General features: G+C 41.6%; 2 protein-coding genes and 1 long non-coding RNA gene across 3 annotated transcripts; all 3 read left to right on the top strand.

Moving 5' to 3' along the window:
- Positions 1-9,701: 9,701 nt before the first annotated feature.
- On the top strand, positions 9,702-120,445 carry LOC132820699 (uncharacterized). The gene is made up of 12 exons (XM_060832950.1): positions 9,702-9,788; positions 34,642-34,803; positions 43,574-43,824; positions 54,609-54,695; positions 57,252-57,326; positions 68,573-68,674; positions 75,890-76,430; positions 84,084-84,287; positions 90,210-90,319; positions 94,802-94,952; positions 115,396-115,599; positions 120,165-120,445. The coding sequence occupies exons 1-12, from the start codon at positions 9,752-9,754 to the stop codon at positions 120,347-120,349; spliced, it is 2,109 nt and encodes a 702-aa protein (XP_060688933.1). The 5' UTR covers positions 9,702-9,751; the 3' UTR covers positions 120,350-120,445.
- A 31,270-nt stretch (positions 120,446-151,715) lies between these two features.
- LOC132820698 (uncharacterized) lies at positions 151,716-154,257 on the top strand. The gene is made up of 3 exons (XR_009645231.1): positions 151,716-152,095; positions 152,757-152,917; positions 153,621-154,257. It is a non-coding gene; the product is annotated as an uncharacterized LOC132820698 (long non-coding RNA).
- A 75,049-nt stretch (positions 154,258-229,306) lies between these two features.
- si:ch211-161f7.2 (retinoic acid-induced protein 2) lies at positions 229,307-243,487 on the top strand. Its single transcript, XM_060832948.1, has 2 exons — positions 229,307-230,447; positions 243,462-243,487. Exons 1-2 carry the CDS (start codon positions 229,307-229,309, stop codon positions 243,476-243,478), a joined length of 1,158 nt encoding a protein of 385 aa, XP_060688931.1. The 3' UTR covers positions 243,479-243,487.
- The last annotated feature ends 2,701 nt before the right edge of the window (positions 243,488-246,188 follow it).

Genomic DNA, 246,188 nt, shown 5'->3' with positions numbered 1-246,188 from the left:
GTCTATCCAACGACATATACTCCCACTTAATTCTTGACAACAAAGTAATTCGGGCTTCTTACTGGACTGAATTCCGAACAGGTGGAATGACCCTTCCATTCCTCCGTGTTTTTACTCCCAAAGAGTAACAATTTTACAAACCTCAAACTTGTAAGTACTGACAGTGGAATGTTCACTCAGTGTTAGATTATTCACTTGCTGCTGCGAGGTCAAATGTTTATATTGTTTATAAATAAAATATAAAAATCATGCATGTACAATCTCATCATGGGAAGGGATGCATAAATTGATCACATTTTCCTGATTAGTCAGACACGTTCATTAAGCAACGATTTTCAGTTTTGAACTGAGTAAATCATCTAATGAAGGAGTCAGAAATTTTAAATAAGTATTTGCGGAGATCTACTGGACAGGGAATTGTGAGGAACATCCAAACGTTCTGAAACATTTGTGTCAGGCCCCAAGCAACCTTCTTTGAAGTTAGAGGTGGAGTTGAGTTCATTGGTTCTTAACAACAATTCAAATCAACTCCACTTTCTCCCCCAACTAGATTCTGCCTAGCTTTTCACATATTAAACTCTCCAAGGACAGGCTAATCCTCAGACTTATCCTTCCAAACACTCAAACTCAAGACAATTCTAAAACCAACAAACATCACTACATTGGCAAACCTCATTCCATCCTTTGGAAGAATGGGCAATAAAAACATACGAAATAGGAACAGGGGTAAACTATATGTCTGTGTAATTCTGCCCACCCCATTCAGTACATTTACAGCTGATCATCATCCTTCATGCCATCTTCCAACACTCCCCATAAGCATTGACTCCCTGACAAACCAAATATCTATCCCAGGCTTTAATAGATTAAATTATGGAGCATCCACAAACAACTGGGGTAAAAATTCCAAAGATTCATAACCCTCTGAAGAAATGTTCTTTTATCTCAGTCCTAAATGATACACCCTTAAATTAGATTTTCCATACTAGAGAAGCAACTTCTGAAGGCCCATCCTGTCAGATCCTCTGAGGACCTTTGTATTTTGCAGTGAACCTTCACAGTATTGGCTTCAATGCAAATAGATCCTTCCCTAAGCACAGAGGCTAAAACCACACATGATTGTACCGAAGTGGCATCATCAAAACTCTGTTTAATTGTAGCATAGCTTTCTTATTCTTGTACTCCGAGCTCCTTGCAATAAAGATCAACATACCATTTGTTTTCCTAATTGCTTGCCACCCCTGAATGTTGACTTGTAATAATTCATTAAGCACTTTCAAGTCTCTCTGAACATCAATAACATCTATGCTTTTTGAAAAATATTCTGCTTTTCAATTCTTGCCACCAAAGTGAATTAACTCATTTTTCCCTCCATTATACTTCAACTGAAACCTTGTTCCTCAGTCAATCCGTATTTATGTCTTCTGAAACTCTTTGAATGGTCCTCACTTCTTACTTTCTCATGAAGATCTGTATCATCAGCAAGATGTTTTAAAACACAGAGGTGAAGCTGATGTTCTGGAGACATTGGTTTGAATCCCACCACGGCAGATGTTAAAATTTAAATTAAATTAACAAAATCTGGAATTAAAAGCTAATTTAGTGACAGCCATGAAAACTGTTGTCAAGTGTTATCAAATCCCATTTGGTTCATTAATGTCCTATACAGAAGGAAAATCTGTTTTTCTTACCTAGACTGGTTTAGATGTGACTCCAGATCCACAGCAATGTGATTAGCTCGTAACTAGCCTTTGAAATGGCCTAGCAAGTCATTCAGTTCAAGAACAGTTAGGATGGGTAACAAATGTTGGCCATGCCAGTGATATCCACATTCATGAAAGAGTAATTAAAATAAAACTATACTGGTTCCAACACCCCTTACTTTTACTCCAAAAACAAACCAATTTGTCAAACTTCAACTCTGTTTTGCAAACATTTATTGACTCATGTTTTTTGAGGTACATTATTAATAAGAGATTCCAGCATTTTCCAATGACTGATGTCAGATTAACTGCTTCTATTTTCTCTCTTCCTCCTTTCTTGAATAAGTGAAGTTACGTTATCACCCAATCAGCTGAGACCATTCTCAAATCTAGGGTTCTTTTTAACATCGAAACTACTGTACTCACTATCTTGGCAGGTATCTGTTATAATGTAGGTTTTGGAGCCTAAAATTTGCTAAATTTAAGTATTCATATTAGTTTTTCAATACTTTGTCTCTGCCTCTTTGTCACTAATTCTCTTAAGATTAACAGGCAGGTTCATTTGGCACATAGAAAGGCAAATGCAATGTTAGCATTCATTTCAAGATGGCTAGAAATCAAGACCAGAGATGTATTGCTGCAGCTGTTAATTTGATTCAATTTACTATTGTCACATACCTAGGTGCACTGAAAAAATTTGTTTTGCATACAGTGGAGGCAGACCCGACCATACAAAGTGCAAAAGCGTAATAGAACAGAGCAAGGAATACAGGTCGGTCGACTATAACACGTGCTTCGTTAACGCAAACTTTTTATAATATGATTGACGAATCGGGGTTTCCAAAGTGTTAATTTTTCAAGCCTATATTGGTTATAATATGATTCCGGCCGCATTAGTTTAAATGGTGCTGCTATTACATGATTTTCTTATAACACAAGATTGTACAAGAATGTAACTACCACATTACAGCAGAACTGACTGTACAATTAGATTACTTACAGTGTGGAAACAGGCCCTTCGGCCCAACAAGTCCACACCGACCCGCCGAAGCACAACCCACCGATACCCCTACATATACCCCTTACCTAACACTACGGGCAATTTAGCATGGCCAATTCACCTGACCCGCACATCTTTGGACTGTGGGAGGAAACCGGAGCACCCGGAGGAAACCCACGCAGACACGGGGAGAATGTGCAAACTCCACACAGTCAGTCGCCTGAGGCGGGAATTGAACCCAGGTCCCTGGCGCTGTGAGGCAGCAGTGCTAACCACTGTGCCACCGTGCCACCCAATGTTACTAGTCAGACTGCATTTGGAACATTGTGAGCAGTTTGATGCCCCATATCTAAGGAAGGATGTACTGGCATTGGAATGGCCCAGAGGAGGTTTACAAGAAGGTTCCTGGGGATGATGGTCTTGTTACATAAGGTGTGGTTGAGGACTCTAGGTCTGTACTTAATGGAGATTAGAAGGATGAGGGGGATCTGATTGAAACTTACAGAGTACTGAGAGGCCTGGATAAAGTGGGTATGGAAAAGATGTTTTCTCTCATAGGAGAGACAAGGAACCTGAGGGCACAGCCTCAGAGTGAAGTGACCACCCTTTAGAATCCCTGGTGGTCTAGTGGTTAGGATTCGGCGCTTTCACCGCCACGGCCCGGGTTTGATTCCCGGTCAGGGAATGGGTGCTTTGGAGCAGCACAGTGACTCAGTGATTAGCACTGTTGCCTCACAGCACCAGGGTCCAAGGTTCAATTCCAGCCTCGGGTGACTGTCCATGTGGAGTTTGCACATTCTCCCTGTATGGGTTTCCTCCGGGTGCTCTGGTTTCCTCCCACAGTATAAAGTTGTGCAGATCAGGAGAATTGGCCATGCAAAATTGTCCATAGTGTTAGGTGCATTAGTCAGAGGGAAATGGGTCTGGGTGGGTTACTCTTCGAGAGTCGGTGTGGACTGTTTGGGCTGAAGGGCCTGTTTCCACACTGTAGGAAATCTAATCTAACCTAAACTGAGATTAGAAGGAGTTTCTTCACCCAGAGGGTAGGTTGCCTCAGAGGCCAAATCATTGAATGTATTTAAGACAGAGATAGGTTGTTCATTAATAAGGGGATCAAGGGTTATGGGGAAAAGGCTGGAGAATGAGGTGAAGAAACATATCAGCCATGATGAAATGGTGGAGCAAACTAGATTGGCTCCCCTCTCTTCCCAACTTCTATACTCAGTGCCTTGACTGATGAAGACCAGTGTGCCAAACGCCTTCTTCACTGGCCTATCTACCTGTGAGAATCATGAACCTGAACTCCAAGATCCTTCTGTTCCACTATACTCCATATGGCTCTACCTTGATTTGACTTTCCAAACTGCAAGACCTCACACTTATCTATATTAAACTCCATTTGTAAATTTCACAGTCCACTTCCCCAGCTGACCAAGGTTCTGCTGCAATTTCCGATACCCTTCTTCACTGTCCACAATACCACCAATTTTGGTGTCATCAACACACTTGCTAATCATTCTCGTCCAAATCATTGATATAGATAACAAACAGCAATGGGCCCAGCATTGACCCCTGAGGTGCTCCATTAGTCACAAGCCTCCAATATGACAAGCATCCTTCCACTATTACTCTCTACTTCCTACCATCAAGCCAATTGTGTATCCAATTTGCCAGCTCCACCTGGATTCCATGCGATCTAACCTTTCAGAGCAGCCTACAGTGTGGAACCTTATTGAAGGCCTTACTGAAATCCATGTAGACTACATAAACCGTCTTGCCCTCATCAACCTTCCTGGTCACTTCATCAAAGAACTCCAACAAATTTGTGAGGCATGATCTCCCACACACAATGACATGCTGATTACCCCTAAGTAAACCCTGTCTTTCCAAATGCATGCGTATTTTGTTCCTCAAAATCTTCACAAGTAACTCACCTATCACAGATGTTAAGCTTACCGGTCTATAATTCCCAGGCTTTTCTTTGCAGCCCTTCTTTGAATAATGGGACAACATTCACTGTCCTCCAATCTTCCAGAACCTTATCTGTGGCTAATGATGATGCAAGAATATCATCTATGGCCCCTCGCAATTTCTTCTCCAGCCTCTTGCAGTGTTCTTGGATATATCTGATCAGGACCAGGAGATTTATCCACCTTCAGACATTCTAATACATCCAACGCCACCTCTAATATGACATGGACTGTCCCCAAGGTATCACCACTAACTCCCCCTAGTTTCCAAGTCTTCATGTCTTTCTCCATGACAAATACAGAGGCAAAATATTCATTGAGGACCTCACCAATCTCCTGCAGTTCTACGCATACATGTCCACTTTGGTCCTTGAGGAGTTCTATTTTCTCTCTCTCTCTCTCTCTCTCTCTCTGTTCACGTTATATATTAATGATGAAGGGACTGGGGGCATTCTAGCGAAGTTTGCAGATGATACAAAGTTAGGTGGACAGGCAGGTAGTACTGAGGTAAAGGGGAGGCTGCAGAAGGATCTAGACAGTTTGGGAGAGTGGTCCAGGAAATGGCTGATGGAATTCAACGTGAGCAAATGCGAGGTCTTGCACTTTGGAAAAAAGAATACAAGCATAGACTACTTTCTAAATGGTGAGAAAATTCGTAAAGCCAAAGTACAAAGGGATCTGGGAGTGCTAGTCGAGGATTCTCTAAAGGTAAACATGCAGGTTGAATCCGTGATTAAGAAAGCGAATGCGATGTTGTCATTTATCTCAAGAGGATTGGAATATAAAAGCATCGTTGTCCTACTGAGACTTTATAAAGCTCTGGTTAGGCCCCATTTGGAGTACTGTGTCCAGTTTTGGTCCCCACACCTCAGGAAGGACATAATGGCACTGGAGCATGTCCAGCGGAGATTCACGCGGATGATCCCTGGAATGATAGGTCTAACATACGAGGAACGGCTGAGGATCCTGGGATTGTATTCATTGGAGTTTAGAAGATTAAGGGGAGATCTAATAGAAACTTACAAGATATTATATGGCTTGGAAAGGGAGGACGCTAGGAAATTGTTTCCGTTAGGTGAGGAGACTAGGACCCGTGGACACAGTCTTAGAATTAGAGGGGGTAAATTCAGAACAGAATTGCGGAGACATTTCTTCAACCAGAGAGTGGTGGGCCTGTGGACTTCATTGCCACAGAGTGCAGTGGAGGCTGGGACGCTAAATGTCTTCAAGGCAGAGATTGATAGATTCTTGATGTCACAAGGAATTAAGGGCTATGGGGAGAATGCTGGTAAGTGAGTTGAAATGCCTATCAGCCATGATTGAATGGTGGAGTGGACTCGATGGGCCGAATGGCCTTATTTCCACTCCTATGTCTTATGGTCTTATACTTAAGGAACCTCTTTGGATTCACCCTAATCTTCTCAGCCAAAGCTATCTCATGTGCCCTTTTTGCCCTCCTGATTTCCTTCTTCAGTAAACTCCTGTATTCCCTGTATACCTTCAGAGATTCCCTTGATCCCAGCTGCCTGTACCTGAGTCACACCTCCTTTTTTCTGCTCAAAGCCTCAATATCTCTTGACATCCAGGGTTCTTTATTCCTGCCAACCTTGCCTTTCATCCTCATAGGAACATATAGACCTTGAACTCTGGTATCTCACTTTTAAAGGCCTCCTACTTGCCAGCGATCCCTTTGCCTGCAAACAAACCACTCCAATTAGCCCCTGCAAACTCCTGTCTCATTCCTTAAAAATTCACCTTGCCCCAATTTAGAACTTGAATTGTGGACCTGTTTTGTCCCTCTCCATAACTATTTTGAAATTAATAGAACAATGGTCAATAGTCTCAAAGTGCTCCCTCACTGTCACCTCCATCATCTGTCCTGCCCTATTTCTCAAGAGTAGGCTGAGTTTTGCCCCTTCCCATGAGGACCCTCTATATACTGCTTGAGGAAACTTTCCTGAACGCACTTAACAAATTCCACCCCATCTAAGCACTTAACGCTCTGGCAGTCCCAGTCTATGTTAGGAAAATTAAAATCCCCTACTACAACAAACCTATTGCTCCCACAGATCTCCCCAATCTCCCTGCATATTTATTTCTCTAATTCTCATTGACTGTTTGGGGGCCTATAGTACAACCCCAATAACGTCACCATCCCCTTATTTCCTAGCTCTACCCACAAAGCCTCACTGGATGATCCTTCAGTTATTTCATCTCTGATTACTGCTGTGATACTCGTCTTCATCAAAAATACAACTCCCCCTCCCATCCTTCCACCACTACTGTCCTGCCTAGAGCACCTGTACCCTGGCTGTCCCTCCCTTAGCTATGTTTCTGGAATGGCTACAATATCCCAGTCCCATATACCTATCCACCCCCTGAGTTCATCAGCCTTACATGCCAGCCCTCTTGCTTTGAAATAGATGCAATTTAATCCAGCAGGCATTCCTTGCTTCCTGTCGTGTTCCAGCCTGACCTATCTCTTCAACTTATTATTTCCGATTACTGCATCTCCTTCCAGCCTCACCCTTGCCTCCCTGCTGTTGAGGACCTCACCACCCTGCCAATCTAGTTTAAACCCTCCCTTGCAGCACTGTCAAAACCTACGACCACTTCCTTCTAGTGGACAGATGGAAACACCATCATGTGAAAGCTCCTCTCCCAGCCACCCACCATCCTGACTTGGAAAATTGTTGCCGTTCTTTCAGCTTTGTGGGTTCAACATGTTGGAATTCTCTCCCTTTGCATTGTGGGTCTACAACATGAGGACTGCAGCAGTAAAAAAAATGGCAGCTCCCCTCCACCTTCTCGAGGGCAATTAAGGACAGGTAATAAATGTTGGCCCAGCGGGTGACACCCATGTCACACAAGTTAGCTAAAAACAAATTCCCTGACTCTTTGCTTATTTCTAAAATGTTTCAAGCACATTATAGGCCTCTTCTTTTAACTTAGATCTGTCCTTAATTTGCTCAGTGAGGCATTGGTGCCTTTTTCTTGATGACCTCTTACATTTTGTCTTGTGAAAAGAGGTTATGTAAGCTCAGGCTTTTCACACCAGAGAGAAGAAGGAAGAGAGGTAACTTGATCAAGGTGTACAAGGTAATGAGAGGCATAGATAAGAGTAGTTAGCCAGAAACTTTTCCCTAGGGCAGAAATGGTTGTCACAAGGGGTCATAATTTTAAGGTGATTAGAGGAAGGTATAGGGGAGATATCAGAGGTAGGTTCTTTATGTAGAGACTGGTGGGTGCATGGAATGCACTGCCAGCGGTGGATGTAAAGTCAGAGACATTAGGGACAATTAAGCGACTGCTGGACAAGCACATGGATGCCAGTAAATTGAGCGGTGTGTAGGTTAGGTTGATCTTAGATTAACCCTACTGCAAGGATTCTCTTGCAAGGATGCCTGCCTTGAAGAAGTTTTCCTCCTCTCTCGACAAGAATCTCAGAGAGTCCCTCTCCCACTGCAACTTCCAGGTCATTTCCTCTGCCCTGAAGTTCTTCAACTATGTCCTGAACTCTTTGCTACCTTCCCCCACCCTCCTCCCTGACCTATCACCTCCATCCCCACCCCCATTCACCTATTGTACTCTATGCTACTTTCTCCCCCCCCTCCCTCATTTATCTCTCCTCCCTGCAGGCACTTTGCCTCTATTCCTGATGAAGGGCTTTTGCCCGAAACATCGATATTCCTGCTCCTCGGATGCTGCCTGAACTGCTGTGTTTTTCCAGAACCACTCTAATCTAGACCCTGATCTTAGATTAAGATAAATGCTCAGCACTACATTGTTGGCTGAAGGGCCTGTACTGTGCTCTTCTGTTCTATGTTTTAATGGAGTGTATTTTTATTGGGTCCTTGAATAATTAATTTTAAATATTTATACTGTATTTATTGCAGGATAAGTGGTTGTGGGAATATATTGGAGATAATTGTATAGTCGAGAGTGTGATGCTGGAAAAGTGCAGCAGGTCAGGCAGCATCCAGAGAACAGGATTATCCTTTTCAGGCATAAGCCCATGATTCCTGCTCCTCAGACGCTGCCTGCTTTTCCAGCACCACATTCTCCACTCTGATTTCCAGCATCTGCAGTCCTCACTTTTTTCCTATTAGTTGTATAGTGTAATACATGAGCATTTGGGGTGTCACAGAATCATAGAGTCATAGAGGTCTACAGCATGGAAACAGGCCGTTCAGCCCAACTTGCCTATACCACCCACTTTGCACAATTTTGTCCCATTTGCCATTATCCCATATTCCACCATACTTATCCCATCCACGTACCTGTTATTTGCTTCCATCACTATCTCTGGCAGCCCATTCCAGACACTCACCTTGTATCTCTCCCCTCTCACCTTAAACCACGCCCCCTAGCATGGGGAAAAGCTGTTTGCAATCTACCTTATCTATGCCTCTCATGATTTTATAGACCTCTATTAAGTTCACCTCTCAGTCTTCTACGCTGTAGGTTAAAAGGTCCCAGTCTATCCAGCCTGTCATTATGACATTTCCAGGTCACACCGCAATAAATCTGCAGCTGCTGTATATTGAGGTGCTAGTTATGTATTTGACGGTATCTCTATATTTTAGGCTGGATATATGTGGGGCGTAGATGTGTAATGGAGTAAATGAGTATTGGAATGGTAGTTGTACATTGAAGTGGTGGTTGGGTATTTGGAGGTAACTGTGTCTTTGAAAGATATATCTAGGTTTGGGGGGTATATTTGGGGGGTATATTTATGAGTACAGCTGTATTGGAGTAAATAAGTATTGGGGTGGGAGTTGTACACTGAGGTGGTAATTATGTATTTTCAGATAGCGTCTATGGGGTGGAATAAGATGTGCTTTTGGCTCGTAAATTGGCTGCTCTCTTGCGCGTTTCGTTCCGCCTCTGATGATTGCAGACGGCAATGTCTCCTCGCGAGAAAGCTGATGGATCTGCTCATGTTCTTGAAGAGGGATCGAGGGGCTGAGAAAGCCAGCGCCATCAGAAGCACAGAGAGAGAGAGAGGGGGAGAGGGGGAGAGGGGGACGGAGTGTTGTGCCGCTCCTTATTGACTGTGTGTCCTGAGCTGCCGAGCGATGGAGGAGGAGCGAGTGAGTTTACCACGGGTTGCGGGTGAGTGTTTCTCAGCGGCATTTGGACGGCAAATGTGTCTCTCAGGGAGACCAGACCGTCAGGAATGCTGATGGTTTGGGCCATTTGTCGAAAAGCTTACGAACTGGAGCGCCCCAGACCGTCGCCGATGTTTAGAGTCTGCAAAATGAAACATGAAAGTGCGGGGAGCAGGAGTAAAGCAAAAGTGGAAATTTACAAACATACCTTTCCCCTCTTCCTTCCCCTTCTATCTCTCCCACACCACCACCCACCCAACCCTACCGTTGGAGGAGAGCTAGCTGACTTACAAACGAGCAAAAAGGGAACTTCATGTTTATTTATGAATCGTGTGTGGGGTCTTTTTGGGGGGACATTGTTTTGCCTTTTGTTTGTTTGCAAGGTGACCTTCCGGCTACACTCTTTCCCCTCGGCATTTAACGTTTACTCGCAGCAGGACTGTGCACCTCTCTCTCCCGGTACCTACTGCAGTCTCTCTGCTTCCTGCACCCTGAGTATCAGCCAACTGCATTTCCTACTTTGACCGTTCATCAGCCGGCGGGCCATACACTGTCTGTCCCCTTCAGCCAACTCACAAAAGTATACAGTAATCCTCCCTGCCCTCTTCGACACTAAAACTGAGGTTTGTAAGTTGCTGCAGATATTTGGGGACGTTTTGACAGTGAAATTTAGGTTTCTTCCTAATGGGTGTAGGGTCAAACACCTCGAGTACAATTTAAACATGACAATTTAAAAAAAATATTTTGAATAATTGAAGAATGCAGGGATGGAATTTCCTGGAAAAGTAGGAATGGTTGGAAAATAGTAAGCTTTCAGTAGGAAGTTGAAATATTATTTTGTAGCAGTTAACTTAGAATTGCCAAGTACAGCATCCGCAGTTCCCAGAGATTAACCCAGTAAAGACTTGATTTTATATATTGGCAATTTGCATTCGTCCTCAAATATTAAGAAAAAAATACACAATCCCTGTATGGAACGGTCTCCTTTTTTTTTCAGTACAGCCCCAAATGCTTTTATTATGGGAAAACAAACAAAGTAATTCGTTATTCGTATAAGCTTATACAAACAAGGTTTGTTTGGATACGAAGGCAGAAGTGGCAAAGTGTGCTTGAGAGAGAAATATATTTTGAGAGGCATAGATTTGAATATTTATGGCAGACAAATGTTTTAGATCTGCTGAATCAGAGAAAGCACAGTTAGATCCTACTCTGGTCTGTCAGTTACTATATATTCCAAATTTCCAAGGTGGACTTCAGAGCAGGCTGCAAAGTGATCACCAAGTTCAGTACCCATGGGGACAGCCTCAACCGGGACCTTGGCTTCATGTCACACTACAGGTGACCCCACTGCATTGCACACACAAACAAACACATATACACAGACATGCCTACAGACACACACACACACTCCTACAGACCCATACACTCCAGCAGACCCTCTGACATACACAAGCTCTCTCCCATACGTTCACATATACATTCCTACACTCACACACACACACACACACACACACACCCTCTCACAGACTTAAACCCCTTTACACTCACACACATACACATACACTCTCACAGACATTCATACCCCCCTGCACACACACCCACATGCACGCACACACACACACACACACACATAAGTTTGTGGGATGAACTTGTACTTGCAGAAATACATTTTATTTTCCTCAAAAACATGCGTGAATCTATGTAAGATTCTGTAAATCCCTTTTTTAGATTAGAATCAGTCTGAACACTGGGGCACAGACAGCCTCACACAGGGCATCCCACACCTTCAATGTATTATCTGGGCCAACATGGCACCTATTGTTAAAGACCAGTTGAAAATGTAACTTTAAGAAAGTTCTGGAATTTACATATGAAAGAACTGAAACCAACATGCCCGTTCTAAAACATGGGAGACTTAACAAACAATCCAGGTCTTTTTCAATATATAATTTCAGTTACATCACACTGTAACCTTTACTATAAATTCTGTGTCCTATGATCTTATACTCCACAATGAAGGAACAGTGCTCCGAAAGCTAGCGCTTCCAAATAAACCTGTTGGGTTATAACCTGGTGTTGTGTGATTTTTAACTATCTATTCCAAGATCATTGTGGAATGGAAAAGTAACCTGGAGCTTCTCTACACCATGCAAACTATCTTCTAAAGAGTCTTTCAAGACTGCCGAAAGCTCACCTGCAAAATGCACAAAGAGCTCATTGCCCTCCTTGTCACTAAGCTTGCAATCCATCCCTTAGGCTACCTCAATCTCTTCCTCCCGAGCCTACCAAAACAACTTTCCCCGAAGTCCCACCGTTCACTATTTCTCTCCCATTTCCACTCAGTGTCCTTCCTAGTCACCATAGTAGCTGATATTGTTAATAGTCCCCACTCCTCATTGGCCAACTCCCTGTCAAACCTGCTGTCAACATCTTCCTGATTGAAATCACGCATTTAAGCCCCCTGCCCCTGTAAATCGTCACCCAGTTGCCAATTCTACAAAAACATTTGATTGCCTTGTTGCCTGTCAGGCTTATGCCAACCTTTCCACGTTTGAACTCTTTTTAATGAGATTTTCATGTGAACTCTATTCCCTAGCTGCTGTATTATTCTTTTAAACGTGGCATTGCTTTAAGATGCTAATAAACCAAGAATTTGAATGGAAAGCACTTGATTATATGCAGTCCAACAAGACACGTACTGGCAGGAGATTGCTTGTGTAGTATCTGTAGCTCCAAATTGAACATATTTGAACTTTTCTATAAACTGAATCCTGACCACCCAGCTCTGATATTATCAATAATTCACAAAAATACGACATGGGTGCTGCACTGGCTTGTTTAGAAAAATAAGGCAGTAATGCAAGCTTGGTAACTACAGGAGACTGGAACAAACCAGTCAGGAGGTGCAATAGCAAGGGTGAGGGCTCTAATTCTATAAACAGGACTAGCTGGGAGGCTCAAACGTCATCCTGAAAGTTGGGAGGGATGGGTGGTTTGCTGGGTTACCAGGAGTATCTGTGATATCCACACTGTTTTATTGTTGGGTTTATCAGACTGTCTGAACGTGATTGCATTTACTGTTTCCTTTTAGACATAGTAAGGTTAGATTTGAGGTTTGTCCTCTTTTCCCTGTGAACTGGTTGTGTGGTGGGTTTGCCCCTTTCCCATGTAGATTGCTGTTTCTTATAAACTCCCATTCAATGTAAACTGTTTGTCATTTGTACTGGTTAATAAAATTAAAAGCATATATACAAACAGGAGTGCCAGACAACCTATTCATTCTGAGAGCTGGCTCTGAGGGAGCAGGATCAATGTCAAGGACTTTCCATGTCTTCGTAAAGGGTGATTTGGTGACTGGATACCGGCCTCTGAGCAGTTATTTCAGTGGCAACGAGAGAAAAGCACGTTGCTGAAGAAATTTGCACACAACACTTGCTCTGAATTGGGGCAGACATTTCTGGCACTGTGCTGTTTTTTGTGAAGCTTGACTTGTTCTATCCTGCTGTCAAAGACTGGGCCCAGTATGTTGAAAGAATGCGTTCTTTTTTCTGGACATATGACATTGGGGCAGATGAAAAGCAACAAGTAATTCTCCTGACAGCTTGTGGACCTGCAGCTTTTTCAGTTATTGGGAGCCTGACTTTCCCTGAGACAACAGTTGACAGATTAACTTAAAGAATATTATGACCCCAAACCTCCTTTAATTTGGGATGCTTTATTCGGCCTTTCAAGAACCAGGAGCATCTGTATCAGGACATTTGACTCGGTTAAGATGACTGCCAGAGGCATGTGACTTTGGTTTAACCCTTAGTGAGATGCTGTGAGACCATCTGGTACGGGATTAATGACGTAACCATGCAAAAGTTCCTTCTAGCTGAAGGCCAACTGGATGTCAGACAGGTACTACAACTGGCTTTGTCATAGGAGAATGTAGCAAGTGGAGCATATGAATTGCAGGGGATTCCGATGGAAGTGGACACCTTCACCAGTCCATCTGAGGGGGACACTACTTGAGTGAAAGCAATTACATAGCCTCACACAGGACATATCCTGACCAGAGGGACTCTAGGTTAGCCCACAGCAAAACCCCCAAAACAAAACCAAACCTCAAACAAATGGTTAAAAGTTTCTTCAGGATCTGGGCCAGTGCCGGAATGTGGACCCGAGACAGCAAAAGAGTCCCACTACACCTAAACTGAGTAAGAGAACTCATAGGCTGATATCAAGGAGAGTATGGACCTGGAAAGTCCACCTACTTCTGTTTTATAACAGTTAGATTTCTTAGCAAATCCAAATCAGAACCAATCAAAATAAACATCTGGTTAAATGGTCACTCAGTTCTAATGGAGGTTGATAACTGTTCAGCCATTTCAGTGATCACAGAACCAGTTTTTAACAAAATTCACCTTGGACTCCAACACTTAAGTGTGTGAAAGACCTCAGCTAGACTGCGAACATGTACAGGGAACCTTTACAGATGAACGGTGCAACTTCAGTTCCCGTCTCTTATAAGAAGCAGCTGGTTCTGTTCCCACTGATTGGAGTAAAAGGCTCAGCCCCAAGCTTGATGGGGCGAAATTGTTTGAGAAAGATTCACCTAGATTGGCTCAACATCTTTTGATAAGAATATGGCTGCCTGAGTGAAGTCAGAATTAAATACCTGGAAGTTTTTCAGGAAAGTCTGGGGTCTATCCAAGGAGCCAAGGTCACCTTGCGTGTTAATCAGGAAACAATTCCAAGATTCTGCAAAACCTGCCCAGTGCCATTTACCTTCCGGGCAAAAGTTAGAGGCAGAAATCAGAAGGCTGGAAAGTGAAGGTATCATCGAACCAGTCTGGTTTGTGGAATGGGCAGCACCGGTCATACTGATTGTGAAGTCTGAAGGGTCAGTTCACCTTTGTGGGGGTTTTAAACAAATGGTAAACTACTTTTCATGGGTGGATAAATACCAAATCCCTCACAAAGCAGATTTATACACAAAGCAGGCAGGGAGGTTATCCTTCACAAAGCTGGACATAAGCCATGCGTACTTGCAGTTGTGGTTAGATGAGGATTCCCAGAAGTATACTACCTTACTACCCATAAGAGCTTGTACCAATATATGAGACTGGCTTTTGGGGTACCGTCAGCCTGTGCAAATATTCCGCGGAAGATGGAGAACATTTTACAAGGTCTACCTCAGTTCATTATTTATCGAGATGATGTGTTAATAATAAGGATGACCAATAAGGAGCACTTGGAGAACTTGGACATAGTCCATAGATGTCTCTCCTAGGCAGGCATACACCTTAGAAGGGAGAAATGTGTCTTCATGGCACCCCAGGTGATCAAATTGGGCTGCAGAGTCAACAAGACTGGGCTATGCCGATTGGAGGAAAAAGTGAGTGCATTCAAAGGTGCCACGGCTCCACACCCGTACCAGAGCTCAGCTCTTTCCTTGGGCTGGTGAACTATCGTGGAAAGTTCATACATCACCTGGTCTCCATTCTGGCACCTTTGCATCAACCCTGAAAAAAGGATCAGTCTTGGAAATGGCTCCATAGTCAAGCCGTAGCCTTCAGGGAAGTAAAGAAACAGCTATCATTCCATAAAGTGTTGGCGCTATGATCCCAAACAAGATCTGGTATTGACATGCAGTGCCTCCCTGGATGGCATCAGCGTAGTATTGGCTCATAGGTGGCCCAGTGGAGAGGAACACGCAATAGTGTTTGCATCCAAGACTCTGGCTAATGCAGAATGTAAATATGCCCAACTAGAGAAGGAAGGTTTGGTATATTTATTTGGAGTTAGGAAGTTCCGCCAATACCTTTTATAGACAAATTTATAATAATAATAGACCACAAACTCCTGCTAGGTCTACTTAAAGAGAAGAACCAAGATGTGGAGGTGCCAGTGTTGGATGGAGTGGACAAAGTTAAAGATCACACAACGCCAGGTAATAGTTAACAGTCTTATTTGGAAGTACTAGCTTTCAGAGCACTGCTTCTTCATCAGGTAACAGAGCAGCACTCTGAAAGCTAGTGCTTCCAAATAAACCTGTTGGACTATAACCTGATGTTGAGCGATTTTTTAACTATAAAGAGGAGAAGGCAATGTTACCCTTGCTTCAGGCCAAATTTAGTGATGGGCTCTAATAGTAAATGTGTATAATTACAAATTGGAACACCATCCAGGAGGGCATAGCGCATATGGATGCACTGAGCTGCCTCCTACTGGCAAATATACCAACGGTGGTACCGGCACTGAGTCCATAATAGTTTTAAATGTTCTGGACAAACTTTCAGTCAGTCACAGCTGATAATATCTGACTTTGGATGCAGAAAAGTCTCTTAGATGTGATCTAATCCCAAATTCTGCTGCCCATATCCTAACTCACACAAAGTCACTGTCACCTTTGTGCTAATGACCAATGCTTGCTCCTGGTCCAACAATGTCTCCGTTTTAATGCTGTCATTCTTGTTTTCAGATCTCTCCAGGGTCTTGGAGCTGCTGTTTCTGTAATCTTCTTTAGGTCTACAACTCTCTGACATCTCTGTATTCCTCCAGTTCTGGTCAATTGCCATTCTCTTTGGTTACCTTGGCCCAAGACTGTGAAACTCAGCTCCATCACCATACTATCTACCCCCATTCTTCCCAGCACACGATTTCTCTGCTGCTGTGCTGTGCTCCTTGTAAAACATGCCTGTTTGAGCAAGATTTTGGTGACCTGTCCTAATATCGCTTTCTGTGACTGGATGATAAATTTTGTTTGCCAGCACTGTTGTGAAGGACTTTATGAAGGCTATGTTCAAGGTGTAATGTAAAGTCAACTTGTCGTTGAGATGGGTGTGAGAAAAGACTTTAGAATCATGAGAGGTGGAAATATTACATGGATGCTTCCTTAAGAAAGAAATAAATTACAAAGGTATGGAGCAGGATCACACATTCATGGTGTTGGGGCTAATTAACCTCCTAAACTCCATTTTAACTATTGATACTTAGCCAATGATGTCTTGCATTCCAGAGTTGCAAATGAAATCAAAGAATGAATGTTACATTTCTTAGCAAACTTGGAGTTAGTGAATTTATCAAAAGGACGTTATGAACATATTTCTAACTGCAATGAACAGAGAGAATAGTAAATAAGTATTTGGCAATACACAACTAGAGTACAGCACCCGGGTCCCAGGTTCAATTCTAACTTCGGGCTGCTGTCTTTGTGGAGTTTGTACATTCTCCCTGTGTCTGCGTAGGTTTTCTCTGGGTGCCCTGGTTTCCTCCCACAATCCAAAGGTGTGCAGGTCAGGTGAATTGGCCATGCTAAAGTGCCCATAGTGTTAGGTGCATCAGTCAGAGAGAAATGGGTCTGGGTGGGTTACTCTTCGGAGGATCTGTGTGGACTTGTTGGGCCGAAGGGCCTGTTTCCACACTGTAGGGAATCTAATCTAATCTAATCTATTGCTGTTAAAAGTTATGTTTTGTTGAAGCTTTACAACTTTCAGTCATCAGGACCATTTGCAAGAACACCAATGTAAAAGAATAAGGCATTTTTATGCTGCCTGAACAGAGAATGCTGATTAGATGGAAAATGGGCTGTTACTTGGACAGGTATTGCTGTTAAGAATGTTAATTGATGACTGACAGTTAATGGCCAAGATTATTGAAATTTAAGCCAGGCAAGTTGATTTTGATTGGTCAATGCATTGCCATTTGGAATGAACTAGAGCATGTTTGTCATCTATGTCATTGAAACAGGTCCAAAGTGCCCCATACCAAAGGCCTGACTGACAATCTGGTTGTCAGTATAATTCCTAGCCAACTCAGGATTATTTGGCAAATGTTGTCCAAGTACCGAATCATATCTAATGTTTTGTTTACAGTTTTGCAAGCACAAGCTGGTCTGTATTCTGCATGTTGCGACCTGCCGAAGAAGTGCATTGTTTGATACAATCTGCTAGTCTTTGGGAAATACTGCCTGTGTGCTTAGCATAAAGTTGGCATTGAAATGGATGTACATCATTATTCATGTGGAATATCAAGAAATGTTCTGGTTTGTATGAGGCACTATGTTAATGGCAAATACCATCGTGTTGCTACTGTAGTGTAGCGATATCATAGAGTCACAGAGTCATAGATGTACAGCATGGAAACTGACCCGTCGGTCCAACCTGTCCATTGCAGACCAGATATCCCAACCCAATATAGTCCCACCTGCCAGCACCCGGCCCATATCCCTCCAAACACTTCCTATTCATATACCCATCCAAATGCCTCTTAAATGTTGCAATTGTACCAGCCTCCACCACTTCCTCTGGCAGCTCATTCCATACACGTACCACCCTCTGCATGAAAAATTTGCCTGTTAGGTCTCTTTTATATCTTTCCCCTCTCACCCCAAACCTATGCCCTCTAGTTCTGCACTCCCCAACCCTAGGAAAAAGACTTTGCCTATTTTTCCTATCCATGCCCCTCATAATGTTATAAATCTCTATAAGGTCACCCCGCAGCCTCCGACACTCCAGGGAAAACAGCCCCAGTCTGTTCAACCTCTCCCTATAGCTCAAACCCGCCAAACCTGGCAACATCCTTGTAAATCTTTTCTGAACCGTTTCAAGTTTCACAACATCTTTCCGATAGGAAGGAGACCAGAATTGCACGCAATGTTCCAACAGTGGCCTAACCAATGTCCTGTACAGCTGCAACATGACCTCCCAACCCCTGTACTCAATACTCTGACCAATAAAGGAAAGGATACCAAACGTCTTCTTCACTATCCTATCTACCTGCGACTCCTCTTTCAAGGAGCTATGAACCTGAACTCCAAGGTTTCTTTGTTCAGCAACACTCCCTAGGACCTTACCATTAAGTGTATAAGTCCTGCTAAGATTTGCTTTCCCAAAATGCAGCACTTCGCATTTATCTAAATTAAACTCCATCTGCCACTTCTCAGCCCATTGGTCCATCTGGTCCAGATCCTGTTGTAATCTGAAGTAACCCTCTTCGCTGTCCACTACACCTCCAATTTTGGTGTCACCTGCAAACTTACTAACTGTACCTCTTATGCTCACATCCAAATCATTTATGTAAATGACAAAAAGTAGAGGGCCCAGGATCGATCCTTGTGGCACTCCACTGGTCACAGGCCTCCAGTCTGAAAAACAACCTTCCACCCCCAATCTCTCTCTTCTACCTTTGAGCCAGTTCTGTATCCAAATGGCTAGTTCTCCCTGTATTCCCTGAGGTCTAACCTTGCTAATCAGTCTCCCATGGGGAACTTGTCAAACACCTTACTGGAGTCCATATAGATCACATCTACTGCTCTGCCCTCATCAATCTTCTTTGTTACTTCTTCAAAAAAACTCAATCAAGTTTGTGAGACATGATTTCCCACTCACAAAGCCATGGTGACTATCTCTAATCAGTCCTTGCCGTTCCAAATACATGTACATCCTGTCCCTCAGGATTCTCTCCAACAACTTGCCCACCACTGAGGTCTGGCTCAACGGTCTATAGTTCCCTGGCTTGTCTTGACTGCCCTTCTTAAACAGTGGCACCACATTTGCCAACCTCCAGTCTTCCGGCACCTCACCTGTGACTATCGATGATACAACTATCTCAGCAAGAAACCCAGCAATCACTTCTCTAGTTTCCCACACAGTTCTCGGGTACACCTGATCAGGTCCTATGGATTTATCCACCTTTATCCATTTCAAGACATCCAGCACTTCCTCCTCTGTAATCTGGACATTTTGCATGATGTCACCATCTATTTCCCTACATTCTATATCTTCCATATCCTTTTCCACAGCAAATACTGATGCAAAATATTCATTTAGTATCTCCCCCATTTTTTGTGGCTCCACACAAAGGCCACCTTGCTGATCTTTGAGGGATCCTATTCTCTCCCTAGTTACCCTTTTGTCGTTAATATATTTGTAAAAACCCTTTGAATTTTCCTGAATTCTATTTGCCAAAGCTATCTCATGTCCCCTTTTTGCCCTCCTGATTTTCCTCTTAAATATACTCCTACTTCCTTTATACTCTTCGAAGGATTCACTCGATCTATCCTGTTTATACCTAAGACCATAAGACCATAAGACATAGGAGTGGAAGTAAGGCCATTCGGCCCATCGAGTCCACTCCGCCATTCAATCATGGCTGATGGGCATTTCAACTCCACTTACTTGCATTCTCCCCGTAGCCCTTAATTCCTCGAGACATCAAAAATCTATCAATTTCTGCCTTGAAGACATTTGGCGTCCCAGCCTCCACTGCACTCTGCGGCAATGAATTCCACCTGACATATGCTTCCTTCTTTTTCTTAACCAAACCCTCAATTTCTTTAATCATCCAGCATTCCCTATACCTACCAGCCTTCCCTTTCACCCTGACAGGAATAAACTTTCTCTGGATTCTTGTTATCTCATTTCTGAAGGCTTCCCATTTTCCAGCCGTCCCTTTACCTGCGAACATCTGCCTCCAATTAGCTCTTACCTAATACCGTCAAAATTGGCCTTTCCCCAATTTAGAACTTCAACTTCTAAATCTGGTCTATCCTTTTCCATCACTATTTTAAAACGAATAGAATTATGGTCGCTGGCCGCAAAGTGCTCCCCCACTGACACCTCAGTCACCTGCCCTGCTTTATTTCCCAAGAGTAGGTCAAGTTTTGCACCTTCTCTAGTAGGTACATCCACATACTGAATCAGAAAATTGTCTTGTACACACTTAACAAATTCCTCTCCATCTAAACCTTTAACACTATGGCAGTCCCAGTCGATGTTTGGAAAGTTAAAATCCCCTACCATAACTACCCTATTATTCTTACAGATAACTGAGATCTCCTTACAAGTTTGTTTCTCAATTTCCCTCTGACAGCTCACTGCATTGGACTACGTTTACTAACTAATCATGCAATATAGTGGCTACTAGTTTAAAATTTTCAGTGCAGCTCAAGGCGTGGCACACTCCTTTTTTCTTACAGGTAGAGAATTTGCGTGTGAACACTGCGCCTGTTTCAAATGAACAAAATTTGTTCAGCCAGTCTCTGGTTCATTCCTCAGGGCAATGACTTGATTAATTAGAGCTAACCTGTCTGGTTTAAAATTAAACAAACTGTGACAGGTAAGTGTCAATCTTCATCTAAATGAGCAATACCTCTCAAGAGTCCACTTGCCAACTCCATCAGCACACATAGTATAAACATGTTGTCCTGCTTTATTTTGATATTTTTGTGAATTGTCCTTATGAAAGCAAGACTAAAAGCTTCCAACAAATTGTATTTTTAGCAAAGAGAATAGTGCACAGGACTTCCTGTATGAAAGCATGGTTGTGGTGACTAATCAATATGTACCAATGGAACAGACAAAGGAAAAGAAGACAATGTAAGAACAATGATAACATTGGAATTATGTCTTGGTACAACCATTAGCCACCCTGGCAATGGGTGACCAATAGCTGGCTAGAGAGCTAAGGTGGAAGAATAGTTATTGGGAAGGCTTCATTCACCAAGGTACCTTTGAGCCTATGTATTTTGGAGTACAAAGCCAAGTCATACACATGTGGCACCACAACTTCTTTCAATTCTTACCTTACAAGATCTTCGTTACATTCCTTCCATCACAGGATTTGAGGACATTGAGGTGAATTGCCCCACATTCAGTTTCAGTGAAAACGTGGGCACTGAGCACATGGGGGATTGTGAGCAGTTCTGGTCTTCATGCTCTGTAAAAGGGACACAGCAACGGCAAAGGTGGGAAAGAAGACTTTTCAGGGTGATACTGAAACTGAGATTTTAAACCAAATCTTCACCAGATTAACAGAAATCTTAGACATGATTTGATCTAAATCTTTAAGATTACAAAAAGGTATATGTGCAGCAATCCTAATTCCTACTAGCTTGTATTAGGTAGTTTGCTGCTGTCATCTCTTTTGTTGACTCGGTCTGAGGGCCTATTTGGTCAACAGTGGTAGAGGAAAACAACTGGAGTCTTACCAAAAACAGATTCTTAAGCAAAATATAGTTTCATGCATGATAGCAATCAGGTTCAAGTCACCTTAGTAACTGATATTATTACGAAGATTATTGAAAGAAACATAGATGTCTATTCTACAAGATCCTAAGGTGTTCTACCTTTCCCTACTCCAGTCATTAAGACACAATGGATTGGATGGAACTCAATACAGTCTCAAACATTACCCTTTTCAGAACTATTACTTTAAATAATAGGTTTGACAGGGCAAACATAGAGAATGCTTTCATTTGGTGTTGAAACCAGAACTTGGGGTCATAAGTATAGGAAAGTTACAATGGCATCAAATAAGAAATTCAGGAGATTCATCCTTACACGGTGATTAGAATTTATAACGCATTATTGCAGTGTGTAGTTGAGACAAGCAAAAGGTGAAGTTGCCATAAGGCTGCTCTCTCAGAGAGAGATGACGAATCGTGAGCTTAACCTAAAGATCATTGTACCTAAGGTGAGGGGGGAGGTTGAGAAGGCAGGATTTTCATGGCAATCTCAGCTAGTGAAGGAATTAAACCCATGCTGTTGCTGTTATTCTGCATTGCAAACCAGCCATCAGGCAACTGAGCTAACCACTCCCACCCACTCAACATGAAACAAACAACATAGATGTACTGAGGGGGCAACTTAGATAAACACAGACATCACAAACTAAGAGAGGGATATGTTGATGTTTTAGATGATGACAGTCAAGAGAAGGTTTATGTGAAGTATAATCACTGACAAAATAAAATCTGAAAGAACCGTGGATGCTGTAAATTAGAAACAAAAACAGAAAATACTGGAAAAGTTCAGCAGGTCTGGTAGCATCTGTGGAGTGAAATCAGAGCTAACGTTTCAGGTCGAGCAATCAAGGTCACTCGGAGGTAGGGTCACTCGACCCGAAACGTTAAGTCTGACTTCTCTCCACAGATGCTGCCAGATCTGCTGAACTTTTCCAACAATTTCTGTTTTTGTCTATAATCACTGGCGTGTAAAATACCTTTCAACTATGTAAATTGTAGGACTAAAGAAATATTTTAGATTGGAATAAATGAAAATTAAGTTTTTTTGACTGTTGGGCACATGCCACTTTGCTTCCAAAATTATCAGTGAACAAAAATGCGAAATAGATTGATGTTATTTTTATCTTTTTCAGCTGACAGCATACATGTTAATGTTTTTTGCTCATGTCTTGGCTACTGGCATACTGTCAATATCATCTTGGTGGATGAGGTATTCTCCTACACTGTGGTAACTGTATAGGTAATTGATGAACTGAGTACAGTACAACAGATCAATTAACAGTATCTGTGACTGTTCTGGAGGGGTCTGACTCAGTATGAGGAGTCCTCTGGGTTTTCTTGTATGACTGTAGAATAATGCTTCAAAATCCTTCTCTCCTGGTTGCCTGGAACCATTTATGATGTGATTGAAGATGGCCAGGAATGTTCCTTGCAGTTTGAACTCCTGAAGTCTACAAAAGTGTAGCAGTAGCATTCACGGGAGTGACTATTTCCAATGTGAATCAGATATTGTCGTGACTATGTTGCCCTTATGCATGGAAAATTCCTGTAATGCACATAAATCATAAATTGAATGGAAAATTTATTACATTGCAGTTATTTGGCACCCATTCAATTTTTTCAGTTCCCGATTTTTCAAACTCTTCAGTGATTATTGTGTATGGAGTTGCTTCATGTCATAGTTATCAACCATTCGTACAGTCTGTGCCCCCCTGTTGAGAGTGAACCGGACAGCTATGAGAAATGAGGCAGAATGTTTTACTCTGCAGTGCTCTGTAGTAGACTGTTTACTTTTTATTTTATGTAAATAAGGCTTGCATCTCCAATACTCTATAAAATTCTGGATGTAACTCTCGACGTAAAACTAGAAGTTTGTGAAGATTGGTTCCAGTTTTATCACATACCAATTGACTTTCTGGATTTGAGTAGTCTAGGCATAGTACTCTAAAGTGTAGGTCCGCTTTACTTAAAATAACTTTTAAATTAGGAAGTTAAAAAAACTACCAATCTTTTAAGGTACTTAAATTTATAAGGGGTTACAGGTGTCATCTATCTCATCACCCAGGAGAGCTTTGGTATAGGGGGAGGTCTTGTAACTGCCTCTGAATAAGAGGCCCAGGTTCAAACATCACCTGCTCCAAACATGTGCAATACATTCTCTGAAGATGTTGGCTGGAAAATATCATGTTTTGAAATAGCGAGTCCCTGCAATGTGTCATAGAATCACATCGTATAGCACAGAAACAAACCCTTTTGTCCGACTCATCTGCGCTGACATCCAAATCTGATCGAGCCCCATTTGCCAGCATATGGCCCAGTGCCCTCCAAACCCTTCCTATTCATAAACCCATTCAGATGATTTTTAAATGTTGTAATTGTACTGCCTTCACCACTTCCTCTGGCAGCTTGTTCCAAACACGCACTACTCTCTGCATGAAAAAAAAATTACCCCTCAGGTCCTTTTTAAATCATTCCACTCTCATCTTAGACCTATGCCCTCTATGTTTGGATTCCCTCGTGCTCAGAAAAAGACTTTGCCAATTCACCCTATCCATGCCCCTCATGATTTTATAAATCTCCATAAGGTCACCATCAGCCTCCAAAGTTCCAGGGGAAAAAAAGTCCCAGCCTATCCAGTCGTTGTAAATTGTTTCTGCACCCTTGAACATTGCTCATGCAAGATGGACTCCTATATAATTTTTGTAAACGTTTGTGCCAGAAAAGCATTTTAAATATATTTCAGAATATCTACTTTATCTCATGTCCACATAGGACGTGTTCTGTAATTTTATAAAACATAAAGCTGACCTTTTCTGCTCTTCAACATCTACTATTACCTCAGGCTAATATTCAGGAGACATCTGTTCAAATGCCACCAGAGCAATTGGTGGAATTGAAATTTAATCAATTATTGTGGAATATGAAGCTAGTCCTAATAACAGTACCCATGAAGCTATCGTTGGTTGGTGTCGAAGCCCATCTGGGTCATTGCTTCCCTTTTGGAAATGTAATTAGCCATCCTTGTCTGGTGTTGGCTGCATGTATCTCCAAGCCAGCAATTGGCTCTTCACTGTCCTCTGAAGTAACCGAGCGAAGCAAATTACAATTGGAATCCCTACGGTGTGGAAACAGGCCCTTTGGCCCCAACAAGTCCACACCTATCCTCCAAAGAGTAATCACCCAGACCCATTCTCCTATCCTATATCTGCCCCTGACTAATGCACTTAACCTACACATCTCTATGGGCAATTTAGCATGCCCAATTGACCGAACCCAGACATCTTTGGACTGTGGGAGGAAACCGGAGCACCCAGAGGAAACCCACACAGAGAAGGGGAGAACGTGCAAACTCCACACAGACAGTCGTCTGAGGCTAGAATCAGATCCATGTCACTGGCGCTGTGAGGCAGCAGTGCTAACTACTGAGCCATTGTGCCGCCTTACCAGTTTTGCCCATATCCCTTAAAAGAATTTGAAAATAATTATTGGGCTATTATCTATCAACGTATGGCCATCTTATTAAAATAACTTGTAACATGCAAAGTTTAGTTGTCGTGTTGACTTGAAAAGGTAATATACCAGGTGGGCTTTTATTTGCCCACATAGGACAATTGGTTATGTATAGTTTGAGTGGCACCACCCTTTGTGTCTTGCACCATTATTTGGCACAGTTACATCAATATCTGCCTTTCTGGATGAGTATTCTAGTCTGTCTCCAAGGTTTTTATTTGATTCTTCCTGTGGAAAATACTAAACTGCACCAACAACTGCACTGTTGTAACAGTATCAAGTAAATCTGATGAATAATTAGTTACACGATGAGAAACCCACATTCCTGATGTGAAATTTTACCATTGGTCCTTCTGCTCCCTGCTGGAGAGAAATACCCACTAACTCTAAACATGCAATAAATTGTATCAGCACTGGGCCTATATTCTGCTTCACACTCCTCCACTCCCTCTGTTATCACTGTGCAGAGAATCTTCCTTCACAAGGAGTTAACAGTAGCATCTTTGCAGCTGTCCAGAACACTTGGTGGAATGTTGCATCCTCCTTGGAATGGGTTGGTGGAGGCATTTAATCAAGCAGGAGGGTGAATGATGGGAAAACCACCACCTTCCTGCCTCCATTTTGATTCTGTGGTGGAATGGTCCATGAACAGCCTTCTTCCCTGCCACCAATTGAGATGCTTAACAGGGTAATTAATGCCCTTACTTCATGGCTTCATCTGGTATTGATCCGGGAGTGGGGTGGTCTTTCAGGGAACACGACAATCAAACCCATGCAAGCTTGAGTGTGGGCACCCAATGGTGGGGGTGAATCCTTTCTGCAAAGACACTTTCTTGGTTGAGGGTCTAGTTTTGGAATTGACAGGGTTGTACTGTTAACCAACACGCTGTCTCTGCTGCCAATCTTTACTTCTCCAAGATTGCCCCGCCCCCTCCCCACCCCACCATCACTTAGCTCTGGCCTGAGATCCAGTAGTAACTCAGGCCTCCAGGGGATATAGTAGTTGATGAGTGTTGCCATCTTTTGGAGCTGCTGGCCTCTGAATTGCTGTTAACTTGTAGCAGGCAGGAATGGCCCTCCTTGGGTCCTTGTTCCTGAGGAACACATGTTACTGGTCTGTCCAGTGCCTGAATAGAGCAAAACATGATGGGCATTCAGGAAACGAGTCAGCAAGCGGTTCTCACTGGTATTTCAGCTGGTGGTTGAGAGTTGCCTCCACAAGACTTCATCCCATGTCTCTTTGCTTGTTGATTGTTATAAAGAGCGGTGACATTTTTAATGCAAGTGCTCAAGCCAGCGGCGACCCTTCGTGATTGTGTGAACATGTAGGGCTTTTGTGTGGGTAACATGCCTGCTGTTAGTTGTTGAGCTCGGTTAATGGCCTTCAGATAAATATCTTCAAACACAACAGAATGGTTTGAAATGCCTGTATGTTTGGAAGATATGTGAGCAGTTAGCAGAGTGATGTTGATTCCATTCCACTTGTGCTCTGCGTAAAGGCAGGTCTTTGGCTTGTCCTTTGCTGATACAGTCGGTTCTGCTATAGTGCACGTTTCTTCAACACTAATTGGCTTCAATGCAATTAAAGAATTTAGACCATTATTTGTAGAATGTAAACCCTCCTTACCTGCATTGGCTATAACGCTATTCCATATCCATCAGTTTAAATAGCACGGCTATTGTGCGATTTTTTTGATAATGCGAGATTGCATGAGAATGGAACTGTTGGGTTATATCGGAACGTATCTCCTAAGCAGTCAGGTATTTCAAACAACTGTGTTGTGTTTGAAGATATTTATCTGTACGCAATTAACTGAGCTCAACAACAAACAGTGACCATGTTATCCACACAAAACCCCTGTATGTTCACACAATCACGAAGGGTCGCTGCTGGTTTTAGCATTTGCATTAAAAATGCAACCTCTCTTTATAACAATAAACAAGCAAGGAGACATGGGATGTACTCTACCTTGAGTCATTTGTTTGGCAGATTTTCTCTGTGGGGATTTGCCATCACCGTGCCCAGTTGGGAGCGGGGGCAAGGAGACAAGTCCCAAAAGTCTACCTCTGCAGTAAAGCAAACTTACATTGAAGACTCCTTCAGATGTGTTGTAAGGGATGCATTTTCAAAGGAAGCAAGGGGAGAGCAGTCGTTACCATGGCAACCTGCCTGAGATAAGCTCCAGACTTCTTTATTTCTTTAGACTTGCTTCCAGAATGTTGTGGACACTGGCTTCACCCTGTGGAGCAGCAGTGATGGTGGCATTGCAGTGGGCTGTGGAAAAGTGACAATCTGGGCAGCGAAAGGAAGTGTTTCCATCTTAACAAACCAGTCTGTGAGCTGGGTTTCATAGTTGCGACATTACCTCCATTTGAGGCTGTTTACCTTTATTTCTCGCGGGCAAAATTAGCAGATTCTCGCCCAGGAGGGTAAATTAATCACTGTCTACAACCAAAGCATTTCCTTTTGCAGGATGGAATAAATAGGTCATGACCATCTGCCACTTAAATCATTTTCCCTGCTGGGTGACCACAGGCACTGAGTCGAGGAGCATTCTCCCAGCTTTTCTTAGTGAAGACCTAGAGGAAGTACAAAAATGGATGAAAACAGAGAAATAAACTCAGATACTTTTATTTGTGTAATAGTTTCACAAGTCTGTGAATACATTTACATGCAAAACATTTATGATTCATTAAAACTGACACACAAGGAGAAGTATTGATTTTTTTAGGAAGAACACAACCAAAGTGATCAAAATTGTGTTTTGAATGCCTCTATCTTGTTTCAATAGGTTTTATATTGAGATATGATCGTACAATGATTAGTTACTGTTCAGGTGAACATCGAGTCTTGGTCTGTGGCAGGAATCAATGATCAAAGCAGAGATTCTGAATTGTAAAACGGGTTCCAAATATTTTCTTTTGTGAATATTCTGCTTAACTGCAATCATTGTTTAAAGATAGCCAAATTATGCTAGAACTCTGCAGAAGTGGAACATCGCCTTAGACTGACTGATCACAATGGTAGAACAGTTCATTTTCAAATAGCAATAAAGCTGTGGACCTTTATTCTGTATGATAGTAAAATAGTAATAGAAAGCAAAGCTGGGTAAGTTCCCCTCACAGTGAAATTTCCTGCCTGTTTCATAGCCAGAAACAGTTCAACTGTGTTTTAAAGCAAATACCCAATGTCATCAATCTGCAAATTCCTGCAAATGTGCATGTCTCAAAAGATGATTAAACCCAGACTTTTTAAATTTAAATTCTCGATGATACAAACACCAAATCATCAGATTCTTTGAACGTATTTTTATGGCATCAAAATGATTTTCCATTAGGAAAGAAGTTTCCATCCGTAACATGTTCAGGAACTTGCATTGTCTAACCTGCAGTGGTAATGATTATAAATGAGCTTGATATCTTAAGATTCTTGCTGAGAAGAAGAAATTGATTGTGTGAATTTGAAGGTTTCTTTGCCTTTTGACTGTTTCTGCTGAATTCAAGATGTTTATTTTAATATTTTTGTTTCAGCGTATGATAATAAAATCAGTGGGAGTTTTGTCAGTAAATAGGCATCGGTGCAGTGGGAACATGTAAAAGTGGAATTTTGGGCATAACTTTTCAAACACATTTCTAATGGGAAATTCTACCTGATAACGCTTATTCTGTTTAGATAGTGATATTGTTTTGAAAAGGAAACTTCGTTGTGTTTCTGCCATATGTCAGTGGTGTTAGTTTTAACAAAAATGCAACCTGTATCAATATGTGAATACCAAACCGAAAACAAATATTTTTCCCCAAAAAACTATGGTTCTGCATTACTCTGCAATAAACAAAATTAATTAACTACTAAATTAGCTGAATCATTTGCTAATAAATCATTGTAATTTTTTTTATGAGTCATGATTCATTTAGTCCCAAACATGGATAGATTGAATCAGGAGCAATACTATAATTTCAAGCCAAATCATTGTTAACTAGATATTGTGTAATATGCAAAGAAAAAATGAACTTGTATTCTCGTAACTTCTATTTCATGTCCCTCTGATTTCCCAAAATGCTTTAGAGCCAAGGAGTTACCTTTGAAGTCTAGTCATCATTGTTTTGTAGTCAAGCACATCCAGTGAATCAGTCAAACACAGTGGTATGTTGTCACACAGTGAGATCCCAAAACACCATTTCTGAAATAATTTATTGTGAGATAAATATTGGGTGTAAGTTTCTGTCACGTCATCTTCACATGAGACCATGGGGGTTTTGAAGTAACACCATTATTGGTAGCATAGGGATTTAATTCCACATCCCATCTGATCAGTGGCAGTCAGAATGGTGGCAGGAAAGAATGATTTGGGATTAAGATTTTTACAAAAGCTAAAATTTTATTTCTGTTTTGTCACTTTCGCTCTCGATATCATCTTTCTTTTCAACTCGTTATTTCATGTTCTGCGTATGAATTGAAATTGAAATAACTGTTCTGACTTGCGTGTTCCAGCTTCAAGTCTGCTTGAAACAGAACAGGCCTTACACCAATGTTTTGTAGGAGAAAGTGAGCACTGTAGTCAACAAGTGTGGCGCTGGAAAAGCACAACAGGTCGGGCAACATCCGAGGAGCAGGGGAGATGACGTTTGAAACATAAGCTCTTCCTGATGAAGGGCTTATGCTTGAAATGTCAACTCTCCTGCTCCTCGGAGGCTGCCTGACCGGCTGTTTGAGTGATTGGGAGAAGCTGGATATGCTGAGACATTTTTCCCTGGAATGTTGGAGACTGAGGGGTGACCTTATAGAGGTTTATAAAATTATGAGGAGCTTAAATATGGATAACAGTCAAATGTAGGGAGTCCAAAGCTAGAGGGTATAAGGTGTGACAGCCCCTGACTGATTGAGGCTAGTATAGATGAAAATAGTTTCTTATTTTCCATATCATTTTGACTTGAATTAATTAAGTAGGCCAATACATGAGGTTTGCTTTAGAAATTTCATGAGCTACTGCAAGTCTTTTCGAGTGACATTTTATAACATTATACTTTATGCTTACAGTTTCCTTTATTGTAAAACAATTACAATTGTAGTGACAAAAGAGCATAAAGAATGGGAGGCTTACCAGGAGAAATGTTTACATCAAGGTGACAAAATGATTCAGTGCAAAACTTGCCTCATTTGTCTGATAATACACCAAATGTGGGCAGTCTCTGACCAAATTCTAATCAGAGGCAACAATTGTTTTGTGGAGGGGGAAGGTGGCACTTGAACATAATGTTTTGTGCATTCTCTTGCCCTATGTTCAGATTTGATCCAAATCATGAGTGAATAAGTGGGCTTCAGTGAATTGTCAGACTACTAGTTTTATCAGCAGTTTTTCCAAATAAACAACCAATGGAAGCATTCTTTAGTAAACCGGTTATAATTATCAGGGTTTAGTTCTACTGGAGCACTTATAATTCAAGGTAAAAACGCTGCACTTTATCAAACAGATGCTTACAAGGTTCAGTTTAATTTTGGTCATTTGGACTCTGCTACTCAAGAGAGACTCACTGACTCCTTACCCACTGATATCGCTCACGTCGATGTTGGCACTGGTGATTATGTTTTGTGCCTTGACCCTGCCTCTGATTGGTTTGGCCTGTTGTCACCTGCCATCAAAGAGCCTCAACTCAAGAAGTTGTTAGTGTTTCTTTCTCCAAGCAAAGAGTAAAAATACATATGCTGTAGGGTAACTGCAAAACTATTTGCGCACAAGCAAGAGTTGGAAGATTTAAGAGTCTGTATAGCATATAAGTGGTTTGACAATCCTTCTGGATCTTGTAATGATGTAATCTTCCAGAAATTTAGACTCCATACTTGGGTGTTTCTTGATTTCTAGTTGTAGTGGGATCTTGTTGTTAGCATGATGATTGTATCCTACTGGTCTTCCACATCTTCATTATTCAAGCTAATTTTTGTGTGTTTGTGTGCACTTGGAGTTTTGAACAGTTCCCCAAGTTGGTTTCAGTTTCTGTTTCTCCTGAATGTTGTTCCACTCAGCACTGTGTCTTCATAGTCAATTGGTCGTGTATCATCTTCATTCTGCCTTGTTTTTTCAAGATGTTTGTCCTATTTCTTGGAGAACCTGGACTCAAGACAGAGTCACTGACTCCTTACCCACTGCTATAGTTCACATCGACGTTGATATTGGTGATCATATTTGGCTTATTAGGGTTGGCCTAACTTTTCTTTGAAACATAATCTCCGCTGCTGCCAGATTCGCCCATACAGGTACTTTGGTACCAGACTTGTAGCAGACATTGAAGTCCTATCCCTGTAGTTTACCCAAAGGTTATTGTAGTCAAGGTGGTGCACATGTTAGCGGTTTGCATATATTTGAATGTTTTGGGATTGGATGTCATCAGGGAGTGGTGATTCCAGCCACGATCTTAATTGGGTTTACCTATTATCGGTAATACGACACTTCCAGGAATTTATTTTTAATCCTCTGCCCAAGTAGCTCGAACAGATCATTTCTGACATTGACCGAAAGATGGCTGCTGGAAGCAATATATTCCATGATATTATAAATGCAATGATTTCTTGAATTTTCTTTGCCAAGTGAACTTTAACCGGCATCCAGCTTGGAGCAGATTTTAGCTCCTGTAAACTTGGGACTCATTTCGCTACCCTTGGAATTCTGTGTAGGCATCTCTTTTGAGAAATGTTCAAATGTCCTGGATCTAAAGATACCCTGATTTTGTTTGTTCAGCACATGTGAAATGCAGCTACTTCAGCCTGTGTACACCAGATAATACCATCATGTTCCAGATGGTCCAGCACACTTTTAAGCTTCTCTTGTGTGGGCTCTGCATTTTCTGGGAGGAATAACAGGTAGAACTGCATCTTCTCTGAGGTTTAGTATCGTGTCATGCTTCAACTTTCCTATGCCCCGTTGAATATGCCTGAGGACAAATGTTGTAAGCCCACGACTGACTCAATGTGAGTAATTTTGGTTTTTTCTGTTGCAGTTGGTATTTTGGTGATCTTGTGATTGATCACAATATTGAGATATATGCACTGCTGTTGATCCTGCCATTGTTGTACTAGTCAAGTCCAGCAGGTGAAACACTTGTGGTTTCCATGCAGAATTGCCTTAGCTGAAATTTATATCCCAACACAAAGGCTGTCAACTATATACAGTTAATTTTGCTTTTGCATTTTGTTTCATTGACATCCAGTGATCCAAGTTAATATCCTTCAGGATTCCGATTAACAGGATGTTCGCACTTTCTAATCTGTAAACTTTGGTCAAGTATTGTCAAATGTTTCAGGCACCTAATATTCATAGTGGCAACTTTTCTTTGTCCACACAGATATGTCACATTCTGAATTTGAAAAGCCAGCTTACCTTTTGGACGAAGGTTCTCCTATGCTGAATTTTCACCTTGGTCAGTCCGGTTCCTTACCTTATATACCCCAGCATGCATTTCTATAGGTTTTGGGAGAACTGCTTGGTGTTTCTTCTGGCAAGCTGGACATGCTTTTTGTTGTATTGTGTCCTATTACAGTCTCTAAGTACATCTTTGAGATTACATTCCTTGTATAACTGGGCCTACCATCTTTTTGCACTGAATGACTTGGAATGCAGGACAGCTTTGTAGACAGCACAACATTCTGCATACTGGCTATAGCACCACTACCATCAATTGCATCTTAAGCCCGCATGTGGTGTTATAATGGCTTCATTTTTGTGCTATCTTTAAGTAAAGTGTGAAGGTCATGACCTTTCTTTCTCCCGAGGCTTCTTTCGGGACAGGATCACTGGGCACTGAAGTTATAATCAGCTCCATTCTCTACTCAGACAGCACAACCTCTGAAAAGTCACAGACTTGTCACGGGACCTACTGAGAAACAGGCCAACTGATTCTTGAAGGCTATTGTCTGTAAGACTTTAGCTCTCGATTCTGAATTCTAAAGTTTACATTTATCCAAAGCTTCTTCCCCAGCATTTCCCATAGATTAGCAGGATCTCTCTGGTCCTCATGTTGATTCTGAATTATTGACTCTGTGCAATTTTCACTTTCAATGGCGATTTTTATTTTCACTGATGATCTAGTTCTGCCAGAGTTCAATCTGAAATACATAGCTCCATCCTTTGTTTAAAAAGTGTAAATCCAGTTATTTGGCCTTTCAAGTCATCTTTCTGATGCACCTCCATCTAAGGTTTGTTTCTTTTCTCCTCTGCACCATGCTGTTTTTGGTTGCAGTACAGGGTTATTTTCCCCTCATTACAAATCAAGTACTCACTTCCTTTTTGTGGTTTTCTTTTCTTGTGGTCCCAGTGCAGATTTAATTTCAACTGCATTGTTCGGCCTGAGGTCTTTTGTGACATCTTCAAGTTTTTGCCATTGCCTTGTTTCGGGGGAAAAAAAATCACCAGGGCTGCACACCATGTTGTGTTTCTGTGCACTAACACATGTTGAGTAGCATGAATTCAGATTAGTTGTAAAGCTCAGAGAAGTTTATTAATGGCTTAAGCTACAACTTATAGTTATGGATGGTTATTTATGCGATCTCCTACTAGATTGCTTCCTGCTGGACTGCTCATGGCATTTCATCATGCGGTTTACATCCTGGTGCTTGGCTTATTAGCATATCAAGCTCTCGAAGTGACACGGATCTTAAAGCACTAATACAAGAACTCGCACAAAATATATGCAAAAATGGTTGCTGTCAGCTGTGTTAACTTTGAGAAATTCCTGCTGCTCACTGTAGTTCAATCAAATTTACGTGAGAGGTGATTTTTCCAGATTGAGAAATGTGATTCTTTCACAAAATGGCCTCAAGCACTCAAGTGGAAGAAGTCTGTCTCTTCTGTTGGTGAGGCGGGATGGTAGGTGTGCTCTTTTGTTTGGCAACTAAAAGTGAGATACAGCAGGGTCCAACTTGCTTCAACTGTGAAACAGGCAGGTGTGCAGTAAAGATGACTTTATTCTGCCCCATAAATTTTTCTCAGATGAGCCGGGTATGATTTTTTTTTCTATTTTCATGAACACGATTTGTCCAACTTGAGGGTTTTTAACTCCCTTTTTGCCACATTGGTGACAAAAACCTGGTGTAACACCCATCATTTCTTTTGCCTTTATTCGTGGCATATGTTCTTTAAGGGTCAAAACCTAATACTGATTCACAGCATCCAATGGGATAATTATTTTTTAGTTAGGAAAGCCCAGCATTTAGTGCAAGGACACTGTCGTGTTTTATGATAAATGCTGTAATGCTTCATATATTGCGAACCCCGATTGACAGCATTGAATTTGTTCTAGTTTAAAAAATATTTGAAGTGACTGTTTGCAAACCTTTTCCTTCCAGTGAAAACAGAAGAAGAGGTCGAAGCGCTGATTTTTGATGGAGCAGAAGTAGTTGACATTCATAGTGTGGGAATTCCTCAGCAACCACTTTCACTTACTGACGTTCCCTCAACTTCACAAGTACATGATGAACACAGGAGATGCTTGGCAACTCTAGTATACTGTAAGTCACCTCACAAACTCCTTTTCTACTTTGAATCCTGAATCCAAATCACACGTTTCAATGTGCAAGAAATGATACAAATTGCTGGCAGGTATATCATCCAGATGCTTAAAATGGCTCTCTTGTGACTGACTTTAACTCCAAATTAACACTGTCAACAATAATTTCCCTCTTACACTTTCTCACCCAATGTTTTCCCAGACATTTAGCATTTATAAATGTTAATATGTGAGTAATGAAAATAGATAAAGCGTTTTTAACTCCACCAGCTTTAACCCTTTTCTTTCCTCACCATTTAGTGATTTGCCAGACTTTGGGGAGCCTTCTGCAATTTTCATCCTTTATTTCACCCATAGGCAGTATCATGGTGTAATTTGCCCTGTATACCCTGGTTCTCAGTATGTTGGGAACTGGAGTAATTGTAAGATTAACTCCAATTCACAACGTTTGCAGGGAAACCGTGTTACCTGCCAGCTTCATATTTTATTCCAAATTTACTTATTTCTGGTTTAAGAATCCTGCATTTGCATGCCCTCCAACTGGGAGGACGAGATGATGGGTTTGAGTTCTTCCTTTAACAGAACTGTCATTAGCAAGAGATGCACCTACAGTGGGGCACAGCAGGGAGTGTCCATTCTCCATTTTCAACAGCCATACTATAGAACAGTCGAAAACTTTGGAAATGATGACGTGTTTCTGTAATTTGGTCACTCTATTTCTTTTAAAACCAAGGATGTGGGGAATTGTACATCCTATGGATAATTGAAGGAAGCTTCAATCTGCAGAGGAATAATTTTAAGGCTGGAGCTAACTGGGAAGCAATAATAACAACTTGCTCTTTTAATACAGAAAACTATTCTAAGACTCTCCACAGAGATATGTGGATAACTGAGTCAGAGAAGTTATCAGATGGGTGATAAGAGGTTCAGGGCCTTCTTTTAGAGTGGAGTTTGACAGGAAAAGAGGTGAGGTAGAAGCAGAGGAGTTTAGGCAGGGATTGCTGAGCATGGGGCTCTACGTAGCTGAGAGCATAGACAGCAAACAGCACGGCAAAGGGATAGGGAACCACATAAGGGGCTGGGAGAAAAAATAGAACTGAAATTAAACACAGCCAAAACTCATGAATTTGATCCTCACTGAGAGAGGGTGTGGGTAAACAGAGGCATATTATTGAGAAAGCGCGGGTAAATCTGCAACTGTATCTGTTTTCAGGATTTAAAAGAAAAGAGCTAAAATGGTGGTACAATGGAAAAATATTAAGTCAGGGAGAGTGTCCTTTAGTCAATTTAATATGAGTAAATGAGGATAGCACATACAAATCTCCACATCCTTGGTTTTGAAAGAAATAGGGTGACCAAATTTCAGAAATGCATCGTCATTCCCAAAGCTCTTGAGATTGGAAATTGTGACTTTTGGATTGTTAAGTTACAAATGCTATTCCATTTTCTAAGATGAGAAGAAGGGAAAAACAAATAAACTAAGTTTTATTTGGAGGGAAGTTACTGAATTCTATGCTGTGACAAAGCAATGGAACATGTGTCAGTTGATCAAAGAGAGACTTTGTATACTTATAGTGATGGGATGACATCTGAAGAATATATTTGATTATCCTGAGGAGGTCATGGGCACAAGTGTCTACGGATGTTGTCTATATGGTCTTCTGGAAAATATTTAATTAAATCCCACACAAATTATTAGTTATGATTTGGAGATGCTGGTGTTGGACTGGGGTTAACAAAGTTAAAAATCACACAACACCAGGTTATAGTCCAACAGGTTTAATTGGAAGCATTAGCTTTCAGAGCACTGCTCCTTCATCAGGTGGTTGTGGAGGAGACAATTGTAAGGCACAGAATTTATAGCAAAAATTTACCGTGTGAAGTAACTGAAATGATACATTGAAAAACACCTTGATTGTCTGTTGAGTCTTTCATCTGTTCGAATACCATGATAATTTCACTTCTTTCATTTGTAAATCACAAAACCTTTTTTAAAAGTTGCATTCTCAGGTTAACTGTAACAATTGGTGTTAGCGAGACAATTACACGTGAAAGAAGTGAAACTATTATGGTATTCGAACAGATGAAAGACTCAACAGAAAACCAAGGTATTTTTAAATGTATATAATTTCAGTTACATCACACGGTAAATTTTGGCTATAAATTCTGTGCCTTACAATTGTCTCCTCCACAACCACCTGATGAAGGAGCAGCGCTCCGAAAGCTAGTGCTTCCAAATAAACCTGTTGGACTGTAACCTGGTGTTGTGTGATTTTTAACTTTTAAACAAATTATCAGGCAATGTAAAAGTACATGGAATTTATGGTTCACAAGGATTAATAATGTCCTTGGAAGTAAGATTCAGAGATTGGGATAAATGGAACGTTCTCTGAGTGTTGGATGAGAAATGATGTTTTCCAAGGATCAGTATTGGAACGTCAGCTTTTTTCCAAACATACCAATGATTTGAATAAAGAAATAGAGTTGTATGTATGTGCTTGCAGATATATTGAGAGTGTAGATGGAAGCAGGAAGCTGCAAAAAAATGCTGACAGATAAAATGAATTGGTAAACTACAACAGACAGAATTCAATGTGAGGAAGAATAAGATCATTCATCTAATTCCAAGAACAACAGTTTTATTTTTAATTGAGAAAGATTAGGAAATGTGGAAGGATAAAAGGTTTTGAGTGTTATTATACATCAATCACTCTGTTCATCACAAGTACAAATGCTAGCCAAAAAGGCTAATAAAAGGTTGGCTTATATCTTAAATGGATCAGGGATATAAGGAGGAAGAAGTGATACTTTAGTTCCATCATTATCATCTGCATTATTCTGTTTAGTCTTTGGCTTTGTACATCAAGAAGCTTATATTAGCATTGGAAGATGGCATCTCTAAGATTGGTTGCTTTAGCTGTTTTTTATTTATCACATAATAACTTGTGATTAACAGTTTAGTACATTCGGCCTCTTTCAAATCTTAAAGAAGATGTGGAATATATTCTCATGTACTTCCTAGCCACATTAATGGGCCTTGAATACACCCAGACCCTTGAAAAGGTGGTGATTTATTTATATTTCATTCCAAGTTAGATGAACTATTATATTCTCAGCCCGAACAATAGCCTGCATTATGAAGCAATTTTTGGACTTTATCTTGGAGTTTTCTTTGTGGCTTTACTGCTCACTTTACTGCTCAGTACATCAGACTGATGTGCTCACTTTTTCTTCCTGTATATTCCTTGACACAGCTGTAACAACTCATTCACTTCCTTAGCAACGGTGGTCACTATCATTGAGAGAAATTACAGTTGGTCAAAAGCTAGGCCTACCTAGCAGTTCCCTATTAGCTTGCGTCACTTGTATTCCGTTGCATTTTGTTGCAGGCTGATTGTTTGTTGCAGTGAAAGCTGAAGTTACCATAATTCTACTGGACCATAGGGCTGCTCTCTCATTAGAGAGAGGGAGAGAGAGAGAATTGGTTTAACCTGAGGGTCAGCATGCCTCAGGTGAGGGGAGAGAGTGGAAAAGTCATAGATCTCTAGAGGAGATGCACACTTATCAGCTATATATTATACATAGCACCATGGAGTCCAGTTTTGAAAAATGTAGACCATCAGCTCCAGTTCTAGCGTTACTGGAATCCCAGCACACCATTTTACATTCACTGTGAAATGCAGGGCTGCAAATGTTGTGCAGTGCACACTCCTATGTTCAATTAAGTAGGAAAGTACATTTCCTATAAAAAGACCTGTCAAAAATATACAGATCAGTGACAAAAAGCATAGAACGTTTACACCACAGATGGAAGCCATTCAGCTTACTGTGTCTGAGCTGGCTGTCTGGTGCTACTCCCTGAAGTCATGTACATTCTATCTTTTCAGGTAATAATCCAGTCCCCTCTCGAATGTTTCAATTGAACACCACAACACAGTGCATTCCAGTTCCTAATGAGCCGCTGTGTGGAAGGTTCATATCTCATGTCGACATTGCTTCTGTGTCAATCATCTTGTGCCATCTAGATCTTAGGTAAAAACAATGACTGCAGGTGCTGGAAACCAGCTTTTGGATTAGTGTTGCTGGGAGAGCACAGCAGTTCAGGCAGCATCCAAGGAGCAGCGAAATCGACATTTCGGGCAAAAGCCCTTCATCAGGAATAAAGGCAGAGAGCCTGAAGCGTGGAGAGATAAGCTAGAGGAGGGTGGGGGTGGGGAGAGAGTAGCATAGAGTACAATGGGTGAGTGGGGGAGGGGATGAAGGTGATAGGTCAGGGAGGAGAGGGTGGAGTAGATAGGTTGAAAAGGAGATAGGCAGGTAGGACAAGTCTGAACAAGTCATGGGGACAGTGCTGAGCTGGAAGTTTGGAACTAGGGTGAGGTGGGGGAAGGGGAAATGAGGAAACTGTTGAAATCCACATTGATGCCCTGGGGTTGAAGTGTTCCGAGGTGGAAGATGAGACGTTCTTCCTCCAGGCATCTGGTGGTGAGGGAGCGGCGGTGAAGGAGGCCCAGGACCTCCATGTCCTCGGCAGAGTGGGAGGGGGAGTTGAAATGTTGGGCCACAGGGTGGTGTGGTTGATTGGTGCGGGTGTCCCGGAGATGTTCCCTAAAGCGCTCTGCTAGGAGGCGACCAGTCTCCATAATGGGGCGGCACGGTGGCACAGTGGTTAGCACTGCTGCCTCACAGCGCCTGAGACCCGGGTTCAATTCCTGACTCAGGCGACTGACTGTGTGGAGTTTGCACGTTGTCTGCGTGGGTTTCCTCCGGGTGCTCCGGTTTCCTCCCACAGTCCAAAGATGTGCGGGTCAGGTGAATTGGCCATGCTAAATTGCCCGTAGTGTTAGGTAAGGGGTAAATGTAGCGGTATGGGTGGGTTGCACTTCGGTGGGTCGGTGTGGACTTGTTGGGCCGAAGGGCCTGTTTCCATACTGTAAGTAATCTAATCCAATAATGTAGAGGTGACCGCATCGGGAGCAATGGATGCAATAAATGATATTAGTGGATGTGCAGGTAAAATTTTGATGGATATGCAAGGCTCCTTTAGGGCCTTGGATGGAGGTGAGGGAGGAGGTGTGGGCACAGGTTTTGCAGTTCCTGCGGTGGAAGGGGAAAGTGCCAGAATCGGAGGGTGGGTTGTAGGGGGGCGTGGACCTGACCAGGTAGTCACGGAGGGAACGGTCTTTGCGGAAGGCGGAAAGGGGTGGGGAGGGAAATATTTCCCTGGTGGAGGGGTCTTTTTTGCAGTCGCGGAAATGTCAGTGGATGATTTGGTTTATGTGAAGAATGGTAGGGTGGAAGGTGAGCACCAGGGGCGTTCTGTCCTTGTTACGGTTGGAGGGGTGGGGTCTGAGGGCGGAGGTACGGGATATGGACAGGATGCGTTGGGGGGCATCTTTAACAACGTGGGAAGGGAAATTGCAGTCTCTAAAGAAGGAGGCCATCTGGTGTGTTCTGTGGTGGAACTGGTCCTCCTGGGAGCAGATACGGTGGAGGCAGAGGAATTGGGAATACGGGATGCATTTTTGCAAGAGGTAGGGTGGGAAGAGGTGTAATCCAGGTAGCTGTGGGAGTCGGTGGGTTTGTAAAAAATGTCAGTGTCAAGTCGGTCATCATTAATGGAGATGGAGAGCTCCAGGAAGGGGAGGGATGTGTCAGAGATGGTCCAGGTAAATTTAAGGTCAGGGTGGAATGTGTTGGTGAAGTTGATGAATTGCTCAACCTCCTTGCGGGAGCATGAGGTGGCGCCAATGCAGTCATCAATGTAGCGGAGGAAGAGGTGGGGAGTGGTGCCGGTGTAATTTAATTTATCTGTCATTAGGAACATAGTCTCCATGTGTGCTGCATGTTGATCCCTTGTTGATTTTAGAATATGGTGAAACATCTCCTCTCAATGTTGTCTTCAGCAAGAAGAACGTCTGCGTCACTGAAGTTCTTCATCCCTAATGGGTGATTTATAGTGGCTAAATTATAACAATGTCAGAGTCTGTAAAGGTGAATTAACCAGCATCCAGCTGGTGATTTTCCAAAATAACCTCTTTGCTTTCCAGGGTCAGGCCATCGTGAGCAGATTTTCAGTTGAAATGTCAACAGAATTATAGAATTCAGTGTTCAAAACCACCAACAAACATCCTCATTTCACGAAAATAAAACTCTCACTTATTCAGTCACTGTCAACTGGAGGGGGCGGGGAAGGAGCCAAATGTAATACTGGTTTGAGCCTCTAGATGTCAGCAGTTCACCAATTTGCATCTCGAAAGAGACGATTGATTGTCACATGCACCGAAGTACAGTGAAAGGCTCTTGTTTTTGAGCAGCATAGGCAGATCATAGTAAGCAAGCATATACAGACCAGTGGTTGTTAAAAAAAACTTAGACAGAGGCAGAAAGGTTACATTGCACAGGGCATGCACTGGGCAAGATCAACATTAGCAAAATCAGCATTATCTGAGACCAAAGAGTCCATTCATCAGTATAATAACTGCAGGGAAGAAGCTGTTCCTGAACCTGCTGGTGCATGTGTTCAAGCTTCTGTATCTTCTGCCTGACAGAAAAGGTTGTAGGAGTTAGTTACCGGGGTGTGATGGTTCTTTGATGATGTTGGCAGCCTTTCTGTGGCACCAAGCTGTGTAAATGGAGTCCATGCATGGGAGGTTAGCTTCTGCAATGGTCTGGGCTGTGCACATGACCTTCTGTAGTTTCTCGTGGTCCTGGGCAGAGCAGTTATTGCCATACCAGGCTGTTATGTACCCAGACTGTATGCTTTCTATGTTGCATCTGTAGAAGTGGTGAGGGTCCTTCTGGACAGGCCACATTTCCAGAGCTGCCTGAGGAAGAGGCAGTGTGGCAGTGCCTTCTTGACCATCGCACCTACGTGGGAAATCCAGGACAGGTTGCCAATTATCATCACTCAGAGGAAATTGACCCTCTCCACCCTCAAACTCAGTTCTGTTGATGTAGGTAAGGGCGTATTCTCCTTTTTTCTGAAGTCAATGATTAGTTCTTTAGTTTTGCTGACGTTGGGAGAGAAGTTGCTTTCATTGCATGAGTTGGTTTCTGCTAGAAGTGTTCCTGGTAGCATCGTTTTGACACTGGAATTGCTAATCCTAATGTCAGGATCCCAAAAAGGCAAGGAGCTGAACATCATACCCTTTCTGAGGAAGCCAGTTACAAAGCTAGCTCCGAGAGCCCCATCTATTTAGGGACAGTAGGTAGATTCCAACTTTGCAACTCAGCACAGTGTGTGAAAGCATTGCCACTGAAACAAGGGAAGTGGTAGTGAAAACATTGGTCTGCATGAAGTGACCACAAGGGCTCACCTTAAACTTGGGGAGAGATCCCTTTTGTGCTGCTGTCTGGACTCCACCTGACTCCTGACATAGGAAGGAGTCTATGCCTTGCCACGTGGCAAATTGCAGATAAGTTGCTCATATAATATTCTTCATCTGACTGTGCTGCTAAAGAATATTTACCGAATCTGCTGAGGTAAGGAAAACATTAACTTTATTGAGAAGAGGTCTCTTCCTATGACTGGACTCCATCCTGCTTTGATGCTGCAAGAGAGAAAGCATGATCATGTGGCATTACATCACTTACAGTGATGATCTATACTGCCTCCTATTAGCTTACAGTAATATTTAACATTTATACTACAGTCACCAACCTTAATTTGCTCCTGCCCATTTGGCTTGTTGTGATCATCCTCTCCAGGACAAAGGCTAGGAGAAGATTGCGGAGAAACTGTAGAATGGAGAGGACCTGATTTGGAAGAAGGGTTAGAACACAAGAGCAGAGGATCAGAAAGAGGCATTTAGCTGCACAAACCTATTCTGCTATTCAGTGAGACCGTGGCTGATCTCTGGAACAACCCATAGGCCCATGCTTACACCATATCCATTAATGCCATTGGTTAATGAAAATCTATCTATGAAAATCTAGTGTAATCTATTACCTTCATGTAAGCCCAGGCACTTGTGTGCCGATGAACTTAACAATTGTGCATAATAATTGGCAGTAATACGTGTCTGGCACAGTAACTATACCAAATTCTGTGTGCTATGGACGATAACATTAACTTCACTGCATGAGGTAAAATATCCTGTTTGAGGCAAAGGAGCATCACACTGAAGCTGGCATGGGCACTTGGAAATGGAAAGGAAAATGTTCAGGCTTTTGCTGGTACTTTGCTAAGGTAAGGGTCAAATTGCTGGATGTCAAGCCATCTGGTACGGACAGTGAGCAGACTAGCTGAAACTGGACTGTGCAGCACAAAACCAGGCATCTGGACACTCTAGTAACTATATTGACATCAGTGTCAACTAACAAATGTCCAGTCTGCTGAAGATCCAGGGAGCAAATCTTTACATGATAATTTCTCTAAGTAACAGAAAGCATCCAAAACATTGTGCATTCCAAGTATTCATAATGAAATTTCCAAATATATAGAACAGCAACTACCAGAGTTGCCTTCTACACGAAGAGTCTACATGCCACATTAAACATGGTGATTTAAAACTGCAATAATTTTGATGGGAATTTCTACACCTGTCATTTCGTGTGCACAAAAATATTTCTAGTTGCCTCCTGCCATGATTACCTTGATGTAAATCCCGAGCTGTTATGTGCCAGTCTACAAATATGCATCTTAATACTTGCCCAGTTTGGTCCAATGATACTATGCACATCAATGAAAGTGAATGCTGCATTTGTGCAATATAAAGTGTTGAAGATTTTTATAATGAAAACATTAACAAAGGCTGTTGTTATTGCAGTGAAAAGTACCAGAAGCAATAACCCTAGGGAACACGGCACTGGAGAAATCAATCTATCTGATGCGGAACCTGAAAGCACTGGTTACCAAGAGCAACGTCTCACTGACAATAGGCATGCTGGGATCATTACTCATCAGCCTTGTGGGCTCCAATCAGGCAAAAGGAAAACATTTGTTCCATCAAGCAGCCAGATGGACAGACCAGTCAACTACAAGGAAGTGAGATTAAAAAAGAGGAGACTACACACTATGGTAAATCATCATGCAGAATTGTATAAAGCTAAATATGTAAAAGGATGCCCTAGTCTCAGTACATAATTCCAACCTCCTATTTGTCTGGCTTGTTTGAAGGTCACTGTTAATGTCTTTTTAATGTGTTAGACATTGTGGATGCTGATTAACTTACTGAAGTGTGACTGATTTTGGACTGTGAGTGATTTCCTGATAGGTGATGTGCATAGTTTGATCATTCACTCCAACTGATTCCATTAAGAAAATAAGTGAGCAGATTGTGACTTTTGACCATATGCCATGTTTTTGTTTGGGTCTTGCCTGAGACCAATATTCTCAGAGCCAGGTAAATTTGCAACCAGACCTGCCAAATTACATGAACATGAAGCACAGAATACAAATTGGAATAACAATCAGCCAATCAAATATGACCAACATGGTCATCCATTTCTCTTTGACAGGTTGAGCACAGGAAGGGAGGTGTGAACAGGGATGAAGGGTGGCCACATGAACAACAAAGAGGGGTTGAATGGTGCTATCATGAGGAGGGAATGAAGGGTGCAAAGATGAGAACAAAGATGTAGGGAACAAAGAGTGCCAGCGTATGGTAGGGATGAAAGGCAAAAGCACATGGAACGGATGAAAGATGCTTCATGCAGAACATCTGTAGAGTGCCAACGTGCAGAGGGGCTGTGGGGTGCCAACATGCAGAGGGGTTGTGGGGTGCCAACATGCAGAGGGGCTGTGGGGTGCCAACATGCAGAAGGTTGCAGGGTGCCAACGTGCAGAGAGGTTGTATGGTGCCAACATGCTGAGGGGTTGTGGGGTGACAACATGTGGAAGGTTGTAGAGTGCCAACATGCAGAGGGGTTGTACGGTACCATTATGCAGAGGTGTTGTAGGGTGCCAACATGCAGAGGGATTGTAGAGTATCAACATGCACAGGTGTTGTAGGGTACCAACATGCAGAGGGGTTGTAGGGTGTCAGCATGCAGAAGGTTGTAGGGTACCAACATGCAGAGGGGTTTTAGAGTGTCAACATGCAATGGGGTGTAGGGTATCAGCATGTGGAAGGTTGTACGGTGCCAACATGCAGAGGGTTTTAGGGTGTCAGCATGCAGAAGGTGTAGGGTGCCAACATGCAGAAGATTGTACAGTGCCAACATGCAGATGGTGGTAGAGTGCCAACCTGCAGCGGGGTTGTAGGATACCAACATGCAGAAGGTTGAAGGGAGCCAACATGCAGAGGGGTTGCACTATGCCAACATGCAGAGGGGTTGTAAGGTGCCAATGAGGGTTGTAGGGTGTCAACATGCAGAGGGGCTGTAGTGTGCCAACATGCAGAGGGGATGTAGGGTGCCAATATGTAGAGGGGTTGAAGGGTGCCAATGTGCAGAGGATTGTAGGATGTCAACATGCAGAGGGGCTGTCCTGTGCCAACATGCAGAGGGGTTGTAGGGTTCTAATATGAAGAAAAGGTGAAGGACGAGAGCATGAATAGTGAAGAAGGGATGAAGGGCAGCAGTATGCAAATTGAATGATGGTGCCAGTATGAAGAAGAAAGAGAAATCAACTTGGACAGTATAAGAGAGACAATTGAGTGCCAGTGTGAGTTAATTCAGTGATGAAAAATGAAGGGAGTTAAATAATACCAGTCTGAACTGAAGGTGAGGAAAAGTGGCAGCTTGAACTAACAGGACGATGGTAAAGCATGCCAGGCTGAAAGATGCCAGGCTGAAAGTTGTCAGATCAACCAGGAGCAGTTTTGATTTGGTAGGAAGGAATTGAAATTTGTAAAAATGTCAAGGTGGTTCACAAGGGAGAATATGCCTCCATTAAAGCGTGAACATAATGTTCCCCTCATTGTGCAGCCTTCAGGGAAGTGATGATATTTTGAAAATGCTCATGTCACATGTATTCTCTGCAGCTCCCAGCAGGTGTGTGGAGCGGGAGCTGTGGAAGGATTGTGTACGGTTCTAATAGTGCTGCCTTTAGTACTGACACTGCTTTGGTTACTAAGACCAGAGGAACATCCCCCTAATTAAACAATTTGAAAAGCAATTAATTAGAATTTTGTTCTCCCAGTAGTCAATTATCTGTTGCCAGGAAAAGCTTTAACCTGTAATGAAAAGTACATAATTCCCAATCGGCAAATTGAAAATATTATAAATAAAGTGTAGATAAAGAGGAGTCAAAGTCACAGTTTTTGAGGAGGTTGTTTAGAGGCAGTGAGGCAATTGGTGTGGTTTCGGAAATGAATTCCTAATAATATGACTCAGTAAGCTCTAGGATCTGCAAGTCAATGTGAACTAAAGAAGGGATTTGATTAAAGACCAGAGTTTCAGTGTTTGGGGATGGGAGTTTGATAGGATAGGGAGGGATTGTGAGATGGATTAAGGTGAGACCAAGTGTGCAGGGATAGATTAAAGAGGCAGATGTTAAACTGAATGCTTTCAGAGACTCCAAGGTAGGTCGGGAGTGAGAGGTAAGCAGGGCTTAAAGAGGACGGAATATGTGTGGAACTGTTTCAGACAATTTAGAATTAATGGAGAGAGGAGGATGTGAGGCCAACCAGCAGAGTATTGGAGTGGTTGAATCTGGAGCGGTCAAAATATATGGATTTAACAAAAGGGCCATATTAGGCAGTAGAAATATTTGTAAGTACTGGATATTCACTGTATTGGAGCTAACATTGCATTTTGTCATCATACTCTCTACAATTGGGTTATTCTCACCATACACCCTTCACAATCAAATAAGCCTTGTGCTTTCAAACCTTGATGGGGTGGGGGGAGGGGGTGGGGTTGGTGGTTATCAATCTTTTTTATGCCTCTCCATATCTTTTCTCGGTCAGTAGAAGTAACTTTAGTTACAAGCACATGACTCACAACACTTACAGTGCATTAGATCTGTTTTCATATGTCCTACCTTATGTTCAGGTCATTTACCATATTATAAACTTCTTGCTGGCTGTGTTAGCTTTCCTAAATCTTTTGGTTTTCTTTGCTAATTTCAAGGGTTGGCACCAATCAAAAGCAAATATTCTAAACTGCCCAGCCTCAACAGCCCTCTGCAGTGAAGAATTTCACTTACTTGCCACCCACAGAAGAAATGCTTCCTCATCTCAGTCTTAAATGTGCGACCCTTTTGTTCTGAAATTATGCTATCTGGTCCTCGACTCTGCTAAAAGAGGAAACAACCACTCCGCATCAACCTATCCAGCTTCCAAAAAGTCTTATATATTTCAATAAATTTGTCTAAACTCCAATGAGTACAAGCCCAAATAACTCAACCTCTCCTCATAAGAAAATATCTCTATGCCCAGGATCACTGTGGTGAACCTTCTCTGGACTGCCTCCAACATCAATATATCTTTGCTTAGATCAGGGGATCAAAACTGTCAACAGTATTACGCCTGTAGTCTTTATAGTTTCAGTAAGACTTTCCTATTTCTATACTCCATTCCTTTTGCAATTGAGGCCAACCGACTGTTGCCTTCACTATTACCTGCCGGACTTGGATGTTACCTTTTTGTGACTCATGCTTGAAGATTCCTAAATTCTTCTGTACTACAGCTCTCCACACCCTTTCCCTGTTTAAATGATATTCAGCTTTTCTGTTGTTCTGTTCTTCTTGCCAAAGTGCATTACCTCACATATTCCTACAATGTATTCCATCTGCCAAGCATTTGCCCCAATTCTGCATCATCCTCAGCACTTGCCTCCACACTTATTTTGGTGTCATCTGCAAGCTTGGTGATAGTATCTTTACTTCCATTAGCTAAGTAATTGTAAATAATTGTGGCCCCTGTGTTGATTTCAGTAGCACTCCACTAGTTACAGGTTGCCATCCTGAACATGCTCCCTTTATCCCAACTCTCTGTCTTCCATTAGCCAAACCTCTATCTTTACTGATATATTACCTGCAACGCCATGGGCCCATATCTTATTAATTATTATTTTCTGGGCTACCTTATTGAATGCTTTTTTGGAACTCCAAATATATTGTGTCTACGAATTCCCCTTTATCTATCTTGCTTGATACTTTGTCAAACATCTGCAATACATTTGTTGCGCTTGATTTTAGCTGTATCATAGATCATATCACACTTTATTAAATACTCAACTACTACATCTCGTATGATAGACAATGACATTCTCTGGAATGTTTCCAGAATCTAAGGATTCTTGGAAGATTATTACCAGTGCATCCACTATCTCCACAGCTACTTTCATTAATTTCCTAAGATGTAACCCATCAGGTCTGGTGATCATTATTGTGTTTATTTCCTCCCTGCTTCTTTAGACCATTGATTGTTTAGTATTTTTAATCTGCTATTGGGATCCTCTAGAGTGAACACAGATGCAAACAGTGTATTCAACCCTATGGTTCCCTCATTACCCATTATCATTTCCCCACCTCTTTCTGAAAGGGGCCTGAGTTCACTTTGGCTACTCTCTTCCTTTTTATATATTCAAAGCAGCTATTTGTTATCCTATATTACTTGTTAATGTGCCCTCATGTTTATCCTCTTCTATCTTTATTTTTCTTTGGTCATCTTTTAAATTTTCCCAATCCTCTGGTTTAGCACTAATCTTTGCCACATCATTTGTTTTTTTTTTCTTTTAATTTAATACCATCATTAACTTCCTTGGATTCCACGGTGGGTTTATCCATTCCTAGATCCCATTCTTCCTCTCTGTGCTGTGAGTCGTGAACTGTTTTCTTAAACGCCTGTAATTTTTCTTCAGCTGTCTTTTCCACAGACTCCTTTCCCAGTCCACTGCAGCCAATTCAATCCTCATCCCTATGTTTCTTCATGCTCATAATTCACCAAAACTGCCAAGTAATCAGTCATACTTTATTTCGTTTTGGAATCCAGGCTATTGACCCCCTTGGGAAAGGGACCCCAGAAGCTGACTAGATATCTGACCCATCTCACGGAGTTGCACCAATTGCAGATCATGACATTCAGACATTTTGAATGCGGGATGTTGCATGAGACCGTGGCCAGTTTAAAGACCGTGGAAAAGAAATGTTTGTTTTTATTTATTCACGGGACATGGATGACGCTGGCTGGGCCAGCATTTGTTACCCATCCCTGAATGCCCTTTAGAAGGTGGTGTTGAGTTGCCGTCAGATGGTGTAGGTAGACCCATATCACTGTTAGGGAGGGAATTCCAGGATTTTGAACCAGCAACTTTGAAAGATTTATTTTCAAGTCAGAATGGTGAGTGGCTGGGGGAGGAACTTTCAGATGGTAGTGTTACTATGTATTTCCCCTGGGTTTGGACAGTGGAAGGAGCCTTGCTGAGTTGCATCGTGTAGATGGTTCACACAACTGCTACAGTATGTTTGTTGATGGAAGGAATAAATATTGAAGCTGTTAGTTTGGCCACCAATCCAATCTGTTGACTGTTACCCTTGAATGGTGACAATATTCATGAGTGTTACTGGAGCTGAACCTATTGAACCGATTGGGTACATTAGCAAAAGAAATCTATGACCTGCATTGTTTAAATCACATTTTTGGCTGTAGTTTAAAATGTGAATTATGGACATCAGAAATAAAATAAGAATGATTGGTATTTGAAAGAACAAATTAGAAAGAGGGACAAATATTTTAAGGTAGTGCGTTACAAAATGTAAACAAACTTTGACCTTGTTCATGCCGATCAATTTGCTGAACATGCTTAACTTCTTTTGTTTTCAGTCATAAAGATATTATATTTTAAAATTTATCCCCAATTGTAAGACAAACAATATTAATTTAATTGCATACTTAAATAAGAATGAAACTTCGATGCAGTGTATTTTACTCAATTGCATACTCAAAGTAAAAATCTGATTTCAAGAAATGGGTAAATGTAATAAGGTCCAAGCTTAACTTAACTGAAACTGGTCACATGTTTGAGACATTGAGTCCTATTCATGAGGCAAACTTATGTTAATATTTATCGTCTTCTTCATGCAGTATGTTACAGGTTAGATGAATGTCACCAGACCTTTCTTTTGACAGGTTTTATAATACTTTGTTTAGGAGCTATCTCGTTAATGTAAGGTAAGATGGAATAGTGAAAGGAAAATGTGATCTGTTAAGTATTCTGTCCACAACAGCCTGGTTACCATGGGAACAGGGAGCTCACATTGAGACTTAATGAAAGTTAGGTGAAAATGGTCACATATGAGAAGAAAGGCAAGAGCAACTGGGCTAAATGTGGGCAGTCAATATGTCTCAGAGATTTGGAGAGAAAGAGAGATCTTACAGAGACAAAAGGCTACATTAAATATGATCATAGTATGGTCAGCAGAATAGAATGAACTGCCTTTCTGTGAACCAGCAGAAGGTACAAGGGAGGATGGTCTCTAAAGACCTGGATGTTGTCTTCTGGAAAGACTTGGTGGAAAAATTGCTGGACTAGGCCTTACTGCTGCTGGTCGTTTAGGAATTCTCTGACTATAAGGGAAAACATCTTTCTGTAATATTCAGCATTATACCTTGAGGAGATATTAACCCATTGGAAACTGGGAGTGACTGTGGTGGTAATCTTTACATACAGTCACCCTGTGGAGATCATGGGGTTACAGGGAGCCATAAGGAATTAAAATCTGATTGAAGATTTGTAGCTCGGGTATCCGTTGTTGTGGTTCTGCTCGCCGAGCTGGAAGTTTTTGCTGCAAACGTTTCGTTCCCTGGCTAGGGAACATCATCAGTGCTGTTGGAGCCTCGTGTGAAGCGCTGCTTTGATGTTTCTTCTGGTATTTATACCGGAAGAAACATCAAAGCAGCGCTTCACACAAGGCTCCAACAGCACTGATGATGTTCCCTAGCCAGGGAACGAAACGTTTGCAGCAAAAACTTCCAGCTCGGCGGGCAGAACCACAGCCATAAGGAATAGAGTCTCTGTAGTTTGGAATACTTGTTGCTTAGCAAGTAGTGCTTATTTAATGTTGCTTTCAGTATTTTTTTCAAATTAAGGTTTTAAAACACGAAATTTGATTGTAAAATTTCTCCAAGTCAGTCACTGGAAATGCAAGCATTTTTTTTTAAAGGCATCGGTCTCTTTCAACTGTGACTTTTTAAATTCTTGTTAATCTCATCGCCAGGCTGACACAACGGTGCATAGCCCTCAGAGTGCTGCACTGCCTCACCCTTTCTGTGGAGGCATTAAACTTAGATAAGGGTTTTACTCTCTCTGGTACCATGATATTATTGGACAGTAAACAGAGGAGCATACTTGTTTATCTTCCCTCTCAATTACTGTCCTAAAGTTTATGACTCCACGCGATGGATCAGTGTTGGTGGGGAATCAGTGCTCCTATGCCCAGGTTTCACCAGGGCATCAAATGCAGTTAGTACTCCCACACAATGCCCTCACCAGTTAAGCCTGGCTAAACTCCGAGAGCTATTTGATAAGATTAGCTAGTAGAGCAAAGGGGAGAATGTGAAGCAAGGTTAATTCATCTGCTTGTTGTTTATGCATTTGTTGTAAGAATTTCAGAAACAAAATTCTTTGGTCTGGTTTCTCTAAAAACAAGAATGTCCTCTTTTATTGTTGAAAACAAATCGTTAAATATCAACTTATCTTTGCAGACAGAGACCACAGCTTTGAATTCTCAGGTCCCTCATTACAACCTGCGATTCGGACATATTGTCCAAAATTAGTTTAGAGACAGAGCCTGGGGAATGAGTTAAGCAATAAGTATAATTCTAGATCCATCTGTCTAAATAAACCAGCTGAAAGGAGTTATAACCTTCCATACTCCAGATGAAGCTTTACTTGTCTCTCAGGGACGCAGGTTGTGGTTTCGTGGCTTGTACAAGTTACAGCAGTCAACGGCAACTTGTGTTAAAAAAGTAAAAGAAAGCCTTAGGTTTATGTGACTCGCTTAACATAATGAAATGATCCAAGGTGCGTCACAGAAACATTATAAATCAAATGATGACACTCAGCCACATGAGAAGAAATTAGGTCAGGAGACCAAAAGCTTGATCAAAAAGGCAAATTTTAAGCATAGAAGAACATGGGTTTGTCAGACACCGTAGTGTAGAAAGATTATTCCAGATCTTGGGACCTAGGTCTATCCCCATGAATTTTGTGGCTACAAGAGCAGGTCAGAGACTAGGAATCCTGAATCAAGTAACTCACCTCCTGACTCCCCAAAATCTGTTCACCATCCACAAGACAAAAGTCAGTACTTTTAACAACACTCAATAAACTTGACACCATCCAGGACAAAGTAGCCCGCTTGATAAACATCCCAACCACACACGCACACTACCTCTACCACCGGCACTCAGCAGCAGCAGTCAGTGTGTGCCGTCAATAAGATGCATTGCAGACATTAAACAAATATCGTTAGATAGCAAGTTCATGACCGCTACCGTCTAGAAGGATCTATCAGCTGATACATGGAAACACCATCACCTACAAGTTCCCTTCCAAGTCCTCATCACCCTGACTTGGAAATGTATTGCCAGTATTGCAATATTGCAAATATATTCCTTCACTGTCGCTGAGCCAAAATCATGATTCCCTCAGTACTTGCCTCAGAGTCTACTTACAGCACATGGACTGCAACAGTTTAAGAGGGCAGTTCATCATCACCTTGTCAAGGACAAGTAGGGATGGGCAATAAATGCTGGCCCAGCCAGTGACACCCATATCCCATGAATGAACAAGAAAGGGTGACTAAGTTTGAGGTCAGAACATAATTTCCTTATTTCGGGAGTACCCAGATGAAGTTGGATTTTCCCAATCCCAGTTACATCGCAGATGTAGGGAACTGCATTTATGGCAGAAACCAGGCTCTGAAACCCGGACTTGGTCTGTGTACATTCTGCTTCATACTCTTCTCCTGTGTACTCAATGAGCATGTGCTATTTGGCCTTCAGAGTCATTGGGACTTCAATTTTTAATATTTTTTATGCATGCAGTTATTAATAAAGCTATTATATTGCATGTTTGCAGTGTTACCATAACTATGGGTATTGATAATTCTAGTATTACAGTGAAGCAGAAGAGTAACTTTTCAAAAGTCAGCTTCTATAAAGTTGCCAGGAAAACAGTTGTTGTTGGATATAAAACTAAGTTCCCATATATGTATCAAGTTTAATTTATCCTGAATTAGTTTATAAAATCATGAGGCGGATGGATAGGATAAATAGACAAAGTCTCTTCCCTGGGGTTGGGGAGTCCAGAACTAGAGGGCATAGGTTTAGGGTGAGAGGGGAAAGATATAAAAGAGACCTAAGGGGCAACTTTTTCATGCAGAGGGTGGTACGGGTATAGAATGAGCAGCCTGAGGAAGTGGTGGAGGTTGGTACAATTGCGACATTTAAAAGGCATCTGGATGGGTATATGAATCGGAAGGGTTTGGAGGGATATGGGCTGGGTGCTGACAGGTGGAACTAGATTGGGTTGGGATATCTGGTCGGCATGGATGGGTTGAACCGAAGGGTCTGTTTCTGTACTGTACATCTCTATGACTCTAAGTTGCAACCTCTTTATAAAGGGGAAGGCAAATCTCCAGTTTATTACTACACATCTTTACTGTAAGTCTGAAGCATTGTCTAGTTTTGTTAATGGCATTTAAAAAATTGTATTTGCTGTCAATATGAACCCTCCATGTTGCTTTTAATCTGTGGATGTTTCCTTTTGTCTTTAATTTGCTTCAATGATATTTTGTCAAGATACAAGAGCAAAAAAGACTTGCTGAGTTTCTCCAGCAATTTCTTTATTGTTGGTTTACAGAGCAGAGACTGAAAAGAAATTAGTCTTTGATTAGAATTTTGACATAGAAAGACTTTGAATATTTCACTTTGTTGTCAAGACAGAAAAGCAGTTTCTATAAGCAGAGTGATTCCCCAATGATTTGAAGTTTACACCTTTTATATGTGGAATGAGTATGGAACATTAGTAATAATCATCCATTAGCCAAAGAAATTTGCAGCATCAACCTCCTGGGATGTGTATCACATTTTGCTGCCTACTTCAGAAGGCAGTAATTGGCACACTGTCAGATTATGATGTTCAGGTTAGAAGTAATGGATTTATTTATTGAGATAATTACATGGATTAAGAAATGCACATGTTACTAATGTAAAATCACTGAGAAAGCAATAAAGATTGAATCGAACTTAAAAGGCATTAATGCATCTTACTAAGAAAATGTTTCAATCTTGAAATCTCCAGCTTCTTTGTACACTTCTTGTTGTGAAGTAAGAACATGGGCTTTCGAATATCTAAATGATCTACAATCCAAAAGAACAAACTGCTCAATTAGACGGGGAGTTAAAGATGTAGCCCTGCCAACTGACCAGAGTCAACTTCAGGAGGCCTGAAAGTTTTCAGTTTTTTTTGGACCCGATGACTTTCTGAAGGGCATAAAGATAAGCCAAGCCATTCAGCTGGAAGGAAAAAGTACTATTAGGAGGGGAGCTTTCACTGTGTCCTGATTAATGTTTAGCTTTCAACCAACAGACATTTCCTTGTTATTATTACATTGCAGGTTATGCTATGATGTGGAGTTTGCTGCTTTATTTTGGCTTATAACATGAAATTAATTATCTTTTCCATTCACATGCACTATTCTGTGTAAAGCAATACAACACATTTGGAACCTTCTATAAATATTCAGAGAACATCACCAAAGTCACAACCATATAAGGTTTAGGTAATGAATTTAGATTTGTAGCGATGTCATGGTTCAGAGTTCAAAGCTTTTCAATGCAGAATAATGCACGTCCGGTCACCCATTTAAGTGATTTTTCAGTGGACTTCTCTTGTTTCTGTTTCTTTAAGGTGCGACCTGCTCCAGTAAGGAGACTACTGGAGTATGAAGATTATGAAGAATATTATGATGAGGAATCTGATGCAATGCCAGACTATGTAAGTATGTCATCTTGCATGAAACTATGCTATTTTACAGCTATTCTTTCAGTCACTTCTCCTAGCTCTCCTTCCAATGACTTAACACATAGAACATAGAACAGTACAGACCCTTGGCCCTCAAAGTTGTGCTGACCTAAATGATCACTATTTTCTCCCCCCTCTGCAAAAATTATCGACACGTTTTCTAAATTGAAGATGCCATTTTGTATAAATGCAACTTCTTATTGTTTCCACATGGAGCTGGAATGCTCAGATATTTTTTTCAAAGCCAACTAGGGCTGACATGGATAATAAATGGTGTATTACATTGGGGATTTGGATTTTAAACTGGAGGCAGGTGAATGTGAGTCAATTCTGTGCAGGATGTTTGTAAAGTCAGGATGTTAGTTTGTCATAGTGACATAAATACAGCAATTCCAAAAAAGCTAGTGATTGCAATACAATGCCTGGGAGAATCTCTGCGGTGTTAATGGATAACATCTTTATAATGTTCGGTTTATGGCAGGCAGAACAAATATGTTAAGATAATTAGTTTTATTTTGACTTCAGATATACGAAGAATCAGGAGTCAAATTCAGAAGCAAATTTTAGGGTTTTTTTCCCTGCACGAGAACTAGATTCTTCAGTCAGTTTAGGGGAACCAGTCACCTCAGCAGATGTGGTTTCTAGTCTGCGGAACTTCCAAACTAGGAGAGTTTAGGTAAAAGTCTTCAAGCTGTTAGAACTAAGAAAGTAGAGGTATAGAATTCCTACAGTGTGGAAGCAAACAATTCAGCCTATCAAGTCCACACCGATCCTCCAAGGAGCATCCCACTCAGACCCACGCCATCCTTGTAACCCTGCATATCCTATGGCTAATCTACTTAGCCTGCATATCCTTGGAGACTGTGGAGCAATTGAGCCAATCCACCTCACCTGGACATCTTTTAGACTGGGCAAAGGAAACCAGAGCATCCATTTAGATACAGGGAGAATGTGCAGACTCCATACAGACAATCACCCAAGGGTGAAATCAAACCCGGGTCCCTGGTGCTTTGCAGCAGCAGTGCTCACCCCTGAGCCACCCTGCCACCCCACCAATGTTTGAAGCCCAGGCACAAAGGTAGTGGTGATATTTTTCTGGGATTGAGTTTCTGTAATGGATAGTATTGGGAACATGTTGAAACTTTGTTTTGAATTTACATTAGATCGTCCCAGCTGCTTTCATAGCTTTGTTTATTCTATCTTTCGTCAATAAACTTATATTCTGTTGTTAAAGAACACTTTCAACAATGTCTGAATATGGTTCAGTTGATTAAGTCTCACATTAACCAACTGCAAAGATTAGAAATATGAACTATCCAGCCAGGTTTCATTCTGGAATCTGACCTGTCCAGTATTACTGTCAACTGGGATCAAAGCAAATGGAAATGTCAGTGAAACCCCATCTTGTGAACCAACAATAATATACTTCTCTAACTCAATAGAAGGAGAGATGAAAGCTCGATGAGTGTTGGTATAGTTGGCCCTGGATATTTAACATCCCATACATTTTCTGTTGGCCTAATCCTCCAACATGGCAGACAGTAAGCACATTCATTTCGAGCCAAGTAATGTACAGTCTGCCATATTGGTATTGAGAAAACGTTTAGGCATCCAGGGCTACATGTGGAACAGACATTAGACCCTTTCCATGTGAGGATAATGGGTCGTAACCTTGTTTGAGTGCCCTTCTGAAAATTGCTGTGTCCTTTTGAGAGTCTGCACAAGCTGCACTTTGGAAAAACAGCTACACGTGGTTTAATCCTTTAAGTGAAACACGATGCTCTAATCAATCCACTTTTAAACCATGGAACCAGGAGTAGGAATATTCATTCTCACCCTAAATTATCATTACATGTAAATTGCTGTCAGCCACCACTGCAGAACGCGACCCTCTTTTCTGCCACCTTCCTATCTTTTGGCAACATAGCAATCTGACTGATCTTTGAGACCTCCTGTCCAGAGAGCTACCTGGGCCAGTCACGATTACATGTCTGTAGTTGTCTGCTTCAGTGATACTGAGGCCTGAGGCCTAATGTTAGACCTATTCATTCAGGCATGAAGATTGACCCCTGTGCTCTCGGTTTTGCAAACGTGAACAAGCTTTTCCCCTAACAAGGTGACATTGTGTCTATGTGGTATATTTTGGGGCTGTTCACAATCCCACCATCCTGTTGTGTCACATAATAGCAGTGCCAACTATTTAAACTATTTTCCTATTAAAAGCTGCAGTTTTAATCGAGACGCAATGATGATATTTGAATAAATACTACATATTTAATGGGAACCTGCATTCCAGAAGCAAGCCCATGTTCAAGAACAGGCACTAATTATTGTAATCATCTTTTAAACCTGTTCTCTTCATGCTCAGTTCCCCACAATATTGATGTTTACCGTTTAAGTGAAAACAAGCTAAAGGCACCTTCTGTAGAACTTTCTTTTCTTTATAATGTGCAAAGTCTTCAGTCCATATATCTAACACAGCACGTGATGTTCAAAGACAGCTAACATATTTGTTCTTCAATTATTCAGGTTAGTGGCACATCAGACAGCTCTGCAAATGGAGGTCAGCAGTCCTCACTGATTGAAATTCTCAATTACTGTCAGGTAAATCATCTCCTGCCATTGCTGGCTCCCTGTGCGAGATGGAGGCACGTGTCTAATTGCATATCTACAGTAAGGCTTTTGTGGTGACTGCTGTTTACAACCTGGAACCCTTAACACTGTGTAAACTGGACAGTGCGCCAGTGGAAGAACACCGCTATCTGAGATTGATTGCTTGCTTGCCTTCACTACAGCAGCTGACATGCAACAGAAATCTGAGTTTTCAATGCTTTGAGGCATAGGTTTCCTGATAGTCCCTCTCACACCTTCTTCACCAGCATAAACCTTCATGCTGATTCAGTATGTGGATGTACCTACAAGAGAAGGTGCAAAACTTGATCTACTTTTGGGAAATAAGGCAGGGCAGGTGACTGAAGTCTCAGTGGGGGAGCACTTTGGGGCCAACGATCATAATTCTATTAGATTTAAAAAAAAGTGATGGAAAAGGATAGACCAGATCTAAAAGTTGAAGTTTTAAATTGGAGAAAGGCCAATTTTGATGCTATTAGGCAAGAACTTTCAAAAGCTGATTGGAGGCAGATGTTCACAGGTAAAGGGATGGCTGGAAAATAGGAAGCCTTCAGAAATGAGATAACAAGAATCCAGAGAAAGTATATTCCTGTCAGGGTGAAAGGAATGGCTGGTAGGTATAGGGAATGCTGGATGACTAAAGAAATTGAGGGTTTGGTTAAGAAAAAGAAGGAAGCATATGTCAGGTATAGACAGGATAGATCAAGTGAATCCTTAGAAGAATATGAAGGCAGTAGGAGTATACATAAGAGGGAAATCAGGAGGGCAAAAAGGGGACATGAGATAGCTTTAGCCAATAGAATTCAGGAGAATCCAAAGGGTTTTTACAAATATATTAACGACAAAAGGGTAACTAAGGAGAGAATAGGGGCCCTCAAAGATCAGCAAGGCAGCCTTTTTGTGGAGCAGCAGAAAATGGGTGAGATACTAAACAAGCATTTTGCAACAGTATTTACTGTGGAATAGGATATGGAAGATATAGAATGTTGGGAAATACATGGTGACATCTTGAAAAATGTCCATATTATGGAGGAGGAAGTGCTGAATGTCTTGAAATGCATAAAGGTGGATAAATCCCCAGGACCTGATAGGTGTACCCTAGAACTCTGTGGGAAGCTATAGAAGTGATTGCTGGGCCTCTTGCTGAGATATATGTATCATCGATAGTCACAGGTGAGGTGCAGGAAGACTGGAGGTTTGCTAACGTGGTGCCACTGTTTAAGAAGGATGGTAAGGACAAGCTAGGGAACTATCAGACCATTGAGCCTGATATCAGTGGTGGGCAAGTTGTTGGAGGGAATCCTGAGGGACAGGATGTACATGTATTTTCAGCATGTATTTGGAAAGGCAAGGACTGATTAGGGATAGTTCACATAGCTTTGTGCATGGGAAATCGTGTCTCACAAACTTGATTGAGTTTTTTGAAGAAGTAACAAAGAGGATTGATGAGGGCAGAGCGGTAGATATGACCTATATGGACTCCAGTAAGGCATCAACAAGGTTCCCCATGGGAGACTGGTGAGCAAGGTTAGATCTCAGGGAATACAGGGAGAACTAGCCATTTGAATACAGAACTGGCTCAAAGGTAGAAGACAGAGGGTGGTGGTGGAGGGTTGTTTTTCAGAATGGAGGCCTATGACCAGTGGAGTGCCACAAGGATCGGTGCTGGGTCCTCTACTTTTCGTCATTTATATAAATGATTTGGATGTGAGTATAAGAGGTACAGTTAGTAAGTTTGCAGATGACTCCAAAACTGGAGGTGTAGTGGACAGTGAAGAAGGTTACCTCAAATTACAACGGGCTGAAAATGTGGTGCTGGAAAAGTGCAGCAGGTCAGGCAGCATCCAAGGACCAGGAGATTCGATGTTTCGGGCATAAGCCCTTCTTCAGGAATGAGGAAAGTGTGTCCAGCAGGCTAAGATAAAAGGTAGGGAGGAGGGACTTGGGGGAGGGGCGATGGAGATGCGATAGGTGGAAGGAGGTCAAGGTGAGGGTGATAGGCCGGAGTGGGGTGGGGGCGGAGAGGTCAGGAAGAAGATTGCAGGTTAGGAAGGCGGTGCTGAGTTCGAGGGATTTGACTGAGACAAGGTGGGGGGAGGGGAAATGAGGAAGCTGGAGAAATCTGAGTTCATCCCTTGTGTTTGGAGGGTTCCTAGGCGGAAGATGAGGCGCTCTTCCTCCAACCGTCGTGTTGTTATGGTCTGGCGGTGGAGGAGTCCAAGGACCTGCATGTCCTTGGTGGAGTGGGAGGGGGAGTTAAAGTATTGAGCCACGGGATGGTTGGCTTGGTTGGTCCGGGTGTCCCAGAGGTGTTCTCTGAAACGTTCCGCAAGTAGGCGGCCTGTCTCACCAATATAGAGGAGGCCACATTGGGTGCAACGGATCAATAGATGATGTGTGTGGAGGTGCAGGTGGATTTGTGGTGGATATGGAAGGATCCCTTGGGCCTTGGAGAGAGGTAAGGGAGGAGGTGTGGGCGCAAGTTTTGCATTTCTTGCGGTTGCAGGTGAAGGTGCCGGGAGTGGAGGTTGGGTTGGTGGGGTGGTGTGGACCTGACGAAGGAGTCATGGAGGGAGTGGTCTTTTCGGAATGCTGGTAATGGAGGGGAGGGAAATATATTCCTGGTGGTGGGGTCCGTTTGGAGGTGGCAGAAATGACGGCGGATGATACGCTGTATATGAAAGTTGTGGGGTGGTAGGTGAGAACCAGTGGGGTTCTGTCCTGGTGGCAGTTGGAGGGGTGGGGCTCAAGGCCGGAGGAGCGGGAGGTGGAGGAGATGGGTTGGTAGGGTGGTAGGTGATGCTTCCTTGGATACTGCCTAACCTGCTGCGCTTTTCCAGCAACACATTTTCAGCTCTGATCTCCAGCATCTGCAGACCTCACTTTCTCCCCAAATTACAATGGGATCTTGATCAGATGGGCCAATGGGCTGAGAAGTGGCAGGTGGAGTTTAATTCAGATAAATGTGAAGTGCTGCATTTTGGGAAAGCAAATCTTCGCTGAACTTATACACTTAATGGTAAGGTCCTAGGGAGTGTTGCTGAACAAGGAGACCTTGGAGTGCAGATTCATAGCTCCTTGAAAGTGAAGTCGCAGGTAAATAGGATAGTGAAGAAGGCGTATGGTATGCTTTTCTTTATTGGTCAGAGTATTGAGTACAGGAGTTGGGAGGTCATATTGTGGCTGTACAGGACATTGGTTAGGCCACTGCTGGAATATTGCGTGCAATTCTGGTCTCCTTCCTATCAGAAAGATGTTGTGAAACCTGAAAGGGTTCAGAAAAGATTTACAAGGCTGTTTCCTGGGTTGGAGGATTTGGGCTATAGGGAGAGGCTGAACATGCTAGGGCTGGAGTGTCGGAGGCTGAGGGGTGACCTTATAGAGGTTTACAAAATTATGAGGGGCATGGATAGGGTAAATAGGCAAAGTCTCTTCCCTGGGGTCAAAGAGTCCAGAACTAGAAGGCATAAGTTTAGGGTGAGAGGGGTAAGATAAAAAGAGACCTAAGAGGCAACTTTTTCACACAGAGGGTTGTACGTGAATGGAATGAGCTGCCAGAGGAAATGGTGGAGGCTGGTACAATTGCAGCATTTAAAAGGCATTTGGATGGGTATATGAACAGGAAGGGTTTGGAGGGATATGAGGCCGGGTGCTGGCAGGTGGGACTAGATTGGGTTGGGATATCTGGTTGGCGTGGACGGGTTGGACCGAAGGGTTTGTTTCCATGCTGTACATCTCTATGACTCTATGACTGTATGCACTGAAGAAGATTTGATTTTGGTCTTCAATTCAAATGGGTAATCAGTAATCAATAATCCTCTTAACGAGGAAGTTCTCCCTGATGAAAGACTGGACATTTTAGCTTTTTCCGTTTTTTTTGATATTTCAAATAAACAAATGTTGTTGGCTGCTTTGGAGATATTCCCCCTTTTTTAAGCATTGTCTGTCTGTCTGTCTATCTGTCTCTCTCAGTACATATTGGATGGTAATTATTTTGCTATGTTTTTAAGCCAAGTATCAGTTGAGGTAGCTTGAGTGTCTCAGAGGGTGAACATTAAGCTCAACCTGTAACGTTACGCCCCCTTTAAGGGTTCCAGTGAATGAAGGAGAACTGCAGGGATGTTGCATACAGGAAGAAATGAAAAGTAGATTGTTCTGCCTTTCTGAAACTGTGGGTGGGGTCTGGGGACCTCTGCCTGGTGGTTGGAGAAACCTGAGGCAGTTGTGCAGCCACTGGCAGCCCGTCGCCTGGAATCGAGACCTGATGGCGGAATGCTGTCCAGCACCTGGCAGCTTGGGCGTTCTGTGGCACCACAGAGGAGGCCGTGGCTGCTGCTGGAGGGGCACTTCTCTGGAGTCTCAGGATGAACCCAGACCAAACGAGGGAGGTGAGGTGGGGAGGTGCATTTTCACATCCTGGGAGAAGGTTATCGCTTCCCAACAGCTGATCTCTCAATTGGGTACTGAGTGCCAATCCCCAATCTCAATGCCTCCCCTCACCACCCCCACCCGTTAATCTTAGTGGCACGTCCAAATTTGGCCACTTAAGGGTCTCAGTTCGGGGCAGGACTAAAGACGTGGTTCAGCTACTAGAACACACTCAGGTTCTCCTGTTTGAGCCAGCAGAATGAAAAGCAGAGAGGTTTCTGCAATGGGTCAATAACAGTATGGGGGCAGTTTTCTCAATGGATGTGCTCTACACTGGGAGGGCAATCTGCTGACCAAATCACTGTCCATTGGATTCATCTGGAGCTGGTCTGTCCTCACATCTCACCCGCCTGCCTCACTCTTTTGTCCTCTGCATCTGACATGCTTGCTTATTGGTTGCACTCGGTCTCCTCCCTTCTCCAATTCTCTTTGGAGTATTATGTGCAGTTTTGGTCACCACACTACCAGAAGGATGTGGAAGCTTTGCAGAGAGCACAGGGAAGGTTCTCAAGGGCATTGGTTATGAAGAAAGGTTTAAAAAAACTAACATTGCTTTCACTGGAAAGACAGCAGCTGAGAGGAGACCTGATAGAGTTATGAGAATTATGAGAGGCTTATGTAGGGTGGATACTCAGAGGCTTTTTCCCAGGGTTAGAGGTTCACTTACAAGGTGGCACAGGTTCAAAGTCAGAGGGGAAGCGTTTAAGGGAGATGTACGAGGGAAACTTCTCACACGGAGAATGGGAGGAGCCAGGAACGCATTGCCAGATGAGGTGGTGGAAGCAAGAATGTTGGCGACATTTAAGAGGCGCCTGGATATGATTAGGGACGGAATAGAGGGACACAAACCAAATAAGGGCAGATTTGTTTTTCAGTTTAGCTAGGGCATGATAATTGGCACAGGCTTGGCAGGCCGAAGGGCCTGTTCCTGTGCTGTACTTCTCTTTTGTTATGTGTTCTCTTGTCATGGCTCTTGTTATTTTACGCATACCTCACCCTCCTTTTTCTCTCACCTCCCAGAGAGACTCTCTAACAGTTGCAAAGGTCATTGATCTGTAGCTGGGTAAGAAAGAGGGCAGACCAGGACAAACCTGGTACACATTTGGTCAGCGAATTAGTAGAGAATATGGAGCTGGGATGGATTGGTTAATTATGTGAGGTCTAGACAGAGTGGAAAGGAAGGCCCGAAGGAAGCAGTGGGTTGCAAAACCAATATGAGGAGTGGATTGGTCGGGATTCCTGCTAAACTGGGTGCTTTGCTGCATCCACGACCTGCTACGGGAGGGCAGAGTGTAGGAATAGTTCCTCTCCCTTGGGTCTGAGAGTGAGACTTCAAATAAACGTGAAAGCCAAGGATTGCTCTCTGGATCTGTGATAATGTGGAGAGACCAGAGGTCTGTGGGTGCCTGGGTCTTGAAATTTGGACAAATTCAGAATCCAGAAGGTTGGTGTTTGGAGCAGGTCAAAGGCTTTGGCAGGGAAGCAAGGGTTTTGCAATTGGATCTGTGAGGGAGTGTGAAGGTACAGGCCTCAGCAAGCCTGTGAGATTAAAAGAGGTTTGGGAGCCTTGGGATTCAGCCTCAATCTGGAGAGAAGAGACTGGAAAGACAAATACTATGAGGCAAACCAGGGAAGAAGCTGAGAGCCAGAGTCTGAATCTGTCTGAAAATCCATCCTAATTGAGCACTGTTTACATAATATAGACAAGTTCACCTTTTCAACTTGAGTCTCGTTGTTTATGTGAATATTTTGCCATGCGAGCATTTGATCTTGAGAATGCACTGGGTAATAAAGGAATATTTCTGTATTGTGTAAGGGTGAGTTTGAGAGCGTCAAATTTCTATATGAGGTTCTGCGTAAACACTTAATCAAGAATCTGAGCATGTGTTATTCAGATTTTACCAGCCATTAATTTTAATGATCACCATTGTGGATAGAATAAATGCAAACTGTGGAACTACACAGTAAAACTCAAAGGTTTCATGGACAGCCTGAGGCTGGAATGCAATCTGAAGTTGTCTACAACTTACACATTCTCCACTCTTAGAAATTTTAAAGTACAGAAGAGTTTCTTCAGCCCATCCAGTCTATACAAACAAAAACAACTCTACTATACTAGTCCCAATTTCCAGCACTGGGCCCATAACCTTATGACATACCACCCTCTGGGTGAAAAGGTTTTTCCTCAAATTACCTCCAACCTCCTGCATTTTACCTCAAAAATTATGCCCCCTTTGTTATTGACCCTTCAGCTAAGGGGAATAGCCTGCTTCCTACCCACCCTGTCCATGTCCCTCAATCTTATACATTTCAATCAGGTCCACTGTCAGCCTTCCCTGCTCTAAAGTAAATATCTTGAACCTTATCCAGTCTCTCTTGATAGCTAAACTGCTCCAACCCTGAACCTCCTCTGTACCTCCTGAAGTAGAATTGCACTCTTTCTATGGTATGGTGACCAAAACTGCATTCTAGCTGCAGTTTTATATAGAACATTGAACACTACAGTACAATGCAGGCCCTTCAGCCCTCGATGTTGTGTCGGCGCTTGGCCAATGTTTTTGCACAGCTCCAACATAACCTCCCTGCTCTTATAAACTAGGTCGCAATTGATGAAGGCGAGTGTCCCATATGCCTTCTTAACTACCCACTAATCTATTCTGCCACCTTCAGGGATCTGTGGACAAGTAACTGTCCCTCTGAGCTTCCTAGTGGCTTGTTATTCATATTTGAATAATAAACACACCTTTGTTTTGTTACTTATTCCAAAATGGATCACCTCACACCTAATAGGGTTAACTTCCATTTGCCACTGATCTACCCATCTGACCCACCCGTCATTATCATCCTGCAGCTTAAGGCCTCCTTCCTCACTATTAACCTCTCAGCCAATCTTCTTACCACATGAGGCACAGTGACTGTACTATGGAAGGGCCCTAAAGTACTTTTGATCCAATTTGCACAAAATTAATACCATAATCATAGCATGGCACAGCTCAGAAGGAAGCCATTTGAGCCATCATACCTGTGCTGTCTTTTCAGACCATTTGGAAGCTTTCAATTACCTTGCTATAGCTCTGCAAATATTCCCTCTTTTAAGTGCTTATCCATTTCCCCTTTAACAATCAACACCCCCACCCCTCAACTTCCAGGCAATGCTTTCCAGGAATATATTCTCTTTCCTTTGGCAATGTTGATGCAGAAGAGAAGATGTGGGTGGCATGGTGGCACAGTGGTTAGCACTGCTGCCTCACAGCGCCAGAGTCCTGGGTTCAATTCCTGCCTCAGTCGATTCTCTGTGTGGAGTTTGCACATTCTCCCCAAGTCTGTGTGGGGGTGCTCTGGTTTCGTCCCACAAACACAAAAATGTGCAGGTTAAGTGAATTGGCCATGCTAAATTGCCCGTAGTGTTAGGTGAAAGGGTAAATGTAGGAGTATGGGTCTGGGTGGTATGCGGGTCGGTGTGGACTTGTTGGACCGAAGGGCCTGTTTCCACACTGTAAGTAATCTAAAAAAAAGCTGGGTGGCAAAATGTTTAGATTTCATAACAGAGCGATTCTGTTTTCATCTGTAGCCTTATGATTGTTGTGTGGCCTACCCTGTCCAATATTTCCCTATTGCCTGTGCTTAGGTGATCCCCAGTGGGCAGTATCATGGGATTCGGTGGCAAACCTATCAGGGGAATTGTGTTGAAATTATAACCCTAGAGGGATAAAAAGTAATATTTGAAATAAATAAGTCAAAATCTCTGCAGAAATGGCTGAGAGAGGAATGTCAGAGAAGTGTTTGTACTGTTTTTCTGACAGGATATGTCAAGACCAATCACCTAACATCTGTTTTGTGGATGGAACCAGACAGCCTAACAATTGATGCCTGCCAGAAAGTAAATCTGTTAGTTTACTGACTAATTTGTGTCTCTCGGCAGCGCTGTAACTGTCAACATTTTACTTTGGTCACAAGAATTAACAACTTTTCAGTAATACGCACAAGACTTTTCTACAAATGTTGTAATCTGGTTTACCAGATCTCGATAACACACTCTCAGGCCTATACACACATATATATAAATAACAAATAACTGTGGATACTGGAGGTCTGAAACAAAAGGAGAAATCGTTGGAGAAGTTCAGCAGGTCTAGCAGCGTCTGTGGGAAGAAAGTAGAGTTAACAGGTTTAGTGACTCTTCATCAGTTCACAAATGCTACCAGACCTGCTGAGTTTTCCCAACAATTCCTGTTATTTTTTTGTCTCAGGCTTGTACATCCTTCCTGATTCGATGATCAGGCGAGATATGTAATGGGTTAAAATGGTCTTTCCTGTGTCGTGTTGCTGTAATTTGTAGAGTTACGATTGAGCACAGGAAATCTGGTAATAAAACAGCCAGTAATATGTTTATTGCTACATCATATTGTTCAGGGGTAGATTGATAAATTCTTGATAAACACCAGCTGTCATGATATTAATGCCGGGCACCAGTTAGTGAAGCATTTACTAAATCTTTGAACAAACAAAAATAGTAATTTAATAATAATAGGAAAATTAGTTTGGATTGCTTCAGCCCTGTTCCCACTGCTAATCACTAAAAGCTTCAGATTCAGATTGTTAAATTGGTAGCTGCAGTACAGCACATCATCAGCCAGAGTAAAAGAAGATCTATCTTTACCTTGTAAATGATCTCATCAGTGTGTTCTGCAGATATATTTAATTTAAAGCCATTATTTAATGTCCAATATCTTGCCAGTATAGCCACTATTCTTGTGGGGGTTGTGTTGAATATTTATCATATTATTATTTGGGAACTTAGTTCCAAAGCAGAGATAAACGAGGTTTCAGTTTTCATTGCAGTGAAGGTCTGATTCTTATTTCAATGGAAGAGTCAGAAAGTTATTTGGAACAGTGAGCTAAATATAACCTTTCGAAGGATCATGTGACTTTAGTTTATAGATTAGATTCCCTACAGTGTGGAAACAGGACCTTCAGCCCAATAAGTCCACAACGACCCTCTGAAGAATAACCCACCCAGATCCATTTCCCTCTGACTAATGCACCTGACACTATGGGCAATTTAGCATGGCCAATCCACCTGACCTGCACATCTTTGGATTGTGGGAGGAAACCGGAGCACCCGGAGGAAACCCACGCAGACACGGGGAGAATGTGCAAACTCCACACAGACAGTTGCCCGAGGCTGGAATCAAACCTGGGTCCCTGGCGCTGTGAGGCAGCAGTGCTAATCACCGTGCCACCCCAGTTAAACACCTCAGAAAGCTGAGATCATTGCTGCTTATTGCTGACATGATTTTTTACAATGAGAGAAGTGTAAGGCCATTAGCCACAAGTTCAGAGGAAAGGATCCTGAACCATCAGAAAGAAAGTTGAGGTTTGAGGAGCCTCCTGGCTAACAGAGCTGGAAAGAAGCCCTAAGCTGGCTTAGCTGTCTCAAAGAAATGCAAAGGCTGAGAAATTCAGTGAGTTAGCCTGTCTGTGTGTGAAGGGTTTATGCCCAAAACGTTGACTCTCCTGCGCCTCAGATGCTGCCTGGCCTGCTGTGCTTTTCCAGCACCACCTCTTTCAACTCTGATTCTCCAGCATCTCCATTGTGTCTTGGGGAGAGACAATGATGTCTGGTAAATATCCAGAAAGTTGCTGAGGAGAAATGCTTGTAACCTAATCAGTTTGTTAAGAAATTTTAAAGTGAATAAAGGAGTGATACATCACCGGTGTTGAGTGTTTGTAAAGGATATTATTGGACTAAAAGAGTTGACTGTTTCATTTTGACTTCTACCATTAGATGTTTTCAAATTGTTTTATATTGAGTATAGTTTAGTTTGGTTTTATTATTCTATCTAGTTTTCAGCTCCTGTTCATGCCTATTCTCACTCACCCATATTGGTTCTCAGTCCAGCATGTTTTGTGTTACGCCCTTTCATGGTTAATCCCCTTCCTTTCTCTGTAGCATCCTTCCCACCCATAACCCAGAAACTGACCAGTCCTGTGAATGTGGACTCATTCTACAACACTTCTGCCCACATCCTGCCTTTTCTTCCCAAAATTCTAACTCCTTATCCTCTGTTCTGGATTTCATTTTCTCCTGTGCCTTTTTAGAGCAGTTGGCTTAATTTTGCTACGTTAATGTACATTTTAAATGCAGGTTATTGCTACCTAACTAGTTACATTCCCAGGCAAGAGTAACATCCAGTGTGTCAGAGTGAGGGCCAGCCAATGTTGTAGAGCTACTAGAAAGCCGTGATGTTTTTGGGAAGTTAAAGCAAAACTTGCAACTGGATTAACATTTCAGACATGACCTATTATCTGATTTCTAATGCATCTAACTATTAACCTAGTTTCCTATTTCAGGTGAAGATCGAACCATATGTTTCGTTTCTGCTTTCCCTGTATATTTCCAACATTCATAATTCGGCTTTTCACCTTTTCATGTCGCCAGTTCTGTTTTTATTTAACGATTGGGGATCTGACTTTAAATGACAGCTGAGACCAGTAACAATTTGGTCCTGGCTCTATTGTGTCAGCCTTGCGTCGTTTCTCCATGGATTTTATCTGGCAAAAAAAATGCAATCTGTATTTTTTAAAAAATGCTGCATTTGGGAGGGACAGCTCTTGATATACATGCAGCAGCCATTTTATCAACAGCTGAACATGCAGTCAAAACTAAAAGCCAACTTTAACCCAGACTAATAGATTTTTTTTTCCCAAAAAGGCACGTCCTTTACTATAATTTTAGCTATAGCTCTTGTTGTTACAATTACTATTTTTGAACCTTTTTTTATATGTAGATTATTTATTCTTCCATCCGAAGACTGGACAAAAAAGTGGAAGTGATACAGAGACATGTGTCTGACCTACGTCAAGGAAAGACAAAATATTTTGCTAAGCAAGTAAGCATGTCTTGTATTTTTATTGCATGCATGCAGTTTTAAGTGCTGTGCTGTTCTGAAATAGATGCCATTTAGGCTTTCAGGTATATCCAGTTCTCCATGCACTGCCACCACTGCACAGTCAGCCATTAGCAATTGGTCTTCATTGACCATTAACTTAACTGGTTTAGCCAGTGGCATGAAATTTAGATATGTAGCCCCTCTAGAACCTGGAAATTCTGCCGTTGAAATCAATCTAAGTAGCCAGGTTAGACTGTTGTGGAATGCAGAGACCAACAGGAACCCCTGTTGGGTTTACCAATCCTGCTGGATCTTGTCAAATGGAAGTATCGCATACACATTACAGATGTCACTGGTGCTGTTGCTTCTTGGAAATTGTGGAGTATAGATGATGGAAGGAAAGTTGAGGGGTTTTGTTGTTGCTTGCACACCAACAGTTTAAAAGGACCTTAAGCATGTCACCTGAACTTCAGGTTTCGTTAACATGCCAAATGTTTGTGATGCGTGCTTTGCTCGTCATACTGCCTCAGGGTTAATGAAATGGTATATTTGACCCTTAGACCCTGTCATACTGCCTCAGGGTTAATGAAATGGTATATTTGACCCTTGCACCCTGTCATACTGCCTCAGGGTTAATAAAATGGTATATTTGACCCTTGCACCCTGTCATACTGCCTCAGGGTTAGTGAAATGGTATATTTGACCCTCACACCACCAGTGGGTGTGAAGGGGGGAGGAGAACATGGCATTCAGCAGGTGGCGTTTCTGCATACCCTTGACCTATGTGAAATTTTACAGGGGCTGGGACAGCGGGGGGTTGGGAAGGGGGAATGGTATTGGTCAGACCTCCTGCCCGTGGGCCTTTTGAGGCTCTTACCCGATCGATAAGCAGCCCTAAGCAGGCTTTGTTCTGCCCATTGGGATTTCACTGATGGAAGGGAGGGGAGGCCCATCCGTGTGGGAAGCCTGGCAACTACTGCTGCGCAGGCTGGAGCCTGTGAAATGTAGGGAAGGGAATTTCCTTTGCAGGCTCCAGGCCCACCAGAAATCCCTGGGCCCATCCTTTTCCCTCCTGGCCTCTTGAGCCTGGTCTGGCCACCTCCCTCCCCCACCACTCGCTGTGTCTCCTGACTTTGTTGTTGCCTGGGCTCCTCATGTGGCCTCAGCTCGTGGGTGGCATTGCTGGGACTGCAGAGATGCCAGACATGCAATGGACTGGCAATCCTTTATGGTTGGTCTTCCTTTCTAAGAAAGGCACGGTGGACTTGCCTCAAAACACTGCTCCCAGTGCTGTCAGGCTGATGGCAGTTTCTTGTTGTGAGTCAGAGGGGGTATGAAGAGCCTGTGGCAGTGGGAGCGGGACAGGGGCATGTGGGGTATATGGCATGACTGGAGAAACCTGGGAGAGCGGGGGAGGGGTCGGGGGAACTATTTAGCACACAGTATTTTTCTTAAAATACGTTCCTTTAAGGTTTTTTTCAGGTTAGAATAGGGGCCTTAAAAGTTGGCAGATATGCTGTGGCCTCGAAACAGTGTGATGTAAAAGAGCCACATAACTATTCATGCTGGAGCAGAACTCCATGGCAGAAATTATCACCTCAGAACAAAGCTAAAGTTTCAGCCAGGGACCCCACTGTGTGGTTCTGCCGTACAGTTGGGAAGCCCTGTATTAACCCTTGAGCTTGGTACCTGAAGGAACCCTCCAGCTAGTCCACTCTGTTGCAACGTGTGGCTCTTTTAGTTTCATTTGTATTTACTCACCTCACTAATGCTGTGCTTTACGGATGCTGCCTCAGTCAACTGACCAACTAATCCCTTCCCTTCCTTCCCCTCACAACCGGCATCCACCAGACCCCAACGTCAGTCCAAAGTGGATTGCTACATTATTTTGTGTTGGTGCTTGTCAATGTAAGAATGATTATGCAAGGGGCTGAGTAAAAGATTGACATCGAGAAATTCAACCTCCTGTTTGGAACCCACCTGAACTGAAAATATATCAGAATGGACCGAATTGTCAGAAGCTTGTGTTGCAGTAGGATATAGTGCAACAGTGTATGTATGTGGAAAGCATAGATTTCCACCATGTTACTCCTGGAATCCCCTGAAAAACCCACCAAGGCACGGTAGCTCAGTGGTTGGTACTGCTGCCTCACAGTGCCAGGGATCCAAGTTTGATTCCCCTCTCGAGCGCCTGTCTGTATGGAATTTGCACATTCTCCCTCTGTCTGTGTGGGTTTCCTCACACAGTCCAAAGATGTGCAGGCCAGGTGAATTGGCCATGCTAAATTGCCTGTAGTGTTAGGTGCATTAGTCAGGGATAAATATAGAGTAGGTGAATGGGTCAGGGTAGGTTACTCTTCGGAGAGTCGCTCTGGACTTGTTGGGCCAAAGGGCCTGTTTTCCATACTATAGGGAATTTAATCTAATTCATTGCTTCCATGTTAGAAGTAACCCCAGCTGCCCATGCTAGACTCTCCCTGGAGAATTAATCCTCCTGGTGCTAACCCTGTAGACTGTGCAATTACCTCTGTCTGTATCTTCCTCTGGACTGTCCATGGGGACATGGCCCTTGGCTCTGTGTGGATGTTTACATTAGTTTCACGATCTTGACGGAAACTTGGCTGGTAGGTGTGGACATCCTCTCTCTTATTGAAGGCTCCCAGCCTGGCCAATCCACCATAATCCATTCGCCCATTCCTCTGGTACCCTGTTCTGTTGTGAGTATTTCACCATGTTCCAGCACTCTTACCTGTCCATTAAAGTCATCCTCCCGACCAAACCCAACACTGAGAGAGCTCCCCTATTTTCTCCCTAATGCTGTACACCTTCTCCTTTCAATGATTTAAACCTTTGTGTTTACCCTCAGTTTGCCCTCTGTCTTCTAACTTCACTACCCACCGTTGCTCCATTAAACTTTTCTTCCATTTGAATTACCCCTTCCTATTTTCATACTCATCCTCATCATTTGCCACCTTGTCTAGCCTATTTGTTCTCATTGTGTCAACCGTGGGTAAGAGCAGTTTGCCTTTTACCTGTAGAGTGTAAAATTCTTCACTTGAATCTCCCTGGACTCTCTCCCAAACCCTCTTCTTCCATGTGTGGCCTTGGGGAAAGAAAATCATTCCCTTTCAAATTTCCAGCTATTCAGTTTTTGAGTATCTGTTCACCAATGACATTTCTGCGCCTACTGATCAGCTCAATCATTTCCTTTACTCCAACATGTACCCTTTTAAAAATGATGCTTGTGGTCTCGTGGTGGGGTCCTTTCCTTTGTGTTAGATATCCCAGGTTCAAGTCCCACTTCTCATTACAAGTTTGAACAGGTTGATTATAATATCTATCCACCCTGACACCACCTTATTTAAAATCATTGCTTTCTCCTATCCTACTTGCTATGAAGTTCATTGTCTTTCTTCTAAACTAGAGGAGCAGGATTAAGCCATTCAGCCCTTCAAGCCTCCTCCACCATTCGATGTGATCATGGCCGATCCTCAATGCCATGTTCCCACTTTCTCTCCTTAACCCTTGATGCCTTTAATAATATGTCAAACTCTTTTCTTAAATGTCTTCAGTGACCTGGCCCCCGTTGCCCTCAGAGAATTCCATCGTTTGGAGTAAAGGATTGTTTCCTCTCTTCAATCCTAAATGGCCTACCAGTCATCCTGATACTGTGACCCTTAGTTCTAGAGACCAAGGATGCAGGCACGAGAGACAGGATTTCGAGTATTTGCAGTGTTAACAATACAACCATGCTTGTTTTATATCTTTCCATATGCCTGACTGAATAGTTACTACAGCACTCACACTATCCTGCAGAAGAGGGGGGAGAGCTGGGGTTGAGGTGACATGTGTCCCTAAGTATATTAATGGCACTTCCCTCTGGAAATCCTATTTAGCTGCAGATCATCATTGAGCAATATTCCTGATCTGATGTCATATAACCATACAGATTTACAGCAAGAGAAAAGCCCACTGAGTCTGTGCCAGTCAAAAACAATTACTTAATTATTTGAATCCCATTTGACAGCACTTGGCCACAGCCATGATATTGCAAGTGCACATTTAAATATTTCTCAGATATTATGAGGGTTTCAGCCTCTACCATCTTTACAGGCAGTGAGTTCCAGATTCCTAATACCCTCTGGTGTGGAAAATGTTTTTCCTCACATCTCCTCGAAAACGTCTGCTCCTCACCATAAATCCGTGTCTCCTGGTCATTAATCCCTGAATCAAGGGCAAGTGTCTCTTCCTGTCCATCTTATCTATGCCCCTCATCGTTTTATATATGCCCCCTCTCCATCTCCTCTGCTCTAAGGGAAATTCCCACAGCCTAGGTGCATGTTCAAAGGTGCACGCCCACGGAGCTGATTGACTGTTTAAATGGTGGGAGGGTGTTCCCAACCTGTAGCAGGGTTATAGTTTCAGAACCCAGCTTGAGCTTTATCCCAACCCTTCAAGATAAGTGAAAGTGCCAGCTCATGAAAAGGCTCGGTTTGTTTTGAAGTGGGAGATATTCCTATCGTTCTTTGACATGTTTTTACTTGAATTTTTTTTTCACTATCTGAAGAGAAAACTACAAGAGAGACAAAAACCAAGGTCATGCAATTGTTGCACTAGTATGCAGGGTTATGATTTTCCTTTATCAAATCGATCTGCCCGTTCTGAATGGATCTGCATGTTTTATTCATTTTGATGCCAAGGGTCCTTTTTTAAAGTAGCAAATTCAGAAAGTAAATTCAGAATTTACAGCACAGAAACAGGCTCCTCAGTCCCAGCTTGTCTGTGCTGTTTATAATCCACACAGGCAATCTCCCACCTAACTTCATCTCAACTGATCACTGTAACCTTCTCATAGAGTGATAGAGTCATAGAGATGTACAGCATGGAAACAGACCCATCAGTCCAACCCGTCAATGCTGATCAGATATCCCAATCCAATCTTGTCCCACCTGCCAGCACCCGGCCCATATCCCTCCAAACCCTTCCTGTTCATATACCCATCCAAATGCCTCTTAACTGTTGCAATTGTACCAGCCTCCACCACTTCCTCTGGCAGCTCATTCCATATACGTACCATCCTCTGTGTGAAAAAGTCTCCTGGCAGGTCTCTTTTATATCTTTCCCCTCTCACCTTAAACATATGCCCTCTAGTTCTGGACACCCCGACCCCGGGGAAAAGACATTCTCTTTTTATCCTATCCATGTCCCTCATAATTTTGTAAACCTCTATAAGGTCACCCCTCAGCCCCAGCCTGTTCAGCCTCTCCCTATATCTCAAATCCTCCAACCCTGGCAACATCCTTCTAAATCTTTTCTGAATCCTTTCAGGTTTCACAAACTCTTTCTGATAGGGAGGAGACCAGAATTGCACGCAATATTCCAATAGTGGCCTAACCAATGTCCTGTACAGCCACAACATGACCTCGCAACTCTGACCAATAAAGGAAAGCATACCAAATGCCTTCTTCACTATCCTATCTACATGCGACTCCACTTTCAAGGAGCTATGAACCTGCACTCCAAGGTCTCTTTGTTTAGCAACACTCCCTAGGACCTTACCATTAAGTGTATAAGTCCTGCTAAGATTTGCTTTCCGAAAATGCAGCACCTCACATTTATCTAAACTCCATCTGCCACTTCTCAGCCATTGACCCATCCGATCAAGATCCTGTTAGAATCTTGAGGTAACCCTCTTCGCTGTCCACTGCATCTCCAATTTTGGTGTCATCTGCAAACTTACTAACTGTACCTCTTATGCTCACATCAAAATCACTTCTATAAATAATGAAAAGTAGAGGACCCAGCACCGATCCTTGTGGCACTCCATAGGTCACAGGCATCCAGAATGAAAAACAACCCTCCACCACCACCTTCTGTCTTCTACCTTCTATTCCTTTCACCCTCACAAACTGCCTTACATCCCCCTTCAATGTGTCCATGCTATTAAAGTTCCATCTTCTAACCACTCTTGAAGTAAAGATGCTGATCTTGAATTCCTTACTGGACCTATTAGTGACTGTCACATATTTATGTTTAGATTCTCCAAGTGGGGACATCTCCTTTACTCAGAGAGTAGTAGGGTCATGGAACAGCCTGCCTGCAACAATAGTAGATTCACCAACATTCAAGGAATTTACATGGCCATTGGATAGACATACAGATGAAAATGGAATAGTGTAAGTTAGATGGGCTTCAGATTGGTTTCACAGGTCAGCACAACATCAAGGGCCAAAGGGCCTGTACTGCACTGTAATGTTCTGTGCCAAACTCTGGTGTGTTAATGTTCAAAGAGATTTGGGTTTGCTACTTCAGGGAATACAAAAGGTTAACATTTAGTTTTGATGAGACCACACCTGAAATCCTGTGTGCAGTTTGAGCCTCCACGTTTAAGAAGGAATGTACGTTGGAGGAGGTCCAGTGAAGGTTCACAAAATAGGTTCCCAAGATGAGAGGGCTGACCCACAGTGAAGGGGTGGATCATAAATTGGGCTGATATTCTCTGTGGTTTAGGAGAGTAAGAGGTAATTTCGTGACAAGATTCTGAAGGATTTTGACAGGGTAGATGCTGAGTGATTTGCTGTGCTGGTCACGAAATCCAAACGCAGGGACACAATCTCGGGGAATTGGACAGGCCATTTAGTACTGGGATGAGAAACAATTACCTCATTCAAAAGGCTGTGAATCTTCAGAATCCCCTACCCTGGAGCACTTATGATGAATAAATATTTGGCCCCTCAGAGAATGGAGGGATAAAAGGAGCAGACGGGAATGTGGAGTTGAAATCCAGCATCAGGTATGAACAAATTGAGTGTCAGAGACCTGACGATGGGCTATTTGATCTACACCTGTTTTTATTTCTTGGGTATCCTTCATAATTTTAAAGATCTCTATCTCGGCTGTTTCTGGGGAGAGGAACAGAAGTCTGAATTGGAGCAAATTACTGCAGATGGGGAAATCTGTACTGAAGACAGCAAATGCTGGAGATCACAGCGGGTCAGGCAGCATCCATGGGGAGGGAGCAAGCTAATGTTTCAAGCCTAGATGACTCTTCATCAGCCTCTGATGTCGAGCATCTATTTTCGCAACGTTAGTTTGCCTTCTCTCCTTGGAAGCTGCCCTGACCCGCTGTGATCGCCAGCATTTGTTGTTTTCAGAAGTCTTTGATAAGATAACTGTGATTAAAGTGATTTAATCTATTTGCTTTTTTTGCTGCAGAGGCAAGTCTTGGCATCACTTTCCAATGGTTACATCCAGAAACCCAAAAGGAAACCGGGTCTGAAATCCGCCATGAATGAGCAGAGGAAGCGAGTCCGATGTTCCAGACCAGCTGATCAGACTGAGTCCAGTGACTGGAATGAGCCAGTGATAATTCAGGTCGAAGATGATGTTGCAGATGCAGTAATTGATGAGAAACCGAACGTTTCAGCATCCTTCCATTCCGCGGGACACATCCTTGAAACCCTGACACCAGCAATGAACTCCTCTGTGCCCGTTCTGGTGCCATCCTCATCTGCCCTGACCTCTGAGCTTAAGCCTCCTTGCCTGAGGTTGGAGAGCGTGCCAGCTGCTTATAAAATGAGCAAGCCACAAGCCAGCCACAGTCAGAGATCGGTGCTGCAGCAGCTGGAAATAAAAAAAGCCCCTGAAACAGAGGGGAATACCTGCCAGAGCATTGAATTAGTGCCGGACTGTACCACCAGTAAGGAGGATCCAACACCACCGCATTCGTCTTTTGATCTCTCAAAGCATAGTTTTGGTAAGCAGGAACAACCTTTTCTTTTTCTGTGGCAAGTGACTGGATTTCTGTTTTTTTTGGCACTGATTCCTTCCTCGCCAAGAATGAAAAGACTTTTTCGTAGTGAGGTTGTCCAGGGGGACCCATTAAGTTTCTCAGCCTTGGTCAGTGAGGAAATCTATTGCCCTGGTGCACTGTGGCAGTTCGTTGATAAATGGCTTAGTGCTCAGTGCACAATGCAACAGGGAAGAACCGTTTTATTTTGCAAAAATCATGTCAGGCCAGACCAAATTAGTCTTTTCCGCATTCATTCATGGGATGTTAAGGTTGCTGGCTAGTCTAGTCCATTCCTAATTACTGTGGAGAAAGTGGTGGTGAGCTGCCTTCTTGTGCTGCTGTAGTCCATTAGTATAACTGTGGTGCTGATAGCAAAGAAGTTCCAGCATTTTGACCCAGTGATACTGAAGGAATGGCAATCTAGTTCAGCATCTGGATTGTATGTGGCTTCAGGGAAACTTTCACCTGGTGCTGTTCCCACGTATCTCCTACCCTGTCCATCTAGATGGTAGAGGTCATGATTTTGGAAACATAACGTCGTTTTTTTTCTGTTAATCATTCCGGTAATGTGGTCTTTGCTGGCTGGACCATTGCCCGTGCCTAGTTAGATCATAAGACTTTAAGAAAGAGGAGCAAAATTAAGCCATTCAGCCCATCAAGTCTACTCCACCATTTGATCATGGCTGATATGTTTCTCAATCCCTGTCAACCCTCCTGCCTTCTGCCCATAACCCTTGATCCTTTTCCTAATCAAGAACCTATCTATCTCAGACTTAAATAAACTCAATGACTTGGCCTCTACAGCCTTCAGAGTTCCACAGGTTAACTGTCCTTTGGTGCAAGAAATTCTCCCTCATCTCAATTTTAAAGTGTTGTTTCTTCACTCTGAGGCTGTGCCCTTGGCTCCTAGTCTCTCCCGCAAGTGGAAACATCTTCTCCACATCCACTCAAACCAGGTCCATCAGTATTCTGTAAGTTTCAATCAGATCCCCCTCATCCCGCTACTCCTCATTTGACAAGCACTTTATTTCGGGATCGTTCCTGTAAATGTGCCCTGGACTCCCTCCAATGTCATCACAGGGTTCCTTAGATACAGGGCTCAGCACTGCTCACATTAGTCTAAATGCAGTCTGGCCAAAGGCTTATACGGCGTACGCAGTACATCACTGCTCATATATTCTAGTCTTCTCAAAATGAATGCTAATACTGCGTTTGTCTTACTAACTGCCAAATAAACTGCATGTTAACTTTAAGAGACTCCTGAACTAAGACTCTTAATTCCCTTCATGTTTTAGATTTCTGAAGCTTTTTCTTATTTTGAAAATAGTCTACCCCTCTATTCTTCCTCCCACATCATATTCCATTGCCACTTTTTTGCCCACTCTCCTAGCCTCTCCAAATCCTTCTGCAGCCTTCCTGCTTCCTCCACACTAGCTGTCTGTCCACCTCTCTTTGTGTCAATTGCAAAACTTAGCAGCAATGCCCCTTGAGAAGGGGCTGGTGAGTTGTCTCTTAAGCTACTGCAGTCTGTGTGCTGTAGGTAACCCCACAATGCCTTCAGCGAGGGACTGCTGTGATTTTGATCCAGTGACTCAAGAACAACGATATATTTCCATGTCAGGATGTGAGTGGCTTGGAAAGGTGGGTTAGCCGTGGGAAATGCAGGTGATGATGTTCCCATGTATTTGCTGCCCTTGTCCTTCCAAGTGGTAGTGGTCATCGGTTTGGAAAATGCTGTCTGAGGAGCCCTGGTGAATTTCTGCATCTCCTAAATGGTACACATCGCTGCTACTGAGCAGCACTTTGCCCTGGATGGTGTCAAGCTTCTTGAATGTTGCTGGAGTTGCACCCATCCAGACAAGTGGGGAGTATTCCATCACACACCTGACTTGTGCCTTGTTGATGGTGGATAGACTTTGGAGGGTCAGGAGGTGAGTTATTTACTACAGGATTCCTAGCACCTCACCTGCTCTTTTAGTCACTGTGTTTATGAGAGTGTGGGTGTTTGATAAGTCAAGTGTAATGACCCGGAAGCAAAGAATAGCAGTCACAGGAGCAGGCAAATACCAAACAAAACTAGTTAGAGGCCTGACTCAATTCTCTGGAACGTGGTTCCAGAGGTGATTGTAAAAGTTGCTAAGCCTTCTAACCCCAAGGCCTCATAACCCCTCCCTACCATACCCACCTTCCCCCCCTCCACGAACCCACATACTCCATGCCACCACATAGCCACATGCACAGTCCTCAGCAGCTGTATGGTGATGAAATAAGTAAACATTGAATAATACAATATGATAATACAATTATGCATGGTGGCTCAGTGGTTAGCACTGCTCCCTCATAGCATCAGGGACTTGCGTTCGAACCCACCCTCGGGCACCTGCCTGTGAGGAATGTCCTCATCCTCCCCAAATCTGCCAGGTGCTCCAGTTTCCTCCCATTGTCTAAAGATGTGCAGATTAGGTGGACTGGCCATGCTAAATTGCCCATAATGTTCAGGGATGGGCAAGCTAGGTGGGTTAACCATGGGAAATGCAGGATTACAGGGGATAGGGTGGGATGTTGTTTGGAAGGTCGGTACAAACTCGATGAATGGAATGGCCTTTATCTGCACTGTAGGGTTTCAATGATTCAAAACACTTTGGCTGAGATGCAGTCTAGAGTGGGTTCACGTGATTGATCTCGGATGTGGAGGAACTGTCCTAAGAGGAAAGGTTAAGTAGATGAAGCCTGTATTCAATGGAGTTCAGAAGGATAAGAGGTGACATGTGTCATTTCTTAGTAGGTTCGACAGGCTAGAGATCGGAGAGATTGTTTCTGCTTGTGGGTGAAACTAGGAGAGAGGACACAATATCAGAATAAGGTGTCACATATTAAAGGCAGAGATTAGGAGGATTTTCTTCTGTCAGAGGGTAGTCTTTTCTGTGGAATTCCTTACCACAAAGGGCGGTCAAGGCTGAGTCAATAACAATATTGGAGGCTGAGATCAACAGAATTTTAGTCATTGAAGGAATCAAGGGCTTTCAGGAAAAGGCAAGAAAGTGGAGTTAAGGTTTATCAGATTAGCCATCATCTCAATGTACTCAGAGCAGATTTGATGGACTGAATATCCCACTTCAGCTCTGACAGTTTATGATCTTTCACTTGATTCGAAAAAGAACTTCTCTTCATAGAGCTGATTCGAAGCTTTTACATTTTCTCAAGTGGTCATTCTTTTGCATAAACTTCTAATCCCACTCCACATCAAAGACAGGTAATCCTTTAAAATACTCTTTAAACTGTCAACTCAACTGTGACCTCGGAAACCCTGTTGAAATAAAGAGAACGAAGACAGTTTACAGCCCAGGAACAGGCCCTTCGGCCCTCCAAGCCTGAGCCAATCCAAATCCATTGTCTAAACCTGTCACCCAATCCCTAAGCATCTGTATCCCTCTGCTCCCCACCTACTCATGCATCTGTCCAGACGCATCTTAAATTAATCTACTGTGCCTGCCTCTACTAGCTCTGCTGGCAACACGTTCCAGGCACCTACCACCCTCTATTTAAAGTACTGCCGCATGTATCCCCCTTAAACTTTTCACCTCTCACCTTGAAAGTGTGACCTCTTATTATTGAATCCTTCACCCTAGGAAAAAGCATATCTCTATCTATCCTGTCTATATTCTTCATGATTTTGTAGACCTCAATCAGGTCCCCCCTCAATCTACTTTTTTCTAATGAAAACAAACCTAACCTACTCAACCTGTCTTCATAGCTAATACCTTCCATACCAGGCAACATCCTCGTAAACCTTCTCTGCATCCTCTCCAAAGTGTCCACATCCTTTTGGTAATGTGGCAACCAGAACTGTACACAGTTTTTTAATTGCGGCCAAACCAATGTTGTGTACAATTTTAATATGACCTGCCAGTTCTTATACTCAACAACCCGACCAATGAAGACAAGCATATAGTATGCTTCTTGACCACACTATCCACCTGTGCAGCAACCTTCAGGGTACAATGGACCTGAACTCCCAGATCTCTCTGCTCATCAACTTCTCCGAGGCTCTTTCATTTACTGTATACTTCGCTCTAGAAGTAGCTTTCCCAAAATGCATCACCTCACATTTGCCTGGATTGAACTCTATCTGCTCCTTCTCTGCCCAACTCTCCAGTCTATCTATATTGTCCTGTATTCTTTGACAGTCCCTTATGCTTTCTGCTACTCCACCAATCTTCGTATCATCTGCAAACTTGCTGATCATACCAACAGTGCCCTCTTTCAGATCATTTATGTATATCACAAACAACAGTGGCCCCAGCACCGATCCCTGTGGAACACCACTGGTCACCTTTCTCCATTTTGAGAAACTTCCTTCAACTACTACTCTCTGTCTCTTGGTGCTCAACCAGTTCTTTATCCATCTAGCTAGAATACCCTGCACACCATGTGACTTTACTTTCTCTATTAGTTTATCATGGGGAACCTTATCAAATGCCTTACTAAAGTCCATGTATATGACATCTACAGCCCTTACTTCATCTATCAACTTGATCACTTCCTCAAGGAAATAATTCAAGCTTTTGAAAGTTAACAAAGCATCCATAATGACAAAGTAGCCTTTGATGAAATGTAAATAAAAACTCTGTTCAAACTACAGGATCAGATGATTATATTTTTAAACTATACCTGTCAATTTTTTAAAAAATACTCAATTTTCAAGATTTAGAGAGCAGGATATTTAAAAAAAACTTCAGACCAAGACAGTTACACAGACCCTTATCCATCCTACAGGAATGTTTGCTGTTACTATGGCCTAATGATATTATCGCTGGGCTGTTAATCCAGAGACTCAGTTTACGTTCTGCAGATTGGGGTTCTAATCCCAGCACGGCAAATCGTGCAATTTGAATTCAATTGAAATCTGGAATTAAGAGTCTAATGATAACCATGGATCCATTGTCGAAAAATCCCATCTGGTTCACTAATGTCCTTTAGAGAAAGTATCTGCTACCCTTACCTGGTCCAACCTATGTATGACTCCAGACCCACAGCATTGTAGTTGACTCTTAACCTCAATTAGGGATGGGCAAGCAAGAAATGCTGGCCTAGTCAGCAACACTCTCATTCCTGAATGAATATTTTTAAAAAAACTTCATTCATTAGGTTAAGGACTTTGCAGCAGTCATATTGACACTGTATTAGACTCAACACTACTGAGTGTGTGAATCTCACACTGTCTCTTTCACCCACCAATAACATTTGGACCTGTCGAGATGAGGTGAAACTCCTGGCACCTTTAAAGGCCCGCAGCTTCTTTCCAAATCTGCTATTAAGTCTCTCCATGTGCCATCAGGGGCCTTTGTAATATTTTTCATGCCCCAACATTCTGACCCTATAACACCCCAATGCATCATATGCAATGCATCAGAAACACACAGCAGGATGCAACTGATGGTACAAATAAAATTCAAAGGTATAGACAGGGAGTGAAACTCTCAACGTATATGGTCAGTTGGGTAAAATTCAGCTTGGCAGTGAGCTGTGCAAGTGCTAATCCCACCCGATATTTCTCTTCACTGACCTCACTGCAAAGAACGATCAGTTTGCATTTTTAACCAGCAACTAATTTGCTACTGACAGCTAGGTCTCCAGATTAACATTTGATGTGAAGGCTGGGTAATTGTTTACAGTGCAGCACTCTCTGAAGCACTGTATTGGAGTGTTAACCTAGGTTATTGATTCAATGTCTGGAACAAAGTTATATCCCTCAGCCATCTTACTCAGATGTTAAATGCAACTTGGGAAATATTTAACACGCTTTATGGGGAAATGAAGCAAAAACAGAACTTCCAATGTCTGAAGAAAGTAAAATTTAATTGAGCACGCAGATGCAATTTGATTATACAACGGAGTTATCTTTGGCAGCAGAAATATTTAGATAATAGGTGCGGCATATTCCAATTCATTCCTGTGAAGCTAGACCCCGGAGTAAAATATATCTGTAATTCTGATGCAGTATTACTTGAGAGTTCATTTATTTTGATACATTTAGAAGGTTTGTCATGGCAGAGGTAAACAGAACCCAGTGATGAAAGTTGTATACAATTCACCCACAATCACTCGAGGCACAGGATGGAGCTTTGGTACATAGAGTATTTTCAATTCCAAATGACACTCGTGGACAATAAACAGCCTTAACTCAGATTGTATTCTGTGATATCGTCTAAACCATCACTTTTGGATGTGGAATATGCATGCTGAATAAAACTGGGGGATGTCCATTGTTGAGTATTTCACAGCTTCCTGCTGTGGAGGAAGGGGTGGTAACCCAGGATGGCATCTTTTCAGTTTCTTTCCAGATCCATTCAGCACAGACTTTTGATTGTATGTGTGAGCTAGCTGGAAAAGAATAATTACTGACTGGAAAGCTGAATAAACAGCTCAAGAGGTTACTTGTAAAGAGCTTGATGTGGAGTGTTATTTTTGTGTGAATGAGAGCCTAGAACCAAAGTTAAGACGAACTTCTTAAATAGCTTTGAAATGTACGTTTGGAAAGGATTAGCCACACAGAGTATAGGAATTGGGAAGTCATGTTGCAGCTGTACAGGGCATTGGTTGGGCCACTTTTGGAATATTGCGTGCAATTCTGGTCTCCCTGCTATGGAAGGATGTTGTGAAACTTGAAAGGGTTCAGAAAAGATTTACAAGGATCTTGCTGGGGTTAGAGGATTTGAGCTACAGGGTGAGGCTGAATAGGCTGGGTATGTTTTCCATGGAGCATTGGAGGCTGAGGGGTGATCTGATAGAGGTTTACAAAATCATGAGGGGCATTGATCGGGTAAATAGACAGGTCTTTTCCCTGGGGTGGGTGGTCCAAAACTAGAGGGCAGAGATTTAAGGTGAGAGGGGAAAATTTATAAGGAACCTAAAGGGCAACCTTTTCACGCAGAGGGTGATGCGTGTATGGAATGAGCTGCCAGAGGAAGGGGTGGAGGCTGGTACAATTGCAACATTTAAAAGGCATCTGGATAGGTATCTGAATAGGAAGGGTTTAAAGAGAAATGGGTCAAGTGCTGGCAAATGGGACTAGTTTAGTTTGGGATATCTGGTTGGCATGGGATGAATTGGACTAAAGAGTTTGCTTCCAAGTTGCATTTCTCTATGACTCTGTGACTCTAAAAAAGGAATGAATGATAAGATGCTGTGGAGAGTGGACTAACATATTTACTGAATATAATTAGGAACAATCAGACGGAGTGGTCATTTTAAGAGGAAATGGATGAGTAAGATACATAATGGAGGGAAGATTGCTACAAGAAAAGGGAGGAGAGAAGGAAGAGAATATCATTGATGGATGGCTTGAAAATTGAAGGCAATTATTGGCGAATGAGAAGACTCTGTAGGGAGATATGGAGAAGACTGAGAAAAGGATGATGAGGATGAAGTAGGATATAAATTTGTGAGGTTTCCAGGGAACATCCTGAATGAATTAGCTTGTACCATTGGTTTGAATTTAGTTTAATATATAATTAATGTATTATACATGTCAAAGTGACTAGGAGTAATCTTGTTTGTGAAAGAGAGTTGATCCTGCATCCTTTCAGAGGTTTGTTTTCTGTTGCTTTTCTGAAGGGTTTTTGGGGAATCCCGAACGCAATGTTAAAATACCTGGTGCATTCATATTAAAAGCCAGTCAGAAGACCCAGCCAAAGCTGGCAGCACGTTATCTGGCCAGGAATCTGTTCACTGACGAGGTCCTGGTTACAAGCAGCATTGATGGAAGCAAGCAGCACGGGATGAAATTACTGGATCCGAATAAACTGGCAGCTGTGAGAGGTGAGTTTACCGCACGTCAGTGTTGCCACTGGACCAGCCAGATCACATCTCAGATTAGTTCTTTGTTTAAAAGAGAGTATGCTGACTTTAAGCTTTCAATTACAGGTAACCAGTGTCATATTGCAGCTAATTATTCAGCAGTATCATGTCCAGCCTCTAGTAAGGAGAGTTTGGGTGATGCTTCTATTGATGGTCTTTTGTATAAGCGACACTGTTAGTATGAATGAATACCATCATTTAACCTACTGTCTTTGTAACATTAGTGCAGGTCTTCTGGAAGGGAAAGGAAGCTGCTGCTATTGAGTTCCTCTGAGTTGGGTACGCTTATTTACCCAGTGCATTTGTATCGTTTGCCCATGTGTCTTTGGAGGTTTCAGAATCTACTTGCCTTCTTTTCGGTGTCTGTGCATTTTCTTATTCACTCATGTACAAACAGATGTCCCGTAATGTTGCTGACTGATGAATGATGATGTATTATGTATTACCATGCATATGGATGAGTGCAGCTCCAACACCACTTAAGAAAATTAACACCATTCAGAACAAAGTAGCCCACTTAATTGGCGCCACATCCACAAACATCCACTCTCTCCACCACTAACGCTCAGTAGCAGCTGTGTGTACTGTCTACAACATACACTGCAGAAATTCACCAAGGCTCCTAAGACAGCACTTTCAAGACCTATGCCCATGACTATCTCGAAGGACAAGGGCAGCAGATACATGGGAATACCATGACCTGTAAGTTCCTCTCCAAGCCACTCACCATCCTGATTTGGAAATATATCACCATTCGTTCAGTGCCATTCGGTCAAAACCCTGAAACCTTCTTTCTGACAGCAGTGTGTGTGTACGTACACTGCATGTACTGGGGCAGTTCAAGAAAGCACCTTCTCAAGGGCAACTAGAGATAAGCAAGAAAAGCTGACCCAGCTAGTAACACCCAAATCCTGGGAGTGAATTAAAAAAAAACTTTGACTCGGGCATTTTAAGCTCAGGGACATTGCACTATTGCCACATCACTTAGTGACTTCAATATATGCAGTGAGGGTTCCTGGGATCTAGGAGGACTCAGAAATGAGCCAAAATTTAGCATTACAGAACTGGAGTCTCACAGTCCAATAATATTTTGTGGGAGACTTTGGGAATGTTGAAACAGATTTCAGGATTCAGGGCTACCAAAGAGTGAGGTCATAGAAAGAATGGGGTAGGTTCTAGGATCTAGGGAAGGAAATTTTATCTCTGACAGCAGGAGGCAGTAACTGTCACACCACTGCCATGGTTTAAAGTGTGGGATTTGTTCATTGTCCTGAGGAAATGTTAGTGATGTTTGATGAAATCACCACGGTAATGAAAGTATTGTGGTAAAAACAATGACTGCAGATGCTGGAAACCAGATTCTGGATTAGTGGTGCTGGGAGAGCACACCAATTCAGGCAGCATTCAAGGAGCAGCGAAATCGACATTTCGGGCAAAAGCCCTTCATCAGGAATAAAGGCAGAGAGCCTGAAGCGTGGATAGATAAGCTAGAGGAGGGTGTGGGTGGAGAGAAAGTAGCATAGAGTACAATGGGTGAGTCGGGGAGGGGATGAAGGTGATAGGTCAGGGAGGAGATGGTGGAGTAGATAGGTGGAAAAGGAGATAGGCAGGTAGGACAAGTCATGGGGACAGTGCTGAGCTGGAAGTTTGGAAGTAGGGTGAGGTGGGGGAAGGGAAAATGAGGAAACTGTTGAAGTCCACATTGATACCCTGGGGTTGAAGTGTTCCGAGGCGGAAGATGAGGCGTTCTTCCTCCAGGCATCTGGTGGTGCGGGAACGGCGGTGAAGGAGGCCCAGGACTTCCATGTCTTCGGCAGAGTTGGAGGGGGAGTTGAAATGTTGGGCCACGGGGCGGTGTGGTTGATTGGTGCGGCTGTCCCGGAGATGTTCCCTAAAGCGCTCTGCTAGGAGGCGCCCAGTCTCCCCAATGTAGAGGCGACCGCATCGGGAGCAATGGATACAATAAATGATATTAGTGGATGTGCAGGCAAAAACTTTGATGGATGTGGAAGGCTCCTTTAGGGCCTTGGATAGAGGTGAGGGCGCAGGTTTTACAGTTCCTGCGGTGGCAGGGGAAAGTGCCAGGATGGGAGGGTGGGTTGTAGGGGGGCGTGGACCTGACCAGGTAGTCACAGAGGGAATGGTCTTTGTGGAAGGCGGAAAGGGATGGGGAGGGAAATATATCTCTGGTGGTGGGGTCTTTTTAGAGTTGGCGGAAATGTCGGCAGATGATTTGGTTTATGCGAAGGTTGGTAGGGTGGAAAGTGAGCACCAGGGGCGTTCTATCCTTGTTACGGTTGGAGGGGTGGGGTCTGAGGGCGGAGGTGCGGGATGTGGACGAGATGCGTCGGAGGGCATCTTTAACCACGTGGGAAGGGAAATTGCAGTCTCTAAAGAAGGAAGCCATCTGGTATGTTTTGTGGTGGAACTGTTCCTCCTGGGAGCAGATACAGCGGAGGCAGAGGAATTGGGAATACGGGATGGCATTTTTGCAAGAGGTAGGGTGGGAAGAGGTATTGTGACAACCAAGCAGAGAAACCATGACCTGGGGACAGGGGAAAGGGCTGACAATTCTGAAGAGTTGGATCTGAGATGGTTGAGGCTAACAGCTGTGGCAGTTCGGGAGAGGAGGGTGACTAATTGCTTTGTGAGGGGAGTGAAAAGCATGCTGGGACGAACTGCTGGCAGCTCCATTTATGCAATGAGGCCTCAGGCCTTTTCCGTGGTCCTGACAACAGGCTCCTCAGCACATCCAATTGGATCCTCTTTCAGGCACTTTTCAGGACGTCCTTCATGGTCACCTGATTTCATTGCTGTCTTAAAGCTGTTAAATGTGAATTTTCCGCCTCTGAAAATTAATAGAAGAAAAGTCATGAGTTGGTCTGCACACTGCAGTTTCCTACAAGTGAATTTCATGCCAACTTATTGCCTTAAATAGACAGAATTTTCCATAAAGAAAAATGACCCCATAAAATGCTCAGAAGTTCACCATTTGCATAATTTCCAAATGTAGAGGGATACTTGAGGCAGTTAAATGTTTTAGGACAGACCATCCAAATGAATTTTCAGCAAAAATGAGCAGGCAAGTGACTAAAACAAATGCTTCCTCGGTAATTACTCTGATTCTTCACTGCCTGCCAAAAAGGAATGTGTAACCAAGTGCTATGTTTCGAACAGTTCGTAATAGAAAACAGTGTTGACTAATAAATTTAAATAAATGCCAGACCTTCCTGAAGTAAAGATTTGAGAATTCAGTGTTTATTGGGAAGTAAAGCAAAGGAGGCCTCAATTGTCATCAGTTGGGAAGGTTGTACAGATTATTAAAGTCCAGGTAACCCACTGAGAAGGCCAGAAGATCCCAAACTGTTCAGAATGTACAAGTGGCATTGAAATAATCATTCCTGCTGTAATGAGGAAGAAGTGTGCAACTGAAGTGCAGTAATAGAAGAAGGTGGTAGATTTAGACAGGCTGAAGATGTCTGGAGCTGTGGGGAGCGAACAACTGTATAGTGTTGAGGTAGAGAATCAGCCACAATCACCTTAGAATGGCAGAGCAGGCTGAATGGGCCAAATGGCTAACCACTGGTCCTATCTTCAGTGTTTCTTTGAAGCTGAGGCTTTTGTGGTATTAAAAATGAGCAAAACAACATTGTGTTAAGGAAGAGAATCAAACAGAGACTGTTTCTCTTCCTGATGGAAAATCATTGGTGTGAGTGTGAAAAGCTGACTGTGATGTGCCCTGCAGTGTTGCAACCTGTCAAGATTTAGGGCAGTATTCAGTGGAGACAGCAGAGATTTGACTCGCACCTTTTTTTGGGAATGCCTTTCTCACCAAGTGCAAATTAGGCAGTTGCAAGCTATCCCCAGAATCATGGACTCCTGGGGCAAAGGTCCCACGTCAGGAGCTGTCAGCCAATCTGAGGCCAGCAACTCTTCATTGCTCAGTAGTGCCAACAGTAGGGGGCAGTGGCTGTTATCAGTACTGCACCAGCCTTTGGTTCAGGATCACCAGTGGACCATTGGTTTTGAAAGGAGCATTGTGGGCTGGTTTCTTCATGAGGGGAGAGAGGTCATTGCCATGAAGGGCACAAGGTTGGCTCTCAGTAAGTCCCATAATGCAAAGTTCCTCGCTCACTGTCCAAACTCATAAAGGAATGAAGGAAAATCACTAAGGACAGCTGACACCATTGTATTCAGAGAAGCCAGGGAGTCAAAGGACAAAAAGATCCATGCTCCATTAAAGACCAGAATATATTTGATGTGATCATTTATCTAGATTCAGCTAGAAATACTTCAAGCGATCAGTGGTACTCCACAAGCAAGGTACACCCATTCCCTACAATAGAGAATGCATCTCTACTGTGCAATGCCATTTTCGGGAGCCCTGAGATCAAATGATAAAACTTAGCAGTAGTTTTTTGTTCTAAAAAAATTAGCTGGTGGTTAGAAGACATATAGGCAAAAGTGAGGGCTGCAGATGCTGGAAATCAGAGTCTGGATTAGAGTGGTGCTGGAAAAGCACAGCAAGTCAGGCAGCATCCGAGGAGCAAGAAAATCGACATTTCAGGCAAAAGCCCTTCATCAGGAATGAAGGCAGGGAGCCTCCAGGGTGGAGAAATAAATAGGAGGGGGTTGGGGCTGGGGAGAAGGTAGCAAAGAGTATAATAGGTGGATGGGAGTGGGGATGAAGGTGATAGGTCAGAGAGGAGGGTGGAGCAGATAGGTGGGAAGGGAGATTGGCAGCTAGGAGAGGTCATGAGGATGGAAGGTTGGAACTAGGGTAAGGTGGGGAAGTCCACATGTATGCCCTGGGGTTGAAGTATTCCGAGGCAGAAGATGAGGCGTTCTTCCTCCAGGCGTCGGGTGGTGAGGGAGCGGCGGTGGAGGAGGCCCAGGACCTGCATGTCCTTGGCAGAGTGGGAGGGGGAGTTGAAATGTTCGGCTTCGGGGCGGTGGGGTTGATTGGTGCGGGTGTCCCAGAGATATTCCCTAAAGAGCTCTGCGAGAAGGTGTCCAGTCTCCCCAGTGTAGAGGAGACCGCATCGGGAGCAACGGATACAATAAATGACATTGGTGGATGTGCAGGTAAAACTTTGATGAATGTGGAAGGCTCCTTTGGGCCTTGGATGGAGATGAAGAGGGTGGTGTGGGGGCAGGTTTTACAGTTCCTGCGGTGGCAGGGGAGGGTGACAGGAGGGGACATATAGTTAACATATAGTTTCCTGATGAAGGGCTTTTGCCCGAATCGTCGATTTCGCTGTTCGTTGGATGCTGCCTGAACTGCTGTGCTCTTCTAGCACCACTGATCCAGGACATATAGTTAGCCCCTTATTTGGTGAATGGTGTTACTACAAACTCTCAGTACATAAACTAGTGACTGAATAAAGCAAATATTCCAGGATGAACAACAATCTATGAAGTCATCACTAATGATTAAGATAGTTTGTAGAGATGCACTGAATGGAAAGGTGCATATTGTTCATGGAAGATGAAGTAAGGTAGGGGGAATATAGCATAAACATCAGCATAGTTTGGATACATCAATAGTCTGTTTCTACGTCATCCAGTTTTTTATAATTATATGAGAAACACAGATATGTACAGTGCAAATAACTTACAGGACCAAATTCTTGCAATCTTTACTAACATTAATGTAATATTGCTCAACAGTAGGCTGTAACTCTCTGAAGTTTCACGGTAGTTTGTGTGAAGGAATCTGAGCTGACCTAAAACGTGGCTGAAGTGCTGTCTATTTCTGATTTGAATTAGTTCGGCTTAAAAATAATTTTCAAGTCACATCATGATTTTGACCTTACTTTCCATAATCTGATTGTGTGCCTGAACCCAGTATGTACATTTATAATTCACACATTGTTCTTCCAGAGTTCCTAAGCAAACAGTTCCCTCACCATGACCTTACTGAGGTTGGTAAAGATTGGAAGGCCTGCATCTCAGCGATCAACAGCATGATCAGTGTTACAAGGAGAAGAGCTGTAAGTTTTTTTTATTTAACTCGTGCAGTGTCTGCATTCAGTAAGAGAATACAGAATGACTCAAAGCCAAATTGCTCAACTGGCTATTTCCTCTGTTATTCAGCATTCATGGAGACAAAGCAAGCTAACGTGAATGCAGCTCTGATGAAGAGTTATTTAGAATCAAACCATTAGCTTGTGTTCTGACCTGCTGTGATCTCCAGCATATTTTGTTTTTAGTACAGATTCCAGCATCTACGGTAACTTAAGAACCAAGAACAAAGAAAATTTACAGCCCAGCAACAGGCCCTTCAGCTCTCCAAGCCTGAGCCGATCCAAATGTACTATCTAAACCTGTCGGTCAATTCCTAAGCATCTGTATCCCTCTGCTCACCACCTACTCATGCATCTGTCCAGAAGCATCTTAAATGAATCTACTGTGCCTGCCTCTACCATCTCTGCTGGCAACGCGTTCCAAATGCCCACACCCTCTGTGTGAAGTACTTACCACGTGTATCCCCCTTAAACTTTCCACTTGTGACTTTGAAAGCATGATCTCTCGTTATTGATGCTCTATGTCCTATTGTTCAGACTGCTTTATCAAAGTCAACTGTTGCTGCTCTTCATAAATGTAAATAACGTGGTAACATTTCAGACACACAAGAGGAGGGGTTTATTATTGATCTATTGAGATTGATTTGAGGTGGTGCCCACTGCTTACAGGACAGATTCAATCCCAGGCCTCTGTCACTCTGCTGTCTTTATATTTGGTGTCCCACATTAGGTAATATGAAACATGTCATGGTTCCTGATTCTGATCAAGTCTGAACACATCGAAACATAGCATTCTGACAGTGTAGACCCTGCTGTGACCCATTCATGGCCACTCACATTAAAAATGAATTTCAAAGGAACCGATAGAAGAACAAAACTGGAGAATTTTGAGCAAGTATTGGCCATTCAGCTCTTGGATCATGGCTGATCTGGTTGTGATCTCAACCCACTTTCTTGTTGATCCCCAATAAACCTACCTCTCTTGTAAGTCAATCCACAGGGGCTCTTGTGTGGGGGTAGTGTCCTTACCTTTGAGCCAGGAGGCCTGGGTTCAAGTTCTAGCTGCTCCAAAGCTTTGTAAAACCATCTCCGAGCAGGTATTTTTAAAAAAAAAACTATCTAACTCATCCTTGAATAAATTCAGTGAGCCAGCCTGCACTGTTTTCTGGAAAAGGAGAATTGCACAGATTAGAAATCCTGAAAGAAAACATCTCCCCTCATCTAAAGCAAGATATTTTTTTCTTAAACTATGTCCTCTAGTTCTAATTTCTCCCACGAGGAGAAACATCATCTCAGAATCCACCTGTCAAGTCCCCTCAGGATCTCAATTGTTTCAGCAAAATCACCAAAATTGAAGCTTTTCAAATTGGTCTCATTAAGACAATACACAAAATGATCAATTCAAAGGGAAACTAGTATTTCTATGACATGAGGGACGAAGGTGCAATATAAATGTTGGTTTTCCCTTGAACAGGTATCCCCATAAAAAGTCCTGATGTCTGCAAGATGAAAAGCTTCAACAAAAATGTCTTCTTTTTTAGTAATAATTTTATAACTGTTTAAAAAAACTATTTCAACTCCAATAAGCAAAGGTCCAACCTGTTCAACTTTCCTTCATCAAATTAGCATTACATCCTAGCAATGAAGCCTTTCTGAACTGATTCTCATATACAATGTGTCATTTTATTTTCAAATAAAGAGACCAAAGCTTGACACATCTGTCCGGAGCCCTGCACTTCTGCAGTAAAATTTCTTTATTCTTACATTCCATTCCCCACAGAACAAATGACATTTCATTTGCCTTCTTAATAATTTGTCCCTGCAAGCTAACATTTTGTGATTCATCTACCAGGCCATCCCTCTGTACCTCTGAGTTCTGCGATGTTGTTGCAATTAAATGATAAACTGTTTTTCTTCTTGCCAAAGTGGACAAGTTCACATTTTCTCACATTATTTGTCAATTTTTTGCTTACCTACTGAATCCATCTATAGGACTTTCTAACTCCTCCTGGCAACTTCATTTCTTATCTATCTTGGTGTCAATGGCAGATTTAGCGACCATACATTTGGTCCCCACATAGAGTCATAGAGTCATACAGCATAGAAACAGACTCTTTGGTGCAACTTGTCCATGCCAACCTTGTTCCCAAACTAAACCAGTCCCACTTACCTGCATTTGGCCCATATCTCTCTAAATCTTTTCTATCAAGTATTTATCCAAATGTATTTTAAATGTTGTAACTGTACCTGCATCCACCACTTCCTCTGGCAGTTCATTCCACACATAAATCACTCTGTGCAATAACATTGCCCTTCATGTCCTTTTTAAAACTTTCTCCTCTCACCTTAGAAAATACGCCACCTACTTTTGAACTTCCCCACCTTAGGGAAATGACCCTTGCTATTCCCCTTTTCCATACCCCTCATGATTTAAAAACCTCCAACACTCCAGCAAAAGAAGAAATGCCAGCCTATTTTACATGTCAAACCCTCCATTTCTGGCAACATCCTAGTGAATATTTTCTGAACCGTCCAAATCGCTGACAAGCTTAAGGGTGAAAAAATAATGCTTTGATTACTAGCACCAGTGGAATAATGATATAGAATCAGTCACTGCCTCTGGAGAGAATTTTTTAATGCATTCAGGTAAAAGCCTTTAGTTTTGATCTCTTGTCGTCTTTGTACCATTTAGTCTTGATTGTTGGTGAACTCCTAGTTTTTATTCCTCTGTCATGCTTCCTTTTACTTTGTCTCTACTCTTTGTTATACTATACCTTTCCATTTTGGTTCCCTTGCCCCCATTATTTAGTTCAAAACCCTTTCTACCGTCCTAGTTATGTGGTTTATAAGAACCCTGCTCCCAACTCAGTTCAGATGTAGACAATCTCAATGTTTCAGCTCCCACTTACCCCATTACTGGTGCCAGTGGCCCACGAATCAGAACCCAGTTCTTCCGCACCAGTCTTCATCTCTCTAATTGTACGTACCCTATACTAATTTGCTTACGACTTAAGTAGTGATTATAATCTTTGAGGTTCTTCTTGCTAATTTAGTAACTAACTCCTCATACACTCTGTCCAGAACCAGTTTCCTTATCCTACCTTATGTTATTGAATCCTATGTGGACCACGTCCACTGGATCCTCCCCCACGCACTACAGGTTCCTCTCCAACTCTAAGCAGATATTCTGACCCCTAGCTCCAGGTAGGCAACACATCCATTTGGACTCTTGCTCTTTGCTGCAGAGGCTGCTATCAATCCCCTACAATGCCATCTCCTCTTCTCGTATGACATTCCTCCTTGTTAACCCCACCTGAACAGCTTCCTTTAAAATGGTTTCCAATCCTGATCTCTGTTTGTAACCTCAGTTAGAAGGTGAAAATATGTCTTTTCCTGAAGAAGGGCTTATGCCCGAAATGTCGAATTTCCTGTTCCTTGGATGCTGCCTGACCTGCTGCACTTTTCCAGCAACACATTTTCAGCAATAGTATGACCAGACTTGGAAGCTACACCTTCCACAAATATCATCCAGCACTTAGTCTCTAGTCCTAGGTGTGAAGAACTAATGTTTTAGTGAGAAAATTATTGGCAACTGTGGAATTATGTTACAGAATAAGCCACTGACTGGAGATCATTTTAGGAATGGAAATCCTGCCTAGATTCTCAGATATCAATGATGAGGTTCATTGCTCTGATTAAAAAATGCATGGAGAGATTTAATTATTAAGGAATAATCAGGTAGCAATAGTTAAGGAGTCATGGCAGTATTGTCATAAAATCACCAGACTAGTAATCTAGACCCTCAGGCTAATATTCTGGGGACACGAGTTCACAACAGCTGGTGAAATTTAAGTTCAATTAATTAAGTTGAAACTGAAAGTTTGTCTGTGTAACATTGACTGTGAAACTGTTATCAATCATAGTTAAAAACCAATCAGGTTTGCTAATATCCATTCAGAAAGGAAAATCTGCTGTTTTTGCCTGCTCTGGCCTACTTGTGATTCCAAACCACACTAGCAATGTGTTTGAGTCTTAACCATCCTCTGAAATAGCCTTGGCAAGCCACTCACTTTAAGGGCATTTAGGGATTGGAAAGAAATGCTGACCTTGTCAATGAATCAATGGCCCGGGCTTCCCCTGTCAAAGAACAAAAAGAAACATTTTCCAAAACTTTTCAGTTGTGGAGAAGAGTCATATAGGGTTAGAAATGTTTTCTCTGTTTCTCTCTCTGCAGATGCTGCCAAACCCGCTAAGTTTATCCAGCATTCGCTACTTCTTTCAGATTTCCAACATCTGCAGTATTTCATTCTTACTGAGTTAGAGGAATGTTGCCAATAGCTCGTCGGCCATGTCAAAAGCACCTCACACACCCTTTTTGTCATCATTCTGTGGCTTTTAAGCTACATGCTTATCTGAACAATCAGTAATTATGTTGTCTTTTGTTACCAGGGAAGAGAATACTTATCAAGTGAAAAAGCATCAATGGCAACCATCTCTCCGTCCACCTCTGATTCTGCTGTAAATGGTCAGCTCTGGTGGCTTTATCAAAACTCAGCACCGTTACCTTCTACACTGCATCAAAAACCTTATGAGAAATTAGGTAGGAATAACATTCGTGACTTTTGCATTGCAATGGAAGTGGGTGCGTAATTAGCCTCACGAGTAACCGTTGATTCATTCGCAAATTAAATCTTGAGTCATGTTGTCAACCACAATTGCTTGTCTCAATCTGATCATGCTTTGACTATTCTCAATAGTGAAATGAGCATCATGCATCTGAATGTGCTTCATTGCTTGAATTAACTTGCACCTTTCCTTCCCAGTAGCTCTTTAGAAAGTTGCATTCACGTGGTCAGATACATGTTTGAGGTCAAGGCTGACTTCCTAACCAACTGAAAAAGGATGTGTTGTGGTCATCAGTCTCAGCACGAGAGAAAAAGAATCAAAACAATGTGTCATAATTGTAATGATAATCACCGAAGAATTCACAAGTTAGCCTGATTAATACTTGCTTTGTGTATCCAATTCACAATTGAATCTGGTTTGCTTAGTAATGACTGTGGCCAGCTTCAGACTCTTAGTCAGAGTTGTGGTTGTAGCTGCTACAAAGGGAGTATTCAGCCAAACCTTAAAACAGAATGTGAAGACCACGGCCCTGATATTTTGTTCTCAGAACAGCTGCACAGTGGTGGGACAAACCCTGGCTCTCTGGGACACATGCACACAACAATCCCACTGCCTTGTGACCGACCATTTCAGCTTCCCCTCTCTCTCTGCCAAGGACATGCAAGTCCTGGGCCTCCTCCACTGCCAAATCCAACCACCTGACACCTGAAGGAAGAATGCCTCATCTTCTGTCTTGGGACCCTCCAAGCACACAGCATCAACGTTGATTTCACCAGTTTCCTCATCTTCCCTCCCCCACCTCATCCCAGATCCAACTCCCTAACTCGGTACCACCCTCATGACTTGTCCTACCTGTTCGTCTTCCTTCCCACCTATCCGCTCCAACCTCTTCTCCGACCTATCACCATCACCACCTCTCCCACGTTTATCTACCTATCGTATTCCCAGCTATCCACGCGCACCCCCCCCCAGCCCCACCCCCTCCCAATTATATCTCAGCCCCTTTGGGTGCCCCCACATTCCTGATGAAAAGCTTATGCTTGAGACATCGCCTTTCCTCGGATGCTGCATGACTGGATGTGCTTTTCCAACGCCACACTTTTGACTCTGATCTCCCGCATCTGCAGTCCTCACTTTCTCCTTTAAAAGTGACTGTGTGCTGATCTAATTTTCATTATGGTGGGTGGGTAAGTGCAGAGAGGTTGTTGCATTGGACACAACTTACCTAATATCCACCAAGGTTAAACCTCAAAGTGCATGTTAGCAATGTCTATTGAACATGTCATTATTGGAAAAAAAACCTATAGCTGACTAATAAATTGGAATATCTTTAATTAATCCCATATGAAAACAAACATTTCTGTTCAGTTGGAGCATCACAGTGTTCACTTAACAGGCAGTACGTTGTGAAAATGATGATTTTGAAATCACTTGTACAGCACAAATCCTAGAATGGTTTTATGTCAATGGCATGCCCGAATATCCTACCTCCACACACTGCTCAGATACTTCCTTGACATCTTTGACAGTCTCCAAATGTTTGTGCAGCTTTTTCACAATCCGAAAAATTTCCTTACCTCCACCAAAGTTGCCCAGGGGAAAGATTCAAAGCTTATGTCTCCAAAAGGGGAGAAATGTGAAACATTTTCCAGCCCTCTCCTCTCACTCCAACACATTCCCACGCCCTTACATATCATTAACCTATGCAATCTAATACCCTTTGCTCGTACACCTATGCCAGTTTAATGGTTACTTACACCCATCACCCATTTCCATTCACCTTGCCAATCTACCGAGCCTCAGACAGCTCCTTCCAAATCTCTGACCATTACGACCTCGAAGGATGGGAGTAGGAGATAGATGGGAAAACTGTAATCTTCAAATTCCCTTCTAAGCCACTCACCATGATGACTTGAAAATATATCACCATTCTTTCACTGTCACTGGATCAAAATCCTGGAATTCGTTCTCTAAGGACATTGTGGGTCAACTCACAGCAGGTGAACTGCAATGGTTCACGAAGGGAGCTCACCATCACCTTCTCAAGGGCAATTAGGGATGAGAAACAAATGCTAGCTCATTAGTGAAGCCCACATCCTGTGGTGACTTCTAAAAAAAGCCGTGTCATGACAGTTTATTACATATTCACAAGTACTTATGCACGAAGGGGAAAACATTTAGCTGTATATGACACATGACTCTATATTGCAGATTACACTATCAAAAAAGCACTTTTTTTTATCAAAAACATTTCACACTTCTTGACAGATTGACACTCGCTGACACATCTGGGCACTTATTTGAATGGTCTTGACAAGCTGGCAGTTCCAGGGATCAGCACCTTTTATGCTGTATCCACTCCACAGTTAACACTTCCAAATGGCATCTGAGCCTCCCCTACCCACAAGTAAAAAGTGAGGTCTGCAGATGCTGGAGATCAGAGCTGAAAATGTGTTGCTGGTTAAAGCGCAGCAGGTCAGGCAGCATCCAAGGAACAAACATTCGACATTTCGGGCACCAGCCCTTCATCAGGAATCCCCTACCCACAAGATCCATAATTCCCACTAAAGGCTAGCTGACTGCCCCTCCTCATCCCTGACCTCTATCCCGAAGCTGTTCTGCGAAAGGGTACCTCAGCTCTCCAAAGGACCATCCTGCTATTAAAAACAAACCCAGTAAGAAAATACTTGTCGTTCCTTGGTCTTATCTCTGCATTCCTGGTCGGAGCTCCAAATCCCACATTCTGATTTCAGTGGTTATTTAAAAGACCAGCTGCTTCTGGGAACTATAGAGTACATGCTACGGCCCACCTTTGTGTAAATGACAGACACTGGGTTGAGACTTAGGAAGGAGGAGGACATGGGATTCCTGATTCCTTTTGGTATTTTTGCTGCAGCATAGATGCTCTCTATACTAATGAAAATAGAGGTCTTCTGATTGGACTGAGTTCACAGTTGATAATATTGTAGACCAAAATTTGAACTTGCTTTCTCAAAACCTTTTATATTCTTTTCTCCAATATGTTAATACACACACACCCACACACTCACACTCACGCAAACAGACAGGCACCCACAGACACACACACACGGACATGTATACACACACATGCACAAACACAGGGACACAGACACAGACACACACACAAATACACGCACACCCACACACAAACACCCCCACACACACACAGACACACACACATGCAGAGACGCACACACATAGACACACCCACACACACAGACACAGAAACACATACAGACACACACACCCACCCACATACACACATACCCACACAAGCACACACATACATGCACAAAGACAGACACACACACATGCAGAGACACACACACACGCGCACACACAGATACACCCTCAGGCACACACACCCACACATGGATACACACACACACACGTACAGGCACACACACAGACACACACATCCACCCACCCACACAAGCAGACACACACACACACCCACACACACCCACAAAGACAGACACATACACACACATGCAGAGACACAGACAGAGACAAACAGATACACCCACAGACACCCACACACACACACCCACAAATGGATACAAACACAGGCACAGACACACATACAGAGACACACACACACCCACAATCACACCCATATACCGTCACACCCCCCACCCACATACACACACACCTCCCCACAGACACAGACACACATACAGAGACACATACACACACACACACACAATCACACCCATATACCCTCACACCCCCCACCCACATACACACACACCTCCCCACACACACACACACATACACACACCTCCCAACTCGCACAGACACACACACCTCCCAACACACACAGACACACATCAACATCTACATCCACACCACCCATACACAGACACACAGACACACACATACTCACACACATACAGACACACACACACCATTTTTACTATCGTTATTGTAAAGTCTGGCAGATCTCACCAATGAGTTACGATAGCAGGAGTACCAGCGAGTGTGTCGGCTATGCCACTGGGAACTGTGACAAGCTGTATTACTTTACCTGTCATTACAGTAATTGGAGGGGAATTATTGGTTAAGATGAAGAAACAAGGATTGGGTTGGGGGGGAGGGCTGTTGGTTTAATACCCTCTGCTGAGCTCCTGATCTCAGCCCAAGTACTTTCAGGCAGGCACAATTTGAGAAGTAATTTATGAAGGGTTGGGTTGAGGTCAATTTCTATACTGTTCCTCATCGCCATTTGACAGGGAGGTAAGAGCAAGATTTCTTTTAATCTGAGGACAAAGAGCTACATAGACAGAGAAACCAAAAAGAAAGGCAAATCCCTTCCAAAATTACATCTACAGAAATAAGAATACCACAGCACTACATGTCGCAGTGTCTAGTAAGGAATGACTTCAAGGCGGCAATGTCACTGAGCAGTGTCATTAATCACAGGTAAGCAATTATTCACCTGAATTCTGCATTGAAATGTCTGCCTTGTACATGAAATATATAGGGATGCTGGCTTTGTATATTTGCTTTCTTATTGGTAGATTGATCATCAGCATTTTTTGTACAATGAGGCAATTGCATTATTTTCGGAAAGAGCATGCTATTGAATAAAAAGGACACTTTCTTATTACATGTGTCCATAAAATGCAGTGTGGATCTGCCTATTTGTGAGGAGGAATATTTGTGTTCACCCAGCATTGTGCTCTTCAGACAGCAGGAAAAGGCTGATTCATCAGCAAACAGGATTTGATTCTCCAGTGGTTGTGTCAGGTTACTCTCACTCATTTCCCCAAAGCTATCACCTCCTCTTCTGGAGGTCCTCATTCTCAGTCAGACATCACTCCACTGCCTCTATTAGCTCTGCAGTACCTCATCTAAATGGTCATTGTTCAGGTGGCAGTCTGTGCTATTATTCCTCCTCGCTGGCCTTTCCCTCTTTTTATCTGCTGCTGAAACCCTCATCTTTGTCATTGTTGTCTCTATACTTGACCATTCATGGCTGTTCTCCCACATTCTATCCAACATAACCCCAAAGCCACCCAAATCTCTGCTGCTCACATCTTAAATCACAGTACGTCCGATTCCCTAGACACCGCTGAACGACGTTGATGTTTAGAGTCTTTGCAAAGCTCTGTAGCTCGGGTTGTGGATGAGGTTGTAGGTTTGTTCGCCGAGCTGGTGTGGTTTTCTGCATGTTTTGTTGCCTCGATGCCACATAGTAGGGCAATGAAATGCCTGCAGAAAACCACACCAACTCGGCGAACAGATCTATAACCTCAGTGTTGATGTTGTTGGCGCCCAATGGATCAAAGTCTTGATTTTAAAGCACTCATTTTTGTTTCCCAATTTTTCCACGGCCTTGCCTCTCCCTATCTCTAGAATCACCTCCAGCCCCACAACTTTCCAAATATCTGTGTTCATCTAATTCAGGCCTCATGAGCATTCCCAGTCCTAATTCCACCCCCATTGTGGTTATCCCCTCAGTTGCCAAATTTCCAAGCTTAGGATTCCCTCTCTACATCCTTTTGCCTTCGCTTCCTGCTTGAATACTCTTCTCAAAACTACCTTGTTGATAAGCTTTTGGTCATCTGACTTAATATCACCTAGTTTTGAGAAAATTTGTAACTCAGGTTGAGGTTCTGGCTTGGATCCCATTTTCCACTCCCGAGAAAAATAACAGGAAATTACATCACCAGAGGAAAAGACATCACCACAGGAAATGACATCATCAACGCAAGGAAATCCAAACACATAAAGGTTAGCTTCTCTACAGTGTGGAAACAGGCCCTTCAGCCCAACAAGTCCACACCAACCCTCCGAAGAGTAACCCCACCCAGACCCTAGTGCTAACCACTGAGCCACCGTGCCACCCCTAAAAGTGGAAAGCCATAACACCAGTGCTTATCCAGAGGCTGACTGAAGATGTTACCTAGTACTGTGACAAAACATCTGAAAATGAATCTTCCAGTTCAGTGAGCAAACCTACATTCTTAATATCATTATTGTGGTTCACCAACAGACTGTGATTTATAATGATTCTATGAAGCACCTCAGGATGTTACATTATATGGAAGGCACTATATAAATATAAATTGTTGTTGGAACAGTGTTTTTTTTATATACTATGGATGCATCGCAATAGAGTTCATTCATTTTATGGTTACATTTCTCCCAGTGCTGACTAATCCATAAATGTGACATTTTAGCAACCGTTAATCCATCAGCAAATATTAGTGGCTCAGTGGTTAGCACTGCTGCCTCACAGCACCAGAGAACCGGATTCGATTCCACATTTGGAAGACTGTTTATGTGGAGTTTGCACATTCTCCTCGTGATTGTGTGGGTTTCCACTGGGTGCTCCAGTTCCCTCCCACAGTCCAAAGATGTGCAGGTTAGGTGGATGAGCCATGGGAAATGTAGGGTTACAGGGATAGGATTGAGAGGGTGGGGTCTGATTGAGATGCTGTTTGGAGGGTCAGTGTGCTGAATGGTCTGCTTCCATACTGTAGAGATTCTATGATAAATGAGCAACTGTATGAAGATAGTGTCCATGGGAATACACTAAGCACCGCATGTCCAGAGGATGTTAAACTCCAAAGTCATTGACAGCATCCTGATGCAGAAATCCCGATGGATACTTCTGTCTCCCTCTAAACATAAATTGGTCAGCTTCAGCCAAAACCAAGGCTCTGATCGGTGCATAAAGTATTATCCACTAAAGAAAGGCCAGACTCTTCTTTCGCTAAAATTAAACCTCAGCCAGAACAGACAGACAAGGCCATCTGAAGAACACTTCTGTTTGGAACCTTGAAACAAAGCAGTCTCTTGTTGTAGATTTAAAAAAAACAGGTCAGCATAACTCAGAGATAATAACCATCTTTATCTTTATTTACTTTGGTTATGTTTTCTCATTCTAGTTCAACAAGACCTTTCGTCTGTCTGAAGTACTGGTTCCATGTACAGTACTTGCGTAAGCAATGTCACAGACTCAGAGTGCTGTTTACCCTCCCCCTATTTTCCCAGGAGGCATCTCAGAAAAAAAAGAATAACACCCAGCTATTTATCCATTAAATTCCATTAAGTAATATGGCTGTCGAATGTTTAGTATAGTTAAACTCCTGTCAGGAAATCGGTATTGTTATATGTTTTGAAGATTTGATGAGACTGAGGCACTATTCCAAGGATTAACTCACTTAGCAATGAATAAACAACTGTTCAGATTCTTTTTTCCCCCAGTTCTGACCCTCGGCACTGTAGTAAGAATGCCAGTGAAAAATTACATGGTTACCATCAATTGTTACCTCTGTTGCCATGCCATTCTTCACCACTGTCAGCAAAGGCCTTGTGACAGAAGCCAATCAAAGCAATAAAAGAGATAACACATTACACTGGTGGTATGAGCACAGCATTTTAGACTGTTTGAAGCAAAAGCATGCAATGAATTATATTGAACTTGCCAGTCCTTGTTCACTAACCAAATTTTATTCAATCTCACTCCCCTATAACGGACCAATCTCATGAAGCACTCTGCTCAATGTGGGACTGAGCAATCTTGTTGCCAGATCTCTGATCTCCCCCACCAATGAGGCATCAATCCCCTACCTCTCACAGTGTGCAAGGAAACCCCCAACTTCCAGTTGGGGACTGAGCATCCTCCCCTCCAATTCCTCACAGACTCCAGCAATGGGCGGTCAGGTAAATTGAAATGAAGGGCATGGTTAGTTAGTAATCGCGATCCAGTTCCAGCAATGAGGAATTACCTGGATGGTGAAAAGACAGAGGGTAGCTGGCCTGCGTGGAATCCCCAAGAGATTGAGAGAGTTGGAGAACAGGGAAACTAAATGGAAGCAAGCCATTATTTAATCATAGTTCCACTCTTACACAACATGATTGTTATTAAGTAATCCACCAGTATAGATTTAGCCAGCAGCTTAAGGTCCATTGTCCATAATAGCACTTGGCAACACTATGTTGAAAGAGTACCATCACAGCTGAGGAAAGTAAAAAATCAAATCGTCTATTCAACACATAACACAAAGGACAAAAAAATTACAACCGGAGAGCTACAATTAATAAACTGCTAATGGATTGATTTCTTATGGACATTATAATTATTCCCAGCCCTGAGGGTTTTATTACCTTTTCACAGGTCAGTAAGACAGTTCAAAATGGTGAAGCAATACTGTCAGTGGTAAAATCAAGCAATCAGGAGCACAGACTCTTTTTATGCTAATGTATACTTTTATAGTTGGAATGTGAAGTGAATTTGTTATAAATTCTTGCAATTTTTTTTAATTGATAGTGCATTAGCACCCTTTCATCATTTTTTTTCTGCATAAGTAAAGCAGATTCCTGAATGTTAGAATTTAAGGGGATAGGGACAGGGAGACAGTCATTAAACCCTCTTTCACTAATGTGAATGATTACATTTCTGGATTAATGCTGCTCATTTCTCATTTTCATTGGCCACCATTAATGACAGTCACTCTTTGTGACTTCAATTTTATTTTCTCTAGTAAAGTGCATCATATTTATGGATTAAATACAGCGTTTAAAAGCATATGAGTGAGCATATGAATAGGAAAGGTTTAGCGGGATATGCACAAAATGCTGTCAAATGGGACTCGATTCATTTAGGATATAAGACCATAAGACAGAGGAGTGGAAGTAAGGCCATTCAGCCCATCAAGTCCACTTTGCCATTTAATCATGACTGATGGGCATTTCAACTCCACTTACCCACTCGCTCCCCGTAGCTCTTAACTCCTTGTAAGATCGAGAATTTATCAATCTCTGCCTTGAAGATATTTAACGTCCCTGCCTCTACTGCGCTCTGTGGCAATGAATTCCACAGGGCCATCGCTCTCTGGCTGAAGAAATGTCTCCTCATTTCCATTATAAATTAAGTCCCTCTAATTGTAAGGCTGTGCCCATGGGTCCTAGTCTCCCCACCTAATGGAAAAAAATTCCCAGCGTCCACTCTGTTTAAGTCATGCATTATCTTGTAAGTTTCTATTACGTCTCCCCTCAACCTTCTAAATTCTAATGAATACAATCCCATGATCCTCAGCCGTTCATCATGTCTAGTCAGCATGGATGATTTGGACCAAAGGGCCTGTTTCCATGTGGCATAGCTTTATGATTCTATGACACTCTCTCTCTCTCTCTAATTTCTTACGAAAAAGCACTGGAAGCTAATCTTCAGATCAAACTATTGGTTCTATTATGCGAGTATTTGTGTTTGAAGGAGAAATTTTGATTTTGTGGTTTTTGATGTTTAATGTCAATTTTCCAAATGTTTTTGCCCACCAATTGGGCATAGGTTAGTGACAGACATCAATGATAATATGTACATGTGTATGGCATGCCTGGCCAGCAAGAAAATGAACATTGCATTTGAAGCAGCATTGTGACAAAGTTTAATGGACTTCCATAGTACCAAGCTCCTTGAAAGTAGAGTTGTGGGTAGATAGGATAGTGAAGTAGGCGTTTGGTATACATTCCTTTATTGGTCAGAGTACTGAGTACAGGAGTTGGGAGGTCATGTTGCGGCTGTACAGGAAGTTGGTGAGGCCACTGTTGGAATATTGCGTGCAATTCTGGTCTCCTTCCTTTTGGAAGGATGTAGTGAAATTTGAAAAGGTTCAGAAAGGATGTTGCCAGAGTTGGAGGATTTGAGTGAGAGGGAGAGGCTCAATAGGCTGAGGCTGATTTGCATTGGAAGCTGAGAGGTGACCTTATAGAGGTTTATAAAATCATGAGGGGCGTGGATATGGTAAATAGACAAAGTCATTCCCCTGGGGTGGGGAAGTCCAGAATTAGAGGGAATTGGTTTTATGATGAGAGGGGCAAGTTTTAAAAGGGACCTAAGGAGCAACTTTTTCACAGAGAGGGTGTGAATGGAATGAGCTGCCAGAGAAAGTGGTGGAAGCTGGTACAGTTACAGCGTTTAAAAGGCACCTGGATGGTATATGAATAGGAAGAGTTTAGAGGGATATGGGCCAAGTGCTGGCAAATTGGACTAGATTAGATTGGGATATCTGGTCGGCATGGACGAGTCAGATTGAAGAGTCTGTTTCCATGTTGTACATCTCTATGACTCTGTACAAGTGAATTACACCACTGTCTTTGTAGAAGAGACTATATGAAGCAATATTGAAAGAGTAGCGTAAAGTAATGTTTGTGCTCCAGTAACTCAGAGGCCTGATCTAATGATATGCTTACAAATCCTGCAACAATTCATTCAATTTTTTTGGTCCATTAACTGTGACTGATATAATGTGGTATCAGTAACAGTTACATACAGCAATGGTGGCCATGTAACTACTGTATTGTAATAAATCAATTCATTGTTTCACTCATGTCACTTAGGGAAGGCTGTCTGCCATCCTGACTCAATCTGGCCTACATGTGAGTACAGATCCACATCAATGTGGTTGACTCAAAACTTCTTTCTAAAGTGACCTAGCAAACCCATTAACTGCAATTATTGATGGCCAAGAAATGATGCCTGTATCCTTAAATTGAGTCATATCTTTATGGCACAGAAGAAGACCATTCAATATATCAAGTCCATACTGGCTCTCTGTGTTGGACCAATCCAATTAGTCATGGATTATGCTCTATGCCTACTGTATTTCTCTCAAGTGTCCATCCACTTCTGTTTTGGTTGTCTCCAATTCCACCATCTCTGTCCCTGACTAGTTACCTGAAGAAGGAGCAGCGCTCTGAATGCTCGTACTAATAAATAAACTGTTGGACTATAACCTGGTGTTGTGTGATTTTTAACTTCGTACACCCCAGTCTAACATCAGCACTTCCACATCATGGCTACCATGTCTGTAGGCAGTAAGTTCAGGGTCTTTATTACTTGTTGCTTAAAAAATGATTTAAAAAGACTAGAAAAAGATGTGGGCATCACTGGCTAGGCCAGTATTTATTACCATGCCCTAATTGCCAAGAGGCCAGTTAAAAATTAACCACATTGCTAGGGATCTGGAGTCAGACCAGTTAAGGACCAGATGAGTTTTTACGATAATTGACAGCAGTTAGATGGTTGCCATTAGGCTAGCTTTTTATTACACATTTTTATTGAACTCAAACTTCACCTACTGTAGTGGTAGAATTCGACCCAAGGTCCCCAGAACATTAAAAATGTAAAATGAATTACATCAGTAGAGCCTTGATAATGATGTCAGCTATGTTAACAAAATGAATGTACTATACACAATTGTTGCAATATGTTCTTAATCACATACTGCAAAGTAACATTTTGGCATCAACTATTCCATATCTCTACAATAAATGTAGTGAACAATGTCATGGGGAGACAGACTAATGTAAAAATATGCTTTAGAGCACACAGACCATCCACAATGAATATCAAGGTATTTTAACATTGAATGGTGTTGACAGCACTTTGGAAAATTATGTTGGAACATACTCATGTATTTATGTATTATTCGACATCAAAACTTATTTTATTTTCCTCTAAACAAAACTGAAAAAGTATCCCCAACAGCCTAAATTGTCAATCAAGCTGAATTGGACTTACAAATGTCGGATTCCAATGACATCTGATTACATGAGGTAGACTTCTCATATCGGCTATAGCCACAAGAACAACCACAGGTATAGCTGTGTTTCAGAAAGCAGTCAGTTACTGAGCTATGCTGTCTACTGTAAGGAGGCCTGCAGACAACACTGCTAGTAGGAGCCCAAAGTCCATTTCAATCCCTTGCAGGGTACCATAGGGATGACTTGAATGTAAACCAATTTGTAGCAAACAGATGCCTTGAGCAGGTGACTAATGAATTGCTCGGCAGGGCAAACACTTCATCACTTTTTTTCTGCTGGAAAGCAATCACAGCATGGCAGGACATTGCATTTGCAATATATTCCTGAATTCCCAAAGTATAGCAGTTCACTGTTGGCACCAAATAGATACTCAGAACAATGCCGTGGTTATGCCAAGACTTCAGTTCTGCTTCATCAGTGCACAACGGAGCAGTAAACAAGATGACTGGATCATGCATAATAATATCCAAGTTCCAAACAGCAGATAACATAATTTAAGACAATCCTCAATGCCAGTTTGTAAGACAAAGCTAAACTACAAGGATGGCTTTTCAACACCAAGGATATTCTCTAATAATGTGAGCTACAGACAGAAGTAAATTGCAGAAACAAGGAAGCTCGTAACTATGAGCACGATGATAGAATTACTACGCATCACTTTTAAGCAAGGCTTCAGATAACCAAACAATTCAGGGCATCTTACACTATTTTGCCACTGTCTGCCAGGATAATTGCTGACTGAGTTATTCTGCGTATTCTTGCAATAAAAAATATCAGCCTAAGTGTGATAGATGGGAAGGTTCATCTACAGTCAAAACATACAATGATGCATAAAATATCATGTTGAAACAGCGTTGCAGTCTGAAAGATGACTGCAGGATACATTCAACTCGGTTCCTAATTGCCAGATGGTCTAAAGAATTGTCTTCTGCACTACCTCAATGACCTAAAATACTGACCTCTACCAATCAACAACACGTCGTTTTCTATGCTGTCACAGTCACATCGAGATCATATGTCTTCTTCATCAGATTTTTCACTGCCTGCACCACTGCTCCTCTTGCTCAATGGACCTGCATGTGTGCAAGAAGTGTCTCCAGCTGCAGTACCCGGAAGCCCGAGTTTCGGAGTTGGAGCGGCATCTGGAGATACTGTAGATAATTCATGAGGTGGAGAGTATCATGGATAGTATATATAGAGAGGTGGTCACACCATGGGCTCAGACTCCTCCTTACAGGCAGGAAGGGAATGGGTGACCACCAGCCAGAGCAGGAATTTCCTGTGGCTATCCCCCTGGAAAACAAAGATACGGTTTTGGATACTGTTGAAGGGAACGGCCTCTCAGGGGATAACAGCTGCAGCAAAATTCATGGCACCATGGTTGGCTCTGCTGCAGAGGGAGGAAGAGATAGGCTTAGAAATACTATAGTTACAGAGGATTCAATTGTAAAGGGAATAGATAGGTGTTTCTGTGGCCATAAACAAGAGTCCAGGATGGTGTATTGCCTCTCTGGTGCTAGGATCCTGGATGTTTCGGAGCAGTTGCAGGTTATTTGAAGGGGAAGGGTGAACAGTCTGTGGGCATGGTACATGATGGCATGAATGACATAGGAAAGAAAAGGGATGAAATCCTAAAAGTGGAATATAGAGAAATGGGAAGAAAGTTGAAATGTAGCACCTCAAAGGTAGTTATCTCAAGATTACTTGGAATATTATGTACACTTCTGGTCATCCTACTGCCAGAAGGATGGGGAGGTTTTGGAGAGGCTACAGAAAAGGTTTACCAGGATGTTGCCTGGTCTGGGGGAATTTAGCTATGGAGAAAAATTAGATAAACTGGGTTTGTTTTCACTGGAACGCAGGAGGTTGAGGGGCGACCTGATAGAAGTTTATAAGATTGTGAATGGCATTGATAGAGTGGAAAGTGTGAGGCTTTTTTCCCATGGTGGAGAGATCAATTACGAGGGGATAGAGTTCAAGTTACACAGAGTGGGAGTTTAAAAGAGATGTGTGAGGCACGTTTTTTACACAAAGGGTTGTGAGTCCCTGGAACATGCTGCCAAAAAAGGTGGTGGAAGCAGACACAATAGCAGCGTTCAAGATCAATACATGAATAGGAAGGGAATAGAGGGATATGGACCCTTTGAGTGAAGACTGTTTTAGTGTGGAAGGGTCATATGTATTGGCACAGGCTGAATGGCCTGTACCTATGCTTATTGTTCTTTGTTCGTGTTCTTGTATCTCTGTTGCTTTGCAAGTATTACTGCTTGTAATGTAGCTAAATTCATTCCAGCTGTGAATTTAATAAAAATAAACTCTATTTCTTGATGGATTTTGTTCAGGAATTTATGTCAAGCAGTGTTAGATTTTTGATGTTTGGTTCCATTCATGCAGTTGTACGTGACATCGTTTTGCTTGCTACATTTTACAAAGTAAATCTGTTGCTTTTTTCCAGCATTGTTGCTCTGCTTCCACTGAAAAAAATCATTGGTTTTCTTTGGCTTCAGTTCAAAAATTTGCAATAGGAATCAGTGACTGGTGAAGTCAACTTTGGGGGTAAAAACAGAAGTTGCTGGAAAAGCTCAGCAGGTCTGGCAGCATCTGTGAAGAGAAATCAGAGTTAATGTTTCGGACAGTTCTGAGGGTCACCGGACCTGAAATGTTATCTCTGATTTCTCTTCACAGATGCTGCCAGACCTACTGAGCTTTTCCTGCAATTTCTGTATTTGTTTCTGATTTATAACCATCTGCAGTTCTTTTGATTTGTCCTTTGTGACCATCCCAGCCACCAGTTTGTTTGCTTCCCCCTTGACATTTTGAACTATGTTACTAAATGCTGCAGTTTAATACAAGGCCTTGCATCTCAAAGAAAATGGAGCACACATTGTTAATAACACGTCACAATATATTCCCAGCATATTAATTTTCTGACTATCCTTTCATTTACATTGCAATGCCTCCATAGTTTGGTAGGTCAAATTACAGAGCAACATCTTATATTTACAGCTAAGGACTTGCCAATGAAGAGGCCATTAATGGACATACAAAGGTTTCTCCTTTTGTCTCCTATTTTTGTGTCGCTGCTAGCCAGTGATATAGGTTTAAAATGAGAATGAACTAACAAACTCAATTAGAAAGCACACAGACTCACTTCACCCACACACTAGAAGCATCACATTGACTTGTTGGACATACACGCATGCATTCAGCACACAGTAATATTAAACATTGTAGAAGTGCTTTAAAAGTCACTTTATTAAGAAATTGAGAATCTCTGAGTAATGTTCCCGATGCTTACAAATGAAATACTGAATAACATGCTTTCTTATGGAGATCATGCTGCAGCATATGTATTGCAGAGGTACCAAGCAAGTCATCAGGTCCAAGTACTATTCATTGCATGTCATTTGGATGTATGCATGTATGCTTTTTAAAAACATATATTTATTAATTTATAGAATGTGGGTATTGCTAGAAAGTCAAGCATTTAGTGGTGTTTTGAAAATACTGAATTGACCTTCTGAAAGTGCTGCAGTGCACATGGTAGTTAAACTCATTAAGTTATTAGGTACAAAGTTCCAGGATTCTGATCCAGCGACACAGAACAAGCGGCTATATGGTTCCAAGCCAGCTGAGAGGAAAACTTGCAGGTGGTGGTGTTCCCCTGCACCTGCAACCCTTATACCTCGAGTTGGTGGAGGATTGGATTGGAAGGTGCTGTCAAAGGAAGCCATAGTACTTCCTGTGGATGGTGTACTTTGCTGCTGTCAATGGTGGAGGGAGTGATTGTTGAAGGTAGTAGATGGGTGCCAATCACATGGGCTGCTTTGTCCTTGATGGTATTGCAACTTGAGTGTTATTGTAATTTCCCTAATGGAGTACATTGTCTACAACTTTGATTTACAAACATTGTTTTAAACATAGATTAATTTTTGCTGGAGATGGGTCTGTCTAAAATACCAACAAGGTCTTTTTAATATCCTGGAATCTCTACCTGACTTACTGTTTTCTCCTACAAAAGGTGGACACATGATTGATCCAGAAAGCTTCTATTTCTAAAATGTCTGAGTAGCATATAAATGTATTTGCAAAAGAGAGATATTATGGTACTTCTTGGTTAGTTCTTTTGAAGAATTAAATTGACTGGTGTATTGTTGAACAGTTCCATCCTGGTTGATTTTTTTTTCATGTTTTCTGTTCAGTCTGTGCTGATGGGAGCTTTTCAAATTAAGAGACTTCCCTGTTTTTTAAGGTGCAAATTATGATCAGTAATGAACTGCTGTGATTGGGTCAAAGCTAGGTAATGAACATTAATTTGAATAGATGTTCAATAATAAAGAACCTGAGTTTTGCTAAAACAAGACTCATTTGTTTGAATCTTTTTGCCTTGTACTCAATTCACTACAAGAATAATTCAGGGGGTAAACAAATATTTATGTAGCATGACAGAAGAATGATTGATGCCAAGTGGACTCTGGTAGAGGCATTGCCTTGGAAAATGCAACAGTTAGGGATGATTGACAACTTACTGCCAGGTTTTGTTTAAATTTTAAACCAGGCAGTTGAGTCTAAATGATCAAGGCATTGCCCTGAAAGATGAACCAATGAATGGCTGTCACCTATTTTATTGAATTGAAACAGCATTGTATGTACATATTCTTTATGTGTGCAAAGAAAGCTAGGTCTGATGTGATCTATATAGCTGTATTTTGTAGCACACATAAGTGTATCATATCTCACAATCACAAATTGGTTGTTGGCATATCTCTTCACACAATCTGGATTATCAAGCAAATGCTGTCCCACTGTAAAATCACACCTCATGTTGGACTTTAATAAAAGCAAATTTCTGCGGATGCTAGAATCTGAAACCAAAAGAGAAAATACTGGAAAATCTCAGCAGGTCTGGCAGCATCTGTAAGGAAAGAAAAGCGCTGATGTTTTGAGTCTCACTGACCCTTTGTCAAAGCTTTAACAAAGGGTCAGTTAGACTCAAACGTCAGCTCTTTTCTTTCCTTACAGTTACTGCCAGACCTGCTGAGATTTTCCAGCATTTTCTCTTTTGGTTTCATGTTGGACTTTGTTGGGTGTTTTACAAGTGCACCTGGTTGGATACAGTCAATACCTTGCTTGTTGTGACCAGCGAAAGGGATACACTGTTTGACATGATTCATCAGACTTTGGAATGTAAGTTTGACATAACTAGCATCATACTGGCACTGTCAGACAGGCTTGCAGTGCGATGACTTGTGAGTACTGGGAAGTCACATATATTAATGCAAAATGCATTTCTTTGCAGACAGAAAGTGGCTTCCTCCTTGAACTGGTATTCTTGTGAATTGTCCTGATGACAAAACCTTCAGCAAAAGTGTCACTTTTTAGCAAAAATATCAATGTAAGATTTAATGCATCATACATGACAATGAAGATCTAAACTGAGCAAACATGTAATTCCATCTTCAGCATGTCCCAATTGTACATTATTTTACTGAAATACCTGCTCACAATAACATCAGCCAACAGGAGACATCTGACAAAGAGAATCAGCTGTATCCTGGGAAATGGAATATTATAATCCAGACAGTTTAGCAACATGTTTGGGCGATCTCTATACAGTTCATGCCCAAGCCACAACATATGCTTTTCATAGACTATTTCATTCAGCAAGTTTGAAAAATGACTGATGTAGAAAATTTCTCAAATGTTTTACTGATGCAGTAGAAGTCTTTCAGCATTTAAAGCTGATGAGAATCTACCTTTGATTTCATTGTTTTGCAGTTGATCGAAGAGTTCTTGATGTTTGCACTTTACGCCTGTAATATGGTTCTCCAAATCCTTACACTGACAACTCTTACCTGGAGCACATAAATGTGAAAGAAAACTGGGACAACAATTATCAACAGGACGGCTGAGTGGCTAGCACTGCTGCTGCCTCACAGAGCCAGGGACCTGGCTTTAATCCCAGCCTTGGGCAATTGTCTGTGTGGAGTTTGTATGTTCCCTTTGTGTCTGCGTGAATTTCCTCCGGGTGCTCCGGTTTACTCCTGCAGTATGAAGACATGTAGGTTAGGTGGATTGGCCATGCTAAATTGCCTGTAGTATCACAGAGATTTGCAGGCTAAGTGGATTAGCCATATAGGCACAGGGACAAGGTAGGGGGGTAGCTTAGGATGGGATGCCCTTCAAAGGGTCAGTATGCATTCAATGGCCCAAATGGCCTGCGTTCACACTGTCGGGATTCTGTGATGAGTACATTGCTGGAGATATGCTGCAGAATCGGTCAAATTCAGTTCTGAGCAAATTTAGCATTTATAAGAGTGTACAAGAACACTGATCAGAAAATGATGTTAAAGCTGAAAATACTCCTTTAAGTCAAAGCCAAATGCCTTGAAAAGAAATCAGCTAATCAGACGTTAGTGTGTCAAAAAGGCAAACCACATAACAATATTGGGAAACCAGTCTGCTCTGTTATTAGCGATTGATGTGCATGAGGATAATGGGTTTGAGCAGTTCAAGCATCAGTTGCCCTGAATCTTTAGAACTCTCTTCCTCAAAAGACGGCAGAATATTTTAATATTTTTAAGGCAGAGTTATCTAGGTTCTTGATAAGCAAGAGGGTGAAAAGTTATCGGGGGTTAGGCAGGAATGTGGACTAATTAGTTCAGTCACGAACTCACAATCTTATTAAATAGAGAAGCATAGGATCAAGTAGCCTACTTTTGCTCCTCATTAATATGTTCACACGAAATTGGTAGTCATAAAATCTCATCTGGTTCTCTAATTTCCTTGAAAGAGGGAAATACAATATCTCAACCTAATCCACTCCACATATGACTGCAGACCCAAAAGCAATGTGATTGTCTCTTAGTTGTCCTCTGTAATAGCCAAGCTAGCTATACAGCTCAAGCACAATTAGGGATTGGCGCATTTAATGAAAGAATAAAGGAATAAGTTCAGTTTCACCATTGCAATGAGGTTACAGTCTGATTGCACTGGAGATTTATCCAACAGGCTGCTTGCAGACCACAGTCCACCCCCTTCAAGGGGTCCTGTGTGGTAGCCAAGTCATTGTTTAAAATATAGAGTTAAAAATCACACAACACCAGGTTATAGTCCAACAGGTTTAATTGGAAGCACACTAGCTTTCGGAGCGACGCTCCTTCATCAGGTGATCATTATCACCTGATGAAGGAGCAGCGCTCCGAAAGCTAGTGTGCTTCCAATTAAACCTGTCGGACTACAACCTGGTGTTGTGTGATTTTCAACTTTGTACACTCCAGTCCAACACTGGCACCTCCAAATCATGTTTAAAATATGGATAAGTGTGACTGGAAGAGGTTTGGAGGAACTGCTCATCCAATCAGAGGCCTGCTACCTCCACAAACAATCTGTGATTGGAGAAGCAGTGAGATGGGGGGTGGTTTAAATCAGCTCAAGGTCTGGTGTCACAGCGGTGAGTCTGCAGAAACAGAAATAAATGGCTTTCAGGGAGACAGTAGGTTAGGGAAATGACAGTCAGGAAAAGTGAGGATGCCAGTTGCCGGGTGTGGGAGAGCTGGTGAGAGTCAGAGGCCACTGATGCTGCAGTAGGGAAAGGGTCAATAGTGGTGTGGTCCACTGGTGGGAGTGTCCTTGGTGAGTGCAGTTAAGAGTTAGGCATTCCCTGGTTGGTGGGGAGAGGGCTCATGAGAGTCTGGCTTTCAGAGGAAGACTGGGAAGTCTGGAGGAGCGGTGATAGCTGCAACGGCATGAGACTTGGAGAGCTGTAATGTTAAACCAGGTGTGAGGAAGCATGTGTCACTATCTCCAAGGCCGTTCCATACATGTCCTTGATGATGAGGAGATGATGGCCTAGTGGCATTATTGTTAGGCTATTAATCCAGAGACCTATTCTTAGGACCTGAGTTTGATTCCCACCGTGGCAGATGATAGACTTTGAATTCAATAAAAAAGAATCTGGAATTAAGAGCTTCATGATGACCATGAAACCATTGGCAGGAAAAACCCATCTGGTCCAATAATATCCTTTAGGGAAGGGCACTGCCAACCGTACCTGGTCTGGCCTACGTGTGACAATGTGGTTGACTCTTAACTACCCGCGGGGTTATTAGGGATCGGCAATAAATGTTTGCCTAGCCAGTGATACCCACATCCTGTGAAAAATATTAATCAACAAACATCTTCCACCCTGATCTTATTTTGGACAGATCAGTCAGATGCAGTGTCTGTGGACAATCAATATTTTATGAGCCACTGAAAGGGTGCGCCAGAAAAAAATCCAGAGAAATTGATGTTGGACTCATTTGGACTGGCTGTCAAATAATTGTAAAGCCCTCCTCACTATCCCAACAGTTGCCTAGGCAATCACTTCAGTATTTGCATTTTCTATGGTTGCTTTAAAGAAAGACTAGCAACAATGTGAAGTTTAATAAAGACTTGATAATAGATTGCATGATATATTGTGAGATAGTTCCAAACATGTCATAATGTGGCTGCCATTTATGAGCAGGTGTAAAACTAACCTCCCAGTCAATGCTTTTATCATCCATGCTTTTTCATTGAAATGCTTATCAGGAGTAATCTGAGTTGCAACAAACCTATAAGCTTTTATTTGAAACATCTAGTTTAATTGAATGGATTGTAGAGCAATGATTGTCCTTTCCATTTTAATACATCGGCTATGGAAAAGCTTTGAATAGCCTTTGTAAAATGCTGTTGGCTGATTCACATCTTTTCCCATTATGGGTGTGGAGTATTTTACCGAAGTCTCTTTCACAGATTGGAAAGGGGTCCTATGCACTCATATTTTGACTCAATATAACCTATCTTTTTGTTACAAGAGTGTCTCGGTAGAGCTGACCGGAAAGTGGAGTTACCGGCATCTGTGATCCATCTTGCCAAGCAGAGAGCACGGCCTGAATTAGCAGCCCGTTTCCTCATCAGACACCTCTTCCCAGACAGCATTCTTCTCAGGAGTAACGTGTATGGAGCAATTCGGAAAGGAAAAGCTCCTCTTGACTGTAATAAGATAAATGCTATTCGAGGTGAGCTATAATCGATGTACCTTTAGTCCAGTGCTCAATCTAGTTTTCAAGCAGAAGACTTAATTTACATCTTTGTATATGGAATTAACATCTCCCTCTCTATACAAGACAATCTCTACTCCACTTAATTGTAAACTCATGATCTATATTTCTTCATGATTAATGTATTGTTCTAATATTCACTCATTGGATGTGGGCAATGCTTCCTGAGAAGGTGGTAGTGAGGTCCAAAGTGTAGCTTCCTCATTTTGGCATGTACTTTGCCATGAATAGTGAAAAGCTTGCAAGTACTGACAAGTTCCCCACAAGGCCAGTTGGCTAAATGCAAGGCTAATTCTAATGCTTAGGTATGTATTTCCAATGCAGCGGATGTTTCGGATGGCAAAAGGCAAGTTCTGGAGAGTGTGGAGCTTCTTGATGATTGTTGCAACCTCACCCATCCAAGCTAGTGATGAAGGCCTCATCACATTCCTGACTTGTGCTGAGCAGTTATTGAAAGACCACTGGAGAGTCAGAACATGAGACACTCACCAGGGAATGTTGGCACTGTGATGGGGAGTCAAGTGTGGTGCTGGAAAAGCACATCCTTTGAAGGGCTTTTGCCCAAAATGTTGATTTTCCTGCTCCTTGGATGCTGCCTGACTGGCTGTGCTTTTCCAGCAACACACTCTCAACTCCAATCCCCAGCATCTGCAGTCCTCACTTTCGCCACTGTGATAGGGTGATTCACCAATGTTATATTGCCATTGAACATTAAGGAGTTAGAATTTGTTGGGCTCAGTTTTGTTGGAAATTGTCATTGCCTGACAACTTGTATAGTAGGTTACCTGTCACTTATCATTCCAAGCTGAAAATGTGTTGCTGGAAAAGCGCAGCAGGTCAGGCAGCATCCAAGGAGCAGGAGAGTCGACGTTTCAGGCATGAGTCCTTCTTCAGGAAGGGCTCCTCACTTTCTCCTCGAAGACTTATCATTCCAAGCCTATCGTAGAATGGTGTAGAAGAAAGCCATTTAGCTCATCAAGTCAATGTTAGCCCTCTGTAGTAGTCTAGTCAGTCCCATTCACTCACTCTAGCCAAATAGCCCTGTGACTTTACTTTCCTCAAATGCCTTTCCAATTTCCTTTTGAAATCATCGACCACCTCTGCTTCCACCATCTTGTGGGCAATGAATCCCAGATCATAATCACTTGGTGCATAAAATGGGCATCCTCACACACCCTGCTGGTGGCTTGTGCCCCTTTCTACTCTGAAAAGCAAACTACAATGGGTTAGACAGCCTCTGGTGGGGTAATCCTCTTCTTTATGCTGAGTCTAAGGGCCTATCTATTTAGCAGCAGTAGAGTATAAACCATTTTGAGTGTTAATGAGAAGAGGCAGTTGTCTTAACCACAAGACAATTTTATTGCACAACAGTAACAAGTATCATTAACTATTCAGGCATGATTACAAAATCCATGATGGGCCAGAAATGATACGTCTGTCTCCATCAAGACTTTGTGCTAGATTGCTTCATCTCCATCCAAAGACTGGGTGACATCAATTGGATGGAGTTTAATGCAGTTTCGACCATAATCTTTCAGAGCCAAATGATTATGCAGCTTATCTTTATACGAAAATAGTAAAGGGGAACAGCTTTTCTCTTTCTCAACCTTGTCAGTCTTGTGGTCATGGTCTTCAGTGAGCACGAACTGTCTCAGACAGCCCATGTCTCACTGAATGATGATTGGGTCTGGCGAACTTGTGCAGTGACGGTTTGACATTGAGATGATTAGGGTCCAGCAGCCACACCATTATCTTCTATGCAGTGTACATCTTGGTGAGAACAAGATCAAGTGAGTTTTTCTTATGCTGCTTGCAGTAAATCCAATCTAGCTGCTATATCTTTCAGGACTTCGTCCAGGCTCAACAGTGCTAAGGCATTCTTGAATCTGGACATTGAAGCCCCAGAATATATTCCATATCCTTGTTGTCCTCAGTACTTCCTGCAAGAACGGTTTACTGTTTGTTGGAGTCTACAAATGGACCATAGTTCAATACATGGCTTGAGCAACAAAGCTGAAGGAGAAGGATACAGGCAGCTCTTCATGCTCTCTCTCCCTCTTCCTCAATTTCTGACAAGCTCAGAAACTAGCTGAGGAAAAGCGATTTAAAACAACAACGATTCATTGAAAACTCGAGGAGATGTGCAGCTTCATCATTACAGAGGAAACAACATAATAGCTAAACAAGTGGGCCCAGGTCTTTTCATCCTAACAGCCAAAGTGACTCTGAAGGTCCTGAGCCTTTATCTCCCTCTCTGTGTGGACAGTTCCCAATCCCCCTATTTGCAAAATCATAATCTGTATTTCTTCATGATTAATGTTGCATTCATTTCTTTTAGCGGGAGTAGCTAATGATACTGCACTCTATCATCCAAGAAAAGAATGGAATTTGCTTTTTTTAATCTGATGAACTATAAGTTTAATTGGCATGCTAAATAGGAAAAAATAAAACTGTTTTGACTGACGAGAGGAGAGTCTTAAAAAAAAGAGCAGGGTGCTGTGACCTTCCTTGTGTAACAGTACAAGATTGATTAACCTGATTGGCTGGTCATCCAAATTAATGTGGAACTGGAAGCACACATAAGCAAGACCAGGCAAGGATGAGAGGTTTTCTTTTCCAGGGCAAATGACAGCATCATTTGGGTTTGTGTGACAGGCAACTTTGTTGCCCCCATCAATTCTGCACAAAGTGACTTTGAACTCAACTATCCTAGATCTGATGAATATGCAAAGATGAACTATTAACCTATCGTTATCGAGCTGCTATGCATTGACTAGAATTTTTATTTACTTACAGTTTCCTGCATTTGTGCTTTTTCTTCTCTCTCCCCACAACACCTTCACCAGATGATCTTCTGGCAGTTTGCAAGGGTTCACCCACAACCTTCTCCATCAACATGTGACTGACTAACTCTGCAACTGGTTTGGGTCTGTCCTTGCACAGTGGAGAATGGTTGTGGTTGTTGGAGGGCTGGGAAAGGGGCTGCAGGGTTTCCTCAGCATAACACCCTAGACCCAGCTACATTTGGCTGCCTCATCAATGACCTCCCTGCTTCCATTATACGACCAGAAGTCTTATAACTGATAACCGCATGATGTTTAGATAATGAAGCAATCAATGCCAGCATCAGCAAAATGCAGACAATATTCAACTTTGGGTTGACAATTGGCAAATAATATGCCGTACAAATGCCAGGCAATGACCATCTCCTAGTTAGAGAGAATCTAACCATCAGCACTCTTGACTTCAGTGGCATTGCCATCACTGAATCCTCCACTACCAACATTGTGGGGGTTACCATTAACCAGAAAGTGACCTGGACCAACCATCTAAAGACAATAGGAGTAAGTCCAGAGCTAAGGGGGTAAAATTGCAATTGATGGCCCCTTTTGAAAATACAGGCTCAGGACCAGCTTTGGAAGCTGTTGACATCTTTCGGCATTTGGGGGTGGGAGGGGGAAGGTTGCTTTGCAGTGAGCCCTTTTCTTGGGCATTAGAATCCTGTCTGAGAAGAAGTGCTATGAGTAGCAGTGGCTTAACTGGCCATGACAACAGTTCCCCAGCTTTACTTAGAAACATTCCCTATTATGCACTCACCTTAATAACCCTGTTGAGTTGTGGACAGAGCAGGATATAGGTCTGCTTGGTTAAAAAAATCCACATGAATATTGTGATTGCTTAACTCATTGCTCCAGGGAAATATCTGCTCATCTGTACACCCATCCAGGTGAAACCAGGGTGTGAATGGGTGGCTGCTGGAATGGTAATTGGATATCTCTTGTCGGGGCTTTAAGTCCCTGCACGTACCTGAGGTCCCTAAGGCTTGCCCTTTGAAATACCCCACTGGTTATATTATGGCAGTGATTCAGATGCCTGCCCACCATCTACAAGGCACAAGTCAGGAGTGTGATGGAATACTCCTCACCAGCTCAGAATGAGTGCAGCTCCAATAACACTGAAGAAGCCCAGCACTTTCCAGGGCAAAGCAGCCTGCTTGATTAGCATCCCATGCACCACTTAAAGCATCCAGTCCTATTTCATGCTACAGTGTGTGACATCCACAATATGTACTGTAGAAACTTGCCAAGGTTACTTAGACAACACCTTCCGAGCTACCAGCTCTACCACCTAGAAGATGAGGGCAACAAGTACAAGGGAACTCCAGTACCTACAAAATCCCCCTCAAAGTCTCATTCCCATTTCATTATGACCTCATTGGTCCATCAGCATCGGAATCTTGGAACTGCATTCCTAACAGCACTGTGAGTATACCTACTCCACTTGGACTGCAATGGGTTCAAGAAGGCAGCTGACCACCCTCTTATCAAAGGGCAATAACGGACCAGCTACAATTGCTGGCCTCCCTAGCAATGTCCGCATCCCAAAGAAACAACTGAACCCCTTTAGATACACTTTTATATTTCTTTAATCACTTTAAGAAAAACACAGCACCGCTTAGAACTTGTTAAGCTGTTGCTCATCAAATTGAAATGTAATTCTGACTGGTTTCCATCTTTCCTCAGAATTCCTAACGGATTGCTTCCCAGGTTTCGACTTGACTGAGGATGGTAAAGACTGGAAAGTGTGCGTTGATGCAATTAACGGTGTCATTCGTTGTCTCCGATATGAACTTAAGAAGACACCCCAAGGGAGGTCATTCCTTAAACATTATTCATCACCACTTAAGACCCAAACAGATTTGGAATGATATGTAAGACCAAAATACCACTGGCTCTGATTATGTGGTCTTATGTGCATATCATAAATAAATCTTATGCCATTTTGTGGTGGAATGAAAATGTGGAAGAGTTTAATGCGAAGACTATTAAAGTGGGCATTATTATCTAAAAGATGGTATTGTTTTCTGTGTACCATTTGTGATAGATACAGGATTTAACTATATTTTCACTTCAGTTTTAGTAAACAATGTTGATGGATGATGCAACAGTGAAATATTCATATAGTGTTTCCTCCAACTGTGAAAAACATTCATCTGCATAATAACAGACCTTGTCTAAAATCAACATTGAGATAATGGATGCATTGTGTCAAGTTGACACTTGCCTCTTAGCGCATAAAGCTAGGAGTTGCTTTATGTGGTTTGATGAAGTCCAATACCCATATAAATTTCTGTATCAATAATGCCATGAAACACTGCTTATCTGTGCTATCATTAAACTCATAGTATCATTAATGAGGTCACAGGTTTGTCACAATATTCCCATGAACTGCTATAGTTCTTGGAATTTGGAGTTTCCTGACCAAGAAACAACTGGCTGACAGGTCCACCTTTCCACCTACGTGATGGTTTCCATTGACATCGCTGATAGCTTAGCCACGTTTTAAACTCTGGTCTGTACAGAGGAAACATTGTGTTTATCTTGCTGGGCTGGGGCAAGGTGGGAGAGGATCAGGCTTAGAAGAGGGAAGAAATAGACATTTGGAAAAGCACAAAACAATTAAAACAGTCAACATGGCTTGTTCAAAGGGAAGTCATGTTTCGCAAATTTATTTGAGTTCTCCAGAAGGTGCCACATGAAACATTATTTCCTAAGATAGGAGCTAACAGTATTGAGGGTAAAGGTTTAGTATGGATTGTGGAATTGTTAACACAGAGGTTCAGCATCATGAATCTTTTCCAGGTTAGATAGGCACAACTAGTGGAGTGCCTAGATCAGTTATAGAGTCTTAATTATTTGCTATCTGTATGCATGACTTGGAGGAAGGGACAGAGTATAATTTATCCAAATTTGCTGATGATACAAAAGTAGATGAGAGGGTATGTTGTGATGAGGACGTAAGGGATTTGCAAGGGGATATTGTGATGAGTACGTCAGGGATTTGCAAGGGGATATAGACAGGTTGAGTGAATGGGCAAAGCCCAAGGAGATGCACTTTAGTGTAGGAACGTGTAAGGTCCTGTGCTTTCTTTGGAAGAATTGAAAGGCAGACTAGTATTTAAATTGAGAAAGGCTCCAAAACAAATTGCAGAGCAGCATGAAATACAAAATGTGAGCAGTCAGGTGCAGGAAGTCATTCAGAAGGCAAATGGAATTTTTGATCTTTATTGCTTGGCTGTTGGAGGTTAAAAGTAGTAAGAAGTCTTGTTATAACTGTACAGGGTGTTGATGAGGCCACATTTGGAGTACTCTGTACAGTTTGGTCCCCAGTTTAATAAAGGACATACTGACATTAGGGACAATTCAAAAGAGAACTGATTCCTGGGATGAAGGGGTTGACTTATCAAGAATGGTTAAACAAGTTAAGGCCTTTACTCAGTGTAGCAGAATAAGGGTGTGCTTATTGAAACATACAAGATGCTGGGTAGATGTTGAAACAATGTCTCCATTAGTGAAGGAGTCTCAAACTGAGGGACATTGTTACATAAGAAGGAGTCACTTACTTAAAACTGAGCTGCTCAAGAATTTCTTCTTTTGGGGGTTGTGAAAATCTGAAATTCTCCATCCCAGAGTGGTGTGGAGGCGAGATTTACTGGAAACATTTAGGGGATGTACAGTAGATAGATTTTTGAAACATTAAAGAGTTGAGAACTGTGAGGAGCTGACATGAAAGAGGGGTTGAGGTCTGAGTCAGATCAACCATGATCTTATAGATAGCAAGGCAGGTTTGAAGGCTGAACATCCCTCTCCCATTTCTATTTCTTATGTTCTCACATACAATCATCTTGCCACACAACACAGCAAAACTTTCTTTCTCAAGATCTTTGAGTATAGGGGTTGGGATGTCATGTTAAGGCTGTACTGGATGTTGGTGAGGCCTTATCTGGAGTTCTGTGTGCAGTGCTAGTCACCCTGTTGTAGGAAGAATATTATTAAACTAAAGAGGGTTCAGATAGGATTTACCAGGATGTTGCCAGTAATGAAGGTTTTGAGGTGTAAAAATAGGCTGGATAAGCTGGGACATTTTTCATTGGATCATAGGAGGTTGAGGGTGACCTTACTGAAGTTTATAAAATCATGAAGGGTTTAGATAAGGTGAGTGCATATTTTTAAGGTGAGAGGAGAAAAATTTAAAGAGGACATGAGAGGCAAGTTTTTGCACAGAGAGTGGTTTGTGTGTGGAATGAATTGTCAGAGGAAGTGGTGGATGCGGGGACAGTTACAACATTTAAAAGACATTTGAACAGACACGTGAATAGGAAGGGTTTGGAGAGATATGGGCCGAACACAGGCAGGTGGGACTAGTTTAGTTTGGGAACATATTCATTGTGGACTAGTTGGACTGAAGGGTCTGTTTCCATGCTTTATGACTTTAAGTATTTATCAACTATCCTCTTTAATCTGTTGGTATCATCCTTTCAGAAAATATATTCCAGATCACAAGTATAAATATAATTAAATTTTCCATGCTGGTCAGGACAGTAGCCCTTTGTTTTGCCTCCAATTCAGTGTTTGGTCATGTGTCCACATCACTTATCATTTTCAAAGATGGAATTACCCAAAAGATCTGTTTCATATTTGTCTTTCAATGTTACAGTGTGTTGATGATTCTTTTTAAATTTACTTTCCTGTTTTAAGGCACGTCCATTTGTTGCATTACATACTTGACTACTCACCTGTGTAAGTCCACATGCTCAGATTTGAGCCAAGACGCAGTTTGCTTTTCTTTAAAGAAATGAATAAGGTTGAAAAGAAAATCATGTTATGTGTTGTATGGAATTTGCAGATGGTCAAAGAATGGATTATTAAAGGTACAAGGTCATTTGTTGTTTATAGGCCTGTATACTGAGGTTGCAGACAAACAACAAAGCTTCTAGTCAGGCTTTTTTATAATTAAGTCTTATATGTCAAAATACAACAATACCAAGTGCTTCAGTTTCCTGGGAGTTGACTGATTAACTTTCACTTGAAGTGTCAGCCAGACATTGAATTGCAAGCAGACAAAGAAGGTAGAGTTGGATAAACATTTACAGAGAAAGGTAACTTTTAACATAAGGCAGCTGAAGAGAAAGGCACAGCTGATAAACTAGGTGTTACAACAAGTTTAACAAATTAATTCTCTCAGAAACATGACGCAGCCACAAAGGAAAAGCTGTTGGATGGATCATTGGAAAATGACTTCAGGGAAAGAAAGAAACAAACAGTGCCTAAAGTTAAATCTAAAATCAGAATCTGATCAGTGTGGTATTGATTAAAAATTCTGTAAGCAGTCTGTTCCTGGCCTGGTGAATAACTGGTGCTGGTGGATTCTGTTATGATGCAAATTTCCATTCTATTCACTAACATACTAAATGGTTTGGTTTAATTTTGTGTGTTAGAGCTAAAATACAAGTTAATTCTCCATTGACGTAAGAAAGGAAGAGGAAAAATTTGCATTTATCTAGCAAGTTTTACATCCGCCTGATGTCTTCAATGCTTTCCACTAATGAAGTACTGTTGAATTATAATCACTTTTGTAATTTCAGAATACAAGGCAGCCAATTTGCACACAAATTTGCAAACTCACACAAAGAACAATGTAATAATAAACAGAACATCATTTTCCTTTTCTGTAATTTGAGAGACCTGAATCGAGTGCCAACTTTAGCCTATCATCCTTCTGTAAAATATTGCAGATGCTGGAAATCTGAAATTTAAGAACAGAAAGTGCTGGAAACACTCAGACCAGGTAGTGTCTATAGAGAGTCTTGAGAACTCCATATCACCTCTGTTGGCAAAGGGTTGCTTCATTAACTGCCCATTAGGACAGAGGTGGACATTCCCTGGGGTTTAGGAACCTGGGACTCATGATGGGCTGGCTGCCATGTAGGGAGGGGCATCAGGAAGAAAAGGTAGTAGGGGGACTTTCATGATTGGCCCCGTCTCCATGATGGGTCCATTGATTAGGTTGCAAGTGACTTTGGAGGAGCTCTTTGAAATAGTATTTTACTCCTACTGTACCATGGAAATGATACAGGACAGAAGGTGCTCATTCAGCCCATCTTGTCCACATCAACCCACAGACACCCAGATGCCCTTTCTAATCCCACATTCCTGCACATGACTCATAGTTCTGCAGCGTACAGCACTTAAGGCGCAGATCTAGGTACTTCTTGAAAGGCTTTAGGATCTTCGCCTCCACCACTAACTCAGGCAGCAAATTCTGGATACCCACCACCCTCTGCATATAAAGGTTTGTCCTCATGTCCCCCCTAAGTCTTCTGTCACTTAGCTCAAATCTATAATCTTTGGTTTTTGAACTCTCTGCCAAGGGAAACAGGTTCCTCCTGTCTCCTCTATCTCTACCCCTCACAACTTTGTGTACCTCAATCCCATCACCTCTCAGCCTTCTCTGTTCCAAGGAAAACAATCCCAACCTCTCCAATGTCTCCTCACAGATACAATTCTCCAGTTCTGGCAACATTCTAGTAGATCCTCTCTGTACTTTCCTCACAGCATACTCCAGGTGTGGCCTCACCAGTGTCTCATCCAGTTTCATCATTATAATACAGAATACCTTTGTATTCTGTACCTCTCCCAAAATGAATGGCAGCATTCCATATGCTTTCTTTACAACCTTCTCTGCCTGTGCTGCTACATTTAGGGACGTATGTACTTACATGCCAAGATCTCTCACTTCATCATCCTCTCTCAGTATATTTCTGTTTATTGTGCATTCCCTTTTACTTTTTGACCTCCCTAAATACATTACCTCACACAAATTAGAATTGAACTCCATCTTCCACTTTCCTGCCCGCTCCACCAAGCAATCTATATCATTTTGGAGTTTACAGCTATCCTCTACATGGCCAAGTTTTGAGCCATTTGTAGATCTCCAAAGTTCAATTCTAAATTGCTAATGTACAAAACAAACTGCAGGGGTCCCACATTGAACTCTACGGAACACAATTTGAAACAATTTTATATTCACAAGAGCAGCCATTGACCATTACCTTTTGTTTCTTCTTACTGAGCCAACTTTGTAGATAATTCATCACATTACCCTACATCCCATGGGCTTTTCCTTTTTTAACCAGTTTGCCATGTGGGACTTTGCCAAATGCCTTACTAAAATCCATCCACTACACAATCCTCATCCATCCTCCTTGTCACTTCCTCAAAGAATTCAATCAAATTTGTAAGGCATGCCCTTCCCTAACAAAGCCATGCTGACTATCCCGGACTAGTCCATGCCTTTCTATGTGACAGTTTATCCGATCTCTCAGGATTGATTCAAACAATTTGCCCTTAACTGAAGTAAGACTAACTGGTCTATAGTGGTTTGGCATTTCCTTTGTACCCTTTTGAAACAACAGAGCCACATTTGCATTCCTCCAGTCCTCTGGCACCTCACCTGTGTCTAGTGAAGATTGAAAAATAATCCTTACAGCATCTGTTATTTCCTCCCTGACCATCTTCAATATTCTAGGGTGCAATCCATCCAGACCTGGCAACCTATCCACTTGCAAGAATTCCAACATTTCTAATGTTTCCTCTGTTGTGATGATTATTTTGCCCAATATTTCACATTGATCCTCTTGGAATTCTATATCCACGTCATTCCTTTCCTTTGTGAATCCAGAGATAAAAAACAATTCAAATTACTTCCCATATCGTCTGCATCTTCACACAAGTTCCCTTCTTCATCTCTGAGAAATTTCCTTAACTATTCTTTAGCTGTTTATATTCAGGTACAACAACTTTGAGTTTTCCTTTATCTTGTTTGGTAGAATTTTTTCACGCCTTCTCTTTGATTGGTTTTGACTTGATGCTTGCATTTTCTATATTCCTCTCGGCTATCCATAGTGTGAAGTTTTTTGCGACTACTAAAAGCTTTTTTTTTTGTTTATAATTTTTCCCTGTATTTTTCTAGATCACCATAGAGTGGTGGTGGGGCGCGGGGGTGGGGGTGGGGGGGGGGGGGGGGGGGGGGCGGGGGGGTTGGGGGGGGTCCAGACTGGTCAGGACCATTCTTATTTTTGGAGGGAACTTGTCTACTTTGTGCCCTATGGAACTCATTTCTTAGCACTGCTCACTGGTTTACCACAGACTTATCCTTTATCAATCCTGTCCAGTCCACCTCAGCCGAATTACTGCCCAGTTTTGTAAAACTTGCCTTCCCCCAGTTCAATGCTTTTACTTCTGACTTATCTCTTGTTCTTTTCCATAATAATACTAAATCTAACCGAATTGTGGTCAGTATCCCCAATATGGCCGCCCACTGTCACTTCATGCTCCCGCCCATCTTCATTTCTCCAAACTGAATCCAGAAATGTGTCTGCTCTTGTTGGGGCTTGGCGCCTTGTGTTTTATTTTTTAAAAAATTCCTAGACACAGTACTCTCTTAATGCCCCTTATTTTGCTTGAAACCCATTTGATATGGGATAATTAAAGTCTCCTAGTATGATTGTCCTCGTATTTTTACAGGAAGAAATTTCTCTATGTATGTGTTCTTCTAGTTCACTCTCACTATTTGTGCCTGTCCTGGTCATGTTACCTTCTTCTGTTTAACCCTGCACATTGTTCTTTTACAAAAAGTACAGTCCAGGACCCTCTTTAAATTCCTTGATTGAAGCTGCCTTCATCATATTCTCAGGCAATATCTTCCAAATTTTAACCAACCACTGCTTTCCTCTCATCAAGACAGACCCAAGAATACCAAATACCTGATGCATTCCCCATGGCAACATCTCGACCGATCAGAGTTGACTTGTCTCCTCTGAATTTAAACAAAAGCATAATGGTTCAGTGGTTAGCACTGCTGCCTCCCAGTGTCAGTGACCTGGGTTCAATTCAGCTTCAGGTGACTGTCTGTGTGGAGTTTGCATGTTCTTCCTGTGTATGCATGGGTTTTGACCAGCGATGTACAGTTTTGATGAATTGGCAATGCTAAATTGCCCATAGTGTTCAGAGATGTGTAGGCTAGGGGAAATGTAACGTAATAGGGTAGGGGAATGGGTGTGGGTGGGATACTTTTCAGAGGGTCATTGTGGACCTGGTGGGCCAAATGGCCTGTTTCCACACTGTAGGGATTCTATGATTAACTGAAACACAAACAGAAATTGTTGGAGAAACTCAGCAGGTCTGGCAGCATCTGTGGAGAGAAAAACAGAATTGACGTTTGAAGTCCAGTGACCCTTCTTCAGAACTGGATGCTGCCAGGTCTGCTGAGCTTCTTCAGCACTTTCTGTTTTTGTTTGACGTCTTCAGCATCCACCATTCTTTGTTTTGTCTTAAGGAATAACTGCTCACAGGTGCAGTCTCTGGCAATGCCTCGACCAATCAAAGTCTATTTTTCCATCAGTCCGCTGTATAAATTGTTGTTCCCTTTGAAATTTGGTATTCTTGCACCAGTCCTGATGAATGCAAGATGAAAAACTTTGACAGTGTGTCGATTTTCTTCAGCAATAAAACATATTGTTTATTTTTGTCAACTTCAAAGAAACATACAAGCAAGTCATTGCTAGTAAGATAGTCACCAGAATCAGCAAACATAAGCACCTGAAGATAGGTAGCCATTTTGCCCCAGGAGGATGTTACAGATCGATTATGGTCGATATGTCCTAATTCCCCTTAACCTTTCCTATCCCCTTATCCCATGATTCCTTTAGTGCAGAAAATATCATAACCACCTGACAAAGGAGCAGCGCTCCAAAAGCTCATGCTTCCAAATAAACTTGTTGGACTATAATCTGGTGTTGTGTGATTTTTAATTTAGTCCACTCCAGTCCAACACCAGCACCTCCATGTCAAAAATATGTTGATTCCATTCTTTCATGTACTGAAACCACGGCACTATGAGGTACAGAGTTCTAAAGATTCATAACCCTCAGAGCAAGATTTCTCCATATTGTCATCCTTATCATGAAAATATGAGGCCCAGATCTGGACTCTTCAAACAAAAGAAACAGCCTCTCATTATTTATAGTGCTGAGCTCTTTAAGAAGATTATGTACTTTTTAGTAAATCACCTCTCATTCTCCCAAACTCCAGAAAATGTAGGTCGTTCAATTCAATCTCTCCTCATAGGACAACTCACTTTTGGCAGGATGTTACTCATACCCCTACACATTAACAGCACAGAGGTGGAATGAGTGGAGAGTGTCAAGCTCCTGGGAGTCATCATCCACAACAAGCTTTCTTGGACTCTTCATGTGGACACACTGGTTACAAAGGTCCAATAACGTCTCTTCTTCCTCAGGCAGCTGAAGAAATTTGGCATGATGGTGAATACCCTTGCCAACTTTTATAGGTGTGCTATCGAGAGCATTCTGTCTGGATATATCACTACCTGGTATGGCAACTGTTCCATTCACGATCAGAGACGGTTACAGAGAGTGGTGAACTTGGCCTGCACAATCACAAAGGCCAACCTCCCATCTATAGGATCCATCTGCCAGGCCCGCTGTCAAGGAAAGGCCACCAGCATTCTTAAAAATCCATACCACCCTGGCAATGTTTTTCTACAACCTCTACCATCATGGAGAAGGTACAGAAGCCTGAACACGCACCAGCCGGTTTCGTAACAGTTTCTACCCCACTGTCATTAGAATACTGAATGGACTCACAAACTCTTAATATTCATCTGTACCTGTGTTTTTGTTTTTGCCACTGTTTTTGCCACTATCTATGCTACATAACCCTGTGATCTGTCTGTATTGCTCGCAAGACAAAGCTTTTCACTGTGCCTCGGAATATGTGACAGTAAATTCAATTCGATTCACTCTGACATCCCAGTGAATCTTTGTCTCAACCTCATCGGGCAAATGTATCTATCCTTAGGTACACATAGCATACCATGTGTGGCGTCACCAGATCCTTACATCATCGCAAGCAAGATTTATTTACAGTAATATTCCAATTCCTTTAACAAGGCTAACCAAAGTGAGTTCTTGACACAGAATGTGACAGAATTATGAAAACCTACTTAAACACCTACGTGGACAATGTCAGATTAAACCTTTTAGTTCTGACATTGCCATTATAGGATCTCTGTCATGTAGATTAGATTACTTACAGTGTGGAAACAGGCCCTTCAGCCCAACAAGTCCACACTGACCCACCGAAGCGCAACCCACCCAGACCCAAGCCCCTACACCTAACACTACGCAACTTAGCATGGCCAATTCATCTAACCTACACATCTTTGGATTGTGGGAGGAAACCGGAGCACCCGGAGGAAACCCACGCACACACAGGGAGAATGTGTAAACTCCACACAGAGAGTTGCCTGAGGCGGGAATTGAACCCAGGTCTTTGGCGTTGTGAGGCAGCAGTGCTAACCACAGTGCCACCATGCCACCGTGCCACCGTGTACTAAATAAATGGATATATTCACAGCATTCTCACTGAAAACATGGGTGTTGGTTATGTAGAAGATAACAGAAATTTGTATGGTGGTAAACATCAAATCATGACAATAATAATAGATGAAACATAAAGATGTTGAGTTCAGGCCAGCGAAAGTTCTTATGCAGCTTATTCATATAAATAACCAAAGAACTGCAGATGCTGGAAATCTGCAAGAAAAGCAGAAATTGCTGGAGAAACTCAGCATCTGTAGAGAGAAAGCAGAGTTAATGTTTCGGGTCAAGTGACCCTTCTTCCGAACAATGGTCTATTTTCTCTCTTCAGATGATGCCAGACATGCAGAGTTTCTCCAAGCAATTTCCACTTTTGACACAAATTATTCAATTGCATTATCCTGACATCTCCTGCTTACTTAACATTTCTCTGTCAAATCAGGATAACCTAATCTGAACCAGATGTTGGCCCCTGTCATACAGAGCATATTCTTATGCGACATCAATAATAGGTGGGAATAGCAAGAGCCCTGTGGAGTTCCTGAGGGAAAGAAAGACACGGACATTTGAGGTTGGCAGTTGGAACAGCAGAAAGTTATGATGTTCTGGACCAGACTAATCCCCCTGCAAAATATATTAAGAAGATAGAGTAGACTCCAACTTGTCCTTATCTTTAAAGGCAACTGTCAGGCACTATGTTCTGGATACAATTCAATTGGTCAAACTACCAGGCTTGAAGCAAGAGTTAAATTGCAAGCTAAAGAAAGAAGAATTGGAATAACTTAACTCTTTTTGAAAAACTTAACAGAACACAGAACAACCTTGGTTATTCGAACATCAATTATCTGAATTTCGTATTATCTGAACAAGATCTCAAGGTCCCGATAGTTGGGTAAACTGTGTTATTCCAACATTCGATTATCCAAACATTTGATTATCCAAACAAATTACTCCCCGCCCATGTTGTTTCGATAATCAAGGTTGCCCCTGTAATAATTTAACTACTAAACAGCAACTGGTCCAATATAATAACATTCCATAAACACACCTTTGGCATTCAGTAAAAGATTGTCTCACATGCAATTCTAGCAGCAACCGCTGAAAGCTAAAACTAAAAATCCTGGTTCTGTGGGAGCTTGACCCCACCCCTTCATCTGCTTCTATTGTTTCACCTTTTTAAAACAAACACAAAGCTAGCTGGGCTCAGAACAGACAACTTGGCTCCATGTTTACAACACTTGCTTTCAAAAGACTCATGACAGAACAAATCCTTTTTGAAGGCACTTCTCAAAGGGAGGAAGGAAAGTCACAAGCTGCCAGTGCTGTAGATGCTTGTTTAGCAAATCTCATCTCACAGCTGGAAAACTGCAATCCCAGTCATGACCCAAAGTTGTTTCGACTAACCAAGATTCCCTTCTCCATAGTCACATATCAGGGAACTTTCTGCTCAAGACTTCTGCACTCACCAATGTTAAACCTGCGCTCTTACAGTGTTAGACAATCCTCGCACAACTAACATATACTGAGTCAACATATATTGACTCACTGAAGTATAGTGCACCATGTAGCTCACAAATATAAGATCATAGAAGAGAATGATACAGTACTGAAAGACAAATTCTCCAAAACTCATGCGCTGACCCTTTAAACGAGCTATTGAAGTCATTTCTCAATTCTGCTCTTACCCCTCTAGCTCTGCAATCTTTTCTTCCGTTTCCAAGTATTTTTTTCTGAAACTTACTATTGAATCTGTTTCCAACATTCTGGCATGCAACGTATCCAGATCATAGCAACTTAGCAAAATGTTCAACTTGCCTTTTCTCTTTGCCAATTACATCAGAACATAAGACATAGCAGTCCTTGGCGCTGTGCGGCAGCAGTGCTCAACACTGAGTCACTGTGCTACCATACCTATCATCTGTCATTCTTCTGAATTCCAGAGAGTAAAGGCCAGCCTACTCATCATGAAATAACCCTTTTCTTCAGGGATTAATTGATTCTAATGGGCACATGCATCCTTTCCCAAATATGGAAGCAAAATCTAAGCACAGTATTCTAAATGGGGCCTCACCAAAGCTGAGTACAGCTCGGGCAAGACTTGTGTCCCAATCCCTTTGCAATAAAAGCCAAATTCTGTCTTCCTGGATGCCCATTTTAACTGCATGCTAACTTTCTGTGTTCCTTGTACCATTACAAATCATTCTGAACACCAACTAAAACTAATAAGTCTCACGCCTTTTAAAAATAATTTTAAAATAATCTATTCTTATGGTATGTAGCACTTTATTGTCCACAGACAACCTATCCAGATCAGTGCAGCATCTTCTCACAGCTTGCATTTCCACCTAGACTTGTTTAATGCAGAAAGTTAGATACATTCCTCATTTCTTCAGCTGGAGCCCAAGCATTGATCCTTGTAGCACGCCACTGCCTGCTGCATCCTGACAACTTGTAAATGACTGTTTATCCTCTCTATTTGCCTACTATCTGTTAAAAATTTTCTATCCATTCCAATATATTAGTACCAAATCCATAGGTTTTCTCTTGCATAGCATCATACAGCATGTAAACAGACCTTTTGGTCCAACCAGTCCATACCAACCATAATTCCAAACTAGTCCCACTAGTAACAAGCCACTGCCTGTACATGGTCCACATCCCTCCAAACATTTCTTATTCATGTATTTATCCAAATGTCTCTTAAACATTATAACTGTACCTGCACCCACCACTTCCTCTAGAAGTTCATTCCACACACAACCCATGCTGGTGTAACAAAGATGCCCTTCATTTTTTTTTAACTCTTCCTCTGCTCACCTGAGAAAAAATCCCTAGTCTTGAAACCCCCACTGTCAGAAAAAGACATCCCCCTCATGATTTTATAAACCTCTATAAGGTCACCCCTCAACTTCCTACGCTTCAGTGAAAAACATTCCAGCCTATCCAGTCTTGACCTTATAACCTTTTGTGTGGCATCTGATGGAATTCCTTCGGAAATTTAAGTGTACAAGATCCACCGGTTCCCTTTTGTATACACTGCCACTTACCTCCTCAAAATCTGCAATAAATGCGTCAAACACAATTCTCTGTGTAAAATCATATTGGTTTTATCTGATCAAAATATGATATTCTAAGTGCATCATGAAAAAAATTCATAATAATAGATTCCAGCAATCTCCTGACAACTGTTGCCGCCAAACTGATGTTTCATTCCTGGTTTTCTTTCTCTCTCCTTTCTTGACTCATGATATTGTACTTGCTGATTTTCAATTTGCTTATTTTAGAAGAGGGAGAATTTTGAACAATTCTGACACATAAATTTTAATATGATCACTTAAAGAGAATGTCTCAGAACTATAGATTACTGATGCTGAAATGCTGTCCATGTTAAATATTTGCAGTATTTGCATTAAAAAGTGCTGAGAGTGCAAAATGTTGACGACAAGTACACAAATTTCAAAACAACATTAATATAATTGTTTGCTCTGTGTCTATGAGAAAATATGCAAAACGTGTTCAAAATGTCCATGTTGGTCATGTATTCAATCTTTATTTTTTTTGTATGAGAGGTGAAGTGGGTATTTTTTTTAGATACAATATTCCTTTCTGCGAGGCTCCCTTTGGGAGCCATCCAAAAAAAACCATATGGTGCATGTTATAAAAGGGCTGTTTTGTATATTGCCTTCATTTTCAGGGTGTCATTAACAATGTGTTTTTTTTATATCAAGGCTGGTTTAGTGGAGAATGTAAGGTTACCACAAAAGTTCAACTAGTGACACATAAAATGAAAGCTGAGCATTTAACAGCACAGAATGTTTTTTCAATTTGTTTCAACCAGAGATTAGACATGCTTTTGGATTACAATTAGAAATATAAGTCATTTTGACCTCTAATATTATTCTTAGCAACTGAAATTGCAGTCGTTTTAAACAATGTTTGGATTTGGAAGATAGCCGATGATCTCATGTTTCATATTAATTGCCTGTTCCTCATCTCATGTCCATAATGTGAACTGTTCAAAATAGTGATTCTATAAAATTGAAAGCTATTGCACCAGGTTGAGATTTTTTTTACAACAATTTCTTCAATTGTTCACAAATTTATTTGGAAAAAACTGTGAAATAACCCAGCATCAACTATCAATCTCAATATTACTTCTAATCAGATCATCAGTACATAAGAAATGGGAGCAGGGGTAACCCATAGAACCTTTTAAGCTTTGTATAATGAGATCACAACTGATCTTTAATGTCAACTCCAGTCTAATTCCCACTATCCCTTGCTTGCCAAAAATCTATCCACCTCAGGCTTATATATATTCAATGACTGAACACCCACATCCATCTCAGTGAAGAAGTCCTTCCTTGCTTGTGTTTGAAATGGCCAAGTGCTAAACAGACCATGCCTTCTATTTCAAGACTAACCCAGGCACTGAGATTACCCATTTAACATCTATACTGTAAATCCCTCTTATATTTCAATCAAATGTTACTGCAGCAAGGGCTATCTATGTGATTCTGTGAAAGATCACCACAGAAAATAGAAACCCAAAGAGGAAAGAAATATCATTACATTTCCTGATATTGTGCAAAGCATTAATATAAATTGGGATTGGGTGGATTGAGTACTCAAGTTATGGTCACTTCAATTATGACATTATCTCAGTCTTTTGTGTTACTGTCTTATAACAATAGTTAATCATAAAAATGTAATCAAAAATCAGAGCCAAACACATCCTGAAAAAAGTTCAAGTGCTTTCATTGCCCATTTTGCTTTGAAATCCATGCCAAGATATGTAAATGACATTTCATTATTTGGCTCTAGCTAAAGAAAGACATATTTTGTCAGCCTTGACTAATTAGAGTCAACCCAGCTGGTTTGAATTTCAAATTTAGCTTGGCAGCTAACTGCCAGTCATCATTGACTGGTGCATTCTCTATGGCAATGTCTCTCCCAATGGAGGTCAACCAATCAGATAGGTAGAATGGCCTGTATTATGGACCTCATTTATCTCAATTACTTGATTATCCTCAATTTCCTGCTCACATGAAACTTTGTTCGATTCTGTGCCTTAAAGCTTGGTGCTAACTAGATAAGTGCTTCAAAGCTAGTACTGTTCTCACAGAGCCCAGAGGTTCCACTCCAGGACTTGAATATATAGTCTTAGCTAATGCTTAAATGCTGTGTTGATGGAGTACTATGTTTTAGATACACTCAGGTCTTGTTTGCTGTTCAGCTGAATGCAGAAGATGCTATGACAGTTTTACAGAAACAAAGAAGCAAGCTTTTCTTGGTCTCCTGGTCAAAAAAACATAATCTATATTTTTTTTATTTATTGCTGTTTGGTACACCCTGCATACATTTATAACTTCCTGTCATTACATATAAGAACTGACTGCTGTTGGAAAATAGGATCTTGCTTTCGAAGCATGTTTGAAAGTGCTGGGGGATTAAGAAAAGGCACTATATAAATGCAATTTCTTTAGTTCTCCAATGTGAATTTTTATTTTATGATTACTAATAAACATGTTGGTCTTTCTCTTCAATTCACAAAATGGCTTTTTATGCATTTGTCAGTCCCATTGCTGTCACCTACTTGGGTGACTTAGTGACCACTCACCATCTTACTTATTTTCTCTTAAGGCAGATATCCATATAACACTTTGGACTGGGTTTGAAGGCAATATTCATTTTTGGACTTAGATGACATTGATAAACTGCTTGAACTTTGTTCTCATAGTTTATGACACAATCTCAGCTCCTTGCAACATTACAGCTTTGAAGAGACATGAAAGCTGTTTCTGATAGATTTGTAGCTCCTTTTTCTGCTGGTTTAACAGCCTCAATGCCTCATAACTCCCCTGTTATAATGTCTATCCTCTCCACTGCAACCCACCTGACCAACTCCAGCCCTCCAAAGCACCCTTTCAGCTTTTGCTCCACTTAAATCTTCCCAAAATCAATCCTCTGAAGTTCGTACTCTTTTCTCCAAGCATTCCCAGTCTCCAAGCTTCCAAGGTTGCTAGGATCCATATTTTTTAGCAATCCCAGGATGAGATCACAAACACTTCAAACCCAAAACCAAACCCTTTTGTGCTCCAACACCTTAGATGCACCTCTCCTCGAAAACCCAAATTCTATTCAGACTTACACCCATTACCCACCATGCTTTGCTCCAAGCCATGCCCTGTGCTTCCTCCATCACTAGCTAAGCCCAACTTCTCACTTTAACCATTTGCGTTGCAGCATCACCCTGGTGGCCTGTCCTATTCTGCAGTGATACGGTGCCTTTTTACTGGACCATCCTGCATCATCAAAAAAATTCCAGATCTTGGAAAATTAGATTATAAATTACAACTTAGAAACAGTCATAAGTATGCAATATTTCACAAATAGGAGAAGGCTTTGTGGCACAATTGCTAGTGTCCCGAACTCTGGGCCAGAGGTTGCAGGTTCAAGTCCTCAGGACTTGATGGCCATAGAAGCTGTGGTCAACCAAGTTGATTAGTAATTGCTAAGTCCTTCCAGTATGCCTATGTCAGGTGGTAAAAGTGGGAGAACTTGCTAGTCTTCCAGAACTACATGTCAGCAGCAGTGCAATAGCTTCCTCACATTAAAAGATTGCAAGTTTCATCTGATTCTGAGGGATGAACACATACACACACACACATTCACTCACTTGCTGGTAATATGGAGACTGAACGATAACACACACAGTTCTGCCCACCGATTATCCAATGTTTTCAACCCTACGCTTTCAAAATAGTTAGCAATACAAATTTATTTTATCAGTGAAAGGACCGTGCCACAACTTTTAGGTTTTGGTGACAAATAGAAGACAAAAGAAAATAAATGCTACATGCATCTCTACAGGGGCAGTAAGCTATTACTCTTAACAGCAATAAATCAAGTCTTACCTGTGACCTTCTATGGGACTTTAGCATTGTAATATACTGTAAATCAGAGAGACAAAATACTCTTGATTAAGTATCTGTGACTTGGTGAATAGAGCTGGCAACTGTTGATCTCCAGAACCAGTCACATCAAAGAATTACTAATAAGCAGCACAGGATGTAAGGTGGGTGGTGGCAATTAGAATTCAACGTCAAAGCAAAATATGAAATAAAGGGAAAGAAAACTGAGTCTAAGTGAATGAGAAATAAAAGGAGACAAAAAAAATCTGTTTATTATTTAATTTAATTAGATTTAATACAAGTATTCTTTGGCGGTAACTAAGAGCTAGCATGCTATTAATAAAAGAACTTACATCTAACTGGATAGACACTCATATCTTGTGGTGAATTTAAGGGAGGGGTGTCCAACACTTTTGTCTGAGGGGCTGCATTTCAATTCTTTCATCACTCATGGGGCTACTGAGCAAATTTTGGAAAGAAACGGCATTGGAGATATATCTCATTCCTAGTGAAAAGCACTGACAATGTGCAATTGATGAACAAGCTTCAAATGAACAGATTTATTTATAAACTTAAATTTGTTTTTACTATGATGAACGCTATGCTAGTGAGATATCTGATGTCAGATCCACTGCACCATGAGGTAGGTGATACCTAAAAGGCATTGCTCAAACAATTGGCCACCAATTTTGACTGCCTTTCAGGATAATCATAGAGGACACTATCAACATTCAAATTGTTCCCATCCTTGCTCCCCCTCCCCCACTCACAGCCAGTCTCTCCCCTGATACCTGGAACTCCTAAGCAACATTGTGGTTGTACCTTATCATTGCTTTCTCAAGGGCACTATGGATTGGGAGGCAAATGCTAGCAATGCCTAACCCATAAAAGAACAGAAATGTCTTTTGGTCCCCTGACATAGTCAGGGATATTGGTGATCCTTGAAAATTAGGACCAGAAGAAAATTACTTCAAGGTACTCTGGTTATTAGGAAAGACTGGAAAGCTCTTTCTCTTTGCAATAAATGCTAGATCAAGCGAAAAAGTTTCCATGTGTGGCAGAATCCAAAACTAGAGGTCATAAAGATGTGATAGTTAGTAATAAATCCAAGAAGAAACTCAGGTCAACCTTCTTTACCTTGAGAGTTGTAAGAATGTGGAACTAGCTGAGTAGTTGAGGTGAATATCATAGATGCACTTGGGGAGATTGGATAGGTACATGAGGGAGAACCTATAGAAGGCCTAACTCTCATGCCTCTTTGTCATTAACATAAGTCTGTAAAACATGAATTGATCAGCACTGAGCTTTTACAGGATGGAAGATGCAAAGAAAGAATTGAAACTATCAAATGGTAATTTAATTCTGAACAAAATGCTGCTTGAAACACTTACTATTAACTCCAGAGGTGACAGGTGGATCATACACTATAATCTAAACTTGGTACAGCCTTCGTAAGCTGGATATTCCTTTAAAACTACTGGAGATTTCAGCTACTTCTTGACTAGACAGGCATTGAATGTAGATGGGTACTTCTGTCATCTCAAGAATGGATTTATTTCACTTAGAACTGATAGTGAAGAAAAGACAGTTGCTGTTATGAACTTGCATTTTCCAGTTTCCACACCTCTGTAACTGACAAAAAAAGATGCTTGGATGTGATTGTGTTAGGAGTTAAAGCACAGTATTTTAGTAATATGAGGCATGATATACAATAATTGTAGCACATTTGGTCAATTTAGGCAAATTTGGACCTCTGGTTCATGGAGCTTTCAACAGGTACATGTTTTCCTCACCTCAGGTCTAGCTGTTACACACTAACTGTTAGAATTAGATTGCGATGATTAGCCAACAGTTCTGAGTATTGTTGTATCATACAGCAAACCTGATGGATCTCCAACTTTTTTTTGCCTCATAACACAGACCATTTTGATCAGCTGTAGGAATGTCATTCTGGTTGGAAGACAGTACAAGATGGGCAAGGGTACCAGTAAATTAGCATCATTCTTGGGGTTAAGAGGCCACCTCATTGGATAAAATAGATACAATGGGCTGAAACTTACTTTTTATGTCTGGGCTTCAGTTTCATTGAGTTTCACAGAGCTTTTTGTTGCAAAGCCTAACAAAATCTCTCACCTACCATACCAAACTCACCTCCCTAACCACCTGCCCTTCCCCGAGGGTGCATCCCTCATTACTTCTAGCCTCATTCACCCACTGTTCTCTGAGGTACTCGCCATTCAGTGGATATCCATCAAAGGACTAGCATCCTTGGTGCCCATGCCATTTTCTCTGTACCCAAACATTGGTAATCTGATGTTGTCTCTGCTACCACAAAGTAATGCCACAGAAGCCGCAAAGCCAGACTGCTCACTCCACATAGGTAGCATTGCCAAAACTCCCTCTCAGACACAATCAACTACTCTCTCACCTTGCTCACTGCTTAACCATCAGGCACACTCTTTACCAGTCCTTGGCTAAATGCAATCTAAACACTCTCTAAATCACTGCTAGTTTGTTCCCATTACCCACTGTAGACCCATATCTTTTCATTATCCAGTAGGGTAACATCACAGGCAGTTAAGCAATTGGACAATGTTAATAATAGCCAGAAAAAGTGAACAGAAGCAAAATGATTGGAGGCTGCAGTTCCCCCCCACAATGCAAACAAAATGCTGGCATCTTGACCAATGACTATTTTACATTGCATGATGAGCTGCTGCACCCAGCTCCCATCTAGTGGAACCAAGTGTTGATCAGGTCCTATCAGATTTATAGCATCTCAGGCAATGGAGCCCTGTCAGCAACAAGAACTTCTACCTCCCCAATGTCCTCATCCTCCTCCTTAGAACACTGCTTCCATCCCCAGTTCCTCACCATCTATCACATCACCTCATTGCCTGCTTCTATTGTGCAAAATCCAGAATGTAAGGATGATAGAGCATCCCCAGACCAGTCCAGCAGTTGATGTGCATCATTAGCAGCTCCATTGACTCCTCCAACATGGCTCTGGGTGAAGCATGGGCAGCATTCTAACTGCATTCCCTATCAGTCAGGAGATTGTGCAATGTTATCAGGGAGTAAGACAGGTTCTTAGTTCCTCGAACAGTCACTAGTGTCATACTCTGCAGGCTGGAGCTACACATATTCTTGCACACAGTGAGATATGCAGCACTCCAATAATGAGAGACATGTCTCCATCCTTCGTTCAGGTACAGCCTCAGTGTGTGCAGTAACCTGGGAAAGGTGCTACAATGGCTGAAGGACCTGTACATTACATCAGAAAAGGGGGTCTGCTGTGCTCTGACTCCCCTTTCCATCCGAGACTACCTTCAATCATTCAACTTTCTTTTGTATTTAGTCCAAAATGTCTTAATACTTAAAAGATAGTTGATGAAGCAATTGTCTCTGCCTCCCACTGCATCCTTTGTTTCATATTATGAGTTGCTCTTGGCAAGCATTCATCTCTTTTTAAGTCATTGTCATTAACTTCTGCATTTTTGATATGTTAATAACAAGGCGCAATGATATAGTGCAAACTACCTTTGACCAGAATTTGAATAATAGCATATTCGCTCTGCATTCATTTCAAGTGGAGAATGAATTGATTGCAAATTAGCTGCAGTTCACAAATGTCTGCTTCATGTATTTACACCTTCAAAGTCCTAGCATCCAGCAGACATGGATCCCATGCAATTACCCATCACACTAATACAGACTCTGCCCATTTTAGGTGCTGGCCTTGTTATTTTCCAGTTCCATTTAAAGGTGTTAAAGGTTGAGCCAGCAGTTCCTAAACTGGAACCCATAATCCCTAAGGAAATGCACAGCATCACATCTCTGAGAGTGAGGCCCACACCAAAGGTCTTGGCAGTGTAAGGTCCAGCCTGTCCATCTCTCTCCTCCTCTGTGTCAGTGAGGAGAGTCCCATTGGGGACAACACTGTGAATGATTATGTTCTCCTCCCACATTTCATTCCGTGCCTATTGAATTTGAATATGGGATCCAATCTGGACAATGGTCTCTGGTGGTGGGGGTGTTTCTTTGAAAGATTACGAAACAAAAGTATCATTTACAACTGAGGAGCTCCTGTTCTTTGTTCTACATTGGAAACCGAAAGCATATGAAGTGTTAGGGACATAGATTAACAGAATGATTGCTTGGGGAAAGAAAAGTAATTGAAAGCCTGAGAAGGAATCAGTGGGTGATGACAGAAAGTGTAGGTATGGCCGTGATCATTAGATGATCGATTCTGAAAGTGGACTTCCTTCCTTCTAACATGAGTGAGTGTAGGGGAGAGAACTTTGCGAAAACAGCATTAATTAAAGATGAATTTTGAAGTTTGAATTAAAGGTGAAACCTGTATTATGCCTATTTTTGCTCCTTCCTCTTTTTGAACATAGATAGAATGGTTGTAACACTCCTGTCCTTCAACACTGCTTGTAGCTCTAATGAAATTTGAAAAAAACCTAGTTAGCCCCTCTGCTGCATCCTTGCTACTAACAGAGGGTACATGCGATCTGATCCTAAATTTTAACACTCCCAAGTTCCACTTTTATTTTGCTGGTGTTAAAAGTTGAGCCAGCAGTTCCTAAACTGGAACCCATAATCTCTAAGGAAATGCACAGCATCACATCTCTGAGTCGACCCAAGTCTTCAATGTTGTGTTGGTGAATCTGCACCCATGCCAACGTGGACTCTGACTAATGTTCAAGCTATCAGTGGAGCTGCACCTCCTCACTGGTCACCACTGGCTAACCTGCATCCAGTCTTACCTCAAGTGGTCCAGGCATTTTCTAGCCAACTTGTCCAGAGATTCTATTGCACACCCCTGGAGCAGGTTTAACTTGGACTTGGACCGCCTGTCTCAGAGGTAGGGATATTACCACTGCACCACAAGAAGCCCTGACTAACCTGAATGTTGTGTGCCTCTGGGGAGGGTGTGACAGAATGGATAGGAGGAAGGGAGGGGCTGATTATTGTGTATGGGCGTTTGGGGGCGGAGTGGTGATTATTGTTTGAGTGTGTATATAGTAGGGTGGTGGAGAGGCTAGTAAGAGAGTGTGTGTTTGTGTGTGGAGGGGTTACCCAGAAATATGGGCAGCTTGGCCGACATCTGCAGGAGTACATAAAATAACATTTTTGTGGAGTACTTTATAACACATTTAAGTGATTATTATATAATATGCGAACTTTATTGAATACTGAACGCTACTTTGCTAATTTATTGCAGTTTTGCTTTTGCTGAGGTCACCTTCAGTTTTAAGCGTTGAAGTGGGGGGACATTGGAAAACAGTTCGGGCGGCATTGAGTTAGTCATCACAGCTGTCTGCAGTTTGTTGGTGCAAATATTTCTCACAATTCACCTTTCCTTGAGGCCGAGCCAGCTGCACTGTACGGTCCCATTTCTGAATGCAATGATCAGAAATCTTTGATTTTGTTGGTATCTCTCCCTAAGAGGCCGAAGGGATGACCTAAACTAAGCTGCAGTTCCCACTGCCATCATTTGCTGCTCTCAAAATCCCTTGAAACTGAGCAAGGAAGAAATAAAAGACACAGAAAGTACGGTCGTGGGGCCCTTGGTGATATGGGTGTGAACTGAATGCCTTTTCAGATTCAGAAATTTGTTATCCAAAAGCAGTGACGGCAAATTTATTTAATAAATAACAGATCCGGAGTGTCTGAGCTTTTAACAAACAACGCAGAATCTGAGACTAAAGCATTTTGGAACCCTGTTCTTCTCTCACGCATAAGTTACAATCTGCCATGGATAAACAGGGCTTGTTATTAAAAATAACTGAGATTCGCATTGCTGAAATACTCGACCTATCTTGAAGTGGCCCTATCCTGCAGCCTGTCAGTATTGGCGAGATTGGGAGAACGGGCCATCTCTTCCCGTTGGCTGAGCGCCGGGCCGAACGATTGCAGGTAAGCCCCCACCCGGCGACTGACAGCGAGCTCCGGGAGGCACCAGCGAGTCCCCATGGCACGGCGCTGCTGATCAAACCGCGGGCCACCCAGAGAAGCGGCTCATTCATCACACTGCATTGCTGCCTGACCCCCTCCACCCCGCTCCGAGAACGGCGCTCTGCCATCAACGGGAGCGACTCGGTAGCCAACCCATTTTGCAAGTGTACGTGCAGAACAAACAAACAAAAAACGCCGGGCTGCTGTTTCCTGTGGACTGACAGTGACAGATAACGATCAAAATTCTGCACAAAGCATCCAGGTGTCGGCAGGGGCCTGGAGCCCAGAGAGCTGTGGGCGAATGTAACCCTCTCTAACACAACTGCTCACCATTGTCCAAACTGAAGGCCGTCACTTTACACCGCAGGCTGAATTTGCCAAACCCTATATTCTCCAAGATTTTCCATTTCTGCTGTATTTTAGCATGCTTGTTATGAAAAAGAAAATCGAGTGACTGACCAGCACGCGAGGATTATCATAAATTGTGCGTTTTGCATTATTTCTCGTACAATACACGAATGTTTGTCTTCATTATTAAGAGCCCACTTCCCTAAATAAACATGCAGAATGTGACGGCCAGCAATAAACTGATACAATCATTCCCAAAAAAAAGTGCAATTAAATATATTTTAGTTAAATATGATTAAATTGGTATTGGGTAAAGGTCTCGGTTCTTTTGCAACAAACTGACTGAAATGAATTGCGAAAAGACTTCACAACTTTTGTATTTGCGTAAGTTACATTTCTGACAACTTTGTTTTCTCTCAGCGACTAATTGCATATGTATACCAGAGCCCGAGCTTCAAAAGCCTGGAGAGGGGAGAATTTATTGGTTTTGCAACAAGTGCAGCAAACATTGAATGATGTACAGTTGAAAGTCTTACACTTAAAGGGGATCTTGACTATTTATCTCTTAACAGTTAGTACTAAGAGCTTATATTTGGTCTATATAACTCGATACAAAAAATCCCTTTAATAGTATAATGCCCCAATATGTAATGCATAATAATTCTGCATTTGTCATTTCAAATTGCTTCAAAAATGTCAGTTTCTTCCTTTACACAAAATATTTGAATATAACCATGCCTGCTGGCTCAACCAAAATCTGCTTGAATTAGTCTAATTAAATCCCATTAACAACGGCTTATTACCATTAAGCCCACCAGAAATCGCTCAGCTGGTCTCTCACCATCTGCCTTCCCTGTGGGCAGTGTTTTATGTGAGCTAAAAGCATTACAAAATGCACAAGATCAACGTTAGAGAAATGAATTGTTTTAATAAAAGTTCCCTTTTATTACCATTCATTTTGCAAAAAAAAAGTGGATTATTTTCAAACTTGTGCACATGGAACTAATTCCAGTTTATAGCCCAGAATATTACAAACTCTCTTAAAATACCCCACCAATTCACTGTGTCTCAGATATTTTAAATTTGACAATTAGAATTTTCTTGTTAATTTCAATTATTGTTTCCAACTTTCTTGGTTAGTTGGAAGTAGCTTTCTTATTTAGTTTTCCAATTCACTTTTGGTCTAGGAAAATAAATATAAAATAGCACCAATTAATTTTTGCTACATTTTTACTTTTGGTTCAACTAGCCTGACACCATTTTATGGGGAGTGAGCAGAGAGTATGGATGTAAGGGAAAGGGGTGCACTCAGCTCTCCTCCTCTCCTATTGTCCAATTCCAAAAACGCCAGATGAATTAAATGACTGGCAGCTTTCTGGTCCTAACATCCTCAGTGACATCAGTAGCCAATGTTGGGATTATAACTGTCCCCAGCTGCATTTTGCATATTCCATGATAACATAGGGAGGTGGGTGTTTTCTCTGGGACAAACTGAACTGGGAAGGTGGTGGGTGAAACATGCCAGTGATCAAGGCAGTGGGAGCGTGTAACTGGAAACTGGGCTGTGAAGAAAGCATCTAACCTTTCCCACCACATGCCAAAGTCGTATTATATACAGGCTTCTGCAGCCTTTTTGACCTCACCCTGCCTCCTAGCTATGCTTAATTGACCTATTCGAATGTGTTGTGATATACCTTTGCAGTGAGTGGGACTTGAACCCAAGGCCTCTGGCCCAGGAGACAGGGATACTACCACTGTGTCATAAGATTTCGCATAAGCATCAAGACAGCTGTCTCAACTAGAGTCTGACTCTCTTTCGTCTATCTCCTATGAATTTGCAGAAAAATCTACTAATTGGCCACTTAAGGACCAAGTAGAATAGCACAAGAGTGAATGGGCTGCCCAATTCCTCCCCCACTCATAAAATTGTAATGGGGTCATGGGCTAGTGGATAGGAGAAGAAATAAACACATATATGTTCCAGCTCCCCTACCCAATATGCCCATGTAAAATTCCACCCTGCAAATTGGTCAGTTGACATACTGTCTCTTTTGGTCCAGTCTAAAAGTTATCAATTTGTTTGGGGGGTTTGGCAAGAAGTCAGTTTGCAAACTACTCTGCTACTCTAGAGTTAAAGCATGAGCTTCTTTCCTTTTGCCAATCTGGAACAATGTGTACCTAGAAGTTATACAATGGGTCCTGCATGGTGATCAAAATGTACACAGCAACTTTATTAGTCTGACCAGTTAATGAAAGATTATATTTCAACTACCATTTGAAGACTCGATTGTGTAAAGCTAGTCTCAAAAATATTTGTTGTGAATTGTTTTCACTTTATTATATGCTAACACAACACTTCATTAAATAGATACAAAATAACCAAAAAGTAGAGTGAATTGTGTAATTGTGAAATCTAATCAAAGGATTTACATGATATTGTAAAGTGGAGGAGTGAACTTCAAGCAGTTTGCAGTTACACTAGTATCTGAGCCCAAAGATCAGATTGCACATTTGAATGCAGGCCTTATTATCCATTGAATTTAATACACACACTATTTCATTTGTGTGGGTGTGGGCAGTATTCAATTTGAAGCAATGTTTCATCTTTTGACTTACACCTACCAAAATACAGGTCATTCTGCTATAACAAGACGTGTTCCTTTGCAATCTGTGCTATAAAAAAAGTCATGCTGTAGAAGACTGTTGATAGAACGTCACTACATCTGCTCAGCAGAAAGTTCACAGTATTCAAATCGTGCCCACAATTCATCAATTACGTTATAGCCAATTCATGTGCATGTTATAGCAGAACAACCTGTAATATCTAGAGGCAATTACAGGAAAGTTCTACCTCTCCTCATGTAGAACAGAGTGAGTATGAGAGCAATACTTCCATCATTAGGTTAACAGCTAAGTTAATTTATAGGAATGGAAACTGAGCAATTTGTTGACCATCACATAAACAACGAGGTTTATGAATAAATAGATGTCTCAATTCCCAACATCTCTTAATATGCATAATTATAACTGACAACGTTGTCACGCACAAACTTCTTAGGGAGAATGGAGTCATGTTGGCTGCCACTTCAGGAAATCGGAACTGAAAAATTGAAAAGATAACTGCTATGTTCATGTAATGTAGGGTTAAGAATTGAACAGCTGTTCATAATTGATCCGAAGAAGAGGATGCACAATTACACTTGGTAATAAACCAAAAAAATCTGTCAAATGCTTAAGCTATGAGATCAAAGAGCATGAATGTTGCATGCCTAGCTCACTTGGTTTAGATTTTCCTAATTTACCAGCTGCATCTTGCATTGTGTTGTTAGTGTGCACACACATGTACATTTAGTGAAGGGATCTGGCTATCATAGAAAACAACTTTGAACTTAGCATGACAGTGTTGGCATTAGAATATCATCATTTTGCAGTTGGTCAAAGATGGAACATTTTGGTAGCAAACTGTAAGAAAACATTTTGTTGATGTTTTTAATTTTAATGTTGATGCAAAAGCAAAATAATGAAAAACATTAGTCTGTGTTAAAAGCTATCATTATTCATTTCTGTGTGTATAAATCATAAACGTTTAAATCATCTGTCTTGTAAAATAACATCACATGACAATGCTGTGACATAATTGTTTCCAGGCTGTTATTCCAAGATGTCTAGTAGTATCTGTTATGTCTGGTGAGTGAAAACTTAGCTGTCCAACACTTTAGCTAAATTACTTTAGCAAATTATCCCCCCAAAAATTCAATAGCAACACCTTGCATTTACATTAAACGCTTATTATAGTCAAACATCCCATGTAGCATGACCACAAAAAGAATAATAAGCACCATCAAAGAAATACATTTTGAGGAAAACTTAAAAGAGGACAGGGCTTTAAACAGCTAAAAAAGATTAGGAGGTAAATTACAGAACTTTGAGGCAATGCAATTGAAAGTACAGCACTTATGATAAAGCAAAGGAGATTGTGAATGCACAGGATGCAGAACTGGAGAAGTATGGAGATTTGTAGGAGTAACAGACATTGGGAGGAGTGTGTTTATGTAAGGATTTGCACTCAAGACTGAGAATTTTAAATTTGAAACATTGTGAAACTAATGGCCAATGCAGTTCAGAAAGCACAGCTTGAGTGGGCGAATGGCATGTTGCAAATTAGGACTCAGGCAGTACAATTTTTTTATTAGGTGAAGTTTACAGCATTGAAGTAGGGAGCATGGAAATAGTTGAATTTGGAGGTAACAAAGGAATATATGAGGGTTGCAACTAGCTAACTGGGTTGGGAATTGAAATTATGTGATCAGTGGTTTGGTGGCAAATGGTAATGTGATGAAGAGACAGGTCTTATGAACATAGAGGATTCAATCAGAGTATGACAATAGATAGAGGAGAGATCAGAGAAAGGTACAACTTCAAAACCAAGTAGTTTCACTGAGCCAAAGAGATACTAAATTGCAGTTCACATTGCAATGTGATTGGCAAATAACGATGAAGACAATGAGCCATGGACTGTCTGTAGTCTGTATTCTTAAGGTTCTTTCTTACACATAAGGAAATGCAGTTCAGTATATGCATGGCATGATACAGCACTGGGTGCTGCTACATCAACCAAATGAGAATAAAAGCACTGCAATTTGCTTATTGCCTTTCATGACGTTAGGGCATCCCACAGCACTTCACATGCAATTCAAATGTCTTGGTTGTAAGAGTATCACCACTGAGCCAAGTCACTGTGTCTAACAGGAATGTATTTGCTGATGAAAGGCAACTGAAGAGGGTTCTGTTCAAAGGATTTGTACATAGGAATAGTCAGCAAAAAATATTGTAATACTATCTTTATAGTAGAAAGAATCCATATTGCTTATATCTGGTGATAGAAACAAATTTATTGCTGACAAAGCTAGGTACTGCTGGCATTGGGAAATGGTGCTCCTTCCTACTCAGTCAGCAATAGGGACAGTTTAATTCATAATGCTCCAACAAGGCAAAAAAAAGTTAACTAATTTGCTGAAATAATTTAATGAGGGATATATGAAAAGTGTGAGGTGATGTACTTGGAAGAGGTAACAAGATAACGGAGTATTCGAGACACTAGGAAGATCAGAGGAACAAAGGGATCTTGGAGTGCTTGTCCACAGAAGGTGGCAGGACAGGTTAATAGAGTGGAGAGCTTATGCTCAAAATGTCGACTCTCCTGCTCCTTCGATGCTGCCTGACTGGCTGTGCTTTTCCAGCACCATACTTTTTGACTCTGATCTCCAGCATCTGCAGTCCTCACTTCCTGCGAGCTTAATAGGGTGCTTAAGGTGATATATGGGATACTTGTTGTTATCAGCTTATATTTATTTGGCATCGATTATATGAGCAGGGAGGTTTTGTTGGCGCTGGTTACAGCTTACATTGAGTGGGTGCAGAGGAGATTCAACAGGATGCTGCCCGGTTTGGAGCAGTTTGGCTATGAAGAGAGGCTGGAAAGGCTTAGAGCAGAGAAGGTTGAGAGGGACCTGATTAAGGTGTATAAGATTGAGGGACATGGACAGAGTTAATAGGAAATAGTTGTTCCCATTTGTTAAAGGATCAAAAACGCAGGGGCATAATTCAAAGGCGAAGAGCAAAAGGGGATTTGAGGGGGAAAAAATTACCCAGTGGAATCTACAACCCACTGCCTAGTGGGGTAGTAGAGATAGGAAACTTTGTAACCTTTAAAATGTATTTTGATGAACCCTTGAAATGTCATAACATTCAAGGCTCTGGGCCAGGGTGGGCCACAGAGCTTCTTCTATGCCCTATGATGCTATGAAATGAGGTTAAAAAACAAATTTTGGGAATAGAAACAAGAAAGAGGGCACTGGGAAATTATTTGGATTTTTAAAAATGTGCAAAGGTATTAGAAAAAGGTAAGAGATTGGCAGTGAGTTGTGATGCTCGTTTGAAGAGGCAGAACCAGGCACAATAGGGCTTAATGGCCTCCTCCTGGGCCATAAGACAGTGGCAGTGAAATAAATAAAAGGTCAATTGGCAGCTGGAGAAATTATTAATCTGGCAGAGACATTTTGCTTGAACTCAGTGGCTGAACAATTGCTTCAACAAATAAGGTAAAAGAAGCGAGTTGGCATTATGAGGGCGGAATACACGATTATGTAAGAAAAGTATTTCTTAAAGGAGATCGCACATACGAAATCATTGCCACGTTTAGGGGTGTAGACTTAGGAAACTACAATGGTTATTGAAAGTTTTCATCAAACGTCCTTATTTCACGCCAATATCCCCCAGCACCATGATAAGGCCCTGAGGCCTGTAACCTGTTTTGAGACTCAAGACCTCTATGATACTATAATGAGGTAGAATGTGTTCATTATTAACTGTAGTGGGCGTGCGTCCGAGTAGGGGGAGGAAGGCAAGATGACTGGTGTTTCAAAATAAAATATTTTCATGACCCCCCCCCCCCCACATCAAGTTGATTTGAAAATGAGAGAACTCCGTCTGAATTTACAAATCTATGATGACCCCAGACGAAAGGGATACGGGGGAGGGAGAGCTGCTGTATTTGCAGTATTACACAGCTGGATAAGGTGAGCCCCGACTCGTGAAAATGAGTCTGAAAGCATGGGAGGCACTGAATCCCAGTGGCTGGGATATTGATGGCACTGCGTGCGCAGCCTGTCACCTCTCCAGCCGGGAAGGAGTCCCTGGGATCAGAGTCCACATCCTGACAGGAGCGCTTCCAAACAATACGGATTATCTCTGAAATAACCCCCTCCTCCCCGCTCCCCCACCACCTCCCCCCCCCCCCCCCCCCAACACTCACCCACCCACAACACCAGCAGTTAACAACAACGATCGCCAAGCCAGGCAGAGAGAAGGGGATGTAACCAGAGGAAGCTGCTGTATACTGTACGAGCCGAGGCTGCTGCTGCCGCCTGAATTCTCTCTCTCACTCTCTGCTTGGGGGGGGGAAAAAAAATACGGGAATGAATGAAGACAGAAAGGTAAGTGTCAGGACAAAACATGGGCGAGAACCCTTCATTTGTTGAAACAAAAGAGTCATTTATGAACAAATATCTACAGTGTGGCAAGCAGAGACCCATTGTAACCCAGTCTGCGAATAAGGAATTGAACTCCTCATCCCTGTGTCCGTGAACGCATTGTATTTATTTCAAAGACCCATGTTGCCAGCTAGTGCTGCCGATACTCTGCCTTTCTCCCTCTATCCTCGGTTTATTTTTCCTTCTGCTGTTATCATTTTCAGTCTTGCTGTCTTTTTATTGGGGGGGGGGGGTGTGGGGGGTGGAGGGGAGCGGGTAGGTACCTCGGACCCTTGTGGAGATCCAGCTCTGCCGTTTTGCGTGAATCGACGTGTCCTGATGATCCCCGTGATCGGGGCCTTGACTGGATACCAACATGCATTTTCTTTAACACTGGCCATCCAGTTGCCCCCATTCACCTTGTTCCCCGGGCAAAATGGATCGAGGGAAGTGAGTTAGGAATGGGGGGGTGGGGGGGTGGGAGGGAAGAGAGCAAAAGATAATTTGAAACCCCGATCGTGACAATAAAGGGGGATTTATCGAACGCTTCCCACCCCAGTCACAGCTTTATATGAAACAAGATTAATACCGACTGGAAATGCCTCACGTACGGCGGTTAGAACAGTAAGAGCTGTTTCCTGTTAGATTGAAGACGGGCAAGACCCTGACAGTGCCTGGCTACTGCTGTTACACTGGTGTTGACAAACAAGAGGATACATTTGTATTCACTGTAACTGTATCACCCTCTGAAATCAGCGAATTTCCAAACACCTGCAAAAACAAACCTTATCTTCCTTCATTGCTGGAGGCGGAAGGTGCTGGTTAGATGGATTTACACAGCCAGAGAAGGGAATAAAAAAGACGCCAATTTTTAAAAAAAAAATTGCCGAAGCCTTAATTTGCTGTCGCTCTGAAAGCAGATCAGGCCCGTTGCTTTTTGGTTCATTTTTACTTATTCCCCCATTTTTAGTTTGGATTGACACGTCTCCCATACAAAGTGCCGCGTTCCAGGTGAGTGAGATGTTGCCTACTTCCCACCAAAAAAAAGATGAAGAAAATTATTATGCTTTTGTTCCTTCTGATGATGAATGGGCATGATAGGCAGTGTTTATTTAATTTTTAAATATAGCGGGTTTCTTTTACTGTTTTAATTTACGTAAAGCAAATTGTATAAAAAGGTCTGACTAGAACTGCTGTTTGTAAAGCCGGCGCTTTGCTTTGCTCTGGGCGCAGCGCACTGTTTATTGAAATTTGGCGACAATGTTGTGTTTTGAGCCGAGCGAGGAAACCGCAGTGTCGTTTTATAAAAGCGGAGGAATACTCAGAGGTTTATTATTAAAACGCACGTTAGCCCTTTAAACTATCAAAATGCAGCGCTGAACAAAGCCAAGCTCAGCTTCAGAAGGAAGGGACCTTTTGTGCGGATAGGGCTAACCGAGGGGCCGAATGGCTTCAGTTCCGATGGAAATGTACCTTGCACTTCATTTCCTGAATTGTTTTTGCTGGTAAACCGGCCAGTCGGAGCAAAGGGCTGAAGTCAAGTGTTGGTTTTACGGCATTTTGTAAATTGGCAGCAGTTTGGAAGTTGAATTGGGTAACGTTGTCTGGCTGATCAGTTAGGAAGGAAACCTGTTTTGTACGCCTCGCGAATCGGCGCCGCCAAATTCCGTGTTTTGATAACACGCTTAGCCAGGCTAGAAACTTGGGAATGCCTAATGTGATCATTCTGCAGAGATGTTATTGGCTTGGGCGGACCGCATTTCATTTAGCCCGGGCTAAGGACAGTCACCCGCTGACTGTCAACAAGAAGATTTCTAGCTGAGCTGTTTGAAATGAAGCATGCATTGCATCCGAGTGTGGTAGCTAGTGTCTGGGTGTTCTGGTGGCGATCGCTGTGTTTTCTCAGTCAGCCTTTGAGGCCGAAAAGAAACATCACTGACAGTGTTCGAAAGCGGGTAAGGGATTTCATTTTGACCATGCTGATATTGCAGTAAGACTAATATATTCTCAACTGCAGGCAGCCATTATTGAATAACTTTATCTACACCGATTTTGTTTAAAAATTAACTTAGACGATATTCCAAGCCGCCCTTGTCGAACTGCTGTCGGATTAGTGCAGGTTCACTCACACTGCTGCTGAGGTGGGTGGGGTGGGGGGGGGGGGGGGGGGGGAGGTGGGAGATGGGCCCACTGACAGTAAAGGATGCAGTACATTTCCAAGTCAGGATGGTGAGTGGCTTGGAGAGTAACTTGCAGGCCACACTGTTCCCCATACCTCTCCTGCCCTTGTCGATAAAAGAGGGCGGTATAACAAGACGCTACGCTACTGCGATATATTACACTCCCTCCCCAACGAAAGAAAAAAAACCCTGACACATTAAAATGTAAACTAGAAAATGTATATCAGTTTCCAGAATACAATATGACTAACCCAACATCAACAAGAAGTGGTGGGTTGGGTTATATCTTGTTTCTACTGTAATCACAAGTCAAATATATATATGATTGACATTACCGGAGCAGGTTGCATGTCACGAGTTTATCATTAAAAGCATATCATAATTTGATAGAAATAATGAGTAAAACAACGTTTTTTCTTTTCCTTCTTACTTCTAGCAAAATATGTCTGCTTTTTGTGACTGGCTATCTCCGGCGCAGCAGAGGGGCAAGTTTAACAAAATGCCCATCTAATGAATTATATTGATAAACAATAGGCTGCCCTCCATCACATTCAATAGCAACGCTGACCGCCAGAACACAAGAAACTACATGTACATGTATGTGTTAAGAATTCCTATTTTTTTTTAATTTGTGAGATGATTTTAATGATGACCTCCAAGTGAACAGCAACATAAACAATTGCCCTTGTAAGTTGTTGAAACATACACTATTACATAAGATATCCAGTGTATTTTTATGCGTGCACCAAATTCATATGATAAATACATTCACTTCATGTTGAGGCAGCTTGGAAAGATCTAAAACATTGCCCTTTCTTAATTTTAACAAAAAGCAGGAACAATACAGCTATGTGGGAAGGTCAATGAACCTAACATCCACACAGAAAGAATTAAAGGTACCTGCTTGCAGTCATGTATTTCAGACGCAAATTACTCAGTTAGAATTTCATTACTTGTGAAAATTTTCAAAAAGTATCTTTAATTAAAATACATTAACATTTACAGTAATTAAAACTTAGTCAGCATTGATGGCAGAGGGTGATTTGAACACCCAAGTCCTGCTGTGTGCATGGATTTAACTGTTTTTGCTCCTTTTATGATTGTCTAATTATAAATCCTTTTTGTGTTATTTACACAGCAGTTAATCACAGAGAGTGACACTTAATTAATTATTTTCGAATAATTATGATAAAATATTCTACCATAAATAATTGACTTAAGTCCATAATTGCATTGGGGTGTATTTTGTTTTTGTTTTGTGCATGTTGCTGTCTTCCTTTCATCGCTTTTTGTTTTTTAGCCAGGACCCAAGTTAATACATACTGCAGCCTTCGGCATGCCAGCTGCCAGTGCAGCTCCGTTATAATGTTGCAAATCAAAATCGCATCCAGCAGAATGAGAGACACTTGATGGGATTTCCTTTCCCAAAAGTGAAGGAAACTGCTGCGATTAAGTTACTCACCTCGCTGGATCAGCAAGAATGATGAAGTTTGTCATGTTTGATATTGATTCCTTTGGTCAGCTGGCAACGGTCGAACTTGATTGCGCATTGTCTGAATTATAAAGCATGCATTTTAAATATCATCAGATCACCACAGAATAAAATAATTGACTGCTGATGCTCTAGCTTTAAGAAGTTATTTTGTCCTGGTTTCTTTTAAGAGAGAGATATGAGCTTGTCAAGACTATGCGAGGAAACAGTATGGGAGGCCTGGGTTATTTTTAACAGCCTGAATGGGTGTGGCCAGCTCTCAGATTAGGATTTCTAGGTTTCAGTTTTTTTCAGTAGCTTCAGAAGCTATTGGATTCTTGACAGAGCTGGAAGCTTCAGTGACGGTCTCCTGTCTGCTACTCTCCTTGAATTTTCTCTTAATCTTTTTCCTCCCGGATTGGAGAACTGCATGTGAGAATCTCTGTCTGAATTCTCCTTTTTTGCCAAAGGATGTGTTTACAGGATGTTACTCTATTGGAACAGTTAATTAATAATAGTTACTGTATCTGTTATTCTCTTAAGTTTCCAATAGAGTTATTATTCTAAATTCCTTTTTCTTTGGTTGTATTTTAATTGCAGTGTTTAAATAACCCTTGTGTTTTTATTTAGCATCAAGTAGTTTGACCAGTCGCATTGCATCTGGAGCAGGCACTTCACATTTGCCTTTAAAGTAAGAAAATGTCAGGGTCTTGACTACCTTCTTAAAATATTTTCAGAGTGCCTGGTCTGGTCCATAACATTGACAATAAATAATAATGTAATTGAAAAGTGTGAGAGATTTGATTTACATTTATTAAGTGTAACTGATTCCATTGACAGGGGAATGCCAGAGTTATACTCGATGCAACATAATATATTATTAAATGGCATGTTTTCAATTATCTTATTCTTGGTTGTGATCAACTTTAGTGGAGAGCATAATAGCATCAATGGGTTATAATGTAAGTAACAATGAGAAACTGTGATCAGAATTTTTTCCCACATTTACTGTCTTGCTGAAACATAATGACAGTTGAAAACAAAAGGTTGTTCCAGAGAGTAAACTGAAGACTTATTAGGTGTAATGTGTGCCGTAAACCTATCAGTCACAGCAGACTGCCTTCTCTACTTTCTGTTGACTTTGCTCAGATATGATGTATACATGTATTGGTTTTCCAACACAAGATTGCCCTGAACCATGTTTTGATTGCATGTACTCTCGGTGATGGCCTAGTAGCATTATTGCTTTATTAATAATCTTGAGACTTAGGTAATGTTTAGGGATCCTGGGCTTGAATCCGTACATGGCAGATGGTGGAATGTGATTTTAATAAAAATCTGGAATTAGTAAACTAACGATGGCTGAGAAAGTATTGTTTATTATTGGGAAAAACCTAAAGAAACTGCCATCCTTATCCAGTCTGGCCTACATGTGACTCCAGACCCACAGCAATGTGGTCAGTTCTCAACTGCACTCTGGCTATTTTGGTATGAACAATGAATGCTAGCCGAGCCAGTGACACCAATGTCCTGTGAGTGAATAAGAAAAAGTGTTCCTTTGAAAGTAGTTAACATGAGGTCCTAAGATAGCATTGGTCTTAGGGTGAACATGAACCTTTTTAATGAGATGGGTGTGGGTTTGGAAGTGCACAAGGAAGGCAGCTGGTTTAGCTGGTGTTGTGGGAGAGGAGCTTGACTATTAAAGATCTCATCCATAGCTCAAATTTAAAGAGATGTTGTATTTAAAGATGAAAAGCTCTGTATGAAAGCAATGATTTTTCAGCCATTTTTGAGGCTTACATTGGAGCTGAAACGTTTGGCAGGTAAAGTTCAAGCTTTGCAATGGCTGTAAGTGAAAGGTGAACAGGAGGTAAATCCAGGAAAAAAAAGTGAGAGGAAATTAATTGTGAGATATGAAAGAGAATCACTGGGTCTGTGGTGAAATGATATAGCCCTCACTACCACATCTCTCCCACCCTCCCCTCCCTCCTCCTCCCACTCCAAAGTTGAATGACAGGCAAAACAGACCTGCTATTGTGTGAGATACAGATGAAAAAGATTGCCCTTGTTCAGCACTCCATGCCACCATCTGCAGGGACAATATTGGAAAAGAGCAGCCAGGTTTAATGGTTTGTATATCTGCAGGATCTGTGAACAGAAATGAGACAACATGGTACAGTGAAAGGAATGAGGCACAGTAAGGCCATTAAACAGCATATTTTACTAGGTCAAGGGCCCAAGAATGCATACAAAATGTTGCTTGTCAGCTTGTTCCATATTTACTGCTTACACATGACTAGTCATGCAGCTGTTACATTGCATCTTGTGTGCACCCATAACATTCCAAGGCACCACTGCAACAGGTTTGGTATTTAGATCTCATGTAAGCAATACATGAGGCTTGTTCATTGTATTTTATGCAACTTGCAACTGTAATTCATGCCAAATCAGTCATTGCACCCCATGGATATCTATATTTCAATCAGGCACAGTTAAAATGCAACTCACAATTGAAGAGCTTGCTGCACTGTATCTTCTATAAGCTCTCTAGAGAAATAACTGTTACAAAACCAAATTGTGTCACATATTGACCTGCAGGCACACAGATGTCTGCCTCAATAGAAATTGATGCTTCTTCAACTTCTAATTCAGCATACGTTTTCTACTTGCAAGAAAAGCTAGAATAAAAGGAACAAAATTTTTAACTACATACCCAAAGACCACTGACACTTCACTCCCATTCTTACATCTTAGAATCTGGAGAGTACAGAAAACTTCGTCGGGTTTATGATCCTCCTTCTATTTCTTGTCCTTTTTCTCACACATTCATACACACAAGCATGCCAATAAAGTGCAAAGCAAGATCTGCGTGAAGTTGTGCCAGCATTTTTGACTTTTGCCCCTTCATTGTAAGCTGGCAGGGCAGACTGAGCTAGGCAGTACACATAGCATTCTATGAAATGCAAACATATGAATTAAGAACTGGAATAGACCACGTGGTGCTGCACCATTCAGTATGATTATGGTTGATTTGATTATGGCCTCAACTCCACATTCTATTCTACCCTGAAGAATCGTTGGCTCTCTTGTTAATAAAGAAAATAGTAGCCTTTGCTGTAATGGTTTTCAATGATCCTGTCTCTACTGCCTCTACTGCCTCCACTGCTTTTCTGGGGAAGAGAGTATCGAAAATGCATGATTCTGTGAGGGAAAAGATTTCTCCTCACCACTACCTTAAAGGGACAAACCTTTAATTTTAAACGGAGTCTACTGGTTCTGGTCTCTCCCACCAAGGGAAACATCCTTTCAGCATTCCACTCTGTGACGTCCTCTCAAGATCTTGTATGTTTCAGTGAGATCACCTCTTAGCCTTCTAAACTTTAATATATACAGACCCGACTTGTCCAGCCTATCCCAGGAATCAGGCAAGCGGAACTTTTTCAGACAGCTTCTGACATCCTTTCCTAAATATTAGACCAAAACAATAGACAGAATCTAAAGTGGCCTCACCAATGCTGTGTCCACCTGCTGCAAAACACACAGACTTCTACAAACCATTTTTGGTGATGGTGAGTCTACATCTGGAGTACTGCCACCAGGTTTCTTCCTCTTATTTAATGAAATCTATTATTTCTTTGGAGGCAGTCCAGAGCAGGTTCGCTAGGATGATCCCTGGAATGGAGGGACTGTTATGAGCAAGGATTAAACTAGTTGGGACTCTACTCACTGGAGTTTAGAAGAATGAGAGGTGATCTCCTTGAAACACATGGTTCTTAAGGGGCTTGACAGGGTAAATGCTGAGAGAATATTTCACCTCATGGGAGAGTTTAAGACCAGAGGTGTACTCTCAGATTAAAGGGCTCCAATTTAAGACTGAGATGAGGAGGAATTTCTTCTCTCAGAAAGTTGTGATTATTTGGCACTCCTTGCCCCAGAGAGCTGTGGGCAGAGTCCTTGTGTATATTTAAGGTTGAAATAGATAGATTCTTTATCAGTTGGGGAATCAAGGGTTAAGGGGGAAGGGCAGGACAGTGGATGTGAGGATCAGCATGACCCGACTGAATGGTGAGGTCTACTCCTATTCCTATTTCTTATGGTCTTATTCACCCTGAAATAAGTAACAATGTTCCATTTGTCTTCCTAATCATTTGCTGCATTGGCGGACTAGCTTTTTATGGTTCACATACCAGGATATCTCAATCCCTTTGCATCACAGAGGTTTGCTGTCTCTCTCCATTAAAAACGTATACAGATTTTCTATCCTTCCTGCCAAAGTGAATAAATTCATATTTTCCCACCTTATACTCCATCTGTCAATTTTTTGACCTCTCATGTAACTCATATCCCTTTGCAGAATTATGTTGCAACCTACATTCCTACCTATCTTCATATCATCGTCAAACTTAGCCACCTTACATTCAGTCCCTTCATCCAAGTCATTTCTGTGCATTATAAATAATGACAACCCCGTGGAACACCACGTGTCATATCCTGTCAACCTGGAAAAAAACTACTTACCCCACCTATGGCTTCCAATTAACACGGAAAGAGGATTCGTCATTAATATGTTACACCCTTACACCTTGACTTTGATGTGGCATCTTGTCAAATCCCTGCTGGAAATCTAAGTATGTTATATCCACCAGTTCCCCTTTTTCTAAATTGTCTGTTACTTCTGCAAAGAGTTCTATAGAATTGGCAAATATGATTTCCCTTTTAGAAAACCATGTCAACTCAGTCTGATCACATCATGATTTTCTAAGTTTCCTGCTAGAACTTCCTTCAAAACAGAATCCAGAACTTTCCCTGTGCCAAAAGGCCTACAGCTTCCTGCTTTCTGTTTCTCTACTTCTTGAATAGAGGGGTTTCATTCTCTATCTTCCAAACTGAAGGGACATTTCCAGAATCGAGAGAATGTTGGAAAATTAAAAACAATGCATCTACTTTCTCAGCAGCCAGTTTTTCTTAACATCTGAGGATAAAGTCCATCAGTGCGAGGGAATTTGTCAGATTTAAGTCAATCAGTTTCTCTGTACTCTTTCCCTGGGAATTGCAATTGCTTTAAGTTCCTTGCTCCTGTTCACATTCTAATTCACAATTATTTCTGTGTTGTTACTTGTGTTTTCTAAGGTGAAGCAGGTGCAAAATGTCCATCAATTTATTTTCCATTATTAATTTCTAAGCTTCTCAGTCAAGGGGACCAATGACTTTCTTTACTGTTCCTTTTTAAGTACCTTTAGCCAACCCTTGACTTTTAAAAAATATTAGCTCAAGAGAACGTGGGGTTCACTGGCTAGGCAAGCATTAATGGATCATCCCTAAATGCTCTGTAGAAGGTGTTGGTGCCACAGGGTCATCCTGAACTGCTGCAGTCCATGTAGTATAGGTACACCCTCAATGCTGTTAGGAAGGGCCTTTTAGGAGTTTGACCCAGCGAAAGTGAATGATTGGTGTTATGGTACCAGTTCAGGGTGGTGAATGGCTTGGAGGGGAACTCTCAAGTGGTGGTGTTCCCATGAATCTATTGACCTTGACATTCTAGTTAGTAGAGATGGTAGATTTTGCTGGTGGTGTTTGAGCAGTCTTGGTGAGTTATGGCAGTGAATCTTGTAGGTGGTACACATTGCTGACACTGTGCATTAGGGTTATGAAGGGAATGAATAATGGCGGTGGTAAATGAGGAACCAATCAAGTGGGCTGCTTTACCCTGATGGTGTCAAACGTTTTGGATGTTGTTGGAGCTGCACTCATCCAGGCAGGTGGGGACTATTCCATCACATTCCTGACTTCGGCCTTGTAACTGGTGGACAGGCTTTGGGAAGTCAGCTTATTTACTAGCTTCAGAATTTCTAGCTTCTGACCTACTCTTGTATTTGTACAGCTGGTCTGTTCCCATTTCTGGTTGATAGTTGCCCCAGGATGTTGATAGTAAAGGATTCAGTGATGATAATCCCATTGAATGTCAAGGGGCAATATTTACCTTCTCTCTGTTGGAAATTTGTAGCTAGCTTTCACTTGTACTCAAACATTTTCATTCCCATTATTCATGTTTTAGTCATTCTTTGCTGTCCATTATCTACTGGCCAATCTTCTGACTTGTCAATCATCTTTGCAGAATTGTGCACATTTTCTTTCAGTTTCATACTATATTTAACTTGCTGATTGAAAGGTATTGAAAGGTATGCCCTTTCCCTAGAATCAGAGAATTCCTATGGTGTGGATGCAGGCTTTTCGGCTCTTTGAGTCTTCATCGCTGATCCCCCTGCATTTCCCATAGGTAATCCTGCATATCCTTGGACACCAATGGCAATTTAGCATGGCTAATCCACCTAACCAGCACATCTTTGGATTGGGGGTGGAAAACTAGAGGAAATGCACACAGACATAGGGAGAACTTGCAAACTCCACAGAGACAGTAGAATCTTTTGTTCTTAATGAAATGTATACTTTCTGAGTGTTCTGAAATCTTCCCTGAAATATCTGTAACTGTTTCTCAACTACCCTAAACCTTAACCTAATTTCCCAGTATGCTTTAGCCAACTCTGTCTTCATGATCTCGTAGTTGCCCTTTTAATTTTAAAACATTAGTATTCAATCCATAAACTGAATTATTCCCTCAAACTTAATATACAGGTAAATCATAATATGATCACTATACAGGGTGCCTTTAGGAACCCTCCACTGCTCTTGTGCTATGACCCTCCCTCAAACTTTGCGAACAATACTACACTCCACATGTATTCTGGAGGATACATGTTATTTAAACGCGGGCTCCGAGTTTTAGGCCTCAGTCTCTCGGAAGACTTCGCAACGGCTGGTGGGTAAGTTTGGTCGCTTATTTATTAGTTAAAAATTTAAAGTTTTCCTTCAAAAAAGCGGTAGCAGACCAGGAAGGCGCGCTAGGTTACCTGGGTAAGGTTTTTTTTTTCTCTCCCCTTATTTAAACGCGTAGGCGAGTCACCCGAGGCACTACACGAGTAGTGCCTCCCACCCTTCCACCTCCTCTAACCTAATAATAAGACCAATTGTAACTAGCGGGTAAGTGCTGCATTTTCCTTGTTTGTTTCTTTAGATTTAGTTGGTTTTTGTTGTTTTTTTTTAAGGAAAGCTTACTTTTAGAGGGATGGCAGTGCAGAGAGGGCAATGTTCCTCTTGCAACATGTATGAGGTGAGGGAAGCCATTAGCGTCCCTGCTGAGTACACTTGCAAGAAGTGCACCCATCTCCAGCTCCTCCAAACCCGTGTTAGGGAACTGGAGCTGGAGTTGGATGAACTGCGGATCATTCGGGAGGCAGAGGAGGTCATAGATCGGAGCTATAGGCAAATAGTTACTCCGAAAGTTCAAGATAGATGGGTGACAGTGAGGGGGAGTGGGAGGAGGAAGCCAGTGCAGGGACCCCCTGCAGTCATTCCCCTCAAGAACAAGTATACCGTTTTGGATACTTGTGGGGGGGATGACTTACCAGGGGCAAGCAACGAGGTTCAGGCCTCTGGCACGGAGCCTGGCCCCGTTGCTCAGAAGGGTAGGGTGGAGAAAGGTAGAGCAATAGTTCTTGGGGACTCGATAGTGAGGGGTACAGACAGACGGTTTTGTGGGGGCGACAGGGACTCACGTTTGGTATGTTGCCTCCCAGGTGCAAGGGTACGTGATGTCGCTGATCGTGTTTTCCGGGTCCTTAAGGGGGAGGGGGAGCAGCCCCAGATCGTGGTCCACGTTGGCACCAACGATATAGGTAGGAAGAAGGGTGAGGATGTCAGACAGGCTTTCAGGGAGCTAGGTTGGAAGCTCAGAGTTAGAACAAACAGAGTTGTAGTCTCTGGTTTGTTACCCGTGCCACGTGATAGAGAGTCGAGGAACAGGGAGAGAGAGCAGTTAAATGCGTGGCTACAGGGATGGTGCAGGAGGGAGGGATTCCGGTTTCTGGACAACTGGGGTCCTTTCTGGGGAAGGTGGGACCTCTATAAAAAGGATGGTCTACACTTGAACCTGAGGGGCACCAGTATCCTTGGGGGGAGGTTTGCTAGTGCTCTTTGGGAGGGTTTAAACTAACTCCGCGGGGGCATGGGAACCAGGACTGTAGCTTTAGGGTACAGGACCTTGAGTGTAGGGAGGTTAGGAATAATGCAGCGATCTCTAAGGAGGGTGCCTGTAACCAGAAAGGTGGATTGAAGTGTGTATACTTCAATGCCAGAAGTATAAGGAATAAGGTAGGTGAACTTGCAGCGTGGGTTGGTACCTGGGACTTCGATGTTGTGGCCATTACAGAGACGTGGGTAGAACAGGGACAAGAATGGCTGTTGCACGTTCCAGGGTTCAAATGTTTTAGTAGGATCAGACATGGGGGTAAAAAAGGGGGAGGCGTGGCATTACTTGTCAAAGACAGTATCACAGCAGTGGAATGGACGATGGAAGAGGACTTGCCATCTGAGGTAGTTTGGGCTGAGGTTAGAAATAGGAAAGGTGAGGTCACCCTGTTAGGTGTTTTCTACAGGCCTCCTAATAGTCCTAGAGAAGTAGAGGATAATATTGCGAGGATGATTCAGGAAAAGAGTGAAGGTAGCAGGGTGGTTGTTATGGGGGACTTTAACTTCCCAGATATTGACTGGGAGAGCTATAGCTCGAGTTCATTAGATGGGTCGGTGTTTGTACAATGTGTGCAGGATGGTTTCCTGACACAATATGTCGACAGGCCAACAAGAGGGGAGGCTATATTGGATTTGGTTCTAGGTAATGAACCAGGCCAGGTGTTAGACTTGGAGGTAGGTGAGCACTTCGGGGACAGTGACCACAACTCGGTGACTTTTACTTTAGTGATGGAGAGGGATAATCGTGCGCCGCAGGGCAAGAGCTATAGCTGGGGGCAGGGAAATTATGATGCAGTGAGGCATGACTTAGGATGTGTGGATTGGAAAAACAGGCTTCAAGAGAAGAACACTAATGAGATGTGGGGAGTGTTCAAGGAGCAGCTACTGCGTGTCCTCGATAGGTATGTACCAGTCAGGCATGGTGTAAAGGGCCTTGTGAGGCAGCCGTGGTTTAGTAAGGAATTGGAGTCCCTTGTGAAAGGGAAGAAGGCGGCATATGTAAAGATGAGGCGTGAAGGTTCAGTAGGGGCGATTGAGAGTTATAAGGTAGCCAGGAAGGAGCTAAAGAGGGAGCTAAGAGAAGCGAGAAGGGGACATGAAAAGTCTTTAGCTGGTAGGATTAGGGAAAACCCAAAGGCTTTCTATAGGTATGTCAAGAATAAAAGGATGACTAGGGTAGGTATCGGTCCAGTCAAGGATAGTAGTGGGAAGTTGTGTGTGGAGGCAGAGGAGATTGGAGAGACATTAAATCAGTACTTTTCATCAGTATTCACTCAGGAACAGGACACTGTTGCTGATGTGAATATGGAATCACAAATAATTAGAATGGATGCCCTGGAAATATGCAGGGAAGAGGTTTTGGGAATATTGGAAAGGATGAATATAGATAAGTCTCCTGGGCCTGATGGCATTTACCCCAGGATCCTATGGGAAGCTAGGGAGGAGATAGCAGAGCCATTGGCCTGGATTTTTATGTCGTCGTTGTCAACGGGAATAGTACCAGAGGACTGGAGGATAGCGAATGTGGTCCCATTGTTCAAGAAAGGGAGTAGGGATAGCCCTAGTAACTATAGGCCAGTGAGTCTGACTTCAGTGGTGGGCAAAGTCTTAGAGAGAATGGTAAGGGATAAGATTTATGAACATCTGGGTAGGAATAACGTGATCAGGGATAGCCAGCATGGTTTTGTGAAGGGCAGGTCGTGCCTCACAAACCTTATTGAGTTCTTTGAGAAGGTGACCAAGGAAGTGGATGAGGGTAAAGCAGTAAATGTTGTGTATATGGATTTTAGTAAGGCGTTCGATAAGGTTCCCCATGGTAGGCTAATGCTAAAACTTCGGAGGTATGGCATTGAGGATACATTAGAGGTTTGGATTAGGAAATGGCTGGCTGGAAGGAGACAGAGGGTAGTAGTTGATGGATTATGTTCATCTTGGAGCGCAGTTACTAGCGGTGTACCACAAGGATCTGTTTTGGGACCATTGCTTTTTGTTATCTTTATAAATGATCTAGAGGAAGGACTTGAAAGCTGGGTAAGCAAGTTTGCGGATGACACAAAAGTCGGTGGAGTTGTGGATAGTGAGGAAGGAAGTGGTAGGTTACAGCGGGATATAGATAAGTTGCAGAGCTGGGCGGAAATGTGGCAAATGGAATTCAATGTAGCTAAGTGCGAAGTCGTTCACTTTGGTAGGAATAACAAGATGATGGATTACTGGGCTAATGGTAGGCTACTTGGTAGTGTGGATGAGCAGAGGGATCTTGGTGTCCATGTACACAGATCTCTGAAAGTTGCCACCCAGGTAAATAGTGCTGTGAGGAAGGCATATGGTGTACTGGGCTTTATTGGCAGAGGAATTGAGTTCCGGAGTCCTGAGGTCATGTTGCAGTTGTATAAGACTCTGGTGCAGCCTCATCTGGAGTATTGTGTGCAGTTTTGGTCGCCATACTATAGGAAGGATGTGGAAGCTTTAGAACGAGTGCAGAGGAGGTTTACCAGGATGTTGCCTGGAATGGTAGGAAAATCTTATGAGGAAAGGCTGAGGCACTTGGGGCTGTTCTCATTGGAGAAGAGAAGGTTTAGGGGAGATCTGATAGAAGTGTATAAGATGATTAGGGGTTTAGATAGGGTAGATACTAAGAACCTTTTACCGCTAATGGAGTCAGGTGTTACTAGGGGACATAGCTTTAAATTAAGGGGTGGTAGGTATAGGACAGATGTTAGGGGTAGATTCTTCACACAGCGGGTTGTGAGTTCATGGAATGCCCTGCCCGTATCAGTGGTGAACTCTCCTTCTTTATGGTCATTTAAGCGGGCATTGGATAGGCATTTGGAAGTTATTGGGCTAGTATAGGTTAGGTAGGATTCGGTCGGCGCAACATCGAGGGCCGAAGGGCCTGTACTGCGCTGTATCCTTCTATGTTCTATGTTCTATATAGACTTTGTCAGCTTGAGAAATCTGAGCACCACTGGCAAGAAAGCATTATGATGGACCATGAAAACTTAAAAGAGTACACCAGTGCTAAAAAATGCTATGCACCTTTTAAGGAACAAGCTTCAAGAGGCAGGCCAGTTCAGAAAGTTACGTGTCTATTTTATGTCAAAGCTGTAAGAAACATTTCCTAAGTCATAGCATTAAGCCTAAGTAACGGTGGCTCAGTGGTTAGCATTGCTGCCTCACAGCACCAGGGTCCCAGGTTTGATTCTGGCCTTGCACGACTGTCTGTGTGGAGTTTGCACATTCTCCCCGTGTCTGCGTGGGTTTCCTCCCACAGTCGAAAGATGTGCAGGCCAGGTGAATTGGCCATGCTAAATTGCCCGTAGTGTTAGGTGCATTAGTCAGAGGGAAATGGGACTGAGTGGGTTACTCTTCGGAAGGTCGGTGTGGACTTGTTGGGCCGAAGGGCCTGTTTCCACACTGTAGGGAATCTAATCTAAACCTTATGCTGGGTGGCAGCAGTGACATAATATTTTAGAGAAAACTTCTGTCCAAAATCCAGAACTCAGAGCACAGGGCCTCATAAAGCAACAGATATCCTAAATATGACTTCAATTGAAATGCTCACATTAGTTTGGGAAAGTTAAGTTCAATAGATTTGTTGTAATTTTGGGTTGAATTTGTTTTGCTGTGATACTAAAAATGTAGCTGTACAATTAAACAATGCGAACCATTAAAATTTGTTCATCAGTATCAATTTCAATTGGGAAGGACAGGCCCTGAAATTTTAAAACCTTAGCCTAAAACAGCATTTTTTAGCACTGGTATACTGTTTAAGTTTTCAAGGTCCATCATAATACTTTGTTGCCATTGGTGCTCAGGTTTCTCAAACTGACTAAGTCTATCCTTTGGTGCTCTGCATTGTGCTTGCCACACTTTGACATCATTTGAGTAACTGGAAATATGGGTGACTTTAGTGATAATAGATGACAAGCACCAAGGGTGGTTTGGTGGCGAGAAATAAACTGTTGTTTGCGATAATACTTCTGGATTTTCAAGGAGGCATTGACAAGTTGACCAAATATCTGGCACATGAATTTCAATGCGGAGAAATGTGAGGTAACGCAGTTTGGTGGAAGAAACGTGGAGAGACAATATCGGCTCAATGGTACAAATATGAGAGGAGTACAGGAGCAAATATGTAATTCTCTGAAGGTGGCCAGACACCTTGAAACAGTTAGGAAAGGATAGGATCCTTTGATAAATAGAGGCATAGAGTATAAAAGCAAGGAAGTGATGCTGCACAGCTATAAATAATTGGTCAGACCGCATTTGGAGTATTGCCTTCAAGTCTTGGCACCTTATTTAAGGAAGGAATTTAAAACTCTGGAGAGTGCGCAAATGAGATTTCAGAGAATGATATCAGGAATGAGGGATTTTAGATATGAGGGAAGATGAGAGAAATTGGGCTTATTTTCCTTGGAATAGAGAAGATTAATATGTTACCTTATTGAGGTGTTCAGAGTTAAAGATAATTTTGACAAGGTAATGAAGGATATTCTGTTTCCACTGGTTGATATGTTAGTAACTAGGGGCCACAATTTCAACATTGTCAGAGCTAGGAGTGTAATGAGGAGCAACTTATTTACTCAGAGCATTGTTAGCATTTGGAATGCACTCCCTGGGAGAGTGTGGAAGAAAATTCCATAGGATGTTTCAAAAGAGAGCTGGATATATATTTGAAAGTGATGAATTCAGTTAGTTGTGGAGATAGGTGGGTAGCCCTTTTGGGAACTGGTATGGATTCACTGGGCCAAATTACCTCCTTCTGTAATGTAAATTTCTATGTATGCAAAAATAAAAGTTTGTACCCTTGTGGTACAGTGGCAGTGTTCCCTACCTCGGGCTAAAAGACCCAATTTCGAGTTACATCTGCACTAGAAATGTGCCAGAACATGTTTGAACAGGTTAATTAAAAAATATGTAAAGCCTTGTGCCTTTGCCCATTTCTGCTATTTAAATGCTGAATGTTGCCAGTTGTGTGAGTTAATGAAGAATGTCTCCTTGGTGAATGATTGCTCAGACCAATAGTTGACCAGTTAAATTGACCTGCATATATATTTAATTCATTGAAACTGATGCAGAACTTAATGGCAATAGAAATAAAACAGTTGTAGCCATTACCAATTGTGTGTGACTCTAAACATTCTTGCAGTAACTTCAGGGATCATTATGCCACAGCAACAGCATGAAAAATGGAAATGGAAAAACATTGGAGTGCATTCCTGAATGTCAAACAATATTGCATGTGTGCATTTTGTAGGGGATTGAGATAAATTCCTCCCTTACTGCATCTCAGTTTCCTGATATTAATCAACCAATGAAACTTCTGAGAAAGAAAAATAAGTCAATAACTGCCCTTGATTTCCACTATTTTATCAAATGTCAGGAAGCTGATGCATAAATACGTGATGATTAGGCATGACCTTGTGACTTTGTTCTGTAATTTATCACCCTGCAGTTATTTTCTAATGAAATAGAATCACATTAATGTTGTATTTTGGGTAAACTCCATGCTAGAACTTCAGTGGTTCAGATTAGCAATTTTATAATCATTGTATGAATCCCATTGTGAAATTGGCTTAGTTACTGCATATTGCAGTGCTTGATACAGATCATATTCTCATCTTTTGAGTTTTTCAAAGAACTCTCTGACCAATTCAGTATTTTTATTAACAAGGTTAAGTGAGTGCACAGAGTTGGCGTTTGTTGTGTGTGACATCAGGGAAACTGGGCCCTGTTAGTCAGAAAGCAATTATGTGAGAGCTTTGGAAAAAATAAATTACATTTTCTATCTGAGACATTTATTGTTTGATAGCAAATATCCATGTTTTAATAAACCTGTAAACTGACTTGAACTGATGCAAGTAAACATTTTAATCCGTTGGTAATTATTGGCACACTGTGACGACTTTAGAATATTGAGATTAGCTGCAAAAATATGTACAAAAAATATATATACATGGAGTCATGCAGTGATAACAGTATTTTTAATGAAAAGAAGTCAGATTCATAAACAAGTTATAATCAAGTGTTTTATCTAAATTAATGTTAGGAAGGATAAGATACTGTACTGCACATACAGATCAGCTGAGTGAGCATTTCCTTACATGAATTTTATATCCAAGGTGCATACATTAATATTCTTCGTAGATTTTGGACACAAAATACATAACTGTATTTTTGTTATTGCAGTTCAACTCATGCATAAAACATGATCTGAATTAGTGAATTGAGTCACATTCTTTATTATTACCATATGACTGGACACTAAACTCTAAACTTTTAAAAATCTAACTGTGTACTATTTTGAAAATGAAAATAAAATGATGGATAGAATTGTAAATGATCACTGGTGATTTTCATAGATTCGTTTGCCGTTCATACACAGACAATCCACAAAGAAATTCTATATACATGGAGTAACTTAGTCGTTACTTTGTCACAGGTAATCTGCTACACCTACTGTATGTTGATGTTAGTCCTCTGTGTGAGCATTAATCCTAATCACATGTATCTGACAGTTCCCACACTCTTTATTCACTTTTCCTTCAACGATTTATCAAGTCTATTTTGAGAAGTTGTAATTCCTCCTTGTGTCATCCATTTATTTAATACTTTTTGATTTGCTTCATTTACTGTTTAAAGAAATGTCTGGTTTCCTGTTAGGGTAAGGTGAAAGCACAAACCAGACCATGGCAAATATTGATTGCATGATGTAATAAGCATCCAAAGTGATAGAAACAAAATTAAAAGAACATGATTTGTGCACTAAAACTTACAGGGGACTTGAATGGGGCTTTTTCGATCACAGATAAACAAGTATGTTCCTTCAGAAATAAAATGCTGCAGATGCTGAAAATCTGTAATAGAATTAGAAACTCTCAGCAGCTCTGGGAGCATCTGTGGAACTAGGAACAGAGTTAACATTTCAAGTCAATTACTTTACTCTATAACCTGTCTTTCCACAGATGCTACCCATTCAGTTTTAACACAATGTTCTGTTTTCACGTGCACATTTATGTTTATGTAAGCAGCATAACCATGTGAATCTTTCAAGGCTTTATACATCAAATTAATTAGATTTTTACAAACATTGGTCAATAGAAATTTTGTCAATGAATAAATTAAACAGAAAGATATACTAGTGGATTTTGCCATTTCAAGAACAACTATTGGCATAAAGTGTGCAGCCAAGTGCGGTATACAGTTGGCGTATTTGAATGTACAGGCTTCAGTACTTTTACTGCAGTCCTTGGGAAGCTATTCATTTTCACCCCTGTTCATCATCGATCTGAACTAACATTTACAATTCAGTGGGCCAACAGCTTGCTCTCACAGTATTGCAAATGCCCCTCAAATCTGGTCATCAAGACAAATCCCATACTGTTCAGACGTGACTTCCCCTCACCATGCGGGATTGCTATATATTCACCTCTTTGTTTCCTTTTGTTCATCCCAGCTCAGATCTGAAATTAAAGGGAGCAGCGCCCAGCTACACCCATCTGTCCTCTGTATAACTTAATGCCTTAACACCTAGGGAACAATCATTGAAGATTGACATCACGGCTACACATTTTGGTGTTGATCACCCCCTGGCATGGATTATCTGGTGTTAGTGCCTTGTGCTCATGTTTTGCTGATATGGAACTTGACATTTGAATTCCACTCCAATGTTACAAGGTGATGTGAAGGACAAATAAGAATATCAATTATATTCTTCTAAGTTGTTTAAATTAGAGATTACTTACAGTGTGGAAACAGGCCCTTTGGCCCAACAAGTCCACACCGACCTGCCGAAGCACAACCCACCCATACCCCTACATTAACCCCTTACCTAACACTACGGGCAATTTAGCATGGCCAACTCACCTGACCCGCACATCTTTGGACTGTGGGAGGAAACCGGAGCACCCGGAGGAAACACGGGGAGAACATGCAAACTCCACACAGTCAGTCGCCTGAGTCGGGAATTGAACCCGGGTCTCAGGCGCTGTGAGGCAGCAGTGCTAACCACTGTGCCACCGTGTTATGAATGATTGTATTGAATGATTTTCTGACAGTTGTGGGATGACTGTAGTTTCCCAACAATGATGACAGGAAAACAATAAACTTTATGTTGGCACCCAATTCTGAACACTGCGCCGTTCTGTGGGCAAGAAGGCAATTATTTAAACCCGGTGAAGTATTAATTAAAATAGTAGAATGTATCCCTGCCATGTGTCTTTTCTTCCACCAAAATATAATGTAACCCTGATCCTATACAGAATAGAATGTAATTCTAATGAGTTCAGCTGCAATTTGGTGTGAGTCCTATTTAAAAAATAGAGTTGAGAGTGGAAACTGGAAAAGGAATGTTTCATTTAATTACATTTTTACAAGAATCTGTTGAATTCCTGTTTGTTTGCTGTGCTAAAGGTTAATTTAATGTCATCGGATCACTTGTACAAATCATTTCAATCTGCAAAGCAATATATCCTTACTTAATTAAGGATCTGGTAATCTTCAGAAAGAAGTAGAATGCTAGCAACTCTGAATTGTTCTTTTCCAAAATGAGTTGCAGCATAATTACCTCAGTGCTCCACATTCATGCATTAAATAAAGATGATCTAGTTACTTAGCAGGTTGAAATGGTTGTTTTATCTTGAGCACATGATTTCTCAAGAATGTGTAATTCCATATTTTTAACTTTGATAATCGGTTATGTGCCATACAGAATTACAAATGAGTATTTGATAATAATATTTCAGTCGGTTGGATTTTTCTTCTCAGGTGTGTTTACATTTTGTATTGATATATATTGTGTGTGAGTGTGTGTGTGTGTAAAACCTCATACCAAAAATTAGATTAGATTACTTACAGTGTGGAAACAGGCCCTTTGGCCCAACAAGTCCACACCGACCCGCCGAAGCACAACCCATTCATACCCTACATTTACCCCTTACCTAACACTACGGGCAATTTAGCATGGCCAATTCACCTGACCTGCACATCTTTGGACTGTGGGAGGAAACCGGAGCACCCGGAGGAAACCCATGCAGACACAGGGAGAACATGCAAACTCCACACAGTCAGTCGCCAGGGGCGGGAATTGAACCCGGGTCTCTGGCGCTGTGAAATGTTGGTAATAACTCCATAAAGGTTACTAACCTTGAACAATGTTCATTGAAAAATAAATTGTTAAAATGTCAAAATTAGAAACTTTAAATCAAACACAAGGAAAATGATGGAGCGATTCTTTGCATGGGCAAAGGACTGTAAACTGCAGAGGGAAATATTGTATTGAATACAGTCTTAACTTCTGATGAATAATGAAATGCAATAGCCACTTGGATGTACCATGGTTGCCTTTGGAACAGTGAAGAGATAACATCCCAACTAAACAAACAGCATTTAAAGTAGGATTAACAATCAGCTTCAGGTTAAACAGATTTTTATGGGATTGGAGGTAGAATATTTTGTGGTTTTGTTGGTACTTTAGCAAGGACTGTTAAAGCTTTGCTATGCTGACAGCAGCAGAATCCATTGAAAATCTATATACAGCATATGGACCCAAACATCAATATCTCACTCAGCACATAGTGCATTTTGCATCTATATTTTTATAGCTTCTGAAATAGAATAGTATTATGCTAGCATTTAACAATAATTAGTAAAGGTACAGATTACACATGAGGTTCTATGTGTAAACAGGAATATTTTGAAATTTACTGTTTTCTCAGGCTCACTGTTTTTTCTAGGGTATCATACCCAGAGCCTTGACTCAGCCTACAGCAAAGTGAACAGTTATCAAACACACACAGTTAAAAATTGAACATTTGGTAAAACTAAAGGACCTTATTTTAAATTAAGTCATCCCTAAATAACAAGAAAATGTACATTGAGTCATTTCCTGGTGTTTTATCTAAGTACAAAAATAATCTTTGGTGTAGGATTCACTGATGGCAGCACTAAATTCAACAAATTTAAGGTTGTAATTTCACAGTGAGGAGGGCGGTCAACGTTGAGTTGCTCTTTGGAAAAGGAAATGTATCTGTATGATCGCTGTCCTTGAAATATCCTGTCTGCTCACAACCAAGCATATTTCATTTCATTTGGTGTAGTCATTCAACAGATAAACATTGGTTCTGAACTCCTGCTGGATCTGCACTGTACTTGATAGAGACAATGAGCTGGTGGAGATGCTTTGTCCGTTTGATACAAACCCAATCATATTGTCTCTTGTCAACATACATGTTTGTCTTACATTATTGCTTTGCAATTATTTCTGCTTTCCCTCAGAAATTCTTTTTGGATAGAAGGGATGGCGTGAGAATGGCCAGTATATGTGAATGTTACGACCAGTCATGAGGTCAGCCAATCCTTTCTGGTCAGAGACTGTGGAATTGATTGATATGTGCAAAGTATGGAATGAATAGATTGTTCAAACATTTTCTCCTCCGAACTGCTGATGCTCAGACTGCCCTTGATCACCCTGCTGAGTTGTTCAACCCCACCATTTAATTGTGGGTTAGAGGCAAAGAGACATAGAGGTGTACAGCACGGAAACAGACCCTTCGGTTCAACTTGTCCATGCCGATCAGATATCCCAACCCAATCTAGTCCCACCTGCCAGCACCTGGCCCATATCCCTCCAAACTCTTCCTATTCATAAACCCATCCAGATGCCTTTTAAATGTTGCAAGTGTACTAGCCTCCACCACTTCCTCTGGCAGCTTGTATCATAATATCAAATGATGCAGAATATGTTGCTTACATGAATTCTGTGAATTGACTAGAAACGAACTGTGGTCTATTGCAATGATAGTCTCTGTTAGATCTTTTTATAACTTGTTTAATATGTCAACAACTGAGATGGTGTTATTGAAATTTATTCTCGTGATTTCCAGCCATTTGCTTTATAGATCATAAACAACAAGCAAAGCGTGTAGATTGCTATAGCCTGCTTGCACTTCTCCAAAAATATCGATTTGGACTGGTTGCCATGGTTTTGTTGGTCATGGGACTGGTTGCAGGACTGAGGCACATAATTAAAAATATTTTCACTGTGAGTATAAACTACACAGTTTGTGTTGATCCATTTTTGCCCCCCAGATGGCTTCATGGAACCACTCGGCAAAAGTGGGTACTGCAGATGCTGGAGATCAGAGTCAAGATTGGAGTGGTACTGGAAAAGCACAGCAGGTCAGGCAGCATCCAAGGATTGGAAAATCGATGTTTCGGGCAAAAGCCCTTCATCAGGAATTCCTGTTGAAGGGCTTTTGCCCGAAACGTCGATTTTCCTGTTCCTGGGATGCTGCTTGACCTGCAGTGCTTTTCCAGCACCACTCTAATCTTGACTCTTCATGGAATGGCTGTTTCACCTTAATAATTTTCAGATGCCCTTCATGGACAAGGTGCTGTTCTTCTTTTCAGATGATTCCTTGAGTTCCAAATCTGAAATAATTGTCATCAAACAATGCAAGCCCATTTTGTACTCTGCAATGCAGAACCAGTTTATCCTCTATTTCACTAGGCCACTCAGTCTTTAGGTAATGGCCTAGTATCTGCAGTGTGCTGTCTGTTGCCAATTCTGCCTTTATTTCCTCTTTTGTAACAAGATTCATGGTGACACACGTTATATGACAGCAATCATGTAGTCTACAATGTCAGTCATCACAACACTAATACTATGTTTGGCAGGGCCAAACATGACAGCTACAGACAGAGCCAACGTGCTTTTGTGACAGGGAAATCATTCTTAACCAATTTATTGGATTTCTTCAGGGATGTGACATGCGTGGTGGATAAAGGGGAACTGGTAGATGCATTGTACTACGATTTGCAGAGGCCATTTGATAAACTGCCACATCAAAGTTAAGATTAGATTACTTACAGTATGGAAACAGGCCCTTCGGCCCAACAAGTCCACACCGACCCGCCGAAGCGCAACCCACCCATACCCCTACATTTACCCCTTACCTAAGGTAAGGGGCAATTAAGCATGGCCAATTCACCTGACCCGCACATCTTTGGACTGTGGGAGGAAACTGGAGCACCCGGAGGAAACCCACGCAGACACGGGGAGAACGTGCAAACTCCACACAGTCTGTCGCCTGAGTCGGGAATTGAACCCCGGTCTCAGGCACTGTGAGGCAGCAGTGCTAACCACTGTGCCACCGTGCCGCCCTAAATTTTACTGCGGAAAATAAAAGCTTATGGGGTAAAGAGTAACATATTTACAAATGGAAGGCTGGCTCGCTAACAGGTAGCAGAGATTAGGCATAAATAGGCCACTTTGGCTTTAGTAGGATGTAACAAATATCATATGATGTGGCACAGGGAATAGTGCTGGGGCCTCAATTTTTTTTATACTTTATATAAATGAATTGCATGAAGTGAATCAAAGGAATGGCTGCAAAATTGTCTGACAACGCAAAGATAGATGGAAAAGTAAATTGTTAGTAGGCATAAGGAGATTCCAAACGGCAAATAAGTGAGTTAGTGAGTGGGCGAAGATCTAGTAAATGGAGTATAATGTGTGAAAATGTGAAATTGTCCATTTTGGCCAGAAGCATAAAGTGAAGCCTATTTTCTAAATGGTGCGAGATTGCTGCAGAGATTGCAGAACTCTGAGATGCAAAGAGATCTGAGTGTTCTCGTGAATCACAAAATATTGGCAAGCAGGTACAGCAAGTAATTAGGAATGATAACTGAGTCTTATATTTTATTCAAAGGGAAATTGAATATAAAAGGAAGGAGATTATACTTCAAATATGTAGGACATTACTGAGACCATTTCTGGAGTACTGTGTACAGTATTGCTCTCATTGTTTAAGGAACAAAGTAAATGCATTGGAAGCAGTTTCACGGGCTTGTATCTCTTGGAGTTTAGAAGAGTAGGAGATGACTTGATGGAAAAATGTACAATCACAGGGGATCTAGACAGTTTGGATATTTTCTCTTGTGGAGAAATGTAGAACTGACAGGTCACCATTTAAAAATATGACGTTTAAAACAGATGAGCAGTTTTTTTTTGTCTCACAGAGGGTTGTGAGTCTTTGGAGCTCTCTTCCTCAAAAGGTGGTGAATGCAGAGTCATTGAATATTTTTAAGACAGAGGTAACTGGCTGGGAATGTGAAGTAATCACATGAACCATGATATGCATACAGTTTACTTGAATGTCAGCAAGACTTCTGATAAAATTCCACACATGAGACTGGTAGCGAAGGTAGGAGTCCATGGGATCTAAGGAAATTTGGCGAATTGCTTCCAGAATTGGCAGAGTGGCAGGAAGTAGAGGGTGGTGGTTGAGGGGTGTTTTTCTAACTGGAAGTCTAAGGTCAGTGTTGAAACCCTTGCAGTTTGTGATAAATTATTTAGCCTTGAATGTAAGAGGGTTGAGCAGTAAGTTTGCGGATAATACAAAAGTTTGTGAGTTGATAAAAAGTGGGGAAGATAGCCTTAAATTACATGTGGATATATACAGGCAGATCAGAGAGGCTGATCAATGGCAAATGGAAATCAATCCAGATGAAGTGATGCACTTGGGCAGGAGGAACAAGGCAAGGTAAAATATGATGAACAGTAGGCCCCTGGAGAGCACTGAGAATCAGAGAGATCTTGAACACATCCACTAGCCCTTTAAGTTACCAGTACAGCTGGATAAAGTAGCTAGAAGGCATTTGGGATATTTGCTTTTATTAGCCAAGCATGGAGTTTAAGAGCAAGAACGTTATATTGAAACTGTCTGAAATTTTGGTTAGGCCACTACTAGGGTATTATGTGCAGTTCTAGAATTGACAATATAAGAGGGATGTGATTGCACTAGAGACGATGCAGAGAGATTTATCAGAATGTTGCCTGGCCTGAAAGTTTCAGTTATAAAAGAGGATTGGAGCAACTGGGATTGTTTTCCTTAGAGCAGAGAAGACTGAGGGGGACATGATTGTGATGTATAAAATTATGAGGGGCATAGATAGGGTTTACAGGAAGAAACGTTTTTCCTTGATAGAGATGTCATTGACCAAGGTACATGGATTTAAAGTAAAGGGCAGGTAGTTTAGCCGGGATGGGAGGAAAATGTTTTTCATCCAGAAGGTGGGGACAATCTGGAACTTATTACCTTGAAGGGTGGTGGAGGCAGAAGCATTCATAAGATTTAAGAAGTATTTAAGTGCATATTGAAGTAAGACGACTGACTATGTGGAGTTTGCACATTCTCCCCGTGTCTGAGTGGGTTTCCTCCGGGTGCTCCGGTTTCCTCCCACAGTCCAAAGATGTGCGGGTCAGGTGAATTGGCCATGCTAAATTGCCCGTAGTGTTAGGTAAGGGGTAAATATAGGGGTATAGGTGGGTTGCGCTTCGGCAGGTTGGTGTGGACTTGATGGGCCGAAGGGCCTGTTTCCACACTGTAAGTAATCTAATCTAATCTAATCTAACAAGGCTATGAGCTAAGAGCTTGAAAATGGCATTAGAATGGTTAGGTGATTGTTTTTGACCAGAGCAGACTCAAGGGATAGTTGGGCCTTTTTTCTGAACTGTAGACCTCTATGACTGTAAGACTATAATATTATTGACTGGCGCAGTAGCTGAGTGACCTACTATCTATTTGGTAATTCATATGTTTGTATAAATATGTAACATAGTTTGTGTTTGGTGATCAGTTTAGAGAGTGAACTTTGTGTCACAGGAATACACTCAATAATGTCCACAAGTGTACATATAGGTTAGTGTTCCCTGTATAGTATTTGTATTCAACTTCCAATAACAGGCAGGTTACGTAAGCAACTGGTCATTCATTTCCTCAAATATCACATTTTCTGATGCAACAGTAATTATCTGCTTTCTGTATGTGGATTGAATTGCTAGAGGAATGACTAAGATGTTACATTTTCCTTTAATGTGTCAAATGATATTTGGTACACAGTTTTCCATTCCCATTGTACACCTTTGCAGAATGGTTTCCAAAGAGGCATTGTAATCTCTGCATACTTTGGAATGAATTTCTGACAGAAGCTGGTAGTACAGAGGGCTGATGCCAACTCTTTCATGTTCGTTGGGATCGGAAGCGCTTGAATAGCGGTGACATTGTTGTGTCTAAGCTTTACTGCAGCTGCTGTCTCTCTGTACTCGACAAAGTCAAACTTGGTGCCACAAGTGTACATTTGTCCTTGTTGAGTGTCACATTGTACAGTGTGAGTTAAATAAGCACTGCTGATTATGCTCTGCTTTGTCTCTTTAGTTGGAAACAATGTTGTTTTGAATAGGTTTTCTGCCGAATGTCTGACAAAAGGTTTGTTATTTACGGGGATGAGTTGATTTGCTCAGTGACACTGTCTGCTTCAAGTTGCTTCAGCTCCTGTGACATTCTTCTGGAATGTTATGTTAGGTGCATTAGTCAGGGGAAATGTAGAGTAATAGGGTAGGGGAATAGGTCTGGGTGGGATACACTTTGGAGGTTCGGTATGGACTTGTTAGGCCAAATGGCCTGTTTACACTCTGTAGGGATTTTATGATTCTGTGTACCTGAGAATAGTTCCGTCATGTCAGGCTTTGTGAAGAACGTGGAGTAATCACATGATTCTGTAAGTTCTTGAATCATAGGGAGAAGGTATCTGTCCGGAATGATTGTTTTATTGACTGCCATGAGGTTGACATGAGCTCTCAGTTTACCATTTTTGCATTGCACAACAACATCCACGGGGATAAATTGATTCACTCAGTGATACTGTCTGCTTCAAAATTGCTTCAGCTCCTGTGACACTGACGCAGATTACAAATGGCAACCACCTCAAAATTTTGCTAAGCAGGCAAAATTGATATGTTGATGAGAGGACCATGACGGTAACCCTTAATCTCCTCAAATCTATTAAAAGAGAAAGTAAATGTCGTGGATAGTCAGTATTATCAGTCAATCAATGTGCGCTCCTGTGGAGTCTTGAAGTTTGAAGCCAACACTGTTGAATAGATTTACCTCCATAAGGCCGGTGGCTCGTGTAGAACAGGAGCTTGTCTTGGTTGATGGTTTCACAGCTCTGAAACCATGATTGTTCCTAAAACTGAAATAAGTCTTCTTGAGCTTGAAGCATTCCCGTTTCAGAAGTGAAAAGGTGTTGTGAAACATAACACTGGGAGAGTTTGCTGCTGGATATAGATATTTCTGCACTAAAACCAGAATGCTCAGAATGACACTGAGATATCCAAGACCTTTCATGAGCAATCCTCAAAACAACCTGGTGCTTTACTGTCCATGATGCTGTGCAATATTATGTTTAATTCTCAGGAATGGATACTTCCCTGATGAAGTATTCAACAATCAGCAAATTTTTACAAAGTGATTTACCCAAATTAGATGCGGCATTATGAAACAATGAGTACCTCAAACATTTGAGGGCACATTATTGAAGGTACTTTGGCCATGATGGGACAAGTGTTGTTGATGACCTTGCTGAGATCTCTTTGCACGTGACCCTTGTACTTGAGCTGATTTGTGCACGCTGGGTCTGTGACCCTGAGTCTGAAGATGCATTTCAGTGCACCCTCTTGATTTTGGACTGTCAAAGCTGTGGATCCTTCCAAGATTAAATCATCATTGTCCATGAGAACCATTCCTGAAATTTTGGAACTGAGGTTTTTCAAGTAGTGTGTTGATTGTTATGTCAAATTTGCACATGTAGCCACATATGTTTTAATGATTTCACCATGATCCTGGCTCTATGTCTATCTTTTAATCATACACTCTTCCTTGGCCTGAAGGTACTGTTCAAGAACACTGACTACTGTATCCATTGTAGACATGTTTTAGAGTCATAGAGCTTTAACAATATGGAAAAAGGGGGGCCTTCAATCCATCACACCCATTCTGGTCATCAAACACCTATTTATTCTAATTCTGTTTTCAAGCCTTGAATGCTCTGGAGTTTCACATTTACATGTAAATATTTCCCCCATCTTGCTAGGGTTCCTCCTTTACCATCTTTTCAGGCAGTGAATTCCAGCTAGTAGTACCCTCTGAATCAAAAAAAGGTTTCATCGAAACCCCTTTGAAATTCCTGCCCCTCAATTTCACTCCATGCACCTGGTTACTGACACCTCCTACCCTCACCTGCCCCAGTACCGGGGTAAACATTTCTTCCTATCTGCCCTGCTATGCCACTCATAATGTTGAACACCTCAATCAGGCCCCCTCTCAGCATTCACTGCTATAAGAAAAGTCTCTCTCATCTGTCTTTCGCATCACTCCAGCCCATAAAATATTTTGGTGAATTTCTTCTGCACTGTTTCTAGTGCAATCATAACAGTGTGGCAAACAAAACTGCACAAACTACTCCAAATTAACATTATGTACAGCTCCAACATAACCTCCCTGCTCTTGTCTTCAGTGTCTTAACTAATACAAATAGGTATCCCATATGCCTTTTTAACCCCCTTACCTATCTGTCCTGCTGCCATCAGGGATGTATGCACATGCACACCAAAGTCCCTCTGGTCTCTGGACGTCCTAACATCATACCATTCATTATGTATTCCTTTGTCTTGTTAGTTCCTCCCACAATGCATCACTTCATGCTTTTCAGGATTAAAGTCCATTTGCCACAGTTCAGTCCCTCTGACCAGCACCTCTGACCAGCCCTTCTGACCAGCCCATCTAAATGGTTCTGTAATTTAAGGTCTTCCTTACTATTTCCACATTTTCATGCCCTACTCTGTTAAGTCTAGATCATTAACACACACGCAAAAAGAAGCAAGAGACCTAGCACTAACCCTATAGTAGACCACTGGGCACAAACCTCCAGTCATAAAAATATCCTTCAACCATCATACTCTGCTTCCTATTACTAAGCCAATTTTACAATAAATTTGCCAAATTGACCTGCATCCCACAGATTCTTAATTTTTTGACCAGTCTCCTATGTAAGAAGTCTTACTGAAGTCCATATAGACTATGCCAACTGCAATACTCTGATCTATATACTAGTTACCTCCTTTAAAAATGTAATCAAATTTGCCAGGCATGATCTCCTCCTGAAAAAACCATGTTGATTTACCCTGATCAATCCTTGCCTTTCTGAGTGGAGATTAATTCTGTCCCTCCGAACTTTTCCAATAGTTTCCATGCCACAGACCTTAGACACATTAGCCTATAGTTTCCAGGTTTACCCCGAGCACCTTTCTAGAATAAAGGTTCTACACTAGCTGGGAGCTCCCTTATGGCCAGAGGCAATTTGAAAATTAATGTCAGAGCCCCTGCAACCTCCTCCCTTGCCTCCCAAGCAAACCTTGGACACATCTCACCTGAGACCGTGGACCTATCCGATTGCAGGCCCAATAAAACCACTACCACCTCCTCCCTCTCAATGCTAATTTATTCAAATATATGACAGTCCCCCTTCTTGATTTCTGGACCTACATTATCCTCTCTATACTGAATACTCACTATACTCATTTAAAGTACTCACCTACATCTTTCATCTCCACACATAGATTGCCACTTTGGTCCCTATTGTTTTCTTGGTTATCCTTGTGCCCCTCATAAATATTCATAAAGTGACTTTAGATTTTCCTTTCTTTTATCCAGTTGTGTTTTACATGCTTTCTCTTAGCTCTTCTAATTCTTTTTCTGACTTACCCCTTGAACTTTTTATGTATCACTGAGGCTTCTACTATCTGGAGCTCTTTGTATCTAACCCATTTTTTTTCTTATCTAATCCTGTACACATCTTGACATCCAGAGTTCGCTACACTTATCATTTCCACCCATCACCTTTATGGGAATGTGGTTGCCCATTACTCTCACTACGTCTTTTTTAAATGATTCCCAGTGCTCTGATATAGATTCTCCTACAAGTAGCTGACCCAATGCATTTCAGTCAGATCCTGTCTTGGATATGAAAACATACTTCGCCCAATTCAGAATCTTTACTTTCAGTCCGTCTTTGCCCTTTTCCACAACTATCTTTAATCTTGTGGAGTTGTGGCCACTATCACTAAAATGTTCCCTCAGCGACCCTTCTCTGATATTGTTCCTAAAATTAGGTCTAGCACTGTCCTCTATACCACATTTCCAGCAAAGTGATTATCTTCTTTATTTGTTTATAAGTTTTACCAATATAGCCTCATTTGAGCAACTTCCTAAGATGGTGGAATTTGAATTCAATTTTCAAAAAAATTTTATTTAGAAGTCTACTGATGACCATGAAATCATTTGTCAGGAGAAACCCATCTGATTCACTAATATCCTTCAGGGAAGGGAACTATGTGATCTGGCCTACATGTGACTCCAGAGCAATGTGGTTGACTTTCAACTGCCCTCTGGGTAATTAGGAATGGACAATGAATGCAGGCCCAGCTGGTGATGTCCACATCCTGTGAAAGAATAAATAAAAAATATATTAATCCACCTGGTTACATTAATTGATGCCTTGACCATGATTTACTCCTCCCCTTACATTGTGCCTGAAGAATCTATGCCCCAGTATATTGAGTTGCCAGTCCTGTCCCTCCCTCAACTATGTCTCTGTGATGGGAATGATATCATATTCCCATATGTGAACTCCCTCAACTCATCTGCCTTACTCACAAGACTCCTTGCATTAAAATTAATGCCTCCCAGCCTTACCACCTGCTCTAACTTGGATGCATAGGCTCTGCATTCCCTGCGGACATGGCTTTTTCTCTACACTTCTCCGTATGCCCCTCCAAATATGTTCCTGCACTCCACCCCATGTCCCACCTGCCAAATTAGTTTACAGTCCAAAATCAACTCTTCAGATACACAGTAATCTGGTCTATCCAATTATTCCTTTCTTCAATAGCACGTGAGCCCAGGATTAATCCAGAGATTACAGACTTTGGAGTCCTATTTTTTTTTCAATCTGCCAACTAGCTCCTTAAACTTTTGTGCTTGAACCTCACCACTCTTTCTTCCTTCTATAATTTGTCTGAATGTGAACCATGATCTCTAGTTGGTTGCCCTCACCCTTCAGAATGCCCTGCAGCCATCCAGTGGCATCCTTGACCCTGGTCCTAGGGAAGTAACACAGCAGTCTAGAGCCACGTATACAGCCTCAGACATCTCTGTCTGTATCTCTTCACCACCCACTATTGCTCCTCCTCTCTTTCCCCCTTGTGCAGCTGGGCCTGAGCTACATTCCTCAGAGGAACCACCATCCTTACCCTTTTCCAACACCAAAAATCTGTAACTGAGTGAGATGCTCACCATGTGTCACAGGACCTGCCACCTGAGCCATTTCTCCCAGTGATGCTGACTGCCAGCCTCAGGGTCGTCATCACAACTGCTTCTCACAGTGACAGTGACTGCCTGTCTCATGGTCTTCATCTCACCCGCTCCTCACAGTGACACTGACTGCCTGTCTCATGGTCCTCATGTCACCCTCTCCTCACAGTGACACTGACTCCCTGTCTCATGGTCCTCATTTTACCTACTCCTCACAGTGACACTGACTCCCTGCCTCATGGTCTTCATCTCACCCTCTCCTCACAGTGACACTGCTTCCCTATCTCATGGTCTTCATCTCACCTATTTCTCACAGTGACACAGACTCCCTGTCTCATGGCCCTCATTTCACCCTCTTCTCACAGTGACATTGACTCCCTGTCTCATGGTCTTCATCTTATCCACTCCTCACAGTGACACTGATTCCCTGTCTAATAATCTTCATCTCACCCTCTCCTCACAGTGACACTGACTCCCTGTCTCATGGTCCTCATCTTACCCTCTCCTCACATTGACACTGACATCCTGTCTCATGGTCTTTATCTCAACCTCTCCTCACAGTGACAGTGACTGTCTGTCACATGGTCCTCATCTCACCCTCTCCTCACAGTGAGATTGACTCCCTGTCTCATGGTCTTCATCTTATCCACTCCTCACAGTGACACTGATTCCCTGTCTAATAGTCTTCATCGCACCCTCTCCTCACAGTGACACTGTCTCCCTGTGTCATGGTCTTCATCTTACCAACTCCTCACAGTGACACTGCTTCCCTGTCTCATAGTCTTCATCTCACCTATTCCTCACAGTGACAGGGACTGCCTGTCTCATGGTCCTCATTTCACCCTCTCCTCACAGTGACAGGGACTGCCTGTCTCATGATCCCCATTTCACCCTCTTCTCACAGTGACACTGACTCCCTGTCTCATCGTCTTCATCTCACCCTCTCCTCACAGTGACACTGACTGCCTGTCTCATGGTCTTCATTTCACCTATTCCTCACAGTGACAGAGACTGCCTGTCTCATGGTCCTCATCTCACGCTCTCCTCAAAATGACACTGACTCCCTATCTCATGGTCCTCATTTCACCCTCTCCTCACAGTGACACTGACTCCCTGTCTCATGGTCCTCATCTCACCCACTACTCTCAGTGACACTGACTGCCGGTTTCATGTCCCTCATTTTGCCCACTTGCTTCTAAATTCTTCTGTTTCCAGCTTAAATATTTGTTGGCCTGCTGGACCTGAAGCAACTAATGGATGTTGCCCTTCTGTGGTTTTACTGCCATCTGCGGGCTATCCAGATCCATCATGACCAACATGGCCTTGAACTCTGAAATCCATAGGATGTGTGGATCTCCTAATGAGGAAAGAAAAAATGCTGGAGCTCGTAAGTTAAAGCTTTTCCCCATCTTTGTCACCAGTTGTTACGGTTTATGCATCAGAAATCTGCAGAGTAACTCTCATAGGGTCTATATGTGAAGGCCTTTATCACAATTTTTAAGGTATCTGCTTTTTCTGTCAAGTCATTGCTACATAACAGACCAAGCCAAATTATTATTAGTAATAATGTGAAGCTGTTCGTTAGCCACCTGACAAATATAGCTGATGAATTTCAGTAAACGAAGAACACAATTTTCGAGGACAATGGCTGCAATAAATATATTAGATGCAATATATCCTCAAGATCCTCAATTTATAAGAATTCAGTTTAGTTATCTTCCATTCTTTGTTGCCTCTCTCTCCATTGGTTCAACTAATGCATTGAATGGAAGGGAGCTTTATAATCCTATGACTACAACATTTAATTTTAGTGAGTGGGTGTTGTGTGGGAGACCATGTGTTGCTGTGATATTAGGTTGTATTTAATTTGGGCTCATGTTGCCTTCCTGCCACATGTTTCTAGCATTTCTGGATTTGACAGTTTTAATCTTGGAAAAGCTGCCAGTTTGACTTACTTAAATCTTGCACCATGTTACAATAATGTGAATTCCATGAATGGTTAAACGGGTTTGCGAAACACTTCCAAGATTGTAATATTCGTGTGAGCATTTGGATGGAAGGAAACACGTTTGTTTTTGGAATTTTTTTTTAAGAAAACTATAATTACCAGCTTTGAAACTTTTTATACATCTAAATAAGATGAAGCTGCATTAAATGCTGATTTGGCCAATACATTCTTGGTATGGATTTGACCTGTGAACTGACTGGGTATAGACCCAGTAACAGGCAATCTTTAATCACATTAATAGCAGTATCTTTGCCAAGCATGAGAATGTTAGTGGAGTCACACTCACCTTTTATCTCTGACCTGTATCGTCTTTCAGTCAACAACAATGAAATTGCCCTTGACTTACAACTGTGAAAATGATTACATCATCTTAAAATTATTATTTAAATACACATTGCACACAACAATTTTGTATTATAAGTATTGTAATTGGAAATTTTAACTTGGATTGGAGTGCACGATGTCTATACGCCTTTTGAAAAGGTTAGAGTTAGGATTAGGGAAAAGGGAACTTTCAAACAGAAAGGTTTGTGAAACACTGCACAATAAGATAAACATGGACTGTCAGCATGCCATTCAATTGCTCCCAGTGCCCACTGTTTTGATTTATCTGTAAAGAATGTACACACTGTTTGAGCATTAGTGAAAGCTGTTTGGAAGTCAAACCCATTACCTAAACCATTGATATCTTGGAACTCACAGCACGGGAGGGAGCCAGTTCACCCCTGCCGCCTGAGTAATTGAACTCTTTGATTATGCCAATCCCATTTCCTTGCTCATCCCCATATCCTTCTGTATGCTTCCTTCTCAAATACTCACCAAACTCGTGTCAAAAGGATGGGTGGGGTCTTCCCAGCTCCTGAACAGCGGGGTGAGAAAATTGAATGAGTTATCCAGGGAGGACCTACTCAACATCAAGATCAAAAAGTCCCATTTCCAACCAAGTGTCAGACAGTGAGACAGGATTATTGCTAGTGAGAGGCAAGAGGCCTTTTTGCATGCATTCTCACTCATTATCATCTTCAGTATGAGTTAATCTCACCTCACTAAAATGAAGTTTCCCATTCTCCCAACTGCTGGATAGAAATTACACAATGAGAATTCCTGACATGAAAGTCGGAGAGGGTACCTGGTGACTCCATCTCACTCTGCATGATCCTCTGGACATTCAATGCAGCACTTTGGAGCACTTTCCATTGGAATGCTTATGTAAGGACATTTGGTGCTCAATAACAGGCATCAAACTCATGGATTAGCCCAGTGAGCACCTCAGGTCTGCTCATTTGCTTTCATAGCACTCACTCACTTTGTGCCAACGTCTATGCTCACAGTATCTCTGTTTTGCATCTCCTTGCCTTGCTTATTTGTGCTTTGCCATCTCAGCCACAGCTGAAGGTTAACAGTACGCTGTCTCGCCTTGACTTTCAGCTCAGACACAAAACCTTGTCCTGTAGTCACCAGTAATCAGTCAAGGTGGGAGTGCAAATAATGAGGATGGTGAGTTGCTTCTGATATGGTGAATGGATTTAGAATCGGGTGAGAGGGACAGAGTAGGTGGTTAATGAGATGGGTTTGATAAGATGCAGTGGAAGATCTCACGAGACCTCGTGGAGAGAATCCCTCTGTGAAACTGACACAGCTCAAAAACATAAGATACAGCCCAGTCTTATGATTTCTGTAGGAATTATTTGGAACCTGTTGAGTCTCTCCAGCACTTTCTATTTTTATTTAAAGTGGATATCTATGACAAAATGGCATCAACAAATTTAAGCAACTCACTTAAGGAACCTATTGAATTATTTAACAAAGTAATAATGAGTACCTTCCTGTTTGTGTTGTGTTGAGTGTTTACAACATTTGGCTTGTAGGCCACTACAATTAGCTTCTATCTCGATGCAGACCAGTGTTAAACATACACTAGCTTGGTGTTCAAACTAGAGATGAGAAAGTAAACTCAGAAGTGAGTCTTCTCATTTAAAGGTTGTTCTTAAAAGTGTACAGTTTTTGCTATTTTAATTAAATTTCTAATGCCTTATCTTTCTGAAATTTGCTCAACAGTCCATGAACAAGATAAAATATTCAAATGCAAAATGGTTGAACACCAACATTTTACAGATTTTACATTACAAATAAATGCAGCTTGCAATTCCACCCTATATGTTACCTGTTAAATTATTATTGTGTCAGATTTGATTTCATGGGAAATATCTGATTTTGTCAATCATTTGTAAGACACCTTATGTTATTGTAATAATGTTTACCTTTATTGAATTAAATGGATTGGCAGGTTATTAACTTGTTTGTGTTTTTACATAGTTTAAAATAAGCAATGATTATATTTAGGTGATTAAAAGCTAAGGTTCACTGATTTAATTGCACTTCAGGTTTACAATGTAGGATTTAGTTATGGGTTAGGTTGAAGTTAGCAGAGTTTAGCTGATTTGTACTTGAGGGGCATGCATGTTCTCTGGTAGGTGGATAGAACATGTAAGATAAATATGTTTTTATGTAGGTATTCAGAAAGTGCCTTGAAAACCCGGTCAATTTTGTTTATAAAGGCTTGCCTAAATGAATTCCTGTTATATTTTTAACATCATCACTACTGGTACACTACTGTTTCTGACTTAATATGTTTTACATTGAGTCTATTAAATGAAAGTGTTAATTATGAATAATTTTTTTTTCTGTTGAAGAGAACACAACTTGACTATGGTATTTTTAAATGCACGCAACTTGAACATGTTAAAGTGGTAGATCGGTTTCTGGAATATGTAATGATGTGTTCACTGATAATTACATTCTTTACAGATGTCTAATGTCGTACATAAAATGTTGCTGCTCCATATGGTGCTTGTAAAGATTTAATAGCCCCAATGCAATTTAAAATGTAACACAGTATTAAAAATTATCACAGCATAAAAATACATGCTTCAATATGTTTAGGTAATGTGTCAGAAATGAAATAATTTTCTAGTACTGTACTTGCACAGTTTCAGAGCCATTTTGTTGATGGTTTCAGTTATTTAATGTTGAGATGTGGGCTCTCCCTGTCAGGCAGCATTTATTACCTATCCCCTGGTTACTTTGAGGGAATTAAAAATCCATAATGTAGGATTGGTTTCACATGCAAGTCAGACTGAGTGCAGGTGGTTGGTTCTCTTCCCTGAGAGACATTAGTGAACAGTTGAAGTTTTACAACAATCTGGAAGCTTTTATAGTCATTGTTTTCTGAAGCCAAATTACCAGATGTATTGAATTCAGTTTCACAACATGCTTCTCAACCTGGACCAGTTGCTGGCTTGGTATTATAGTTCCCACACTTACATTTTCCTAGCCATAACTGGCTTTTTTGATACTAATATTGATAGGTTAAAAATGCTACATAGCAGACTCATGAATTCCGTTAAAATATGTTATTTTATGATGTGGTTATTGCTGTGCCTAGATGATATAAGTGGTGTACAAGATATAATTGGCCTCCTGTTCTTCGCCAGCAGTCAGAAGGTGCCACTGAGGAAAGGTGATACCTTCCTTTTTTGGAAAATTGTTGCTTTTTGTAAACTCCGTGTGTGGGCCAGCCTGCCTGTTTAACCTGCAGAGTGGCACACTGGCAGGGGAAACAGTAAGGAAGAAGAAAAGCTAGAGGAAATTGGACAGGAATTGATAAACAGATTGTGTAGTTCAGCTTTCCATTTTCTCCATCCTGAGATTCTTTTTCATTCAAGGTTTTGTCATTCACAATCTGTTAATTATTGACACATGAAAAGATCTATGGCATAATTTGCATCTGGTCAAATTTAGAAGGCAATATTTACTCATGCAGCTATGTTTTGTGATGTTAACACAGAGATGGACCCATTGGATAAAGAGTTTTGCACACACAATTTCATTATGTCCATGTCTTGTTTTTCATATAATTCTTAGCCCCTTTTCGCTGTTGGTATGCTGAAACGCATCTAAATCAGTTAATTACATACTAGCTAACAGCAGGCTAAGGAGTGGGATTTGAACACAGTTGCTGCTGTTACAAACATTATATGGATAAATGTTTCCCTTTCAGGGAAGAAAAGAAATGAAGGTTCTATTAATCACGACTTGTAGAAATTTTCTGTGAACGTTTTCATGGAAAGATCAGGTAAAGTGTTATGATTGGAAATGCGGTGCTGGAATGTGTGGTGAAAGCAGATCTATTCGTAATGTTCAATGGCAAATTAGATAAATACTTGGAAGTGGAATAATTTACATGACTGTGGAAAAAGAACAGGGGCACGGGACCAGTTAGGTTGCTTCTTAGAAGAGACAGTGCAGAATGTGTTCTATATTGTGTCAGTTTATAATTCAATGGGGTAATACCCAATAACCCTCAAACAGGGGATTGCAGAGAATGATTAACCGGTGCTAATTGTCGCTGACACCAATTTTGTGCTGCCAGGTAATTAACATGATTGCAGCGTTCAGTCAGCATGAGCTGCATTGCTGATTGGCTGCTCACCTCAGCAGGGGCCCCAAATTACTGAGGCTGACACTAGATAAAGCTCGCCTGCACTACTTACAGCAAGGCTGCCATTCCTCAAGGGTTGCTTCATTTTAACCAGTGCAGATGATTTACGTATCCATTCTCAGGATGAGGGCATCACTGGCCAGGCAGTGTTTATTCGGCAAAAGTGAGGACTGCATATGCTGGAGATTAAAGAGTGTGGTGCTGGAAAAGCACAACAGGTTAGGCAGCATCTGAGGAGCTTCCTGATGAAGGGCTTATGCCTGAAACGTCGATTCTCCTGCTCCTCAGATGCTGCCTGACCTGCTGTGCTTTTCCAGCACCACACTCAGGCAGCATTTATTGCCCATCCCTGATTTGCCCAGACAGCAGTTAAGTATCAACCACGTTGCCGTGGGTCTGGAAGGCACATGTAGACCAGACCAGGTAAGGATGGCAGTTTCCTTCCCTAAAGGACAGGAGTGAATGATAGAGGCCATCCAAGAATTGACTGTGATCTGGGACACACTCATAAATGGCATATTAACAAAGACATGTTATGTCTTGCATGAGCACGGTGGCTCAGTGGTTAGCACTGCTGCCCTACAGCGCCAGGGACCCGGGTTTGATTCCAGCCGCTGGCGACCATCTATGTGGAGTTTCCACATTCGGCCCGTGTCGGTGTGAGTTTCCTCCGGGTGCTCCGGTTTCCTCCCACAATCCAAAGATGTGCAGGTTAGGTGAATTGGCCATGCTAAATTGCTCTGAGTGTTCAGGGGTGTGTAGTTTGGGTACATTAGTCAGGGGTAAATGTAGAGTAATATAGTAGGGGGATGGGTCTGGGTGGGTTACTCTTCAGAGGGTCTATGTGGATTTGTTGTGCCAAATGGCTGTTTCCACACTGTAAGGATTCTATGATCTAAGACGTGTGTCAGCTCAAAGATCTTACAATCTTGGCAGGAGAAGCACTCAGAAGATATTGAGACTGGATAGATGATGACAGTCAATGATAGGAAGTAACCCAAGGCCATAAATGCAATGGCTTATTCTTTGTGGTCAACATCAGTGAATGCAGCTTCTTATATCACATAGCCTACCAATTAGACTTTAAGCTGAATTTGACCACAATTTGGCTATGTCAGTTTTGTCAAGTTTCCATGGATGGTTTTGTTCCATGTGGCCCAGCGAAATTTCTCACACTATCTCCTCACTCTCAACTCATTACCATAATGCACTGCATCCCTATGGCAACCACCCACTGCAGGTGGAAGCACTTGCTATTGTTGGGATTTTCTGGTGCCATATTTAACATGGAGGGAAACAAATCTGTCATCAGTATCTGGTTTGGCCCAGAGAGCAATGGAATTGCCTCCTTAATGTCCTCTGGGCAATCAGGTGATGGGTGATAAATGTTGGCCTAGAGATGTTCACATCCTGTGAACAAATGAAAACAAAAATAATACAGTGCATGACCATCATGAATGCAGCAAAAAGGTGGAATAAAGGTGCTTTTTTTTAAGAGAATAAAAATAACATTCCGAATGAGAAGAAAATCTAAATGCTGATCTGAGCGTTCCAATCGCAAGCTGTGCATCCCTGTGAGCCTGAATGAATGCATAATTCAGGGGACATTGTTGGCAGTATTATTCCAAATAACAGCGACAATAGTTGGAAACCCAGTGCTTTGGATGATTGAACTAAAATGGGACTCTCTTATACTTGGAATTATCATAAACATGAGGAGGCATGGAGGAAGAGATAAGGTTCCACTGCTATTTGATGCAAAATTTCCATAACGCAATAGCACACACTTTAAGCGTGCTCAACAAAGGACACTGTTTCTGAGTAAATATTAGATATAGCTCGAATATATGCTTAAGAAGCCTGTTTATCACCCTCACGCTGAATGCGAGATTCTACAATTTTATGACTGCTCTTCCTTGAGGAATCTCTACTATAAAATTATGAATTAATCCTGTCTTATTTCACATTAACATGTGTAAAACATCTTCATTCCTGGTTGTTTTGACAATATATCATTTACAGTGCTGAATACTTTCTATGAATTCATTTTCAAGGCTACTTTTATCAATTTGATTTGTCCAATTTAAATAAAGGTTAAAGTTACCTGCGATAATTGGCGAACTTTTTTTTAAACTAGGCCCTCATTAATTCTTTATTTATACTCTGTCTTATTGTGTAGCTACGATTAGAGGGCCTCTAATCTGCACCCAAGTGACACCTTTACCTTGCTATTTTTTACTTTCATCCATCCTGTTCTAAGTTGAGATTACTTCTCCCTGCCACCATGACCTCATCTTTACTGGTTCAGCTACTCTACCTCATTTTCCTTTTCCTTCTCTCTTACCTTTTTTGATTGTCAAGTGCCCTTGAGTTTCCACCCTTGGTCACCTTGCAACCAATATGTTTTCATCCCTATTTATTTGTATTTTTGTCACCACTGCACTTATCTTGTTATGAATAGCTGCCTTAAGGATGCTATGGTTTGATAAATGCAGTGATTCATGATTAGCTTGTGGAATATTGGTGACTACCTCAGGAAAGTGCTGGTACCTAACACCTTAGTTTCGATTATTTAAAAAAAAGAAATTGAGTGAGGTGTAGAAAACCATACAAATTCCTAGATTAATCCCAGCTTTATATTTAAAAGACATTAACAATGGTGCCATTTATGATTTGACGCTGTGTAATATATACTTCCAAGCAGCAATTATACATTTTGATTGGGATGGGTTTAATCTCGAAGTTGAAGCGGGTAATTATGCACAATATTATCTACATATTCAGCTTTCCACTTAAACACTGTACATTCAGAGAAGAGAACTAACAGTGACAGACCTGTATAAGTGTGATCTTTCTGTATGTTCTACTTGCCTCTGATTTTTGTCCCAATAATGTTGATAAGATAATTTCCTTTCTCCAATTTGTGCTTCATCTCATCCTGGCTTGGCCTGTGTTTGTTGACTCTCTGGACTGGCTGTCATAAAATTTGCTGCCCTGATGATTTCATATAAGGGTGATACTCATATTTTGAGTCACTACAAAGCGATATAAAAATCTCGACAGAACAACATTTTAATATTTATGTTAAAAAATGCACCCAGATAATCCACTAAACTGCCTTTAAAGTATTGATGGTAATAATACAAAAGCTCTTCACTAATATTAGGATTCTATGAATTAACATCCTGTGCCTTTACTTAGCCAATGTGTAGATTCTGCTTATCCTTGATTAAGACAGAGAATTCAGTTTGGTGTCAGTCCATATTACACTCAGTATTGTGCTGGTGTAACCAAACACAGGAGCAACACAGCTATACCATCTGGTTAATTGTGTCTCTTGTTTTAAAGATCACTTGAAAACAAAAGAATATAAAGAGATATGATATCATGAAATTACTATGGCTTGTGGAAAATTCTGTAGATGTGAACTACAGCTCAATGGAACTTAATCTGAAAATAACAGCATCTTTAGGAACCTTGCAAAAATAAGATGAATAATCGCTATTTTATTATTATTACTACTACTGTGCACGGGGATCAAAGGCATTCTCTCAGGGCTGTAGGACACATCTATTCATTGTGGTCCACGTGGATATCAATAACCTAGGTATGACGACGAAGGAAGTTCTGATGAGGGAGTATAAGCAATTAGTGGATAAATTAAAACCAACAGCTATTGTACTAATCTCTGGGTTAGCACCTGAAAACATAAGCAAATCAGCATAGAGGATATCAGATCAAAGAGTTGAATATGTTTACTTGGTGAGGGTTTCAATTCATGTGGCATTGGTACTTTGAGCGGGAAAAGAAGGAACTGGACTACTGGCATAGCCTTCTCCTGGACTCCCAGTGTCCCATTGGATCTTACAATATAACTAGGGTGGTTAAAAAAGGCTTTAAACTAAATTGTGGGCTGGAAAGTGGAATGGACAGGAGATAGACTCAGAGATGTACAGCATTGAAACAGACCCTCTGGTCCAATTTGTCCATGCCAATCAGATATCCTCAATTAATCTATTCTCATTTGCCAGCATTTGACTTATATCCCTCTAAACCCTTTCTATTCATATACCCATCCAGATGCCTTTTAAATGTAGTAATTGTACTAGCCTCCACCACTTCCTCTCGCAGCTCATTCCATACACACACTGCCCTCATCATGAAAAGTTTAATTTAAATTATATCATTTAAATCTTTCTCCTCTTACCGTAAGTATATGCCTTCTAGTTCTGGACTCCCCACCCCAGAGAAAAGACCTTGTCTATTTACCCTATCCATGCCCCTCATGATTTTACAAACATCTATGAGGTTCACCCCTGAGCCTCTGACACACCAGGGAAAACAACCCCAGCCTATACAGCCTCTCCCTGTAGCTCACACCTTGGCAAATTCCTTGTAAATCTTTTCTGAACCCTTTCAAGTTTCACAAAATCCTTCCTTTAGCAGAGAGACCAGAATTGAATGCAATATTCCAAAAGTGGCATAACCAATGTCCTGTACAGCTGCAACACAAATGTCCCAGCTACTATACTGACCAATAAAAGCAAGCATACCAAATGTGTTCTTCACTACTCTGTCTACCTGTGACTCCACTTTCAACGAACTATGAACCTGCATTCCAAGGTCTGAGTTCGGCAACACTCGTCAGAACCTTCCCATTAAGTGTATAAGTCCTGCCTTGATTTGCCTTTCCAAAATGCAGCACCACATTTATCTAATTTTGAAAGTTAAAGAAAATGGCAATTGTGTGGCTTTTGATATGGGTAATTATAACCAGAGTGTGACAGGAAGGGATAAACATATCATGCAACCATAAGAATTAGAATCCCTACAGTGTGGAAACAGGCCTTTTGGCCCAACAAATCCACACTGGCCCTCTGAAGAGTAACCCACCCAGACCCATTCCCCTATCCTACACATCCCAAAGGGCAATTTAGCATGGCCAATTGACCTCGCCTGCACATCTTTGGACTGTGGGAGGAACCCCACACAGACACAGGGAGAATGTGCAAATTCCATGCAGACAGTGGCCCAAGGACTGGAATTGAACCCCAGGCCCTGGCACTGTGAGGCAGTAGTGCTAACCACTAAGCCACCATGCCACACTAAAGCATGCATCCAGAATATAAGATCATAGTAAAACATAGAATTAAAGATTCTTTATCTACACAGCATTGATAATAAGATAGATGAATTAATGGCGCAAACAAAAATAAATGATTATGAAATGATAGCCATTACAGAGACATAGTTGCAAAGTGCCCATGAGTGGCACCTGCATATTCAAGGGTATTTGATAGTTTCAAAAGGCAGGATAAAAGGGAACAAAGGTGGCGTGACTCTGTGAATAGAGGATGTACCTGTATGGTTTCAGGAATGATTTTGGTTTTGGGTTAATTGTGAATTGTGGAATTGGGCGGATGGAGATAAGGAATAGCAAAGGAAAGAAGTCGCTGGTGTGAGTATTGTAGAGACTTCTTGACAATAGCTACCCTATAGGATAGAATACAGACTATTTTAGATCTATTCATTGTAATGAAATAGGATTAATTAATGGCTTGATAATATATGATAAGATTGATAAAAAACATCAGAGAATTTTGCATTTTGTTTTGGTGTGAGAAATATGGACCCAGAACTTAGTGATTGGCATTAGAAATTACGTCCCCAACAGTACCCTTTCACCGACAGTCTCATTCGTTTGGCTGAACTGGTCCTCACCCTTAACAATTTCTCCTTCGAATCCTCCCACTTCCTCCAGACCAAGGGGGTAGCCATGGGCACCCGTATGGGCCCCAGCTATGCCTGTCTCTTTGTTGGCTACGTAGAACAGTTGATCTTCCGTAATTACACCAGCACCACTCCCTACCTCTTCCTCCGTTACATTGGTGACTGCATTGGCATCACCTCGTGCTCCCGCGAGGAGGTTGAGCAATTCACCAACTTCACCAACATATTCCACCCTGACTTTAAGTTTACCTGGACCATCTCTGACACCTCCCTCCCCTTCCTGGAGCTCTCCATCTCCATTAATGATGACCGACTTGACACTGACATTTTTTACAAACCCACTGACTCCCACAGCTATCTGGATTACACCTCTTCCCACCCTACCTCTTGCAAAAATGCCATCCCGTATTCCCAATTCCTCCACCTCCGCCATATCTGCTCCCAGGAGGACCAATTCCACCACAGAACACACTAGATGGCCTCCTTCTTTAGACACTGTAATTTTCCTTCCCACATGGTTAAGGATGCCCTCCAATGCATCTCATCCACATGCTGCACCTTCGCCCTCAGACCCCACTCCTCCAACCGTAACAAGGACAGAACACCCCTGGTGCTCACCTTCCACCCTACAAACCTTCGCATAAACCAAATCATCCACCAACATTTCCGCCACCTCCAAAAAGACCCCACAGCCAGGGATGTATTTCCCTCCCCACCCCTTTCCGCCTTCCACAAAGACCGTTCCCGCAGTGACTACCTGGTCAGGTCCACGCCCCCCTACAACCCACCCTCCCATCCTGGCACCTTCTCCTGCCACCGCAGAAACAGCAAAACCTGCGCCCACACCTCCTCCCTCACCTCCATCCAAGGCCCTAAAGGAGCCTTCCACATCCATCAAAGTTTTACCTGCACATCCACTAATATCATTTATTGTATCCCTTGCTCCCGATGCGGTCTCCTCTACATTGGGGAGACTGGGCGCCTCCTAGCAGAGCGCTTTAGGGAACATCTCCAGGACACCCGCACCAATCAACCACACCGCCCTGTGGCCCAACATTTCAACTCCCCCTCCCACTCTGCCGAGGACATGGAGGTCCTGGGCCTCCTTCATCGCTGCTCCCTCACCACCAGACATCTAGAGGAAGAACGTCTCATCTTCCACCTCGGAACACTTCAACCCCAGGGCATCAATGTGGACTTCAACAGTTTCCTCATTTCCCCTTCCCCCACCTCACCCTAGTTCCAAACTTCCAGATCAGCACTGTCCCCATGACTTGTCCTACCTGCCTATCTTCTTTTCCACCTATCTACTCCACCCTCCTCCCTGACCTATCACCTTCATTCCCTCCCCCATTCACCCATTGTACTCTATGCTACTTTCTCCCCACCCCCACCCTCCTCTAGCTTATCTCTCCACGCTTCAGGCTCTCTGCCTTTATTCCTGATGAAGGGCTTTTGCCCGAAACATTGATGTTACTGCTCCTCGGATGCTGCCTGAACTGCTGTGCTCTTTCAGCACCACTGATCCAGAATATGGTTTCCAGCATCTGCAGTCGTTGTTTTTACCCTGTCCCAAATGAAGCCAGTTGTAGGAAAGAGTAGCCACTTAGCTGCCTTGGCCATTTACAGTAAGTCACCTGATGCTGACCACTCCCAATAAAACAATATTTCAAGGATATATTCCATAATAAATAAAAGATTCTACAAGAAAAATGCTTCATCCTTCCATCCATGGCTGTAGGATGGTATCAAATCAAAAGAAAAGTTGTATAATATTGCAAAGATTAGTGTTAACACTGATATTCAGAAAAGTTTAGAAATCATCAAAGGGTGACTAAAACTAACACACAGGAAGAATTTAGTGCACAAGAAAACTCAAGCAAAAAACACAGAAATTGACAGTAAAAGCACCTGTCTGTATTAAAATCAGAATATAATAGCTAAGGTGAGTATTAGTCCCTTAGAAGTCAAGACTGGGAAATTAATAATGGGAAACAAAGGAATGGCAGAGATTTTGAACAAGTATTTTGTATCATATCTTCAGAGAGGATGATAGTAGAAATGAAGAGGCAAAAGCAAGAGAATGACTGCAGAGATGACGGGTGTATTGATTGTAACTTTACACAATACCCTAAATTTCTTAAAAGGCCCCAGTGGATTGAAAAATCATAAATGTTACAGCATTCTGCACAAAACAAGGGAGTTAGAGAACAGAAAAGCATTGTCCAGTTAGTTTAACATCTGGCATTGGGAAAAATTGGCACCTTTTAGCAAGTGATTTCGAAAAGCATAATATAATCGGGTAGAGTCAACATGACTTTGTGAAAAGGAAATCATATTTCACAAATCTATTGGAGATCTTTCAGTCACAGGGAAAAAAGGGATACCATGAGATATAGAATAGTTAAATTTGCAAAAGATATTCATTAAGATGTCACGTGAAAGGTTACTGTACAAGTTAAGAAATCATGGCATTGAGGGTAACAGACCTTCTTAGACAGAGGATTAGCTAATTGGAAACAAAGGACCAGGCGAAATGGTTCAGCTTCCAGTTGGATTACTGTAACTGCTTGAGTGCTCAACTATTTACGAGTGATGTTAGTAACTTGGATTGAGGGACTAACTGAATTGTAGTCAGGTTTATGCATGGCATGAAGATGAGTTAGGCAGCGAGTTGTGAGGAGGATACAGCATCTGCAAAGGGATGACGATGTATTCAGTGAGTAGGCAAAAAAAATCAGCAGATGGAGAATGATATGGGAAAATGTGAGGTTGTCCACTTTGGCAGGAAGATTATAAAAAAATGTGCTATTTAAATGGAGAGCGAATATAGAATGCTGAGGCGTCCAAATGTCCAAGTACATGAATTAAAGCAAGTTAATATTTGGGTCTGGTCAGATATTAGGATAGGACAAAGAATGTTGACCCTTATTACAAGGAGGATGGAGAATAAAGTAGGGAAGTGATGTGACTGCCATACGGGGCATTGGTGAGAGTGTACCTGGAGTACGTTGTTCAGTTTTTGGTTTTCTTACTTAAGGAAGGAATAGTTCCCCAGGAATCAATTCAGAGAAGATTTGTGGGATGAAGGAGTTGATTTATGAGGAAAGCTTGAGCAGTTGGGCCCATATTCATTGGGGTTGAGAAGAATCAAATATTATCTCAATTAGACATACAAGATAATGAGGGAATTTGACAGAGTAGATATGGAGTTAATGTATCCCGTCATAGGGGAATCTAGAATTGGGGACATAGTTTTAAAATAAGGATCTCTTAGAATTCCTTCTGTCAGAGGATCGTTAGTCTTAGGAATTGCCTTTCACAGAGAGCAGTAGAGGTTGGCCCAATTAATAAGTTCAAGTCTGAGTTAGACAGATTGTTTGTTGATCTAGAAAGGAGTCATGGATTTGGCTGACAGGAGGAAAGTGGCACCCTGACGATAATTGGATCAGCCATGGTCGTGTTGAATGGCAAAGCAGATGCAATGGGCCAAATAGTCTATTCTTGCCCCCCGTTTCTTAGCATCTTACTTTCTCCGATTGTATATAACTTCATCAGAGAAATTGCTTTGGACTAGATATGCCATTTGATGTTATTTAAGGATATATATTAGCATCAATAAATAAAGGTGTATATATTAGTTCAGCTGTATCTTAACATTCACTGTAGTGGCTTTTCAAATCCAGTTCCATAATAGTTTTGACACATTGTTTAATTGCAGAGAGAAAGACGTTTACAGAAGGATAAAAATTAATTACAGATGATGTAAACGAAGTAATATAATAAAAAATATATGTAATAGAACCTAAATAAATAAAGTGATATATATACAAAGTGCCATTAGATGTATTTTGTATGGTACAATGCCTGTAGAGCACACAAAACAATACTTTTCACTATATCTGAGTTCATGACAATATTAAATCAAATCAAATCAAAATCAAATATTTATTTTTCTCACCTCACACAAATTATCTCCCAAAACTCTATTGATCTTCAATGTAAAAATATTTAATTGAGCTAATAACCACTGCCTTTTGCAGGGGAGAATTTCACATTTCTACCACAGCTTGTGTGAGGATGTGTTTTCTAATTCCTGTCCTGAATGGCCCAGTGTTGTAAGCTGTGTTCTCTTGTTCTAGACTCCCCCACCAGCAGTTTCTCTCTGTCTATCCTTTCAAGTCCCTTCAAAGGTTTTTAAACCTCAACCAAATAAGCCCGTGACCTGCTATATTTTGGAGAATGCAGGCCCAGTTCATATAACTGCTCCTCATAATCTATAATCTTGGAGAGCTGGTTACATTTGTGTGAACCTGCACTACATTCCTTCTTTAGCCAAAATATACTTTGTAAGGTGGGGTGTCACAACTGGAAATGGTTCTCCAAACATAATCTAATCAGGGCTTTGTATGGCTGCATCAAAATGTCCTCTTCTTTATGTTCTTCCCCTCTAAATATAACAGTGAACATTCCAATAGTCTTCTTGATGTTTCTGTATTTGACGACTGCATTTTAATGCAAATACATAAACCCCGAAATCTCTTTGCACCTACACTATTTCTCATTTTTAGCCATTTAAAAAATATAGTTGGAGCTATCTCTTCTTGATCCTAAATAAATAATCTCCCATTTGATGTGAATACAAATCAGCTTGCCCCCAGTTTCTCCTGGTCTTTCAATCAATCATGCATTTATCTCACTACCATCTACACCGCTACCTGTTGTACCACATGTCTTTGTGTCATCAACGAACTTAGATGTGGAGCTCTTTATTGTGTTAAGATCTAAGTCACTAATAACTGAGGCCAAAAGTTGAAGCCCAGCACAATGCAACAGCACCTGTTTGAAGGTACACGCCCTATATCACTAGTCTGAATGTTACAGCCAAACCAATCTTCTAATCAAATCATTGCACAACGATTGCAATATGTTCAGCACCATTCACACCTCCTCAGATACTGAAGCAATCCATGTTCAGATCATGAATTCAACTTCCATGCAGTGAGTTTTAATTTTAGTGAACAGTTGCTTTTCTACAACACTATTAAATGCCTATTATATAAACCCCACATATAGGCACTCCTCTGTCTACTCCAGTTACTTCTTCAGAAATTTGGATTGGACTTGTCAATCCTTTACAAATTCACGCTGGCTCTCATTAATCAGCTCAAATCAATTTACACACTATCCTTAATTATAGATTCAACTCACTTACCCACAACAGATGTTAGACTAACAAATATATAATTACCTGTTATTTTTTACCATTTTTAATTTTCATAATCTAAAGGGACAATTACTGAATGAAAAGAGCGTTGGAAAATTAGCTAGAGCATTTGAAAACTCTTCGCCTCCTTCCTTTGAAAGGCTAAGCTAGAAACCATCAGGTTCTGATGCTTTGTCAACTTTTACTAGCATTATTTCCCAGGGACAATGAAGGAATGTTCATAAGTCTCCATACCTGGCTAGTGTGTGACTCAGAGGGGAACTTGAGGGTGAGCTGCATCCCTGTACCTGCTGCTCTGGTTCACTGAGGTTGTGGGTTTGAAGATGCTGTCAAAGAAGGCTTGCTGAATTACTGCAATCCATCTTTTTAAGTTGGTGCCCACTGCTGCCACTGTGCTTAAATGGTGAAAAGAGAGATTGTGGAGGGTGTTGAATGGGAGGCTGGCTGCTTTGTCCTGGATTGGGTCAAGATTTTTAAGTGCTGTACTCATGCGGCAAATTCCAGCAGACTGCTGACTTTTGTCTTGTAGATGGTGGACAGGTCTTGTGGAGACAGGAAGTGAGTAACTCACCTCAGAATTCCTAGCCTCTGACCTGCTTTGGTAACTATGTAGCTGGTTCAGATCAGTTTCTGATCAATAGTAAACCCCAAGATATTGATAGTGGGAGATTAAATGATGATCATGTTATTAAACCTCAGGAGGCAAGGATTAGATTCTCTTATTGAAGATGATCATTGCCTGGTGTTTGAGTGGCATGTATGTTACTTGCTATTTATCAGCACAAGCCTTGATATTGTCCAGATCTTGTTGCATTTGAATATGGACAGCTTTAGTATCTGAGGAGTCATGAATGTGCTGAACATTATGCAATCGTTGGCAGTTACCCCCACTTTTGACCTAATGATGTAGGAAAGGTCATTGATGAAGTGGCTGAAGGAGGTTGGGTCTAAGACACTCTCCTGAGGAACTCCTGCAGAGATGTCACAGAGCTGAGATGACTTCTCTTATGTATCAGGTATGACTCCAACCAGTGGAGAGTTTACCCCATATTCCTATTGATTCAGGTTTTGCCAGGGCTCTTTGATGCCACACTCTGTCAAACACAGCCTAAATGTCAAGAGCTGTCACTCTCACTTCACCTCTAGATCTCAGCGCTTTTGTCTATGTTTGAATCAAGGCTATAATGAGTTCAGGAGCTGAGTAGCCCTGGCAGAACCCAACCTGTCCATCTGTGAGAAGGTTACTGCTTAGCATGTAATGCTTGATAGGACTGTTTGTGACTCCTTCCATGGCTTTGCTGATGATACAGAGTGGACTGATAGGTGGTAATTGGCTGGTTTCAATTTATCTTGCTTGTTATTGATAATACATACCTGAGCAATTTGCCACATTGTCAGGTAGATGGCAGTGTTATAGTCACTGTGATCAGTTTTCCTGGGGGAATACCTATTTTGTGCAAAAATATTCCTTGTGCCATAGCCTTGAGAAAACAATTCTGGTAACTTCTGCTTTTATTCTTTCATTTCATAACAATAAGTATATGCTCCCTTTGTGTATAATTCACCAAACATTGAAAGCAAACTTTCACAGTAGCATCTTCTAAACTTTTAATGGCTTTTGAAAATACCAGTTAAGTAACTAACCTTAATTTTTTCACCTTCTTCACTAATTATCCTAATTTTGTTCCTGCCAATTGTTGTATACTTTTTCTGTTGTTTGTGGTTGGACAGTTCCCAAAAGAAACTGGACACAGCTCTCAACATAGAATGCTTCAATGTTTGTTTTTGCAAAGTTGACTTCATGTTTGGCAATCTGATTTTCATCGAGTGGGTAAAACTCTTGAAGGATGGGAGGGGGTAACTAATGGAATCTCACAGCCGAAGCCATCTATATTATTCATAAAGGCTCTTGAAGAGAGCGCAGCATAAAGTATTCCAAAACCTGATGACTGTGCCAAATATCTGACTACATAGCATACAGAAATAATCAAAACCCTAATCATCTGGATCAACAAAGCTGACACTAAGAATAACAAATCAGTTTTATGGATATGGATACAATAATGTAACTGATGCTTACAGTTACAGGAAGCATTCAACATGCCCATTCAACATGCAGTTGCAATGAAGAAAGTTGAATTTGGGCATGGTCATGGATCACCAGTTAGGCCATCTTGAAATATATTTGGGTATGCCAAATGAAGTTGGTGCTTTGGAAAGGGTTCAAAGCAGAATGACAATTTTAGGATGTTGAACTTTACATAGGAGGAGAAACTTAGGGCCAAATTTTACCAGAAACTGATGGTGTCAATCTGATTAGTTTCATGGAGGATTTCTCCATGAGCATTGGTGAGATGTCTCACACGATATTGCCTCACTTTATGTGCAACCCGTCCCTATGGCACCCCACTTGTCATATTCACCCTCTCATGGCAGGTGAAAGTACTCACCAGTGCCAAAATCTCCCAGAATTCCTAGAACCAGCCCCATCTTTGAAGCCCAGAAGGGCAGCTAGTCAAGTGCTGGCCGTCTGAAGCTACACCATACGATTTCTGTCATTTGCCACAAACATGCCAGACAGAGAGAAATTGACAACCCACTTTGCCAACAGGGTCCTGGAGGCCCTGGTGGATGGAAGTGGTTGTGGTCACAGTTCATAGAGTGTTCCCTGAGATGCTGGTGCTGGCTGTCCAAGATGTAGGTCTACAGGATCGAGGGGGAAGCCGGAGTCACAAGGTAACTGCTCTGACTCTCATGTCAGGAATTATCACCATTCAGTTTCTATTCGCTGAGTGAGAGAACAGGAAGCTGCATATCAACGAGGTGACATCAATTAATGATGAGATGTTAATACATGCTAATTCATGTAAATAGGCTCCTCGCTGAGAGTCTCATCTCACTGTTCAACACTTGGTTGGAAATTGGGATGTTTTACTCGTGGTATTGCAAATCTCCTTATTGTTGTTCTCATTAGTGTCCGCTGTTTGGTATCTGGGAAATATCAACCCTTTGACTTGAACATGTTTCCGTCAGAGAAATGAAGTGTGGAGGGTGGATGGCTTTGTATCAGCTTTATGGCTTTTCTTCAGAAAGCAAAGGAGCTCCATTGCATTTTTTAAGAGCCTTACCAGGTGGCCCTGGTAACTTGAAAGATTTTTGATGGGAGCCCAAAGATCTCCCTATTTTATTTTTTACTTCATACTAACTTTTTTCCTTCCAAAGTACGGCATGTCTGTGCATTTTCATCTGGCACATGCCTCTTCATTTTATCAGCTTCCATAATCTGAAGACTGTTACTATTTCCTCACAGTTTCCTATATTTTCAAACTTTGAGCCATTTGCAAACTTCGAAATGATGCTCCATATATCTAGGTCCAGGTCATTAATACATTGACACTGGGCATTCACCATTATATGCCTGCCTCCAGCCCAATAAGCAAACAGTGTCTATACTTTGCTTTTTATTTTTTCTGCTAGTTTTGCAACTCAACTATCACCACCTCTTTAATCCCAGGGGTTTGATATATTTGTTCATATTTTGATGAGTAATTGTTTAGCCTGAGATTTAGCTATCAAAATACAGTGTCTGAGGAAAACCCTTAGCTTAATCCTGGTTTACTGCATGTGTTCAGTGATTTTGATTTTAGCTATCGTTAGCTATTTTCTGCTGAATGGTATTCAAGTGGAATGGTATTTCAGACATGGATGGAATGATTAGGAAAGTAGCCAATCTATTTCTGTAACATGCAGTGCCCAATATGTGGCTTTTAATGATGATGAATTTAAACATTAGTTATAAATAATATGCATTTTTTATGAGAACTGTTCAAACTTTGTCAATGATAAGTAAGAACTCCTCTGATTCAGGAAGTGGTATTTAATTAGAGGCACGCTGGTCAGTGGGGAACATATTTTCCTTTAACACTTTGAACATCCCAGTTGGATCTCTCCTTTTCCTTTGAGGTACTTGTGAAATGAGCCCTGATTTCATTCACCTCTCTTTATTACTAAAGTCTCACATTACTGCTCATAAATTTCCACTATATACCTCTAAGGCACTGAGACACAACAGTGCAAATTTCTGTTCATGTGAAATGCGTTGCTGCTGGAGCTGGCGAGATTGGAATCTGGAAGGGAACTTCATCAGGCACATCAGTATTCTCACCTCTGCCAGAGGATTCAGTCCCAGCTGGAAACACCCAACTGGGGCAACATGGTGGCTCAATGGTTAGCACTACTGCTTCACAGCGCCAGGGACCCAGGTTTGATTCCAGTCTCGAGCGACTGTCTGTGTGGAGATTGTACATTCTCCCTGTGTCTGTGCAGATTTCCTCCCACAATCCAAAGTAATGCAGGTTAAGTGAGTGGGACATGGGAAATTGCCCATAGTGTCCAGGGGTATGCAGGCTAGGTGGGTGAGCAATGGGAAACGCAAGGTTATAGGGTAGGGGGTGGAATGCTAATCAGAGGACCTGTGTGGACTTGATGGGCTGAATGGTCTGCTTCCATACTGTAGGGATTCTATGGACTGAGGTCTGTAATTGACTGATGGAAGACCAGTCAACAAACTCAGCCGCAGCCTCTGACACTAACCCAACTGCAAGCTGCCCTTGTAAAAAGCCGGTCACTTGTTTTTTTTGGAGTGGTGGGGGTGGGAGACCTCATTCAAAGGAAGTCAGTGCCCAGTTGAAGCACCATACTTGGCACATGGGGTTGCTTGGCAGGAGTCGCCTCCAGCTTCTGCTTCCAAACCCTACCCTCGTCCTCCCTGTGTCCGCAAAGTCCCAACCAAGAACACCTCCCTGCATCCCCACTCCTGGAAAATTGGTCCTGTGTCTTCTGTGAACCTGGGGCTCCAGAATTGCTCTCACGGCAGCACCCACAGCTTCCTCCCTGGTGCTACTGAGTGCAGTAGCTCTGACTAGCTGGAGCTCTGTCCAGCCTCTGAGGCTTTAACCCTCCCTGAAGGCTCACATGGTGGCTTCGACATTATCTGCCAATAGTGTGGCTGGGTTGGCCTTCCATGGCCAAAGCAGTGGGGATCTCCATCTGGCTGCCTGAGGCACATTTCATCCCTCATACATCTTTGGCACTGATGGTAGGTTCGTCCAGCACAAGGATGCACCCTGATTTCCAGCCACTTTCCCTGAGATCGACCAAATTCTTCCATAGTGTGGCCTCCGCTTGGGAGGCACTCAGAGTCTTGGCTGCAGTTGACACAACTTCTGCTGCTTAGCATCTGCTGCTCGAAACAGTGGATATTATTTTTGTGGATGTGTTGTATCCTGGGCACACCATCTGCACAGCCTATAGCAACTGAGGATTCCAGGTGCACTGAGATACTCTGGGTGTCCAGTATTGCAAGGCTGCAGATTGCAGTTTGATGCAATTTGAGTCATTTGTGCACAATTAAAATGCACACAGGGTACATGAGCACCTTGGTTGTGCTGCCAGTAATGATGCAGAGACTTGTACTTAAATCCCACCACAGCAGCTGCGGAATTTAAATTCAGTTGATTAAACTGATTAAAACCAGAGGCCCACATTCAGCTGCCACCCAGTTGTATTCAAGATGACAACACACCTTCTTGTAGTGATTGCACTGAGCTCAGCCAGGTAGACCTCATAAAATATGAGTCCCCTAACTGGTGCTATTAGTCTCGTTCCATCAGGGAGCCCTGGCTGACAGATATAAACAGGAGTGTCAGAGATTCTGCTCACTCTGAGAGAAAGCTGGACCAGCAGCAAATACTAGGCATGTGTGTATAAAGGGTGACGTGCTGATGGGGTACGGGCCTCTGTGGAGTTATTCCATTTCTGAAAGACGATTATGGATGACCAATAAATGTTGGTCGTTTGTTCGTGGCTTCTTGTGATTTAAAGAAAATACACAGCACAAATTTGAGCTAGAATATGAGACAACTTAATGCCATTGACAGCAAAATTTGTCAGCTTCATAGTGCCATGGGAACTGCTTCTGAAACAGTTTCCACTGAGGGTCCACCTAGGAGACAGAGTCATTTCAGCAGAATTCCAGCAAAAGCAATCGAGGATGATTTTCCAACTGCAGCATTTATGGCCCCAAGGTCATCGGAATGTGATTCTGATGCTCTGGGTCCAGTAGAGTGTGGGCCCATATGCTAATTATAGACTTCCACCTCATTTTCAAGGCATTGCTACTGGCTGGGGCATCTGAACGGTAACGTACACAGGGTTTCTCAGCTGCTATAGTAGGTGTACATTTTATAATTTGTTGTAAAGGCCCTAAAATTATTCCATCATCTCTCTCTCTCTCTCTCTTTGCTGAGTAAAGTACTTGGTACATTTGCATATTCTTTGTGTGCAGAATAAATTGCCCAAAATAAAGGGGAGGAATAGTTTCTATCAATATGAAATAACTGACACTCACTTCCATATATAGTCAAGTTAAAATCATGGACTGTCATATAGATATATAGAGCAGCATGACATCATTGATTATAATCCCCTTTGCTTACATTAACAACTTCTTCTGTACATTCCTCCAATTGCGGTAACTTTTGGAAGCCACGATAGCCTCTCATATTACTGTATACCACACGTTCAGTGAAGTCTCTATTTAGACTACATTTCCCTTATGACTCATGAATAGCATTTCTCTGTTCCCTTATGCAATCTAAAAAATGTGAAGGACCCATAATTAGTAAAGTGGGTCTTTCTAAACATGCTCTCTCCATCAGGGCACCAATTTACACAGTGCACAGCGGACTTGGGTTATTGAGCATTGCTTACGGCTCTCATGTGCCTGTCACAAGGCCACCTGTGTTATAGCATCATTATTGTCGGTTTTATTCTGATTGGCATCTTAATTGTCCATTAGTTGCAACATGTTCAAGTTCCAAGAATGCAGTATTTGTAAATTTGTGCGGTCTTACTTATGTGTTTTCATAAAAGCTCTCATTCAAAGAGCATTCAATATTCTAAAATCAAATTAAACTTCCTTGCCTTTCAAACCCTGATAAGGAATATATGCAGTGTATCATTGACAGTGCTGAGCTCCTCTGTGTGAAAGAAAGTAATCATATTAGCATTTGGTTTTAAAAAATTAATTAATGTTTGTTGGACAAAAAGACATTGACCCTGAAAGACAATTCAAAGGAATGATACCTATTAGGAAATTTATTGCATAATTAGTAATAGAGACAATCCTTTCAACACTGAAGGATCATAAAGAAAGTCAGAGATGACAAGTGCCACTGGTGACCGTGTCAGTGTCAAATAACCTTGAATGTCACATGGAGTTCCTTGAAGTTTGAAGTTATACCTGCATTTGATAATGGAGGTTGAGTATTTTGGCTCTTTTATGTCACTAAGTACTCGTGGCATGAACCATTTTCCATAATAAATCAGACAAAAGTTAATGTGTTGAAATAAATAGTTCTATTTAACTTGCCTGTAATTTAAATAGAGTTATAATCAAGGGGGAAGTGGGACAAAGTGAGGACTGCAGATGTTGGAGAATCAGAGTTGAAAAGGGTCAAGATGGAAGATGGTTAAGTAGGTTAGGCAGCATCTGAGGAGCAGGAGAGTCGATGTTTTGGGCATTAGCCCTTCATCAGGAATAATCAAGGGGCTCTAGTATGGCATAGAATTGAATCTGCCATTTTAGAATTTTATACACACTGTGCCTATGCAAAGCGATACGTTAGATGCAAAATATCGTAAAAGGGGTGATAGTGAGTCAACTACTGCTTAATATTTCTCCAAGTTTTATTCCCATGGAAGACAATGAGAAATACGTAAAATGGACAGACTAATCACTGTCACTTGCTTTATATTGTTTCACAAGATCAAAATTACCCCCAGAGATTTGTATACATGTGGTTGGTTGGACTTGCTGTAAAAATAATATTGGAAACCAGTGGGTTTCTTTTGAACTCAGACTGAATTAGCTGATAAGTGGAAATGTCCATTTTATTGTAGTTCAGAGAGTGTATAGTTCACTTATTTTTGCTGCTAGCTTGTTACCAGGGTAATGCCATATGTAAGAAGAAAATTAAAGATGTTAGCTCAATACCTAAACAAACTTTACATTTGTCTTTTTAGTTGGCAAATTCTTTCATTTAGTTTTACACTGTTTTGGAAATTTTTGAAAAATCAGTTTGATATTTTTCTTCAGCTTTTTTATTCCTTTGCTGTGCAGTGGGTTGCATATTAACAAAGAAAAATTAATTTGATCAAACTACAACAAAATAACACCACTTCATGGTAAGGACCCGGGAGTGCTTAATAAAAGATGAATAAAACAATATCAAAGAATTTCCAACTTCTTTTATTAATACTGACCAAATTCAGAACTCCACCAAGACTAATATTTAATATTTGTTTAAGATTACTGAGTTTCTCTAATATTGCAATCATTGGGATGCATTACTGAAAATTGGCCAATTCAGGATGAGAAGTATAACTGGATCATTATTTAGTCAGTGTTATATATAGACTGTGGGACCACCCATTGAAGAAGTCCAGGCAATGTTTGTGTGATAAAGGCAGCAGCAACTACAAGGCAGCAGGTCAGATCGAACTCCCAGGAGGGAACCTGGAGGAGTTCAGTTTAGGTATTGTGAACAGGAATTTCACATGGATAATTCCTCATGACTAATGCTAAGTTTTATTTAGCCTGTTAGAAACTGTAATTTGCATGTTAATGGTCTTCATGTTATTTCAAAGATGCAGGTTCCTGTACATGACTTCATGCCTAACATTGTAACAGCAGCTAAGAGTCTAGGTGTGGATACAATACGCCTTGAAGGAAGCTGGTATGAGGGCATTACTGTTGTGCCAAACAGTAGGTGGCAGACCAGCAAGAATGGGTTTGAGAATAGGAAGAAGGTCCTGTCATAGATACTGGTGTACACGTTTGATGTGTCCAAAATCATTCCAAAACAAAAGTTTGACTTTTATGCCCAGCATAAACTGTGAACTGTCATTATAAAATCTCTGTAATGTGAAAGAAGGCCGTTCAGCCCTCCCACCCAGATACAGTTCCACTACTCTATAAGGATACAATTCCCATGGCTAATCTACCTAACCTGCACACCCTTGGATACATTGGGCAACTTAGCACAGCCAATCCACCTAACCTGCATGTCTTTGGACTGTGGCAGGAAACCCGCAGAGACATGAGGAGAATGTGCAAACTCCACACAGCCAGTTGCCCAGGACTAGAATCAAACCTGGATCCCAGGCACTGTGAGGCAACTGTGCTAACCACTGAGCCACCGTGCTAACCGTTGTGGATGATCACCAATTTAAATTGGGCAAATATTTATCAGCAATTCATACTCAATGGCTGTAGCACAGTTTATTTTGAGAAAGTGTAATGGTAATCCTGTATGTAAAGTTTTAGAACCCATCAAGCTCATTGTTTTTAGCATCCATGCAAAGAATTCATCACGTTAATTCTGAGTAACCTAGGCACTGACACCATCATAAGGTCGCTACTCTTGATCAGGGGTGGGACTGTAGATTCCAGAATCCTCTTTCCATAATATAGCGCCTTCCTCTCCATCCTTTGAATCGGATATGCTACATTTTTTCGGACAATCTGCTGACACTTAGTGCACTGATAGCATCCCAGAATATAGTGGATAAAGAAAACCAGCTGGAACATCAAACGGGCAGTGTGCCTATGTCCGTTCCCCATCAATCATCCTCCCATTTTTGACATATGATGCTGGAAAGACCTGTTGAGGCATACACCCAAATGTTGAACTAGAATCTTTAGACCGCCAATACAAAACCAAAATACTGTGCATGCTTGAATTCAAGCAATGGGTAATGAAAAAGCCAGTGTTGAAATACAATGATATAAATGAAGCCACCTCACCAATATGATGCTATTGAGACAGAACTTGGGGCAATCCCAATGCAGCAAGGACAATCGGTTGCATTTGCATCCATTGTCCTAATACAAGCAAAATGACGCTACTCCTCAGATCAAGAAAGAGCATCTGGCCATTGTCTTTAATTGTGAAGGTTTTTCTTTAACATCTGCTTGAAAGAAACAGAGTGACGGTTGTATACAACCCAAGGAACTTCGAAGAATTTTCTTAAAGCAGCTAGTATCTGCTTCCTGCATCTGTGGACAAAGTTACTTGGGTCACAGAGATTTTGATTAGATTCCCTACTGTGTGGAAACAGGCCCTTTGGCTCAACCAATCCACACCCACCCTCTGAAGAGTAACCCACCCAAACCCATTCCCTCTGACTAATGCACCTAACACTATGGACAATTTAGCATGGCCAATTCATCTGACCTGCACATCTTTAGACTGTGGGAGGAAACCGGAGCAAACCCACACAGGCACAGGAAGAATGTGCAAACTCCATTGAATCCAGGTCAGGTGCTGTGAGACAGCAGTGCTGACCACTGAGCCACTGTGCCGCCCCAATCTAGGTTTATCTAGTTTTGTCTAGATTTGATGTCCAAGCAAGGGAAGTAGTTGTACATCACTGACATGCTGTTGAGACCAGTACATTCTGAGAGAAGAAGTAGAGAGAGTCTATAGCAGAGAGGGAAATCTCCCAGATCCAACATGAGGCTCAACATCAACCCAGCAAAGATACTGAACTTGACAGACATGCTCAAATCGAGATAAATTCCTACATCTCTCTAAGTGTTGCAAGAAACAGCAATGAAAAGATGGCATAGAAACTTCAAAAATTCTCCTGTGATCATAGGATCATATTGAGAGCCCAAAACAGCGTTTCGTACAAAGGCAATTGAATCATTATCCACAAAGGGTTGCTGGGTGAGATACAAAATGCATCCATGCAAGCCACCAAGGCAGTCTGAGGAGAAGTGCTCCTGTGGCCAAAAAAGACTAATGAAATCAAGGACCACATCAGTGCAGTGCTTGTAATGAGTACCAATCTAAGCAAGATAGACAACCCTCAATATTCCAGACAGACCATAGACAAAGTTTCACTCTGACAGAAATTAATTACCTTGTCACATAGATTGCTACTCTGACTACTGGGATGTAGGTCAGTTGACCTCAGTGATGACTGGTGAGGCTATGGAACACCTGAAAGCATTCTTTAGTTGTTATGACATCCTAGATATTGTGATTAATATCAATGACCCTCAGTTCCTTCGTGAAGAATTCAGTCCCTTTATAAAGGATTAGGAAAGGCAATCCCACATATCACTTCCACGCTATCCCTAGACAAGTGAAAAGGCTGAAGGTGGCAGTGTCATAGAGTCATAGAATCATAGAAATGTACAGCATCGAAACAGGCCTTTCGGTCCAACCTGTCCATGACAACCAGGTATCCTAACCCAATCTAGTCCCACCTGCCAGCACCCGGCCCATATCCCTCCATGATCATTAAGAAAAGGAGACCACATTGGGAGCAATGGATGCAATAACTCAGGTTGGATGAAATGCACGTGAATCTTTGCCGGACTGCAGTCTGACTCCACTCCCAAAATGATATTTCTCTCCCCACTCTTCTCCACTTTTCACAGGGACCATTCCCTCCGTGATTCCCTTGTTAGGTCCACACTTCCCACCAACTTCTTCTCCACTCCTGGCACCTTGCCCTGCAGCTGCAGGAGGTGCAAAGCCTACGCCCTCACCTCCCTCCTCATCTCCATCCAAGGCCCCAAAGAAGCATTCCAAGTCCAGCAGAGATTCAGGGGAATTTCCTCTAACCTGGTTTATTGCATTCGTTGCTCCCAATGTGGTCTCCTCTACATTGGAGAGACTGAGGGCAAACTCAGGAGCCGGTTTGGGGAACACTTATGGTCAGGGAACATTTACCCTCCAATCATACACCACCTTCCATTTCAACTTGCAGCCATTTCAACTTCCCCTCCCACTCCCCCAATGATATGTCCATCCTGGGCCTCCTCCACCATCAACACAAGGCTGTCTGCAAACTGGAGGATGAACACCTCATCTTCCACCTCAGGAGTTTACAACCCAGGCCTTAACATAGAAATCACCAGCTTCCAAATCTCCCCACCATCCCTCCCACCTCATCCAAGGCCCAGCCTTCCCTCTCCACTCCACCCCACCCCATTAACCAGACTCTACCTGTTCATCTTCCTTCTAACCTATGCATTTTGATGTCATCAGTCATCCTGTCTCTGTGAAAATACACAAAAAGTAAATAGCGATTATGTAACCCTTATATGTTTCAACAATAGATACTTAAATGCAGTTCTATAAATTGGTCCTGAATTGATTCAGCAGTCATTTTAGTTCCTTGGGGGCTCACATATGGGAGAACAATAAGTACATTTTGTTATCTTCACTCTGTCAGGAGGATGACTTTGTTAAGTGGATACACTTTTACAGTCTGTACTGCTTTCATGAGTGCATCTCATCCCATCTGTCACGCAGATGAAAAGTTTTACGGTATTTAGTCTCTCTTTTTTGGTTTGTTTTTACCTGGCTGACATAGTCAAACATTAACAGCACAGGTAAGCTGTAGAAATGGTGTAATAAGATATTAGGGGTAATAAATCACTGTATTCCAAAAAAGAATGTATTAGATTTTTAAAGTGCAATTTGAAATAGGTGACTTCAAATGGACGTTTGCAGGGATCTCAGCAATGACCTTTGCAGCTACTAACCTACGAAGAAAAACACAAAATTAAAATCAAAACAAGATGAATTAGATTTCCATAAATGTGATCTTTTAGAAGAATTACATTGCCCTGATATAATAATAGAAACGTGTGGACTTTGTTTTGAACAAAATGTAGTCATACCATGTATCAAATAAGACACAGAAGCATTTTGAACTCATTTTGAACTCTGTGCATTGTTAAGAGACTAGTTAATTTTTCTGTGTTAAATTTACCAAGCCTTGGAGCAATGCTTCTTCCATAAATAACTTAATAAACAAGGGGTAGCATATTAAACATTATTCTTCTCACTAAGTTTCTGTAGAAATAGCATTCTGAACACACATAATGGCTTTGGGCTTTGGCTTTCATTGGCACCAGTACAGTTTCCATGACACTAACAGGTGGAAGTTATGCTATGACGCAGTTTTTGCCAGCAACCCAACACAGAAAAGTAAACATAAAAATGATGTTTAAACTTTGATTTTATATGGCTATTTTGCACATTCAAGTCAAGATTAACACAATAATCTCAGCTTCTTCCTCTTCCAAAATGTGTACAACCCCTCCCTGATTGATTGACAAAGGAATCCAATTCTTGAGGGCTAATAGGCCATTTTAAATACAGGCTGCGCAGATATTATAGCCGGAAAATAAGACTTTTTTTCCCACCGTAATCTTGGCAAGACCTGTTGGATGAGAGAAGAGGTGGAGTGCAGCAGTATCATTTATCCATTTTCACCCATGACTGGAAGAGGGAAAATACAACGTTCTCAATGACATCAAATCTAGCGTTACATTGGTTCATGCCAAGTGGAAGTTGGAGGTCATTGAAAAGATAAGTGAAAAACAGACCACCTCATTGGCTGATTGTTCCCAGACACTAAGAAGTCCTTCCAGTCAGTTCATACTGAAATTCACAAACATATGGTACACTTACTACATTGTTCATTCATTTTAATTAATAATTTCTGCACCACATCAAATATTTAATACTATAAAGGCTTATTTTGAGAAAAGCTCATGACAAGGTACAAGTTCCTGTGGGAATGCCAACAGTTTGACAACCGACACTAATTTGTTTTGCCACAGCAAACATCCCTGGGTAGATTTCATGAATTCACAAGGCTGGTAAATGGAATTGTGCACTTGGATATGAGTTGGCTGACGTGGTTGGTGAGATCAATGCACCTTGCAGCATTTTCTGTTGGGTCCGTCCCCGAGGTTTCCCTCTTCAAATGACTGGCGTTCATCTCCCTCAAAGTACAGTTTTCTTGCCATGATTCAAAACTTTAGTAATATCAATTTTGACAGAATTTTGGATTAGTCTGCGTCCAGTTTATAGCAGAGGTTCTGAGCACAAACCACACTTCAACAGTTGCCCAAGAAACTGTGGGGGGGGGGGGGGGGGGGGTAGCGTTTTGGTTTTCTGTTCCCTTGGGATTTTTGCTTCCACAGAAACGACAATCTCGTCAAATTGTGCTGAGTCCCAGCCCTTTAAATTGCAGGTTTTTGAATCTTAAATCAGCATGGTAATTCCCTCTATACTGTCACAATTTGTGTCCATTGACATTGAAATTCCTCTGGCAGTGCTTCTATTGGCATTGCCACTTTTTGGGACAGGTTGATAGAGATAGTTGATCAGATTAAGTATGGTCAGTGAGCAGGTTCAGCTCTTTGTGATCCCTTGCTTGAATAATATGATCAGGTTGGTGTTAATGCCTGGACAGAGGCTGTTGCCATGAGGTATTGTAACTGCCTCTCTGATGGAATGGAGGAGAAATTGAGGACTGCAGATGCTGGAGATCAGAGTCGAAAGGTGTGGTGCTGGAAAAGCACAGCAGGTCAGGCAGCATCTTTTGGAGCAGGAGAATCATCATTTCAAGCATGAGCCCTTCATCAGAATGGGGGCATAGCCCAAGGGAACTGAGAGATGGCGTGTTTGTTCTGACCAGGCCACCGTCTAGGCATTTGGCTTTTCTTTCCCTCTGCCTTTCCTGTCAATCATGACTTTTCAAAGATTTCTGACCCTCCCTATTCTGAGTTTTGGGTTGAGGTTGGAGTAGAATTCCTTTTAGGCCTCAAGAGTGCTTCTAGGATTGTTGTGCATGAGGGTATGATGTACTTTTAGGGTGAGCTAAAGTGCCATTTATCCAACAAGGGCATAACTGAGATGGTCGACGTTTGTGTTTTTATGGCAAGACAAACATATGAAGTTGACGTTCCTCTTCTGGGTTACTCAGCTCTTGTGCTTTTAACTGGTCTTCTCCTTCCCAGTGTCTGTCACTCAGGTCAGCAATGACAATGTCCTAGTGCCAGTGTTAGTGAACAATGATAGCAGCATAGCGTTCAGATCTATCACTGTTGGGGTTGTACATGAGAGGCCTGATGTCACAGGTTTCAAATTCATTTTGGTGGTTTGGAAGCTACCCGTCAATGAGTTCTTTTAATACAAGGCAGCCATTGTAGGGCCATGTCTCACTGCAGATATATGATATACCTTTATGGGAAGTGCTTATGATGTCATCACCATCCCATTGTGATGTTGTACCATAATGTTTCCATCTCCTTCTATCCTTTTGCAGGTTGACACACTGAGGTAAATGTGCTACAGTATACCTGAATTGATTCGCTTGAACCCAGACACTGATGTACCTGTGATTGTAGCTTACATGTGTAAATACGAAGAGCTGTAATAAATGTTCATTGAATTCTTCAGAACTACACGACCCACATCTTGACCTTACACTACAGGAGCTAACAAAAGTAGCACACTGTGAGTGTGGCAAATCAACCCACATCACATCATGGTGGCAGCACGGTGATACACACTAGTAACTACACAAAAAAAATTCTTACTGAAAATTAGTTAGCCCTGGATTGTAGAGCAATCAGAGGACCAACCACAACATGTTTACTTGAGTAAAGATCTCCAACTTAAATACTCAGGAGATAGATTTTTACTTGATATTCAAGACCTATTAAGCCAGGAGCCCTTTAAACCCATTTCTTAACAAAATAAATATGGAGCTGTCAAAAGGCTTCTTATAGTTTTAAAAATAATGACAGCAGTTAAAACCTTTCGTACAGGTTGAAAAATGATCTTGACCGTCAAACAGTATTGTCAGTTTAACTGCAATGCCTTTCTGTTTGAAAATAAAATGGGGTTTAAGCACTAAAACTTACCTTTGTGCTGTGGTTGGTCGGTAAAGATGGTGTGATACCATCACTGCTCCCTCTAGTGACTGAAATCTGCTACTACAGACCTTTATTTCTTAAAGACTGAGAAGACTTCTTAAAGAAGCTATAACTGTGAAAAATAAAGCAAAATAGAAGCAAGAGAAGAAAAAATTCAAAGGTAATACAGGCAAACTAAATAACAGAAAGGAACAAACAAGCCTTTCACTCTACTTCAATTAAAAAAAGGCTACGGATCATTGGACTGTTAACCCAGAGATCCAGGGAAAGTTCTGGGGACCTGGGTTCAATTCCCACCACAGCAGATGGTGGAATTTGAATTCAACAAAAATCTGGAATTAAGGGTCTAATGATGACTACAAATCCACTTTCTATTTTTGGAAAAGGTTCACTAATGTCCTTTAGAGAGGGAAACTGCTATCCTTACATTGCTATCCATACCCAGAGCCATGTGGTTGACGCTTAACTGCCCTCTGGGCAATTAAGGATTAGCAATAAATGCTGGCCTAGCCAGCAATGCCCTCATCCCATGAATGAATAAAACAGAAGGCCAGCATTTCATTGTGGATTGGACAGCAAGTGACATCTTCACTGAATTACGCCTGTTTAACCAACATATGCAGTTCTATTTCACAAGTCAAACCATAAATAATCCTGAAGGGATATCAATGAAAATGTTCCTTGCTATTGGCAAGGAGGGGCTTCACAAAATAAATACATTTGCTTTTTTCCGTGAATTGTAAAAAAGGATCCAGAGAAGATCCAGCTGAAGGTACACATTAACTTCCAGGTGAATAGACTTTGCCTTGTGTCACACAGACAGAAACATCAAGAGTGCATTGATGACTTTGCCACCAGATGAGTGTGGCGAGTTCATTGAAGAGGAACTCACTGGGAGACTAAATGAGTTAGTAATCACCTCTACTGCAACCAAAACTCTCAGGATGGTCTGGTTAAGATAAAAGGCCAGGCCATTGATGCCTTGTTTAAAGATAAACATCAAGATGAGGCTGCATTAGCAGGCCAATATCAATTATAAGCTTTAGGTGCTGTCAACACTATTGCCTCAGTCAGTGAAATGCAGCAAACCAAAAAGATGCGTCATAGATGTGATTTGTAACCTCACCCCTTAAGTTGTCTATCATTTCCTTGTTTCTGCAATGCAGATGGGACCTGAGGACATTGGAATACAAGTGCAAGATGGTTGGCTTCAAAAATCAAACCAAACCCTCAAACAAGACCCAGGAGATCAATAAGGTGGCACAACACAACCCTGACACCACAGAAAACCATTCAAATATACACAAACATGTCAACAAAGTGAACAGCCAACTAACTGAAAAGCAGCCTTTGGGAAATGACCAGAGTTTTCATGTTGTCAACCTCATGCACCATCGCAATGATATAAGACCATCAGAAGATTTTGTAACCATGAACATTGAATGTGCCCAAAGGCAGGTCAACATTCTTCTAAACTCCAATGAGTACAATCCCAACCTACTCACCCCTCCTCATGAGACAGCCCCTCCATAACTGGTAATAACCTCGTGAATATTCTCTGATTGCCTTCAATGCCAGTATATCTTTCCTTAGATTCAGGGCCCAATTCTGTTTACAGAATTCCAGCTGGGGTTTGACTAATGCCCTGTATAGTTTTCGTAAGATCTCCCCATTTTTATACTGCATTCCCTTTGAAGTAAAGGCCAACATTACAACTGCCTCCCCTATTACCTGCTGAACCAGATGCTAGCTTTTTGTGATTCATGCAGGAGGGTCTACAGTAATTCTCCATTTAAGTAATGTTCAGCTCCTCTTTTTCTGCTGTAACCTCAAATTTAGTGCATAACCTAAAATTTCCCCATATTATTTGCTCTTTGCCAAGTTTTTGCCCATTCGCTTAATCTGTTTGTACTCCTGTAGAGACTCCTTCTTGTCATCCTCACTAGTTACCTTCCCAGCCGTTTTCTGTTATCTGCAAATGTGGCTATAGTGTATTCTCTTTCCTCATCCAAGTCATTCATATATATTGTAAATGATTGTAACCTCCACACTGATCCCTGTGGCAGTTCATTGGTTACGACATTGCTATACTGAAAATGCTCCCCTTATCCCAAACATCTGTCTTTTTATCAGTTAACCAATCCTCTATCCAGGCCCACCAACAATGTGGACTGTAAGACTAGAAATATTCACCAGTCAAATTCACCAATCACCTTGTTTCCTTACACTCACATTGTGCTGTGGTTCGCGATGTTATTCCATTGCTGGTGTCACTGTCGGTTGGTGTCTCAATCCACGTCTTTTATTGTCTCACTCAATTCTTACTCTGGCGAGCTTACTTCCTGCAGGAAAAGTACCTCTGTCCCCCTTTGCAGCATCATATTGTTACAGTGCGAAGGAACAGCAACCAGCTGAGACCAGCATATCACATGATGGTTATATACACAGAGTGAGGGAGAAATCTCTGACAACTGGAGATTGTGTGATTATGCAGATTGACAGTAATCAGGTAGTGCCAAATAAGCACAGGTAGACACAAATAACTTTAATTTTTCATATAAAGGCAGAGAATATTTGAAATTTCTCTTAATTAGCACTCAAGTTAGTGGTCACAATTGTTTCTTCTAAATGCTGATTAATTTCCAGTAATTATGGTTTCACAAGGTAACTTTTAGAATCCCAACAGCATATTTAATTTTTGACTTAATTTTGTTGCAAGCAATTTTGTCTTACTCACAAGTATGTTGATAATGTTTGATTCTCCAGTAATTGTGACTGGCCAGATTTTAATAGTCTTGCAAAACATAAATTGTGGATTATTCACATGACAGGTAAATCCGATTAACATTTACGATTCTTGGCCTGTTCCCAAAAGAATTTGAAAAGAAGCAGAGCACTATTAGAGCTTTTCATTTTGAGAAATTTTTTAAACATAGAGCAAAAATACAAATATTTTAATTTCAACAACTCTCCTTTAATTGATGAGTTTTGCCTTTTTCTGCATCTAGTATAGTGACAGAGTCAGTGAAAATCCATCTATGTACCCCATGCCTGGTAGCTGAACCTGAATTTTGTAAATTTGAGTCCTTCTGTATTGAAAAGTGCTGTACTACCTGCCACAAGATATACTTATAATGGAATAAAGTGGGTGGTATGTATTTTTGCTACTGTGGTACTTTCTTCTGTATAAATATAACTGTTGCTAAACTCCAAACAGAAAGGAGTATTTAAAACTCAAATGTATACATTTCTCATGATGATGTGAAACACTCCTTTTTTTTTGCTTCCTGCAATCTCCTTTTGCCATGTTCCATGATGGTTAGTGCTATTCACTTAGCAGTACAGAGCCATGGGACAGGGTCCTGTGGAGATGCCTGGGGCTGGTTGTGCATTCACAGTGCCTGTTTCACCACTCCTCAACTGTTGCGTGTGTCTGCACCTAAATAAGCTCGTTGGTATTGTGTCGTGGTATCTCTAGTGCTTAGTGGATGACATGTATGTTCAGGGGAAGACTAGGTTGAAATATAGGGTAAGACACTAATGAAGAACTATCCTTAAAGTAGTGCCTGTAATTAGTTGTTGAAATAATGAAAAAAAAGCATTCACCACTATTTAGACATTTCCCTAATCAACCTGTTCAGAGATGTTATGACATACCTCAGATAGGAGTTGAACCTAGAATTCCTGTTCCAGAGATAGGTATACTACCACTGTGCCACAATATCTCCCTTAGCCAATGTTTACAGCAATATGTTACAGCATCTTCAGGAAATGGCATTTCATTGGCTCACCCATCATTAAAGTGTACTGAACAGTAAGAATTGTCTCTCCTTGTACATTTCAATTTAAATATGGTTTCTCACAATACAAAGTGTGTTCATTCGTGCCACTCAACCTCCCTGACAGTAAAAAATAAATACTTCAAGTTTCATTTCCTTAGTTGCTGGAAATGTGAAGTCTTTTTTTTCTTAACTTTTTCATTTTGATGTTTATTCTCTGCAAATCCAACCTTTCTCCCCCACCCTTGACTTCTCTTTCTGAACCGGATCTGACATTGAATTCAACCATTGAACTTGCATTTCCTTCCTAATCCTTTCACTGCTAGTTTCACAATCTTTCGATTTGGTTTGTTAATGAAATCCTGCAGCAAATTGGGAGCCTCATTGTTGGGCACACAAGCTTGTCCAAGGTCACTATTAAAGAACTAGCCCCTCAAAGGCAGGCAAAAAGAACAAAGTGTGGCTTGAATAAGCAGGGAGTTACCCCGAGGAGGCCTAGGATGTAAAAGATATGAAGTGGAGCCCTCAAGTGCTGCAGCTCCATTATAAGGAGCCCTCTTATTTGTGTAATATCTGCCTCTTAATTAGATTCTCATTGTTCAATAGGCTCACAAAATACATCATCATTTAATAAAACTGCCACGTAAACATATTTGGGGAAAGTGAGGACTGCAGATGTTGGAGATCAGAGTTGAGTGTGTGGTGCTGGAAAAGCACAGTAGGTCAGGCTGCATCCGAGAAGCAGGGGAATCGACGTTTCTGCTGCTCCTCGAATGTTGCCTGACCTGCTGTCTGTTTCCAGCACCGCACTCTTGAAGGCATGGAAACATACTTGTCTTATTCATTCAGGGGAGATGGACATTGCTGGTGGGCCAGCATATATGCTCATTCTGAATTCCCATTACAAGGGTGGAGGTGAGCTGCAGTTTATTTGATGTAGGTAGACCATCAATTCCGTTAGGGAAGGAGTTCCCTATTAGGGCTCTTTACCCAGTGACAACAGTCACCTGAAGTCAGAATATTAGAGCCATCCTCTGTCTGATTTTACTTTGTGGTTGTGAGTTGGGTGAGATGGAATTCTGTAGTGTTGAAAGCTGGTATTGTACGTAGCACAGCCTCACAGCCCCCAACCCCACCTGCCAGCAGTATCCATGGAAACAAAGGTCATCAACCTAGAATGGGGGCTGGATTATCGCTATGGTCTCAGGAAAACATTCCAAGTAGGAATCAGATAAGGCATCCCCGTGCCATTATTGTGCGGGGGTGTCAGCGAGTCAGGGGAAGTGATTCTCTCCAGTCAGCCTCTGCTGCCCAAACCCTGGCACCTTGGCTCCCTCATCGCCAATCAGTTCAACCAATGCCTACAACTCCCCAAACCCCACCTCCACCCCCACCCCCAGCTTCACCCCACCCTGTTACTTCTGGAAGTTTAAGTCTGACTGGGAAATTCTTTGATGAGCTGAACTGGCAGCCTGTTTCCTGGAGGCAGCTGGCCCTATTGGACTAAAGTTACCTTGGCAAAATGGCTGATGTTGGTTGTAATGACTCTAAGCCCCATTCACCTTCATTGCACAGCTTGGCGGTGTTTGGAATCCTTACCCATTAACTCTAATTCTTCTTCCACAGATACTGTCTGACCAGCTGAGTACTTTCAGCATATTCTACTTTGACTTAAGCTTTCCCGAATCCATCATGTGTTGCTACTGTCCAATCCCATACACTACCCTGTTGTTCCATTCAATTGCTTCATTGCAAGGTTGAAGCAGAGGTGCTTTGTGTTCAATGTTCTGAGGAAGGGTCACTCGACCGGAAATGTTAACTCTGGTTTCTCTCCACAGATACTGCCAGACCTGCTGAGCTTTTCCACTAATTTCTATTTTTGTAGTTAATATTCAAGATCATCTTTGCTTGACTTCATAACATTATCCATACAAATGGGGTCTATTTATTCAGTGGGTTTGGGCATTGCTGCTAAGATCAATACTTAGTGCCCATCCTTAATATCTCTGGAGGAGCTGGTGGGGGGAGGGAGTTCCAGGATTTTGACCCAGAGTCAATGAAGGAATGACTATATTTCAAAAGTTGTAATGGTGGGTTCAAGAGTGAAAATAGTTCGATTCATGCCAAGTATAAGGAACATTGTTGTGTTTGTTGGTTGTCAATCATCTCAGTCCCAGCGAATGGCTTCAGGAGATTCGCAAGGTAGTATCCTAAACCCAAATGCTTCATTTCTAAAGTTCCTTACTTCCTCGAGGATGCGGCTATTAACAGAACCTCTTCCTCAGATTAAATTGTTTAATTGTCCAGAAGTGGACTGCAGAGCTTTGATCTGATCCCTTGGTTGTGGAACTTCTTAGCTTTGCCCATTTAAATGGTCCTTTTGCTGTTTAATCTTCATGCTGTCTGGAGTTCTTGTTTCACCAAAGTGAGGACTCATTTATAGCATTGCCTGTTGCTGCTCTTGGCATGCCCATCCACAGTCCTCATTGAAGCAGTGCTGTTTCCCTGGCTGGAGAGCAAGGGTAGAGAGACGGAAATGCCAGGTTACAGACGTGGATGGTGTACAATTCTGCTGCTGCTGATAGCACACAGCACCCACTTCCTGGATGTCCGGTTTTGATCAGTTAGCTCCACTCTGAAATGACACCATTTTGTACAGTGGTCATGCCGCATAATTTGAAACATAGAAAATAAAAGCAGGTGTAGGCCATTTGGCTCTTCGAGCCTGTTCCTCCATTCGATATGACCATGTCTGATCATCAATTCAGTACACTGTTCATCCTTTCCCCATACCTTTTGATCCCTTAAACCGTTAGAACTATATTTAACTCCTTCTTGAAAATATTAAATGTTTCCACTTCAACTACTTCCTGTAGCAGAGAATTACACAGGTTCACCGCTCTGTATGAAGACATTTCTCTTCATCTCAATCCTAAGTGGCATATTCCATATTCTTAGACTGTGACCCCTGGTTCTGGATTCCCCAGTCATTGGGAAAATCCTTCTTTTACCCTGTGTAATCCTACTAGAATTTTATAGGTTTCTAAGAGACACCCCTCTCATTCTTTTAAACACCAATGAATGTCATCCTAAATGATCAAGTCGCTCGTTATACATCAGTTCTGCCACCCCAGGAATCAGACTGGAAGATCTTTGTTGCACTCACTCCATAGTCAGAACATCCCACTTCAGATAAGGAAACCAAAGCTGCACACAATATTCCAGCTATAGCCTCGAGTCCTTGTACAACTGCAGCAAGAAATCCCTGCTCCTGTACATTAATCTTCTCATTATGAAGGCAAACATACCATTTGCCTTTTTCATCGCCTCCCACTCCAGCATGCTCACTGTCAGCATTTGGTGTACAAGGACATCCAGGAGGCATGACTCATCCCTCTAGCCTAATTTATCGCTATTCAGATAACAATCTGCCTTCCGACTTTTGCTGCCAAAGTGGATAACGTCACACTTATCTGCAGTATACTTGATCTACCATGTATTTTCCCACTTACTCTACTTGTCCAAATCACACTGAAGCATCTCTGCACTATCTTTATAGTTTACTCTCCCATCCAGCTTTGGGTCATCCACAAACTTGGACATATTACATTTAGTTCTATCATCTATATTATTAAGATTATGAATACCAAGGTCCAAGCCCTGATTACTTTGGTACTCCATTTGTCATTATCTTCCATGTAGAAAAGACCCTTTCATTCTTTGCTTGCTGACCTCCAACCAATTATTTATCCATGTCAGCATACCACCCCCCAATCCCACATGCTTTATTTGTACATGTAATCTCTTCTGTGGGATCTTACCAAAAGCCTTCCGAGAGTCCAAGTAAACCAAATTCATTGGCTCCGTCTTATCAACTCTACAAGGTACAGCCTCACAGAATGCCCAGTAGATCTGTCAAGCATGTTTTCTCTTTCATAAATCCATACTGACTCCATCCAATCCTTCCACAGTTTTTCAAGTGCTTGACTATTAAATTTTTTTTTCTAAAAGACTCTAGCATTTTTCCTACCACCAATGCCAGGCTAACCAGTCTATGGTTCCCGATTTTCTCTCTATCATCTTTTTGATATAGGATGGGGCCACATTAGCAAGGTGGCCACCAATATATCCCACTTCCTTATGTACCTTTGGGAGATAAATTATCAAGCCTTGGGGATTTATTGGCCTTTAATCCCATCAATTTCCTCAACCCCATTTCCCTACTAATACTACTTTTCTTCAGTTCCTTCTTCTCACTAGGTGCTGTATTCACTCACACTTTGGGGATGTTATTTGTGTTCCCCTTTGTGAAGGCAGAACCAAAATATGTACTTAATTGGTCTTCCCCATTATAACTTGTGTTGTTTCTGACTATCGGAAGGAGGGTGTTCCTCTAATGTGAAGGTGGAGCTTTGTCTCCACAAAGATTGTGCAGTGACTGGAGAATGGGAAAGTGGTTCTTATTAATGATTCCCACTTCAGTAGTTACCAAGGGTATCTCTGGGTTCAGGAGGTTGGTGAGAGAAAGGAAAATTGTATATCCAGCCATAAATTGGTCTCTGAACAAAAATAAGATTAATGGAGGTCTGGAAGCAACTGAACTAACGTGGCATTCTTGCAAAATAAAATCTATTGTGCATGAATTCAAGAGAACAATTTAATGATTACAATGTAGCTCAAAGGGGTCATTATTTATGTTCATGCTTGGACTACAAAGCAGCTTTATAAATATAATAAAATATGAATATAAGTAATTTTAGCACTTTGAGGTAGTTTAGTCGAGCTCAAAATGGTCAGGGGAATATAAATATTCATTCGTTTTCATTATTACTATGTTCTTATTACTGTTGACTGACTGCCAACCATTTCATTTCAAAGTAAAGTTGTACAATGGACTTTGATATTATCAACACCTTTTCACACAACAAATTGATGGAAGTTTGGCCGTTTTAACTGTTCACATTTCCTCTGCTTCTTTTGGAAGTGAACCACATACCTGCCACCTGCTGCTGTGAGTGGATGGGAACTGACAATTCTCTGGTGGATTTGCTCTGTCACTGATTGCTGTCCCATGAATAATTTGGTGTAGGTCTCACTCTTTGAAATACGATCTCTAAACCATTTTTAAAACCCTCTTTCCAGCCACCCTTTCTCAGCAAGTTTCTTCTCATTTTTCCTGATCTCCTTTTTGGTATCTGTCAATGATCCAGAATTGGTGTATTTTCAGACAACGTGGAAGTGTAGTGTAACTGGAGGATAGTGTTAGACTTCAAGAAGCCAAAGACAATCTGATAACCAATGGCTGCAGTTGGCCAGTTGTTAATGGATGATTTTACCTTCAAATCATTCCCAGCCAGTCTCCCAGAACTACTTTCTACAAACCCAAGCTTGCTGCCTGCATCCTAAGTTGTACCAAGTCCTTTTCCCTATGTCTTAAGGAGAGAAGTCCATAACTTTGACCCAGTGACAGTTAATGAATGGCATAGCATGGGAAAAAACGTGAATGATGACAACTGCTCTTCCCAAAACCACAGAGAAATTACAGAGAATCGTAAACACAGCCCAGACCATCACACAAGCCAGCCTTCCATCCATTAATGGCATCTATACTTCCTGTTGCCTCGGGAAAGCAGCCAACATGATCAAAGACCCCTCCCACCCCGGTTATAAACTCTCTTCTACTCAGGCAAAAGTTTGAATTCAGATTCAAGAACAGCTTCTCCCATGCTGTCATCAGACCTTTGAACAGACCCCTCAAATGTTAATTTTGATTTCTCTCTCTGCACCTTCTCTGTGATTATAACATTGTATTCTGCACTCTGTTCTGCTACCATGATGTTCTTTGTAAGGTATGATTTGCTTGTATAGCAAGCAAAACAACACTTGTCACTGAATCTCATTATAGGTGACAACAATGAATGAATGAATCAATCAGTTAATCAATCAATGGTGTGCCTGCTGCCCTTGTCCGTCACAGGTTTGGAAATTATTGTTGAAATGCCATAAGATACAGCAGCGCTTCCTATAGGCTTCCACTTATGGCTGTGTTGGTGGAAGGTGTGACTATTTAAGGTGGTGAGTAGAGGACAGCTTTTTCCTGGGTGAGATCGTGCTTCTTAACATCATTGTTATATTGTAACATAAATTAACACATAACGTATTCAAACAAGTGGAGAGCATTCCCTCTCACTCCTGACTTGCCAATCACAAATGGTGAAAAGGCTTAGGAGAGTCAGGAAGCAACTCATTCACTGTATAGTGCCCAGTATCTGACTTGCTGCTGTAGCTACGTGTACTATGTATCTGGCTATTAGATTTCTGGTGAATGGTGAGCCCAGCTTTAAGTGAGAAATCAAACTTCAAATTGCACTGGAGGTAGTTACATTCTCACTCTTGTTGGAGCTGGTCATTTCCCAGAACTTGTGGGCAAATTGCTGAGCTGTTTGGGTTTCTGATTGTGTGTCATATTGACTGACTGCTGGCAGTGCTGTGTGCTGTCTGTCAGCCCGTGAGTGGGGTTTAGAGAAAGAGAAACTAGCTGGAAGCTTGAAGCCGCACACATTTTAGAAGCATTTGTAATACAGTTCAGTTCACAATAAGACCTGCTGAGTGTTCTCTCTGCATATCCCTGGGACACAAGTCGCAAGAGAGTGGCGTGAATATTACTTCCCACTTATGATGACTGGCTGCTTGTAGGCATCACTTTAATGATGATGGGACATAGACAGATTGGGTGATAATTGGATTTGCCCCGTTCCTTGTGGAGAGGACATACCTGAGCAATTATCCACATTGTTGAGAAACTGCCTGTGCTGCAGGGCAAAGTGACATATGGTTTCTTTCTAACTGCTCGCTGTTCCAAGTCATGGCAGCTGTGAATAGTGCAGAGGGAGGAAGTAGGACATTAAAGTCAGACCTGACAAGGTGAAGATGCAGTTTTTAAAATTTATTAATTGTTTTTCAGGGTTATACATCCATGTTTATTAATGAGAGGGACCAGATCTAAATTCCAAAAGCACATAAAGTTAAGGCCAATCTCTGGTGACGATAGTTTCCATAAGTTGCACATACTGCAATGAGAAACATTTTAAAATAATATCATATTAAAAATACCTAAATATTGGCCAGGATGATCCTAAATCTCAAGCCTCATATTATATTTCAGTATTCTCATTTTTAACTGAGTCATTAAATGTAATAAAGCCCATCTATACGATCGGTAGTGATTTAAAGTAGAAGAAAATATGATGATATAGCAAGAGGGAAGTATCAAGAATATGTGAATACAGACTTCATCAATTTCTATTAGTATTTTGCCCTATACACATTCTACAACTGCATCTGAGTCAGAAAACATATCTAATTAGTCACAACTGTTTGATGTAGGGATATACACAAATTATCCACAAACTTTACATGCAAATTATCATTTTTCAGTTGTATTTTTCGATCAGAATTGGCCTTATTCCTTGCTATATCAACATTCTTGATTTAATTTTGCAGTACTGTCCGTCATGTACTGTTTGAGGTGACCACTGGATGGCAATGTGGCACACGTTCGGGTGTTGTGTCTCCTGAATGCTGCCATTGTATTATTGTCAAAACGTGTTCAAGTCCTATCTGCACCAGAGTGTATAATAACATCTTTGAATAGGTTGGTTAGAAAAAATAAGTTCATTTTTTAAAAAAATCATCAATTTGCAGTGAGCACGGCCATAGTCAAAATTATGTCTACACAGCTGTGTGTCTCTGAGTGCTGTGTATATTTGTGGACATTATATGTACATGTTTTCCAAAACTTTACACATCACACCAAATATAATGTTGGAAATGAAGAGCTTCTGGAGAACATGCCACAGACAAAGCTAGAAAAATAAAATTTGTGCAGTGTTCTACCTCACCACTGACATAACACATTTTATTTAAAGCAAGTGCTTGTCATGCCTTTCTGTGTATTAGTAAATGTAAATCCTCTTGAAAAATATAATGTCACTGATGCATGCAGTCATGATGATGCAAAGTGTATGACACTTCCTCATTTCCAACACAAGTTGAATCATCAAGTGCTTTTCCCTGAAGCCATTTGCCGTTAGTTAATTACATGTTTTTCTGGAACAGTATTTTAAGCATTTTAAAAGGACAGGGGGAAGGTTTAATTGAATGGAGACATTTGGAATGCACAACCATCCAACAAGGAAATTAAAGAAGATGAGTATAACCTAACTTGAAAGGACTTGCTGAAACATTAAATGATTTGGGCTTTAACATGGCCATCATCATCATCATCATGTGTGCTCTGCCCAAACTCAGGCCTTTGCCTGATCAAACTCTATTCATGTTTCTCAATGCTGTGTCATTCCCTTCTTTTGCTGATAACTTCCTTTGGTTTTTAAGCTGTCTTACTCCTTGAAGTCTTTCTTCCATATTGCCTCTGACAAGCCAGCTTCCTCTCAAACTGTGTCCTGTGCATTTGTCTGTCTTCTCCTCATTGTGTTCTTTCTTTGATCATTTACTCTCTGCAGAATTTCATCCATTGTTATTTGTTCTGTACAGCAGAGCCTTTCCATTCTCCTCCAAACCCACATTTTTAGTAAGCTGGTCTCCCCTACCATAGGGTCCATCCATACAAAATCATATTCCACAGCAAACTTCATTCAAGTCACTTGGTGAATTTCTTATTCAGCTTCCTGTTAGTGACTCTGTTTTTACTAAATATGGTCGTGTTATTGATTTTCTTTCACCTTCATCAGCTGATATCATGTTTCCTAAATGTTTGAATTCTTGCACTTATTCTAGTTCTCTTCCTTCTTTGAATATATGAATATTTTTTGGTGCTTTGAGTTATATGTCAGTTTGGTTTTGTGCTGTTCACTTTCATTCCAAGGTTCCTGTTTGCTGTTACCAGTCTATTAGTCCTTCTATTCTTAACTGCAAGTATTTGGTCATCTGCAAATCTAGCTGATGATATCATTCACCTGTCAATCATTATGATAATATGTGCTAAGTATTAAACTATTGTGTCATCCAGTTCCTGCCAAAGCGAATCTTCTATTTGTTTTGAACTAAAGTTTTCTATACAGCTCTTGTTGAGATATTGGGTTATAGGTCCACTGATACTTGCAGTCCATCAACACCTTATCAAATAGTCCATGCAGGCAATGAGTGTTCAGAGGTTGGACAAACAGAGGAAACTGTGATTATTGACTCTTCTGCCCCATTCATATATTCATACATTGAAGTTGGGGCCATTGCAATGCAGGAGATGTCAGAAAGTAGGGAACTGAACCCTAGTCTGTTCTTCTTTTTCCATAACCCAAGACGAGCGAGGCTAATTCTAAAACCTGTGCTGTTGCCCCTGCAGAATTAACTGGGCATATGGTGAATGGAAACTTGCTTTTCTACAACTGCCAGCTGCATACCAATCAGTGCTTGAACCTACCGGTTGACAAAAGAGTTATTCCAGCCCCCTTCTGTTCTGAAGAAGAGTCATGTTGGACTTGAAACATTAACATATTTTTCTCTCTCCACAGACTTATTGTGTTTCTCCAGCATGTTCTCTTTTGGCCACAGCTGGAGATCCGATTCTGAATGATCTTCCCCCCACTCCAGTTTGCCTCACTTTATCAATATCAACATCACTTTCAATCCCTTGCTCCCTGATGCGTGGTATTTTCTGTAATTACCTCTTTCACAATCTAACCACTTCCGTTCAATTGATTTCTTCCAAACTTTGCAATAAATGTGTCTCATTGTCAGACTGAACGCGTTCAATGAGACATTGGTGGGGAGATGTAAGTGGTTACTCTGCCCTGTCTTTTGACTGGGTTGATGCATTTTCTGGGTAGACCAAAAATAGACAAGGAAAGAAAGAAATCAGTTCAAGAAAAAAAAACCTTCCAACATGGCTTGTTTATGATATTCTAAGCTGTTGAGGGTTTATTGTGTTGTATCAAACAGTTGCACAACTTCTATAGCTTGCCATATTGGGTGAGGGAGTTTTAAAAGGTTTGGCCACTATTAAAGCCTTTTTTTTTGCTTAATTTGCAGGTCTGTGATTGGTGCAGACACAGCCACCACACCAAAGACTATGTAGACACTAGTGACAATGAAAGCAAGCTTCAGTTCTGCAGTATGAAATGCCTGAACCAGCATAAAATGGATCGATTTTATAAAGAGGCTCAGTCTAACCTGCCCATGGATGTGACAGACTCTCCTTCCCCTACAATTGCAAACAATAAACTGGAGAATGGAGTGACCCAGCTCATCACTGCAGAGGCATGGAATATCAATCCAACAGGACTAATGAAAAAAGCACTTTCCCCCTTAGTAGCCGTTCCAGCATCTTCTATTATGACACCACAAACTGACCCACCAAATGGAGTATCGCTTAAAGTAGCTGCTACTGTACTGCAACCAATTTGCTTAGGAGATAGTCCAATGGTCCTACCCATCCATTTACAAGTGGCTGGGAGCTCAGCACCGCAGATACCTCCTGGTGGTAACGCACCATGGGTAATGACTAATCAAGGTGCAGTGCCATTGTCTGTGTTGCTGGAGCAACATTTGATTCAGCATTTAAATTCACCACTGCTGCTGGCTTCGCCTACCGCAAGCCCTGTGAACTCTGTGCAGAACCACATTATTCAGGGGACGACTGGGCCTTGCATCCAGTCCCAACCACTGGGCCAGAAACCTTTAAGTCAAACGCAAGATTATGACATACCCCCTCCTCTTCCAATCCCTGGATTTGCTACTGTCCTCCAGGACTTTTTCCCTTCGCATAGCACTGTACCTCCAGTACCAAATGTCCCACCAGGCCCTGAGAACATGGCTTCTAGCTTCTCCTCTTCTCCGCACCAGAACTGTGGTGGGCTTTTCTCCCCATTAGTTCCTCCTGCTACTCTTCTCGTCCCTTATCCAGTGATAGTTCCTCTTCCAGTCCCAATCCCCATTCCTATTCCCATCCCCATTCCCGTGGCCAAAGATCCAGAGCTTACCAGATTCGCGGACGTGCCCAGAAAAGCCACCAGCTCTGGCACCACAAGCAGGAGTACCCAGACTTCAAATGGGAAAGAAGAACAAAAAGTCTCAGAATGCATCCAACACCAAGGAATTCAAGACTATCAACATGTCAACTGTAAGTTCAGCACTGAAACTGAGGCACTGGATCTGTCCATGAAGAGAACATCTGTTGTAAAGAAAACTGAGTTCTTTTGTCAACAGATTGAACAGGATGGTGTGCTGGATCTATCAGTTGCAGCCCCCAAGAAAATGAAGGAAAGTCAGAACTTTCCAGGTAATGCATCTTCTAATCTGTCAGCTAATTTGTTGAATGAGCCCCTGACCCATTCTAGTGAAGCCTGGTCCAACACTGTGCCACTGTTAGGTACACAGAAATTAGAGACGGTTTTACATGGCACATCTAATAGCTGCGAGTTTTCTGGCCAGCCTAAGTGGGTGATGGATCAAAACTACAGCAGACTGAGGAATGACACACGGGCTGCCAGTAATCCTGAAACCCTCAACAGCACGGACACTGCAAAAGTAATTGTGTCTGTAAAGGATGCTGGACCAGCCATTCTCTGTGGCAAGATCAAAACTGTTGTTGGGGTGTCCACGAAAAACTTTTCTTACAAGACAGATCTATCACAGGAATCTGTTTTACAATGTTATGATGTCAAATCACAACTCGAGCTCAGAGACAGCAAAAAAAGTAATAAAAATAGAGGCATAAAATTAAAGAAAATGAGCTCACAGGATTTCCATGTCCTTCCAATAAAAAAACAGCGCCTAGCTGCCTTTTTCGCAAGGAAGTAATGTTTTCAATTGTTTTAAATACTTCTGATGTACAGCGAAAGCAAACCCATAGAAAAAAACTGAAACACAGACAAGATTGCTGTCATGAAGTTAAATCCTGCAGCAATGACACTTAATGGAATATTTATTTTCAGAGTTTTTTGGAGTCATGTTGACAGTTTGCATTGGAACAATTCTGAATTAGTTACCCCTCCGCATACTTTCTTTCCAACTCAAGGAGAGCAGAAGCACTCATAAAACACCCGTATTGACAAGGTACCTTTTTGACACAGTATGAATACAAGTTACAAGATGTATCACTTCTTGTCCTGAAATGGTTTGCGTTGAGTCCCTGACTCTTCAGGTACTAAGTCTCTCCCTTGCTTTGGTTTAGATGCTTATGAGAAACAATCTAGGTCACTTCATTGGAAACCTATTTAACATCACAACCTGTGACCACGCGCTTGACACGTTTAGCAATAAGCCCGTTTCAGGCCACTCAGAAATTGGTAAACAGTTGTTTCCTTGGTTTGCATTGTCAATTTTTTTTATCGTATGGCGTTTCTTGGAATCACTTTATATCTGTCCACCTACCCATCTGAATCCATTCAGTCCACTATAACTATGGCATTTAGTTATATGACACTATGTTACTGAAATAACTCCACAGAGGTCAGTATTTCTTCACCAAATCACCCTTTATTCAGACGTGGACAATCCATGATGCTGCTTCCTCAGAGCCAGCTCTCTGAGACCAGATCCTCTGACACTCCTCTTTTTTTTATTTTATTAAACAAATTACAAAACGCAGTTTACAAAAAAACAGTTAACATTTACAGCTGTATTCAGCAGCAATTTTACAAGGGAGAGGAGAAGCAAAGCCAGGCCCCAAACTCTACCGTTCAACAAGTTTACAGGGAGATTGAGGACAAACCTCAAATCCCAGTTTCACATATGACAAGACAGTGACAATGACGTTTGTACATAAAAGGACAATCCAGTTACACAAAAAAAAACAATGCATACAATATAGACCCGGCAAGCCCACGTCCCTCCCACCTTCCAACCACTCTAAGGCAGCCCGCCCCTACCCACCTCCCAGCTCTCGGTCCATCCCATGCCCCTTCCAGTTCTCGGTCCGCCCTCACACACCTTTCGACCACCTCTAGGACAACCCGTCCCGGTACCCGCCCAGGGTGACAGCGGTCAGGACGGCCTACCCACCTTCCGGCTTCACTAACCACCCTCAGCACCTTTTGACCACCTCTGGGGCAGCCCGCCCCAGTACCCGCCTGGGGTGACAGCCCTGAGGACGGCTACCTGTCTTCTGGCTCTCAGTTTGCCCCTACGTACCATTGGGCTCTCACCCACCCAGATGCACTGTCCGGCCAGTGGGCTATCCTGGCACACCTTCTGGCCACCTCTAGGACAGCCCATCCCCTTCCCTGGGACGACAGTGTGCAGGGTAGCCCACAAGCCTTCCGGATCTCAGCCTTCGCGTCTTCTGGCTGTCAGCTGCTCCAACACCTTTCGACCACCTCTAGGACAGCCCGTCCCGATTATCCCTTTTCAAGACGACAGCGCTCAGAACGGCCTACCCACCATCCGGCTCTCAGGGTGACAGCTTTCAGGATGACCCATGAGCCTCCCAACTCACAGCAAGGCCTGCCAGACCCAGGGATACACAAGACAGTGCAGGTGATAACCCAACAAACGTCATAATACAGTTAATTATCAAAAAAAACACACAGAGTCCTTTCTGGTACACACAGAGTCCAGATATAGAGTCTTCAAAAATATAGAGTCCATTCTCAGGAACAGAGTCCACTCCAGTTTACAGCATGCATCGTCAGAAGTGGAGTCCACTCCAAATTGCAGAGTCCACTCCCAAAGGCAGCAAATGCATAGCACACAGTTGTTCAGTCTCCATGGAGTCCTGGCCCAGCCTTGGAAAACCAGCCCCACTCGCAGGAACAGTACATTGTACAGGTGCAGTTAACTCACAGGGGTTTGGTCCACTCCTGAAGGAAAGGTCTTCTCCCAAACTCCAGGATACAGCAAGTGCTCACCTCCCAGCACACACACAGGTGTTCAATCTTCAGAGGCCCAGTCCCAGGGCTCTGGTAAAATGTATGTCTTCCACAAAGGCTCAGTCCAAACACCAAAAACAGTGAAGACACATACAAAAAAACAAAGGAAACTAGAGTCCAAGGGCTAAGCCCTGCCACAAAATTAACATTATCCTTTTCTCAAAAAGTAAAAAGAGAAAAGAGTAACACACAGGCTGTAACCAGTCAGTGAAACAACAACCCCCAACTGAGAACTGAGTTACACCTGAAAGACATTATGTGCATCAGGAGTTTAACAATCAGTCCTCACTAAAAGGAATGCCAGTTAACAAACTGGATAAATAATTCAGCCAGTTCAGGAAGCAGGCTTTCCCCCTCCAAAAAAAGGGAAACAGAAACTAACCGTAACATACTGACTGTAAAACCAGCCAGCACAGTCAGTCCCCTAAACTGAGGAGACTCTGAATCTCCTGTTTATTTTTTTTATTTTATTAAACGAATTACAAAACAGTTCACAAAAGTTCACAGCTGTACAAGAGACAGCAATTTTACAAGGGAGAGGAGCAGCAAAGCTAGGCCCCAAACCCTACCGTTCGACCATTTTACAGGGAGATGAGGACAAACCTCAAATCCCAGTTCCACATTTAACAAGACAGTGACAATGACATTTGTACATTCAACAATACGGTTACATACAGAAGTGTAGACAATACAGACCCAGCAAGCTCCCACCTTTCGACCACTCTAAGGCAGCCCACCCCTACCCACCTTCCAGTTCTCGGTCCGCCCTCACACACCTTTCTGCCACCTCTATGACAGCCCGCCCCGGTACCCGCCCGGGGTGACAGCGGTTTGGACGGCCTACCCACCTTCTGGCTTCACTAACCACCCTCTGCACCTTTCGAGCACCTCTGGGGCAGCCCGCCCCGGTACCTGCCCGGGGTGACAGCGCTGAGGACGGCTACCCGCCTTCTGGCTCTCGGTCTGCCCCGACGTACCATTGGGCTCTCACCCACCCCGTTGCGCCTCCGACCAGTGGGCTATCCTAGCACACCTTTCGACCACCTCTAGGGCAATCTCCTGTTTATTTTTATTTATTTTTTATTTTATTAAACAAATTACAAAACAGTTCAGTTCACAAGAAAACATTTACAGCTGTACAAGAGACAGCAATTTTACAAGGGAGAGGAGCAGCAAAGCTAGGCCCCAAACCCTACCGTTTGACCATTTTACAGGGAGATGAGGACAACCCTCAAATCCCAGTTCCACATTTAACAAGACAGTGACAATGACATTTGTACATTAAACAATACGGTTACATACAGAAGTGCAGACAATACAGACCCAGCAAGCCCCCACCCTTCCCACCTTTCGACCACTCTAAGGCAGCCCGCCCCTACCCACCTTCTGGCTCTCGGTCCACCCCGTGCCCCTTCCAGTTCTCGGTCCGCCCTCACACACCTTTCGACCACCTCTAGGGCAGCCCGCCCCAGTACCCGCCCGGGGTGACAGCGGTTTGGACGGCCTACCCACCTTCCGGCTTCACTAACCACCCTCTGCACCTTTCGACCACCTCTGGGGCAGCCTGCCTCGGTACCTGCCCGGGGTGACAGCGCTGAGGACGGCTACCCGCCTTCTGGCTCTCGGTCTGCCCCGACGTACCATTGGGCTCTCACCCACCCCGTTGCGCCTCCGACCAGTGGGCTATCCTAGCACACCTTTCGACCACCTCTAGGGCAATCTCCTGTTTATATCTGTCAGCCAGGGCTCCCTGATTGGGCCAGATTAACAGCTCCAATCAGGGAAATCATATTCTATGAGGTTGACTTGGCTGACCCTCATTACAATCAATACAGTTTTGTACAGTCAATTTGATATGAAATAATTTTCAATTATGCTTTGTTTTCAATTATTTATTGTTGAAATTGTTTTAAAAGCAATTCATTATTTGTACATTCTTGTTGCTACAGCCTGGCTATCGAAGTCTTTAACTGTGCTTTTACAATCCAAACTCTAACATATTACTAACTTTTAGATGGTTTTTAAATCTGAATCCGTAATGGTTTGAAGTAAAGCTGGAGAATAACAAGTTTATGATGGGTGTAAAGCTGCCATAGAAGTAAAATAGACCAGAAGATACCACGCTACTCAAGTGTAAACGCACGCTTGTCTCCATGATTTTGCATGCTTCTCTAAGTGACATAATGTCTGTCTGGTATCGGCCTTATTTCTCATATGATTGCTGACCAGCGTTGACTGATTTCCATCAGTTCCAAAAACGGAACTGTGAATTGCAAGCTGATGACACTGCCATAAATGGCTTTCCTGTGAAGCCTTCTTGAGGTTTTGCAGATTCCACCAAGAACCGCGACATTCTATTAAAGTCCTCTTTCATTCCATCTAACATTAAGGCAATATACTGTCAGAAGTGTACCTTAGATCTCGTGGGGGTGCCGCATTCTTGAGGTGAACCACATTATTTTGGCAAGGTTAGACCAGGTTTGGATGAAAATCACACACTAATGCATATTCATATACACCAGCTTCTGCACTACTCACACAAGCTTGGTCTTCGGTTGAATGTTTAATAATTTGAATAACTAATAAGCATTCTAAGGAATTTTTAACTATTCACTGTAAATGTCAGTGTAAATTGCACTAATCCAATAGGTAAAAAATCTTAAATGTGGATTTGAGTCACAATAACCATTACCGTCCACCATGTGTACTCATTTCAGAGAACAGATGGGTCTTTTCCATTTGATCCATAAAAGTGTGTGTGTGTGTGTGTGTGTGTATGTGTGAGAAAGATTGTGAGTGGGAGAGTATTAGGCTGCATTTTCTCTCCTAAATTTGGTGCGTAGAGTCAGAGGAAATCCCAACTCCCAAAACCTGACTCGGGAGTAGCTTCCCTGAGAGGTCAGATTTTCACTCAGGTTGGAGGTCAGTTCTAACCGGATTGGGCTTCTAACTCTCATTCATCACGTAGTCCTCCATACACTTCACATGTTGCACCCAGCATGCCCCTCTACCGATTCCTCATGCCAACTTACTGCCAACACAAGAACCACCACCCTTTGTTCTTTTACCTGCACGACAACTCACCCAGTATCCACTGTGGGCAGACCTCTGGAGCTATGCTGAGTTAAAATAGATTAAAGTTCCTAAATATTGCTTATAGATTTCACGACATTGAAAAAAACACTCACATTAACAAAAGTCCATTCAATACATTTAAATCCCTTCAGGGACATAATCCCTCTTAAAAATAAACATTTGTATTCATGGCCCCAGATTGGAAAAAGCAAGTACCTTTAGAATTACTTGGAAAAGTCAATCGAACTGTCAACATGCAAGCTTCTGTCTGTGATAAGGATAAATTATAGAAGCAGTCAATAAGTACTAATCTCATATCAATCACCCTGAGTTTATGATATCAAACATTGATTGAAATTGCCAACTGCACTTTTTTAACCGAGACTTACAGTAAGCTGTTTATTTTTAAAATTTATAGGATGAGAGATTTAAACTATTTAAAACTTTTCCAAACTCAGAAACCTCATCCACCTTTAATGCGCATTCAGTCTACTGCTAACAATCTCACAGGAGGACCTGACTCTTCCAATGGACCCTGGGAATTTTAGACCTTTCCTCACATGAACAGGGATGGGACTTCCAGCATTGAAGTTCTGGCACCAATTTGGCTAAGGTACAAAGTTGTGAAAATTCAGCCCAATATATCTGCGTGTGACTGCATGAGAGAGTGAAAATGTTTGTGAGAGACTGTATGTGAGTGTGAGAGATAATGTGAGAGTGTTTCTCTGGACAAAAATACATTGTGTATTTATTTCCTAGAATTCTATCAGGGTGACAGTGTTATGTCTCAGTGATGTCAGTTGTAAACCATTACTGAACTTTATAACATCAACTAAATTGACAATATATTGACAATTCCTGGATTTTCAGTTTTCTCTAGTCACCAAACATAACAAAGTAGCACAACTATGAAACTGCTATGCCTGGTTAAATGCCTTTGTTGCAGTTACATTTAAATTTAAATTTAAATTGGAAGTAATCTAAAGGCATGTTTTTATTACTGATTCAGGATATTTCAGTTAAAGGTTTGATAGTAGAGTGCATTAAAAAATTTGCATAAAATGAGATAAGAACAGTGGTAGAGAACTTTGTAGATCTGGCAACACTTAGGCAGAGAGAAAGAGATAATATTTTGAGTACTTTGGAACCACAGGAAAAGTCTGAGGAGCTTCGAAGAAGGGTCATACCAGATTTGAAACATTAACTCTGCTTTCTGTCTACAGATGCTGCCAGACCTGCTCAGGTTCTCCACCAATTCCTGTTTTTCTTTCAGATATCTAGCATCTGTAATATTTTGCTTTGATTTGCATAAAATGAGGATTCGGTCCACATTCTCAAATTTGAATTTCACACATGCTAATGAGATCGGTGGACTTTCACTGTCATTCACCACCAGGTTATAGTCCAACAGGTTAATTTGGAAGCATAGATTTCGGAGCGCCGCTTCTTCATCAGGTGGTTGTGGAATATAATATAGACATAGAATTTATAGCAAGTGTAGTGTGATGTAACTAAAATTATGTATTGAAAAATACCTGGATTGTTTCTCATCTTTTAGAATGGGCATGTTGGTTTCATTTCTTTCATATGTAAATCTCAGAATTTTCTTAAAGTTACATTCTCAAGTAAACTTGAAATGGTGTCCATTCTTCCATTGTCGTAGCCTCTGCTCAGTCTCACTAATGTACCGTGCCTCTGGACATCCTTGCCTGCAGCATATGAGGTAGACAACGTTGGCTGAGTCACATGAGTATCTACCATGTACTTGCTGGGAGGTGTCCCCATGTATAATAGTGGTATCTGTGTCAACACTCTGACACATTTTGCAGCGTTTACTATGAGAAGGTTGTATGGTGTTGCCCTGAGAGCCGGGCAGTTTGCTGCAAACAAAGATCCGTTAGATGTTTGGTGGTTGTTTAAAAGTTAGAAGTGGAGGCGTGGGGAAGGTCTTGGCGAGGTGCTCATCCTCATTGATAATGTGTTGCAGGCTGCAAAAAACATGGCGTAGTTTTTAGGCTCCTGGGAAATACTGGACAGCGAAGGGGCTGGTTGCAACTCCTACCTGTCTCCTGAAGCGGTCATTACAGTTTCTTGCTAAGGCATGTCGGAACTGATGGTCAATGAGTTGAGCATCAGATCCTGTTCTTATGAGGGCATCCTTGAGTACTTCCAAGTGCCCATCACATTCTTCCTCATCTGAATAGATCCTGTGTATGCGTAGGGCTTGTCCAGAGTGGATGGCTGTTAAATATGTTTCAGGTGGAAGCTGGAGAAGTGTAGCATTGCTATGCTATAAAATCCCTTTTTTAGATTAGAATCAGTCTGAACATTGGGGCACAGTTAGCCTCATACAGGGCACCTCAACCTTCAATGAGTTATCTGGGTCAACATGGCACCTATTGTTAAAGTTTACTTGAGAATGTAACTTTAAGGAAGTTCTGGAATTTACATTTGAAAGAACTGAAACCAACATGCTCATTCTAAAAGATGAGGGACTTCACAAACAATCCAGGTTTTTTTCAATATATAATCTCAGTTACATCACACTGTAAACTTTTGCTATAAATTCTGTGTTCTACAATCTTATTTTCCACAACCACCTGATGAAGGAGCAGAGCTCGGAAAGCTAGTGCTTCCAAATAAATCTGTTGGACTATATCCCGTGTTGTGTGATTTTTAACTTTGTACACCCCAGTCCAACACCGGCATCTCCAAATCATTCACTATTATTGTCAGTATCCCCTTCAAAATCGAAATCTGATCCACAGGAAGCCCAGTTAAATATAAAGTTTATAAGATCAAAGTGTTAAAATAACTTATTAATAATTTACCATCTAGGCCAGAATCTCTTACACTAAGTTAAGCTTCAAAACTCAAGCTTTAAAAAGTTATTACACTTCCACTGGCCTACAAAAGTCTAAGCATACTATTTATCAATCATATGGAATTATATTAGAATTAGAATTTGCTGTAGATTTTGAAGTTATGGTTCAATTTCCATTGGGTGCATTGGTCTTTAAATGAAAAGTGTGTTACTGAAATGACCACTTTCCTTGATTAAAATTGTTGGATCTTTGATACGTACCAACTATTTTATGCTATTGTATTAAAGTGCAACAAATGCAATACAAATCTTCTCAACAATAATAACCATGCATAAATTATCCTTTATGAGTGAGTCTTTTTTTGTACTATCATAGCAAGGATGAAGCATAGCTTGAGAAACAGATATCTGATTATTACTCATTTTGTGGAGGAAGTGAGGTCTGCAGATACTGGAGATCAGAGCTGAAAATGTGTTGCTAGAAAAGCGCAGCAGGTCAGGCAGCATCCAAGGAACAGGAGATTCAACGTTTCGGGCATAAGCCCTTCTTCAGGATTCCTGAAGAAGGGCTTATGCCCGAAACATCGAATCTCCTGTTCCTTGCATGCTGCCTGACCTGCTGCGATTTTCCAGCAACACATTTTCAGCTATTACACATTTTGTACTTGTTAATGAAAATAGTCTACACTGTCCAGGAATGGAGAGGCTGAAATTCTAGTCTCACCAACTTTAAAGAAGAAGTCAGCGTGAGTATTGAGCAGGCATTAACCATTTCAAACTTGTTATATCTCTCCTAAAATTCGCAGATATTGGAATCATGGCTTCAGTTTTGGAGTTTCGTCAGTTCTCTGTGTAGCTTGTCCTTTCAATGTGATTTGTTAGATTGTGTTAATGAGGTTTCCCGATCCCTTTATATCAACATATTTCAGAACTGGTTTCATCACAGAATCATAGAATTGTTACCATGTATAAGTAGACAGTTCAGTCCATTGTGTCTGCAGCATCTCTCTGAAAGAACGGAATGCTCTGTCATTCTCCCATTCTTTCCCAATAACTCTGCACATTGTTTTTTTTATTTTGTTAATTTTCTAAAGCCCCATTAAATGCTTTGATTAAACATACTTCCACCACACAGTGACCCAAACCATTCACTGTATAACAGAGATTTTTTTCTTATATCACACTTTCTTTGTCAAATCACTTCAAATCTGTGCTACTCCATTTTTGGTATTTACCAACGGGAACAATTTCTCCCTTGCATGATTTTCAAAACTTCAATCAAATCTCATCTTAGCTCACTCCTCTCTAAGGAAAACATGCCCAACCTCACCAATCTAATCTCATAACTAAAATCCCTCATCCGTGGAATCATTCTGGCAAATCTCTTCAGCACTGTCTTAATGCATTGTTATCCTTCCTGATGTGAGGTGCCCCAGAACTGTACACAATAACTACTGTCTGAGACAGGATCGGCCGAACCTCTTTGCTCCAGTACTCCATGCGCTTATTAATAAATTAGAATACTGTATCCTTTATGAACAATGCCATCCTGCTGTCTTTACTGACTTAATTGTCCAAAGTAGAAATTGATCCTTTGTAGAAACCCTCCCAGTAGCAATCCTCGGATGCTGCCAGACCTGCTGTGCTTTTCCAGCACCACTCTAATCTAGACTCTGATTTCCAGCATCTGCAGTCCTCACTTTTGCCTATCTTGGAGAAATTGTCAAGCAGATTTTTCATTTCCTATTTTGTTAGTATTGCCACACTTAATTGGTCACTAAATTCCCTGTAACTGTGAAACATTCCAGATGAATGGTTGCATGATGTGATGTGCAAAACAAAATAAATGCTTCTCCATCATAAATCTTCAAGTCACCTCCTGAAAACACTGATTGTTAAAATGCTCTGATTCTAATACTATGTTAGAATCTGGAAGTGACTCCCCCTATTCTCTGTTGGTTCCTTGGTTTTAGCAGACCTCCGCTTTGGCCATGGGCTGTCAACTTGGACTGTAATCGTTTTTGCATCGCATTTATTCCTGAAGTGTCAGACTTCCACTCTTCTGCTATTTATTCCATTCAAATGAAATTAACTTTGATCCACTCCATTTCCTATTCTGTTCTCTCATTACTAAATAGTCATTTTTTCACTGCTGTCTGAAGTGGGTGCTTGGAATCTTTTTCTGAAACATAACCACAGGATGAGTGCATGGAGGCTTGCTCTTAACAAAAAGCCCATCAGCTTTGAAGATATCATGTGGAATAGCAATGCTAGCTACAAACGTTGTGGTGTTTCGTCTGTTTGATTATTTGTTGTAGCTATCGTGTTAATGTTGACTAATAGTCCTGGCTATTCTGTAGAATAATGATGAATAGCCTTGATTGTACCAGCTCCCATTATGGAATCATAGTTGAGGAACTATTGAAACAATTCTTTCTAACCTTGACAGATGTCATTGTCATCCTTAAGAAGAGAAGCACCATTCTGTGAGGGAAAGGGATTTTGACCTTGGTCTATATATGACCCTTGAGGTTTCAAAACTGCTTTGCTTGTATGACAGTCAGTATAATGGTCCACATCAGAATTGAACTTTCCTTTAACTTCTTCATTGGAGTGAAGGGGTGGCATGTTGGTTAAAGCACAACTGTATGTGAAGTGTCATGAGTTTGTCATTTATAAAATAAGAACTTTCTGGCAGTCATTCAACATCACCTTCTAGGTGGCAAAATCAACTCCATGGGATTGAGGATCAGTATCGGCATTTCCCTTCCAGTTAATGCTGTCCTTCGAAGATGAGTTTTCTTTCTTCAACCATGATTGAGGTGAATTTGCTGTATATTTTTAAATTATACTTCTATTTCAATTGGGTGTAGTTGCTTTTGAAATGAAAGGCAAGTCACTGAAATGAGCATTTGCATTCACTAAAATTGTTGGCGCTTTGATACGTACCAACTCTATTCCAGTATTGCATTAAAGTGACATTCAGGTACAGGTCCCACAGGGTGTGACTCCCCAGACAGCAGAAAGTAAGACCGCTTATTTTTAGGGAACATTTTCTCACCCTCTCCTCACTTGGGCTAAGCAGAGGTCACCCTGAAGAGTTCAGCTCAGTCATAAACTCTGCTCCTTGAAGTGACTTCTACCCCAACAACAGATGTCCAACAACCTTCATCTGTGTGTTGCCTGTGTGCAGATTCCTGATTCGGCCCTCCCAGATTCACAGACCTGACCCCATCAATTCTCTGTTGCCATTAGGATGTGGGAAATAAACCCTGTTAGAAATCTGCAATTTCATTTAACATGGGGGATTTTCAAACATCATCACTGCCTCCACCATCTTTACAGGTTAGTTATCAGATTTTGGAGACTTGGCAAACCATGATGACTGGGACCACCTTGCTACTGGAACATCCTACAGCCGTAGATTCACAATCTTCCTTCACTTGTTCTGCTGTTGAGCTCTTTCAGACTGCATTTTGTCTGGCATCTCTGACCAAGGATGACATTATCGGATTACACAAGCTGTCCCTTCACATTACAGTAGTGATCCATGGAAGGAGCATATTACAATAGCATTATGGAAAGACTGGTCTTGTGACTCAAAGTTTAATTTGTAATATGGGGTGCATAGGTTTTCCAGATTGAAAATATAGGATATCTAAAATTTAGAGTCAGAATGGCTAATTTTCATAAACACTCTGGTTTATTAGCCGCAGTAAGAACAAACTTCATACAGCTATTAGCTTTGACAGCAACCTGCAGTTTAGAACATCCTTTTTTTTGCTACAGATATATCAAGAGCTTCTAAAAAGTTAAAATCTAATCTTTAATTACTACAGTTAAATTCAAAACAGTATGAAGGTGTGAGTTACTTTGTTGCTAAACTGTAATGAAGCTTTATTGACACATCATGGACACAATGTTATAAAAGATCTAATGCAAGCTTTGAACAGTTTTCATCCTAATCACTCTTCATTACACTCCATTTATTATACGTTGTCTCAAAAGCTCTGTACTTTCACCATGAATGTATAAATTATTAAATAATTGCAGGAAAAGCAGACAAATTCATTGCAATGGGATATGTTTTAGAAATGAAATTGTGTGCCTATATTCAGGTACCATCCTAGAATCTTTAAAGATATCAATTATTATTTGTTTCAATGACACAATTGACTTTTCAAGTTACAATTTAGGGAGTGACGCTTCACCAAGTTTATTTTCAGTATTATTTAAAAATATTTATTTGCCAACAGATAAGTTTCAAATAATGGATTAAATTTTTCTTTTCAGTTTATTATCACTAGTGTTTGTTCCTTGGTTTCCTTTCTGTAGTGGATGTGGTTAAAGTTTTAGTCTCCAGTTGATTATGGAACTGTATTAAGTAATGCTAACTAACACTAATTAATAAGTTGGAGATAATTGATCCTGCCAATGCATTGAAATATATGTGCGATGCTGAAACTGACAGTGAGTTTATGTACTTCATTTTTTTTAAATTGTGTGATTTTACTTCATTGTGAAGGTACTGTATTTTTGTGACAAGGCGATAAGGCAATAATATGTTGAAGAAAAACAATAAGACAGAAAAGGAGAGATGCATTCTGTTAAAGTGGGAATTGCCATTTTATATATATTACAGCAAAGCTGCAGATGGGATTTTCAGAGCAGCAGATGTTCTTCGTCATCCTTCTGTATAGAAAACCTTACAGGCATTGAAACAACACAGAGGAATATCATTGTATGACCCAATTGTGTATTATGAATGCTGCACTAATGACATGGGTGAAGAATGTGAATAATAGATACAATTATTGAAAATCTTTTATTTTAATAATGCATAAAACTATAGCATAAATCTATAGACTCAGTGAAATAAACCACTTAGTCATATTAATTCTTTTGTGCTTTTTATTAAAACAAAGCGTCATCAATTCTTGATTGTTGAAAAACCCATCATTAAGATTTCAGATGATTACATGTTGTTGTGTAGTGTGACTGTGTTCAACTCTGTATTTATTTCACTGTCAATGTTCCTTTTCATATTGTATCTGAGTAGAATGTAACAAGTTTTGTTAAAAAGGGAAAAATGTTGTTTGCACTATATAGTACCATAGATTTATGTATTTTGTAAATCTATTGGGTGTGCTCTGAATAATTTAGATATTTAACCCATACAAAAAGCTTGCTATAAGTGGATCATGTGTGTCACTGTTCAAAGCACTTATAGCTGAAGGTATCTTACACACAAATTTCATAGTTGAAGTCAGCTTTAGACCATGGAACCATGGCAAGTTTAATAATTCAGATTAAACCAAGGAATAGAGTGCTGGTGTCATAAGTTGACTGTGTCAACTGGATTATTGTTCCTTTCATCACATGGTTCAGTTATATCAGGACTGTACTGTAATATCCAGTGTTCTATCAAATCTGCAATTGTACCTTTTATAAGACACATTTTGAATCTGACAAGACTTCTGGATATAATTATGCTGAAGAATATTTTTAAAGACTTTATTTATACATCAAAAACTATATAAACACCAGATATTACAGAAATTTTAATCTCTGTAATGCCAATTAACACATGCATAAATGTCATGCCTTACACTGTATTCTGAGCCAGTTTAATAATTACAGATTGCCACTTTCAGTTTTATGTTATGAACAGCATGTTCTATGCTGCTTGTGTTCAATTTATTGCAAGCACACCATTCTGTATACTGATTGTTTTCATGATGCTGTACACTATATTGATGCAGTACAAGCTTGGCGTGGGTATTTAATAGAATATCAGAGAACTGAATTTTTACTCAGAGGATACAGCGTCATCAGGGATTGGTTTTGTTCGCTAAAGAAAATATTATGAATTTTCTTCTATTAAAGTGATTATTAAAAAGGTTTTATACTTGTTGTGACTTTCATTGAAAATCCCTAAAATGCACCTTTTTTTGGGTCACTGGTCCCAAAATCTCACAAGGCCCAGTGTCAAATTACATTTAATAATCACTTCTGTGAAGCCCCTTGAGCATCTTGCCACATTTAAAAAATTTTAATCAATATAAGTTGTCCGTGCTCGTTAGTGAATGACTCTGATCAGTTTCACCACATCAATCATTATTAAAACAAGACATTTGAGCAGGAGTGGACCTTAATACCTGATCTTCAGCTTCAGCTACACTTTCCTACCTACTTCACATATCCTTTGTTTCTCTGGTTCACTGACATCCTTTAGGGAATGAAATCTGCTTATTCAGTCTGTCCTACATATGACTCCAGACCCATTGTAATGTTACAGAGTCAAACAGCATTTTAAAAAAAAGGCCCTTTAGCCTACCATATCTATGCCGACCAACAAACACCAAACTACATTAATTCCATTTACCTGCATATGGCCCATAGCCTACTATGCCCTGGCATTATCCAGACATTTCCGAAATGTTTGTTCCTGCCTCCACCATCCTCTCAGGAAGCACATTCCATATTTCTACCACCCTCTGGTTTTTCACAGATCTCCTCTGAACCACTTACCCCTCACCTTAAATTTGTACTTCTCGTCTTAGATATAAGAGGAAACATTTCTCACTGTCTACCCTATCTATACTTTTGTATATTTCAAAAGTACACAATTGCCTATGAAAGAATGGTGACAAAAATAAATCTGTGCCAAATATCTTAACAAGGAGCAGGAGTAAATCATTCACTCCCTTTTCTGCCATTCAATAAGACAATGGCATTCCTGACAGTCACCTCAAATCCCATTTACCCATGATAACCTTTCATGCTCTTGCTTAACACACATCTAGTCACCTCTGCCTTAAAAGTATTCAAATCCTCTTCCCACCACCTTTTAAAGAAGAGAGCTCCAAAGACTCTTAAGTATATGACAGCAAAAAACATCTGATCTCTCTTTTAAGGGGTGACTGCTGATTTTTAATCAGTGACCTCACCCCCAGTTTTAAGTACTCCTTCAAGAGAAAGTATCTTCTACCCAGCTATGCCATCGCACATGTTTCAATCAAGTCACCTCTTAGTCTTCTAAGTATAATTACAGACTGTTCTGCTATAACACACATTTCTTCAATGTGAATTGGTTTTAACGCAATTGAAGAATTTGCACGATTATTTGTAGAATGTGAACTCTCCTTACCTGTATTGGCTATAATGTGATTCTGATCCTATTGGTTTAAATGGTGCTGCTATTATGTGATTTTCTTATAATGCAAGATTGCATGGGAACGGAACTATCGCG

This window comes from Hemiscyllium ocellatum, chromosome 12 (assembly GCF_020745735.1).
Source record: "Hemiscyllium ocellatum isolate sHemOce1 chromosome 12, sHemOce1.pat.X.cur, whole genome shotgun sequence".
Taxonomy (NCBI): domain Eukaryota; kingdom Metazoa; phylum Chordata; class Chondrichthyes; order Orectolobiformes; family Hemiscylliidae; genus Hemiscyllium; species Hemiscyllium ocellatum.
Note: the sequence above shows the minus strand (reverse complement) of the source record. Positions and strands in the feature narration are given on the sequence as shown.

Bases quoted from the DNA above. Each gene is read 5' to 3' on its own strand.
- LOC132820699 (XM_060832950.1), top strand. From the start codon at position 9,752: ATGGAGGAGGAGCGAGTGAGTTTACCACGGGTTGCGG. The intron at 54,696-57,251 runs GTAAGTATGTCA...TCAATTATTCAG, and splicing joins CTGATGCAATGCCAGACTAT to GTTAGTGGCACATCAGACAG. The intron at 84,288-90,209 runs GTGAGTTTACCG...TTGTTCTTCCAG, and splicing joins TAAACTGGCAGCTGTGAGAG to AGTTCCTAAGCAAACAGTTC.
- si:ch211-161f7.2 (XM_060832948.1), top strand. From the start codon at position 229,307: ATGGATCGATTTTATAAAGAGGCTCAGTCTAACCTGCCCATGGATGTG.